Genomic DNA, 280,281 nt, shown 5'->3' with positions numbered 1-280,281 from the left:
GCAAGGGCCCATTTGGTTCTAAGGCACAGAAACTCACTCAAAGAAGCTCAAGTAAAAAGGCAATATTAATAGGAAAATATAATGGAAACAAATTGTAGGGTATCTAACTGGGTCTCATGAACCAAAAAATCATTAGTCAGCTAATTTCTCTCTCTCTCTCTATTTCATTTTGCCTCTCTTTGGAAGGCTAGGGGCCTCTATTCTCTGCAAACCAGCTTCCTCTTTTGCTTATCCACTATGCATGGCTCCATTCTGGCCATTCCAAATGGTGGCCTCTGCACCTGAACTTACACAACCTTTTAACTCATCTCCTCACAGCCGGCTGACCAGGTCTGCGTGGTCCAAACCTGGATTCCTCAGAGAGATAATCTGCCTGGTCCAGGCTGGGTCAGTCATTGACCCTTCCTAGTAAATGGTGGTAGAGGGAGTAAAGAAGATTTGTGTGGTATTGAGACGGCTCATTGCAGGCACTTAGATGGGGCAGACAAATTGTCTCAGATTATTGCAAATGTTGTACCGCAAGTCACAGACCTGAAGGATGCGGAATCAAAGCAAGGTGTCTTTGTGAAGGGTTCCGAGGCCCTGCTGCTGCAGCACTGACAGCTCCTGCTTCTCCTGATGCCCTGGCAGTGCAGGGCAGTGGGAAGCATCCAGAACTCAAGGGCAAAAGTCACAATCTGCCATCCTGGTTTACCACCAACAATTTGTATGAAAATGGCAGTTAGGAAAACTAACTTTTGAGATTCTTAAGCCTCAGTTTTGGTGTAAAATGGGGATAATAGTATGGGAGGGGAATAAATTCTCCTCTACTCTCTTAGGGTCTCTGGCTGGGCCTAAGAATTAAACTGATGTAAGACAGACCAACAGGAGAAAAGAATGTAAATTTTATTAATTTTTTTACACATACAAGAGAGCCTTCACAACAGAATGAAGACTCAAAGATGTGACCAGAGCAGGAAGCTTTTATACCTTTTTGACAAAGAAACAATAAATTTGTGAAGAATTGACAAGACAAAGGGGTTTGGACTAGGGACAGGAAAGGATGAAGAAGTAACTGAGATGATAAGGGTTGGTTTAACAAGGTTTGTTTGTACAGACTTCTCAACCCCAAATTCCCCGTCTGTGGTGATAAGAATGTTTTCCTTCATCCTGGTACAGGGAGGGTACCTTTTAGATGGGAGATTTATCTCCTGTTTTCAGGAAGAAAAAGGAGGGTCAGAGTGTCCTTTTTGTACCTACTGTTTCTTACGTGTCTTTAATTAAATATAATCAATATGCCAAAGTGACATATTTTGGGGTGACATACTTTGGTTTCCTTCAATAGTATTTGTTCTGTTCAATGTTCCCTGTTCAAGGTATTGAGAAATTTAAACCATAGCTTTGCTTACATTAAATCCTTACCTTGGGAAATGTACTCTATTCCCACTCATGAGTCAATTAATCAGGGAACTTAAAAATAGTGGTTATGTTGGGCCAGCCCCGGTGGCCTAGTGGTTAAGTTTGGTGTGCTCTGCTTTGGCGGCCTGGGTTCAGTTCCTAGGCACAGACCTACACCACTCTGTTAGCAGCCATGCTGTGCTGGTGGCCTACACTCTAAAAAGTAGAGGAAGATTGGCACAGATGTTGGCTCAGGGTGAATCTTCCTCAAGAAAGAAAAAAAATGGTGTTTATATAGATTATATATGGCCTTGATACTGCAGTACCCCTTGCCTCCTCACCTCATCATTAATTTTTTCCTACCCTTTCAGAAGCCACCAGGATTTATATTCAGGATCAGGTTTCACTATGGATAGTGAATCTGCTCCCTCATAATGGCCCTCTGCCCACTCTTACATGAATGTTTGCTATGATTATGAGTGTTTGAATATACATATATACGTGTATATATGAAGATGTAGTTCCAAAAACAGCAGCCTCTGGAAGTTTTTCTGGAAAGACAAGCTTTTTTTCTTTTTTTTTGGGGGGGGGGGGTAACATATCCTCTATGAAAACAAACTCTTTAATTATATAAAACAAAGACAAGATTTTTCAATCAGATCCTGGACAGTTTAAACAAAAATTTAAATCTGTGGTTTATTTCATAATCCCAAACTGAATTTTTCCTTTTTCTTTATAAACAGGCCACTATGGAATTTTTCTCAGAAGCCATTAACCCCAAACCCCCAAATCCTTTCTCTAGCAGTTGCTGCTAAAAATCTGGAACTTGATAGCCCATGTCCAAGAAAGATGTATAAATGTGCTTCTTGCTTCATCCTTATTATCTGGAGTCCCTGGAAGTCTTATTTTCCTTTTTGGTGTGGATTCAGAAACAATTCAATATATCTACAGGGAACATGAGACCAATCTTTGAGCATAGCGGCAACAACATGCTCATGGGTATTGAAGTGCACATAAGCTTTTCCAGTGGCCTTCCCACTGGAACTGTGTTACATGGTGATTCTAACAGGCTTCAGTGGAGAAAAAACGTTTATAATGTCCTGGGCATTGGCATTGACATGGAAAGGCAATCCTCTCACGTGGACAAAATGTGGTGAAAACATAATTCCAAAATCAACAGCCTCTGGAAGGAACAAAGAGCAAGAAGGAAAGAGGGAGAGAGGAAGAAAGGAGGAAGAGAAGGGAGAGTTAAAGGGAGGGAAAGAAAGAGAAAGAACAAGCAAAGAAAGCATGCCATTCTCATAGAACCTGGTAGCTGCTCTTCACACGTGGTTGGCTGATAAAGCATTTGATTCATTATCTCCGAACATGACCTCACAGGAAAATAGTTCTGCAATACTTAGTGCATAAAAGATCAAGGTAGTAAGGCACTCTTCCCCAAAATACCATGCTCTAGACTCCAGAGGCTGCTAGATCAACTCTGTTGCTAGAACACACTATACAAACCCAAAATATAAATATTGCTTAAACTTTCTAGATAAAAGATTCCACATATTGACATATCAGTTTCCAGCAATATGCCTGCTAGCTCTCAAGACATACCCTCTTCCTGAAAACCACTAAAAATGCTGATATATAAACATAGATATGTCATATTTTATATATAGCAATAGAGATGTTTAACAGAATATTAGACATAATTGAAGAGAGAACTTGTAAATTAAAAGATAGGCTAAAAGAAATTACCCAAAATGTAGCAGAGAGAGAAGGAGAAATGGAAAATATGGAAAATTTAAGAGACACAGAGTATGGAGTGAAAAGGTCAAACATATGTCAAATCAGAGTTCCTGTTGGAGAGAAGAGGTAGAATGGATCAGAGTAATATATAAAGAGATTCCAGTACTCATGAAAGGTACTGTATCAGTCAGAGTCTAGTCAAGAGACAGAATCCAAACCAGTAATTTGAACTGGAAAAATGGAATATAAAATTTAATATAAAGAATTATTAAGTAAGTAAAAAAATAGTTAACTACTGAGAGAGTTAAAAAGAACTCTAAGGTGTAACAGAGGTGGCTAATGTGGAAAGTTGCTTGGGCTGACGGTACAAGGGAAACAGAGAAAAACTTAGAAACTTAGAGTACAGAGCCATAGAACTGAGAGTCACAGGCCTGATGAGAACACACTGCTGTTGCAGGAATTCTGGCCACCTCAGGAACCCAGGAAATGCCACTGCAGGAACTAGCCATGCACTGAGCCACTAGCTCAGTGAAGACTGTCATTGCTAGAGGCTTCTCTCAGGATCACAAGCCCACAACCAGACCTCAGGGGAAAAAAACTCAGGAAGTAGCAAGTCTCTTTCTCCTCCTCAAGTCCTGCGTGTCCCTCCAGCAGACCCCAGTGGCAGAACCTAACATAGAGACAGCTGGCAAAGGAGAATTGTGTTTGCAGAACCCAGCTTTCACATCATAAAATACAGAAGGGCAATTGGAGCTGCAAAGTAACGAATTGATAACTGGCACAGATATCAATACACAGGATCAATAATAGGTAATATTTATTGAGCACTTATTCTGTGCAGGTACTGTTCTATGTGTTTTGTAAACATTAACTCATTTAATCCGTACAACAATTCTATGAGGGACTACACTTAGAAGAACAGTGACTCCCAAGTGAGACAGATAAAAAGCAATCCACTCCTAGACATTTTATTGATAAAACTGCAGAACAACAAATACTATGAGAAGATGTTGCAAACATCCACAGAAAAACACAGGTTACCTTCAAAGAGTGAAAGTTACACTGACAGCTGACTTTGCAGGGAGACTAAGGAAGCCAGAAGACAGAACAATATTGTCAATGGGCTAAAACAAAGTACCTGACAATTTCGAATCCTATAACCAGAAAAAGTCTTTCTTTTGCCATTAATAGGTCTTCTCTAATGGAAATCCTAAATGACATATTTCAGACAGAAGGAATGTGAACTCAGATGGACGGTCTGAGATACAAGAAAGAATGAAGAACAAGTAAGGAGGCTAATTTGTGAGTAATTCTAAGGACATATAAAAAATAATCCAGATGGAATTACATACAAAATAACAATAACCTATAAATTTCAGGGGAAGGTGAATACATGGAGTTGAAGTGGCCTAGATCATTGTGTTGTCCAAGAAGGGTAAAAGTATTGATTATCTTTAGACTTTGATAAGTTAACGATGCAAATTGTAGTTCTAAGCAGATGATGGTGCCCTGCCCATATTCCCTTGGCGCTTACCAAGTCTGAAGAGGTCAACATCTTTCCACTGTAAGCACCTGAGACTCTGCCTGAGGGTTTTCTCTGGTCACAGGAGCATGTTCAGCCTCCACATAGAATATGCCGGAAAAGCCAGGGAGTTAATGCAGCGGTCCTCAGGCCCTCACCCAATGACAGCGCAAAGTTGCTTAATGAGTACACCAGCTTCCTTGCTCCTGGGATAGGAATGCTGAAACGTGTTCTATTTACTCTCCCAGAGGTCCCCAGCAGGACTGAGCTCCAGCTGCCCACAGCAGTAACTGGCTCATTAATGCAGCCTTCCTTTCTTTCTCTGTCTCACTTTCCTATTCCCTCATTGGTGCTTCATGGAATCCAAAGTAAAATGCCTACATTCCAATTTTAGATTCCACAAAGATAATGTAATCAAACTGCATCGACTTCCAAATTAGTAGAGGAGGGGAAATGGAATGACCAAAAAAAATCAATTCAGAAGAAGCCAAGGAATGAGAGAAAAAGAAACATAGACCTGTTTAGCCAAATACAAAGTATAAAATAAGGTCACTTACAGAGAGTTAAAAACAAACAAAAAAACATAATAATACATAATACTTGAACAGCAGGATTAATCAACTTGATTAATGGACACATATAAAATATTGCATCCAACACCTACACATTCATTTCAAGAATACAGAGGCTGTTAAAAATTACCATGCACTAGCTCATAAAGCAGGCCTCAACATATTTCAAAGGACTGAAATGATATGGAGTATGTTCTTTGACCAATGCATTTAAGTCAAAAGTCAAAAATAAAAAGATAGCTAGAACACCCTAATTTGTTTACAAATTAAGAAACCAAGAAGTAACCCATAAATAACCCATGGGTCAAAGAAAAAATCACAATGGAAATTATAAAATCTTTTAAACTGAGTAATATTAAAAATAGTACATATCAAAATTTGTGGATTGAAGCTAACGCAGTATTTAAAGCGAACTGTATTCCTTAAATGTGTATTCTAGAAAAGAAGAAAAACTGAAAATTAACGAGCTTATGAAGTTAGGAAAAGAGCAGCAAAGTAGACATAAGTAGAAAGAAAAAAAATAACACAGAGTAGAAACTAATGAATTTAAAAGTTAAGTTACAATAAGGAAGATTAGCAAGGCCCAGAAGTTGGCTGTCTGCAAAGACTAATACAATTAATAAATTTCTGATTAGAATGATCAAAGAAAAAAGAGACAAGGCACATATATATAGCCAATGTCAAGAACAGAAAAGGGCGTCTCATGGCAGATGCTGCAGACATTCAAAAAGATATTATGAAGGTATTATGAATAACTTTATACCAATATATTTAAAATTTAGATTTAGAAGTTCTTACGTCAATATACAACACATACAAAACCAAAATAGACATATAACCATCAAAGAATTTAAATTGAAAATTGTTCCCACACAAAACCTTCAAGGAAGATGGCCTCACAGGTGAGTTCTAGCATATACGCCAGGAATCAATAATTCTGCTCTTACACAAACTCCTGCCAAGAACAGAAAAAAGGAAAATCTCTCTCCACTAATTTTATGTCTAGTAAAACAATAATACCAAGGTTATTTGTAAGAAAGAAAAATCACAAGCTAAAATCACTCACAAACACAAGTACAAAAACCCTAAACTAATTATTGTTTAGTCGATAAGATAGCAAACATTTGTACGGTTCTTTGTTCCAGGCACTGGTTTAAACATTTTGGACATATTACTAAACCTTCCAATAGTTCCGTGTTAGGTACTATTATCTCCATTTCAGCATATGAGGAGACTGAGGCAAGAGAGTTTAAGTAACTTGCCCAGGTCAAACTGCCAGATAGTGGTATAGCCAGGTTTCAGACCTAAGCAGTTTAACTCAAGAGCCTATTTTTTTAGTGGTCACACGATGACCCCTGACCCCAGTGGGTTCATACCAGGAATACAAGGCAACTTGACATTCAAAAATCAATTAATGTAGATCATCATATTTATATATTAAAGGGGAAATGCCTTTTGATTGTTCAACACATTTAGAGAGAAAAAAATCTCAAATTCAACATCTATTCACAATAAAAACACCTCTTGGCAAACTGAGAAAAGAGTGGAGCTTCCTTAATGCGATAAAGATTATCTATGAAAGCTCCAACTAACATCATACTTAATGATGACACATTTAAAAGCTTTCTCTTCCACTTGAGGACAGAGACAAGAATGCTAACGATTACCAATTTTATTCAATGTTCTGCCAGGGGTCTTAGACAGTATAGTAGGTAAGAAAAATAAATGAAAGCTTTAAGGATTGGAAAGGAAAAAGATATAACTATTAGACTAAGCAGTTAATATAATGATGATATAGATAGAAACTGAAAAATAATCCACAAATAAACTACTGGAATTAGCAAAGTTTCTGGATACAAAATCAATATAAAAAACTAAATTCATTTTGTAGAGGTGGAAAAATTTTTCCTTCTTCCCTTCTAGGTTCTTTGGGTGTTCTATTAACTAAATTGACATAAGACAGATTAACAGGAGAAAAACATTTAATTACATACGTCCGGGAGCCCCACAAAGACAGGAGACTCAAAGGTAGTTGGACAAGTGAGGTTGATACCATCATGAGTTAAGGAGGAGTAGCGGTCTGGAGCTTCAAAGGGAGGAAGACAATTCACGGGAAGATGAGAAGAGCAAATGTTTGGTAAACAAATGTTTGCCACACCGTGAAGATGCATCTTTCTGATATAAAAGGTTATCTCTGGTATTAGCTCTTCTCCTGGTACAGGCTCCCTATGTAAATTCTTTCAGTCAGTTAAGGGAGACGTAAAAGCATTTCCTGGGGCTGCTGAGTCTTAATTGCCTTCAGCTCCAAACAATCCACATGCCAAAGTGGCACATTTTGGGATGGCGCATTCTGCTTCCTCTCAATTTCTAAACAGCAACAGTTATAAAATGAAATTTAAAACAGACTTCATTCACAATGGCCTTAAAAGATGTGAAGTACCTAGGAATAAATCCAACAAAATATGTATAAGACATTAATGGAGAAAATTATAAAATTTTATTGAAAGACATTAGAGAAGACCTAAATAAATGCAGAAATATACTACTTCATGGATTGGAGGACTCAACGTTGTAAAGATGTCATTTCCTTCCAAATTGATTTATAGACTCAGTAAAATCCCAATTAAAATCTCAATAGGTTTTTGTTGGAACTTGACAAGCCAGCTCTAAAATTTATTTGACAGTGCCAAGGGCCAAGAGTAGCTACTCTTGAAGAAGAAAAATAAGGTACGAGGACTTGCTCTACACATATAATACTTATTATAGAGCTATAGTAATTAAGACTGTGTGCTGTTGGTACAAGGGTGGACAAATAGACCAATGGAACAGAGCAGAGAGCCTGTAAATTGACCCACACCTTTATGAACATTTGATATATGACAGAGGTGATACCCCGATCAGTGGGGAAAAAGATGGACTTGTCAACAAATAGTGCTGGGATAATTGAGTATCCATAGGGGAGAAACTGGATTAGAATCTCTCTTCATACTATACACAAAAGTCGATTCAGATGGATTTAAAAACTATGTATGAAGGGCAAAACTCTAAAGATTTAGAAGGTAATATAGAAGAATATCTTCATGACATTGGGGGTAGAGAAGGATTTCCTAAGCCAGATACAAAAACTATTCATTGTAAATTTGAGTATATTGCAATTAAGAATGTCTTTTCAACCAAAGACGTACTAAGAGAGTGAAAGACAAGCCAAGATACTACAACACATAAAACTGACAAAGGACAAGGATCCAGAATTTAGAAAGAACTTCTGTGAATCAAAATGAAGATAAAGAACAACACAGAAGACTTGAACAGACCCTTTATAAGAAAGAAATCCAAATGGCCAATAAACCTATGAAAAGAGCCTGAATCTCATCAATGAAACGCAAATTAAACCGCAGTGAGATACAATTCCACGGCCGGCAAATTGGCAAAAATAACATCTGACCAGCACCAGGGACCTTGATCACAGATATTCTCATGTATTTCTAGTGCGCACATAGATGGGTTCACCATTCTGGAAAACAGGCTGCATTCACTGGTAGAGTTGAGTTTGTGCATATCCTATGCCCAGCAATTGCACTCCAAGTGTTACACCTAGAGAAAATCTGGCACACAAACATGAATGTTCTTAGTAGCATTGTTTGAAATAGCCCCCAACTAGCGACAACCTAAATGTCCAGCAACAGTAGAATAAATGAATAAATTGGAGTCACAACAACAAAAATGGACCCTTTACAGCTATAGGCATCAACATGGATGATTCTCCAAATGACATAGAATGAAGGAAACAAGGTATAAGGAAGACTTACATTTTAATTCCGTTTATATAAAGTTCAAAACCATCAAAAGTAAACAACATTATTTAGTGATGCATAAATGAATGGTACACTGTAAAGAAAAGCAATGAAATGGTTTCTGTAGACGGCAGGATGGAGTTGCCTCTGGAGGGAAAGAAGGGGGTTGTGCTCAAGCGAGAGAAGGGGTGCTTCTAAGATCCTGCAGAGTTCTATTTCCCAACTGGGGGTGGTTACCTGGTGTTCCTTTTCTATTAATCTTTATACTATATGTAAATGTTTTGTGAATGTTTCTATATGTATGATATATCTCATGACTTAAAAAAACATCCTGCTGTCTAGACACAGAGTCACTTTTGAAACAAGCGCAGATTTTGAGATCAAGGGCACTTGATCATATAGGTTTTCCCATTTCCTCTGTGAGTTAGACCCCAGCATGTCTCTTTTTTACTCAGTTTTATCCAATGGGGTTAAATCACTCAAGGGCATTAAAGGATAAATGACTATCTCAACAAAAATGGGTCAAGGATGGCAGGGAGCATGACAGAAACAGCCGCTCAAGTTTTCCTTCCAAGTTTCTCTTTCCAATCCTGGAAGAAGTCCTTCTGTGCTTCAGACATCAAGGGCTGCTTTAGATCAGAGGCGCGGAATGCTCCAGAGATGATCCAGGCTCCAGGAGGCAGGGATCTCTCCTTTTACATCCATGGCTCCTGCTTATCTTCAAGAAAGAAATGTGGGCCCAGGTACACCACAACCATCAGGAGGCTGCCCCCATCACCTCTTCCCGCTGCACAGGGGCCAGGGTGGGGGGTGGAGGGGTTGGCTTGTGCTACAGAGAAGCACGCCTCCTGAGCCTCCTTCTGGTTCTTCGCTCAAACCAGACCCGAGGCCGGGTGTGAGGCCCCAGGTCAGAATCCAAGGCAGGGCCAAATTAAGCAGCTCCTGGAGTCAGAGGAACCAGCAATTTGGGAGCCTTTCATGCCCTTGGTAATTAATAATAAACAAAATTACAAGCAAAATGATAACTCATCAAATTTGATGTGGTCTCATAGGGCCTGCTTTAGATTCTAATGAACACGTATGCTGAGTCCAGGGATGATTAATCTGAGATTTGATGGCAGGGAGTGGGGAGCCCTTCCTCAGAGTCCACAGTCTTCCAGCTTCTCTGTTTTGTTAAGAGTCCTGGCTACCTGTGAGGAAGAAAGCAGGCTGCTCCATCAGATCGGGAGAGGGGCCCTGTGTGTGCACAAGGAGCCGTGCTTGCTATGGTTCTAACAGTGCAGACTCTCACAGAGTTTTGGGTTGAAAACCCCCTGCCACACAGATACTGATTCAGGTGGGAACTAGTTATCTGGCTATCAATACTCACAAGTCGCCACATTTTAAACTGGCCACCGAATCTGTTGCCCAGGTTGCAGAAAGCTTTGGGAAAGATGCCAATGGGGTAGGGGTGGGGGGGAGTGTGATGTGATCTGCATGGCTAAAGGAAGAAGAGTGATGGGAGAAAAGCGTTCTTGGGAGTGGGGGCAGTTGAGGGCTACTTGGAAAACAAAGAGTTTCCTGAACCTCAGCCTGGGACAATTCCAGGATGCAGCCAAGAGACGTCCAGCCCCATCCGCCCCCATTGAATGGTTTGTGGACTGCCGGGAGAGAGCATTCGGGGCCTTTGGCAGAGCCAGGACCAGTGGCTTTGCTGCAGTAGGTGGCCAGCTTGCTGGAGATCAGCATGTACCCAGAAGATGTAATGCCAAAGCTCAGTGAGGCCAAAAATCAGGCAGGAGCTTCCTCAACACCCACCTGGTAAAAGCTGAGAACTTGAGTGGCTTCTGTGCCATCTGGATTGTTTTGTTTTGTTTCCTTTCCTCCTTGGGGTGACGTCCCTTAGTGATATGCTTACTTACAAAGCTTACTAAGATCTGATTTAGGGCTAGCTTCCCTGTTCCAATGGTTTTTGTTTCTTGTTCCATACTAATTACTGTAATGGTATAATATACGTTTAGGACACCCATTCTATCACTAATAATGCTATGCAGATATGAGCATAAAGTATTTCACTCTTTTCTCCCTCTGTTTATTACACAAGTAAAATCAAACAGTTTTATGTTCTGAGTAAAAGCTGTTTGGACTAAGATTGGATCTTGTGATTCTGTTCCCCTTTTATTGTTTTGTTTAGTTTTTGAAAAAACATGAGGTCAGGCGATTAAAAGAGAATGTTTATGAAACTGGAAAAAAGCAGTGAAGGCTGAACATAGACTTTTAAAAAATTGAGGATGGATGTAATAACCTCCTGGAAATCAGATTCTATCATGCAAAAGTAAAAAGCTGTGATTGTCAGTCTTCAATCTCTTGTCAGAAGCTTTTGAAATGAACTAAAAATCTGTATAGTGGAAGTGAGTTCATCCATTCAATTCTGTTTTCTTTTTCCCCTCCCACTTTTCTCTTTCATTCCCTCCATAGGCAACCATTCTTTGGTGTTTGATGTATATTTTCTTTATGTGTATTTTTGTAAAATATGTATTATTGTTTAGTATGCACATACCTTCATTTACATCCTTTTCACTCTGCTTTTAAGGCCCATTCACATTGCCATGTGTACGCGTGGTCCATTACTTTTTGCCACTGCATAGTTCTCCATGACTCGAATCCCCTCATTTACTTATCTGCTCCCCCAGTGATGGACACCCAGATTACCTCTAACTCCCCAATACAATGTTTCTGTAAATATCCATGTCTCCTCTGTGTCGACTGGTGTGAGGATTTCCACGGGGTATAGGCCCAAGAGTAGAATTGCTGAGTCATAAGATATCCACGTGTTTAATTTTAGTGAGAACCACCAGATTGCCCCAGCAAGGCTACACCAGCCTACATCCCTACCAGCAGGGCATGGGAATTCCTATATCACCATACACACACACTCCTCCAACCTCTACCACACACACTCATACACACACACTCCTCCAACCTCTACCACAATTCTTGGAATGATCTATTTTACCAATTTTTGCCAGTCTAATGAGAATAAGTGAAGTGGTACACTTTTTTATTTTGTCTTTCTTTCATGGATTTGAGCACATCTAAACACGCATATCAGTGAGGTAGGTGAAATGATGTAACAAACCCCAAATCTCAGTGGCTCAACAAATAAAGACTTATTTTTTGTTCACATCACAGTCCAGGGTGGTGGAAGGCAGGGCCAGGCTACTGTTTCAGGTGGTCACACTTCTATGTACGTGTAGCCCTGTCTTCTTCTAGAGCCTAGAGTCTTCCACTGGATTCTCTGCATCCAACAGCAGGGGAGGGAAGACAGTGGCCCAGGAGAATGGCACAGGAGGTTGGAGGGCCCTGTCTAAGCTGTGCCACACATTGATCCATTCATTCCTTGGGTGGAACTCAGTCACATGGCCTGAAGCAAGGGGGCTCAGAAATGTTGTCTAGCTCTGTGCCAAAGAAGAGAAGACGTGTAAATTGGTGAAGAGTTAGACAATCTCTGCCACAAAATGTTTGTAACTTTGGGGGTTTCCTCTTCTATAAATTTCCCAATCATATCCTTGCTCCTTTTTCTCTTTGGACTTCTTCCTATTGTTGTTGACTTGTATATTCTTTGTATAGTCTAGGAAGTATTGATTCCCTGTTGGTTTTATCCATTGCAAATATTTCTTCCAATAGGTCTGCCTGATCACTTCGGCTATGAGGTCTTTCATCAATCAGGAATTGAATTTTTACGTAACCTAGTTAATCAACATTTAGCCTTATGGTTTTTGTTTTTGAAATTGTGTTTGCTGTTTGCTTACAATCTCAACCTCTGGATTTCTCTTGAATGTACTCTGTCACTACTTCCTTTGTCAATTTCCCCATCAGTCCCCAGTTTTCAGGGGAGTCACTCATTAAGCCACAGGGAAGTAGAAGGTCCCATAGAAAAGGCCCACCCAGAAACTAATTTCCCAGCCTCCAAGTCTCCCTTCCAGCATCCAATTTCCCCTAATCCTGTAGGCCCCAGCCTGGAAAAACTCAGGTCTCCAAAGCTCTTATAGAAATGTACAAAACTGCTCAGGAATCCTTTCAACTGGCTGGAGAGGTAGGCAAGAGCCAGATCACAGAACGTGTACCCATTAAGATGGTTGCAACATTAAAGGCTGTTGAGTTGGAACTTTCTCAGACACACTGCAACTTCTTTTAACCTCCCTCTACCTAGTTTTTTGACTTTGATCTTTTGCTCACATTGTCCCTTTGCCTGAAAAGCCCTCTCTACCTTTGCATGGCAAAACCTTCTTATTCTTAAGACTCAACTTGGGAATTACTTCCAGGAAGCTGTCTCTGACCTCCCTCCACCCCACCCCCAAGTCTAGATTAATGCATCTCTTCTGTATTCCCCAATGCCCTGCACATCTCTCTCTCACTGAACTTAGCACATTATATCACAAGGGCTATTTGTCTACCTGATTGTGAACTTCTGGGAAGAGCCTGAGTCTGATTCACCTTTGTCCTCTTAGCACTAGCATGGGACCTAACACATGCAGTGGACTTAATAGCTGTCGAATGGATCTGACTGGCGTACTATGCCCCATGCCCTGCACTTGGTCCCTCCGCCCCAGTTTCACAGGCTTTGGGGACGTTTTCACTATAGCAGAGAGGGCCCAGAAGAATTCCTCTCCAAAGGCCAGCTGGGGTGCCTCTCCCTTGGTCTGTCGTCCAGGCTACTTATGGGCCAGTCTCTAGTGGGGCCCTGGAGCAGGCAGACTGAGGTTAGGTTTCTGGAGCCTTAGCTTCCATCGTGGAGAGGGCAGTGCATATTACACATGGCTGAGTGAAGGTTGGTGAAAACCAGGGTGCTCTGTGCTGGCAGAGGCCCTCCTCCTCCTGGTTCCCCCATTCAGAGGTCAGGTTGAACAGGGAGACAGGCCTCAGGCAAATGAGCATGCCGTGGACAAGCAATGTTGAGGGAAGAGTCCTCCCGCCCCATTGGCCCTGCAGCCTGTCAAGCTCAAGGCTCGGCTGCCACCTTGTGTCCAGAGAGTGAAGGACAAGGGAAACAATTAAAACAGAGCTAAGACTGGTCCCCAGAGAGCCACTGGCTGTCCTTGAGCCTTCTTCTCCCGAAGGGCACACCCCCTCACAGAGACTCGCATTCAGCAGCACGACTTGCCTTGTCCTCCAGGAGTGGGCCACCCACCCCACTCACTGCCTGTCACTTCCCCCGGAGGTCTGAGCATCTGGGATCCTCCTCTGGAAGGCAAAAGGGAAGGGCTTGAAATTTTTAAACGGGGCTTCTTTGTGGGAGGCCTGCAGGATGCAGAACAGGCAGGAGAGCAGCTCCTGTTGGCCTGTCGATTCTGCCTCCAGAGGCATTCTCGCTCCAATTTTGGAGAGCTCTGTTATAAAGAGAGGGAGACGGTTGGGCTTGGCACCCCTCCCCCAGGTGCCCCTGCTCTCACACCACTGGCTGTGCGAAGTCCCATCTAGGTCTGTCCATCCCATGCACCTGTATGGATCCCCCCTCCCACCCACTCTGACCCCATTCCTCTCCACAGTATGACCTTGTTTGTATCCTTCTTAGGGCTTCTCACACTCTCTTTTCATCTACTCTTTTATTGTCTGCCTTCCCTTCCCCTCCCAAGTAGAAGGAGGGCAGGGCCTTGTTGGACTTGTTCCCTGTATCCCCAGAGTACAGAACAGGGCCTAGCACACAGCATCCACTCAGTGTACCCTTCCTGATCCAGGGTCCCGAACATGCCAGTGTCCACCCATGGCTCCCACCTTGGCCACGCTGCTTCTTCAACCTGAAATGCCTTTAACGCTCCAGCCCACCCCACCTCCACCTCACTGTCTGCCTGGCAACCTGGGACTTACCGTTAGTTCAAGGCTCACTTTAAACACGACCTCTTTGGAACGCCTCCCTTATCTCCTCCAAATTAGGCAATTCCTTCTGTGTGACCTCACCTCCCGTAACACTGCTGTCATGACTGTCTGTGAGCTCAGTGAGGTCAAGAATGATGTCGTATGTATTCTCGCATTCTCAGTGCCTGGCAGATGGCAGATGCTAAATAAATATTGACGACATCTGATAAGCCCTGGAGAGGCTCACAGAGCCCAATGCCCCAAGTTCCGTCCCGAGGTCTCATAGGGAGACCATACTCTAGGCAAAAGAAACATCATATCATTGCCCAGTATCTTCCTAAGGCCATGTATCGTTTCCTCCAGCAGGAATGCCTTTCCAACCATCCTCCTCCTTTATAACTCATCTTGCCTGCCACTTCCTCCATGAAACTTTCCTTGAACTAATCCCTCCATCTTCGGTGCTTCCCATCACCATCCCTCTCCCAAGCAAATTCTGCCTTGTAGTAGAGTCCCATGCCTACTCAAGGGGTGCTTAATAAAAGTGTGTTGTTCGTTAATTCAATGAATGTAAACCCTTTCCGGTCCCTTGCTACACCTTGCACATATTGGTATTTCTTTATCTCCCATGAAGCCAAACATGATTCTGACTCATATTCGGCCCGCAAAGTGTATGCAGTAACTTGAATGTCGTATAAAGGAGCCAATAGCTCCTTGATGTGAATGCCGGTGTAACTAACGCCAGGACCCCAGAGGAACCTACTCGAGGGTGCACACCCACACTTCATGCAGTGAGGTAGTGCATTGGGCAACTCGGTCCTGCCAGAGCACCTGCCCTGGACACCCTCCCCATACGCCAGCCCACCTTACTCTTCACCTTCTGCTTTCCGGCCCAGCCCAGCTTTATGGCCACATACTTCAGTGTACATTTGGAGCTCTCCTTGGAAGGAGTGTTAACACTCAGCCTCTGGGCCCGTCTACTGTAATCTTCTCCTGGCAGCTAACTCCTGAACTGAACTCAGCCTTCGGGAGTCAGCCTCACCTATGACTCATGTGGTGGCACCACAGATAGATCTGACCCACCCTCTACTACCATCGTCAGTGTGCACACACACACACACACGCACCTATTCACATACACACATGGGAATATACAGAGATGCACACACATTGGGTAGAATATAATCAAGGCCTTAGATGTTGCAACCATGTTTAGTGTGAGGCCCAGACCTGGGCAAAGGTTCTGACATGTAGCACAGTGCCTAGCTTTACGTAGGCACTCGACAAATATTTGTTGAATGAGTAAATTCCCTGTTTGCCCACCTCCCGCCCCCTACCAACTGTCACAGCTTTGGCATTTCTCTGCCCCCTTGAAGGGCTGGCCTATCCTACCATGCCAGGTGCCCAGTGTGTTAACAGTGCCCTAGAGGGACAGGGCCCTAACCTTTGTACCCAAGTGTCTTCAGTTTTTCTTGAAGTTCACCAAACACAGTATGTTAACTCCCTCGGGGTCTCGGCACATGCTCCTGGGAGTTCCTGCTCTTCATTCCCCTTCCTTCACCTGGCTGACTCGTGGCCACCCTTTAGATCTCTCTGATCTGCTGCTGATTTCTTGAAAAAGTCTTTCCCAAGTGCCCCATCCCTGTCCCAAACTGGGTTAGGTGGGTTCCAGTGGACAAAGAGGGAAAACAACTTCTCAAGCTCTCTTCAGAACTGCTTATTACACGCATATATAGGGTCAGCCAAAACCTGTACACACACAGTGTTCAGGTAGTTCTCTACCAAGTGTATTCATGTTATATTTTTCGGGTCTCATAATAACCCTGGGGAGGGATGTTATTATCTCCATTTCAGAGATGGGGAAACTGAGGCTCTGAGATATTGACAATCCAGCTATAGTCACAAGAACAAGTTAGCCAGAGAGCCAAGTATCAAATCCGTGTCTCCTGACACGGGGCCTGTGTTCTTTTCCTCTCCTGGGGCGGGGCTGCAGCATTAGCGGGGTGAGGATACAGCGGGTGGATGAGCTCAGAAGCTGTGCAGTCCCGAATTATCTAAAATAGGAGATCGTGGGGGACTCCACCCTCTTCACTCCACACAACCCTGAGGAGCCCTCAAAACCAGAGGAGGCACAGCTTTATTTCTCTGGTCCAATTCTTTCCCCAACCCTCGGCTATTAGTGGAGTATATCATAAACCTCTCTGTTTGAGCTAAACATCCCTGTTTACCTGGCAATCATGTACAATAAGACTCTAAAAGCATTTGCTGGTAAGAGCTCTAAATGAAACTGGCTAAATGAAGAGGCAAGCAAATGAGGTGGCAGAATGACAGGTGGCAGTCTGCCCCTGCTCGCTCCTGGCTCCTTCCAGGTCTGCTGCATCAGTCCCTTCTCCGGGCCACAAGGAAGAACATGCCCGTGTAGTCTGAGCGGTCGTCTGAGCCCTCAGCAGGCTGCTGAGCCTTCTCCAGCTTCTCAATGGTGAAGCCCGTCTCCTGCAGGGCCTCCAGCAGGAATTTCTCCTCCAGGGGCAGTGCGGAGAACCTCTTGTCACCCACCATGTAAAAGGTGGTCTCAAAGCCCCCGCTCAGCACCAGATGGCCCCTGGGCTGGAGCAGGGTCCTGAGGTGGCGCAGGGCTGCCCGGCAGGCCCCCAGGGTGGGGCAGGCAGCCTCGAGGCACAGCAAGGAAATGAGGCAGTCGGCGGGAGGCAGGACTGCGGGTTCCAGGGGCCGTTCTTTCAGAATGTCACACTTGAGCACCTGGCGGACAGTTCTCCTTAGCCGCTCCTCCTTCTCAGCCCACTTGTCTCTGGAGTGAAGAGGAAAGAGTGGCCAGCTGGGTCATGCTCATCGTGTGAGATGCAGACAGCACCCCTAGTCATTCCCTGCCTTTTTCACACAGACTCCCAGAATATGAGGTTGCCAGTTTTACAGATGAAGAAACTGAGTCCCAGAGAGAGAGGGGGTCATGAAGCCAGCTGTTGACAAGGTCAAGCCTGGGACCTGCTGACCCTGTGGTCAGTGCTCCTTCCACCTGCAGGCCCTCTCCTGCTTGTACTCCCGGCAGTTAGCCCATTCTCGTTCAGCTAGGTCCGCGCTTAACACGACTCAGGCAAGGGCAACAAGAAAGGGCAAGTCTGCCTGGGGTCAGCTGAGGAGAACTACAAAGCGAGCTTGGTAGACTTGGTTGGGGACCCCCAGTCTCTCCAATACCTTTCCCTCCCGTGTCCCCCGGCCACTCCACTCAACCTCCTCATCACCACACTCGTTTTCTTCTCCCCTGTACCTGTTCTCAGGATGTGGGGTTCACTCATATTGAGGTGTGAATAAGGACTAGTAATTAAAAGGTTTACTCTTTCCAGTTCTGCATTTTAAAAAAGTCCTAGTCTTAAGTAAAAGGAATAAGAATTCACTGTACAACTTCAATCACGTTACCTAACTAGGGAGAGTCATATTTTGGGAGTGGAGGTGTTATGGTCGACCTTCCTGGTGCCCTGAGATTACACAAGGTAAGTAAATTCTGTTCCACCTGCATGCGAGATTGGTCTTAACTCTGTCCCCCACCTCATGTGGTCCACAGAAAAATTACACAAGCTTGGAGCCACCTGGAGGTTGGAATTGGAACAACAGGTGTCCCAGCCAATCAGAATGGGTGCCCGCCATAAACAACCAGCGGGCAGCTGCCCTGCCATTCCATAGCTGCTTGGGCTCATACCTTGGCATTCTGGGTAGGCTTTCGTGACAGTTTCTTTCTGGCTCCGTGTCTGTCTCTACTCATCTATTTCTGTTCCCTCTTTTGGTCTTTATAGGACTCATATCTCACTCTTCCTCCTTTCTTCTTCTTAGGGCCCCACTGACTTCCTTACTTCTTAGTTTCCATCTGCCTTGCCATTTCTACGTGAGTCCTCTGGAAAATTCTTGATTCAGAGAGCTAAGTGAAGCTCCTGGTATCATGAAGTTCCCAAAAGAAACAACAAACCCCTTACCTGCTCCCCTCAAGCTGACATACGTATTTCACCACTGGAGACCAGTCAAATGCCCCTGGCATCTTTTTTAGCCACTTTTCCAGCTCCAGGCGGTTCTTGTCTGTGTAGTCGGTGGCGATGATCTCCTGGAAAGACTCGCAGGCGGAGAGAAGCTGATAAATGGTGGGCCCAGAGCCAATGTCAATCAGGAGTTTGCCTTTCAGTCCACCTGCTTTAGAACAGGAACATTCTAGATTATCTGTACCAAAGCATGGCTCTGAGGTCCACACTTGCCAAAAGGCTGCACTCTCTCTATCCCATTTGGAGAGGCTGTAGCGAGTTGGCCATCTGGGAATGTAAACTCCAGGAATCTTGCCTGCACTGACAGCCTCGGGCACCACGTAGCACAGTCCTGGGCACTGAGTACGGATAGTTTGGGGAGGAGGGGAGAGTTTGGAACAGAAGAGTTTGTTTGGGTGGCGGGCAACTAGTAGAGAACCGACTTTGCCATTTCAACTGCCAATTCACCCTCTCAATAAGTGTTCACAGAAGAAATCTGGTCACATTCCTGAGGACCCTGGCTTCCCTATTCCAAGCACTTTTTGCTGAAGGGCCCTGTGGCCCCACTGAGATCATCTATAACATTCCGAGAACAATCAGCAAACATTTATGGAGCACCAACTGTATTCCCACAAACTTGCCTGGCAGTGTGTGGACTAAAGGAGAATATAGGGCCTGTTCACAGAGCCCTTGGTCTCCCCTCTGTATCCTGCCTTCTCTCCAGCCAGGGAGAGACTGGGTTAACACAAAATATGCCCACCTGGCCAAGGGCTTCCGAGGTAAACCTCATGGCAACAAGGAGAGGAAACTAGCTGGACCCAAGGGTTCCAACTACCTGCTGAACTTCACCTGCTCATTTGCTCCTGGATGCTCTTGTTACCTTTTGTTTGTTCCCCGTTCATGTGTTTTATCCATAGGGAATGGTGGCAGATAAATTCAGGCAGCCACCAAAGGTTTAAGAAAATTTTACGGCAGAAAATTTTTAATTGGGAAAACTCTAGCTATGGAGTTAGATGTTCTTCTCATGTGAATCATGAAAAGATACCTATTATTTGATTTAATGGTCCAGCCTGCCTAGCACCATTCTTCCCCTAGGGGCAAATCTGAGAGCCACTCGCCCAGGATGTTTTTGTTGTCCTCAGTGGTAATCAGGCAGAAGAGCGAACTTTGGGACTTTGGAGCAAGGCTTCCCACACTTCATGATGCGCATGTAGCTTCTTTTGTCAGGGAGACGGAGAAGGCAGGCCCGCTCAGGACCATCAAAGACCACAGTTCTTAGATTTCATGGGAGGAGAAAATCTTGACCTCAGAGACCGCAGAAACTGAGGGCATCTCACCATGTACCATACATTAAGTATATATAAAATCTTCCTGTAGGGCAGTTTCACACTCTCTGAAGGTCCAAAGTTCCTGTCAATCGTCTGACCGCCCTGCTCCACCCCCACCCCAAACCTGCCCTACAGTTGAAAAACACCAGCATCTGATTTAAGATTCGCATGGCCACCCAACCTCCCCCAGGGTTGAAGGAGCCCAGCACCTGATTTAAAAGTGGCATTGTAGTGTTTTAGCAGAAAATGGAGGAATTCATCACTCAAAGGATTCTGGCCCAACTTGAAGTAGTCCAGGTAGGCTGTGGGTTCAAAATTCGCCTGATAGACATCAGGCACCGTGGATTCCTGAAAAGCCATGGGGAGCAGTGAGGAAGGAAGGAACCCTGGGTTTGTCTGGGAAGGAACCCTGGACACTGGCCCTTCTTGATAAAGCTTAGGCTTAGTCACTCCCCCTGGCCCTCAAACGCTTAGATGACCAGACAGCCAATGAAGGACGTTTCCTAAACCCTCCGCCCTTCGGCCATTCACCTTTGTCACACTCGCCTCCTCTTCTCCGCCTCTCCAGGTCCCTCCTCTAGCGACACCACCCTCCACTCCTACGCTGGCCCCCGGGCTTTTCAGTAGCTTTGGCTTGTATGGAAGGGTTTCTAGTCCCTTTTGCTCCACTGTATTGTACCCTTTCCTACAGTGGTTTTTCAAACTATTTAAAAAGCATTCCTAATTTTTTTTTGTTACCTTTTATTAAGATTATGATAGTTTACAACCTTGTGAAATTTCAGTTGTACATTATTGTGTCAGTCATATTGTGGGTGCACCACTTCACCCTTTGTGCCCATCCCCACCCCCCCACCCTTTCCCCTGGTAACCACTAATCTGTTCTCTTTGTCCATGTGTTTAACTTCCACATATGAGTGGAATCATACAGAGATAGTCTTTCTCTATCTGGCTTATTTCACTCAACATAATACCCTCAAGGTCCATCCATGTTGTTGTGAATGGGATGGTTTTATCCTTTTTTATGGCTGAGTAGTATTCCATTGTATATGTATATACCATATCTTCTTTATCCCAGTCATCAGTTGATGGGCACTTAGGTTGCTTCCATGTCTTGGCTATTGTAAATAATGCTGCAATGAACATAGGGGTGCATGGGTCTCTTGGAATTGCTGATTTCAAGTTCTTTGGATAGATACCCAGTAGTGGGATGGCTGGGTCATATGGTATTTCTATTTTTAATTTTTTGAGAAATCTCCATAATGTTTTCCATAGTGGCTGCACCAGTTTGCATTCTCACCAGCAGTGTAGGAGGGTTCCCTTTTCTCCACATCCTCTCCAACATTTGTCACTTTTTGTTTTGGTTATTTTTGCCATTCTAACGGGTGTAAGGTGATATCTTAATATAGTTTTGATTTGCATTTGCCTGATGATCAGTGATGATGAGCATCTTTTCAAGTGCCTATTGCCCATCCGTATATCTTCTTTGGAGAAATGTCTGTTCATGTCCCCTGCCCATTTTTTGATCAGGTTGTTTGATTTTTTGTTGTTGAGTTGTGTGTGTTCTTTATATAGTATGGAGATTAACCCTTTGCCGGATATACGACTTGCAAATATTTTTTCCCAATTGGTGGGTTGTTTTTTGTTTCAATCCTGTTTTCTCTTGCCTTGAAGAAGCTCTTTAGTCTGACGAAGTTCCATTTGTTTTTTCTTTCTATTGTTTCCCTTGTCTGAGAAGACATGGTGTCCTATGATCCTTTTAATACAGATGCCAAAGAGTGTACTGCCTATATTTTCTTCTAGAAGGCTTATAGTTTCAGGTCTTATCCTTAGGTTTTTGATCCATTCTGAGTTTATTTTTGTGAATGGTGAAAAAGAATGGTCAATTTTCATTCTTTTACATGTGGCTGTCCAGTTTTCCCAGCACCATTTGTTGAAGAGACTTTCTTTTCTCCATCGTATGCCCTCAGCTCCTTTGTTGAAGATTAGCTGTCCATAGATGTGTGGTTTTATTTCTGGGCTTTAAATTCTGTTCCAGTCATCTGTGCAGCTGTTTTTGTACCAGTACCATGCTGTTTTGATTACTGTAGCTTTGTAGTATGTTTTGAAGTCAGGGATTGTGATGCCTCCAGCTTTGTTCTTTTTCCTCAGGATTGCTTTAGCAATTCGGGGTCTTTTGTTGCCCCATATGAATTTTAGGATTCTTTGTTCTATTTCTGTAAATAATGTCATTGGGATTCTGATTGGGATAGCATTGAATCTGTAGATTGCTTTAGGTAGTATGGACATTTTAACTATGTTTATTCTTCCAATCCATGTGCATGGAATGTCTTTCCATCTCTTTATGTCATCATCAGTTTCTTTCAGGAAAATCTTGTAGTTTTCATTGTATAGGTCTTTCACTTCCTTGGTTAAATTTACCCCAAAGTATTTTATTCTTTTTGTTGCGACTGTGAATGGGATTGTGTTCTTGAGTTCTTTTTCTGTTAGTTCGTTGTTAGAGTATAGAAATGCTACTGATTTAAAACATGCCTAATTTTTAAACTAAATTCCCTATGAGCCCCAGTACATATGAGCAATAATAGGATGGAGATGCCTTAGTTGGTTTTTAATCTTTAGTGTTCTCTGAACTACACTCTCCATCACAATGCTCTGGTTTCTGTCCTAGACTACTGAATGGATGTTGATAATATTTAGTAAAATATGGAAGACAAGAACAGGTTTTAGTTGAGGAGTGAGGAGGATGAGAAGATGAGAAGAGATGGGTTTAGTTTGGAGCACACTCAATTTGAGGCTGAAAAGTCTAATCTAACCCAGATGCAAGTCTAGAACTCTCAGAGAGATCTGAGCTGGAGCTACAGATGTTGTGGGCTGAGTGTGCAAAACATACTTGTTCCATAACTGAACTGAATTTCTTCTTCGAGTCTCATTCAAATGGGTGGTAGACATTAAATCTCAGTCACTTAGAGTCTTCCTTCACCAGGGGTGGGGTGGGGAACTTACCTGGTGCCAGGCAAGGGGGCTGGCATTTGTCTGTGCTGCTGGCACCTCCTGAGATGACACTGCATGATCTGGTCCCAGATCACTGATTAACACGGGTTTCAACATCCCGTTTACCCAACCTCTGTGCCTGTAACTCTTTCTCTCTGCCTTATTTCCATTCCCCACTCAAGAGCAATGGAAATCACTCTCCCCCTCCTCACAATGCTTTGGGCTGCAAAACCACCACAGTAACATTTCTTCTGCTCTGGCACCAGGTTGAGAGTAGGGACAAGTCTGGGGTCTTGACAATTCCTAGCCCATATTCAAGGAAAGGACACATTTCCTATGTACGTGGTTTCCTAAGTAAATAATGATAGAGAAGAAATAAACGTGTAATCAATAATACAAATTTGAACTCTGTATATTGAACTCTGTAATCTGAAAACAGAGGTATACTTTTTTAAAAGCTATCCATGGAATATTAAAAAATAGACTGAATATAAAACCACAGAGAAATTATAAAACTTCCCCAAAGTAGAAATAATATAAAATAACATACAGTGATCAAAATACAATAAACTAGATTTAATTACAAAACCAGAAAACAAGAGACCCTACCACACAGAAATTTTTAAATTTTTCTCTTAAACACTTTTTGATCAAGGAGGAAACAAAAACAAAAATCAAAAATACATAGGGAAAAAATCCTACAACTAGACAAAAATAAAGCAGGGGAAGATTCATGATCTTAAATACTTATATTAATAAACAGAAAAAATAAAGAATTAAGCATCCAAAATCAAGAAGTCAAAAAAGAATAACATACATTTAAAGAAAGCCTAAGGATGAAATTAATAAAAATAAAATCATGTCATCTGCAAAGAGTGACAATTTCACTTCTTCTTTTCCAATGTGGATCCCTTTTATTTCTTTTTCTTGCCTGATTGCTCTGGCTAGGACTTCCAATCCTACGGAGATGAGCAAGTGCAGATGGAGAATGTGACTGACACTTCCACAAACTTGGCTGTGAAAGAGAGGAAAGACATCAGGTGGCAGCTAAAAGTGGATGATCCTTAGATAGAAAGAGAAAAACACTAAATATTTTGACAGTAGAGGAAAAGGCAAGGGTGGGTGCCAATACAAGTCAAATTTATAGGAATGAGAAGGAAACTGAGAGTTCACAGCTGGAAATTGTGTTTTTCCTGAAAATAACAAGAAGGAAGGTACAAGTGTTTGAGATTAGAGGAGAAAACCAACAGCAAATGGAAGGCAAACACTAGGGAAATACAGGATTATTAGGTATTGTCAAAGGTCCACATAACTTGGTAGGAGTTCAGTCTGCCCAGAAGTGTGATTTTCTCCATCATGCTAAAAATCTGGGTGCAGGAGAGTGAAGATACTGGATTGGTGTAATGTTGGGGTTTTCCTGGGCAGGTGGAACAGAAGGAAATGGCAATAAAGGTAGAAGAGACCACCGTCTCTTCATCTATTCAAAATGCATTCATTGAGCACCTATTATGTAAGATAACAGGTTAATGTTTAAGAACATAGGCTCTGCAGCTAACCTGCCTAGATTCAAAATCTAGCTCCTCTGTTCAGAACATATGTCCTTGGACAAGTTATTTAATCTTTTTTTGCCTCAGTTTTTTTCTGGAACTCATGAGGATAATAACCTACCTCAGGGAGCTGTTGAGAGGATTAAATGAGTTAATTCAAATAAAGAATTTAGAACAGAAACTTCACTTCTGGCCATGATGGAGTAACAAATATTGGAATTACTTTTCACCATAAACAACTACGAAACTGGACAAGATGCATGACACAACTGTTTGCAGGCGTTGGACAACAGGCAGTGCACAGCTGCAATTCCTGAGAGAAGGAAAACCCATAAAGGGAGCCCAGCATGAACCAGCTGTCTGCCTGGGGACAACTTCCTGACTACAGCACAGCAAGGTGGAACCCAAGAAGAGTCTAGCGTCATGCTGAGCTCAGAAGCAAAGATCAGAGTTTGGAGCTGCTAAAGCGAATGGAACTCTTGGGGTTGGCTGCCAGGAAGGAGGGAGTCATGTAGAGGGGCCACCAAAAGTCTTTGTGGGCATGTATGCATTTGCTGGAGCTGCCACAGCAAAGTACCACAAACTGGGGGCTTAAACAACAGGAATTTATTCTCTCACAATTGTGGAGGCCAGGAGTCTGAAATCAAGGTGTCAGCAGGATTGGTTTCTTCTGAGAGCTGTGAGGGAGAATCTGTTCCATGCCTCTTCCCTGGCATCTGGTGATTTGCTGTCAATCTTTGATATTCCTTGGCTTGTAGATGCAATACCTTGGTCTCTCCCTTTTCTTCACACGGCTTTCTCTCTGCGTATATGTCTCTGTGTGCAATTTCAACTTTTTATAAGCACACCCGTTATTCTGGATTAGGACCCACCCTAATGATCTCATTTTAACTTAATTTTCTCTATAAGGACCCTTTTTCCAAATGAAGGTCACATTCTGAAGTATTGGGGGTTAGGACTTCAATGTATCTTTTTGGGGGAACACAATTTAACCCATAACAAGTTCTCTGTTGGGTTTTGGTCAAGAACTGGGCTGCACATGCACATGTTGAGACTTTGCAAGAGACTGCCTGCTATGGAGTTGAGAGAAGAATGGAAATACCAGAGGTCACATGGTGCTGGGAGTCATCATTCCAGCCCGAGTGGAAAGATCTTGTTGCAGCACGTATTATCTCAGCATTCAGCTGAGACACCAGAAAAGTCATGCTTTGGGAAGAAGGACCATGCCCTAGAATAAAGGCTACTTTAAAGTCACCCTAACACAGTCTAAAACCAAGCCTTGATAGGGGCAAGGAAAGCTTTTGATAAATTAATTCCCTGTCGCAACAAAACACAACACTCTTTAAAGGAAAACACCATAATCCAGACTCCTTCTGACAGATCACTCACAATATAGCCTACAATAAAAAAATTACTAGATACACCAAGAAGCAGAAAAGTGTTACCCACGAAAATAAAAGGTATCAATGGAAACAGGCCCTGAGATGATCTAGATGTTTAAATAACTTTAAAACAGTTATAATAAACGTGTTCAAGGAATTAAAGAAAAATATAGTCTTAAGAAGGAAACAGGGAATCTCAACAGAGAAGTGGAAACTTCTTTTTAAGGAAATTCTAGACTGAAAATACAATGTCTGAAATGAAGAATTCACTGGGTGGTTTTAACAGCAGATTGGAGATGGCAGAAGTAAGAGTCCAAGAACTTGAAGACAGAGCCGTAAAAATTACTCAGTCTGAAGAAGAGAGAGAAAAAAAGATTGAGACAAAATGAACAGAGCCTCAGTAACCTGTGGAAAAAAATAAAGCTGTTGAACATATATGTAATTAGAATCCTTGAAGGAAAGGAAGGAGAGAATGGGGTAGAAACATATATATGAAGAAAAAAGGTCAAAACTTTCCCAAATGTGGTGAAACACATCAACTTACAGCTTCAAGAAACTCAGCAAACCCCCAAGCAAAGAAAGTCACACCTAGGCACACCATAGTTAAACTTCTGAAAATCGTGCAATCATCCAGAGAAAAATGACATATTACATACAGGAGAACAATGATGTAACTCATGGCTGAGTTCTCATCAGAAATAGTGGAAACCAGGAGATAAAGGACAACATCCTTAAAGCTCTAAACAAACAAAATAGCCGTCAACCCAGAATTCCATATCCAGCAAAAACAGTCTGCAAAAATGAGGATGAAATAAAGACATGTTCAGATAAGTGAAAACTGAGAGAATTTGTTACCAATAACCCTGCAGTGCAAGAAATACTTCCTTTGAAGCTGTTCAGGCTAAAGGAAAATGATACCTGGTGGCAACTCAGATCTACAGGAAGGAATCAAGAAGCCTAGAAATGGTGAGTTCTAGGTTTCCCTACCTCAATTTGCCTCCGGCTTCCTCCAGGCCTTCAATCACCTTTTCTCCCCCTGCAGCCTTAAATACATCTGTTAGGAAATTTTCTTTTCCTGAGCCCCCAGGGATCCAAGAGGACCACAGGAAGAATGGAAGACTTGACTGCTGACATAACTTGTTTGCTTGCTCCACAACTAATTTGGGAGGGTTCCACTGGTCACATTGTAGAGAAAAAAAATTAGCCCAGGTGAACCAGGCAAACCTCTCTCCAAGAAGGCTTTGGGGTCATGACAAAGAATGCTATAGAAGAAGGGAGCTTTTCACGATATCTGGAAGGTCTGCACAGGGAACTCCTTGGGAAGCCTTGGGCAAAGGACGGGCTGAACAGACCCCAGAGCAGGAACCCACAGATGGGAGTCCAAGAAAAACCACGGGGCTGCAAGAAGCAAATAGTAGAACTTCTATTTTTATTTACTTGTTAAATTTTTAAAAAAATTTATTTTAGTGTATTTTATACTTAATATGGTAGTACAGTGGTACATGTATATAATGCATAAATAAACACACAAATATTGGGATGCATATTCAAAACTTTAATGAAAATTGTGCAAAAGCTATAAAGGTGGAATATGACTGACCCCAAAGGAATTGTAATCTGCGGGCAGAAATTGCTTTACAAATTTTATCTCAGGACTGACTCCATTGGTGTATTCTACAAGGTTTCTGATGAGGATCTGTGAATTGGCTACATCATCTGTATTTAAAATACAGACTCCCACGTACCATGCCCACAGGTTCTGATTCAGAAGGTCTGGATAGGGAACCAGATATTTGAGTGTATGTTCAAGGAGCAGAACAAAACTCCATGGGTTTGGTGCACAGCTGGTCTGGGAACCGTGGTAAGTATGGCGTATGGGGATTGACCCTCTCTCAACAGCCTCAGAGGAAGCAAGATAGAGAGGGAATTTTGTGAAGTGGGAGGATTGTACAGATGTTCTGCCCAGCTGGAGGAGGCTGGGCAAGGGACTAAAACAAGAGCTATAATTAGCTGATCTGAGGGTTCCTTTCAGCTGTCACACCAGAGATCCTGTAAGAGGGAGAAAGGCCACTGCTGCTCTCCTACATAGCTCCTGATGCCTCAGAGAGGCCAGTGATGTCACCACTCTACTGAGCCAAAGCAGGGTCGACCAGATGACTCTACTCCACAAGTTCTTTTCAGACCATTTCCTCCTTTTTGCCCCCTGTACCCAGTCCCATTTGGGCCCTCATCATTTCCAACTGGATAGTTAATAATAACCACTTGTTTCTTTCACAAGTCAACAGCATGGGAGGAAGGAGATATTTAATAGAAATTACAAACCCAGGCAGTGAGTGGACCTAGTTTGGCTCCTAATTCAAACAGACCAACTTTAGAAAGTTATCTTTGAGGTAATCAGGAAAATCTGAATAAGGACTGAGGGACGATACTAAGAAATCACTGCTAATTTTCGAAAGTGTATGAATGCTATTGAAGTTATATAAGAAAAATTCATTTTAAAAAATGCATACATTGAAGTATGTGGGGGGGAAGTGACATGATACCTGGGATTTTCTTTAAAATACTTCAACAGAAACAAAGGAAAGAAAAATGAAAGAAAAAGAAGGAAGGAAAGAAAGGATAGAGGAAGCAAGCATGGCAAAATCTTGATAATGTTGAATCTGAGGGATGGGTTTTGTAAGGGATTCATCATATTATTCTACTTTTGTGTATATTTGAAATTTTTCACTAAAAAAAGTGTTCAACAAAGAACTACAACTGTGTCTGGCACACGGTATTGTATGAGCATTGGCATTTGTTGTCATACCAACAGTGGGGCAAGTACCACTCTAAGCACCAAGGATACAGTGGCAAATGAGGCCAACTGGATCCTGGTTCTTGCAAAGGCTACAGGCAAGGGGGATGGGACATGGACCATGACAAGAAAACAAATAAAGAAAATATCAGATGGCGGTAAATGCTATGGGGGAAAAAAACTTGAGATGGGATGGTCGGGCAAGACCCCACCAAGGGGCAATATTTGAGCTGAGACCTGAATTATGTGTGAAAGAGGCAGCCAGGCAAAGATTTAGGGGGCAGAGGCTCTTGGCAGAGGGAACAGCACATGCAAAGACCTGTCCTCTCTGGGGGCAGATGGAAGGCAGTGAGGCTGAGAACAGTGGCAGGAGGAAAGTGGAAGGAGGTGGGTCAGAGAAGCAGACAGTGGCCAGATGATTTCACTGGCAGCAAGGAGAGCTTGGCTAGGAAAATGGAGCCCCATGATAGGCAGGAACTACACATTTAGGAAAAGTCTTGGCTGCAACAACTTGAAAGGCAGATCAAGTATATACTAAGCCTATAGCTCAAAGAGAAACTGTGGGGAAAGAACCAGAATGTTAGTGTGTGTTGGTTGTTCTCCAGTGTTTGTAGCAAGATATAATTATCAAGAGATGAATTCAGGAAAAAAAAAGACAAATTTCCAAGAAGAAATGAAAGAAAATTGGAGGAATCCAGTAATTTGTATTTTCTTGGATATAGGTAAGCTGACTTCTTCTATGCCCTAAATTATAGGAAATAAGACTGGAAAAGGCTTCCAGCAATAAAGGCTCATTATTCAAAATTCTCTTACAAAGGGATTCAGTCCTGTGGCACACATCAGATTAAGAGTGTTACCTTTCCCATCCACGCTGACTCTTTCAGATGGCCCCAAGATAGCCAACATGAAGTTGACAAGGAGGCTTGGATTTGAGGAAGAAAAAGGTTAATAATCCTGCACCCAGTGGAAGAGACAGGCACAGAGATGTGTGGACAAGGCTTCTGGTAAGAGCATGTTAAGTGTGAGATGCCTATTAGGTATTCAAATGTATGTGTCAGTTAAGCATCTGAGTCTGGAACTCAGTGGAAAACTCTAGACTCCCAAACTAAAATTTGAGGTCATGAGCACATACTAAAAGCCACAGAAGTGGATGAGACACCAGTGAGGGGAGGAGATAGACAAGGTAAGAGGGTCAAGGAAGCATTCAGAGCTGGTCTAATATAATATGCAAATTCCAGCAGAGCAAGAGGAAGCGGCCAAGGAGCCTGAGAGGCAGCAGCATGTGGGGGAGGGAAAAACCAGGAAAGCGTTTCTGGAAGGAGCCAGTTACGTCTAAAGCTGCTGAAAGATAAGTAAGATGAAGACAGCAAAGTAGCCATGTGTTTTGGAAAATAGAGCCCCTGATGAGCTTGGCGAGACCGTTTCAAGGAAGTGAAAGAGATAAAACTCAGATGAGAAGCTTTACCAAAAATGAAGACGACAGTGTCTATACACAACTATCTCGAGAATTTTGCTGTTCAGAGGAAGAGGATTTGGATGGTAACCGAAGGGGGCTGTGGGGTTAGGGAAAAGTTTATTCGAATGGGAGCCGTTGGCATGCCGATGGGAATAATCTGGTTGGGAGGGAGAAGTGAATGCAGCAGAGAGAAGAGAAAAGTGCACAGCAAAGAACTTGGAAAGACAGAGGATGAGACCCGGAGGGCAAGAAAGGGAGTGACCTTTGATACGAGGACAGCACGTGATCCCTTAGATACGTTACTAGGGACCCACTTTATGGGACTTCTGGGTGGTAGGGATTAAAGATGGCCCCTCTCTCCTGAGAGCAGGCAGGCAGAGAGCTGGGCTAATGTAAGGTCGTTCTTGGTGCTTATTTTCTTTTGTTTTGTCCTTGAGACTTCAGAGAATCTAATTTAAATATTGCAGCCCGGTCTCAGCTGTGCTCTGGGAACTGAGGGAAAGGTCAAGGTCCTGTGCCTGGGATAGGGCGTTAAGGAGGAATGCTAATTGCCAAGAGATTTCTGAGAATAAGGTGAAAATCAGTCAAGTCAAACTTGTCCAGCCCCCACCCCCTTACTCCTGCCATTTTGTGACTCCCTCCCTTCCCAAATGGGGACTTCTTAGGGAAAGCCTTTCCTTCCTCTGCCCATCAAAACCCACCCTCATGCATGCGCTTTTGCCTTCTCCCCACCTGGTGTCACTAGAAGCTCACTCTAAGCTGAAGACACCGCTGATCTAGGGGAGGGAGAAAAAGTGAAATGCTGCTTTTTAAACAAGTGCTAACAGATGATACAGAGGGGGAGGTAGCCTTTGCTCTGAGGATCTTTACAGTTGGCAAGAGTCGTAGAATCTTAGAAGTTTAGTGTTGGGAGAGGTCTTCTAAACCCTTTAGTTGCATTCATTTGAGATGGCTGGAGGGGCCAAGAGGCAAGGAGAGACAAGATGATCCAGCCTAAGATCACTTCCAATCAAATTATCTGTAGACCCAAATGTCCGAGGGAATCGGATTGTACACTGTCTCCCAGGGGGCACAGGTGTGAACTTGAGAATTCAGATGCTAACCAGCTGGAGCGGGGCTGTGGCAGGTTGTGGGGACGGCACAGGCTTGCTCGCTGTATTAGAAGGACAGTTCTCTTTCGAGGCAGGAGCTGACTTCAGCGGCTTTCCGCGATGGCTTTTTTAGGCTCTCTGAAGGTTCTCAGGAAGTGAGTTTGTCCCACTGTCCCCAGCCTTCTGCTGTCACCTCTCAGGCCCTCAGTGAGCCAGGCCTGGGGCACTCTGAGCTCCTTGTGCAACCCTTGCTGGGCCTGCCTGCGTCTCTCCCAGCAACAAAGCTTGTGGGGAGCTGGATTGTGATGTGTGCGTGATCCTCCCTCAGTGTAAGACGAGGCCCCGTGGATCCCTGGGGTTTGGCTGGCTGGCAGCAGCTGCCACACCAGCCTTTGGGGCATGTGAGGAGTTGGATTTGACATGGCCAGTTGGTCAGTGGGGGAAAAGGTGGGAGAAAAAGGGTCAGGATAGAAATAGTGGCTCAGAAGAACTTCTGGAAGGCCAACCGAACTGTCTCCCAAGTAGTTTCAGGTGTTTCTTCTCTGGATTAAATCTGGACCACATTCTCTCCTTAAGCAGCCCGACCTGGTACAGCAGGCGACCCAAGGGATCCAAAGCCACTTACAAGGAAACAGGCCTTCCCAGTCATTTTCCAGACCCACATGAGCAGCAGAAGCACCTGCAGCCAGTGCCCTCTAGGTGGCAACAGAGTCCCGGTGATGCCAGCAGAGGACCGGTCCGCTCTAGACCCCAGGCTCCGGGGTCCTGGCTATGAGGGCTTCTACCCTGGAAATTACTGTCTAGGCCATCAGGTCCCCTCCCAGGCCAGCCCTGAGCCCGCTAATCATTTATAATTTTCATTTTTATGGCACTGTGGTGTTTAGAAGGCTGATTCACCTGCCTTGCTCGAGTTGACGATTGTCCTGAGGGTAGAAGGGGCAGGCATTACTGTACCTCCTTTTACAGTTGAGGAAATGGAACCTCAGAGTGGTTCTGAGTTGCAGTCAAGGTCAACCAGTAAATGGCAGAGCTGGCCTCAGACCCAGGTCCTCGACTCTGAACCCCAGGTTTTTTCTGCCAGATCCCAGCTGCCCCTCTTCCTTGGGTGGCACAGCAGCCACCATGCCATTTCTAATCAGAGCAGAGCCTGGGTTGCTGGATCACATGGGTCCGTATGCTGCCCCTGATGGTGCCCACCTGGTCTTCAGAAGGCTGCCATGCCCTACGGCCATGGCCCAGCTCAGCCTCATGGGACGTGAGGGCACTCACAGAAGCAGGCAGAGCCAGCCAGCATGGTTACGGGCACTCCTGTGCCAAGGAACGGGACAACAGGCAGGCAACCATCCCACGGAAGCCCGCAGCTGGCCTCCTCACCCCAGACTCCCCCAGGTGTGCGTGGGGGAGGGAGGTGGGGCTGCAGCTAAGGTTTGACTTAGTTTGCCCTGGGAGAAGCTTCTGAGAATGAAGGAAAGGCTTTGGTACCACGGGTTTCCAGCAAATTCTGGGCAAGCATGTGAAGGAGGCAGAAAAAGCTGGGAGCTAGAGGTTTTGATTCCACGCAGGACTTCCTTCCTCATGGCAAAGAGTGGGAACTGTGAGAACATACAACTAAAAGGAAATTGTCAGACCTGGGTGGGCAGGCGCCAGGAGCGGGGAGGAATCTCCTTGACAGGCAGCATGGCGGAGAGGAAAGAAAGCTGTTGGAATGAGAAGGCTTGGCTTCAAGTCCCACTTCCACCATCCACAGCTGTAGGGTCACAGACTCAGTTTACCTGTCTGTAAAATGCGGCCAGTGCTCTGCACCTGACAGGAGTTGTGAAAGCCAAAGGGAAGTTTCCCAGTGTCCTGAAATAGAATATCCCTTTTGGGGGGTGAGCTGGGGTGTCTAGCATGCTCCCCGCTCTGTGGAAGAGTCCGAACCAGAGAAGGACCCCTCCCTTGGGTCTGGGAGTATGTATGGAAGAAGGCAATGATTTTCTCATTGTTGTCTGGCCCCGGTGACTCTGGGGGGGTATCAGACTTGGGGGCTCTGTGCCAGGTTGCTCCCTGCACCCCGCATTCCTGGGGAGATGCAGAGGAACCGGGTGCAGCCAGCCGGCGTACAGTCAGGAGCTTTGCTATTAATGTAGTCAGTAAATAAATAAAGGAGGGCTTAAGCTTAGTGTACAGCAATCAGCTTAGAACTACAGCGTAATTAGCGCTGCAGGGGGCGCAGGGCTGTGGAGTCAGGTTTAAATGACTGAGTTCACTTTCACCGACGCACCCCCCAGAGAGCAGCAGACACAGCCCAGAGAGGAGCCTGCTCTCCTGCCAGCCCACTAGGGGCTGGGGCCGGGAGTGGGCCCAGAACCACGGAGAGAGCTGGGGTGGCCCCCCATCTTGGCCCGGGACCAGATGTCTTCATGCACATGCACACATGCGCACGCACACACACACACATACACCCAGTGATGCCCAAGCAGTTCCCTGCCTGTGATGTGCCACTGTCCTGTGCTGGCTGCTCCTCCCTTTGCACATGGCACACACAGTGCAGGTGTCTCTATGAGCCAATATGGGCACATGTGACAGGGAGCAGGAGCGCCGCTGCTGGGGTCTCGATGCAGCCTGTGACATGCATGCACGCAGAGGCACCTGGGCTGGCATGTGATGGGCACCTACTTATCCAGTCTCACCTGTCCCTGGCCACTGCAACCTCAGCCCCAGATGCTAACTGCCTCTCTCCTTCCCTCCTTCTCCCTCTCTTTTGTTCATCTGTTTATTCAACAAAGATTGATTGGATAGCTACCGCAGGCCAGACAGCATTAGGCTCTGGGAATATGAAGATACGCAACACACAATTCCCGCCCTCAAGGAGCTCGCAGTTGGACGAATGGGGACAGTTAAGAAAGTGGTGGTTGTGGTGCACTGCAGCAGGTGGAACCCTGGAGGCTCTGTGTAGGAGGGCACTGAAGCCAGCCTCGGTGGCCAGGGAAGCTTTCCTGAGAGAGCTAAGGTTTGAGCTGAGACCTGAGTAACGAGACATCGAGATAGCCACACAGAAGGGAGGTCAGGACGTCTGTGGGTGCAGTTCCCACCTGCAAAGGCCCACAGGGGATGGAGCTCGGTGTCTTCCAGAAGCCATCTCTGGTCCAGTTGTCTGGACCATAGAGTAGGGGGTGGCCAAGTGACGTGGAGTGATCCCGAGACGAGGCTGGTGGGGTGGGCACAGGGGCTCTATCACTGAGGGTCTTGTAAGCCTTGTTAAGGAGTCTGAATTTCATCCTAAGAGTAATGAGGATCCACCGGGGACTTTAATCAGAGGAGTGACATGGCGTTATTTGCATTTTTGGAAAATCCCTCTGGCCGCCACAAAGCAGAGGATGAAACAGAGGGAGGCAGAGCACCTGGGGTCTGTACCCCCAACCCTCTCCCCTTCCTAGCGGGGGGGGGGGGGGGTGCGAGGGGCTCCGCAGGCAGCCGGGTGGGGGCGCTGGGCAATGTTGAGCTAGATGGAGAAGGCCATGGCCTTGGACAAAGCTCGCCATCTCTCTCATCTCACCTGCCACAACTTGCTTGACTCTTTGGCAAGCCTGCTGGCTGGGGCCTCGGCTCTCTCACCTGTGGCAGGAGGGGAACCCCACAGAGAGGCTGGAAGGAGAGCTGTTATGGTTGATAGGATGTGATCCAAGTACCACCTGAACTCGAGCTGAGCAGCCTGGGACAGGAAGGGACTTTGTGGGCATGGGGGGAGGGGGTGACTCCCGCCTAATGTCCTTGGAGACACATTCAGGAGGAATATAGCCCCTCCCTCGGCTGCCTGGCCCCTCTTCTGACCCCAGCAGAGCACCCTCGTGGCCAGTCCCGTCCTGGAGGAGGTTGCCCGCTGCTGCAGGGCTGGGGCAGAGGGCAGCTGCGGCCGGGGCGGGCAGGGGGGCGGGCAGGAGGCGGCGCCGGCCGCCTGCCCCAGGGAGGGAGGGAGGGCGATGGAGTCAGGCCACGGAGCGTTCTCAGGCTGGCCCGGCCAGGGCCCCTTTCTCTCCATGAGATCATATCTGGGTCAAAGAGCATGTAAAGCAGGCAGACCCCAGCGGCCACACAAAGCCCATTCAGCCCAGCCCCTATTCACTCACCTCCTCTCCCCCAGAGCCCGCGCCACTGCGCGACCCCAGCGCAGCGCCTAAGCCCCAGCTTTGATGTCCAAGAACAGAAAACGGCGATTAAATGTTGTTTTAAAGAGGGAGTGCTCACTGCCCTCCCATCTGTCAAGAGAAAGCTGAGGCCCAAGGAGGAGGGAGCGTTGGGGAGGGGAGGGAGGCCGGTGGGGGGAAGGAGGGGGAGGGAAGGGGAGGCCTGGGGAATGAGTGGGACCCAGAGAAGAAAGGGAGGGACGGATGGCTTGGGGGAATGGGGGCAGAGGCTCAAAATCAAACCACGTATGTCTTTGGCAAAGGATTGTTTTCCAAGATGAGAAACATGGGAGAGGAAAAAAAATGTGGGACAGAGACATGAAGGCTAAAAGAAACCCCAAGAGAAATAATGAGAGACAGAGAGGAGGAGAGAGGAATGGGGAGAGAGGAGGATTGGGTGAGAGGAAAAATGAGAGATGAGGGGAAGGAAAAATGAAAGGAAAAGAGCAGAGCAGAGAGCAAAGCAGCAGAGCAGAAACTGAAGGCAGAGCAGCCAGCTCGTGCAGAGACTGAGAGACCGCCCTCTGTCCCTTCCTCTTCCTGGGAAGGTCATCCAGGGAAGTGAGCAGAGCTCCAGGTGGTTCTCAGCCCCACAACCCCGGGGCCATGCAGACCCCAGGCCTGCCTCAGGAGCACAGGGGCTGGAAGGCCGCTCTTCTGATCCACGTCCAGAGCAGGCTGGTGAGGCAAAGCATCAGGCCTTCCACTCAAGCTGCCTGCCGAGAGGGTATTACGCAGAGCAAGGCTCCCAGAACCTCCCAACAATGCTGGGGGTCAGGCGGCCCCTGAGGCTTGGCATTGGTGTCACACCTTGGAGGGACCACTGTAGCAATCACTGTTGTGTCCCTAGGTCTTGGTGAGGAGACGGGTTATTTTGGTTGGAGTTGCATGGGTAAGATGGCCTGGGGAAGAGGTGCTGAACCAGAGCGTCTAGGATTGGCTGGAACTGGTGTTACAGCGACAGAGGACCAGGGCTATGCTCCTGCCCCCAGTAAGAGGAAAGAAGAAAGGCCTAGATAAGAAGTGTTGGCCCAGAGACAGGGAAAGGAGGCGGGAGGGAGTGGTGCCCCTCGAGTTTTCTGGAAATGCTTTATTCTGCTAGTGGTGACGCTGTGTTTGCACCCCACCTCCCGCCAGTTCCCTCCCTGCACAGGGCCACCTGCTCCAATCTCCCTTCTCCACGGGGCGTGGCTGCCACAGACCCAGGGAGCTTTAATTGGGTGGCAGCTTCTTGTTGAGAAATTTCTGAAGCTTGCTTAGCTGCTAGGAAAAGTTGAAAAGGTCTCTATGATCAAGACCAGACAGGAGACCCCCTGCCTGTGGAGCCCTGGGAAAAACAAACCTGATTTGGTATCAGGAGATCTGGACGCCAATTCTGACTCTGCCACTCACCAGCTGTGTGTCCCGAGCAAGTTAAAACATAAGGAAATGGATTGCAACTCAGCGGCTCCCTACAAGGTCCGCTCCCTGCGGGCAGGGGTCTGTCTGTTCTGCTGCCTCCGTTCCCAAGGCCCTCAGCAGCAGCTGGTCCATGTGACTGGATGGACTGCCCACGCTGAAGGAGTAAACGAACGAGCATCTACTTCGTACACTGTACCAAGGATCAAACGACAGCACTGTATTTAGTGCTATTTTTGAAGCTGAAAAGTATGTTATGGACTGGGTATGTGCCTTGTAAATATGGCATAAAAGTGCCACATAAATAAGGCTGAATGTGTGTAATGCAGAGCTTTCTCTTCTCCTATCCCCAGACAGAAATCTCAGTTCCTCTACGGTGTTCCCCACCCAAGAGGCAGAAAGACAAGGCACTTTAAAAAAGAAAAGGGGGACACGTCAAGCCAGAGACAACTGAATTGACTTTATTCTCTTCTAACTGCAGATTCAAGGTATACAACTGAACATTGCTATTTTTCTTATGAGACTTATAAATAAAAATACAAAAAATGTTCACTACAAAAAAATCTACTGTTAGTAGGATGTAAAAAATATTCTCTTTGCTATAGAAGGCACAAACTTCACTTAGTGACACATGGAGAGAGAAAAAAAACCTGCAGCAGTAAATTCATTTTTTCTTTTTTTTTTTCTTTTTAAATCTTGTCAGAAACACTGAAATTACAAAGAAACGCATCAATCTACACGAAACAGAGGCCGATGCGGGAAGCTGCAATCAGGACGCACAACCTCGAGTGAACTGCTTGGGGCCTAGAACACACAGGACCAGAGAGCACAGCGTGGGGTGGGGGGGTCAGGGAGGGAGCGGGGGAGGGAGGGAGAGAGAGAGTGAGAGAATGGGACAACCAGAAAGGAGAGGGAGGGCAGGGAAGAGAGACGGAGGGTGGGAGGGAGAAGGAAAGAGAGATTGATTTGTACAAAAAAGTAACCGGTAAAATTGAAGAAACAAAATCGGGCAACCTCCTTAAAATTAGGCTAAGAGGAGGTGCTGAGGTAGACATGAACTAGAACATCAATTAATTAAAAACACCATTCTGTAATACAGAACAATCGGACTGGCACTTGTGCTGTCACGACAGAAGACAAGCCACAAAAACAAACAAATAACAAAACAAAACATAATACCCAAACCAAAAGGCTTAGTTTTGCTTGGTCCAGCAGGGCGCCACAGCCCTCAGTGCTATAATTTACATACATATATATATATATTTATCTTTATATATATGGGTCGGATGTCATGGTGCACCACCACGGCTTCTTAACCTTACAAAGATCATGCATAACACTATGTGAACAAATTCTATGACACAGCAGGAGGCTGGTACCCTGTCTGCGAAGCGGGACGCCAAGGACTCAGGGAGGCAGGGCTGCTGGCTAACAGGCCTGCGGGCCAGCACCCTTCTCCCCTGACCCAACTTCCCTGGGCTGTCTTGCACCCCTATCCTGGTCAGCTCTGCCTTTTTCCTCCAGCCATCAGTCCCACCGTGTTGGGTTAGTCTGGCTTTTTTCCTCCAACTGAAATATCCAGGTAAGTGCCACCATGAAGCTCCAGGAAGGAGGAGACAAGATGGGAGGGGGAAAAAAAAGATATAACAGAGGCCTAGGAAAAATGAACAAACAGAGTTTGATCTTTTTCTCCTTTTCTATCTTATGTCCAGTACCCCCAGCTTTCACTCTTGTTGGGCTTGCAAGGAACTGGCCACAAATCTCCCCACCCCCCACTCCCCCTCATGGACCGAGTCCAAAGGCTGCCCCCACTGCTGTAAGCCAATGGCCCTCTCCCTCTGGGGCCTTGATGCCCCTGCAGCCGGTTGTACCAACAGCATCCAGAAGGGTACCATACACTTGTGAAAAATTGCAGCAGTTTTTTTTTCTTTTTTTCTAAACATGGAAAAACTGTTCAGGCACAAAGATTAAACAAGCCCGCGTTGCATCCCTGGATTGTACTGAATCACTGGGTCCCCCAGCCTCCCTACCCACCCCTGCCCCCCAGATCTACCTTCCCCGTATCCATGGCCTCCTCCAAAGCAGCCCAAAGCAGCAATGATATTTACTATTTTATATCTCTCTCTTGCTATATATATCTCTCTCTATATATATTTGTCTATCCTATATACACATAGGATTTTAATGCTTTGAATGAGTGAAGGAGTGAACAGGGAAAGAGCACATGAGTGAGGGGGGAAATGTCACCAAAAGCATAAGGGACACACCTGTAGGAGGGGAACACAGGAAAGGACTATTAACCAACTTGGACGTTCCAGGCTGGAGAAGTTCCACTCTGCTGGATAAGGCAGTAGCAAGTAAGCTTGTCAGCAGTACCACAGCTAAAGGCAGCGGGCTGGCCAAGGGGCCAGATGGCAGAAAGAAGAGGCAAGTGAAAACATTCAGATCTCACCTGGGGAGACAGAAACCTCCCCCCGCCTAGTCTCCCCAGCCCCCTTTATCCAGACACATCTAAAAGCCTCTAGATAACTTCTGACCGTCACCTTGGCCGTTAGGCTGTGGCAAGGTCAGAATTTTTTTGTCTTTGTGAGTCGGAAGCTGGGAAAGAGGCATGTTGGACTCTGTTGAGGGTGTCTGGGGCTTCCTGGGGGAGCAGGGGAGAGCAAAGAGTACAGACGTCTCCCCATCAGTATCCTTCAGAGCGCGCGCCCTGACCCGCTCTCCCTGCCTCCGTGGGAGCACCCCTCCCTCCTAGGGATGGTGGGGGCGGGCAGGTGCTGATTGAGTACCATCCAGTGCTGCAACACCAGATCACAACAATACTGCATGATTTAACACACAACCACACACGAAAAGCACACGCGCGCACGCACACACATAGTACAAAGGGATAGTTTCTTGTTGTCGGTGTTGGTGGGTTGTTTTTTTTTTGTCTTTTTTTTTTTTTTTTCCTATTCACATTACAAAAGGAAAGGGCAAGTTTCTGCAGAACTGACGAAGGAACTAACAAACATTACAAAAATATTACAATTTGTAAATATTAGCTCAACCCTCTCAGCTTGGATGACTAGGGGAGGAGACCCAGGCTGCGTGGGGAGGGTGGGGGAGAGCAAGAGGTGGTTAGCTAGGCCTATGGGATAGCTGGATTCTTCTTTTCCTTCCCACCAAAGTTGAATGACATCTCACTGTTACAATACTGTTTTCTGGGATTTACAGATCCCCTGAGGGCCAGCCAGTCTCCCCTTCTTCCCAGACCGGGGGAAGAAGGAACAGTGCAGAATGATTTCTTACAGACCGCTCCTCCCCCAATGACTTCACTCTTTTCACATTATAAACACGACAACTGCTCTAGTCACATATTCAAGTTTAACATTTTTTTTTTTCCTTTCCAAAGCACTAAGTCATTATTACAGTTGCAAAATAGCATCCTGCCTACTTTATATCCCCCATCAACACTCTAGTGACACAGTTCCCCCAGCTCATATTCCCGCAACACACAATTTTTAAGGCCTTCAGATTTGGTGGGCGAGATGGCAGGGCCGGAGGGATGGGGCCGAGGGACAGGGGGGTGGTCACAGCAGCACCCATCCCTCTGACTTCCCTATATTCCTCCCAACCCTTCTCCCCAAAACCGCTTCCCTAAACCACTTTTTAAAACCTAAGATACAAACGCAGCCGCAACTTTCTCAGAGAGAGAGAAAGGAAAGAGGAAAAAAACACAACTCTTAACAAATAAAGCACGAGATGAAACAGGAGGGCCCATCCCAAAGTGAACACAAATATTGCAAATGTGCTTTCCAAAATCCAGGGCGGGGCGGCTGGGGAGGACGGGGGAGCAGCGCGGCAGAACGGGAGGCGCGAAGGGAACAGAAGAACGACTGGACGAACATAAGAGGTAGCTTTCGGAAAAACAACACCCCACCCCAACGCAACACAACAAAGGCTGGCTCATCCCCACACCAGCCCTGAAAACAGACCAATTTTGGCAATGATGATGCACACGGAGGTGGGACCACACAGTTGCAAGGATCTGAATGATACAGGCCCCCAGACCCGAACGACCCAGCAAATGGGAAGAAAGGTGGGATCTTCTCCAGAGCGTTTTAGGCTGCACCGACGCTGGGCGAGGATGATTCACACCCAGGGCAGAGCCGACAGTGACCCCAGAGCGCCCCCCAATACACCACCCCTCCGCCCCCCTTCTGCTGACCCCCTGCTCTCAAGTTCAGATCCTTCTGGACAGCTCCTTCCAGCTGGAAGGCTGTGAGAGGGGATGGGAGGGCCTCGGCCAGCTGAAGTCTATTAAACCGACTATTAATTTACACAAGAAACAGAAAAGAACACCCTCCCCAATCCTCCAACCCCCAACCAAAAAAGAGATACAGGGGTTAAAAAAGCTCATGAGGTCACAAAAAACTGAGGTAATTCAAGTACAATGTGCTAACAGGGGAACAGGGGGCACAGAAAAGAAGCAAAACATAACACAAGGCCAATCGCTTTCAACTCCTCCTCCTCTTCCCTGTGGACTGGGGCCCTGCAAGCCAGCAATTCTGTCCCGCTCCGCACCTGGCTTTTCCCGCTGAGCTCACCAGGTCTGGGGTCCCCCGGGCCCCTATGTTCAAAGGGTCCCCAGGACGACTCCACAATTCCCTCCTCTGGCAGCTACCCCGACCCCGGGGCAGGGTGTCGCCTCGTCCAGGTGTCAGACACATCTGGAGAAGGACATCCACATGCTTCCCTTGGACAATGAGCCCTTTCATGGATCCCTGCTCCCAGGGGCTGCAACAGGGGGTGCCAGGGGCTGTGTGTGTTTGTTTGGTGGGATTGTGTGTATTTAGTTGTTATGTTTTTCCATTCGGAAGCAAAAGCAGCCCAGCAGGGTCTTGCTCATGACAGGGCTTGACCAGGGTGGGGTACTCCGTATTTATTTTGTTTCGGGTTCTCAGCAAGCTAAGGATGGGAGTGGGGGCTCTGGAGTCAGCTTCCCCACTAGGGAGCTGGAGGAGGCAGGAGAGGCCACCCATCCACAAGGGGCTGGGCCTTCCCTGGACTTGGAGGGCAGGAGTCAAGAGGAGGCAGGGGGCAAGGGGGTGGGGGAGGGGGTGAGAGCCACGAGGCTCCTGAAGACCATGAGGGGCCATCCAGATGTGGCAGAGCGGAGGAAAGCAACAGAACTGAGCGATAGAAGGGAAGGAGGGCCCCTCCCCACTCCACTCTGCCCCCAGCAAACTAGAGCTGCCATTTTGAGCGTCAACCAGTGACCCAGCCCAGCCACACCATCCGTGGGCCCTCTTTTCCCTCCCCGCCCAGCCCCCATCTTGCGAGGAGTCAGTGAGAGGACAGCAGGCAGAGATGGTTTGGCTCTGACCAGAGGACCCCTCATCCCCTCTCTTGCCTCCATTTCTGGACACAAAATGAGGGTCTGGGTAGAGGGAAGAGAAAAATATGCCAAGATCTGAGCTGAACAAAACCACCTCCAGCCGCACCCAAGAAAACCAGGCCAACCTCCAGGCAGGAGAGGAGGGATGGAGGCCCCCGGGGAAGGGGCAGTGGTCAGGCAGCCAGGTCACCTGGAGCCCCAGAGAGAATCCAAGGCCAGACAGCTATCAGGTTTCCTTTTTCTCCTCTTTTTTTTCTTTCTTTTTTCCTTTTTTTTTTCCTTGCACAGTCCTTCCTTGACTTCACCCTCCCTAACTCTTCTTTCCTTGCTCCCCGCTCCTCCGCCACTGCCGTGGGCCTCGCCTCACACGTAGCACAGGTACAGGTAAGTCTTCTCTATCCTCCAGTCGGGCGGGATCTCCTCGGGCTTGTGGCTCTTCATGTGCTTCTGCATGGAGGACAGGCTGGGGCAGTACTCCGTGCAGATGGTGCACTGGTAGGGCGAGGCGCCGTTGTGCGTCCTCAGGTGCTTGATCATGGCCGAGTAGTCCCGGGAGCGCTGGTGGCAGAGCTTACACTCAAAGGGCTTCTCACCTGTGGAGGGAGGGCAGGAGAAAGCCAGGACAGAGGGAGGGGCCGTGAGGGCCTCCACAGGGATGCTCTGGGCCCTCCTTCCACCCTCGGGCTTGTTGAAGAGTTTAGCACTTCCCGCTGGAACTTTCCATGGTGATGGATACACCATCCAATATGGTAGCCGCTAGTCACACATGGCTACTGAGTGCCTGAAATGTAGCTAGTGTGACGGGGCACTAAATTTTCAGTCTTATTTCACTAACTTAACTTTAGTTTTTTTTAACATAACTAACTTTAGTCTTATTTAACTAACTTAAATAGCCACATGTAGCTCGTGGCGGCACTATCGTCCAGCACAGCTCTGGCCCCTTGCCTTCCTCTTCTTAACTCTCCCAGACACAGACTCTTCCCTTCCTTAAGAAAAGAAATGGAGGTCTAGTAAAGGGGCAGTGAGAGCCCTAAAGGCCCACAGCTCCTTCCAGGGGAGAGAGGGCACGTGGCTACGGATGGTAGGAGGTAGGGGTGAGGTGAAATTGAGGGAACCTGTCCTTCAAACATGCTGCATCTGGGCGTGTCTAGTCCTCTAAGGCTCTAACAACCTCCATGGACCCTGTCTTCCCCTTTGGGGCTAGAATGAGGGAGGGTCAGAGAACCTGGGAGGGCGTGGCCACACCCTTGCTGCTAGCCGACCTCCCCTCTCTTACAGTCCCCTGGAGCTGAGCAGAGGATGTAAGGGAACCTTGTTTCAATACAGTAATTAACTGGCCAGCCATCTCACTATCGATACTCCTTCGTGCAGAGGCCCCAGCAAATAATGAAGTAATGAACAGCCAAAGTGATCTAACTATCGACCGGCTATTTACAATAGTCACTGCCAAATGCATTTAATGATCCACCTGCCAGGTCACATCCCCGACAAGGGGCTAAGGAAGCCCCAGGGCTCTGGGGAATCCTCTGGGCTTCTCTGGTTGTCAGCAACGAGCACCCCATCCTCTGTTTGTGGGCCATGCTGGAGGCAAGAGAGCAGAGCTATGACAACACGTACCCTCTGCTTACTGCTCCCTGGGCCCTCCCCAACCCTCCCACAGGAGCAGGCTCTCCCCAGGCTGGCAGGACCTGCCTGAGGTCACCTCTCCCTTCCTCTGCACAGGACAGCTGTCTCCCCTGATGAGAGGAGGCTTCCTACTTTGCCAGATTCCACTACCTTCTACTACCTCTCATCCTTGGGGGAAGTCCTTCTGAATGTCTACCTTCTCCCCAACCCGCAGTGCCCTGGTGGTAAATATGTAACAACTGGCTCTCTAAAAAGACCTAATTTGTAGCATTTGCTCATGGCTATGTTGTCAATACTCCCACCATGGACGATTTTAAGCAACCAAGGTGATGTCACTGAACTTGGGAAGAGATGTACAAAATTGGCTTTCATAAGCAGGTGAAGCTCCAGCATTCCACTGCCCCAACTCTGGCAATTCTGAACATCGGGACCACTTCCACTTGTTCTGTCCTCAGACCTTGGGGAAAACAGTAGCTCACATTTCTTTTACGTAAAAAGGAATGCGAAGGCCGTGTGAAATGGTAAAACATTATACACGTAGAGGGGTTATTAAATCCATCTGCTCCTCTATCTGAAAACCGAACTCTAACTTACACTTTCCCAACCTTCACCATAACCTAACTCAGTGCCCCTAATTCTTACTGTAACCCTCAAGTAACATAAAGCCATCCTAACATTCACTTTCAGTTAACTGGGTCAACCTAAACCTAATTCGGGATTCACGAACAGGCATCACCTTGCACATCATCTGTGAATTATTGGTATGGCAGCCTGGAGTGCTAGTCTGGGCCCATGGGAAGTGTGCTGTGATCGATGAGCAATGTCTGCTTCAGTGTGGGGAAGAGGCGGTGGCCCTCAGACCACCATACTAACCCTAAGCAGAATCGCTTCTACTCTGCGGTGCAGCCTTGGACTATCGTCACCTGGGCCTCTCCGGGGAACCATCTGCCCTGCCCCCCCCCCCCTCCCACCCAGGGCTCAGAGCCAGCCCAGGCACCCGCCCTGGCCCTCAGTACCTGTGTGCACCCTATAGTGCGTCTCCAGCTGGTGCTTGAGGCTGAACTTCTTGCCACAGCCATTGCACTCGTAGGGTTTCTCGCCCGTGTGGATACGTTTGTGGCTCTTGAGTGTGCTCTCATCCCGGAAGCAGCTGCCACAGAACTCACACTCGTACGGGTGGTCGCCTGTGGGGACAAGAGGCTGGATCAGGCCCTTGTATCCCCCTGCCCCGTCTTTAGGGGACAGGAGGGTATGTTCAGCGCACCAGGAAGAAAAGACTGCCACATTCAACATCCTGAAGGCGACTTAAGGACCCCCAGACTCTGCTAGCCCCAGAGCACAAACAGGGAGCACATGTGCGCCCACACGTCCATACTTTACTGTGGCTCAGTGGTCATCCATGGATCAAGGGCCAGTCTATGGAAGAGAGAGCCCATTTGGTTCAGGGACGAACAGCAGTCCCCAGAAAGCAGGCGCCCACAAGGGTAGAGCAGACCTGGGGACTTTGAGACCTTGCCCCCCAGCTTCTCGGGCTATCTTCTCTTCCTTTCCTCCAGGTCAGGGGCAAAAGCCACTCCCGCCTGACTCCCCTACCCTCAAAAGAATCCCTCTACACGTATCCCCATGTTCACTGCAGCATTATTTACAATAGCCAAGACACAGAAACAACCTAAGCGTCTATTGACGGATGAATGGATAAAGAAAATGTGGTATACACATACACAATGGAATGTTATTCAGCCATGAAAAGAAGGAAATCTCGCCATTTGCAAAAACATGGATGGACCTTGACAGAATATGCTAAGTGAAGTAAGTCAGACAGAGAAAGACAAACACCATATGATCTCACTTATATGTGGAATCTAAAAAAAAAAAAAGCAAGTTCATAGATATAGAGGTGACTAGTTAACAATACTGTATTATATACTTGAAAGCTGCTGAGAGATTAGATCTTAAAAGTTCTCATCACAAGAAAAAAGAAATTTGTAACTGTAAGGTGATGGATATTTAACTTATTGTGGCAATCATTTTGCAATATATACACATATCAAATCATTATTGTACACCTAAAACTAATGCAATGTCATATGTCAATTAAAAAAAATCCCTCCAATTTGGGGAACTTCTCATTGTTACCCAAATACCTCCTGCTCTTTCCCTCCTCCCCAGTTTTATGTAGCTGTTCTCTCTGCTCGATCCTCTCTCTCCCTTCTTCTCTCTCTGGCAAACTCCTAGTCATCCTTCAAAGCCCAGCACACATGTCACCCCTGTTTGGAAGCTTCCCTTTAGTCTCCCAGGCAAAATGAGTCACACTTTCTTCTCTGTCCCCAAAGAGAAGAAAAATCCAGCATTTCGTTTTTTTAGTAGTAGTAGCAGAATTTTTATGGGACTTTCTCATTTAAATGGGCCACATTTGTTGCATGCTCACTCCTGTGCAAAGAAATTCGCAAGGACCACATCATGTAATCCTTGCAATCACCTTATAAGAAAAATATTCTCATTCTCATTCTACAGATGAGAAAAATGAGATGCTTAAGCATGGTCCCCAAGGTCAGAGAGCTAGTAGGTAGCTGAGTCAGGATTCAGATTCTGGTTGGGTTCCAGAGTCTGGACACTGAAGACTTATCAGATTGCTAACTGACATGCATACTCTATCTCCTGTCATGCCCACGGTGCTTCTAGAATGGAAGTACCTCCAGGGTAAGAAGGGAGCCTTGTTCATGCTTGTAGCCTCAGTATGTAGCACAGGGACAACCCAGAGCAGACCCTGGGGAAATGTTGAGTATATGAAACCGGGGAAGAACAGCCTTTCCTTGGCTTGGAGTCTATGCCCATCAGCCTCCTTTCTGTGCATTCCACTCCTACGTCCCCTGGAGGGTGAGAGGTTGGGGCATGGGGATTAACCATCTTTCGCTTTGTGCCCAAAGTGGGGGCTTTGGGGGATGACAGGTGAGAACTTCAGCTACTTATTTATTACAGGAGTGAAGGCACAGACAATAAAGATAGATTGATCACCCCAGACTTTGTTCATGAATATTTAAATATCGCTGATTCGTCTTGTCACTGTAATTACAATTTCTCTGGGCTGCATCTCCAACAACCACAGTTTATGGTAAAGAATGGCCCACTGTATTTCACTTGTCCCTCTGCAGATGTGCGGGGCTGCCAACCGTGTAATGTCCTCTGCATTTCATACATTTTCTTCAGCTGAAGAAGGTTTCAGTCATCCACAATGACCTACGTTTTTTCATTATCCCCATGTCAAACTGCGCTCGTGCCTGGGCATAAATTGTCCTTCTCGTTATAGACTCGCATGCCTGTGCCTTCACTTCCTCTTTAAAATGATATTTTACTCTCTGCTCTCCCTCCCCTCCGCAGGCCGCTAACCAAACCTCCCCCCTCTCCAATGCCGGCCCCTGTACCCACATAAATTCTCATCTCTGCTGATGGCTCTGAAGGGTTTTTAAGGCTCTGTGGGGAGTGGATGCTGGGGTCTGCTCACTGGCGGGCTCTCTCATGGGGAGAAGATTTGCAAGAAGCTCTGAGGGTGTAGAGGGGTGGGTGGGAGCACTTCCATCAAAGAGTCAGACAGGAGAAGCTCAAAGAGCAGAGCCATCCCATGACGTTGGGTTCTCCCTAATCTATGGGCCATTGCTCCGGCTCAGAGGCATAGCCAGAGCGTCCCTCCCATGCAAATCTGGGGATGACCTGAGTCCTGGGGTTCTTGGCACCTGTCCATCCTCTCACTGCCAGGGCGGGTCCCCAGCCTCCAGCCCCACTCAGCCCAAGGGAGTAGAGGCCCATGCAGACCCTGGTCCTAATTAGTTGTGTATCTAACAGAGAGAGGGGTCAGTCTGTGCGCGCCTGGGCCCGCATGCCACTCTCTCTGCGTAGACGTCTACACACAGCCCCGTCTGACATCCAACTCCCCCTCCTTACCGAATCTGCAATGATTACGACTTTAATCAAGGATTCAGTATCCTCATTAAGACATAAATAAATAAATAAAGCAAGGGCCACGTGAGACTTCAGCCAGAGCCGGTAATTAAAACGTACATCGGCAGCCACCCGGCCGGCGGGGAACCGCTGTCTGTGCCTTTCCCCTCCAGACGGGGGCCCTGAGAGTCCAAAAAAACAAAGGGTTAAGGCAGAGAGGTTTGTCTGACCAGATTTTTATGAATTTAATTATGAAGTGGATCACATGTTAAATGAGTTTAAATAGGAAATCTCCAGAGTCAGCCAAGGGAAGGGAAGAAAAAGAACTTAGAAGAAAAAAAGAAAGACAAGCCATTCACACTCACACTCACACTCACACACACACACACACACACACAATCTGAAGCACGGTGAGCACCTGGCCTAAAATCGTCACCCTGAGTTAATCGTGTCCGTGTCGCCATAATGTACACAAAACTGGCGGCAGAACTCAAAATCCAATTTGTGGTATGTTGATTAACTCTGTAGCCTCTTTAATGAGCTTGACATTAAGTGCAGGACAAACGAGACTAATTAGAGCCCCCTCCGGCCTACCCAGTGCACCTGTGACCCCAGCAGTCTGTCCTTACCTGGTGGCTTCCTTGGCACTGGCCAGGCCCAGTGTCGCCCTCCCCACCCCAGCCCCATCCCGTTAGCTCCTCAGACCCCTCCCTTCAGCACAGCTGAGAGTTTATTATATGATGGGCCATGTGAATCAGGGATCCATCAATGCCAAGAGCGCGGCTGGACTAACCTACCAAACACAGCTGCCGATGCTAAACACCCAGCCTCAGCAGCAAATGGGCCAAGGAGAACGGAATATTAATGAGGCATTGTGTGAGGGGTGTGCTCGGCCTGGATATGGCTGGTGTGCACAGGGCCTCTCTGGTGTGAAAATCAATGAGTGTATGTGGGGGGGGGGGTGTGCGTGTGTGTGTGCATGGGCAGCATACATGCTCCATGTTTCCTAGATTAAGCAAGTACTTAATCTAGTACTTAATCTCCCAAACTATGTCTGCAAATAGCCCCTCCCCATGAATCTGAGCCATGATTGGCACAGGGGCAGGTGACATTTTGATATCTGAGCTCTTAGAAGGTGGCATGGACAAAGCAGGGCATATCCTGGGTGGACTTAGCAGGACTGGGATCACTTGAGTCACATGAAGCTGACTGATTTGACCCAGCAGCATGCTCAGAAGTGGCTGAAAGGTAATTGGCCATCTTTGATAAGGCTGAACTTGGGCACCCAGTGGGGAGGTGCTGACAGGATGGTACACATACCTGCAGGGATGTGTCTGCAGTCACTATAGACAAAGTCCTTGTCAGCATCCCTTCCTCCTTAGCCTTTCTTGTCAGCCCTACCCTCTGGGACCTCCCCTTGTCCTATGCCAGCAAAACTAAATAGTTGTCAGCAAATGTGGTGGTGCTAAGGCAGTATGGTCCCCTGAATAGAATGGCATCCAGAAGTGAGAGCCCTGGCGGCTCCTTGGCGAGGATGCCAACTGCTGGCAGGACAGGCCCGCTCAATCTGGGATAAATAAAGCCCCCTCCCTTAGCCAGCAGAGTCTGCTGTTTGTGAAAGGCCTGGCCTGTGGACTTAATTCCAGAGCTGTGACAAGACTCAAGAATGAAGACGGAAAGGGTCCTGCCATCCGTGTCTTGAGGCACACCGAGTTTTTTATACCCTCTCCAACAGACATGAGCACACACCCTGTTCCAAACTCAGATGCAGAGTCAGCCTGTCTGTCTCCCGGGCCCCGCCCTGTCGCTCACTCTCACCCCAAACCCAGGACAGAACACACACAGGCAGAGACACATGTAGACTCAGACAGGGGCATTCCTTTGTCCATGGACAGTTAGTGAAGACCCAGTTCTGCCTTAGAGAGAAGAAAGAATTTCAGTCATCTGTTCCCTCGCTGGTGGATCAGGGGCTGCTGCAAGGAAGCAAATGTCTCTTGGACCTCAGGGACCAGGCGTCCCACCCCCAAACCCAGAAGATGGTGGCAGGGACTGCCAGTTCCTAAGCACCTGGCTCAGCCCCCTTGACTCACAACCCCCCTCCTCCTCCATTATCTAGAACTGGCCAAGCAGGGCTACTCATGACTCAGTGTTTAAAGACCCTCATTGCCTCCCCTTAGCAAGGTTGAGGCCCAAGTATAGAAAATTTGCTTTTGTTATTGTGGAGCAAGTAGGACCACTTCTGCAATATTCCCTTAAGAGCCGAAGCTGACTTCAGGAGTATGTGTACATGGGTAGGGAGCAGTGAGAGGGGTGGGGGGTACAGAAGAGAGAGTCAGAGACCATGTAGGTCAGTGTTTTTCAAAATGCATTTTGGGTCCACCCGCATCAGAATCCCTGGGAAATATTTATTAATAGTGTTGGGTCTTGGATCCCATCTCAAACTCACTGAGCCAAAGTTTCTGAGGGTGGGACCCGAGAGTCTGAATTTTTAATGAGCACCCTCTCTGTCAATCACAGAGAGATAACCAACGGTCCACAAAATGGAGAAGCACGGTCAACATTTACCTGTGCTATGGAAGCCCCTTCATGCTCAACCCTTGAGTAAAGGAGGGCTGAGGGCCAATCCTCCAGGCACCTCCGCTTTCTGTTTCGGGAGGTAAATCCAGACACTGGTTCCCAAGACCTCAATGCGCGTACCTGTGTGTGAGCGCAGGTGGCGTTTGAGGGCGGTGTGGCTGGGGAAGGTGCGGTTGCACTCGCTGCAGATGTAGCTGCGCACGCCTGCGTGGACCTCCATGTGCTGCTGGAGCGCGCTCTGTGCCTGGAACCGCTTCCCGCACAGCAGACAGAAGACCGCCATGTCTGTGCCTGCGGGAGATAGGAGTGGGAGAACCTCAGGGGAGCGGAACTGAGGGCCATTTTTACCCAGCTAGGCCAGAGGGAGAGCCAGTGTCAAGACTAGCGCCCCCAAGCCTCCATGCTCAGGAGCAAACGCAAGGGCGGCCCGGGCCATACAATATTGATGGAGCACCAAGTATATGGCTCCACAGTGGACAAAATCAACTTACCTCCTGCCCTTATGGAACCTAAAGTCTAGTGGGAGAAAGAGAAACGTTAATCAGATACATCGCAGCAGCAAATCTGAGTCTGCAATGGTGTGGAGTGCTACGCTGAAGGCAGGGTACCCAGACGGTATATATCAGAGGGACTTTTCGGAGTCTGGGACAGAAGACGGGGAGGCAGGGTGGCCTCTGTGAGGAGTCAAAATAAGGAGGAGAACATGGGTCGGCCAATGTGTGAATGCAACTAATTTAAAATCACATCTCAGAATGGTAGCTCTACATCCTGAGCCTTCAGACAAGGCAAATGAGGCACAGACGGACTGAGTAATTTGTCTAAAGTTCCACAGAGTTCAGAAGCAGCAGAGCTGGGATTCAACAAGCAGCCTAGGTTTGAATCCTCTCCTCATGCCAGCTACAAACCTTATTCTTTTAACCACTTCTCCATTCATTAAAGTACACAGCTTAACGGTCCATTCATTCAACAAATGTTATTTTAGCATCTTCTACAAGTAGGACTCTCTTTTTGGCACTGGGGATGTAACCATGGAAAACTATACAAAGTCCCTCCTCTCATCATAGACGTTACCCAGCACACCAGGCCAGTGGGGGAAGACGGAACAGCATCTAGAAACACTCTGGGCTGGAAAGAAGTGCGCTGAGTCGGAGGATCAGAAAGAAGAACAGCACAGTTAGGGAGGCAGGGAGGAGTGGAAAGAATAGCCAAAGAGGCAGAAGCCAGGTTGTGCGGGGTCTTGGAAACCATGTTAAGAGCTTTAGGCTTTATCCCAAGACCAATGGGCAATTGTCAAGGACTTTGAGATTTCCATTTAATTCTGTCCAGTTGTTCCCTGCACTGATCAGAAGCGCAGGCAGGTACCCAATGGTACTCTACAAAGACAGGCTACCATTTTCTGTTTGTTATCAACCCCCTTCCTGATGTTGCTCTGGAGCCACGGCCTTCCTGGGTAGAGCCCCGCGTGAGGAAGTGTCTAAACTGCCCATCAGAGTCCTAACTGATTGCTCAGTGCCCACCATTTTCGATTCCATTTCTCTAAGTACATCAGCTTCTCCGGGAAGCCCATCGGCTCGCCTCTCTCTGCTGGCATCTGGGCGACATAACCTGTGCTTAGCCCCACACTGCCTTCCCCTGTGTGAGGGACACAAGCAGGAAAGGTAGGGAGACCCAGCATCTGTCCAGCCTCCCCAGAGTGGAGGGAGGGGCAGAGCTTTGGCTGCTGGGAGTCGTGGGCTGCTCAAGGTGGAATGAGGGGGCTCCTGGTGGAAAGTGGGGTGAACAGAAGGACAGCATGAAGAGCTTTGCTGCTTCTCTGGTCCATGGATGCAGATGGCAACTGGGAGGTCTGTTCTCAGCGCTTCAGTCCCATTCATGGCAGGCTGGGGATGGACTAGCAAGAACGCAAGACCTCTCTTTGTCCCCTGCTCCTCCACCCTTCACAGCCATCAGTGTAGACACCCTGGAGTCTAGGCCCCTGCAGCCAGGTTCCATGCAACCAGCAGTCGCTGCTGCATCCAGGTCCAGGGCAGGCTGAGCAGGGGAGACTGGAAACAAGCTAGGGCAGGAGTTTGCTCCTGGCCCCACACTGCAGAAGGGCAGGGAACTAACACAGGCCTTGCACTAGGTGCTTTATCTGTTTTTGCCATCTCACTTGAAACTGGCGATCCTGCCAGGCAGCCATTCTCATCCTCGTTTTTACAAACGGGAAATCCTAGCGATAAACTACCTGGCCTAAGGTCGCACAATGAGAAAGCAGCAGAGTTGGGATTTGAGAAAGCCTAGGTCTGTTTGATTTCAGAAACCACAGGGCTGGGCCCATGTCTAGCTCTGGGTCTGCCACCTGTCTGTCTGGGCTTCTCCCAGAAGAGGCAAAGTAACAACACCAGCAAGCCAGCTCCAACATGGCTTGTTCAGGAGCCCTGGTGCATCGTGGGCCTGCCCCAGCAAGGCTAGAGAACCCAGGGCAGGAGGAGTGCACTGGAAGCAGAGTCACAGGGATAGTTCTGTGAAGCCTTCCAACCCACTAGGGGCCAACAGGATCTCTGGGAGGGAGTGGGGTGCTTGGCTCCACTTGACTGAAGGGCACTGGGGGGAGTGGTCTGCCCGGGCAGAAGCAGACCAAGGGCTGACAGTGAATCCTCAACATCCAGCCCAGCCGGGTCAACATGCCTGGGAGTGGAGTCCGTCTGCAACATGTTCTGTGACACGGCTGCCCTGGTTGCTTCACCCCGAGGGCCCCCAGCACCAGCCCCCTTTCTGTCCCTAAAAGCCCCATGTCAAACAGCTGCCTTAAATCGGTAAGATGGAGCAGGCTTTCTGGATGAGCCATGCCCTTGAAGAGCCCAGGTTTCTCCTTATGCTTCCCCTGAAATCCTCAGCGTGGAACGAGCCTGAGTCCGAGGGAACACAAACAACATTCCCAGTAGGACACCTGAGCCCAGAGGAGCTCTGAGGGCGACAGCACCTGGCAGGGCCGCCTGGGAATCCTGCCGTGCTCTGACCACATGGTCTTGCCAAGGCCCTCAACACTGCCACACTGCGCTGTCCCCACTTCATCCGGATGGCCCGAACCCACTTCGTGTCCACTCAGCCGACCCAGTGAACATTACCCAGTGGAGGCACTGTGCTAGGTGACAATGGGGATGATGAAATCAACCAGAGAAACAGGGTCCCAGACTAGCTGGGGACTCAGACAAGTCAATGATCAGCCAGGGTGACTCCAAGAGGGCTTTGGAGAAGATTCTGAGTCAGGTTTTGAGAAATGAAGAGTATTGAGAAGCCGAGGGTCAGGAGGCATTGCACAGGAGCCAGGCTAAGGAAACACCGTCAGCTGATGTCAGAGCAGGCGAGGCTGGAGGACAGGCCCTGAGGGCAGAGACGAGCAGGGAAAGTTCCTGGGGATCAGATCACAGGGAGCCCTATCGTGGGCAGGACAGATGAGACTTCATTCTACAGGCAATGCAGAGCCATGAAAGGACTGGGTGATGCTAGCATGATGCCAGCTATATGTGAGGGCAATGCCCCCAGGGGCAGCATGGGGACCAAGAGCAGTGGCAAGCGGCTGGAAGCAGGGAGAGAGCCGATAGCTTTTGTGCTACCACTGGAGGAGGATGGGGACGCACTAGGGTAGGAGCTGTGAGGACAGGAGAAGGAGTGGAGAAATGAAATCCAGGAAGGTGGCATGCCAGGACCCGAGGCCTGGGCTCGAGTCAGGAAGCGTGGTGCACCTGAAGTCCCGGACAGCCAGCTCTGCACCTTGGTGATAGGTTTAAAGTTATATGGTCACCACCTAGAAAGAAAATGCTACAATGTCCCTACAATGGCCTTTCTCCCCTTCCTGGGACAGATATCTCACAAGGTGCAGGGGCTCTCCCTGGCCCCCAATACACTGACCAAGGCTCAGAGGAGAAGCAAAGGGGACTCTGAAGCCCTGCACCCCATCTCCCCGTTCTTCTGTTTGGAGACCAACAGCTGGGAGGATGGAAAAATACTTAAAAAGAAAAAAGGAACGGTTAGGGGGCAGAAGAAGATGAGACACAAGAAAAGCTATTGGTGCATGCAAGTTAAAAATCTAGAGACTAGATGTGAGTTATTAAACAATTTGCTGTAGTTTCTGCCTAGCTGATTGTTCGCATGTATGAAGAGTCAGGGCAGATTCTATTACACTGGGAGATTAAGCAAATAAATGCTAGCTTTTGGAAACACATTAAAATGTGGGACTATGGAAATAAAATTATCTATAAAATTGTATTAGCAATTCATTAGCTGCAGTGAGCTGTGCGGTGGGGCAAGGGGGCCCGGCAGCTAGAACACTCTGCTCCCTTCTGCGCCTGAGCTCCTGAGTTACCTGCTGCTCCCTCCTCTGCTGCAGAGAGATCTCATGCCTGACACCACTGGGGAGAGGGGAGGAGCCTCCGCTGCTTGTAAAAGACCTTCAGAAATCACATGCAGCACGACACAAGGGAGAGAAAAGAAGACAGGGGTCCTGGCTCTGCCACTTCCTTGCCTGGTGACCCCGAGCAAGTCACTGAACTTCTCTGGATCAGAGTTTGCTCATCCTTTGCCTTCTTCTTTGCAGTTGTTGAGAGGATCAAATGAGATACCCATGTGAAAAAGCTTTATAACTACAAAGATGTGGCAGAGCCAATGCCAGCCCAGATGACGCCTTTGTCTGAATTAGAAAATGATGCCTTCTCCTCTGCGCAAACACAGATCCTCGCCTGGGCGCACAGCTCTGGCATGCACGGAGGGCTGGATCCAGCCTCCGTTTGCCCCCTCAGCTGGGCATCCTCCTGCAGTGGACAGCCTGGATGAGGATCATGGCAGTCCTACACAATACACAAGCCTGAGTTGTTTCATCGACTCTGAGCTGCTTCTTCTAGGAAGCTGACCCTAGCGAAGGCATCTTGGATGAGTTACACCATTTAGGACTCAGCGCCAAGAACACCTTCTTTCTCCGAGCCCTCACAATTATAGCACATAAAACCCTTTGCTGCCTTACTTTTGTCATTCAGCCCTGCCTATGCCTACTAGATTGTAAGCCCTGCAAAGCAGGAACTATTCTCTTCATCTTTACATCCCCCAACACGGAGCACAGGGCCCTGCATAGAGCGGGCACTCAATAGCTGCACAGTGCATTAAAGAATAAATAAGGAGCTGTGGGATAATCACCAAGAGCATGGGGTGGGAGAGTGGACATAGGGCAGGGAGAGTCATGGTACAGACAGACGGGCAGAGCTGGTGAATGCTCAGACCAAATGAAGCCATTACTGAGAGCTTCCATCAAGGCTCTCCTTGGAAATCAACAATTCCAAGTGACTCACACACAGCTGAGCTCTTTGGGGCCTCTCACGTCTATCTAATGGGCTGGAGAGGGCCCCCAGTTCTTGCTCCACGTCTGAGCTCTCTTGTTTAGGAGCAAAGACTCAGACCACAGGAGGGCCAGTTTTACCACGTCATGGAGTGAAACAGTCAGAAGACCCCAGTTCAGGCCCAGAAGTGCAGCCCTTCCCGGCTGTGTGACCCTGGGCCAAGTAGCTGCTGCCCTTGGCCTCATTTCTTTATCTAGAAACGGCATTCATAACTAACCTGCCTTTTCCAATACTGACTTCACAGTGCTGTTATGAGGCAACTGACAAAGGTTTTTGAGTATGTAAATTCTACAAATCTATCATGTTCCATCAATCTGTAAATTTCAATGTAAATCAGATACATAAATGAACCTTGACCCAAAGAAATAATTTATCGGGTTAAAAAGTCAGCACCTCCTCTGCTCTCCTGAAGAATGAATGGGGCTCAGTCTTAGGCTGGATGCCAAAGGTGTCTGCCTGAAGGAAATCTGAACTAGGAAGAGGGAATGAGTGTGGCAAGGTTGAATGGAAAGCCTGGTTCTGGGTAACATGGGCAGGGTCCATGCAAATATTTGGGTCCCCATTTACATCTATTCTATCTCTGGAAATGGTGACCCACCCCACCCCCACCCCCACCGCCAAGGGCAGCACTGCCAGTTCTGGCTTCAGGGCATGGCGTGTACGACTCACAGACTCCAAATTTAAAACAAGTTTAATTTTAGCCAAAAAATGGGAGAAAGCCAAGGCCAGGGTGGAACAGGAGACAGGAGGGGTGACACAGATCCCGGGTATTTATTTCACCCAGGTGATGACTAGGTCTGAAATTACGAGACACAAAAACCCTCATGTTTACACCTGTGCCATTTCCATACCAATTAGCTCTTTAATAGAAAGGAAGGAACAGGATCAGAGGAGTGCACAGCTGGAGAAGATTTTCAGGTGCTACACCTTCTTGGAGCAAGGCTCTTATTATCACCAGCTATAAGCAGTTTCTTAATCAGAAGAGCAGAGGGGTCTAAATATACTCCGGCTGTTTTTGGTAAGCTGGCCGTGACTACTACATGTGCATGAGCCAGGGTATGTGCATGCCTTTGTGTGTGTGTGTGTGTGCATGAACATGGACCACGGATGGGCCTCTTGTGTCCAACCCCACTCGACCTCACCCAGCAAAGGAAGAGGTGCTTCCCCTGCATGCCCAGCAGCTTCTCCCCACAAGAAGAAAATATCAAATTTACAGGAGTGTGAAAACTTTCATTTAAACTGGAACCAACTCCCCACCCCCACCCCCAAATCCTTCAGACATGTCATTCTCCTTCCTCTGACCCCCAGGATTACTCTTTTCCCAGATGCCATGGGCAGCCCTGTCACCACACACCAAAACCATCACTGAAACTGCCACCTTTCCTCCTTCCCGATCTTTCTCTCCCCCTGCCCCCAGGTTATTGTTAGAGAACATGGTAGAGCTGCATCATCCACCGTCAAGAGAGAAAGACAGACAGAGACCAGCAGTCCAGGGCTGACTCATGCCAAAGGCAAGAAGACTCCGTGTGCATCTCAAAGGATAGAGATGCTACAGGTGTGTGGGGGAGGGCCAGGGGGCAGACAGAAAGGAAATCAACACTCAGCCCATGACATCGGCATGGGTGCCTCCCTTCTGACTCCCCTGTGCCATCATTTAAGGCTTGGCTCCTTCTTAAGGGATCCACTGGAAAAAGGGTCAGGAGCTCCCTCTCGAGTTCTCCTGTTGGGCATAAGTTGCAGGATCATCTGGGAGGAGCTCCTGAACTCCCAGCCTTCCTCAGAAGGCTAGCTATGTGTGCAGTGAGGGCCCAGTCTGCCTAGCCCAAGAAAGTGTCAGCCCACTGACCCCTGGGAATGACAGCTGCCACTGAGTGGGAGGTAAGTCCCAGCGTTTCCTTTACTGCCTACGGCCTCTCTCTCAAGAGAAGTAGAGAAGCTGAGAAAACATCTTGGAAGGCTTGTCTCAAACCAAATTAGCTGCAAGCCTGTGCATGGGTGCTGGTCTCCTGAATCTAGTGTCACCTACTGCTGGGCACCTTTAATCATCTGCCCAGTTACATCTTCCTGAACCAAGCTAGGAGCTAAAAACCTTAGCACCTAGCCTTCTTGTCAATGCAGCCTTGTCAAGTCCAGTCTCCTTATCCAGCCCTCCCTATTTCTTTCTCCTTTCTTTCTTATCTGCTTAGAATCTTGGAAGACACCTATACATCTGTATAAGCTTCCTTTTCCACAAGGGAAAGGAGGAATGTTATGGTTTCATATCCTTAGTCCAGGGAGCAGAGAGTTCTCAATGAATAACCAAAATGGAGAGGAGCTGGAGCAGCTGATTCAGATTTGTTTTAAAATGAAGCCAAGGATGGGTGAGTGATTACATGTCTCAAAGCACACACATGTGTGTGCACATATACACACACACACCCCTCTCTCAGTCTCTTGGGGAATGTGGCCGCATCCTCAGGCGGCAGCAGCTAGCAATGCTGGCTCCCAGAAAACCATGTATTTGTTTAGCAGTGAGCTGCAGACACAAGTGCATTTCATTACTCGGCACCTTCAGCTACAGTAAACAAATTTGTCAGCTCACTAGCTCATTAAGGTGCACCCTGGACACAGGGGATTTATTGAGACCTGCACAATAAAAGTAACATGAATGGATTTACTAATTTTGTCAATCACTCCAACAAACGAGCCGAAGACGGGGAGAACCTGGGGTAGAGGGACAAGAAAAGGGGTGGAAAAGAAAGTAAAGGAGGTAACAAGGAGGAGGAACATTGAGTTTGGTTTGCAAGAGACAGTCAATGGGTTAAAATGGGGCCAGATCTGCGCTCTGCTGCCTGGTTACATGACAGCCTCCCCGTTCGCTCTACCTCATGCTGGGCCACCCTTTCTAGGGTGAAAAGCTGTCAAGGGCAAAATAGGTGCCAAGGGCAAACTCAATTCCAAGATGCCAATGCGGTCCTGGACCCCTAGCAGTGCCACACTGATAGGGACACACCCCTCCAGCCCCTGGATCGGATGCGGAACTTAGGAATCTAAGGATTAAAAGCCACACGAGGGGAAGCAGCAGCCTCCTCCACATGAGAACAGACCAGTTACCTCTCCTGGTACCTCCCACCCGCAGTCCCTTCACAGTCCAGTTCCTGGACCCTTTCAGACATTCCAGAGTGAATCCAAACTTCCACAGCAAGAGCAAGGGGAGGAAGACGGCAAGGCAGTCCAGTGTGTATGTGTGTAGTGGTGGTGGTGGCAGGGGTGGAGTGGGGTGGTGGTGTTGGGGTGGGAAGTAAATCCGGAGAGGTATGCAGCCCTCTGGTCTGTAACTTTCAAAATGACAGCAGGACTGGGGCAAAGGTCATGGGGTCCGAGGCCTTAAGCACCTCCGCCAGCTGTGGCGGTGCAGCCTGGAGCCCGCAGGACGCCTGCCCGTATAAATCAGCCATAAGCAGCACCCGCTGGGGGTGAGGACAATGGGCCCACACGGGGGTGAGAGACAGGACAATGAGGCTCGGCCAGTGCGCAGGCCCGGAACAAATGTGCCCTGGCACCACAGGGGCCCCCATTTGTGAAACTAATTGGCCCACGATTGAAAAATTGGACCCACTTCAACAGTCGTGAGAGGAGAGGGGCGGCCCAGAGTCCCGTCACCTAGCCCGGCCCTGCACAGCCTGAGGGCCTGGCCCTGGGGACGGGAAGCTTCTCTCGGGTACCCATTTTGGCCTTTGAGATGGCACCAGTCTGGGGGAAGGTGGGCTAGGGGATGGGGCAGGTGGGCACCGTACTGCCTTGAAGGACCCCTGTGCCCAGCGTCTCCTCCCAAGATGCAGAGACAGACTGCCTTCCTCAGTTTCTCTACGCTGCTTATTCTGTAGGAATAAAGCTCACAGAAGAGAGACAAGAGCTTGTCCATCCTCTGGGATCCCAAAGCCAAAGGGCTCCCTGCTTCCCTCATTTGGGGGTAGGTGGGTAGTGAATAAACACATAGCTACAATAAGTTCCTTCCTCAGTACATCCTCACTGGCACGTGCTCAGCTCTCCGCCCTCTGTCCGTGGCCACGTCTGAGGCCTGCAGCTCTCTGCAAGGCTGCATGGGAGCCAGACTGTAAGCAGCTAAGGGCCCTCAGTCTCTAACTCATCTGGTCCTGGAAGCTTCTGGAAAGAGAACTCCTGAAGTGTGTGGTGGGAAGTCAGGATGGTGTGGGAAAGGACAGGCCAGGGTAATCATCCCACCTTTGTCCTCTTGCCCTACCCTTTCCTGTGACTTTTCACTGTAGACTCCCAAATGAAGAGAGGTGGAAGCATGGGAAGCACTGGAATCTTCAGCTGGGAGGCCTGTCCTCAAGTCCTGGTTCAGAGACCAACTCGATTTGCACTCTTGGGTAGGTTCCTAGACCTCTCTGGGCCTCAGTTTCCTTATCAGAAAAATGAAGGTGGAAGTAAATGATCCTTAAAGGGTTTTCCCCCTACTCTAACAGCCAATGATCTCAGGCCTACTGAAGACGGTGTTGGATGACCGAAAAGGGCTTTCTCCCATCAAGATGTATTTCACTATTTCCAAAGTCAGCCTCGACAGCCTTCTTTTAGTTAAAAAGAATCTCGAGGCTTCACTGGGAACCACAGAGGGACAATCACAGGCAAGGCAAAGGAAAGACCTGAGCTTGACTGAGCATCTGCTAGGGGCCCGTCCAGGTCTGTCACTTTGAACCGTCTCAAGCAGCCCTGTGGGATGGGGATTTTCAGGAAGATGGGAGAAAAAGACTTGAGAGAACCTGCTATGTTCTTTCTCTCAAGGGGCCACCTGCTAGCTCCTCCCAGAACTAGCCATACACCCACAAGGGCAGTTCTAAAAGAATCGCTGTCTAAGGGTCCATGCATCTCCCTCTGTGCTGGGTGAGGGCCTGGCTGATGGGGTGGGAGAGGGGCTTTCTCTCCCATGCCCCCAGTGCCGGGGTGACAGAAAGACAATTGAGAGACCCTGCACAGAGGCTGTCAGAGAACCAGACCCTCTGAATCCAGTGGTCTTATTTCCTTAGCACAGTGCCAACGCATGGTAGGCACTTAAATTCTGAGCAGTGTGTCTAGAGCTTCCTGGGGGGGGCCTGGAGGGTCCCCTGAAGATGAGACCCCATTTCTTTATTTGGACAAAGTTATTGCCAGTCTCTTTCATCCCTTGTATTCCTCAAGCGCACAAGACATTTTCTATAGAGGTCACTCTCCAGTTCCAGGCATCTCCAAAGTCATCCTGAGGCCCCTGGGGAGGAACCAGGGCCCAGAAGAGGCATCTTTGGGGGAAAAAAACCAACTCAGCTAGAGTCTTATTTAAAATGTCCTGTGAACCCCAATGTATTCCAGAGACAGTGAGGTGGAGACAGGAGGAGGTCCAGATAGAAGAGAAGGGACAGACAGGGAGAAACAGACAGACAGAGGCAAGACAAAGACCCAGAGAGACAGAATGGGGTTGGGAGGGGAGCTGGGCTGGGGGAGCCAGAAATTCAAAATAAAATGAAATACTGATTGTTTCAGAGCCATTTAAATACCTGACAGACATCGGGCAACGAAAAGAAAAACTACCCCATATAAATAAACAAAACCAAACCAAAAAAAAGAGAGGACGTATTCATTTTACTGACATTTTAATGGGTCCTCTCCTTTCCCCCCCAGAAGATGATTACAAATTAAGCAGCATTTAAATGCTTTTTACTGTCAACAATTAAAAGCAGGGCTGTGAGTCTGAGAGTGCCGTGGCCATTCATTCCCACGGTAACCAGGCTATCAGAGGCACTGCCAGCCTTCCCGTACTGTACCGCACACAATGGCCAAAAAGGGAAACATGTGCACACCGTTAATTTTGCAGGACACTCAGAAACAAATTAAAATATAAAAAGCTCCCGGCACAAAGATAGATACCAAGAGTGAGGGCAGGGCAGGTCAAGCTCATGGAGTTAAAGTCTCAGCAACGGCAGAGTTTAAGCACAGCCTGATTATACCTTATTGAAGGTTGCCTGGGGTTTGTTTCATGTAGTGTGTGTGCGTGTGTGCGTGCGTATGTGTGGTGCAGGAAGGATGAAGGGTGGAGGTGGCTTTCCTAGGGACCGAGGAATAAACAATTAAGAGAGTCCAGCACCTCTACGCCAGACCTCAGACCCCAGGGAGTCAGGGGTGGACACACCAGTGGCCCCAACCTGAGCTTCAACTGTGGGCACCAGTCCACCAACATCCACCCCTCCAGCACCTGCACCATTGCCTTTTTTCTGCTGGACCACAGGTAGGAACCAGGTGATCTTAATTTCACTCAGGCCAGAGGAAAGGATTTCATTCCAGGGAGCACCAAAAGAACAAATCTAATTTTTCAGAAATGGACTCTCTTTCTTCACTGTTGACACTGTCGCTACCAATTCATGTGCAACCCCTGCCGGCCCAGCCCGATACCACCAAGACTCACGTCTTTCTGAAAGGTTGAAATGCAGTCTGTGTTGTGTCTCAGTAAATTTTATTGCTAGAACTCTCTTTGAGCCAACTCAAAATGGATTCTAAGAACTCACATGGTCTCAGGTACCTTTTAGAATAATGGAATAATGAAAACTCAACCCCAGGATGAAGGGGAGAAAAGAAAAGCTTACAAAGGAAAAGGAGTGGAAAGTGGGGGGGTTTGGGACGTGGGATGTAGCTACCAATTCCCTTTCCAGTTTGGAGACCAAGATGGAAAAGCAACAGAAGTGAGCCGGCTACCAGGTGGAGGGCGAGAGGCTGGGTTTAGAAGCAGCCGGGTACACTTGTGTGCCGTAAAGTTTAATATGCAGGAGGGATGACACAGAAATAAAAGAGACACGTCCCCTTTAAAAGGAAATATAATTTACAGTGTGCAGCCAGGCGGCCCATAGTTTCAATCTCGTTTACTATAGAGAAAACTCTGCTAGCTGTTCTCTATCCCACAAATCCGATTTAATCAGACAAGCCAGCCAGCGTGGCTTGGAGTAAAAACGGATAATTAGTAAACAGAGAGCTACTCCAGTGGTTCATTGGCATTCGAGTTGGGCTACTGTGTCGCATTTAAAATGCAGTCTGATGAAGTTTACAAAATCAAACCATTTGTTACTCCTATTGAAGAGGCTTCAGGCCACTTGCAATTAAATTGGAATTAGTGCTCAGAATGAGACACAGCAAATTCATACTAAAAAGGGATCTGACTTTGAGACATTTGACTTCACTTCAACAGTTTTCTGTGTGAGTGTGTGGGTGGGTGTTACTAAAAGACTCCTCGATCACCCCGACTCTGCAGGGCTCCCGACTCAGGGAGCCTGCCCCCCACAACCTGCTACTCTCTGGGCTGGCTGTGGGGGATGGGGCACGGGGGAGGGGAGGGACAGCTGACACTGGGGAGCCAGGCCCTGCATTCACACCAGGAAGATACTGTACGAGGGAAAATGTGTCCACAAAGGACCATATGGCTCCCTTCTGCATTGAGCCTTTGGACAAGGGGGTGGAAGGGGGGCGGGGAAGCTGCCAGAAGGCACACTTCCAGGGGGCACTGGCCCCGCCCACCTCAGACAGCAGGCTGGCGGCTTGGGGAGAATGGGGGCACCTTCCCCCTGTTGGCTGGGTTCCTGTGATGCTCCTGCCTTCTCTCCTTCAATGGCCCAGGCACAGGCAGGGTTTCTGTCACCATGTCCTACTCATCAGCACACGCCTGGTCCCCAGCACTACCATTCCAGAAGGGCAGAAAAGGTGGGGCTGACTCTGTCTTGGCAGGGCTTCTCAACCTAAAGTCCATGATGCCCCCAGCAGTCCAGGGATTGAACTCAGGAGGCTGGTGAACATGGAGGGGAAAAAAGTGACGTCTTTATTGTCACCAACCTCTAACTGAAATTTAGCAGTTCCTTCACTGGGGAATGAAAGCAACAAACCCGTCGTATTCGCTGTACTTGTGACTTGGTCATCGACAGCGCAGATATTTTCATACCATGGTACCAGTGTGGCAGTTATCTGCAAATATTTATGCAAACCACTCCTGCAAAAATACAATAGATATGTGACCACGGCTTGAGCTTAACAACAAAGGATCACACATATACTCTACTACAAATAGCTTTTTAAAAAATATTTTGATACCTGTATTTAATGCCACTGAACTGTATATTAAAAATGCTTAAAATGGTAAATTCTATGTTATGCATATTTTACCAAAATAATACAAAAAAGAATCCTTAGTCTGGACTGGTCAAAAGTTACTTGTTCCTCTACAAGCCCTCTGCTGCCCAGAATCTAGACTAAAATCCAATTTTATTCCTTCTAAACTTCTTCAACTGCAGTGAATGACAGAAAGGAACGCTCAGGCTCCCAGGAAGCAGGGAGCTGTCACTGATGGGTCCTGGAAAGGATACTGCAGGAGGTCCAGGCTCCCTTCTCATCTCTGACACCAACTAGCCTTGGGGGAGTCGCTTCAAGTTCAAGGTTTACTGTCTCCCTCTCCCCATCAGAATGAAAGCCGCCTGAGAACAGGCACCCGATTTCTCTCATACAGGGCTGTGTCTCTTGGACCCGCCAGGTTTAGGCAGGTGATGGCTATTTACTGGATGGAGGCAAGGAGGAATGGGCAGGTGAAAGATTAAACAGATGAATTTTCTCTCTGTACCCCAGTCTCATCTGTGATTTAAAGAGGATAGGCTCTGTGATCCTTGAAGGCTCCTCCAGTCCCAAAGGGCTCCATCTGCTTACCTGCTCCTCTGTCTCCTGCCCACACCTTTGCCCCCCAGTGAGCAGCCGGGAAGCAGACAGTGGGTGGTGCGCGTGCATGGGTGGGGGACGACGGGCTATGATAGGAATGTGTCTGATGTGGAATACTGAGGGTGACGGCACTGCCCTTGGGTCCCAGGACTTTCCCGTGGACCTCAGAGATGGCCCTGCCCTGGCTCACTAGGCCTCATGCCCTGCCACCCAGAGGGGAAATGGTGACGATGGTGGTGAGAAGGAGGACAGTGAATTTGTAGGTTAGCTGAACACACAAGCGATGAGACGGAGCCACGAAGGACTGAGGAAGGGGCTTTTCTCTAGTGTCAGGCGGCATGTGCGCCTTTGAAAGCCTGGAAAGAGGAGGAGATCAAACTTTTTGTTGTTCAGGGAGGGTGGGAGAGGAATTTGATGATGGTCAAGAAAATCCACCAGCCTTTCCCACTTCCCCCAAATCTGGAACGACCCTCCTTCCAAGGAGGCTGTGTGGCTGACTCACTGAATCTATCCCAGGGAAAGGAGACAGAGCATCCGGCAGACACACGCCTGGGCCTCAAGGCCGAGTTAGGTGGTGTGCGTGCTCCTCAGACAAGTGATGGGCAATCCGGTCCTGCCCTCCCACACACTCACGCACTCATGCACGTGCATGAACACACACACTGCTTGACATTCTGAAGGAAGGTCTGTAGAGAAACCCCAGCCTCAGATTCTAAAAAGGAAATGCAAAGTTAAATGTCACTCGGTGGTTTGGGGTTCTTGTTTCCTCCCTTGTGGGTTTTGTTCCCTAGGTACCTCCCCTTTCGGTTCCTCCTCCGGAGTTTCTGGGCCACTCCCTGACAGGACTGGAGGTTGGCCCCGGAGCAGACGGGAAACCTTGTGGTATCTGTTCTGTTCTGTTCTATCCATCCAACACTAGTGTCGCTCGGCTGCCACCTCTTCCTACCCTGTTCTTCCCCTTCCCCTTCCAATCGCCTCCATTCCTCTCTTCGAGGAGTAGTACTTTGATTTCCCCGGGAGACAAGATGGGAGAGTCGCTTTTAGCATCACTCACTCCTTCACTCACTCACTCCTGCACCTGCATTTCTCAAATTTTAATTCTGCGTAGGCATCAAATACCAAGGCTCATTGCTAAGATGCTTCTTGCCCCCAAGAAACTTACCGTCTAAAAGTGTAGAGCAAAAAGCCTGGACTTTGAAGTTGGATGAAACTTAGGTTCAAATCCTGGCTCTGCCATTGACGTATCAGCTATAGAATCATATGCGAATTTCCTAATATCTCTGGGTCTTGGTTTCGTCATCTGTATTAGAGTCGCAATACCCACCATGCAAGGTTGCTGGGAGGATTAGAGAAAATATGTGAGAAGTGTCTACCTCAGTGCCGGTTGGTAGGGAATCGAGAAATGGAATTTAGAACAGTGATCCAGTGGACTGAGTGAGGGCCGTGGGGAGACAGGGAGGTAAATAAGTGGACTTGGTGTTTTAACTTAGGTCCATGAGCCGAACAGGCCCCCTCCAGGAGGTGCTTGTAGAGAACACTCTGGAGCTTCCATCCCCAATAAGAGCTATTCCTTTGAAGTGTTAAATTTAAACCTCCTTCCCTTCAAGTTCTCCCATCCAATTACTCTCACCAGAACCTCTCTTTGATTTCCAAATCTCTCCCGAGCACGCCCTTCCTTCCTTCTCTCTCCATTCAGTCCACACTTCAAGGCCGATGGCTCTACTACCAGCTGCCTCCTTGCCAATTCCTGAACTCTCTTGCTCATTATCCTTCCATGGCACCCACAGTGCCAAACCCTAACCCTGGATCAGTCTAACTCATGCCCCTTCTCCACTCCTAGAGCTGCCTAGACACCCCACCTCTACTTCCCAAGCACGCACTTAACTCCTCAACCCACCATGATCGCATTCCTGCTCCCATTGTTCCACTAAGACCACAACTGTTTGCCTCTGATAACCAGGAATCCCCCATACGTCACTAAATCCAACAGACATTTTTCAGTCTTCCTCTCAGGAGACTTCTGAGCAGCATTAAGACTGATAACTACTTTTTCCTCTTTGAAACCTTTTTAGCTTCCATGACACCACACTCTCCCGGTCTCCCTCCTATTTCTTCCAGCGACTCCTTTTCAATCTCCCTCGTGGGTGTGATTGTCCTGGAGGGGCATTACATAATATGTTGGGCTTCCTCTGGATCCTGTTCTAAGCTCTCTTCTCTTTCTGTACCGTCTTGTTTTGTAAGCTCACCCACTTCCAGGGCTTAAGGATTATTCATATGCTGACGACTCCAAAAGTCCAGGGAGTCTCTCTTCTGACTTCCAGACATACCTGTATATCCAAATGCCTCTTGGATATTTCCCCATTATGGACGTCACACATGCCTCCCAATTGCAATATCAAAACATTATCTTAACAACAGCAACAACAAAGTTCTGCTTCTCCTCTTGTGTTCTCCATTTCAGTAAAGAGTGCCACTGTCACCCAATTGCCCAAGCAAGAAACTCCTTGCTTCCTTTCTTGATTCCTTCCTTCCATCCTTGATTCCTTTCTCTCTCACCTCTCACAACAAACCAATTCCCAACTTTCTTCAGCCTCCTAAATATCTTGATTGTTTCCACTTCTTATCCATCCCCACTGCAACCACACTGGCTCAAGATACCATAATTTCTTGCCTAGATTATGGCAACATTGTCCTAACTAATCTCCCTGACCTCAGTTTAAACCCCTCCAATCTATTCACAACCATGTAGTCAAAGTCATTTTTCTAAAACATAATCTGATGCCACTCCCCTGACTAAGACCTTTTAATGGCTCCCTATTGACCTCAGGGAAAAGGCAGAACTACCTAACGTGGCTTTCAGGGGCCTTTCACATTGAATGCCCATTTATCTCTCAAACCTTAGGTCTTGGCCCTCTTCCCCACTCCCATTGTCAGTTCCATGAACTTGTCTTATTCTCTCCTAACTGTGGACATTTACCCATGTTGACCTCAGCCTGGTCTTCTTCCCTTTCTCCCCTAGGACCCCCATCTTCTGCACTTAATAACTTCTTCTCATCCTTTAGATGACAACTTAGAGGACACCACCTCCGGGAGGCCCCCCCCACCCCGCAATTTCCCATCCAAGTTGGAGGCCTTCATGTGTGCTCTTATAACATCTTATGTCTCCAATATAACAATATGTCTCCTCTATATGATTTGCTTACTTACTTATCTGTCTCCTTATAAGGCATGAGCCCCCTGAGGATATGGATTTCATTTTGCTTACTAGTATGTTCCCAGAGCTTAATATACTAGTAGGTACATAATGGGTATTCAATAAATATTTACTGAATGGATAAATAAACAAACGGCTACGTAAAAGTTTAACCTCCTAATACCTCTGTGGGCTTGGGCCACAGTCCTTGGCAAGTTATGATTTCTAGAGCCCAAGCCATTCATATCTGACTTACCAACTTCAAGGAAACATGTCTCCTAACCCTCTGCAGCCACCCCACCACCAGCCTAGATTCCCTGTGAGTCCAACGCTTCTAGACCGGGGTGTTCTATATCTTTAACGTGTATGACTGTTAGGTGTACACTCGTATCCATATGCTTTAGAACCAGGACATGGGCTCTTCTGGGCTTGGTTTCTCCTCCCAACCTGGAAGTACTCATTCATATATTCATTCACGTACACTCATTCAAGTGCTACCCAGTGCAGAACTATCCGGACATCTCTTCAAGAGAGAGTGTCATTCACATCAATGGAGGATCCAGGTCTTTGAATGGGAGGGCTGTAGAATGGAGTTACAGATATTCCATGGCCAAAGCTGTGAGCTGGCAGCCAACAAGGACTCAGATGGGACCTAATGTCAAACCTGGCACCTCCTCTTGGTCACTGGCAGAACATGGACCCAGTACTGCAGATGCCCCTGGTACACACTTTTTACCTTTCTCCTCTAAGACCATAGCAGGCACTCAGCTCTCGGCAGGGCCTGCTTTTAGCTGCACACAGGTCAGCCCCCGCGTAGAGCCCTCTGCACCCGGCACTGGGTTCCTCAAAAATCACACTCTTGGTGGGTTTCATCCCTTTTCAGATGGTGATTATGTGTAATATACTATTCTGAGATTCGATTTCTACAGCAGATGGAAAACCCCTAAAACAGGGCTGCTAATGGAAATGTCAAAAGCCATGTCACTAACATGCACATAAATTGTGACCTCCAATAGCATCCAGCTAGGAAAATAAAGATTGATTTTTCTTAAAGAGTTGAACAGGCTTTTGTCAGATTTCGGTCCAGCGTTGCTCTCAGCACTGGCCAAAGACCCCAGTTTTTGTTGCTCTAGGGATGACCAGTCAGCAATGAACGCAGTGCCAGGCGTCCTTGTGAGCAAATGTGACAATACAGGTAGCCCCAGGATTACCAGTTCCCAGGCAAAGGTGCCCTGGCTCTGCCTGTATCCATTCAGGTCCTCCCTTTGTCCAGACACCATGCTCACTCCTATTTCCTGATTCCCCACCTGTCAAGCTCTAAGAACCCTTAAAAATGAGAGAGAGAAGCAACGTTTACTCAATCATCTTCATGCTTCTTTCCTAACTTTTTTGGGGGCGTGGGGGCTGGTGATTTTTTAGCCTAGTACAAGGGGCCATTGAGAATCAGAAAACACTGATGACACTTTCTGTTCATTCAGGTTAGAGTAACTGTAGGTTTGGAGGATTCTGGCAAAGGTCATTGAAAGGAGTGAGGAATCTTCGAAACGTTTCCATGTAAGCCCAGATGGAAGCACTGTGGAGTTTTGGAAGCTTTCAGGACTGGTGGAAAGGCAAGAAAGAAAGACCCTGTCCTTCCAAAGATGTCTACATCAAGGCTGGTTCCCCACTACCCTCACCCAGGACTGTCTTGTTTCACGAGTGTTTTCCACGCAGGAAACATGAGAGACAGCTCTGGATGGACGTCTTGTGGTCAGGGCCACTTTTCATGACATGAGTCTCCCCTTGCACTTACAAATTCCTTATTCTCCGTGGCGCCTTTATTTTCCAAACACTTCCCTCTTCTTCCCCTTTCCTTCTTCCTCCTGCGTCACCCAGTTGTAGTTGTTTTTCTGGAACAACGGCCCATTGAGAGCAGACTGTCATTTCCTAGTAATACCAGCACAGAGAATGCTAGAAGCCACCTCTTCATCCGAGGGGCCTGGAGAATAAAGCACCCAGAAAATGGCCATGAGGACAATCCAGGCCTCAGATATGGATGGGAGAGAAACAACCGCCAATCTCCCAACTACGACACCTCAGCAGCTTGTGAGCTGTGGGTCTACTGACATGCAGTGAGGGTGGTGGAAAATCAGGATGGCCTGAGACGGGGGTGATGTGGTGAAAGGGGACACATGTGGAGTCCCTGCTTCATTTCCTGACTCAGCTGCATCTAGGCCTAAGGTGTCTTTTCCTACCTCCACTGTCATTGGTTTAATACACACTTAATTTTAAAGACTTATTTTTTTAAAGATTGGCACCTGAGCTAACAACTGTTGCCAATCTCCTTTTTTCTTCTCCTCCTCCTCCCCAAACCCCCCCAGTACATAGTTGTATATTCTAGTTGTGAGTGCCTCTGGTTGTGCTACGTGGGATGCCACTTCATCATGGCCTGATGAACGGTGCCATGTCCACACCCAGGACCCAAATGAGCGACATCCTGGGCTGCCGAAGCGGAGAGCACAAACTTAACCACTCGGGCCACAGGGCTGACCCCAATATGCACTTAATTTTAGACAAAGCAACTTCTCTAAGCTCTGAACAGGCAGGATTTGGCTTGATTCCCCCAAAGAAGCTCATTCTGCAAAGGCTGAAGACCCCAAGGATAAAGTTTACTGCAGGCTGGATGGGCAGTCGTGTACAGTCAGCACAGGAAGGCTGCCTCTGAAAGCGAAGACAGAGCGTTCATATTAATTAACATCTTCACAGAAAGAAGACTCTCCAGGGAGTATCTGTTTGATTATTCTTATTTACTCAGTGATTTTGCTACTTGGTTATTCCCTCCCCTCACTCCTAAGGAGTCTAAATGGATTCTGTGAAGGAAGAGGAAACGGTGAAGCCTTTGGATGGAGACTATAGGAAAAGAAAGGGGAGAGGGTTCATTCTTCTGTTGTGTGTAGACAAGCTGCCACAGAGCGCTGTGACGCTCACAGATATTCTATGTCCTTTGTATGCCTGCAAATCTTCAACCCGGGACACTGGGCAAGACGTTCACCTGGAAAAGGTTTATGACAGAAGTCCGGCACCACTCAAAACTTTCTAAGTGACTGCTCTGGTGAGTGTCCCCACCCCATCTTATTCAGTCCTCATAACTGTCCCCAGATGGGAACCATGTGAGGAATAGCTGGATTATTGATTGACTGATTTACTTATGTACTAATTATTAGTTTAATTAGTTAATGAGTGGCTACCATAAGGCAATAGAGAGAAATAAGAATGCTATTAGAGCTTCCATCCCATTTATATTAGGCACCTTGTATGAACCCATCGCTGTGCTATACGGGCCTGGGGACACACTGAATCAGACAGAGGCCCTGCCCTGGCAGAGCTTCTTGTCCACCAAAGGACTACTTATAAAACTCTCAAGGTTGGAATTTGCAAGTCGAGAAGGGGTCAGGCCCCAAGTGAAAAGTGTCCCTATGCCTATCCCTCACAACATAAAGTCATACACTCTTCTTTAAGAGGCTATAAAGTGACACATTTACACACACACACACGCATGTGCACTCACACACATGCCTCCATTCCAACACCCACAGTGGAGACATGAATGGCTGCTATTCAGGGCTGGGGCCTGGGTTATGTCATTATACAAGAGCGGGCAAGCAGTTGCTCAAACTTTCTTGTACTGGAAGTCTGCTTCTGCCTGAGCTGATTTATTCCAAGGACCATCTGGGCGCAGAGAACAATGTGCTCTCCTATCTGAATGACCGGCTGTATTAGTCATACCCTCTTAGCTCGACCCCTCCATCCCCTAATCTTCACACTTTCCTTCATTCCCTTTGACGGAGGCCAAGGACTGGCTCTCTTTTCTCACCTCTTCCTGGGCTGGAGAAGTTCGTCAGGGACAAAGAGCTTTGCCCTCATGCCTGTGGGTCCCACAGTCAAACTGGGACAGGCTGCATGAAAAGGGACCTACAGTCCCCTCTCTCCTGGCCCCCACTGCCCTGTTTGGACATGAGGATAAACAGCCCCCAACAATGCCTACCCCAGGCTTCCCAGTACTTCCAGGCCCCAAGCCAGAGGGACTCAAGAATTAGCTCAAGGCAACTCATGTCCTAAAAGCTCCCCTTGAACTGGTCTTACTCCACTCTGACCCTACACACTCCCCAGTACTTCTGTGTATGGCTTGTACACCACCATCGCATCCTTTTTCACACCCGCCTTAAAGTGTCTAGCTGTTTAACGTAGGGAGCATCATATCTACTTTTTCTTTAAGCTACAGTTCCTCTAGAGCAGGGAAGAAAAACGATCTTTCATTTTTATCTCCCTCACAGCCTAGGACATAGCTAGACCCAGCGTCACAACTCGATTTTGCAGTAAGCGTGAGTGGATCCCAACACAGAAACTCTGAACCTTCTGCCTGCAGTAAAGAGTTCGAAGGGCTGCTTCATCCCACCCCCCAGCACTCTACCCAAAGGCCTGGGTTCCTCTGGGATGGGAAGGAGCCAGGCCTGCTCAGACTCCTAATCCAGCATCATACACTTGCTCAGAAAATTCCTTTTTAGGATTTCACCTGGATGCTACAAGTTGCTGTTTATCTTTGTGACCTGCAGGTTTTGTTGCTGGGGATGTGTTGATCTTCAACCCTCCCTTCCCCACTCTGGCTCCCACCAGACGCACCCCATCATTGTCTGCTCCATTCAAATGAGGTGGGTCTCAGCGCATCTGCCACTTGGTCCCAACCCCACTACACACACACACACACACGGCTTTTACTTTATGTCTCGCCTGGTGCCAGGACAGAATTGATGGTGATGAGCGAAGGACACAGGAAAAAACTCAAGCGGACGATTAGCTGGGTTAGGTTTATGGCAACAGGCAGCAAACTCATTCATTTCATGTTTTGCAGAATATAAAAGCACTGAAACATTTTAATTTTAAATTCTTATCATTGAATTTACTGCTTTTCTCTCGCAATGATTTGTGTGGCTTTTTAATTTTTACAGTCTCTACAGAAGCCAGATGCTACTGCCTAAGGACAAAATAATAAAACCCTACTGCAGTCATGAGTTACAGAACAAAAAAGAAACAAGCAGTTGACAGAAGTTAATATCTCAATTTAACAGTGCTGCTTTGCTAATGATCCTTTGATATGTGTTTATTTAGAAAGGTCTGATCTTGACCTTGAAGGCAAACTCAACCACAAAGTCTTTATGAGAAAAGAAAAAGACTTTATTTATAGATTGGCTTTATGTCAATCATTCTGGCAGCTGGTCCCAGAATGCCAAGCCGCTGGAGGAGGGCGTAGAGGGAGAGTGGGACACACGTCCCAAATGAAGTGTTCACTTAGGGATCAGTGCGGGAGAGGGAAAGTGGAAGAAGGGCTGTGAGGGTAAGTAAAACCCAAATGGGGCAGGGCCCAGAAGCCCTGTTCTCTGCTTCCTTTGAAGGAATCAGGGTGGGGTGCTTATATTCCATCCAGACAGTGACACAGAACCAAGCATAACAAACCTCAGAAAAGAGACACACACACAAAAGGATGGTGCACAGGGCAATGGAACCAGCATGAAGGGTTCACCTGGGCGAGACTTCCAGGAAGGTCTGTGCAGAGCGGCAGGGCCTTCTGTAAGAACTCTCCCAGAACCGCGTGGAGGACTGACCTTCCACTCCCGGGAAGCAGGAGCGTAGACCTGTAAGCCCTTAGGGGCCCCGTAGTTCTGAGATTATTCCTCTAGCCTGTCAGCCTCTTTTCTCCCACCTCAGGCCAGGCCACTGGTCAAAGGAGATCCCTGGGGCTCGAGAACGTCAGGAGCTGGGCTGGTAGAGCGCCTCCTCACCCTGCAGAGCCCCCATTTGTCTGTGGGAATCCCGCCCCAGGCCACGCCTTGAGGTTCCTCCAAGGAGAAGCCCTGTGCATGCAAGGCCCTGTGCTGGTTTCTGTGAGACCTGAGGAGCTGCCTGGGGCTGAAGCCCTTCTCTGCTGAACAGGGCCTTTTGCTCCCACGGTATTCTACCCACTATGCTCCCCACTCCCACTATCTGTCCCAGGAAAACGCTACTTTCATGGTGTCAGTGACCACTATAAGGCTCAGAATCCCACCTCCAGCCTGGATGTCTCTTCTGAGCAGAAAATCCATAAATCCAAGAGGCCCCTGGATGTTCCACAGGCACCAAATACTCAACGTGGCCAAACCTGAAACCCACATCTTCTGCTCCCAAATCCACTCCTCTTCTGTCTCAGTCGTTAGCACTAACATCCGCTCTGTACTCAGGCTAGATGCCTGGGTGTCATCCCGGAGGTCTGTTGTTCTCCATCCCCACACATCCCAATCCGCCTAATTTTTTGTTACCTAAGAACTTCCCATACATGTCCTTCTCATTCCAAGAAGAAACTGCCTGGTCCAAGCCACTAGCATCTCTCACCAGGATTCCTGCGAGAGGCTCCTCAACACGGCTCGTGTTCCTCAGCTCTGACCCGCATACCACCACCCAAGTGGCCTATGGGAAATTGATGTGATCTCGCCACTTCCTTTTAAAGGCTTCCCAGGACTCCTCATCACCTCTGGATACAATCAAGGCTCCTTACACAGCCTAACAAGACCTCTGTGGTCTGGGCCTGCCCATCCCTCCAACCTCATCTGCCACATCTGTCTCTGACATGATACTTAAGCTACACCACCGCCATTTCCAAACACACAGGTCTGTTTCATCTGCCTAGCTCTCCCTTTATCTTGGCTAATTTCTACTTCTTCTTTACATAGGTAAATCCTGGTGTGCCTTCTTCTTCAGAAAGCCTTATCTGTCCCCTGGGTATCCACTGTGTACCCTTCCTCTGGGCTCCCACAGTGCATCTCCATCCCAGCACACAGCACGGGACACTATATCACCTGCTTACATGTCTGTCTTCCCAACCCCAGGTCCCTGAATCAAGACACCAGGATTTACCCATGTTTGCATTCCCAGCGTTTAAGCACATAGGAGGCCTGCAATGAATGTGGGATGAATGATGGCCAGTTGTTTTGGTTTTCCGAAAACAGCAGGCATGGGGGTCATTTAGTGACATGCCAGCTCAGTGAGAATCCGGATTTGGTGTGGGGGAGAGAGATGCTTCATACTTCCCTCCATCTCAGCCCTTCATAAGCCGAGGGAACATGCGCATGCGCTACAGGCTGCCTTCAGGGTAGATGTTTTTAGGCTGATAGCATCAAGTTTTGTCAGGTTTCTCTGGGGCCCAAGCAGGTTTTTCCAGACCAGCTGGGTGGGCATTCCCCTGCAGAAGTTCATCAGTCTCAAATGCTGGAGGCTGGAGCAGTAGTCTTTCTCTCTGTCCTTGTCACCCAGCCTCCTTCGGACCAAAGATAACAGCCAAGTCAGAGCCCTTATGGACTCAAACAGCAATTCATCTCCCTACTGAGGGTGGAACAAGGGAGAGGAAGGCCCACCGGTCAGTCCAGGCACAAGGCCGGCTGAAGCAAGACTCAAATCGTGGACAAGAAACGTCTCAGCCCACCCCCAGCTCTGCTAGGAAGTAATCAGCACCCAGATCGCGGACATTTTTGCATTTGTCCCCACCCACCCAATATGCCAAAGCGGCAGCCTTTACAGGTGCAGTGTGTACGAGGGAGAGGGGGCCCCTGGGGAGAGAGGGCGGGGAGAGAACAGTCCATAACTGTTCTCTTCACAGCTCGGCAGCCCCATGGAGAGGTTCGCTCAGGGCTGCAGGGCCTGTTCTTACCTGAGATAAAGCAGGAAAGGAGATAACAAATGGAAGCCACAGCCTTATCTTGGCCTTCCTTCATCTAAGCTCCCACGTCCCCACCTGCTGCTCTGTTAAACCCTTCTCTCTGCCAACAGCCCTTCCATTTCTGGGTTGGCACCATGGACAGAGTCCTGGCCATTGAGGCCAGCCCCCAACCTCTGACTTTCCAGGTGGGAGCAGCCAACCTTTCTTATATCGTATCCATGGACGATGCTTGAATTTTACGGTCAACATCTATTATTTTTAAGATTTGTAACCACAAGATCATTCAAATTCAACTTTTACAAAATGAAAAACGATGAAAAGCTGTAAAAAGCTAAGGGCACATGCATGTGCACACACTCAGTAGAGGCAGTTCTAGAGATGAAGATTCCTCAGTCTCTCTCAGGAACATCTTGTCAACTCAGGAAGTTCTTACCAGCGTCTAACCTAAGCTTCTCTTTTATTTATTTATTTTTTTAAGGTCATTGCTTCTTGTCATAGGGTAAAGAAAAAGGGAATTCTTTCTTACATCCCTTGTACATGTTTCTCTGGGTTTCTATTCTCTTCCCTGGCACAGCTCACAACATCTAGGTGGAATCAATATATTCCACCAGAGAGAGACTGGAATGAGCCACCCTGTTTTTGCCTTCCCCTTCTTGGTAAGAGCCCATTCTGAGAGGCGAGTTCTTGGTCATCCTGGGCTGGCAGGCCAGGTGACCCTTCTCCACAATCCCCCAGAATGAGGAGCCTGAGCCTCCTTCTCTAGCAGAGGTGATGGAAGAGAATGGAACAAGTGAATCCCGGGGCCACTCAAGAAGAGCAAGAGGGCCACTTTAAAACAAGTTCTTTTACTGCAGGCAGCCAGCGACGGTCCAGACTGAGTTATGAGTCCTTTGTGTTGAACAACTACTAGTTATCAGGTAAGTCATAAAGGATCATTCATAAAATTAGATTCACCACTCGTTTTTATAGCACTCATTAAAGGACATAAAAGACAATTCTTTTCAGCATTTTGGTGCTGAATTATAAATTCAATTAACTGGACACAGTTAACTTCATAGATCCAGAAATCCTTATATCAAAGAGGCAACTCCCAACCAAGAGGAGAAAAAAGAAGACATGCATTCCAGCTCTCTCTGCAGGCCTCGCTTGCTTCTGCTTTTCCCTGTACTCATGCCTTGTCCTCTGCTTTGGGAAAGGAAATGGATTTTGAGGTCGGGGGGGAAAAAAGGTTTTGAAAACTTGGGCCAGATACAGAACCTCTGTTCAGCCCCAGTTTACTCTGGGGATAAGAATAGCCATAGGTCAGTAATAAGGGTTCAGTACAGCATAATTAATATACTTGGCTGAGTACCTGGCACCTGGTCAGCATGCAATATACGGGAGATGGTTATCAACATCATTTTCTTAAAACTTAAATTCATTTCAACCCCACCTACCCCACTCAATCTTTCCTCGTAATTTAACCCGCATTCATGGACCATTTCACGTGTACCAGGCCCTGCGTTAGGTCCTGGGGATGGAGGGATGAGTAAGGCCCTTGCTATGGGAGTCCAGCAATGAGACTCAGTACTGTCCTTGTTAACATATTCCTCCTCTAAATTCCTCTCCATGCACCACCCAGGCTGGCATCTGATTACACAGTGACCTTTTGCTGGTCTCTGGTTGATTTATATATGTCTATATATAGCGTCTCCCAGCAAATTTATGTTAGGATAGTGGGAAAAGACAACATGAGCACCAGCATGAGGAAGCGGGTAGATTCCAGCCCAGCGCTGAAATCTAAAGAGTCAGAGTGGTAACGGGGTTGAAGTGTGAACTCTGCAGTCATTCGCTGTAACTAAAATCCAGGCTGGCCACTTACCACTGCTGTGTGACCTCAGGCAAGTTACCTTACTCCTCTGTGCCTATGTCATCCTCTGTAAAACCAGGATAACAACAATACCTGCCTTACAGGGATTTTATGTGGATTTAAGGAGGTCATGCATTTAAAATGTTTAGTACTACCTAGCAAAAAAGAAATGTTAATAAATATTAGCTATAATGGTTATCAGATATATATACCCCAGGGAAAGACGTTCATGGCTCCCTCATCTGGAAACAAGAATGTTCACCTTGAAAAGCTGATATAAGGACTAAGTAAAATGATCCAAATAAACCACTAGCACAGGGCATGGCACCCAGTAAATTCTGTAAGAATTCAGCAAATGCTGGTTTCTCTTCCCATGAGCAAGAACCAGATCCCACACGGCTTTAGGATCTTGCTCACCGCGGTACCCCATCAGTCCAAGTCAGCATTCACTAATTTAACTGGAATGGGGATGGAGGGAATAGAAAGGATTAGGATTTCTAAAGCTACTCTTTAGAAGACAATTCTTTGTATTGCGTTTTTTAAAAGGGGCAGGGGGACAAAATCAGGAATATGGGGGACAGGAGTTTCACGTGACTCCTACAGATAACTAACTCTAGGCAAATAAGTCCTCTGCCTGGGTTTCCAGTGTTGTTTGCTGAGCTGAGCGCCACGGGCAGAGGGTCCCATCAAGGTCCCGCTTCACTATCCTGGGGTATCACCAGGCAAGGAGCCTGGGTGGGATTTTAGAGCGTAAACGCCTCCCTGTAGCAGCGAGGCCACAGGGGAGCAGCACGTAGAATGAGGTGTCCTGGCCGTCCCAGGTCCGGGAGGTCCCCTGTCAGCACACAGGTGGACAGAGGCAGCTTCCACTGTGGCCACTGCTGAGATTCAGCAGGAGGAAACTGAGTCAACCGTTCAGAAGGACATCCAGGCTGTCGGGGGAGGGGTGCTGGTCTTTAAAACCAAGCCGAGGACTTGGAGCCTCTCTCTCCGCAGATTTTGAGGAACAGGGCACAGAACAATTCCTCCGGGCCGTGCGAGTACAGCCTGTGTGCTCCGAGGCAGGGGGAATGAGCTGGGTGGTCCCTCAGGAGTGGTTCTCAAGTCTCGAATATCCAGGATTTAAAAACAACAACAGGAACATCACGTTTATCTTCCCTTAGCATCTGAAACTTCAGGAAACAATTCGGTGTGCTAAAATGAGCACGAGAAGGAGGGTCGGGAGAGCAGATTCCAGTGCCTGACTCTGTAACCCGCTAGCCATGGGACCCTGGGTAAGTGTGCTCGCCTGCCGCAGAGCTGTTTCCTCATCTATAACAAGAGAAAGTTGGACCAGAAGGACCGAAGTCCCTTTCTCAATGTTTACGGCTGTGCTACAGTCGAAGGATGAACTCCTTCCTTCCCACTGTCCCAAGCAGGGTCCACACTAGGCAGTGAGCGGGGGTGGGGGAGGGAACGCTGGGGAACCTGGAGGACATCTGGGGAGGGGAAGAGACATGACAAAGACCCTTACTTATTTTCTTTTTCTGAAAGTCACTCCCAGCTTCTTGGGACACAAAAGTATCTGTTAAGGTAAGTTAAACCTTCTCGAGATGAATTTTCCTGCTACTTTTAATTAAAAGTTCTTTACAATTAAAAGGACACTATTCAGAAAAGGTTGAGAAAAAAAATTTCATTGACACTCCCCCTACCCCCTCCCCCTTTTCCCAAGGAAAAGAAAAAGCTGTTTTGTGCACAGCTCACCCGGTCCACACTGTACAAAAGGAGGTGGACTGGCGGCAAGACACATGAGATGACCCTTTGACCCCGAACCGCTGACAAGTCCTCAATGGCATAAATACCAGATAATCAATCACATGCCAGGAGGGCGAGTCCCCCTGCCCTCGCCCCAGCGTCGGGGTTTATGAGAGATACACTGTAAATAGACACTGCCTTCTTAAAAGAGGCCCCCTCGGCATTCCAGGGGCCGGCCATAATCCTGAACCAGGCCTGGCCAGATCCTTGACCATCTCGTTTTACAGCTTTCATCGCGAGCTTATAAAGCGCTTTTCCCTCCCAGGCCACCACTGCAAGTCGGACTTCTGGTATGAAATGAAGCCAATCCTCGCCCCCTACCCATATACCCCAATCCAAGAGGGAACTCTGAAAATGACAGCAAAGAAAGCTAGAAAACAGAAGGAGCAGGGAATGGAGGAGGTCACCAATAAAACCCCTGTCGGGGTGACTGGTAGGGATGGGTGTGTGGGGCAGGAGCCAGACCTGGGGAGGTGATGAAGAACCAGTAATAATGACATTGATGACAATGACAACAATAGTGATAACGGTAGCTAATGGCTGTGAAACACTTAGTAAGTGCATCACACCAGTCTTAGCACTTCACGAGTATCCTGTTATCTATCCTCAAAAATAATGCTCAGAGGCAGGCACTGTTATTGCCATGCCCATTTTACAGATGAGGAAGCTGGGGCTCAGAGTTCAAATAACATGCCCAAGGCCACAATGACTCAGCAACAGGGAGGATGGGATAGAAACCCAGACAAATGACTCAGGTCCACAAACAGCCCCACTCCGTCCCCCCAAGTCTGTGGATTCCTGCCTGGAAGGAGAAGATGCTGGAAATCAATCCTTCGGATCAACCAGTACTTTTAGGTCATACAGCAGCCGGGTGGAAGGAGACATTAAAGAAAGTTCTGATGAATGTGGGTCTAAAAATCAATATACCATCTGGATAGAGTCAAATTTCCAAGATAACCAAGAAGCAGGCTGGTGTCAAGGAGAAAGAATTTTAAAACCAGCCCACAAGTTCTGTCATGCAAGATTCTCATCTCTGCCCATTCACCTTAGACCCCCAAGAGCTCTGGCAGCAAGTGCCAGGTCTGATGTGTCCTAAGGCAACAGTAGTCTTCTGTACCTTTCCTCTTGCTCCGAAGAAGTTTACCAAGATCCTAAACCCGCCCCTGCAAACAGGGAGGTGGGGGTGGGGAGAGGAAGACAGAGCCTCTTGGTAACTAATTTTGATAACGCTTTTGTGTCAGGGTCAAAGGTTAAATATGGCCACACTAATCCGCTTCTTCCAGAATTCAAGCACAAGGGAGATTGTTCTGTAGCTTAGCAAGAGGGCCTTTCTCATTGCTGGAGAAATGGTACTAACCAAGCCCACTGAATGGGGACGCCTGGTTGTTGGAGATAGATTCTTGGGTTCATTTGGACAGAACATCCCAGCTCCTGGCTGTGCAGTTAGGGTTATTTATTATTAAGACGGAGGTGAAAGGAATGCAAAGTGGCACTTAAAAAATTTGAGTCCCTCGGTCCTGCCCCACCCCCTCCTGAATAAGGCTTCCTGCAACACCCTAGAAAGAAGGGAGGTGAAAATGCTTGGGGGGTTTTCATTTGAGCTTCAGAGCAGGCCTATTAGGTAAGCGGGGTTTTCTGACCCCATTGTACCAATGAGGAAACTGAACTTCTAAAAGGGCAAGTGACTTGCCCAAATAAGTAGCAGCGCCACGACCAGAAATATTCTCTGTTCCTGTGCCTGCAGGAGATGTACACACAGGCATCCTTCAGGACGACATATGGGGCTCCTCAACAAACGTGAGACCCATGACGAGAAGGCCAGAGGAATTCCAGGCCAGAAACATGTCTCCTGAAGTCCTTTTCCCGAAGCTTACCCCCGGGAAGAGGGTGCTTCTGAACTGGCAGGTGAGACAGGAGTGAGTCGTGGAGACCGCTGGAAAGCTACCTGGGGGGCCTGAGATTGAGCAGCCCCCTCCTTTCCTCCCACTCTGACTGAGAGCTCATTTCGCTCCTCCTCTGCCCCCCCACCCCGTTGGGGGAACAGTCACCCCCCCCAAGGCAGAGAGGGGAGCTCCCGAGGGAGGCAGTCGCCTTGCAAGAAATGATTGTCCAAGTGTCAACAACCTGCTGCTTCCCAGAGCCTCGGGGTCAGAGGCCAGGACGGAGCACAATGGCTTTCTCGAGCTGAAGGGTCCAGGCAGAGGGGCCTCTGGGGGGTCTCCGGAATGCGGAGGCTCTGAATCCAGGCACCGGGGTCTCCTGTCTTGCCCTTTTATATCCTTCCTCCCTCTGAAAATCCCAGACACCACCAGCCTCAGAAACAGGAGAGCAAGAAAGGAAGGGGATTAGTAACAGCCTCCATACACATGCAGACACACAAAGGTTTACTCTACGAGACAGGGCGGGCAAATCATGCGCCCTCCTCACAAAGTAAGTTTGCCCTAAAGCAGGAGAGACGAGGGTGAGAAGAAAATTCAGTTGCAGCACCTCCTCCTGCCTCCAAGCCTTCCCTGCCCATGGCCCTCATCAGGGCGGGCACCTGCCCTCCTTGCATGCACGCCTCTGTCACAGCCCTCTTCCTGTCCGTGAGCTCCTGGAGGGCAGGCGAGGCAGGCTGTCCCTGGATGCTGGTATGTATGCCCGTGGTTGGTGCTCAAATCACGGCTGATGAATGAGGAAGGAATGACAGAGTCTGGGGAATCTCTTCCTTCTGAAACTTTCTCCACACTGGATGTTACAGGTCTGGAAGGGTGAGCATGTAGGATCTGTCTTACTGACCCACAGAGGTCACAGTCAGTTATAAATCCTAGGATACCTCTCCCCCTAATTTCTGCCCACCATGTGACATTGCATACTTGATTACTGAATGGACCAGCTTGCTTGCTTCATCATTTTCTCTACAAATTAAGATAAATTAAAAAGCAGTTGGGGCCAGCCCCAATGGCCTAGTGGTTAAAGTCCAGCACGCTCCACTTTGGCAGCCTGGGTTCAGTTCCTAGGCACAGCACCACACCACTCATCTGTCAGTGGCCATGTTGTGGTAGTGGCTCATGGGAAAAAAAAAAAAAAAAAAGGAGGACGACTGGCAACAGATGTAGGCTCAGGGTGAATCTTCCTCAGCAAAAAAAAAAAAAGTAGTTGGCTTGCTTTCATACAGCACTCATTGTATGTGTAGGGCAGAGCACAGCAGGTGCAAAAGAGGAAGCCAAAGCCCCTGAGGGTATCAAGAGATGTCACAATTATAACAATACCTTAAATTTGATTGTGCTCGAGACCTTACAAAGACATAGTTCCTTCTAAGATCATTCTGGACCTCACATCCGTCTTTGAGGTATATGGCAATAACGGTGTTTTAATTTTTCATATAAGGAATCTGAGACTTGCAAAGGTTGAGTGACTCGTCCAAGGCCATACCGCTGGCAGGTGTAGAGCAAAAATCTGAATTTGGACAAGAACAGATTCCCCTTTCCCACTTCTAACCAGGAAGCTCCCTTCACTACTTTTCGTTAACCACGCAACAAGTATTTATTGAGTGACTACTTGTCCTAACACAGTAAAAGGGCCCAGGGACCCAAAGACGGTTCAGACAACACCTCTCACTCACAGAGAAGCAAGATGGCCAAATGCTGCAAGTGGGGTCGGTCCATGGTAGAGAAGACCAAGAGGAGGAAGTGCTTCCCACTGCTTATTTGGGGAAGGGTGTGGCAGACAAGGATACTGTCTTAGTCTGCACAGGCTGCTGTGACAAAATAGCACAACTGGGCGGCTTAAATAACAGATATTTACTTCTGCCAGTTCTGGAGGCTGGAAGTCTGAGACAGGGTGCCAGCATGGCTGGGTTCTTGGTGAGGGCCCTCTTCCTTGCTTATAGATGGCCGCCTCTCACTGCGCGTTCACATGGTAGAAAAGAGAGAGAACTCTACCCTCCTCCTCCTCTTAGAAGGACACTAATCCCATCAAGAGGGCGCCACCCTCATGACCTCACCTAAACCCGCCCAAAGGCCTTGCCTCCAACTACCATCACATTGGAAGTCAGGGCTCAATATATGAATTGGCAGGGGTTGGGGGGCAGAGGAGACACAAACATTGAGCACGTAACAGGTACACAACTGAGCTGAGAAGAAATATGCCAGGCAGATGAGACACACGAGAGCGTGGGAGTTAGGGGAAGATACAGCTATGGGTCGTAATGACGTTTCGGTCAATGACAGACTGCACATGCAACGGTCTGCATACACGATGGGGGTCCCACGAGATTGGTACCATGTAGCCTAGCTGTGTATAGGCTATACCATCCTGGTTTGTGAAAGTACTCTAGGGGAGGAAGAAATTTTCCTCCACCCTTATAGGTTCTTCTGGCTGGTCTAGGAATTAAATTGACATGAGACCGATTAACAGGAAAAAAACAAACAAAAGTTTAATAACACGGGAGAAACCCAGGATAACCAAGTAACTCAGCAAGTGGCCGAAACCCTCACCTTGAATACCATCCTCAGCTAAAGATGAAAGAAGATGTTGGCAGTGGGAAGAGCCAGGGACTTCAAAGGGAAGGAAAGCAATTCACAGGGGGTGACAAAGAGCAAAAGTCTGGAAAGCAAGTGGTTTTTTGGCTGCACAGAAACAGAAGAACACAGAGGAGAGCCCAACAACAGGTTTTCTAGATTTCTGCCCGTCTACCACCCAGTTCATGCTATGAAAGGTGACCGCTCACTTCCCAACTCAGCTTTTTTCATCTGAATTCTTTTAGGCAGTTAAGGGGGAGTTAACAGGAAAAACTTTCTGAGTCTTTCGTTCCTTAAAAATAATCAGCCTAAAATAATCCTCATGGTAAAGAGACACGTTTTGGGGTGGCAAATTTTGTCCCCCTTCACTATACTCTAAGATGTTCGCACAACAACAAAATCGCCTAGTGACACGTTTCTCAGGATGTATCCTCGTTGATAAGCGACACATGACTGTACATGGAGGAGAAAAACAGCAGGGAGAGGACGGGAGATTGCACGTGGCTCAGTACAAGAACGCTGTAGGGGATGGCCAAAGATGAGGCCCGAGACTCTGACTGTGACGTGCTTTCCGGGCCGTGTACTGGCGTCAGATCTGATAGCATCCAGAAGTTCTCAACTCTGGCTATACATCTGAATCTCTCGGGGAGCTGTAAAAAAATCTACATCTGGGGGGCCAGCGTGGTGGCATGGCAGTTAAGTTTGCATGTTCCACTTTGGTGGCCTGGGGTTCGCCGGTTTGGATCCCCGGTGCAGACCTATGCATGGCTTGTTGAGCCATGCTGCGGCAGGCATCCCACATATAAAGTAGAGGAAGATGGGCACGGATGTTAGCTCAGGGCCAGTCTTCCTCAGCAAAAAGAGGAGGATTGGCGGCAGATGTTAGGTCAGGGCTAATCGTCCTCAAAAAAAAAAAAAGAAAAATCCATATCTGGGCTGCATGCTGGAGATTCCGATTCAGCTGATTTGGGGTGGAAGCCCTTGCTTGGTATTTCTTTTCAAAGCTCCCCCAAGTGATTTTAATGTGTAGCAGGGGTAAGACCATGAGAATCCTTTGAAGGATCAGCACGGGAGAGGCAACGCTGGGTGAGCATTTCAGATGCCAGAGCCATCCTTGCCTGGGATGTAGTGCACGGGACCAGGCACTAAACCCAGGCTGGATCCACCCACTTGGCGTCGACCCCTCCCCTGCCACCTTGGATCATGCCACCATCCTGGGGTCTTAAATGATACACCCGTCTCCTCGGGTCTTTTCCCAGAGTCAGCTGCTTTCAAACCAACAAGCTGTAGCCCATCTAATCGAGTGCTCCCTGGTGATCAGGTGGAGATACAACGTGGGGAAACACCGTGTGCAGGATCTATGGGTTTCTGGCCGCAGCAGAAAGGATTTCAGGCAGACAGGGATGCGGGACAGTACAAACAGCACCCTAGACCCTCATAGCACTTAGTATATTGAATTGCCTAGTATCATTAATTATCTTTTCAGACACATCTGTATTTTTTCCTTCCTAGCAATGGTTAGCTTTCTGAAGGCAGGATTTGGGTCTGATTTTTCTATTTGGCAAATATTCAGAGAGTACTTAGAACAGCACAATGGGTAGGCAAACGAGGTCTGAGGACTCCAGAGCACCAGCACTGTGCCTGCTCTGGGCGCCCCTGGCCCGCGTGGGGCCCAAAAGCTCTCAGTGCAGACCCTGACCAACGGATTGACAAAGAGGGCCACATGGGACAGAATCTCCCACTCTGGAGATCTCCTGGGAAAGGGGAAGACGATTATTTTCTGGAGACGGCACAGAGTTGTGGGTATCTTGGGGGACAGCAGGAGTGGTCCAAGACCAGGACTCTTGGGTTCTAGCCCACAGTTCGCCCCTCTAACTTGCTGTGTGATCCTGGGCAAATCACTGAACTTCTCTGAGCCTCAGGATCACCCTCCCTAATGCCCCTTGCTCCAGTTCAGAAGTCTAGGAGTCTACAATGTTAGAATTCTAGACCTTGAATTAACCTCTTCCAATGCGAATACATCCCAACACCGGGCCTAGCATATGTAAATAGTAGCTCCAGGCTCTGCTTCTAGAAGGTGGGGGATGTGGCACTATGACTCACTGTTGGGTCAGGCAAGTCCTCCTTCTGAGTAGCAGCCAGGCCCCCTCCTGGCATCCAGGAGCAGAAGATGGGGAGCCCAGAAGCATGCCACACCAGGGAATCCCAGCTGGGAGCCTGACAAGGTCAGCGGCCAAGACCTCGCCTTCTGGACCACCTCTCTGGAGACAGGGATCCCAAGTCATTTCAAAACAGAAAAACACTTGCTGCTCATTCATTTGTCAAAAACCTCAAGTGTGTTTCCCAGAGGAGAGAAGTCAGAGCCACTCCAGGGCCCCCCGGGGCAGCTTTCCGAGGCAAGGTCTCCCCCTTTTCAATTCCTGTAACTAAAATGAATATGGAAAAGATAATTACCTTTAAAACATACTTAATACTTGAACACATTATCTCTACCTGCAGAAAAAGAATGTTATCTGATGGGATCTTCCCCATAAGCTTAATCAAATTGCTATCTTAAAACTCTCTGGAGTCCTGTGAAACAGTAATAGAAAATCCAAGGCAGAGGCTGCAAGCATTTTATATTTGTTTGGTTGAGGGGAACGGGCATCCCGTCTGACAATGGGCACTTAGAGACAAAGTCATTTCCAATCTGTAATGGATCTTCTCCGAGGGGCGGCAGGGAACATCTCATCCGACCTAAACCTGCAGTCCCTCCCTTAGGTAACTTTCCCTAATGTTCGGAGAAGGAGATTCCCAAAGAAAAGGCTTTTTCCTAACACCTGTTTGGGGCTCTTTTTAAGGAAGTCTTCCCTAGTTGGGCCTAAGATACTTAACATGCGGAGATGCTTAACTTGCTACTTAACTCCGGGTTTTAACTTGGCAAATAAATCGATGTCTATATTTCCCTTGGTCTGCCCAGCCCCCAGGCAGTGCCATTCGTTAAGTTAGTAGAGGAGGTAAATTACCTGCCCAGATCCTGCCCAGGGCGAGTGGCCATTTGCAAGGCTGGAGAAAACCAAAGGCAAACAGCTTCTAAGAAGATCGAATGTGAGGACTGGATATGTTCCCAGCATCTCAAGCTTGCCTGGAATGGCCAAGTAAACAGCTGCTGCAAAAGCGCCTGGCCGGTCCAGTTTATCTTGTTGACAGAAGCAGCAATAGGTAAGAGGTGATAACGTGCGGCATCTCTGTTAGTCCCTTCTTCTGTCTGCAGTTCCCACAAGGTCCTTGGGATATGGGGCCTGGTCCCCCGACCAAAGCATGGAGGGCAAGGGAGTGTCCCAGCGCACAAGTAAGGCACATCAGGGCTTGCCAAAAAAAATGAATGGGCTTAAAACAGAATACTAGGAAACCAGAAAATGATCAAGATACAGGTTTGTTGGCATGCAAGTAACAGATTACAAAGCAGCATGCATTGCGTATTACCACCCCATTTTCGTTTAAAAGAAAACAGAAAAAGATGGTGGGACTACAGGAAACATATTTCTCTTGTTTGCATGTATTTCTCATTTCCCCACACTGAGCACATATTAGTCATGTGATTCTTTTCTTAAAATGGGTTGCCTGGGTCCGTACTGCCCATCCTGCCTTTGGCAAGAGTGATGCCACCCGGGCAAGATAAGGGCTGGTTTCTCTTCTTGAGATCCACACCCCAAGGCGACTCCCCAGTCTCCTCCTGACGTTGCAGACGTCAGACTCGCATTCTTCTCCTGTTGAAGGGTCCGGACCTGATTCATTCTTTCTTCCCTCCCAGCTCTGAAAACAGTAGGAGGAGGAAGAAAGGAAGGAGGCACCTCTGAGCCGTCCTACTCGTTGCTGCCTTCTGTGAATAGAGTGATTCCAAACAGAGGACAGTCTCCGGCATCGTCTAAATGGCCACCATTATACAAACTGCTACCTGTCCAGAAAGTCCTCCGAGGCAGCAGGTAGAACGGATGGGGCCGAGTCTGTAAAAACCAACCACGTACCTGGAAGCTGCTTTTTATTTTAGTTGGGATATAATTCATAAACCATACAATACACCCTTTTAAAGTATACAATTCAATGGTTTTGAATGTACTCACAAAACTGTACAACCACCACCAACACTCTCTGAATCCAGAACACTTTCATCACCCCAAAAAGAAACTCCACACCCATTAGTTGTCACTCCCCATCCTCCCCTCCCCTCCCCTCCCCTCAGCCCCTGGCAACTACTAATCTGCTCTGTTTCTATAGCTTTGCCTATTCTGAACATTTCATACATTACGTAGCTTTCCGTGCCTGGCTTCTTCCACTTCGGTGTCAACAGTCACCCACGTTGGAGCACGTATCAGTACTTCCTTCCTTTTTATGGCTATACAATATTCCGTTGTGGGGACATACCACATTCTGTTTATCCATTTATCAGTTGATGGACATTTGGGTAGTTTCTATTTTTTGGCTATTGTGAATCATGCTGCTATGAATACTCATGTACAAGTTTTTGTGTATATGTATGTTTTCAATTCTTTCGGGTTAGAAGTTGCTTTTTCAAAATAAATTCTTGGGGCTGGCCTGGTGGCACAGCAGTTAAGCTTGAGTGCCCCGCTTCGGTGGCCCGGGTTTCGCTGGTTTGGATCCCAGGCACAGACCTACAAACAGCTCCTCAAGCCATGCTGTGGCAGATGTCCCACGTATAAAGTAGAGGAAGATGGGCACGGATGTTAACTCAGGGCCACTCTTCCTCAGCAAAAAGAGGAGGATTGGCAGCGAATGTTAGCTCAGGGCTAAAATCTTCCTCAAAAAAATAAAATAAATAAATTCTTGTTATTAGGTTGTTATTTGTCTCTCTCCCACATTAAAAAAGAAAGAAAGAAAGAGTACAGGATATTTAAAGGATGTTTTAAAAAAATCTGAGATTTCCAACTACTTGGGTTCCAAGGAAGTGACAGCGGCTTGTCCTTGCTGCACCCCAACCTCACACACATCCTGTCACCGCAGCTCCTCTGCCGCTCCCCTGGCATCACAGTACTGCCACCCTTACCCCTCAGGCCTTACCAGCCCTGTTCATCCACTAAGCAGGAATCTGTATTGCAGCATATGAAATATTTAAGCTGCTTTCTAAATATATACATTATTTAGCCTACAGTCTATAAAATATTTACATTGTTTGTCCCTCCCACCCCCAAATATCTGCATTATTTACAGTACAATCAGGGAAACATTAAACCTTGTTTTTTGACTTGCGCATCTCTTCCCTATGCCCTGTGTCACTGGGCGTGCACAAGCCGTGAGAGGCAATGGTGAGTTCTCTTGCCCAAGTCACAGAGCAGGCCCTGGGGATGCAGGAGATAACACAATGTCCACACCTGGACGGACACAATCGCAGTCACACCTGTCACCCCCACGGGACCAGGGGGCATACACCGCAGAATTTATGGGGGGCAATTTTGGATGCCAAGCTCAATGCCCCACTATTGCTGACATTTAGCTGCCGCCAGAATCTCCCATTCTGCAGAATGGGGGCTCATTCTGATTTATCCCTGGCCTCCAGCACTCCTCCAGGTGTGACCTCCGTCCTCACTTAGGTGGAATGAGAGTCTCTCTTGCTACCCACTTCCTCCGTCAGGCCCTTGGTGAACAGGGATGGCAGCTGTGACCTGGGATCACTGGCACGGGCCCATTCTTCCCAGGTACTGAGTTCTCCATCTGGACTCTGTCTTCACTGATGTGTCCCAATGGTGGGAAACGGAGGCAGCTGCCAGTGTAGCTGAGACATTAATGTCCTGAACCTCTCTCAAAATCCATTTCCCGACACTTGTTGCCTTTTAAGAAGACCTCCTTCATGGAAAGAATGAGACTCAAAGGCGATATTTTTCTTGTTTATAATGTGACCCTAATTTTTTAAATTACACAAACGGTACATGCCTGTAAATAGGAATAATTATTATATAATCATAAATAAAAATATATAATAATTATTATTATTCAGAAATAGATAAAGCAGGAAGTAAAATCTTCTTTGCCCTGTAATCCTGCTCTCTAAAGATAATCACCGTTAACATGTACAGAGCCTTATAGAATCTCACGGGATGACCTCTGTACGTTATATTAAATGGGATCACACTACACAACCTGTTTTCTCCAACCAGTTTTTATCGTGGACGTCTTTCCATCTCAGGTACCATAAGTAACAGATTCCTTACCTTTGGACATTTAGGTTGTTCTCAATGCCCTGTAACTACATATAATGTTGCAATCAGCATCCCTAAGGGAAGCTAAAAAATTGATCTTTGGTACATGAAGGCCAAAGCTGGGGAGGAAACAAATATGGAGGGTTGCTGAGCATCAGCCGCACTGTCCCCAGGGTTGGCACAGCTCTGCAGCACACACCTCCCCAACTCAGACACCTCCGAGGAAAGGTCAAGAGTGTGAAATCAACTCTCATCTCCTGGGTGTTGAACTGAGGAGAGGTTTTCTCTTCTTCCTCCCCACCCCCCACCTCCCTTCGGTACCTCTACTTACCCTGTTCTGTTTTGAATCTCTAAAATAATGTGACAAGTTAATGATGGTACAATTATCTAAATGTTTAACAGACATGTTATCTAAGTGAGTCGGATTGAGATTCCATCCCGCTGACAATAAACATCAATGGTGGAGCAGAAAGCGATAGGCAAATTATAGCAAACCCTGCAATTTCAATGCTATTAAATTTGGAGGAATAACAGCCTTGAGGCCTGTAAACTCTGAATAAAATAGGCCCTTGTGTTTGTCCAACTATTAAATCAAAATGCTACCAACATCCTAGAAAAAACAAGGCGATTTATAGCTTTTCAAGTTTCAGTTACACATTGGTTTTTATTAACTCCTTTCTGTCATCGGCAGCAGTGGTGTCACGAGGGAGCAGGGAGAGCAGACAGAGAAGCAAAGGGTAGGAGCTGGAGAGTGGCGTGGAAGGAGAAAGGAGAAACATGGCAGAATAAGGAATGGGAGCGAGGAGAAGCGAGCGGGAACCAGAGTCGGGGGCTGAGGGGGGTCATCAAGACTCTGCTGGAAGGAGGATGCTGAAAGGGAGAGAGCCACCCTGAACCACAGGAAGACGGGTACCCAAAAGTCCCATCAGACTCACCGCCGGGGCCCCTAAAGTTGAATCCCAGTCCTTCCGCTGAACGAGGCATATTATTTAGGCCTCTCAGCCTGCAGCTCCTCCTCAGCGATAGAGGCAGTGAGCCGGCCTCTCGGCAGTGTTATGACGGCTATATTAGACAACACATAAAAGGCCGCAGCGCCAGGCCCAGGCCAAGCTCTGAACAATAGTCCTCAAAGATCAAATTCCATCATTCCCCTCGAATTCCAGAACAGTTTCTAAAAGGCAAGAGATCTTTACCTTTAATCCCTTCTTCAGACACAGTATGCACTTATATTTTTATTGACTAAGCTTCTAAATGAAGTAAAAGAAACACTTGTCCACTGCTGAGGGACAGAAACCGTGGACATCTAAAAATAATCATCGAGAGCAGCCGCCACGTCAGGCGAGTCCTACATCCCAGTCACTCGGCTGAGCACTTCACACGCATTATTTTATTCAGTCCTTAGAATAGCCATATATTATGAATCAGAGTTTACATATGTGAAAACTAAGATGGAGAAAAATGTAGACCATCATTGCAAGATCAGAATCTCAGGCTGTGCTGGGAACCACAGAACCCCCAAAGCAGCCATTTTTCTTGCCCAATTCCCACACCCAACATTTGAGACAGGCAGAGAAACAAAGCAATTTGTCCCATGTCATAAAGCAAGCTTGTGACAGAGCCAGGATAAGAACTCAGTTTTCCTTTCTCCTAATTCATTATTGCTTCCAAATACCAGGCTGCCCCCCCGACCCCCCAACGACAACAATGCTCACCATCATTTCTGAATGATGGGAGACTGGAGAAGGCAGGGACCACAGGAGTCCTCCTCACTGCTGCATCCCTATCCCAGGGCCCAGCACAAATGTCTGGCACAAAGCAGATGCTCAAGATGTCTATTGAGCGAATGATCTTCAACCTTTTCTAACCCAAATCTGCATTGTGTCAGTTTTCCTCCTGTAATCCCACGGCAGCCAAACACCACCAATTCCCTCCAAGCGTGGCCCAAAGCCGCAATGCTTCAGATAGAAACTACTGGGGAGACGGATGGGCAGAGCATAGAGGATTTTTACGGCAGTGAAATTATTCTGTAGGATGCAACAACCATGGATACATGTCATTATACATTTGTCCAAACCCACAGAACGTACAACACCTAGAGTGAATCCTAATGGAAACTACAGACTTTGGGTGATCATGGTGTGTCAATGTAGGTTTATCGATTGTAACAACGTACCATTCTGGAGGGGGATGTGGAGAGTGGGGGAGGCCATGCACGTGTGGGGATCTGGGGTATCTGATCACCTCTGTACCTTCCATTCCATGTTGCTGTAAACCTAAAATTGCTCTAAAAAATAAAGTTAATAATTTTGAAAAAGCATTAGAGGCCCCTCCAGAAGGTAGCCATAGGGGCCCAGGAGCCACCAGGGTGAACAACGGAGAAAGACGGCTTGTCTGGGCCAGCAGGTGTCAGCTAGGTTGTCCTTCCCCACTCCACAGCTCCGGCGGAGCCGAGAGCCCTGTGCCTGGAAAATAAAACTCTATATTAGGCATCAAACATGCCTTTATAGTAACAGCATGAAACGAGGTCGAGAGTAAGTCTATGCGGGTGCACTGACTGTACGGACAGCAGCACATGACTCTCCCTCCCCAAGTGCCTATGACGTTCCACAGCCGTCTCGAGCTGGAGCTCTCTCATGCTCAGCTCCTTGGCATGCCATGTGAAACGCTATACAAATCACCCCTGATATTTATAAAAGTCAAATGCTATTATGTTTTCAATGGGGAGGTCACACCAAACTGCATGGAGTCCGCGTGTCCACCCAAGGACCCCCTCCTATCCCACCCTGTGCCCTCCAGCTTGGGAAGGGGTTTGAGGCTCACTCTGCCTTTTTCCCCATGTAACATTTTAGGCAGATTAAGTTATTTCTCCCCATCTGGCCCTTCTCCCTTGCCCCCTCCTCTGGGGCTGGGACCTGGAAGCTGCCCTTGGGAAGAGGAGCCAGCACAGTTGCTGGTTTTCCTACTGCTGTAGGACAGGGGCCAGCCACCCTGACGCGGCTCCTCAGTGCCCAGCACCGCGCCTTGTGCCAGGCCCAGGGCAGGAGAGGGGCAAAGCTGGCAGCCACCCTGGGGGAAGGAATGTTGCTGCTCACCCTTTAACTCCTCTGTCCCGCCCGCGACTCCTGCCGCCCCTCCCATGCTCACCGCCACAGAAAGGCCTCCAAACAAGGATTTCATTTTCTACTCTGAAGTTCAGAGCCAGAGACTGTCCCTGAAGCTTTTTCCAAGCATCATTAATATATCAGGAGTGAGAGCAGGGCCAGTGTAAGGAGACAACCAACAACACCAAGCTGGGGATACAGCTCTGCACCTTCAAAGGAGGTGGTCACACAGCTGCAGAATGTGTGCATGTGTGTGTGTGCACGTGTCCTCGCTGCTTCCTCCTTCCAAAGCTACAGCAAGGTGCCTCCTAGCCTCCTTCACACTGAAAAGGAGAGGACAGTGGGCAGGGCTCCCTCCAGCGCCTGCTCCCTGCTACCAGAGGAGAGCAGATCCCACAGCGTGGCTGCCCTTGGCCGCAAGGTGTGTTAGCTGTTTCTGGACCACAGGACCCTCCTGCAGCCGACATGGAAAAGAGGAGACCCAGCATCTCAACATTTGCAGCTGCTTGAGTGGCTTCGTGTGTAGCACAGGAATGTGGAAACTAGCAACTTTTTCTAGGCCAGTAAAAGAAAGTCCTTATTTTGTAGTCAGAGTGGAGAGAACCTTGGACTGGAAGTAAGACCTCATGGGTCCTAACTCTAGTTTGGTTTGTTTGTTCTTAACTGACCCCCTTTTTCAGATATGGGCTTCTGAGCCCTGGTTTCTAGGCTGTTAAACAGGCAGAGTTGACTCCCTCATCTGCATATGAGGTTTGAGGCCAGGCCCCCATGGGGAGGGGAGACAGTGTTCAAACATGGGCTCTGGGTGCAGGAGCCCGAGGCACATGTTCTAGGTCCACCCAGGACTGGTCTTCCTTAACCTTTCCAGGGCTCAGTTTTCGCCAGCAAAGAATACGGAGGAAAAATGTCTATGTTTTAGGACTGTAGTGAGCGCTTAATAAAATTATAACTCCAAAGTATCCAATAGAATACAGCTACTGGATATATAATATCCACTAAACATAATATTATACTATCTGTACCCAAGGCAAGTTCACCCAACTTGTTCATTTCCTTCGCAACATTGTAACCTTCAGGAAGACAGGGACCAAGTTCTGTTCACATTTGTTCCTTTGTGGTACTGGGTCCACAAAGCCCCTTGCACATAGTAGGTACTTTAAAACTCAGGGAATACGTGAATGAAGGAATGATGGGATGAACCAGTTGCACAGGCCACTCTGATCTGCAGCAAACCCAAGTCGCTAACCTGGTGGACCTGGTGGGGCAGGTTGGGGGCCAGAGGAGAGAGCTGAATTGCTTTGAGGCAAGTCTAGAGATCTAGTTCAACCTATTGTCCTGGCCCCAGAATTCCTAAACCTAGCAATAACTTCAGCCATCTTGAGTCTGCGTGTTTTCCTCTTTTCCTTACCAGGGCACTAGGCAGGCATAAGGTGGGATGACACAGAAGGTCTTACTTGAAGAAGGCAGGAGATGCAGAACACCCATGTTCTTGATGGCAAAGACACGGGCCAGGACACTAGCAGGAGACTCAAGATTCTGAGCCTTCAAGGGCACTAACCAATAGGGCCCCCTCTAAGATGTGGCAGGACATGTTCCTGGTGCTCCTAGAGGTTGGAGCACCTGCTCAGTGCCTATCCTAGCTCTGCAGCTTGTCTGGCCTAGGTTTATACATCATCTGTTTGGATACTAGCAGGGGGTGGTCCCCCTGGGCAACCTTGGGCATTCCAGGCAACAGGGCCTTAAATAAGATCCACCAAATCTGCTCTGTGGGATTGTTCAACATGTGGAATTCATTCTGCCCTCACCTCTCCCAACTGTACTCAGAGGGCTCCAGTCATTGTTAGCTCAGTGGGCACAATGGAAACAGCCTCTTGGTCAGAGGACGAGTGAGGGATCCTGGAAGATCCCACCTCCACCTTAGCAAAGCAGCTGCATGCCATTCCTATTCCTCCACCACCATTACCCATCAACCCGGCCCTTCCCCTCTCACCTCCCAGTGGGGGAATGGGTGCCCTCTGGGGCGTCTGATGAAGCTCGCGATGATGCAATGATAGTAACCACCACCACCACTTACTGAGAGTTGACTCTGTGCAAGGCCTATGCTGAGTGCTTTACGTGGACTATCCTATTAAATCCTCACAATACTCCTTATATAATAGATGCCATCATTGTCCCTATGTTACCAAGGAGGAAACCAAGGCTTAGAGAAGTTAAGCAACCTGCCTGAAGTGATGGGGCTGGAATTTGAATCTAGACAGTCTGACACCAGATCCCAAGTTCTGAGGGTCACTATGCACTGAATACCCTGAACTTCACATTCTGACTTCAGGCTCCATGGGTCCCCCTCTTCCCTGAAGCCTGCAAGACAAACCTGAGCCACCCCATCAGGGCCCAAATTTGCCCAGTGAGTAGAGCCCTCTGGAGATCATGCGATCCATGCGCCTGCCTTCGGGCAGGTCCATCCTTCACAAGTAGCCATGTGCACACCTGCCTGCCCTGTCCCTTGGGCTCTCACAGTCTCTCTGGCCTGGCCCACAAACACCAGCACTGGCTCCATCTCCCCCATGCTCAGACCACAGGTGGGCGGCTGCTGTGACATCCCCCCATATGGATTAAAAGAGTTGGTTTCTACAGCTCACGCCGAAGGCCTCCTCACTGAGACCTCCTCCTTCTCCGACATGGTATGCTGAAGACTGTCCCAACCCCCTCGCCTTCCACTCAGCAGCCAAGGTATCTCCCCTGCCCTCTAATTAATGCCACCCGATCTGTCTGTTGCCCCCAGGCCTGTTCAAGTCCAAAATGGGGATGTACAGTGGCTTGAACAACATTATGATTTGTAAAACCCACTCCTAATTAGTTTGACTTTGAATAAAGAGGGTAATTATTTTTAAATTTATTAACTGCTGCCTGGCCGGAGAAGTTTCCAGATCAAATGACATGGAGAAGCTATTTCTGTTCAGTGATGCAGCAATTTATATTACTGATCGGTCATTAAAACCTCTGGCACAAAACCACTTGTGTTTCCTGAGCCAAGATAGTGTCCATGTGTCAAATTTCAAACCCAGAGTATAAATTAAGCCATTAAAGGTATTTATCAGTTTATCTGGACTTAAAGAACTACTTACTAATTTAAGACCTTCCCAATATAGAACCCAAGTGGTGCGCTGGGCGTGCATGTGTGTGCGTGCGTGTGTGTGTTCTCACTTTTTATTTTACTGAACGGTGTAAAAAAACTTCTGATGTGTAAATGAAGCACACGCAGCGCAGGGAGCTGCATAGCTGTTAATTCCTCCCCGCTCTGCAACCCAAACATTTTGGAAGCAGCAGTGTTTTGCAATATGTATTTGTCATAATATAAAAGGTGTAAAGTGCTCTCTGTTTATCTCCTCAAAGTCTTCATGGTGCCAAAACAGAAAACTGAAGTGTGACAACAAAGCCTGAGCCCAGCCCAACCATCATGTGGCCTCCCAGAACACCAGCTTGAGCCCACCAAGATCTCGAAGGGAGGGGACGAGGAGGGGTCACACATACCAGGATAAAAATCCAGGTTAACTAGGGTCAAACGGGTGAGACGTGAAGATGACATTCATTGGGCTAAAATGGAATTGGGAAACACTTTCTACTAAACTCATTCTTCAGCGTCAAGAATAGCTGTAAAACACCATCACCACCCATTTGAGGCAGTGCCACAGGCTAGCGCTGTTAACTCCCCACATGGCAGCCTTGGGCACGGAATGCCCCAACCCAATCTGTTTCAGGGAATTTGCATCCTACCTCAGGAGGGGGACATGGGCATTGAGAATTTTTAGGGAAATGGGTCGCAGGGATCCAAAAGGCCCCTGCCCAGGACAGGAACATGAGCTAAATGATCTCTGAGAGGCTCTCCCTAAACCGTTCAGCCATATACCCATGGACAGCAGTAAGTCAGTGTGCAGGCAGCTGGGGAGTAACAGAAAGAGCATTGAAAGTGAAGGTGGGTCAAGTTCCAGCTCTCCACTTCCTAGTGGGTGACTTCGAGGCCTCCACTTTCTCATCTGTTAAAAGTGTTTTATAAACTAAGGAATGAGAAATACAAGATGGCATTACCATTATTCTACTCTCCCAGGGTCTCCATTCCTTTTCCTTTCCAGAGCTCTGGCTCCCTGCTCTCCTGTTCACTCTCCTATGAAACCTGCTGCCCCACTGGCTTTTCCCAGGCCCATAACTTGACCACTACTTTCAGCATTCCTTATCATTAGGCCTCTCCCTTCCTCATGGGTCCCCTTTCTTAGAACAGAGATGCCACCTAGATTTCAAGTTGTGTTCCTTCATTGATTAGTAGAGGAGGCTGAGGATCCATCTGGTTCTACAGGAAACAGCACAATAAGTGATAGATGAGCTCTGCCCTGTGTCAGGAAGAGCCATCCCGTTGCCAAGCCTACGCTGAGGATCAGGCACTGTCACATCTATCCTCCCTGAGCCCAGCCTGCCCCACACTAGGGAGAGTCTGCACGCTCCTCAACGCGGAGGGAGCTGACCCGGAGCTCACACCCACGTGGCGAGAGAGCCAATCTCAAAGTAGACATCTGGTCTCATCTCTGATTTGGATTCATTTTCTACATTCCTCTCCCCTTTCAAGAGCTCCATTTACTCAACCTGGAGATAACGCAAAAGCAAGGCTGAATGGCTGGGCCCCAGCACTGCTGAAGGAAGGACGGGACCTTATTCCTTTTGTAGGTGAGGAGACTTGAAGGGCAGAAACGACAAGTAACAAGTCAAGCCCATTCACGTCCTAGGCAGTGGAGCTGGAACCCCATCCTGGGCTTCTGACTCAAAACTCCAGGTTCTTTCTAATTATATTTGAGACAAATATCCTTTTCTGGAAAGTGTTGATCACTTTCGAGTTCTCACTGAGTTAAATCCTTGAAAGGCACTGGTCCTAAGATGCTTCTTGACTTTCAAAGCTGAATCAGGACCCAGACTCTAGAAACAGGTTGGAATGTCATTAATACCACTGAACTGTACACTTAAAAATGGCTAAAATGGCAAATTTTATGTTATATATATTTTACCACAATTTTAAAAATTAACAGTGTAATATACCAAAACCCATTGAATTGTATACTTTGAACACATGAATTGTATGGTATACCAATTATATTTCAATAAAGCTATTTAAAAAAAAAAGCGGACAGGGACCATGTCCGTGTTGATCACTACTGTATTCCCAGTGGGTGCCAGGCACACAGAAGGCACTTAATAAGTGTGTGGGGTGTGCCCGTGAACAACCTCCCTGTCTGCTCACCCCGCGGGGACTCAGCCTCTCTACTGGTCCCAGCGGAGAGGGTAGCTTGTTCCCTGCGCTGCATACTTAATCCGGACCGACAGATTTAAGCTGCTCGGCGAAGCTGGCTCACAGCTCAGTCTCCTCAGCCCCCAGCTGGAATCCTCAGAGTGGGATTCTCGGTTACATGTCCTACTATTGTAGAAAGTGGCTGGGACCCTGGGAGACCTGGGTCCTCCCCTGGCTTTCAAGATAACCAGCACTGGAACCCTGAGCAAAAACTCATCTAGCCAAGTCATCCTCTCTATAACTGAGCAAAGGAGATGCTGACTGGAATGACAGCTCACCTAGAAAGCTCTCCTCCCACTGCCACAGGCCGCGGCAGCACCAGTCCAGAGCCCACAACCCCAGCGCTACGAGGTATGCTCTCCACTCAGGAGAAGCAGGCTTTGTGAGCCGGAAGGACAAGGAATTACTGATGACAATCACCCTAACAGCAGCAGCTCACTGGTCTTCCTTCTTCCTCTCTAGGCCCCGGTGGTAGCTTGGTAGCCGGTCTCCAAAGATGGCTGCCATCCATTCCTCTGTCCCTATATGTGCTTGTCACTCCCCCTTGAGAAGGAGAGTCTAGTCTTCCACCCCTTAAATCTGGGGCTACCCTGGGATGGCTCTGACCAATAAAATACGGTGGAAGTGATGGTGTATGTTTCCAGCCTAGCTTTTAAGAGGGCTGCAGCATCTGCTTCTGGACTCTGGGAACCCTGAGCTGTCATGTAGGAAGTCCAGCTACTCCACTGTATAGAGAGGCCACGGGAGGAGCACAGGGAGTCAGATGTGTGACCGTGGAAGCCATCTTGGACAGCCCAGTCGAGTCTGCAGCCAACTCCAGCCCTAGACACTATCTGATTGCAAACACAGGACAGGCCCCAAGTGCAAACCACCCCGCTGAGCCCTGTCACCCCACAGAACTGTCAGAGACACTAACGCTTTGTTGCTTTCATCTACTGCTGGAGCGGTTCATTACACAGCACTTACAACTGAAATGCTCCCTGTGGTCAATTTTCAACACAGGAGCCAGAATAATATTCTAAAAACACAAACCAAGTTGTGTCATTCTCCCATTCAAAACCCTCCAATGGGTTATTTTTTTCCCCTTCTCTATAAATGTTTGCACACAAGGACATGGTGTGATGAGGGGGTAGGTGTGGGGTGTGCGTATGCGTGTATATGCAGCTTTACTGAGATATAATTCATATACCACGTAACACACAATTCATGCATTTAATCTATACAGTTTAATAGTTTTTAATTTATCCAGAGTTGTGTAACCATCACAACAATCAATTTTAGAATATTTTCGTCACCCCAAAAAGAAACTCCGTACCCATTAGCAGTCACTCTCCATTTTCCCCTAACTCACTCACCTGTGGTACCTACTCATTTACTTTCTGTCTCTATAGATTTGCCTATTCTGGATGTTTCATATAAATGGAATCACACAACACGAGGCCTTTTGTGGCTGGCTTCTTTCAGTAAGCATGTTTTAATGTTTTTAAGGTTCATCCACGTTGTAGAATGTATTAGTACTTCTTTCCTTTTTACAGCCAAATAATATTCCATTGTATGCATATACTCCATTTTGTTTATCCATTGATCAGTGGGGGCGGGGGGGGCATTAGGCTATCTCTGCTTTTTGGCTATTATGAATAATTCTGCTATGAACATTCATGGGCAATTTTTTGTGTAGACGTATGTTTTCATTGCTCTTGGTAGATACCCAGGAGTGGAACTGCTGTGCCATATGGTAACTCTATGTTTAACCTTTTGAGGAACTTCCAGACTGTTTTCCCAAGTGGCTGCACCATTGTACATTCCCACCAGCAGTGTATGAGGGTTCCGATTTCTCCACTCCTCAACAACACTTCTTACCATCTGTATTTATTATCACAGCCACATCCTAATAGGTGTGAAGGACTGTCTCATTGTGATTTTGATTTGTATTTCTCTGATGGCTAATGTGCTCATTGACTGCGGATATTTGGAGAAGTGTCTATTCAGATCCTGTGCCCTTTTTAAATTTTGGCTATCTGTATTTTCATTATTGAGTCATAAGAGTCCTTTCTATTTTCGAAGTCCTTTACAAGATGCATGATTTGCAAATATTTTATCCCCCTCCAGTGGACCCCTAGCACATGCAGAATGAAACCTAAATTCCTCACTAGGGGTGAGAGACCCACCTGATGTCCGACCTCCTCTCACTCTCCGCACCTCGCTCCCTGCCCCCGGCCCACTGCTCTTCAGGCTGTTCCCTGAACTTGTCAAGTTCAACGCAGCCTCAGGGCTTCTGTAAGGGCCTGCTCCCTCTGCCGAGACATTCTTCCCTGAAATCTTTGAGTGGCTCACTCCCTCACTTTAGGACTCTTCTCAGATGTCACCTCAGCAAGGCCTTCCCTGGCCGTTTTTTATCTAAAATACCAGGTTCTCCCTATCACTCTCTACTCCTTATCATGCTTTATTTTTTCTTATTAGCATTTATTATAACCTGACATTATATTATACATACCTTACATATATCACACATGCATACACATTATATATATTTGCCTATACTGTCTCCCTATGAGAATCTCAGTTCCACGATGGGCAGGGATGCTGTCTGTCTCCATGTCACTGTATCTTACATGCCCCAACAGTGCCGAGCACATTGTGGGAAATCAATAAATATTTATTAAATTTTAAATACATCTACCACCACATACTGAACGCTTACGATGAGCCAAACGCTCCACAAAGCACTTCAAATAAAATATCTTCTTCAATCCTCACAGCAACCCCAGGCTATGAGGTAGGCACTATTATTACTCCACTTTTCTAACAGACGAGGAAACCCAAATTAAGAAAGTTTAAGCGACTTATCCCTGGTCTCACAAAGAGTAAGTGGCGGAGCCAATATGACAGCCGGACAGTCTAAGCAGTGTCACCCTTGTCCTCCCGGTTCACTTCAGCAAGTCACCTTCCTTCCTTTGAGCCTCAGTTTCCTTACCTATGTCATGGGCCTAGCCTGCTACCTTTCAGTTACTGAAAGATTGGCTAGGTGAGATCAGGTAAGGCCCTGAGAACAGAGCCTGGCACACTGTAAGCATCTCATAAGTGTGGGCTACGCCGGTGATGACGACGCTGCTGCCGATTACAATGAGGAGACGATGCTGATGCTGTGAGATAATGCTTTGAAATAAAATAAAGCCATATTGATGTCAGTTAATATTGTTCAAATGCATCCTTGGGTACACATTGCTTTCTTTTAGACAAGGATTGGACTCTCTCAGAGCGGGGACCAGACAACTGTGGCCACATGAGGGTTTCAGAGTTAGTCAGATGGGGTGCGAGAGTTTCCTGAATGTTCGTTCACCAAAGAAAGGGCGTGCTTAGATAACATCACCGACTTTCTAAGGCCTTGACAAGAGCATTTGAGAGGATGTCAGTGTCCCATTAGAGATCTTGGTCTAAGCCAGGGCAGCTGTTCTCATGGGGCAAAGTCACCCTTGTAAATTCCTGCCCAGCCAGCCCCCAAGCAAGAGTAGCTGAACACAGCAGAACACATCCCCGCTCACAGCTGTGGATGTCACGTTTGCTAAAAGAGAGTGCTGCTAAGATACTTCATCCCCATACACTGTCACACCATGGAGGACCCGGAGCATGGGAATCAAACTCAACTCACCGGTATGGGTCTGCCTGTGTGTCTCCAGGGCGTCCTCCTTCGAAAACTGGGCACCGCACTGATCACAGACAAAGGCTTTGGCACCGGCTGAAAGAAAGGGGAGGCAGTTACCACCAATGCGAAATGCCATTAGGAGGGGGTTCTGGGCCAAAATCCTGCAGGTGGATAGTGAGGGAGGCATCAGATACCTGTGAAGACCCCAAGGCGGGAATAATCCACAGTCTCAGCAGCCAGCCCAGCCCCTCCTCCAAGTGTGACCACCCACCTACCTGAGCTCCAAATAGCCCATCTAGGGCTCCCCCAGAGAGAAGAGGGAACAAAACCAGAATAACCAAGACAAACAGAGACGGGGTCCAGGTGAGATGTCCCAAGCAGAAGGGGACTCTGGAGGGCTGGCTCCAGGCAAGGGTTGGAAAGGAGTAAATGAGACGATGAAGAGAAATGTGCCCTGTCGCCTAGATTATACTTTACGGAAAGTGGGAATGGTTGACATACTTCTACTCAGATAAACCCCTAACTCAGTGTGTGCAAAACCAAACTCGCTGTCTGCCCTAGCCACTGCCTGCATCTGGCCATTTAAAATCCCTGGGGGCCCCCACTGTGTCTTCAGGATAAAGTCCAAGCTCCTCACCATGATTCCCAAAACCCTTCTAGACATGCTTATCTTCCCTGCTTCATCTCTCCAAATCCTTGCTCCCTAGTCTCCAGCCCAACGCAGATGCTCTGGTTCCCTGGAGGAGCCAGGCTCTTCCCCATCTCCAGGTCTCTGTGTATCCTTTTGTACCTCCTCTGTCTTTGACATGCTTGCCCCTCTTCCCAGCCTCACAGTATAGCAGGCCCTATTCATCATGCATGCATCAGCCTCAATACCCCAGCCCCCGTGTCTGGGTGAGGTACCCCTTCTTTATGCTCCCATAGCACCCTGTATGTTCCAGGTCATACCTCTCCATGCTCTCTTCTAAACGCCGGTGGACCTGGCTCTACCTCCTGCCACACTATAAGTTCCCCAAGGGAGGGAGCATGTCATCTCATGCACAGCTGCATCTGCCTGACATCCGGTGGGATCCCATTACTCTACACATTTGTGGAATAAACAAAATCAGTTCAGTGCAATTCAATTTGATAAACTTTTTTAGAACCATTACTTACAAGGCTCAGCGCCAATGTCAAGATAAACAGGACTTTTGCCCATTTGCTAACAGTCTTCAAGGCTCTAAAATGTCATCTCATCCAGGGGCACCTGTTGCAAGCCTTGGTGATTTTCCTTCAAAATGTCTTCTAGATGCATCTCTTCCATTATATGTGGATCATCACGGCCCCATCCAGGCCCTTGTTGGGTCATGCCCAGAACACTGGAAGGCTCAAGGACAGCTGCCACATCACCAGCCACCCTCTCTGATCCACCCAGCAGACGCAGGGTCCTTGAAAGCCACTTGATTCCTCATTTCTTTGCTCACGAAAGTGAAATGGCTCACAATTTGCACTGATGCTAAATTCCTCTACTTGGCTTCAAGGTCTTCCACACCCTGACCCAGTCAGTTGTCTGTCTTCACCAGTCCTCACTGGGCACCACTCGATCCTTCCCGAGTCTCTGTGCCTGAGCAATGCCGGGTCCCATTCCTCTATTTTCAAGACTGGAGTGTGCCTGTACCAAGCACCCTGGCCCCTCACCGCTCTACCTTTCCAACCTGCCACGGCACTTGGTTCCTTTCCACCCACCTTAGCACTTCTTGACCTGAGCCTGTGTTTTAGTCTTGTATTAGTTTCCTAAGAAGCAGAACTAAATATCCCAGTGCCATTTTCAAACCATCTCAGACTTCCTGAGGCTTTACCATATACCAGGCGTGATGCTAAGTGTTCGAGATATATCATTTCATTTGATCCTAACAACAACTTTTAAAAGTACACACTATTATTACTTCCATTTAGCAGATGAGAAAACTCGAGCTCAGAGAGGTGAAGTGTCTTGCCCAATGTCACACAGTAGGTAACAGGACAGGTGGATTCAAACCCAGGCAGCTTGACTTCAGAGCCTTTGCTCTTAATTCCTATACCCTTCAGCCTCCCTAGGGTTCCATCTGCAAAGACGCTTCATGGATAAAAAGGTGGGATCTAGGCTTCCTTCCCCCAAATCAAAAAAAAAAAAAAAAAAAGAAAATCCAATATACTGCTTTTATAATCAAAGTTTTGATTATATCAAAGTTTTGAAAATCCAAAATTCTATTTGGAAAAATGGTTCCACTACTTTTTTAAAAGTTTTAAAATCTTTGCCTTGGAGTATTAGCACATACTTAAGGAACAGAACTAGAATACAAGTTGTGCCAGTATAGACTTAAACATGGATAAACCGTTCTTGACAGTGAAGGGTATCACGATCCTAGAGTCAGGTCCTATGAGGGCACTGACCTGGTCTGGATTCCTAACGCCCAGCAGGATATACCTTCTGCTAGGGGCTCAGTAAATGTTAGTTGACTGAAGAAATGAGTAATAAAGTGTCCCAGGAGAGATATGAAGTCACTTTTCCTTAAGAGCCTTAAAAGTAAATATCATCATTTGTCTTAGGCAGCTGGAGCTGAATTCGCCTGGAGGCAGGGGGAATACCATGATCATCTCCAGGTGTCCCTACAAGCTACAGGGCGTCCTCGGGCCAAGGACATGTACGGGGCTTACAGAGCTCTGAAGAAAGAGCCCAGAAACATCATGGAAGGTGGTCACTGTGTGTTCCCACAGGTGGCAGCCAGGACCACTTTCCCTCTGTTTATACTGGAGACACAGCTGGTGCCTCAAAGAGGAGAGAAAGGAGGCTGGGAAGGCCAGGGTGGATGCAGCCACAGCCCCTCACGATGAGAAACTGCCCCCAGTCCCAAACATTCACCAGCAATGATTTTCTGCGCATCCGTAAGGGATCTGATTTTAATTACATTTCTTTGGTTCTGTCAGTTCTCACGGCTCCAGAAAGAAGAAAGGGGAAGGGGAGGCCCAGGAGGGGAGCAGGGACTGGAAAGCAGAGGGTGCCCTGTGGGCTGGCGGTCGCCATTGTGCTGGAGCTACCGGTGAGGAACCCGCTGGTGCTGCAGCTTCAAAGGGATGTGGTATGGAGAGTTCTTAGAAAACAGCCGTCGGTGCGGCTATAATAGCGTCTGCTTTAATGGCTGAGAAGCAGAGAGAAAGGAAGGAGGGCAGGGAGGAAACGCAGGCCGGATGTGTGCCATCAGATGAGTTCAGAGGAAGATAAAAACAGATTAGCACACACCATCTAGTCGAGGCTGCTGGCTGTCCCAAGCCTGACCGCCTCTGGGTGCCCTTCAAGTCCTCCGCTCTGCACCCATGCCCTCCCAAAGTCATGAAACTGAGCCGAGTGTGTGAAAGCCCCCCGTCCTCAGTGACTCTGGGTGAGAACCCTCATCACACACAGATACCACAAATGTTGGCTCCCACTGCCGGTCCCCATTCATGAAGCCCCAGGACTGCTCCACCCCCCACATCCCCAGGCAAGATTCCCCCCAACTCCCCAGGGTGAGCCCAACAACAAAGACAGGCAGTTCTAGGACACAGGAGCAGAGCGGAGAGAGGCAGAAACCCCCTCTCCCGAGGAGGCGTGTGCCTTTAAATTGTCTCCGTAATGGCTGGCTCAGAGGCAGAAATATTTGGCAGCCCTGAAATTAAAAGTGATAAATTTCCTCGCCAAGCTTTGATCGATAATAGAGGCCTCATCTGTTAATCAATAAGATAGTCTCTGCCTGTTTACCGTGCATATGCTGTTCGCCGCTGCCTTCAGTATGATGTCAGGTTTGCATTCAAAGCAATTCAAGTGTGTACAAACCACATGGCTATTCTCAAAATGCATTATGGTGACATCATTCAGCCGCTAATACATTTATAAAGCATCAGTGCAAGGGAGTGATGGGGAAGGAGGAAGGTCATGCCAGCTGAACACAATGGGTGCATATGGACATATCGGCATCATTTACCCCCTGAAAAATTTCCTGGGGCTCATCTTGAAGAGGGGAGAATGCCAGGGCACAGCTCAGGGATGGCCACGCCTCCTTAGAGCCTTCCTGCACACAGGGCATGTTTTTGGATGTCCATTAAGTATATGCCAAGAGGTAGATTACAGCAAATGAACAAAAGAGACAGAAAAAAAAAAAAATCACTGCCCTCAGGGAGCTTCCATTCTAGAGAAGAAGGCACATCTTTAAAAATCAAGTACAGCCACATGTCGCTTAACAATGGGGATACATTCCGAGAAATGCATCATTAGGCAATTTCCTCGTGGTGTGAACACCATGGAGTGCACTTACACAAACCTAGATGGTACAGCCTACTACATACCTAGGGTATACGGTACTGGTGTTATGGGACCATGGCTATATATGTGGTCCATCGCTGATAGAAATGTCATTACATGGTGCATAACTCTGAAAATAAAACAGGTGGTGGCAATTGATAAAAAGAAATAAATTAAGTGAAGAGGGATAGAGAGTGCTGGTGCTGCTATTTTATATGGGGTGGTCAGGGAAGACCCCCCTGACGAGCTGACATCAGAGGGGAGAATGGAAGAGGTGAAGGAGAGGAAGCCACACCACTGTCTGGGGACACCTGGTCCAGGCAAAGGAAGAGTGGGGAGGCCACCTGGTTGGAATGGAGTCAGTGAGGGGAGAGGGAGAGATGGGGTCAAGTAAGGGGACAGACCACAGGGAGAGAAATTAAATAGCCAAGAGGGAGAAGAGCCAGAAGAAAAAGTAGGCTAGACCCCCCTCTCTCCTCTCTAGCAATTATAGATCGAGTGGACCAAGGGACAGAACAGTGGGATCAGTGAGTGCAGGCCACTCACTGCTGTGGACATCACACCTCAATAAACCTGACTCCCAGTCTGTAAAATGGGGAGACCACGTCTGTCTGCCTCACTTGAGGCTGCTGTGAGGCTCCGAGGAGACCATGGATCTTAAAGAACACAAAACTCCGTTAATCATCAAGAGCTCTGTGGCTAGAGGAGCTCACTGAGGATGTTTCTACCTCGGGAGGCAGGCGAGATTCAGGTCAGACAGATCAGAGCTCAAATCCCAGCCAAGCTAGTCACAAGTTATGACCGTCAGCAAGTTCCTAATCTCATGAGTCAGTTGCCTCATCTGCGAAATGGGAAGGAGAGTAAGTCCCTCAGAGGGCTGTGACAAGGTGGGGAAAGTGCTCGACCCTCTATCTGGGGGGCAGATGCACAGACCCAGTGAGTAGTACCCATCAGCATGCCCAGTCAGGCTCGGGGTCATGATCCCTTTAAAAAACTCCTTTGTGTAAAGTATGATTGATGTTACTGAAAAGAAAGTACAGTTATTTGGGGGCCATTTATCTCGTGTAAAGTGAGCTTACATTTGTAAAGACATATTTCATTACAAGCACGCACACCCCCACCTCTTGTCCCTCGAATTTAAAGGTGAGTGATGGTCTCGTTGGGGGAGCAGGATCATCTGTCATAGGACCAACATGTCAGTATCGGCAGCTATTCACACCCGGCTCTTAAATCCTCCTGGATGAGCCCCAGGAGCCCCGTTCACGTGTCCTGTGTTGCCGGGTTCTTTTTGGTCTTCCCCAGCTGACTGTAAGCTCCGTGTGAGCAGGGCTGGCGTCTGTCTGTCTTGTCCCCTGCTCCCTCCTCCACGCCCTACTCCAAGCCTGACGTGCAGTTTGTGCTCACTAAACACGTGATAAACAAAGAAACCCTCAGGCAGGTTCCTGGGCGCAGAACCGGCCTGGGAAGTGGGCAGTGGCCATTCTGAGCACTGCCAGGCTGTCCCCTAGGGGGTGGCAGAGTCTTTATTCCACCCAGTCTGGGTTCTCTACTGTTCCTTTTTCAAAACTCAAGGACATGTTCTCTGGCTGGAACTTAGGCAGTTCGTGGGAGAAGAAAGGAAAGGTTAGAAAGTGGGGCTGTCTGCTTCCTCATCTCCCTTTTATCAGCCCTCTGGCTCCCAACCCAGCTGCCCAGGACTCACACACCCGCAGCAAAGAAGCAGCCCCTCCCTCTAGCACGCTCAGGAGCCTCCAGTCCTAGGAGGCCTCCGATGGCCAGGGTAGACCCTCCACTGGCTAGCAGAGATCTGCTGAGTGACCCCCACTCCCAGCCCAGGAACTGAGTATATCTGAGTCGAGGTTAAAGAGACAGACAGACAGACATCCCTCTCCTGCCAGTCTCCCAGGGATCCTGCAGATGAGGGCTTAAGGATGCCGTAAGTGCTACACTCGGGGAACAGGAGCTGCCTGACCATTCAGAATTTTCCAGACCCCTACTTCTCCCCTTTCCCCTGACTTCCAGACACCTCCAGAAGGTTAGACAGGGGCTGGAGGAAGGAGGAGGGTTGAAAGCAGGTTGAGGTTGGGTGGAAAGAAGGGAGGCAGTGGCCACAGCCTGCATGGAGGCTGGAGCTGGTCTAAGGACTCCTTGCGTGGGAGCTGCCTTCACTCTCTGTTGAGAATCACCCCGACTTGCAGGAAGGAAAGGAGGGACATCCCAGGAAAGCATTTTCAAAACCAGAAAGCTTTCTATAAACGCTCAGCATTCCAACAACAACAGAGCTGAAAAGCACATCAGGCTCCCGCAGCTGCCCTCCCTCACCACCGCCGGCCTCTCCCCTTGGCCTCTCCCTACAGGCCTTCCCGACCAGAAATGGGGCTGGGCGTCCCAAGCATCCAAGAAGGGGAATAGAAGATGCTGGACGCGACCAGCTGGGAGCTCGTGTCTCTCTGAAGTAAATAAGGCAGAAGCCAATGAGAGAAGAAAAAAAAATGCAAAATCCCTCCCTCTCCCACCCCCACGCTAATAAAGGAGAAAAAAAAAAGGAACCACTGAAAAAACACATAACGTTTGCCAGCATCTAATGTTGAGCAGTGTCCTTTTTCTTTTAATTCCTTGAGATTTTAAAATAAACATCTTGAATGTTCTGATGAGATACGCATGCCTGCTTACATAAGGAAGTACAGAGTGTACCAAAACAGCAGACCCAAAAAAAGCTTAAGCTGTCAGAACAATGAGTACAGACGCGGGGCATTTTACAACGGGCCAGGGTGTACAGTTTTATTTACAGTACCTCTTATCAGACAGAGAACAGTACACTGGCTGCCAATTCCAAAGGCCAGCACTGCGTGTTCTCTCGCTCAAGGAGATGTGCACTCCCCAAGAGGAGCTGGAAGGCGTGCTCTCTCTCCAGCTCTCTCTTGCTCTTTCTCCTTTATCAACAAAACAAAAAGTGATACAGAACCAGCATCTCTGTAAGGTACACAGAGCCATGGGAGAGGGAAAAGGCAACGCAGGTGGGCAGATGTGGGCAGAATGGAAAACCACCAGCGCTATCGATTGGCTCAGGATATGGTTCAAGGGTAGCTCTACCTGACAACGAAGTGGGAGAAAGGTCCTCGGGACCTGGCGTCACTACAGGACGGAAAGGTGAATGAACTAATGATGCAGGGCCCCAAGCAAAGGTAGGATTGAGAAAGCCACCAGGAAAATGTTCCAAGCTGGGCACTAGAGATAGGGGAATGACGGGATTGCAGGCGGCAGGGTTTCAGATCTCTGGAAGTTAATTTCCGATCAATGACTCGGTAGGCGGCTGGGCACCTCACATGTGGATAAATGTCCACTCTGTAGAAGATGAGACCTTGGAACGGGTCAAAGGAAATGCTGAAGCATCCCTGGTCTGAGAGAACATTTCCTAATGAACCTAATGAATAGCATACTACCAGGAGGTTCTGTGGTGTCCTGGTGCCCTCAGCCTTCACAGGGATTCCGTGGTCCTGCTCTCGTGTCCCACAGAGAAAACTGAGTTCCACCTGGCCCCTTATCCATACAACTCAATTCTCAGCCCAGAGAGGCTTGGAAAGCTCCTTTGCTACCACTTTTAGGACCAGAAGGTAACCCAATAGGCTTAGAAACACAGCCTACTGCCGGTACAAACAGATCTACTCGACACAGCTGCACAGCAGAGAAATGAAGAACCCTTACTCTGGAATCAAACAAACCCAGGTTCAAGTCCTGGGTCCCACCATTTCTAGCTACCACCTGGGCAAGCGAATTATCTTCTCTGGGCCTGTTTCTTCACCTGTAAAATTAGGCACAGAGTATCTACTTCACAGGGCTGAGTGATGACTAATTTAAATGGCTACGTAAAGTCTTTAATACCATGCATGGCATGCAGTAACTGCTCAAGAAATGTTAGCTGTCGTTAACAACATCATCATCATTATTACTGTTACTTTCTCCCCTAGTGTCAATGTCTGGACCCCACACAGACATCAAATGCATGCAATCAACATCATAACATTTAAAATACTCTTACCACCCTCCCCCACCCCCAGCCAAAACACAGAGAGAAAAGAAGGGAGGAAAGATGTCCACTCTGGACAAGTCATCAGCAGAGTGGGAAGGGAGTGAAAGATAAAGGAAAGGCAGATGACACCAGCAAATGTGCACCCCAAGAAACCCCTATACAAACCAACAATGTATAGTCAAGAGAGGGTCGGTCACCTTTCCCTGGGAGAAGATCAAAGACATGCCCCCTCTCTGGTCAGCTCCCAACACTCATGGCCAAGTTTTGACGGCAGTATCATCCTCCTGCTGAGATGAGTGCGAACCTAGTTAAGGTGAGTTATTTTAAATAAAATGCAAGTTGGATGGTAAATTTGTTGAAGTGAAAACAACAACAACATACAAATCTTCCTGAAGTCTAAGAGTACTGATTTGGGGGTTTGCCTTACCCCTGCCTTTAATCCACTTCTTTCCCCAACAACTTTCATGACTAGCTAATCAAGGTATGGTGATTGATACAATGGCACAAAACCCTCTCTTACTATGGGAATGTCAACCCCTGATATGATGGACTAGACTTCCTTTCAGAAACACCGTGCCAACTTGGAGATGTCCCTGAGGTGGAGTCCTACAGTGCTAGTTGACAGACGTGGCTTTGGGTTTCTTCCCCTCATTGGCGGTATGGTCCTGGCATCAACTTTGTAGCCTTGCTTTCCTCCTTAAAATGGGGTTATTAATCCTTATAGGATAGTTTGAACAAGAACCTATATGAAGTACCTGGCACACAGTAGATGCCCAAATAATTATTAGGAGTACAGAATAATTTCACTTCATCAAGTTGATGAGCTCCAGGAGGCCGGCCTCTGGCCTGAGCCTTCAGGAACTCTAGCCCCTAACATTCCAGACCCACAGTTCCTTGGGGAAGTGCCCAATGAGTAAGTGGCCTAGAAGGGTGAGACGGCATTCTCTGGGGCTCTTGTATGCATGGTAACCAACTGTTTGTGATGAGAGAAGGGGCCACCATCAGATGAGGCAGGTGGATAAGGGGCTCAAGGAGGGTTCTGCTGGCCAGGAGCACCACAAAGAGAAATGGATGCAGAGTCCTGACTGTCCCTGCCCGAGCTGTGTCGCCTTGGGTGGGTCTCTTCATCTCTCCATCTATAAATGACAAGTTTTAAATTGGGACATCCCTAGTTTTCTTCTCCCCTAGGAGAAGAAAAGATGAATGGGTGTTATGCAAGAAGCTGGAAGCACACGGCAAAGAAAGCTAAACGTGGCTGTATAAGGGAGCTCAAATGCTTACACCCCTTGGTGATGGGAAGGTGGTGGCTCGACCAAGCTGGGGCTGTGTTCCCCGGTTCAGCCAGGGGACTCCTTCTTAGGAGGAATACCTTGCTCTATCAGGTGGGCAAAGCAGAACAGAGAGTCCAGACGCTGGGAAAATCATTAGCCAGACAGAGTCGGGCTAAGCCAATGAGGCCAAGGCGGAGGCTGCCCCCTGAGTTCCAGGGAACACTGAAGCCTTCAGGTGTTCACAGCTTTGTTTTGTTTAAAGGAAGTAGTCCTGCAGTCTTGGCATTTTTAAGAGACTAGGTAAAAAGGCCAGAAAAACCCCAGTGGGGATTTCCGTCATGATTTTGTGGGATATCCCCTCAACCCTTGGACACCAACAATCATCTTCCTCCCTGGTCCCTGCTTGAGGATTCTCAGGCGGAGGGGCTTCTGCTGCATCGAGCAGCCACAGAGCTCTGTTGGTACCTGAGCCTTTGGCCTTCTCCTCTCAACCTCGATTACCCTGCTCCTTTCTATTGAAGCACACAGGCCTTCACCCAAAATCTGATATGGGGGATCCCTCACCTTCCCGAGGGTAAGACTCATGAGTACTGCCTGGACAATGGGGAAAAGCACACCCAGGCCGCTCTAGGGGTGATGGCCAGAATCTAAACCCTGCCTACCCACAAAATCTCAAGCAATACCTGCCACCACCCCACGTCCCGACACTCCCTCCAATTAAATTTTCACTTGAGGTATTTTCAGAGGGAAGAGAGAGCAGCACTCCTCAGCCCTAATTGCATTCTGGTCCTCCCTCCCTTTCTTCTAGCAAGAACCTCCCTCCCTCATTTCCCGCTGACTGCAAAGCAGGCCAAGCCCTCTCACAGCACTGGGATCTCTTTGGGATCCTACAGTCATAATTCCCACATCTCCTCTTCCCAGAATCCCCTCTCCCTACTCCTAGCATCTCTCCCCAATTCCATTTGCAACTCCGTGTGTGCGTGTGCGCACGCGCGTGTGTGTATTCGTATGTGTGTACGTTAAGTTAAAATACCCTTAGGTCATCACATTTCAGTAAGTGACGAGAAACGAAGCATTTCAGAGGGCTCAAATGCTGTCACAAGTGTGATAACCATTGCACAAACCAGTGGGCGGGGCTCTGCACACAAGTGTCTGTGGACTCTTCCCTCGGCTCCCTTGAGATGGGAGCCCCTCTTCTTCTGGGAGCCCCACGAGGAAGCCCTGCCACAGCCCTCGCAGACATCCAGGCCAGACTGCCGGGAAGAGGCAGGATTCAGTCAGCAGAGGAGCCCCTTTGTCCAAGGCGACCCTGGCTTTGACATCGACAGATGCGAGCTTTCAGGTCAGGTACCCCCCAGCTACATCAAGAGCACTAGCCGTCTAACCTCTCTGAGCCTCAATTTCCTCACCTGCTCAACAGGTGATAACATCCCTCCTCTCCCCCCAGTGAGACTTTGTAGTTGCGCCACTCCAGGGAGCATCACTCACCCAGAAATGAGCCACAAGGTTGTTAGGAGGTTTAAATGAGCTAATGCACGGTGCCTAGCAACGGTAATTGGTGCTTGGCAACTGCACTCTAACTCTTCCCTTCCCAGGATCCTAGGGGTCCTGCCAGGGTTGCCCTGCAATGGGGGGCAATAAGGCTGCTGCTGGTGCAGCATCGACGGTAATAATGAGACTATTAACAACTAACATCTATCGAACATTTACTATGAAATAAGTACTATACTGTTTTAAACGCCACATATCATTTAATTCTCCCACCAATTCTAAGATTATCCCCATTTTATAGATGCGAAAGCTGAGCTTTTAACAGCTTAGTTCACGTGTTCAAAGTCTCCTAGCTAATAAGTGTCAAAGAAAAAGTAACTCAATCAGGGTGGCAGCAAGGGTAAGCCCACCTAACTAGGAGGGCCTTGGATTACATAAAAGGTTCAAGAGCAAGAAGTTCATAGGAAGGGGAGCAGAAAAAGGTCCCAAAGACAGTGTGCTCGAGTCCTCTGTTCTTCTCCACACTCTGGCTCACTCCTTGGACTTAGGGGATTTTCCCACAAGCTCCGAGGCCACCCTCCTCAGTTCATATCCTCTTCTCTGAGCATTTTCCCTGTTAAGAACAACCCTCACCTCTTGGTCTAGGAATGTAACACCACTGTCCATCAAAGAGAGTCTGGACTGAGAGCCAGCAGCACCAGGGTCTAGATCAGGCGCTGCTGTGGACTTGGCTGTATTCTAGAATCCTGATTTACCTGGCCTCAGTTTCTCCATCTGTAAAATGGACATCATGCTCCTAGCTCCTCCCTCCACCTAAGCTGGTATGGAGAGGAATGAGTTCAAGGACAGGACAATGTATAGAGCTTTACAAGGAAAGGTGCAACCAATCTTCAAGACTGACCTACAATAAAACCCCAATTAGGAACATCCCTCCACGACGGACACTCTTCCTGAGCATTTTCCTTTTGCCTTCTAAGAAGATAAGATATTCTACATCAAAAAAACAATCAATTGTAGCACTTAAGGTAGAAAAAGGCCTCTTACATTGATGAATGACAGCCAACTACAAAGACGGAAATAGACAAGGGTTTTTGGTTGATGTTCAGTTAACGAAAAGTCCCTTTATTCCACCCTCCCTGAGCATCCTAGCATCAAGGCTTTACGGAGCAGATGTTCACTCTTGGCTCTGAGGGTCTCTTCCCTTCCCTACTTCTCTCTGCATGTGTCCCTTATCACTTGCCCTTTACTCACTGCCCAAATTGGACCCCTTCTTCTTCCCAAGAACAGCAGGTATAGCCAATTAGTTTGGGGCTGAATACACAAATTTCAGGCCAAGGTGTCCATCCTAGACTGCAGTGTTGTCAGTGAACATTAGTTCATTAATACACACACACACACAAACACAAGCATACGGGTGCACATGCACACACACACCCTGGAGATTTCTCTCCACAAAGGCAGAAGCAACCAATCCACAGCGTCTACTGTTCCTCTGTTCTTGATGACAGCTGAGAAAGAGCCCCTTCACCTCACTCGCCCGTCACAACACCCACGACCTCATCTCAGACCAGGGCTCAGTGACTGCCATCCTCCCAACCCCTTCCTCAGGCCCCTCAGTGGCACCTCGAGGCTGCCAGTCTCTCCAGGCCTGCTGTGGCTTTCAGAAAACAGAGCGTTGCTATTTTTAGCCCTTCTCAGCCTAATAATACTCCCCAACACCCATTCAGCTTAATCACTTTATTGAGGACAAGACGCAGGCACTCCAGCCCGGGTGCTTCTGATGTTAGGAAGTAGTAAAATGTTCAAACTGGTTAAAAATGACACTCATTGGCTTGCCTTTGGTGTTTCTGAAACCTTAATTGTGGCTCAGGCTGTGGATCTAAAAGAACCTTGCAGGTTTCAGAGTCTGTCTTTCTTACCCCCTGCACCATAATTGAAGTGTTACATTACAACTACAGCACCGACATTTTCAGGCTCGAAATTCAGAAGGCTTAAGACTCCACACTTTTCAAAACAGAAACACTGCCCATCACACTTAATGCCCATTCTTAACATGAACTATCCCACCCCTCCCCCCCACCACCAAAAATAACAACTCGCCTTTTCTGGCTGACATGGTGGGCCAGCTATTTTCCATGTTAAGCCTGTAGCATTATCAAAGTGCATGTGAGACTAAAATGACATCAGATTGCTGCTTGAAAACAGGAAGGTTTGTTTGGTGTTATCAGAGGACCTGAGAATTTGGTGTGTGCAGAAAATTGACTGTTGGTAGCTCTTCTGCATGCCCTTTTGAGTCCATGACTTCCAAAGCTTTAGGGTGAGCATCTGTAAGGCATGCAACCAGTGCCCTGTGAACTCTGGGCTGGGGTAAATGGGCAGCCAGGAAAAGGAGTGGAAACAACGTTGCCTCAGAGGTTAAGACCAGTGGCTTCTGAGCCAGGCAGATCTGGGTTTACAGTCCAACCCTTTCTCTTACTCACTGGGTGAGCTTAGGCAAGGAAATTCAGCTTCCTCATCTGTAAAATGGACATCATAACAGTACCAATCTCATAGGGGTCTTGTGGGGATTAAATGAGATCAGGGAGGCGAGGGTCTGGTGCAGTACCTGGCACTTCGACCCTCAGTAAATGTTAGCTACCATTACTGTTGTCTCTGGTCTTCTTTCTGCTGTGGGCGCGTCCTAAGAAAGAGCATTTGGGCTTTTGACTCTTCAGCCTTGCGCAAGACAAAAAGGGAATCTGGCACCAGAATGGCTAACCATAGCCAGTTGTGTGCAGTTTCGGGATGTCCTTGGACACAGGGGAGGGAGGTCCTATGGACTCAAAGTGGTTGATGGAGCCCGTCCCAAAGCAGAAGCTCTCAGGGGGTGACTCCCCGGGTCCCTTCCAGCTTAGCAGGCCACAGCGGGGCCCCAGGTCTACAAAGAGCTAAATGACGCTCTGCCACATTCCTGGCCTTTCTCCCCTCCTTTCCTTCTTGGGCAAGGTATTCGAAGCACCTTCATAAACTTCCTGCTCTTCGGAAGGCGGAGGCGAGATGCCTCATTAACTTGCTTAGCTAATTTTACAATTTAACCAAACACCACATTCCTGCCTCCACGCAGCCAGCCTGACTGTGACAAACTTTTATAACTGAGATGGAGGAAGAAGACGGTCCAGGCCAGAGACTGAAGGCATCATCCTGAAAACTAAAGTGGGAAATAGAGAATAGAAAAAATCAAAGGGTCACTTTTTTTTTTTTTTAAACAGCTCTAAGTACGCTGCAGAGCAGAATTCTAGGCTGCGTGGGGCTGAGAAGTGAGGGAAGAAAACCACGCGGGGCATGTGGTGTCAGAAAGATGGAGTGCTCCGGTGACAATGATTCTTCCTGTCCCCCCCACCCCAGGGGGCTGGGGACTATATCTGGAAGCATAGTGACATGCTGTCCTCTGAGGGGCATGATTCAATGCTGATGGGCGGCAGGCCAGAGGCTGGGCAGGGCCACCCAGAGGACATGTTCAGCTTGGCAAGGCCCCAGGGCCCCTGCCAAAAGGCACTGAGAGACGCCTGCCCAGCCCACCTCGCCCCAGGGCCTGTGGACAGCGTCAGGCTCCTACCTCCTGATTATGAGTCTGGCTGTGGGTGGGGTGGGGGAAGGCAGTATGTCTAAGAAAGTTTCACTATAAAGAATCCTCTTGCGTAGAAAAGACCCCCAGGAGTTGCCATATTGGTCCCATTTATGCAGGCCCACACGTCGCCCACCCAGGAGAGACAGACCCCAGGAGTGACAGCTGGTATGACATAGGCCTTCTTACCTGTGGTCAGGCCTTTCTCTCAGTGCACAGGTCAGTAATGAAGATGCTGCCTGTGAGTCTCCTTGCTCCCTGGTCAGCTGTCCCCAGGCCTCCAAAGCCTGTACCTGTCCTCCTTCATCCTAAACTCCAGAGCATCTGACTCTGGACCCCAAATCTCCATCCATGCAGAACTGGCCCAGCAGGGCTCTCCCAGATGTGCCAAGTTGTTCCCATCAGGCCCCAACAAAGGGACCACGAGATCTGGGCCATTCGGGCTGAAAGCCCTGATGGATAGCAGCCTCCTGAAAGATCTGGTCTCTGGGCCTCTGTCTGTCCTGGGCTCATGTCGAGGAAGGAATAAAATGAGGAAGACTCCGGCAAATCAAAAGTTTCAGCGAGTTCTCTCCTTACCTGGAGTTACCTTGTTACTGAAAACGACTACAGCCTTGCATAATTACGCCACCAAAATGCTCACTGCCGCTGCCAAGGAGCTCCCAGAGCTCAATTAGCTAGTAATCGCCAGCGAGAGAGCTGCCGAGACTTAATCCAACTACCCCAGAAGACTTCTCATCCCGACTACCTAATGAAAAGTTTAGAACTTGCTTTGATTTTTTTCTTTTTCCTGGCAAGTGAAAGAATTCCAATCAAAACGGGATGGTTGGGGGAACGAGGAGGGAGCGTGTTAACTAATATGGAAAAGTCTGGAAGAGACGTCTCTGTCAGGTCGAATCCTGGAGAAGGTCCAACTAAGGGAATGCCTCCCTACAGAAGCACCAACCCTCTCCCAGTGGCTTCCCACCTATGGGCAGAGCTGCCGCCACCTTCACAAAAGGCACACACGGGGCTTCAGCTGCGTGGTCTGAGAAGGTGGGCTGCAGCCCTGGGTGCCTCAGCCTAAGACAGACCCCCACCTCCACTCTGTTCCTCCATTTCCCTCCAGGATGACAAAGTCTCTGTCCTCAGCCTCACCAAGGCACAGCCCTCTAAGCTACGTGTGCTCAACCCGGGCTTCGTGGAACCCTGGACACTCACAGCATATTTTGCAGTTCATTAAGTCTCGTATGAGAAGTACAATACTCCGATCTGCATTTAATTTTAAACCGCACTTTCACATTTGCATTTGTTTCTGTGGCTACCTCAAATTGGAGGGACCCCCTGCAGGGTCAGCTTTTAATTTTTAACGCAGCGTTTCTCAACCTGCAAGCCAAGGAGGGTCATAACATCCTTAGAAGTCTGAGGATTCTTGAGGAGGAGAACCTGGGCCCTAGGCCCCTTCAAGATTGCTGTGGGCGGAGGAGGAGGAAGAGGGAAGGGAAACCTGTCTAGCTGGTTCCAGCTTACAGAGGTTCTTGCTTCCTCTTGACCGGAAAAGCAAGTCTCTTTCCCACCATGAAGCTCCATCTGGACATACTGGCAGGAAAGAGCCATCACTGAAGCCGTTCCTCATCACCCTGGTCCTTGGGAGATTCACTCTCCTGTCAACTTTGCAACACTCACCCTTTCCCCCTTGTAGGGACAGTGAGCACACTCAGCCCTGCATGCAACGTTCCCTTTCTGGGGCTCACGTCATCTTCTCAGCCAGAACGACACCCCCCCTGCAGGTAAGGACCCTGGCTGCAGCCCCTCTGGCCATCCTGCTCGGCTTTGCATGCCACTGGCCCTCAGCTCGTAACTGCTAACTGATGAATTCATTCATGAATGATTTCTCCTCAAAAGAGGCCACATGTAGTGACCCAGAATAGTCATCAACGCTTCTCTGCTGCCCAACCTTCACCATCTGGTTCCCATTTGGTTGATGTTTCAGTCCCCAGAGAAGGCTTCCAGTATCCCCAGCGCGTGCCTGGGGAAGATGAGGTGGTTGGAGAACAGGCGTAACCAGCCTCATGCCAAGTGGCCCAGCCTCACTGGACAGACTCTGAAAGGTCAGGGAGGCGGCAATCTTCCTGATGTGTTACACTCCAAGTCACTGGAAGTCTAAGGAGCTAGTGACAACCCAAGCAGCCACAGCTCCCATGGTTCTGGGATGCAGTATTGGTCAGCTGCCCCTTTCACTCCTGACTCACCATCACAGAGGGCCTCCCCGCAGGAGCACAGCACCCAGCTGGGTCACCATGCAGGAGGGACCCCAGGCAGCATTCTAGTCCTAACCCTCCTCTCTGCATGGGGTGTGGTGGGGACTAGGGGGAATGATACAACCAAGCTCTCGTCTGGCTGCGAGAGCCACATACTCATCCACAGACCCTCCAGCAATGCTCCAGAACCACTCTACCCCCAGCCCTACAAGGTGATGAGGAGAAGTAATGGCCACAAGGGCAGCCACATGTGGCACCAGCAGAGCAAGAAGAAGCCAGTAAGTGACACATCTGTTCTTGGTGGCCTAGGTGCAAAACCCTGAACAGTAGACAATTACTGGGTCACCCACCCCACCCCCAGGACCCCTGGGGACAGGGCCTGCCCTGCTCTCCTTGTCTCAGCTCCCAAGTCTCTGAGACGTTGGGTATCTCTACACACAGAGAAGCAAGCATTTGGGCCAGGTGCAGCAGAAAAGCAGCCGTGTGGGGCCAGAGAGCCCTGGCCACAAATCCAGCTTTGCCATGTCCTGGCTGTCTGACCTGACACGAGTTATTTCACCTCTTCAAGCCTTAGTGGCCTCACCTGCAAAATGGAATCAGCATACCTACCTTCCAAGGTCAATGTAAGACTGAGTTCAGACAGGCAGAGCGCCAAGCACCATGCCTGGAACACAGCAGGCATCCAACAAACGTACGTGCCTTTCTCTCCTTCCCTTCTCCCTACCGTCCATCCTGAGCCATTCATTTATTCAACAGATATTTATTGAGAGCCTGCTGTGTGTTAGGCTGTGAGGATGCAACGGAGCACGCTACCAATAAGGTCCTGCCTCCGTTCCTCGTCTTCTCCTCCAGACTGCTGACCCCAGGGCTGGAAGGAAGCAGGGGAGTGTTTTGGCACTAGTCCCTACCAGGCGCCTAGCCACACACTCACCTACTCACCCATTAGTTTATTCAAAAAACCACTGAGTTATAACCACCACGCAGGTTATTCTGCTAGGTGGTATGGGGGATGCGGAAATAAATCACATGTTCTGAAGAAGCTTAGAGTCTAGTAGGCGAAAAAGGACAAGCAAATAAATAGCTATGACACAACGAAGGTGACAGGTGCCATAAGAGGGGGTAGATAAATGGCTAGGCGCAATCAGATCGGGGGGCAGCCTCTTGTCCTGCCCAGACAGACGCATCCTATGGCTGAGCCGGCTGACTTTAAAAAGAGAAGAAAAAAAGGAACACTGGCCAGGCTGGCACCGTTCCTAGCACGGGAAACAGGCAGGATCTATTTAAAACGACTAAGGCAGGTTAGAGCCTTTTCTGGCAATTCCCAAAACTCATGCTTCCTTGAGCTGACTGGGTAGCTGGACAGAAGCAATCCTGTCAAAATCCTGCAGATCTTTTAAAAAATCATTTAGCTGTGGCGGGGGTGATAATAGAACCTTGCCATTCAAAGGGAGGGTCCACACTGGGTGGAGGGGGGCGCTGGTGGAGGAGAGGAGGAGGGGATTGGGAGTAAAGGGGAACGCCCCCCAAATATGGATCAGGGCAACTGGCAAAGGAAATTTACGCATTGTAGTTGCTTTACTACCTAATTAATTCAGTAATTTCAAAAACAATTTTATTTATGTTCCATTTACCACATCAAAAGTAAAAAAAAAAATCCTACTGATGCTAAAATAATACCTCAAGGCATCTATTTTTAATCAGTTAAAAAAGGGGTGGGGGGAGGGAAAAAAAAAAAGCAGCCCCGGTTTCTATACAATCTCTCCCGGGCAGACCACCAACCCTCAGAGAGAGAGAGAGAGAGAACACAGCCAAACCCTCTCTGAGAGCCTTCCTGGCTGCTGAAAACCGAGCTTGTCAAAAAAAACAAATCCATAATGGCCTGAGGCTCCTCTCCAATCTATTTTCTGCTCAGCTGGTTTTAAATGAAGTTATTATGAGTCATTAAAACACCCGCAAGCCAGTGGAAGTCAGCCAATTACAATTTTAAATTTAGCCTGTTCTCTGCCCCAATCTCTTGTTTTCTTCCTTTGCCCACAGAACGCTCGCTGCTGCTGTTATTTCTTCCCTCCCTTCCTTTCCCCAAAGTGGAAGAGACAGTTATGAAAATGCAGAGTATTGCACGGCACGCAGAATCATTCATAGGAAACTCAAATTCTTAAATTACAAACTGCAAATCTTCAGCCCCCTCCAAAGTCAACCCACATCCCACCTCGGCCCAATGGATTCCTCGGAAACTCCAGACTGGGTCCTACAGGTCAGGGGGCTATTTTTAAACCGAAAAGGTTCATCAGTGGGGTCCTGTTGAGAAACATTCCCATCCATCACACAAAATCAACGTGTTCGAGGTTGAATGCAAGGGGGGTGGCACAGCACCAACGTCTGAGAATTAATAACAATGAAGCTGAAATTCAGAGGTAAGGCAGGCTTTGCAATCAAGCACGAATGTCGGTGGAAGTCACTAGATATGATGAGCTCATTTAGTTTTTAAATCTGCAAGGTAATGGTCTGTGAGGGGCCATTACAGCAATGGAACAATTTTGAGTATTTCATGTAAACGCTTCTCCTCGATCTTTTTTCTCACACGTGCACACGCAAACACATACACGCACAGACACAGCCGCCCCTCATTTCTGGGGACATAACCACAGCTTTTCCACACCTTCCAAGGAGTACAGTAGCATCTTTCCCAAAGAATTGTCCAATCCTACCTCCTCCATTGACCCTAATTACTGAGGAGTCTGGAAGCGCTGCAGAACAGACCCTAAGACATTTACATACACTTCTCATCACCTCCAGGACCCCTCACTCTCATGGTTCCTCTCTGAGACACACACACACACAATCCCCATGAGAGGACCAAGGTTCTGCCCAGGAAGAGGAGAACCAAAGCCAGATGGAGCACCCAGGAAAGGGGTGGATATCATGGTGTTTCACTGAGTCACTGACAGTCAGTGTGGAGACTAGGATGCTACCATGTTTTTCGATCCACTTGGTGGCTCTGGGTGAGGTGGGACTTAGGGTCTCTCCTTACCAACTAGCCTTGTTGAGAAGAGAGTATGAAATAAAAAGAGGACTCCAGGTCCATTGTGACCAGTGGCAGCTTACCAAAAGTAGATGATCTGTTCCAACCCTTATAGAATGCAGATCCAAGGCCTGTGGACATGGCTGCCCCATGTTCTGAGGGTCCCCAGAGCTGAGCAGATGTTGCCATCCTATCCTTATTCTTGAATCTCCCCACTCAGTTGCTCCAACTGTGGGGCCCTCAACCGGCAGCTCCTCACGGTGGTTCACGGGGGCCTGTCCTCCCTAAAGCTAATCAAGCTGAAGCTTTGGGCGCCCTCCCTTGCACTGGCCCATTCCCTGGGAGGGGCTCCAACACTGGATATTCATAATCTTTTCCAAGAGAAGACACCCAAAATTGTGAAACAACATGACATCCACCCCGCTCTGGGTGCTCCATCTGCCTAGGCCTGTGGCTCTGGTTCTCCTCTTCCTAGGGCAGAGCAGTGGTCCTCTCATGGAGTCCTCTCAAGTCTCAAGTGCCACCAAGCCCAGATCTGCCCCAGAAATACAAACACTTTAGTAACAGGGTATTATTCACTTATTCAACAAAAACTTATCAAAAAGCCTTCTATGTTCTAGGCACTCTGCCAGGCCACGGGTATGTGAGGAAGCACAAACTACAAGGTGCCAGGCGGGCTCTGCACTGAGTTCCGTGGTACAGACCTGTGCAGGCACAGTGTCGGCAAGGTGTGCTTTTTAGTAGCAAAGTCCAGGAAGACCTTGAAAATCTTAACCCTGCTCTTCCACTTGCCCATGCTCAGCTCAACTTAAGAAAACATCCAGGGACCCAGGAAAAGCAGAAGCCAAGCAAGAGAACCCCACTCTGGTCCTCAAGTGGCCAGGGACAGGACCACACAAGGTTCCAGGTGCTGGGAGTACTCTCGGAGCACTTGCTCAGAGTCCTCCCCAGGCCTTACGGCCAACACGGCATTTTGTTCCCCATCCCAACCACCACCCAACTTCTAAGCTAAGAAACTTTGATGGGTGGGTGAGAGAGAGAAGACCAACCAAGACAGATGGAGACAAAGAGAGATGAAGACCAAAGAAGGAAGACAGAAAACACACAGGAGCATCAAGAAAAGGCTGAGGCCAACACAGACATAAGGACAGGGACAAAGAGATGAAGGGAGACAAAAGGAGACTGGGAAAAAATAGAAGGAGAGGAGAAAAGCAAAGCTGGAAATCAACACCCGCCAGCACAGCAAGCTCAGTAGAGAGCGCCGAGAAGGACAGCTTGAAGAGTATGGCACGTGGGTGTAGTGGAATCTGGTCCCTTGGGCACAGCCTTGGATCCTGGGACCCAGGCACAGCCTGGTTAGAGGGCTAGGGCATGAGGACTAAGGAGGAAAGGAAGCAATGGAGAACCACATAAATAGAGGACCACCTAAAAATCCTGGTGGGGTGCATGTGTGGGGAGCAAAAGGGAGGTGAAAAGGCCCTGGAAATAAGAAAATTGCCTTTGGGTGGATCCCACACACATCCTACCTTATAGCCCCATTATCCATTCATCCTCAGACAAAAACAAGGGCCAGCAAAGCAGCCCAGAACTTAGGAAGGATGGAAGGAGCAAAGCAGAGGAAGGGAGAGAAGGAGAATAAACAGCAGACAGACAGGATGTCCCAGCATCCATCTCTCTAGGGCCATTCGTTTCCTGATAGGAACGTCATCATCTAGCTCGACAAAATCATATGGTGGTAGGAAAGGGGGCGTGTGGAGGAGAAAGCATCCTATTTTGGGAGAGAAAAATCAGACAGAGACAGAGAGAGAGAGAGACAGACAGAGAGAGAGACAGACAGAGAGAGTGAGAAGGTTATTACATAATTTCCACTTTCTTCCCTCCACCCTTAAAGTAATGTTCTATCTGACAGGCTCCTCTCTGAGGGGGGAAAAATGACAAATCCAATCCCAAATTCAACAGCCTGTGTTCTGTTCGGAGAGCACACAGTGTACTGTACAGCCCATAAAACTCCAAACAGCCTCCAGACACTGCCGCAATCGTCCTCCATCAAAACACTTTGTCTTGCATACAAAAATAAGATACAGCGCTGCATGGAATACACAATCAGCCCATTACAGTACAGGGAGACTGCTACTTAGCAACCAGGGGGCTCTGAAGCCTCGATGCTCTACAGGAAGCAAAATCTGTCGAGCCTGTTGGGCAAATGATAAACATTAGCAGTATTAAAAAACACAAAAGCCATGTAAATGGATAGACATAATGCGGAAACGAATTTATAGAATAAATTGGGATGGGGGACTGGAGTGCAGGGGGGAGGCTGGGATCCAGAGGGATAGATGAGACGAACTTTCCAAACCCCTGCTAAGGCACCATATGGAGGTAGAGACGTGTGTATTTGGGGGGAGGGATATGCGAACCCCCTCTTCACACGGGGCTGGAGGTGAAGGGGCGGGAGAGAAGTGAAGAAAACACTGTTTAATACAATGACCTGCCGTGAACTTTCCGAACTTCGTCTGTTCAGCTGGCTGACGTGAAGCCTTCGGGGCCGGGGAGACCCAGGCACGCACATCCAGCAGCACTGAGGGGCACAGATGTGGGGTTCTATCTGCCCTGGGGCCAGCATGGCACACAGCGCCATCCCAGGACCTGTCACTGACTGTCAACAAAATCCCTAGCCAAAAAAGAAAGTTAAAATAAAAACAAAAACAAAACAAAACCCAGACAACAAAACCCAAAACACCCCATCTGGGCTGGAAAAATCAGTATATTTCATCAGGTAAAGGGGAAAAATACTCTGGCTGTGAATCAGCAGCAGGGTTTCGGATCCCAGCCAAAACAGGAGCTAAAAAGCAAAACCATATTCTTCTGGTCTCAGTTTAGGCTCCGGAGGCAGAAAACGAGAAGGGGTGGGGGTGGGGGGGGCCGCGAGGAAAGGGGGAGGAGAGGGGAAGAAATGTATTTTTCATCAGCCAGTGTATAATTTATAAACAGCATTAAACAGTTTTTGTTTTCTTTTTCCTCTCTCCCGTGTATGGGCTTGGACAGCAGTCAAGCCTGCATTAATTTCTGCTTTGGGTACAGTGTGTTCTTGGAGGCACATCTGCGAGCGATCATAAACTCTCTGGAATGCTGGCAGAACATCCAGACCTGCCGCAGGCCAGTGACGACACCACTCTGGGAAAAAGTTCGGGAAGCAGGCCAAATTCAGGGTAGGGAGGGAGAGAGAGAGAAGCATGTTCAAGAGAGAGCCGGGCAAAGTGGCTTCTCTTGGTTCCTTCCTCTTTCCGCACCCCCCTCGCCCACAAGGACCAAAGGGAAGGCAGCGGGGCTCCAAGCCATGCTCATCGGATCTTCTCTGTGCTGTGCTATTAACCCAAACCCTCCACCGTGCCCACCTCTGAAGGCATGCTGAGAGAGTTAAAGGGCTCAGGCAGTTTCTTCTTGGTCCTCTCCTGGTTTCGCCCTGATGGCAGAAAGCTAACCATAAGAAGGGAGCACTGACGTTCATTGGGGGGCGGGCAGGGAGAGAATGAACTGACCACGGGTTCAGACCTGCCCGGATAACTCCCAGTCTCCTGCTTTCAGCAGACACCTAATCTGGGAAGAGACGAGGGAGACGGAGGCTGCAAGGTCAGGAGAAGCTGCAGGTCCTGGAAGCTGTCTTTCAATCAGAAGAGGCCTCTCCCATCATCGGCGTGGGGACCAGCTCAGATCCTTGCCTTGCAGTCACGGGGAATTTTCCAGCTACCTTGCTGCCCCCACCTTCTCTATCTTTGGGAAGAAGAACCCTGAATCCCAAAGCCAAGTGTTTCAAAAAGAAAAAAAAAGCAACAAGTACAATCCACAGATCTTCGACCTCTCATAATTTTTTTTCTTCCATCTCATCAGAACAGGGGAAAGCATGAGAGAAGCAATCTGGTTTCTGGCCCCAACCTCTCCAGCCCTTTTCCCTGCCAGACAGAGGACCCAAGCAGGCCCCGAACAATATGCCCCAGCCACCCCATGCTGTGGCTGGAATCGGAAAATCTATCAGCCATACACCATCTTCTGTCCTGGTGGCTCTAACTCTAGGGTGGAGTCCGGTGTCAGCAGAGGTTTCTCAACAGCCATGGCTCCCAGTGCTCAGAGAAGGGCAAGGGAGAGTGAGTGCAGGGGACTGGCCCCCTAGCAGGACCTGACTCGCAAAGAAAGGCTGAGTGCCCCTCACAAGGGCAAGAGGCACAGGCCTCTCTACACTCCAGCCACACCCCAAGATCGTCACTCAGGCTATTTCTCCATGGGTCTTATAAATCCTATATTCCAACCTCATGTACATCAAAAAACCCAACAGGCCTTTCTATTCCAGAGAAAAAAAGTGTCACTCCCTTATTCAATCCTTCAGTGGCTTTTCAGTGCTGTAGGTAAAATGCAGATCATTTTGCTACTGAAGGCCCTCCACAGTCCTGCCCCATCCCTCCCTTCTAAACTCTGCCCTCCCCAACCCGCCCCCCCCACGCAGCCCCCACACCCTGGTTACACTGCACATCACCATAGGTGTCTTGGGCTTCCTCCTCACCAGTTCCTAGCAAAATTCATTCTCACCCTCCATGTAAGTTCTACCATCCTCTAGAAGGAACACCCTCCTCCTGAATTCCTACTAGACTCTTTCTTGGCACTTTGCACACAGTGCTTTCTTTTATCATTGCTTCACAGTCAAACGTCTCTCCTGCTAGACTAGAGCTCCTTGAGGACAGGAATGCTGTGCATTCTGCAGTTTTCAGCGCACGGAGCCTGCCACAGAATTAGTGCTTAGGAAATGTCTGCTGGCTTCAAAAATGAATGACACTCCCAGAATAGGAGCAGGCCACCGAAACAGGCAAACCACTGAATAGTACGCAGCCAAGTCAAAAATAGGGGCAAGCAGTTCTGGGTGTGCTCACTTCTAATCCACCAGTATGTGAAGCCAAGCTGCGGGAAACACTACCTAATGGGAAACCTTACACGAGCAAATCACAGAACCAACTGAGTCACCGCCCGAGGCTACGGTCTCTGCATGGACATCCCAGAGCTAGGGATCACCTCTTAAGGGAGAACAAGGAGCAGCAAACAGCACAGCACAGAGGTCTGGTCTGTAGATGCTTCAGGGCCCCATCACCACACGGGATGGGGCAGCAAAGGATGGAGAGGGAGACTGCCGCGTGATCCCGGGCTGCAGAGGGGCTGGGATTCCTCCCTTGCTCACTGCCACCATCTTCCACCCAAGGTCCACGCTCCAGAAGGAAGAGCTCTGCAAAGCATCCAAGGGGTCACTCTTTCACCCCAAGCCTCTTTCCCCATACTCAAACCCACCTGCTCCCCAAAACCACCTCCGAGAATGCAGGGCCTGGCCAGATCAATGTCATTAGTTAATGAGTTAGGCTATTGTTTGTTAATTTAAATGTATTCTTATCATCAGGTATATCTCATAAACACTTGATTAGTTAATACATTCAAACTGAAATAAAAACTTCAATTAAACGGAACATTCACTACTACCCTTTAGAGTCTTAAAAAGGAAAAAAAGAGAGAAAGAGAAAGAGAAAGAAATAACTGTCTTTAAGAAGGGCCTCCTACAGGGCAAACTTCTAATTAAACAAATTGTCAATTTCAACACAATGAAAACTGATTTAGGAGCGTAAATTTAGTATTCTAGTCACTGAAAATAAGACCTCATATTGTCGATCTCCTACAGGCTGATTTCCTCGGATAGGGACATGCAGAGGAGAGAGGAAGACAACGAGAAAGGAGGAAAAAGAAAGAGAGAGGGAGAGAAGGAAAAACAAGAGACAGAGTGTTTCACCCTTTCATCAATAATGTCTCCGCAGAATTCCATGTGGCCTGTTTTCAAGCATCAGAGAAACTCTTCCCTCGCCTGCTCCTTCACCCCACCCCTACCAGATTAGAAAAAAAAATTAATCGTGTATGATGACAAACTTGGCTCAGCACTCACTGTACACACTGTACCCACAAGGCTGGCTCCCAGCCAGGCCTGGCCCAGCGCCAGAACTACAATAACAAACACAGGCCATGCTCGCCAAGAGGGGGTGGGGGCCGCTAGCACGCAGAGGGAGCGAGCAAGGAACTGAGCGCCTGAGCACCGTTCAGCTCCGCTGAGCAGGAGAAAACAGCAGGAATGTGCCTGTGCAAGGGCAGCAACAAATTCAGGGGAAGCCAGGAGCACCGTGACCCTGACCCAGATCCCAGACTCTCTTCTCCATGGCCTGCTCCGGTTTAACAAATGGTCCCCAGGGTTCTGGAGCAACTATTGTTCTCCTAGGCTCTGCACTGCTGCTCCAACCACTGGTGATGTTCTGTAAAGTGGGTCTGCACTACAGACACTGAGAGGCCATTCTTGCTGTCGGCTTCCTGCACGGAGCTTTCAGAACAGGGCAGCAAGGAAAGCTCCTGCTATCTAATTAAAGGCCTCTTCTAAAACATCACACAGTTCTGTTCTCAGGCAACTTGGGGAGCAGTCAGAAGGTGTACAACCCGACTTCTGTGACTGGAATCTGAGAGAAGACCCGGCACCACCAGTCCAGCCCTCCAACCCCAACTCCCTGACAAGGCCAGGGCCCTTCAGAGGCCCCGGAGCCTTCACTGTGTAACAGGTGCAGGGGCAAACAATCTAGGAAGTGGTCTGGCCTCCCTAAGCTCTTGCTGTCATTTTAATTTCAAGACCTCCCAGCATAGGGGTGAGAGATATGCAGGACAATAGAAAGAAAAAACAAAGACTAGAAATGTCAGAGTGGAAACAACCTGTGAGCTATCTGCAAGGGTGAATTAAAGCATGATTAGGGCCCATCATAGGTCCCCCATCACCAAATCCTCCTTCACAAGGGCTTTGGCAAGTGAATTTCAGAGGGACAGATCATTTGCAAAATCAGGCTTGAGGCACAGAGAAGAAAACCCAGGAAAACAGGACTCAGCTCCCAAAGCTGCTGGGGCATCCCTATGAGACTATGGGACTTTGAAGGGGTATCTCAGTGAGGACAGGCATGCGCGTCCCCAGGGAACTGCTGGCTCCTCAGGGGTGAGGCAGAGTCACTCATGGTATCTGGAGTGCGGGCTCCAGGCCCACCTGAAAGGGTGTAAGCAGCTTCTCCCCTTTCTGTCTCTCCCACCGGCCCCACCAACACTGCTGAAGTGTGTTTCACAGCAGAACCAGCAGCTAATTCAGACTTGGACAATACGGGCCAGAGGGCTCCTGGCTGCCCCCACCCCCTACCCGCCCCGCCGCCGTACACCCCTGGGACACAGTCTAAACAGTTCCCAGTGCAGGAGAGAGTGGTGGGAGACTGGACATTCCCTGAGCTGCCCATGGGCCTCCCAGGCTGCACTCATTCATTCAACCACTATCTATAGGCTCCAACGTGCTGGGCATAATGGGGACAGGCCCTGTCCCCAAGTAGCTTCCAGTCCATTAGAGGAACAGAGGGAAAGGAAGATTACACCCCCCGAGAGCCTATCACAGGTCAGGCATGGCGCTAAGTGTCAGGTGTGAGCCTCTCAACTGCTCTGAGGCAGGGTGAAGTACTCCCATCTCACAGCTGAGGATCCGGAGGCCCAGAGGGTTCCCATTTCTTGCCCAAGGTCACACGGTCAGGAGATAGGTGCCCAAATTCCTAACCCTGGCTCCCAAGTAGGGGTCATCAGGCAAATCTATGAACAACCATAACAAAAGAAGAACGACTGTGCCCAAGAATACTTCAGATAAAGAAATATGGCCACCCAGAAGGAGGCCTGATTGCTTCCGGCTAGAGGTGGGGAAAGCTGAGGATGGCACTGCAGAAGGGACCTTGAAGATCTGGGAAGACTGGGAAGGGTTATTTCAAGCAGAGGGAATGGGTAAAGGAAACCCCAGAGCTCGGAAAGCACAGAGAGCAAACCAACAAGTAGACGAGTCCACTGGACTCAAGGAAAAAGTATGGAGAAGGGACGCTCACTGGGCTGAGCGACAGAGGGGGCGAGGAAGCTTTAACCACAGGCTGAGAAGTGTATTACCCACAGAGAAGTGTCCAACTCCACATAGATGGAGACCACACAGGGGCCTGGAGCAGGGAGCAAATGAGACGGAAGAGCCACACTCTGCTCTTGGGAGGGGTGGCCACCTGGTTGGCAGACGGCTCATGAAACCCCACACTGTACCCTAAACAGCATTTAAAGCTAAAGGGAAGCAAGGAGATACAAGGGGCAAGTTACAAAAATAGAACAAATAGAGACATGAGTACCAAGCAGAGGCTGAAGGCAGGAACGCCTGGACTCAGGACTCCAGGCCAAGGTGGGACAAGTGGGTGGGACGAGAACGGTTCAGCGGAGCCAGGTGTGGGGTGGGGAAGGCCCACTCGAAGAAGGAATGGAACACACAGAGTGGACACGCCAACATAGACTGCCACGTGGTCTGGCCCAATCCCTGGATCTGGAAGAGGGAAGAAAGAGAGGCAAGGAGCTAGGGTACCTCAGGAAGGGCCATAAAGGCCAGGGAGAGACAACATCCAAGGCATGGTTGAGCCGCACAGGCTCTGCAGCAAGGCTGTGGCGAGCTGAAGCATAAAAAGCTACCAAATAGCATTTACACAACTGTGCAGGTGATGCAAGAAGCAGGGAGAGACTGCAAACAGCCAGCCAGACGGAAAGCTCTGGAGTACGGTGATGGGAGCACACCACAGGGTGACAGCTTCAGGACTAGGGAAAAGAGAGGAACGGGCAAGCAGAAACAATCAACATTTATTAAATATCAACTGTATGCCAGAGAATGGACTACAGATGCCTTTAACATGTATTGTGTAACCTAACACTAAAGAAAAAAAAAAACTGATACGAGCTAGCAACACCTACACTTTACAGATGCAGAAACTCGGGTTCAGAACACAAATCTGCCCAGGGTCACACAGTTAGCACCTATCACAGACAAGATCTGAACCTTCATCTGCCAGCCCCAAAGCCCATGCTCATTTCACAAATGCCAAACTGCCCAGAAGGCCAGATGCGGGAGGCAACAGGGGGAAGGAACCAGCAGGCGCTGACAGCTGACGATATGAGGGGAGAGCAATACCGAATAAGAGGACAGCCCTCCCCTCTCCCTAAAACGTGACTCCAAGGGTGAAAGGCAAGGGAATTAGAGGGAATACAGCACTGGCCCTGGCAGGGAAGTGTGGAGGCCGCCACAACTAAAGCCAGGGGAGCCCTTGGCTTCAAAGCAGCAACATCAGACCTGCTGTATCCTTCCCTCCACCAAGGACACGAAGCACGCTGGGTGCCAGTGCTTCTTCCCTTTCCACGCCTCATGGGGCAGAGCAGCTTTGCCCAAACATGAGCTGCACAGTCGACCCCACTAGAATTGGATAAAATTAACTTGCAAAAGACAGCACGCTGTAACTAGCTTTGTGTTCCAACCTTTCTATACCTATTTAATTAAAGGCTCCTGTATAATGTGAACCCGATAGTCAGATTCATTAGACAGTGAGAACCTAATTCCACAACTGTTTTGCTAATGAAACCACAGTCTACTTCGAAAGGTAGAGCACATGGGGCAGTGGGTGCTAACACCACCCTGGGAAACCCAGGTGAGAAAGAGGATGGGTTCGTCCAGATGGTCAGATCATCACGATGGACTTTCTGCTCCATGAACCTGGAGGGAACATCCATGGGACAAGGTGGACCAAGGCCCCAGCCAGCAGTGGGGACACTGTGCTCTGGGTGGAGGTGAAGGTGGGCAGGAGGTGGCTGCCTGTGCTCCAAGGGGCCAGTCAGGGCATCCTTGCCTACCTGAATGAGCCAGTAAGTGCATTCTCAGACGCAAACTATCCAGGAACCGCTTTCCGCAGAGCTCACACCCGTACGTCTTCATCCCACTGTGCAGCTTCCTGTAGGGGAAAGGAAAAGACAGGTTGCTGCTGCTCTCGCTGGACAGAAGGCAGGCCCACCCCCATGCGGGGGCTTTGCAGTCATCCCTCTGGCAGGTGAACAAGAGGAAGGGAGATAGAGGGCACGGGAGCTAGGGATGGGCACTGCTGGAGCCATATCCCTGGATCCTCAGACAGCCTAAAGTGCCCCCTTTTCTCATGGCCTGCTGCCAAGGAAGCATCCATTCCTGGTCTTGTCCAAGTGCTAGAAGAACAGGGCACTTCCTATTGCTTTACTCACTGGCACATGGACCAAGAAAAAAAAATCAGATCCAATTTCAGAGGGAGGAAGGAAGAAGCACTAGGAGAGTCAGACAAATGCTCGTGGTCAAAGTAGCACAGACCACACATGGAGGCCACGAGGCCTCTGCTTACCTGGGTCACAGCACCGCCCTTGCTGCGCTGCGACTGTGCAGGTGCCTGGCTCCCCTGCGAGACCCTTAGACGGAGGAGACCTGCACCTGTACCTTTTCTCTCTCGTATCCCCACTCCCACTGCAGTGCCGGGCACAGAGTAGGCTCTGAAGAAACTTATTAATGAATTGATGCTTTTATGGAGACAAGATGCTCCTGTCGGGGCATCCAGAGGTTCTTAGAACTACAGTCACTTCCCAACATGGAGAACCGGCCCCTAAGGCCCATCTTTTGAAACGTCTTCCTCTATTTCTTGCCAGAGGTTGAGCCCTGACAGAAAGAAAGCTTGCAAGAAACCAGATAACTTCATTCTAGAAATGCAAGGTGATAGTCATCATTTTGGCTTTCCAAACTGCTTTCATGCACGTTATCTCGTTTTACCATCACTGCAGTTCTGTGAGGTGGGCTTGGCACATATGATCACCCCAAGAAGACAGAGGTCCCAGTAACAACTGGCTCTGATCCCAACCCCCACCAGGGGCCTTTCCCGCCTGACCTCACTGCTCAGTCAGGAGCCAGCAAATGGAGCTGGATAGATATAGGGAAGCAGGCCGGCTAGTGGGGAGCTGAGCACTGGGAAGAGGGTCTGTGCAAGGCATGGCCGAAGCTCTGAGCTGTTGACTGGCGTGCGGGCCATCTGGCCTGGAACACTGACTTTCCTCCCACCCACACTCCTGTTCTCAGGCCCTGTTCCCAGGATCCACCTCCACGCCCATCTCTGCGCCTTGCCTGCCACCTCCCCAGGGGCCTGGGCCCTGAGGTGTAACAGGGCAGGCAATGGCAGCCAGAGGTAGGAGCTGAGAGCGGTGGGACAGGCAGGAGAGCATTCAAGGCCCCCTTAGAGCCAAGAACTTATTGCAATCAGAATGTGATGTGTTTAGACGACAGTCAAAGGCTGGAGAGCTGCTGATACCGATACTGACAAAACTGCGGGTGGGAAGTGGGGGTATTACAGACTCGAGCCAGCAGGACCTGGAGCTGGGCCTCACTGCCCCCAGATCATGACAACTAAGCCAAGCCACCCACTGCCACCACCTTCGAATCCCGTAATGAGAACACAACAGTGTGTCAAAAACATGCGGGTTCCCAGGTGAGCCTCCTGAGAGTCACAGTCCACGGGCCACAGGGTCCTGAAGACAGCATACAGTGCCCAGTGCGTGCGGCCTCTGATGGCGATCACACCCAGTCCTCTTCATAGAACTCTTTCTCAATCACAGTTTTGTTTGCTCGCCCTCCCTCTAACCCCTTGCCAAAGACAACAAATGATTTCCCAATCACAAACACACACACACACACCCTCATCCATGACACTGTAGTGTGCCCCACCCCCATGTAATCTTACTCCTGGCCATGGCTGATCCATCCCAATTGAGAAATAGTAACAGTACAGAACATTTTAACTGAACATTCTTAACTCTAAATATATTTCACAATGCTGGGCACTAGGACATGTCCTAACAGCATTCTGGGCAAAGCAGGTTTTTAAATATGTACCCAGGCATATGAGTATGTTTGCGCACACGCGCGCACACACACACACACACACAGGATAACTGAGTATTCCTACCACTTCCCCGGGTGTGATAGATGTTTGCTTTTCTAAGAGATGGTCCATGGAGTGGCAAAAGCTCTATTCACAAGTGGTTCAGCAAGTGAACCTCTTGCACACATTCATGGTCAGGTCTGGTGCATGGCAGCACATGGGATTTTGGTCTTATTTATTTTCATCCTTTTCTTTACTGGTGATGTCTTAGCTTCCAGAGGTGCCCACCTCTCAGGAGGCAGCTGTCAGGAGGAAAAGGAGGACAAACACCCATTCTGACTTGTTCTCCAAAAGGACTCTGGAATGACCAGTTTTCAGGTTTCAGCAGCCACTGCCAGGATAAGCATCCCCAACTCTGCCCTTGGACTCCCATCTCTTCTCCCTGTAGGTTCCAGAGCAAGTCTCTCCTCACCCTGATGAACAGCTTCTGGGAAGCTCACTGCCTTTTTTCTAGATGCCAGTGGATGTGCCTGGCAATTGGTGGAAGTGGCTTTCTTGGCCAAATATACTGGCGTGGCATGAAAGTGGACGTACCCTTGGCCCTTTATTACAGAGGTAGCAGGGTGCAGGGAAGAATGCCACGCGAGCAGCCAGAAGACCTGGATCCTCATCCTGACTCGCCCATTAACTTGTTCTATGATCTCAGACAAATCCTGCTCTCACAGTCTCTCTGCATTTTTTCATCTGTAAAGTGAGGTGGGTGATATCTCAGGTTTTGGTCCCATATGGAGCCAAAGTTTTATTATTCAAAAGTCAGACCCATATCCTTTTACCTAGCCTCCAAGGAACTCCTCTAAGGGGCACTATTATCCTCTCTGAGCCACGTTCCTGTTGTGTGATGTCCCATGACACTTAGGCAGTCAACCTAGGATAACCCAAGCAAAAATCAACCACCCAATCCCAGAAATTTATTCATTTTAAAACCTTTTAATCCAGATGACTTGAGTTTCCTCCTTTATTCACTTGCGGTCTATCTTTCAGTAAAAGAAACTTCTGGAACTCATCACCAGCCTGTCTTTGGAACCATTTGGCTGCCATGCATTTCCTAGCCTGCAGAGACACAGGTGTCCTGTCCTGCCCAATCCTTGGGGTAAGGACACTGCCCTGTACCTGACCCACTAACTCAAGTTATCAGAGGCAGCATGGCGTCCAGGTAACCCTACATGCAGTACAAGGACAAGGTCCTGCCCCACTGGCAGAGACCTGGGCAAAGCACACCAAGTTCAGAAGAGGAAAAGGGGAACATCTCACAGACCTGGTGTTCAAGGGAGCCCAGCACTGGTTTGCTCATAGCATTAAATATTGTTCAGATGCCAAGGTGAAAAGGTGGAAGCTTCTCCTAATTCAAAGGAAAAGGAAATGGCAGAGAAAAAAATTGAGGGCACTCAAGGGACTTGGCTACCAGTAGCCTCTCCGTGGCACAGTGTGCAGAATGGCCAATGGGGAAATAGAATTCCAACTGGTTTCTGGAGCAAAAGTGCAAATTTGTATGAACTCATGTTCTATCACTCTTTAGACCACAACCTCCCCTCCCCCCACCGCCATGATGCAACTGCAAAACATTTTGATTAAAATGGAAATTCTGTCCACCTCCTTCTTTACCACACACGCTCATATTTCCCCAGTCTGGTCCTCTCTTTTCACAAGGTCTAACTGCTCACAGCCATTTGAGGTCATCATCCTCCACTGCAACACAGGGAAGGAGGACAGCTGGGGACGTTTTTGTACCTTTCTGCATTCCGCCTTGGTTTTTACACTCTAATTCTCTGAGAAGAAGCGACATTGCTGAACAACATTTTGAAAGTAACCCAGTTCTAGCACGGTCTACGCATCTCCAATCTATATTCGGTGGAGGATCCATCTCCCCCATATGCTTCAGGTCCCCATCACCCACTCTTGGGAGAGAGCTCAAATTCTCCTCCACCCCCAGTGCTGCCCCACCTCAGACCACATCTGGCCTGTTGGATAAACTCACCTTAAATGTGACAGATTATCACTTAAGTCCAATAAAACAAAGAAAAAATTAACCTCTAACAGGTTTCTAGCTATTTTCTCAAGAGAACTCAATCATTAAGAGAAATTAGAGCTAAGCGAATCTAAACCTTTTAACAAGTAACGGGAGAGAAAGACTCATTCCTTCTCACTGATTCTCAACCACACAACTTTCACCAGTAAAACCCAGTTAACAAGATACATGCTCATCCAAACCATTTTTGTGCTACTGCTAAGTCTGAAAATTCATAAAGATTCTGTCTGCTTTAGACTGTAAACTATATAATGGCAGAAGCCATGTCTATTTTCCCTTTTCTTCATAGGGCCTAGTTAAGAAGTGATTGCTGAATGCTGCTGAAGAAATTCCTCTATCTAAGGGGTTGGGGGGGGGGTGCAGAGCGGGTCTAGGCATCCCTCGTTTCGTCCTAACAATAATCCAAGTACAAGAGCTTCATGGGCAGCCTCCAACCCAATGCTGGACTCTGTCCTGTGGCTCCTGAAGTCCACACGAGGAAGGCCAATGGCTATTTCATAGCCACACAAAGCCTGCCCTTCAGACCAACCTCTCATCCTCAGGATAAGCCTTCATCTCCCCCAGCCCAGCTAGAACACAACAGCAAAAGAAGTGGAAGCAAGGAGAGACCCATGCCAAACTCCATCCTCCCCATGCTCAGCTGCCACGGACAGCTGACCACACCAGCTGCTCCCTAAGGGGTGCCCTCTATATCTACTCTTTGCAGGAGAAGCTCGGCCCACCTCCAACCCACCCAGGACTAAGGACCAAGGGAGAACACGAGGAGAAGGGCTGGCAGCACTGCCTGACTGAGAGAGAGGGGTTCAAGGCTCAACACTGCCAATGGTCCATTTCTTCCCAAGTTCCTCTGCCCAGAGACAACCAGCAGTGAGAGCAGACCAACAGGCAGGGAAGGTTTAGAGAGGGAATTCTGATCCGATACTCAAGGCTGCTCTCCTTCACTCTCCTACTCGGGAGCTGACCTGTGAGTTTTGCTGGGCAGATCAGCACTGAAAACTAAGATCTGTCACTGGGGAAAGTTAATGGGAGGGAACTCTGTAGCTGGACTACCCACCTTTGAACGAGGAAAAGTAAAGTGGGGAATCCAACGTATAAGGGCTTTTATAAGGTAATATTTTCCTTGTTCTCAGCCTAACTGACTCCAGTCCCTGAACCAGCACTCGGCTCTGGCCAGTGAGGTCCTGAAGACCTTTCCAACTCACCCTCTCCTTGGTCTGAGTTGCTCCACGTGCAGAAGTTAACCCGACGCTTGGAGCTCTTGCTTTCTGATCCCGTGACCATCAACGTGACCTACTCAGTGCTTCTAGAGGTGCTCATAAGAGACAAGGACGAGACAGGAGATTCTGTGAGTCAAACCCAAACCAAAGTCTAAAATGATCCTCTTCTCTCCAAGGCCTGCTGCCCACATGGCAACCAATACTCTCTCCAAGATCCTCTACTCACCATGGGAAGCCAGCCACCAAGCAAACTTCTGCTCCTCTCTTGAGGAGCAGCTGGCCAACTGGTGCTGACTTGCTGCCATGTCTCCCAAGTGGGCACAGTGAGGCAGGTCCCTTCATGGGGCTCTGCCAATGTTCTCAGTCTCAAAAGCAACAAATGATTCCTAAACCCAGTGGTAAGAGAACCTCACCCTGGCCTCACTCACCTCTCCAAGCAGAAACAGAGCTGAGAGAGAGAAGACCCTACGTACGTAAGCAATGCCTTTACTCTTTTCCCCCAGATTCTTAAGTTCAAAAGGTACCTTCAATTTACCTCCATTTACCTTTAATTCAAGTGACAAGAGGAAGGCCAAACAGTCAGAGGAAGGAATGAACCAAAAGTTATTAAGCTATGAGGGATTTACTCCCAAAGCCAACTTCCAGGGAGATCACGGGTGTTTCCACATGCGGTCCAATCTCCTATACTTTCTCCAAATGCTTTTTTGCCGGGAAGGAATCCTCTGCACAGAGCCTGTTGTACTGGAGGCCTCCACCCTAAGCCAGAGCCGGCCATTCACAGGACATCTGGGATACTCAGGGAATCTAAGGGTGACATTATATCTTCCCAAAGAATGTCTCTTAACGCTACCAGTAGAGACATATTCCAGTCTAGGTGGGTCATTAGTCACACCTGTGTCCTTTTCCTTACGTTCTTTCTTGGTATATCAAGTCCACAATTCAGCACTAAGCCATTTATAAGTTCTTCAAAACCCCCTGGAGGACAGGAACCAGGTCTCTATTTCTGCCTCCAAGGCCCTCAGCACAGACGCAGGCAGCCAGAGCAGACACACAAGAAGCTAACTTCTAGTGAAGCGGTCGCCAACCACCCTAAGACAAAGGGACACCTGATCACTAAAACCCAGTCCTGGGGTTGTGTGGAACCAGAGAGGAAGCCTGGTACCCCCAGGGAGAAAAGGAAGGGAGAGCACTAATCTTGGCTAGGGAAGGGGTCACTTTCATTTCCTCAAGGCATAAGGGAAATTATCCTTTTACCCACATTTTTTTAATGTTGAGATTAGACAGTCATTTGACAAGCTGTGAACGCTTAGCTGGTATTACCACAAATTATCCTTCTAGCAATAGAGTTCGTTGCTCCCTGACTAGTCAATATTAATAAACATTACCGAATGCTTTTACAACACAATTTATTTTTTAATACGGCTCTTTATGTATGCCATAAAGTAAATATACCAATAAAAGGCAAAGATTTCAAACAACAGATTAAAAAAAGCAACCAAGAACAGAGTGCTAGTTAACACCTTCTGTGCTGCAGGATTGGGGTGGAGGAGTGGCGGGGCATACAGCCAGCGCCTCTCTGCTGGGAATCCAGACCAGTGGCACTATGGAAGATGGTGGCCATTGGGTTGTGTCAGAGTCTTTTAAAGGGAGGAGGAGAGAATGCCAAAGAAGGCACATTTTCTTAAGAATCTGGATTAGAAGTGTGGTATATTGACTGAAACACTGGATTAGGAGCAGAAGATCTGGTGCTTACTCCAGCTCTGCCAGGAATTATCAAATGACCTTGGTCAACCCCACTTACCCTCTTCTTGATTTCACTTCACACCTTTGCAACATGCAAGGGTTGAGTTAGATGATTTCCTAGGTCCTTTCCAATCAGGTTTACAACACTGAAAGGCTGTGGGGGCTGACAGGGTCCTGTGCCAGTCAGACTATAACCCCCTTCATGAAGGATCCATACCAGATTCATCCCCTCAACCTCTGTCACCAAGCCCAGAACATAGAGGGGACTCAGTGCATTTTTGTTGAATGAATGAACAAACATGAAAGGGATTTGAAGAGAAAAACATAGAGGTAAAAAAATCCGCCCCCTCTACACACACACATACACATACACATACACATACACACACACACAAACACAAATCAAGAACAAGAACAGTTGTCTCTATTGTCCAAAAGAGAAGGCCTCCATGGGGTTCTCAGAAAGAAAGCCATGCATCCTGCCTTGGCCTGGGATCAAGGCCAACCTGAAGCTGACTGAAGAGTGGAAGGAGCTGTCCTGAGCCTTGAAAATATGAGGCAGGACAATGGCATTCCCCGCAGCCATAACCACACCAAGTACAGTGCTTTCAGATAAGGCTGCTGTGGGTGTTAAAATACGATGTCAGAAATGACAAAGGGGCATGCTAATCTCCCTGCAGCAACTGCTCAAAGAAGGATCTTCATGGCTGCTGAGCACCAGGAGGCCTGGGCCCTCTGGCTGTTACATAACCGGCCCTTTGTTTTAAAATACTGAGTTCTCCTAAGTCATTTATTTGAAATATCTCTATCAACAAATTTCACCAAGAACAAAAGTTTTCCATTTGTGCGCCTGGGCTATAGGATGATCTTATCACACACAATCTCATACAGTCCCTTTCAACAAGGTCTTAGCGTGCTTATCTGCGAAGTTCCTGGTAGCCAAATATGATTGAAATGTTCTATTTATGCTCACTGGATTAAGGAGATGTTGCAAAACGGCACAAAAACCTGGCAGATGTAAGCAAGGTATTACAGCCTGGGCGGTTAAGATCTGAGGGAAGGGGATCAATACACACTTTTGTAGTTTTCTTTTTTTTTTCTTTCTTTCTATTTTGTGTTCTTTTTCTTTTTTTTTTCTTTAAAGGAAACCAGAAAAGTTGTGCTTTTAGAAAAGGGAAGAGGAAAAAATAGTAAAATGCCTTAAGATTTACAGCTTCTTACAGTTCCTTCCAAATCCAAAACAGGGCACCATGATGCATGCTTGATGATGTCAGCCCAAGGGAAACAAAAATAAATCCCAAATATTCTCTCTAGATCCTAAAAGGCCCTATAAGGGAATTGAACTATGGTTATGGATGAGCAGCACCTTGCTTTTTCTCTCTCACTCCCATATGAGGCTTTCAACCAGCACTAATAGCCAATTTCTGGGAAAATCGTTTTCGAAAAGCTACAGATTCCTCCTTTACCTTGCTGTTTTGCCTGGGTATGTGGGGGAAACACTGTCTCCTGGTTATCAAGGCTCATTTTTACATGTTCTCGCTTTAGCCAGGAAGCCGAAATGCTACCTTGAAATCCCACAGATCAGCCCTGGATCCTCAGAGACTGGTGAAAATCGCTGAGGTTTATTAAGGGCCTACAAAAAAAGTTCCCCTGGAATTAAACGCATCTGAAAATCTTCTTAATGTATATTGCCTCATTCTTTCTGCTTTAGTACACCGAAAATTAAATTACTTTTCTATGAGGATTCTGAGCTTTAGAGCCATCATGTTAAACATCAGTTATGAACACAAGATAAGAGATGGGGCACATGAAACTGTATGGACACCGGATCACCTTGTGAAAGTTACTGTCACGTTAGTGAAAGAAAAAGGCAAAAACCAAACACATATATCCACTTCGTTGCTGGCTCTTTTTTTCCTTCCTCTGGAAAAATGCAAAAAAACCAAAATGTAGTCAACTGAGGTTTTATAATAATAATGCCAATGCATGTATATACCACATCTGACTTTGAAAGAGCTTGCTAAGGATCATCTCAACTACCCTGTGCTTGGGGACGAGAGTGCTGTCCCCATTTTGTGGATGCAGAAACTGAGGCTAAATGACTTACTTTCCCACATAAGTAAGGGGGAAGTCTCCAGACTTCCCAGCTTAGAATCCACATTCACATTTTCCCACCTGAGGAGAGACCATCCACGACCCATAATGTCCTCCCACAGCCTCCCCCTACAGGACAACCACCAGCAAGACAGAAGACACGGAGAGCACGCCCAGAATTCACGGGGCTCTAATTAGAGAGAGGCGAGAAGAGAGGAGCCACTAACACAACAGGTAAGCCAAATGATGGCACCCGCAGTCCATGGACAGGCTGGGTCTCGGGGACGTTATAGCTTCCGACAGGAAGGAGCTCAGGGAAGGCACACCGCCTCCCCGCCTACTGCTAATGACTGTATCTGTCAATCACCTACCCTGTGCCAGGCTCTGGGAAAGTAAGGCTGCACTTGAACCGCAGTCCATCTAGTTAAGTTCCCCATCAACACTATTCTCCACTACTGCACTTTGTTGATTTCCTTTATGGAAATTAATGCAATCTACAGGTGTATACTGGGTTTTTACGGTGTTCTTTCTCTCTCCCAGACCGTAACCTACACGAAGGCAGAAACCCTCTGCTGTATCCTCAAGAGTCTGGCACAGAGTCCGGTACACAGCAGGCATTCAATACAGTTTTTTAAGTAACAGCTTTATTGAGATATTATCCACATACCATAAAATTCACCCTTTTAAGGTGTACCATTTGGCGGTCTTCAGCATATTCACAGAGCTGTGCAACCATCACCACTATCCAAGCCAGAACATTTTCATCACCCCAAAAAGAAACCCCATGCCTATCAGCAGTCAGTCCCCTTTCCTCTCGGCCCCCAGTCTCTGGCAACCACTAATCTATCTGCCTCCATGGATCCGCCTATTCTGAACACTTCATAGAAATGCGGTCACACACTATGTGGCATTTTGTGACTGGCTTCTTTCACTTAGCATATATGTTTCCAAGGTTCATCCATGTTGTAGCATGCAACAGGACTTCATTCCTTTTTATTATGGAATGGCAGAATAATATTCCATTGTGTAGACATATCACATTTAATTTATCCATGAATCAGTCCATGGACATGTGGCGGTTTCCCCTTTTTGGCTACTATGAATAATGCCGCTATGAACATTGGTGTACAAGTTTTATCTGTGAACAAATGCTTTCACTTCTCCTGCATATAAGCCTAGGAGTGGAATTGCTGGGTCAATGGCAACTCTACGCTTAACCTTTTGAGGAACTGCCACGCCGTTTCCAAGGCAGCTGCCCCACTGTACATTCCCATCAGCAAAGTAGGAGGTTTCTGATTTCTCAGTACAGTTTTGGACTAAATGAATAAAGGAATGAAGACTCCTCCTGCTGTAAAAAACCCGCAGAGAGGGGGAGAAATTTCCGAGGCTCCTCTGGTCGGCCAGCATCTTCATCTGTAGACATGAAATGCACACTCGTGTTGAACAGAGCCCCAAAGAAGGCTATGTATATTTAGTTCATTCTAGAGAGAGAATCGAATGAAAACAAAGACAAGGAAAGTAAAACCCAAGACAGCTCAAAGTGGGTCCTACCTCTGCGTGTGATTTCAACCTCCACCCTCCACCTCCACCTCCACGTCCAGACTCAATAATTTAATAACCCACACTCCTTAAACAGATTTAGTTGAAAAAAAATATGAGCAGGATCCCAGCTCAACTGCAGCTGACTCTGATTTGGTCAGCAATGAGCGGAGCTTTATTTGACAGCCCTGCTGTCTATGACGGGAAGTTTGAAAATATACTTAATAATATTTAAAACCAAAACACACACACAAACAAAAATCTCCCAGGCAAAATCTAGGCGAGGGACCCAGGGAGCTGGAACCTGCTGAGAACATGGGTGAGCCAGGGGCAAGGGCTGCTTCTCTTCCTGGGCTTGCTGGAGGGGCAGTGAGTCTGGAGCAGGCTATGGGGAGAAGCTCTGGGAAGGGTTCCCCAAACTTCGTTTTTCCCCCCTTTTCTTTCTCTGTAAAAGAAGGCAGCTGTATTCCTTTCTGCACAGACTCCTTGCAAAGAACAAACAAACAAAGGCTGGGATCGAGCAAGGCCCCTTGCAAGCTGCAGGTAATTAAAACGGCCTGTAAATGCCCCAGCAGAAAGCACTTCAAAGAGACAGTAATTCCAGCAATGGCCAGTCAAGACTGTGTGGTGTAAAAATTATGAGTTTTCCCAACGGGGAGCTTTGTGTGAAAAGGACAGGGGTTGGTGGCAAAGGGAGGGTGAGCCACACAGAGGAGGCTGACAATTGGTGTCCACACCCAGTGTGCACAGGACTGAGTGTGTGTGTGTGTGCGGCATGCACATGGGCAAGAGAAAGGGGGATAGTGTGAGTGTGTGTGTGCGCGCGCACATTTATCAACACCAAGACGCTCCACGCATGTGGGCATGGAGATAAAAGGAAAAATAAAATAAAAGCAACAAACACGCATCCTCTTCCCCTGCTGGGCCTCGTTTCCAGGGGGAGAAGTACCCGGCGGCTCACGTGCTCCTCCAGCTCCTAACTTGTGAGCCTGCCGAGCTGAGCCTGGCGTGTAGGAAATGCATAATGCTGATGACTCTGGGCCCAGCGACAGCCAAGGTGCAGCCGGCTCCCTGGATATGCATGTAGTACCTTCCATCTCACAGAGACACATACTTAGCGACTACATACCGCAAGCTATGTTATCTTAAAACAGAGGATGGAGAAAAGGCAGAGATCCTTCACCTTGACTGACGGCATTCGCCAAATCCTCGTGCTACCTACCTGGTGCCCCTGCACTCCAGGGGATGCGAAGACCAGTCCATAGCGTGGAGCTGATGCTCATGAGAATGGAGGGGGCACAGGGACCCTGGCCTTGCTCTTTTAATACACAACACAGAAAACTCTAACTGACACACACGTCACTGATCACCTGACCACAACACGGTACATCTCAAAAAACAAAAAAGCCTATCACTAGTGTATTTTTTTCTGTATTCTCTCTGCAGAGACCTAATACCCACAAAGGGCCACTGCACCAGGCAGGAGAGATAATATCATCCCGAGAGGGCCTCCCCGGTCCCTCGACTCCCAGAGCGGGTCCTCCATTTTACCCCATCTTCTGTGCGCGTGTCTATTGTTGCACTGATGACACTGGGGTGGCATCTGCTTGCTTGTCTGTCTCTCCAACTAGATGGAAAACTACCTGAAGACACCGCTTGACCTCATTTCTCTGTATTCTCAAGCCAAACAGAAGGCATGGCATCAGTGGGTGCTGAAGACGTGTTCTGGGTGAGTGAGGGGGTGGTGCGTCTTGGCCACACTGTGGGTACCAAATAAGTCAGGACCTGGATGGGGGACATACAGCATATTGCGTAGAGCCTAGAACCCAACTGTTCCTCACCCTCATCAGGCAGTTGAGAGTTCATGAGGCCCACAGGAGCCCTGGAGCCTGCAGAAGGTTGGTGGAAGGAAGCCCAAGCTTGTCGCTGCGGCAAAGAAAGCGATGCTGGCCGGTGGCTTTATTCCCCCATAAACAAAATCCTGCTCTGCCTCCTTCACAGCCCCACTCACTAACTCCTCCCTGACATTGCTGGCTTTAAGCCCACACATAAAAATGTCCTTTACTATTTTTATTTAATGAGCTTTCATTTGCCTCCCCTTCTTTGTAAATGAGAAAGAAAGCTCACCTCCTAATGGGGATGGGGAGAGGAAGCAAAGTGGAATCTTTTTAAAATGGGCCATAACTTCATGAAAAGCTTTCTCCTCGACAACACCCCCAACCCATCCCCACTCCTCCACAAGTCCTCAGGTCTCTCCATTCCCCCTGCATCCTCCCTTCTCACCATTCAAAACAAGATGCATGGATTTTGGACATTTGATTACTTTTAAGTATATATTTTCCCCTCAAATAGACTGAATACAATGGTTAGGAAATGTGACAGAAAACTATTCTGAGCCATTTATTGCCTTAATACCCACCTTTGTCCAACAGGCAGTTTTGACAACAGCGATAAATTCCAAATTTATGTCAACAGAGCATATGTTGAACACCTCATTTCTGAGCTAAAGCGGCATGCTGCCCTATAAATCACCGTTCTGTTTGAAATGAAAGTAGATTACAGGCCTGTGTTATTGAGCAGTTAGAGCTATAGTCATATAAATCAGAACTTTTAACTCTAGGCAATCCGTTGTGCAATTAACTAAAGGGTACTTTGTCATTTCAAGGCTTGTGCACAGACTTGGCAGGGCTCAGAGCTACCGGGGAAAGGGGTGGGAAGAAAAAAAGTTTTTAGGCTACAGAAAGGTTTTCGACTACAGCAACCATCACACCCTACAATGCCTTACCCCCCAACCACCACCGCAAGAACCTGCCAAGACTGTATACTGGCAAAGACAACCTCATAATCAGCATCTGCCACAAAGACAACATCATACTGAGTATTTGTCACCAAGTCACCTCTGGAATCCCTAGTGACTTCTCGTTCATTAATTAAGCATTTTCTAAGCACGAGCCATGTGCATAACATTGTCTTAGGTGCTAAGATGATGCCAGAGACGTGAGAGGTGATAATAGTAATGTAAACAACAATATTAAGACGATGTTGATAATGAAGAAGAAGTAGAAGAATAAATGTATATGAGACATATCTGAGCATTTACTATGTGCCAGGCACTATTCTGTGCATTTTCACCCATTATCTCATCCAACCATCAGAACAACCCTACGAGGCAGGGATTATTTTTATTTCTGTTTTGCTGAGGAGGAAACAGAGCACAAGGAAGTAAACAATTTGCCTGAGGTCATAAAGCTGGTAGGTGGCAGAGCCTGATACAAACTGAGTTACTAGAGGAAAAAGTTTAAAAACTCAGACTTGACACTAGCCCTGACTGCAAATTCCAGGTCTAAAACCTACTCACTTTAAGACATTGGGGTTTTCTAAACCTCGGTTTTCTGATCTGTCAAGTGGGATAATAATATTGTTACCCCAGTAGATAGAAAAAATGAGACTGAGCATGTAAGAAGATTTAGCACAGTGTTGAGAACATAATATGCTAAATAAACATTAGCTAGCATGGGGCTGAAGGAGAAGAAAGAAAGACCCTTGTCCCCTGGCCAGTTCATAACCTAGCTGGTGAGAAAGAGACAGAAAGAATCCTGAAAGGAGATCTGCTGGTGGGGTACCAAAATATCAACAAATAACCAATGCATGGGTGCGCAGAAGAGGAGCACATAAACAACGGGAGGTATGGCTAGAGATGACTTGAGGACATGGTGAGACTGAGCTGGTCCTTTCTGGGGCTTTGTAAACTCTGAAGGGCTATATCTACCTATGTTAGGAAACATTAAGAATGCAAAGGCCTCGGACAAGGGAGAGAACTCCATGTCATGGAGGCATCGTATGAGCCAAGACTTGCCATTAAGAATGAGCAAGCCATGCTAGACAAACCTTTGGGAGGTCAGCCTAGCTCATCTAGATGGGTGGGGGGAGAAGTGGGTGGGGATAACCTTGCAGAGGTCTAGAGGGAGCTGGATTACGCGGGAGTCCTAAAACAGAGGTTGACTTTGATCTCAGCTCTACAATCACTGAGCAGCCACCAAAAGCCTCCTTAGAACAATGGAGCTGGCTGGGAGTAGAAGGCTCAGGGTGGGCAGGGATCATGGAAGGAGCAGGACAGAGAGGAGTGCCCAATTCTGTATTGAGAATGAGGACATTTCGAAAGACGGTAGTGAAGTCAGCCTTCCAGAACAAAATGCCAACGCAATATCCCTGCCACGCATCTGTAAGATGCTTCAGCTCCCCAAGAGGGTACAAGAAGAGAGAGTTTGGAGCAAACCATCTATCTCTATCTATTGCCTAGCACAGGCACCTGGCTCTGTGGAGTACAAGTTACCATGGCAGGGAACTCAGAAGACCTGCTGCTTCTGTTTGCTACCTGGCAGCAACGTCCCTCCAATTAAACAGGCCATCATCAACTGATCAGAATGCAGATGGCAAGAAGAACGTGAGCGGAGGAGACAGGCTACGTTACCTCTTCCCCCTAGTCATCTGGAGCTGTTACCAACTCAATATGGTTGGTGGAACAGGAATATCCAGGTCCCCTTTCTCTCTCAGGAGCCTAGACAGGCTGCAAAACAACTAGTTAGTTACTCGGCATAGTGAAAGATACAAGAAAAGTATAGGACAACGACCTGTCCCCCTAATGCTTACCATCTAATTGAAGAGAGAAGACAATACACAAAAGAACATAAACCAGTTCTTAGTCGTGCTCAGTCAGGTCCTGACTGCAGTCGCCACACCCAGAATCAGCAGGAATCAAAAACTCAGAGGCCTCCAGAGGAGGTGGCCTAGAGGCTGGGCTCAGAAGACACTAAGGATGTAGCAGGCAGAGAAGAGGAGAAGGTATTTCAGATGACAGAGGCACTAGGACGGCATCATTCCAGAGCAAGGGGCGGCCAACCGAGAGACAGGGGAGCTGGGGCTGAGGTGAGCATTGTGGAGTCGTGCAAAATGAATGGAGACCAGAACGCTAATGGGGGAGAAGGTGGGGTTGAAAAGCAGGCACAGAGGGAGCTATGGCAGGTCCCTAACAGAGGAGGGAGGGAGACATGAGGATTATGGTGGTTCAGAAGCAGAAGTCTGACATGCTCTAGAAGCCCTCAATGCCTACCCATCCTCTCATGACATATGGCACTAAAGACCATCTGGCCTTGGAGACTGGCCAGATATTTGCTCTCCGACCTCCTCCACAGCCTCCCATTCACAGACAAGTGGATTCCTTGCAGGAATATAGGGTGACGGGGCTTTCCTGCCGCCCACTCTGTGTTCGGTCACTTGCCAGGGTGCTCTGTCTTGCTCCACAGCTGGATGCCAACAAGGCAAGGAAATATTAGACAGAAACAGGCACCCTCCCTAAGAATCCCCTACTACACGCACGTGGACAAGCAGGCACGTACCCACCACACACCCCATCTCTCACCATCTGGCTGAGCAAACTTCTGGTCTCAGAAAAAAAAGAAAAAAAAAACCCGGAAACCTCTTAGAGATACTTGTTTAATATCTGAAAAGTGGGGGAGCAGATGAAGTACGCGAGTTTCATTTAGAAAATCATTAGGAACTATTATAGTAAAACGAGGCTTCCAGTTTCCAAATAAAGCTGAAACAATCACACTGAACAAACTGGCAGAGCTGGCGAATGAAGGAGCCACGGAGAGGAGCAGGAAGGAAGGAAGTCTGATAAAAATAATAACTGGAGGCAAATAGGAAGTTGTGACACGCCACGCCAGGGAATTACAGTCAGCCCCCCTTGCCCCTTCAGGCCAGAGGATCAGCTTGACCAATGAGCAATGGGAAATCCACCAATCAAGGTGACAGCCTGGAGAAGGCTCTCGTTCAATCTTCAGGAGTGTGGTCTCCACATTCCAGGGACCCTCTGTTCCTACACATCCATTTGCAGCCCATGATTTCCATCTTATAAATCCTCACAAAATCACCTCTGGAAGAGGAAGGGGCTGGCGTCAGCCTCTTTTTGAGATATAAAACTGGACTGGGGGCCAGGTGAGGAATGAGACAAGGGGATATGAATGAGTAGCTCCCCTCCGAGCAAGGGAAGAGGGAGAGGCAATTCCATTCACTCAAACTCAACAGATATTTACTGCCTACTAAATGCAAGGCATGGTGTGAGCCAGTGTGGAAAGGTTCAAAAGAATGCAATGCACAGGCTGTACCCTCAAAGACATTAAAGCTTAGAGGCGGAACACGAGACATGCATGTAAAAGATAAAGAACCAGTGCAAGCTAACAACGCATGACAAGAACAGGGCAGATGCAAGGCTAAATGCTAGATGAAGAGGGCTAAGAGTTTTGAATATAGGCACCAAGCATGAAAGCAGAAAATAGCCCCTTCTCCGTCTAAGGTTTACCGTCATCTGGGAACACCACACCCATCTCCAAACCCCCATGCATCCCTCCTCCGGCTCGTACATCCTCTCCTGGCTCCACTGCAAAATTCTACATCTCTATCAAGCTGGAAATACTCATCCTATCCACTCTTCAGTCACATGGCCTGTTTTTCTCTAAAATGGCAGCCCCCAGGGTTAAACCTCTTAAACTCCATACGGCCCCAAGAGTCACCTCCTGCCGTCCCATGCCACCTGCTTTTCTTTCCTGCTTGGGAATGGAGGACGGATAGGTGGGCCTGTCAAGAGCTCCCAGGCACCCTTCACCTTGTTCCCTGACAGGCTCCTCCCCAAGGGCCCCACAGGCCACTCCTCGCTTGCTGCTTTCTTTATAAGCCAGCCAGGAGAGCAATGCTCCGATGAGCGGTCCCCTCACCACCTCTCACCAACGCAGAGCTTGGGGCTTGCCATGTTTGTCACCAGAATAGGGTGATGAGCTCAGAGCAGCCAGGCAGGCCCTTCCTCCAATTCTGCACCATTCATGGGAGGAGGAAGGAGACTCCCTCAGGGTCTCAGAAAGCCCTCTACCTCCAACGGAGCAGTTCTCCATTGCCTCTGCTACATTGCTTGCTCCTTGGAATCCATCCTTATCCTCTCTGCCCAAAGAGAAGGGCATGGTCAACCTTAATAAAATAAACTGTTAATAGAGTGGGCAAGGGACTTCATCTCCCTTCCAGAAGACACAATCTAATTCACACATTAATTATCTTGCTAGAAGCCTCTAGGCCTCTCTCTACAAGCGAATTGGAAGGATTTGGAAGTGTCATGCCCTGGAAATCCTCGGATCTAGTCATATAAATACTTAATTGCCATCTGAACATCCACATCACATCACTTCAGTATACCCAACAAGTGTGTGGCCAAGTTCCTTCTCCAGTGAGGCTGAGAGATGGAGAGTACCACAGGCAGCCTTTTCATCTTTCTCCTTTACTCTCTACTCCTTTTCTTTCCCAAGACACTTGCATCTTGGAGACCATAGGAGAGCCGGGGGGGTGGGGGGGAGGAGGGGGCACGCCGGGGGGGCAGGGGGGCAGTGCTCCCTTTTAGCAGTAAGCAATGGCTCTTTAACTGGCTGTTGGCTGTGACCTTAATCATGACAATGAGGTTTAGTTTCTCTTTTGGTAGAGAGATGAGAGCAGCAGACTTCAAATGGTAGATAATGGTTGGTCTCCTGAACAATGTACCCCAAAGGTCACTCCTGCATGCAAGAAATAAGAGAAGACACAGATGCAGTGTCTGTTTCCATAACAGCTTAACCTTCTAAGAATCAGAGGGCTTCAAGAGCCTGGGAGGTCCTTGGGCCTTCTACGTATCCAGGAATAAATGTACTCAAGCATTACAGACAGATCACCTAGAATATTTTTAGACTTCCAGATAAGAAATGCCACATAGAACATGGAGCAATTGTGGAGATGTCGGGGTAGGAGAATCGGACAGTAATAGAGAGTACAGGGCATGCCACCCAGCAGAAAGAGCTAAGTCATAAATCCCCGAGACAGCGTGACATGACCTTCAAGGGGGCTGACGCCCTTCAGTTAAGTCTATACTTGAATCTTAAAAATAAAACTGAAACACCCAAGACAAAGTCATCCTCAGTAGACATTATTTTCAGGTTCCATGATGGGGAGTAACATCCCCCAAAACAAACTTTTAGCAGGCAACTTTCTGCCTGATGATTAGTTTCATTCATGTCTTGTGGGAAACGCTGGAAAGCTGATCTCTGTAACCACCACCACAATGCTCCCAAAGCTCCCAGACTGACAATACTAGGAGGCAAGAACCTTAGAACATTCCAAAGCCTGTAGGGGACAAGCTCTCAGATGGTCACAAAGTTGCAAGATCATCCACAGAGCACATGAGCTCTCTAGGCCTCAGTTTCCCCATCTGTAAAATGAGGATGTTCCTTCTGACTCTGACAGTCTATAGACAGATCTGTGATCTATGAGCTTATAAGCCCCTCCCCTTATGGGGCCAAGACCCCATTTCCACAGGTGCTCCGAGGTGGCCCAGCACAGAGCACCCTTACGCTCCAAATGGTGGTAAATATCCTTCACAAATGCTAAGACAGTATTTGAAGGCTAATGCTACTTTTAGCCCTTCCTGGAAAAAATCTACTTATTTTAAAACTTCACCTGGGTTGTTCACACAAGGAAGACAAATTAAAAGGGAACCTGAACATGAGAAGGTAGCGAATGACATCGGAACCCCAGACTTCACTCTAGCCAGGGTCTAAGCCTACCCTGTCCTTCCAGGCAGAAGGATTTCAAGTGAATTCCATGGGACCCTCTTCCCTTTTTTAGCCAGAGCCCCACCATGAGATGGCGCACCCACAAAGGGAGTCCAGAGCACTGCAGAGGAGAGAGGAGCCACCCCACAAGAAGGAAGTGAGGTACAGGGAGAGCAGAGTTGCTTTCCTTTGAGCTGCACAAGATGCTGGGTGGGATAAAGGTCAGTCCTGCTTGGCTTCCTAGGTGCTGGGAGGGTAGGCCAAGGGGAGAGTGGTAACAAAAAGGTCACTTCCTGTTGCAGGAGCTCCCAAGAACAGTAAAAAGAAGACCAGTGGCTCCCATTTCCCCTGAGGACCAGCCATTCATTTCTTCCGCCTCACTGTATTAGTTTCCTTTTGCTGCTGTAACAAATTACCACAAATTCAGCAGCTGAAAACAACACAAATGTATTATCTCACAGTTCTGAGGGCAAGAGGTTCAAAATGGGTCTCACTAAGCTAAAACCAAGGTGTTGGGAGGCCTGTGTTCCTTCTGGAGGGTCTAGAGCAGAATCTGTTCCCTTACCTTTCCAGCTTCCAGAGGCTGCTTGCATTGCCCCTTCCTCCATCTTCAAAGCCAGCAACATCGGGCTGAGTTCCTCCCAGGCTGCCATCTCTCTGGTTCTCTGCTTCCGTCCTCACATCTTCTCTGACTCTGACACCCACCCTCCCGCCTCCCTCTTCCACATTTAAAGACCTTTGTGATTACAATGATCACATTGGACCCACCTGGATAATCCGGGATACTCTCTCCATTTTAAAGTCAGCTGACTAGCAATCTTAATTCCCCTTTGCCATTTAACCTAATAGTCACAGGTTCCAGGGATCAGGACATGGACATCTTTGGAGAGTACTATTCTGCCTACCATACTCACTAACCGTGCATCTTTAGGAGCAGGTTTTTCTGTCCTAACCTTCTGCCTGATGCCCTGAGGCTGCCTACACTATCCATCATGGCAGCCCATAAGCCTTTGCTAAGAGGTAAAGTATCTCATGTCACCTTCCTCATACCCCAAGTCACATGGCCCTGTGAGTTTCAGGAGCACTTGAATGTATACCTCACACTGGCGTAATCCACTTGCTATACCTACCTGTGGGTGCATATGCATGTGCGTACATGCACATGTGTATACAGTGTGTGGTTTCAACCCTTGAGAGAAGGAATTATGGTGTATACATCCTTGAATCTTCCATAGGATCTGGCACAACTCTAGACACCAAATGAGACACTCAATACTGGTGGCTTATCTGATTCTAGGACCAATAATCTCATCTATGGATTATCCAGGTTCCAAAACACGGCAATTGCTAAATTTTAGCTTTGGAATTAACCTGAAAGGAACTTGTTGAAAAGCACATGGCAGTGCCTTTCATACAACAGGTACTCAATAAAATTGTCCCTCTTTCTTCTCTCTCTGATTCCATTTCTTTTATCCATTCTCATTGCTCACTTCACTGATGGGGAGGGCTAGTTAAAATATGAGTAAGAACCAATAATGAAGCTTTCAGAACATTTGAGGATTTTCAATTCTTTGAGCCTTACTGTCACCCACCCATCAACCTGGTGGTCACAGGAATGCTAAATGTCAACTGTGTTAAATTCCCTGTGTAGTCCATCCCAGGTGTAAAATGCTGTGTTCAATTTCTCCAGCGAGCCATCAGCTGATCCCATTCCCACTTACAAAAAATAATAAATAACCCTTTCCTCACCTTCAGACGAAAGAGATGACTGAGCCTGTAAACCTACAAGACCAAAGCCCTCTACCCGGGCCCTGCCTCGTGCTCCCAGTGAGTCTGAAGACCAAAAAGGAGGAAAGGAGGAGGGGAAAAAGGGCAGAGCAAGACTCAGTACAAAGCTGCAGTGAGGAAACACGGCTCTATTTGGCGGTAACGCAACCAGAGTTGGGAGATCAAACCAAAGCCGTCAGAGGCTTGCAAATGACTTTTTCCCTGTACCTACTTTGGCGCCAAGACAAACACCAGGGGCAGAGAAGAAGGCGAATACGGTGAAACTCGGGCTCCTGAGTTTAGCTCCCACTAAATGAAGTGTGGAACCCATATTGAGATTACATTAGGCATTTTTCACAGACCCACCCTTGCTAAGAAAAGACCGTCCTGAGCCGGTGCTGGGGCACAGCCAGCTCTGCTCCTGGGTGTCTCAGAAGCCATACTTCACACGCAGCAGCCTCTCCACGTTGGGGCTCTCTGGGCACTAGTAAAAAGACCCAGGTCGCTTAGCCCACATCCACAGGAGACCTAAGTATTTTGCCAGCCTGTGGGGGCCTCTGAGGAGAGCCATGTGGGATGGTTACCAGAGGTAGGGTGTTCTTTGACGCCGCAATCTGGCCGTAAACCTGCTCTATAGTACTGCTGTAGTCCTAACAGGTTTCTGAGGACCACCAGGCCAATCCAGCTGAACACCTGTGCCAGGACGGCTTCACACTGCCAGGGGAGCAATTTCCACGGATGCTCACCTGCCAGGAGACCCACTGCTTCTACTTAAAGTCCTGGACCTAGCAAGCCAGGGCCAAGACCGCTGAAGCCCCACTTTCCTGCCTTACATGTGGGGTCAGTGAACCTGGGAAGGAAATCATATCAACCCTGACGGTGCTCTGGGTAAGATCTGCAGCCCAAAGCTCAGGTCTTAAAAGGGAAAAGCCCCCTTTGGGCTCTGCTGGACCTCAGACTCACCTATTGCTTTTTTAATTCCAAGACCAGAGTAGACTTTGGAGAGATTGGGCCACGTTTTCCAGTGGCTACCAGGCTCTCAGCAAAGAAGCATGGCAGAAAATGTAGACAGAGACCTTCAAGTGGAGAACCCAAGGGCATTCTGCCAGCATGCCTCTCCTCGGGCTGACCGGCCCCACAAGGTGCCAGAAGGGGTGGGGTGGAGCTAGTAAGCAGCCAACTCCTCTGGTTTAGGGCATTAATTAGGACTGGAAACTGCACCCCACATATTTTGCAAATGGATTCATTCACCACAAGAGCGTGGACACCTCAGCAAGGCAGGACACCAATGGATTTTGTGAAGAAAGGAGCAGAGAGATGGACAGGCAATGATTTTGATTTTGGAGAGATCTGGAAGGTTACCAGCCCTGTGAGTAGCTGCACTATAAAAAGAGTCAGACACGAAGTATTTCCTTTCCCATAAAATATTCATTGCCGCATGGAAGAGCCAAGAAGCCGAAACCTCAAGCATTTCTAACTTTGTACTGCAGTAATAACAGAGTTTTATAGGAACCTTCTGATTGTATTTATACCAGGCTATAAATACACTTCCATCTAAGAGAAAGGAGGGGAGACACATCTAGCTCCCCTCAGAACCTGGACTGTGAGGAGAAAGACTCCAGGTACGCTCACAGCTCCATTTAGCATTTCAGCTAGAAAACAGCAGATGGAGTGACCTACGATCAGTAGTTACAGGCGTACACACAGAGACACGACGCTCCGCTCCACACCTCTCACAAACAACGCTTGGGACGCCTTCAAAACCCATTTATAAATGGTACTGCTCTTGCTTAACAATGGAACAACATCCGTAGTGCGTGATATTTACTCAGGTCTGCAACGGACAGAGCGCTTTCCCATCCCTCGATCCTGAAAGCAAGCCTGCACTGGGGGCCCTACGAAGGAGGTTATGCAACTCGTCCAAGGTGACACAGCTAGAAGGCAGCAGAACCAGGCCAAGAACCTAGGCCATCTGACTCCACCTCCAGGTTCCTTCTCTGAAGCTGCCTCTACTAATAGACACTGTAAGGCAAAACTCTGAAATACAACTTGAGAGATGAACCATGCTTTGGCGGCATGACTCTACCCTCTGTGACTGACTGATGTGGAAAATCGGTCAATCTTGCAGGGGCAGTGTTTTCCTTTTCGTTTATATGAAATAACGAACCCCTGCCAGAGGTTACCATGGTTGGTGATTTGCACATTAAACCAAGCGTCGAACGCTCTCTAACTACTCACATGCATTCACCAGACACACAGATGCACAGACTTCATTTAACTAGACTCTTTTACTGCGTTCTCGACAGAAAGGGTGTAGGTTAATAAAATGATGCGTAATAGTTGCAGAACATTTGGCACTGAAGTTTCAGTTGAGATTAAGTTCACAGTAAAAGCTTTTCCTTTACTTTCAGAAAAGGTGGCCTGCCCTTTCTTCAGTCTTACTAACTGCCCCAAACCCAGTTGGATTCTGCTTAAAAGACTTTTTTAGTATGTAAATTCGTTGACGTCCAACGATGTCTTCAAAGAAAGACAGTCAAAGATGCAGAGTAGGCAAAACCTCCCCACTTGCCCTTGGGTACACTCACACCAAAACCAGATGGACTCTGCCAAAGGCTCACTTAGGGCCATTCAAAACCAATGAACATGTCTACATATTCTGGAAGCACTTTTAAGTGTGTCGATGCCAGACTGTCTCTGACCTGCAGTAAGTAGAATAAACCTTGTATCATCAGAAAGTTCTGCTGGATGTCTCCGAGAATTTAGTTTGTGTTACAAAGACAGAGAGAAGAGAGTCAACTCTGGCCCCCTCTGGGATAATTTATTCTGCTTCCTTCAATTTAAAGTTAGTGTGGCCCTAATGGTTTTTAATGGTTCTAAATGATTCAATGAATCTGGGCATTCACTGGAGGGCCATCTGGGGACAGGCCTGCCTCTCTGCAAACTGGCAGGCTTCCCTATTTGTTCTGTAGAACAATAAATGTCAATGAATTAAAAGCTTCAATTATTCAGAACATTTCCAACACCTGACTCTTATGAAAAACCAGATCAGTGAAAACAAAATATTTTGTATGCAACCATTTAGTGAAAATGTTTAAAGACACATCCTAGTTCAGGATTTCTCAATCTCAGCACTAATGACATTTTAGACCAAATAATTATTTGTCTAAATGGGGGCGAGGAGGGGGACTGCCCTGTTCATGGTAGAGAGCTTAGAAGCATCCATGGCTTCTATCCACTACATACCAGTAACAACCTCCCTCAATTGCGACAACCAAAAATGTCTCCAGACATTGCAAATGTGCCCTGGGGGACAAAACTGGCCCCGGGTGAGAACTACCTTCTTAGGGTAAACACTAATTCAAGCCAATGCTACACCTTTCACGTGGCACGTGCAATCAGACAGGTTAGCCAGAGCACTAGCCCTCATGTGCTGCAAGATCATGAAATGTCAAAGGATTCAATTACTTCGCTACTCAGTGCTTACAAAAACAGGAAAATATATTATTCTGTTTTGCAAAGCGTTTCAGCAGAGCTTATAACCAAAAGGATTTTCTAGTTAAACCTCAGTTAGCCAGAAAATGTAATGAATTGCCATAGCTTCATCCCCTAATATCCCAGTTAACTGTGCTTTATTACACAAGCGTACACACGTACACAGGACCACCTTGAGCTACACTTATTTAGCCTCATAAAAAGATGCTACTATCAGCTCACTTCTGGGATCGAAAAGAGGGCTGAAAGCCTCTATTTTATTTAGGAGGAGTTGGGAGAGGGAATTGGGAAAGCAATTGCAAAGGAGAGAAAATGAAGTTTTGATCACCTCACTGGATACTGTCCTTTCGGGTGTCCAGAGCTCACTAATAAAAGCCACTGCAAGCCCAGAGACTGCCATCTACCTGCATTCAGACTAACCCACGCACAAGCTCCTACAGATCTTTATATGCATGTCCTTGCAAGCACACATACCGACACCCGCCCATCCACTGATGGGGACACATATGAGTCACACCTGGTCAAGCACAGCCCCATGGCTCCCTGAAGCCACAGCATCAGTCCTGGATTCACAAGTGCCACATCTCAACTAACCTGACAAATGAAAGTGGAAAGTGGCCAGGGGGAAGCTATGAAAATCACACGCAAATACATCTCCCCATCCAAGCCCCTCCACACTGCTGGGTGCACACGGCCTCCAAGAGGGCTTGAGAGTTTTTCCACTCTCTCCAATGACAAAGTAGCCAGGGACATCCAGATGCATGCTCTCCTCAAAGACCCAGGCAGTCCCCGGGATGGCACACCCTCTCTGGGGTCAGGCCAGGCCCTTGTGACATTTGCTCTTTCCTCCCACAAAGAGGGTGAGCTGACAAAGCAAAGAGGCCTCTCTCCCAGGCTAACAAGCAGAAACTTTCCTCCGTAAAAGAAAAAGCCTGCTCTTCCCTGGGCAGCCCACCTCTCTCTAGGACCATCATTAAGAGACACTTGATTTCCACACACACCTTGCTCGTCCAAGGAAATCAATATGAAAATCAATTCATCCACTGATATATTTTATCAAGATACACGTGGCCATGCCACATTTCATTTACAGTGCAGCACTCGGGGAAGCCAAGGTCACGGATAGAAGGCAGACTGCAGGAGGCAGGAGGGGGAGAAGCCCGTATTCTGCACTGGCTGCAAATAGAAAAGTGAATGAAATAGGAACAGAGATAGAGAGGGGAGCCTGGGGATGCGACAATGACTGTATGTAGGAGGCGCAGCGTCGGTCCAGCTTGCCAGCTTGTTTAAATGTGAAATAGTTGGTAGATTTAGAATTCTAAGTATTTTTCTTCTGACCGCGGCAAACGAGAAATGGTTTCACTAGCGCGCTGGTCAGTAGAATACAAAATATTTTTGAGCAGAAAATGAAGAGGGAGGGAGAAAAACGGGGTTGGGTGGGGCGGAGGGTAAGAGAGACCAGACAGAATCTGGCCAAGACACGACCAAGACAAAGAATGAAAGGGATAGGCGGGAGGGCCAAGGGACATGTGCTGGGAGCGAGCGTATGGCAGGAAGCAATGGGAATTTCAACAAGCCTCAGGGAGAAAAATTATGATATCTGCATGGCTGCAAAGGGGCATATTTTTAGTAAATTTGAAAGTGATTTGCCACACACGGCACCATCCCACTCGGAGGCTCTCCGCCGGCTCCAGTAGCTGCGCCATGGATCAAATGTACTCAGTAATTGCAGAGTCACTGCTACCCTCTTACCTCGAAACAGAGCAGATTAAAATAGCATGAACAGCTATAATAACAGGTTTGGGATTCAGCTTTTTACAGCCAGAAAAATGCTTATGGAAATAAGGATTTTGCTGACTCTTTTCAAAGTGAAGAAAAGGAGAGAGAAGTAGCTCGCAGAGCTGAAGAGTGAACTGTATGTACCTGGTCCAGAAGGCCCTGGGCTGCGGCGCGCCACCTCCCACCCAGACCCAGGGCTAAAAATAAAGGCTGCTGCTCAGATTCTTGGCGCCTGGATGCACCCTGGGACCGGGCCCTCTCCTCCTCGTCCATCCTGCCTCCACACTGGGGCTGGTGCTACGTCCATTCCCTCCGTCCCTTCTGGCCCCAGGGAAGAGGGTGCCTGCAGACTCTATTTACCCCTGCCATGTGGAGTGTCAGCCTCCCCTTGGCTACTCCAGTGCCAATGAAGGGAGGTTGAGTAGGACAAACGGAACATCACGGGGCAGATGACAGGAGCACGCCCACTTCTGGAGAAGGCAGACTGGCTGCACTAACGTAGACCCCTTCTAAACCAGCCCAGGGTTCCATGGGCCAGAACCCCAAACCAGATGCTGCTTGTCTTTTAGGGCCGAGCTTCACTTGACAAGATCACCAGTATCTTCAGAACACGCCCAGGACCACAACTGCTGCAAATGCTCGTGTGCTGACCGCGGGCCAGGTGCTAATAAGGGCTCTATTGGCTTCCCCTCACTGAATCCTGACACCTCCCCCCACCAGGATCTAAGTGGAATCAGACAGTACTGAGTTTGAATCACGACCAACACTCTCTAGCTGGAGAGTCTTGGGCATGTTAAATTACTTAAACATCTGACACTTAGTTTTCTCACCTGCAAAACGGGGGATAAAACCAAGTGGATGGTATCCCCACTTCTCCACAACTGGGGCTCAGGCACCTTCCACGTGGCCCCTGCAGAAGTGGCTTGGGGTCTGCCCGGCAGGCATCTGGGCTGCCCACTGATAAAGCAAGAGCAGGCTAAGGTGCTGACTGCCCTGCCTCGGCCTGGGAAGATTCCCCCAAAGAGATGCTCCCGGGTGTTCATGCTGGCACAGGGCAGGTATGCCGGTGAGTTGATGCCGCGTCACTCAAGGGCATCACCCCTCCTAGTCACCAACACCTCGGGATCCCCCCAGGCCTTCCTAAGGAAGCCGTACAGCTAGTGATTTCTCACTCCTTGCTGTAGCCATGAACACTGCACTGAAGCCAGAGGCCGGATGGGATGGGAACAAGGGGAGGGGAGACTGAGCTCCCAGAGAGGGAAAGAAATGCTCCAAAGTCCTATCAAAACTAAGCAAGAAAAGCTTAGATCTGGGCAGGCCCAGCTCCCAGCCTTAGGCGGCCCACTGGGTCTTTACTAACTCGCCTCACATCACCAGGTGACGCAGCCCGGAGGCTGGGCAGGGAGAGAAGACATCTCTCCTCTCAGCGCCCAGTCTCCAGCCTTTCGAGGAGACAGCACCAAGGTTCTGCAACTCCATCCTAAGACACGTGCTGAGCTGCATTGTCTAGGGCACCAGATTAATCACATAACCCCTCCCAAAGCCCTGCTCGGGACTGCCAAGGGGCACATGTGACATCTGATAAGAGGCAGAGATCTGCATGGCCACGTGGGTGGCAGCTTCGGGCTTTGCCAGCAATGGAGCAGGCCCCTCCCTAAGCCCTTCTGACTCCCCAGCAGGCCCACAAGGACTCCAGTCAGGATCCCCCTTCCGATGCTTCCCTCCTCTAACCTCTGACACAAGTCCTAGTCGAGTCCATCCGACTCCACACTCAGGCACTGCCTCCCACCCGCCCACCGACACCTGGAAGGTAGAGCATTCTCAGCAGCATAAGCAGCCATCTAACCGTGTGTGTGTGTGTGTGTGTGTGTGTGTGTGTGTGTGTGTGTGTGTGTGTGTGTGTGTGTGTGTGTGTTGACAGGAGTAGGGGAGTGGGGGGCTTCAGACCATTACAGTGGCTCCCTAACTTCAGAGCCCATTAGAATGATCCCAGGAGCCTGCAGTATATAATACGCCTTTCTGCTCCCACTCCAGGGATTCTGATTCCAGCCCATCCCTGTGAGACGAGTGATTTTAACACGCATCCCGTGGGATGCGAATGCAGGTGGGTCAGCAGGTCACTCTGGGAACCCTTTGATCTACGGGCTGCAGTGGAAGAGAAGAACCATCTAGGGTCAGGATTCTCATGACAAGAGATGCACCAGGAGGGCATATCACATGTGAATGGCTTTTAAAATATGACACATGACACACACATCCCCGCCTCCATTCTGAGATAGGACCCAACCCTGGGGAGACACTGCTGTTACCAGGCTGTGTGACCCAAGGGAGCGGGCTAAATTCTTTGGGGGTAGGGGGGGTCTAGGGAGGGGAGCAGGTAGAAAATGTGGTGCAACCCTGATTCAGGAACCAGGGGGCGCTAACCAGGGTCCGAGGCGGGGTCGAGGAGCCAGTATTCCCTACTTCTGCTCAACCGGAAAAAGAAAAGACAGGTCCTGGCCTTCAGGATGCTTATAGTTGCTGGGAGAGATGAGGCTATTAAACCAGGAACAACCAGGGAACACCAGAGCTGCTCTCAAAATAAGTGTAATTCTGTGCAGCAGAGACGCTGCTGTGGATGGGGGGGTGGAGAGATCGGGGTGTCCCCTCACAGGTACGGGAGCTCACTGCGTCCTCAGGCCAGGAGTGGCCCTCCTACCAAGGTCATATGACCAGGGCCTCTGGGCTTAGCCACGAACACACAGGGCCTCACTCCAGTTTGTGAAAGTCTCCAGGAAATAAGTTTTCAGAACCTCCCTCAAGAGGCAGTCAGTCTGACCACTGCCCCAGGTCCTACTGCTGTCACTGCAGCCCAGGTCGCCAATCCCGCCCTTGAGGAAGACAAGGCCACAGCCACTCTCAACAATACTCAGCTCCCTCAAATTAGATATGGGGGTCTCACCACCTTCTCTGTCGTAAACCACACTGGCTCAGCCCCTTCATGGTCAGATTTCCTGGGACCACCCCACAGCACCTAGTTAGATAGGCTGTCCCAGACCTTTGTTACACCCAGGGCCAGTACCACCCAAATAGTCTGACATGTCCCCAGAGGGAGGAACGAGGACAAAGGGCACCGCTGCCAGGAAAACTCTGCATGGATAAGGAAACAGGGAGAAGGAGATGATGAGGCTCCTATTTAGTGGCTCCCTTCTAGATATTTCAATACAGAGCAGCAGATCGCCTCATTTTAAGACCAGCTAGGGCAGAGCTGGCATTAGATAAAAGCATTATCCATGCCTGGGCAAAAGGGATGGATTCCAATGAGAGATCACAGAGGCAAAAGGGTCAGAGCCAGAAAGATCCTTAAAGCGGCAGAAGCTTTGGGCGCGGCTGGTTCCAACCTTTCGATCCAGGAGTACACACTGAGCAGGGGTGGGAGTCTGCGGGTATAACTGAGGACTCCACACCAACACACTCAGTCCTCTCCTTCAGCGAAGCAGGACTTGTCAGTCCCAAGGGTTTGAGGACGCAAACCCAGATCCGGCCAAAAGGCAGTGGTCGTTTCGTCTCTCTGTGAGAAGGGCCACTTTGCTCTTCCTGTTCTCTCTGTCGCCTCTTGATGGAAAAACAGACGCATCTGTGGAGTGAATTTCCTTCATGGGGGTTGGGTGTGACTCTAAAAGATCACATCTAGCTGTCCAAAGCAAAAAGGGTCTGAAGCAAGATGCCACTCCTGTGACAAGCGGCACCCCCGGACCCTTGCCCCAAGCCTGCCTGCCCCCCAGGGAAAACCAAAATGGGGAGGACGAGGTCACTGGTCAGGAGAGGTCAGTGGGAGGAGCACTTTCAGCTTCTACTTTCCTGTCACCATTGCCTCCTTGTGAAGGAAATGGATGAGTCTTCTTCAATCTTTGTTTTCTTTCAATTCACCAATATTTATTAAGTATCAATTATGTATTCATAGTATCCTAGTATTCCAAAGACCCCAATATCCAACTATGCAGGTGGCTTAGTTCTTCTTTTTTTCTTTGCTCTTTTATTTTTTCAGCTTTACTGAGGTATAATTGACCAATAAAATTGTAAGCTATTTAAAGTGTACATCGTGATGATTTGATACACATTGTGAAATGACTCCTCCCGTCTAGTTAACACATCCATCACCTCACATATTTATTTTTTTGTGTGTGAGAACATTTAAGTTCTACTCTTAGCAAATTTCAATGATACAACACAGTGCTTATCAACTACGTCCCCACGTTTTACATTGGAGCCTAGACCTCAATCATCTGATAGCTAGAAGTCTGCACCCTTTGACCCCCTCTCCCAATTTCCCCCACCCCCCAGTCCCTGACAACCACTTTTCTCCTCTCTGTCTCTGTGAGTTCTACCAGAAGTCCTAGGAGGAAAGACAAAAATCAAAACACAAGTGACATCACGGGGCAGTCGTGTGGGAACCCTGGCCGTGCCATTTGATAGTTATGCGACCTTGGGTGCATTGCTCAACGACTCTGGGCCATCGCTTCCTCACGGCTAAAGTGGAAAAAAACCATACCCCCACCTCCTACTGCAAAGGCCGCTCTCTGGCTACAGGAGGTCAGGAGAGAAATCCAGGGGGCAAAATGTTAAGAACTGGCAAACCCCTAATCGGTAAAGGGGATATGGGAGTTCTCTGTATTATTCTTGAAACTTCTCTGTAAGGTGGAAATTATTTCATAAAAAGAAAACACATAGTGGTTCCCTTAGAGGAGGGTTGAAATGTAGAGGACAGTAGAGATATTAACTCTCCATGTATCTTTGTATTGCTTCATTTCTTAAAATGAGTGCGTGTGTCACTGCTGTCTTTTTTTTTAAGTCTGAAAGTTTAAAGGAAAACAGGTAGAAGGGGGAAGGCAGAGGGTCTGGGATCTGAGCCAGGCACAGGGAAAAGAGTCAGTAATGGTCACTGAGCTCCTGCCCCCTCCCCTCGGCCTGTGCCCTTAGCGCTGGGTGAACATGTAGATGGACAGGCCCCCCAGCCACAGCGCAAGCTCCCTGAGGACAGGAGACTGCCTCTCTCCTGCTTATGACCCCGCCCCTTCCCCAACCCCCTCCAGCCACACTCTGCACAGGTCATTCAATACCTGTGTCCACTGACAATGAGCACGAGTGAGAGGCTGGAACAGGTGCGCCCGGCAGAGTCATTAAGGACAGAGAGATTTTCATCAGCCTGGCTTGGCTTAACTGTCTCCTTCTGGTGCGTGAAGCTCAGGTTCCAGGGATGTGGCCAAGAGACGCTGATTTGCCAGTGGCCTAAATGGTGAGGCCTCTCAGGGTTATGGGTCCAAGGGGTTAATGTTTGGGTATTTTTTCCTCTCCCACCGTCCCCCTTCCAAATGACCGGCCCTAATCCCAGAGCTTAGCAAGGGTGGAATTCCAGAACACCTCAGTTCCGGACCTTGTTTGGTAGGCAGTCGGGGAAAGAGATGAAGGGAGAGATGCTGAGAAAGAGGAGAGGGTGGGAGAAGCATTTGGGGTAAACCTGAGAACTCTCTTGCAGGCTGCTGCCTTTTCAGTCATCACAGCCATGGACACGACTACCCAGAGCCCATCTTCTCACAACCTTTGCTGTAAGCACTGGTGACACTGATGTATTAAAAAATAAAGCAGGCTCTTTGCTTCCATGAGTTACCCTGACCCTGCGGCAATGCGCCTCGCATGACACTTACGGTGACTGGTAAATTGAGCAAACACGACATGGATGTCCTAAGAGTCAGAGAGAATCAAGCTGGACTTTACTCCCCATCACGCACGACCATCTCCCCAAAGAAAAGTGACCTTAAAAGCAGAACACATCTGCTGAAATCCTGCTGAGATTATTCATATGTTTTGATTCCTACTTCAGAAATAATAAGTGGTTCATGGGTTCCAAGTTTAAAAATACATTCATGATTTGGCCTCTGTAGCAGCCTCTATCCCTCTGGCTCAGGAGTATTTGCCACAAAAGGCTCCCTGCACCATCCTGGTGCCCATATATTCGTTTAGCCACAGGTGACAGGGGCGCATGGCCCCATATCATCTCTTTTTATTTTATTAAAAACTCTATTTTAAGGACATTGTCAATAAGAAAGGCTTAATTCCTCGGGAACGTAGAGCTAAGAGACTGGCAAACTGTAAATCCAGCTCTTTCTTGACAGTTCCTCAGAAGGACAGAGAATCCATGAGCATGAGAAATGGAAATTTATATTTAATTTCAACACCATGTGAAACCAAAATGGAGAGCAGCTCATTACAGGGTGTTAACAGCCAACAGGAACCCAAGGCCATCCTCGAACACTCTTCCATTCCTTCTCCAGCAAGTCCTCTCAGGTTTTACATATATATATGTATTTGCATATACATATACACACGCATGCATATATACACACAGCAGAGCCCTTCACCTCAAATGCAGTGCATTGACAATCAGGTTCAGATTCTAATCTAGCATGCAGTGTTGTCTTGACATTGTATTCAGCCTTCCTATCTATACTGTTCTCCTTCTGGGGGGCCTGATAAGCCCCCTTCCAATCCACAGGGCTCAAAGATGGATCCCGGCAGCCATGTTACACTATACAACCGCTATGGACTGAATTGTGTCCTTCCACCCCGCCCCCGGAATTCATATGTTGAAGCCTTAAACCCAATTTGACTGTATTTAGAGACAGTACCTATAAGAAGGTAATTAAGGTTAAATTAGGTCATAAAGATGGGGCCCTGATCAAATAGGAAGAGACACCAGAGAGCACTCACTGGCTTGCCCGCTCCAGTATGCATGCTCTCTCGCTCTCTCTCCTTCTCTGCCACATGAAGACACAGTGAGAAGGTGTGGCCGTCTGCAAGCCAGGAAAAGAACTGGCTTGGGTTCACCTGAACCCAACCATGCTGGACCTTGATCTTGGACTTTCTAGGCTGCAGAACTGTGAGAAAATAAGTTCTGCTGTTGCAGCCACCCACTCCTTGGTATTTTGCTATGGCAGCTCAAACAGACTAAGACAAGGACCCTCACCACAAAGCCTCCGGTGAGTAAGTGGCCAAGGGCAGACACCTACACAAGCTACAGTGGACAGATTCTCTCTCTAGAATTTGGGATATAGACATGGAAAGTTCAATCAGATCTTGTCATATGCAAACCTGGGCGTCCTAGGGTCGTCATTTTTAGACTCACTTCTGTCCACTGAGGGATGACAATGAAACTAGATGCACGGATAGAGGCTAGGATAAGAAAGAGAAAGAGAATTGCCTGAGTTTCTGACAGCTGATTCTTAGTTTTGCTCACTTGGCCTTTCAAAGGTGGGGCTGTATCCCTGGCTCTTGGGCTCCATGAAACACTCCCGTGTTAGGACAACAAATCCTCTTGATTAGCTTAAGCTGGCACAAATTGGATTTTTTACCTATAAGCAAAAGAGCCCTAATTAGCATACACCAACACAGACTTTGAGATCTTTAAGAGCCAATGCAGCGTCTTCTCCATGTTTATATAACCACCCTACCCTCATGGTAAACGTCCCATTCCACAGAAATCAAAGTGATAAATGTCTACTGAATTGAAACCAACAGGTACATCTGCCAAAAAAATACTCCTTAAAGAACCAGAAACCAAATACAGCCCAACTCAAGCTCCAGACAAAAATCAGTCTTCAACAACAATTATCTCTTTGCTGGGCCACGGATCTTGTACAGATTCGAAGGATCCCATGTTTTCCCCCTTATGTGCTTCACATACAGGGTGTGCATTCAGCAAGGGGAGAATAAAAGGCTGTTTCCATTTCTGATCCCACCCTCTGCCAACCATACCAGGCACACATCTGCTAGAATAAATGGTTGCTATAGAAATCACCATTTTTGGAACAGGCAAACCCAGTGTCTATGAAGAACGCAGCCATCTCAGTCCTCAGTGAAATTTGTGGGCTTGGGGCTCAGGAAGTGTCTTAGAGAACAGCCTGTACCTTGCAACCAAACTGACCGAAGATGGGGTCATGACACCACACGTCTCAAAGAATCTAACTTGACAGTCAAAACTGAAGAGCTGCCAGCAGGAGCTAAGGTTGTGCTGGAGGACCCTCCCTTGGGAGTAGAGTCAAAAATTGAAGATGTCCGTGAAATGCTATAAAACTGTCAATATAATACAGTGGCTGAGGTTTGGAATCTGGAATCAGTCAGTCCCGGGTTCACATTCTAGCTCTACCACTTGGAAGCTATGTAACCCTGAACAAGTTACTTACCCACTCTGTGACTCAGTTTCCTCATCTGTAAAATGAAGATGATAACAATCCATATTTCATGGGATTATTGTAATGATTAAATGAGATAATGTACATAAGTATTCAACTAATGACAGCAACGTACACTATTTTTACTAAATATCCGTGGTGCTAGCCAGAATCAAGAACCAGACATGGGAACAGCAAAGACCAAGAACAGAGTCATGGACTCTGTGTTTTGATTTGGTGAGGAAATAACCTCCCCATCTCACTGGCGGCCCAACCAAGGATGAGACTTCCATTCTGAAGCCTGAGGACGGTTATTTCAATGCTTGCATTCAGATGCTGTGGTGTTCCAGAGCCAGCTTGCACTGCTGCTCACATCTCTTCCCAACTCTGTCTTCAGTGACTTCACATTGGCAGCTTGAAATCAGCCACAGTGGGAGTATTTACATCATGGAAATCAGCAAACACTACAAATCAGGTAGTTTTTCATTCTAGAGAACTAGTTGTTAAACATTTCCTAGCATATCAACAGAAGAGCTTCTATACCAGGAAAGTGGGATGTGAGAAACATTTAGTACCTAAGATTCTGTATAATCTCAAGGTTTCTCTGAACATGGGTCAGGCAGGATTTCACAGGACACAGGAACTGCAAATGGGCATTCCTGATCGTCCCTCCGTGTTTTTTTCCCAATCTTAAACTATGGAGATTGGCTGCCTGGCAAGGCCCTGTCAAAGGAGGTGCCATCTTGAAGAGGCTAAGGTTACATGGGTTCCCAGGAGAGGGAAAGGAGAGTCCTGAAGGATGAGCAGAAGATCTAGAAATGAAGGCTGGCGAGGAGGCAGGGCCCCTGGGGTCGATGCTAGCCATTCCCTTTTCCATCTTTCTCGTTCAACTCCCAGCAATTTATCCCAACTCCAGACCAGCCACCATCATCATCATCTACAGACCCTGACAAAGGCCCTCAGGTCCCAAGGAAGCTCCTGACTTGGTTCCTAACATGGCACTGCCACCCTTTAGAGCTTGGGATGGAGCTGAATAAAGAAAGCATCCAAAGAAGTGCAGAGAAAGAATGTGGAGGAACCCAAACTCAGCGCTTTCCAGGGGTGAATATGGAGTGGGCACCAAGAGTTGACGAAAATGGGACAAATTAGAAGAGAGAATTTCTTCCATTTCAGAGGACAGCAACTTATAGATACAACGAGAATTCAGGGTTAAAGGAGGAGATGCAGAATAGACTGAAGAAAAGGAGATGGTATGAATCAGCAGAGGAGGAGCTGGGGGATGAATGAGCTGGAGGGAGCTGAAATGAACTCTGGTGGAAGGGGAGCGCCTCTTCCCCACCTGCTCCCAGCCTGCTGCCCTTGCACCTTGTCCCTGTTCATTGTAAGTGCTGGCTCTGCCCCCGAAGTCCTGAGAGAACCTGGGGAACAGAGGCCTGAGGGGTCTGGAGGTGGCTCCAACTGCCTCTCTGCTCCCTGGGAAAATAGAGAAAGACTCTTGCTGGCCTCAGGCGAATCACCTCCAAGTGATTGTACATAATGCCCCACCTCTCCTTACAGACTTCCCTCCTGGAAAGGTCCCAAGAGGCTGCCTTGCTCATTCCTCTCCAGACAAGACCCTCTAACTGTGCCCACAGGACTCTGCCCTTCTTTAATTGTTAGAGAAGACTGTGCAATCTTTCTTGCAAGAAATCCCTCCTCTGAAGAGAGGGGCTTCTCACTGGGGAGTGAACAACCCCTGGTGACAAGAGCTTTCCTCACTAGTAGCCTGCCATGGCAGTGGGGGAAGCTGGTGTGTCAGAGTCAAGACCCCAGCTCCACCCCTTCCTAGCTGTGTGATGCTGCACAAGGCATTTAACCACTCTGAGCTTCAATTTATCCTCTGAATGCTGATTTAATGATACTTACCTCAAAGCTGTTGAGAGGATTAAAGAAAATCTGGCTTCAAAAGCACCTAACATAAGGACTGACATCACAGAGGTGCTCACCAGAGGAGAGCTGCTGCTCTGGTGGTTGTTAGAACCCACACCCCCAGCCCTGCAGAGACCCACACAGAAGTTTTCTACCTGTCCAGGTAAGACCAGACGGAAGTCCTCCACCATGCTGTCCAACTCTAAACTTCTGTGGCCTGACACCCTCACCTCAACACAGCCCCTGTCAAAGTTCCCTCTTTCTGCTTCATGGGGAGAGGGACTCGTAGGTCACTCAGAACAGCAGTGGATGCTGAATTAGCAGTTCCGCGCAGGAATCCTCCTAGGATATCCCGCAGGCAAGTCCAGGGTTACCAAAGGGGAAGGCAGTGGTGGAGAGTGAACCTGTACACAGATACACGCACACACTCCCTCACATACACACCCACATTTACACACTGACACACACACGCTCACTCACTCACATACACACCCCCTGAATTCTTCATCACAAAGGTCAACCTGAAACGTCAGCCGAACTCCAAGTCACTGTCTGAGCGATGCGTGCGTCCCCTATTCTTTGCTACTCCGATCCTGAGTTCGTCACTTTGAGATAAGCAAAACCACGCAAGCTGGAACTCTGTCTCATCAGAGACACATGCCCCATCCTCCTTTCATTAGTGACATTATTCTCTTCCTAACCCCTCCCTCGAGCTGAGGCTCTCTACCTATTCACCTAGGGGTGAGAGAGAAGAAATGGAGGACAAAGCAGGAGGCCAAGGTTCCAGCCACTTCAACTCACAGGGCCTTAGTTTCCTCATGTAAGACACTGTGTGCTCCCTAATCTAAGATGCCATGACATTTGAAAATCTGAAAATCAGTCAAAACTACCAAAAAAAAAAATTGTCCTCAACACTGTAGCCCATTTTCTCTAGATCTTGTGGATTTTTATAAAGTAATCAAATATGCAACAGATTCAACACACTAATTTCAGACACACACCTGGGGTCCTGTGATAAAGTCAGTAGTGTCTAAACAGCCAAGGATTAAAATTTCAGAGAGTCATGATTTCATCAGTCACTAACTACAAAGGATTAATTTGGAGCGAGAGAAGAGCTCATGATTCGGGAATCCAGACCTAAGGAAAATATCTATCTCAGCTTTCCAGATGTCAGCACACACACCAATAAACGTCTTTGATGAAAACACTTCTCGTTATTCAGGGGCCTCCAAAAATACTGTTTTCTGCCATGAAATGAAGATACTTCTGATCCTTATACACTCTAAAATATCATCAAAAGTCAACGAACACAACTGAATTAGTATACAGACAACTTCTAGTCAAAATCTGTTTCCTTCAAGACCCATCGCAAATACACAGACCACTTCTACATAGTTTTCCCAAGATCTTCTCAAACATCATGTCCAAAACATGAATTTAATTATTTTTCCACCCAGAACTTCTTTAATATTCCCACCATCCACCAGTTATCCAAGCCATCACTCAGGAGTCTCTCTCAATTCCCTCCTCATAATCCTCCTGCCCAAACAGCAAGGCCTATCCATTTTACCCCTGCAATCTACCCTTCCCTCTCCGCCTCCTTTGCGGCTGCCATCACTCAGCCTGCATTCTCTCTCACCCACATCACTCAACAGGCTCCTAAGTGGTACCCCAACTCCAAGTTAACTCTCATATATCCATCCTCAATGTCAGACTGGGAGTGTACTTGCTAAAATATATTTCCTATTATTTCACTCCTCTGATTAAAATCTTTCAACACCTTGCCCCAAATTTACAGAATAAAGTTTAGGTCCCTTTGTTGAGCTAGCAAGACTTTCATAATGGACTCCACGTTGCCCCTGACCACCGCCTCTTCCTACCTCTTCATGCATCTCAAGTTCCAGTGAAACCAAATGCCCTACAGTCCTCTACTCTTTCCTCCCCTGGGCCTTTGCACATGCTGTTTCTTCTACTTAGAATGCATTTCTGTCTTGTCTAACCAGGGATCTTCCTCTTTCAAAACTCTGCTCAGATGTCACCTTCTCAGCAGTCTTATCTGCAGCCCCTCCCAAAGCACAGCCAATCACTGCTTCACCTCTGTTCCCTTTATCCGTTGTTCTTCACTGTAATACCACTTTACTATACTATACTGTATTGTTGTGCTTATGCATTTGCCTCCTCCTACTAGCTTATAAGATTCTTGGGGACAAGGACCATGTCTTTGGATTTCTGTGTCCCACTGTCTGGTATACAGTAGGACTCAATAAATACTGGATGAATGAATAACTCAGATGCAATCACGTCCCTCTTGGAGCTTCCAATGCATTTTCTGATTGTCTGAGAGAACATGTTTTATTCTGTCTTTGCTTACAGCCATTTGCGTACTAGTTCTAACCCCAAATTAAGAGCTAGGAAAAGGATTCCGTCTCACCATCACTTCTCCAACAGAGCCAAACGCATCTAGTAGGTATTCAGTAAATATTTCATGAATTGAATAAAGTGAGTTCAAAGCTACCTCCCAGTGGAGACGTAGCTTTAAAACACACACACACACACACACACACAACACATACACACACACTTACACACACACACTGCTCAATCACCTACTTAGGAGGCCCTGAGAGGTTTCCAAATGCCCCAAAATCCATCTTCTGAGCTGCAGGTTACAGAAGGTCAGATTCCAACCTGAGAATGAGGAGAAGTTGAGCAAAGCTGAAAAAGAAGACTACTCTTTCAGGTCAGTGGCTCCCAGGGATTAATGTCCCCATCACCCTTCACTTCACCTAGAATGTCCATTAAACACATGTATCCATATTCTTATTTCTCTCTTCCAGCACTTTCTGCCCCCAATTTCAGCAAATCTTGGGGCTAGCATTTGGAAGTAAAATTTTCTTGGCAAATAAAAAAAGAAGACCATGGAAACACATCTCCAGTGTCTACTTCCTGGAGTTGTGATTTTCTGCTGAGCGTGGTGGGGAACGCAAGCAGCCTGCAGCCCACCGCTCTCAAGAGAAATGTGCAAGTGAACACATGGACACTCATATGGATGCTAGGAGCCGGTGGGGCAATCCCTTCTGCAGAGCAGGCGGACACCCGCCTGCCTCTCTGTCCTTCTCCCCTCCCTTCCTCCAGGAAAGATAAATTAGCGGGCTGTCAGCAGAGGACAGCCAAAGCAGTTGTGTTTCTGTAAAGGGGCAGTGGAAGTGTCTTTGATTAATGAAACCTTAATACGCGGCTGTTAGACAACCTCTCCTCAGCCACTCTGAAGGAAGACAGATCCCTTCTGACGGGCTTTAACAAGAAGGGGAGAAAGTCCTGCAGCACGCCCACCACCCCATCGGGAGAGGGCCAGGCTGGCAGAGTCCGCATGAGGTCTCCTGCTCCACTCGAAGGAGCACAGCCTGGGGCGCTCCAGGGAGAGAGCATGTGTGGGACCCACTCCTCACCCTAGAAGAATGTGGGACTCTCGCCTGCTCACTAAAACCAACACCTGCCGATGTGCTAAGAGTCCTCTTGAAGTCCCAACAATAGACATCAAAGCTGATGTTTGGAAGTTGAGATAACAAGGAAAGGGAGTTAAAAAAAAAAAAAAAAAAGAGGGGGGAGGAAAACAACACCAACAAAAAGCAAAAAGTCTGTCTCACCTTTGACCTCTGGAGAGGTGACAGACCCCAAACACTTTAAACTGTGCTGGAGGACACACACTCTTCCCACTCGGGTCACATCCACAAATAAAAGCTATGGCTCCTTTCTCTAGGAGATCTTTTCCAGAGACAGTCAGACAAAGCTTCAGCTCCTCAGGTGAGGTAGAGAATCTAAAGATGTCAGCCCATCTTCCACAACCCTCTCCTACCTCTCTCTTAACAAAAGAAGGAAGGAGGGAGGAAGAGATGGCAGGAGGGAGGGAGGGAGAGAGGAAGGAAGGAACCTGTGCTCCTGAGGTCTTTACTTCTGTGCCCCTGCAGCCCATCAGCCTGAAATGATCTGTAGGACTTTCTATGAAAATAAGCTCAGGATTGGAACATTCCAGTGAACACCTTAACGTCCACCTTGACTTCCGTCCCACACGTGGAAAAGTAATGTATAGCCTATTCCTAGAAAGAACACTGATAAGAATTGAAGCAAACATTTTTTTTTTTTTTACACCAACACTACAGCTTAAAAATGTTCCCTCTATAGCACCCAGGCTGAACTTAGTAGCAAAAACACAGATCAATGAGGTGAGAGAATAGTAAGAAATTTTTCAAATAGTTTAGACATTCAAAAGGTCGAAAGAATGATATAACAAACCAACCACATATACTGAAGTCCCCAGTGTGTCCCTCCCAGTCAGACTTCCCTCTTGTCCCTCTCATCCCAAAGTAACTTCTCATCAATTTCCTACCTTGACTCTTCATCTATTATTCCGTCTTTCAACAAACATTTATTGGTCCCCTACTTCATGACAGACATTGTGTCAAATATCAGGGATATATTCTCCAATTAGAATATCCGGTTATTCTAGACCTTTAAGAAAAGACTCCAGTATTTCTACTTATTTCCTGAAAATACATCATAGAGACAGAGATAGTTCTACTGAATCACCTGGAGGTTATAAGACAGCCCGTCGGAAGAGTATTTTGGTAACAATTTTATCCCTACCATCCATTACTTTCACAAATAAATCAGCTTTTTATTAGAAAAAGAGTGGGAACTTAGTCTCCTCATGTACTTAAAACTTGACTAATCTAGCTAATATTGATTAAACAACTTTTTGTTGAGTGACTAACTGAATGAATAAATGAATACACAAATAAAAGAATGAATTGCCAGGTTTCAGTTGAAGACTAATAGGATGACTAGAGAGCTAACTAATGGCTGCCCCAATAACCTCAATAGAGTTGGTTTTGAAGAAGAAAGCCCCAACCAGCTTCATTTAGGAAGACAAAATGAGAGGATGAGCAATCAAAATAGAATGAGGAATAACATGGAAGGGGTATTGACAGGACATCTGCATTTTTTAACCCCTTTTCCCTAACAAATTCCAAACTATGGAATACTTCACAAGTACAAAGATGATGACTTATTTCTATTTGTCCTACATCATCTCACTCAAAGCCAAACATTTGTCAGGTACTCAAAAATATCTGTTGACTAAGCTGCCATGAACTCACCTCTGGGAAAAGGTCACGAGGAGACAGGTTTTAGATTGGGAATATCCTGAGAGCAATGCTAGCCACTCTGGAATTCCCCTTTCCCAAAACTCCAACCAGCTTCCAAGGCAACACTTCAACCTTATTTATGCAAAATCCATGCAACGTTGGACTTCAAGGCCCCAAACACCTCTTTTAAAGAATGGATCAGTCTAAGAAGAGCATATAGGAAAGAGTATGAGACTTGATCCGTTTGGTAAATTACTTATTCATAAATCATTATTGTACATTGATGCTAAAGATGCACAGAATTCAAAGATGAGTTTTGCTTTGCTCTCAAGCTAAACTCTAAGAAGGAAGGTTGGATACGCAGAAATGTTTCTGCCATAAGCCAGAAAACAGTAGGTACTCTGAGAGGTAAAAATGAAGTGATGGAAATAGAGATGGCTTTTATGGAGTTTTCATTTCAACTAGGTCTTAAAGACTGGGGAGGACTAAGAGAAAGGACACAGCGAGGCTGCCTCCTGTGGATAGACCACCTTTAGGATGAGTCTTTTCAGAATAGGGAAATCTTTGTGCTGCAAGGACACACTAAAAGCACAGGACTATATTCTCCTTAGAGAGAAGGAGTCCTCAGGAGACAGTGGACTTCTTTACAGGAAAAAAACTTTTTAACATCATTCTCTCTTCTCTTTCTCCCTCCTTCCTCTGTCTCTCTCTCTCTCAATATCTGAATACTCTTCCCAAACTCAAATTCTAAAACACAGCCATTAAAGGCTTTATCTATCCATTCTGCAGACATCATTATGACATTTTAAAATTAAATACATTATAAAAATATTATATGATAAAAGGAACCATAATCAGCATTGTAGGAGAAACGATAGACTAGGAAAAACATCTATCATGCATTCGATAGGTAAAGGATAAATGGTACTGATTTATACAGAAAGAGAACCAACAAATGTGTAAGGAAAAGACAAAAACCCAATAGAAAAGAAGAACAACCCAATGCAAAATGTTTTCCATTTTTGATGTAGTCAAGTTTATCCATCTTTTCCTCTATGTACTTTGGGTTTTGTATATGACCTTTTAAAAATATATTTTATATTATTTGAAATATATATTTCCCACCCCACCCCCAAGAAAACACATCTGACAAGTGCTCACAAGAAGAGAAATTCTGTTTTTATTGACGTGGGTCTGGAAGCCTCAAAAAAGAACAGAAAGAGTAACAAGGGGAGAGGGAAAATGTGTCTCAACAGTAGCCAATAAAAACACCAGAGATAAATAAATTCAGCATTCTGGCATCTGTGGACCCTGAAAAACTAGACTACGGATTAAATTAATTAGGAAAACCACCCACAATAAACCAATAGCACCGGGAGAGGGAGAGGGAAGGAGAAAGAAAGCTTGAAGGGCCGTCAAAACAGAGGCGTCAGAAGAGCTTGTGTAAAATAACTCCCGAAGGAATTTCCAGCCCATCATAGGACACAGTGGTCTCTGCATCTCATTCGGAATGTTTGCCTTGGCTGAGGTTCGAAACCACAAAAACATCTGTCCAGAAGGAAGCAACTGATTTCATTGAAATCATTCTGGAAACTTTTCACATATTGAGAGTAATTTCATGAAAGGACAATGCAGTTAATGTTACGCACTGGAAGAACAGTCTTGTGGTTAGCACCACTGGCTAGTTTCTTTCTCTCCCTGTTGGTGTGGAAGTGAAAGAGAGGGAGAGAAAGAGGGGGGGTGTTCAGAGGGGAAGAGAGAAACAATTTAAGGAGCACAGCCAATTATATAGGCTGGTTTTAATTTTGAAACTAGTGCTTAAATACCAATGGTATTGCCTTCAGCTCTCTGGAAACTACAGTGTAATTAGGTTCATTCAACTTAGCTTAAAACATGTCCAGTCATTAAAATTTTTCTGGATCCAGCCAAGTTATTACACACACACACAAACCCAGATCTCGAAGCCAAAAGTACATCAAGTCCCCAAGAAACAGCAAAAATGTGTCACTGCTTTTCAGAAACCATGCTTGTGCTTCGTGACCTTCCTTAAAGATAATGTTCTCACGATTAATTAATTTATGAATAGTTTCCCCCCCAAACATGCACAACAGGTTCCATGCAAATTCTTGAGCTTTTAAATTATACTGTTAATGAAAGCAAATAAAGGCAGTTAAAAGGCAATTTGCTCAATTGGTGTTAATATTTAAGCACAGCATGTGTAAAAACAAGATCACAGAATTCAGTTTTTACCGGGAAAACTTTAACCCAACTTCATTTCCAAAAGACCAGACGTGTTACCGAGAACCTTTTCTTCCCCTACCCTTCAGCATCAGGTAATGAGGCTTTTTATTAAGTAAATATTTCACATTAACCTCATCAGTTTCTATCACTTAGAAATTCTAATCTATAAAATCAAATCAGCTTAATCATGTTTAGATTAGATCCTGCATCCTGAAGGCAAACTAAATTGTTTACGTCTTCCCTCTCCTTGGCACACTCAGGCACCAAGTTTCCAAGTCCGCGTGCCTCCCTGGTCCTGTGGCTTCTCCTGATGGCTGACCCTTATTCCTAGATTCTGCACCAGTGAAACCAACACACCAGTCTTGGCATCTCAGCCAATTCTTTTAAACCAGCCTCCCACAAAAGCCGTAAAAGTTTACTAGCCGGCGAGAGTGGTTGCTGTGGCTTTGCCTGGAGTGCACCTAGACAGCCTTACAATAGGAGAGACCTATCCAGGTAAGATCAGTAACAGGTAACCTTCCTTGGGGACCCCAGGTTACTGCTTTGTGGGGTCTGTGCACAGGCTGCTGCAGAAGACCGTCTTATGCCCAATCTTCCCCCTTAGGGTCTGGGTGAAGTACCCAGAATCTCCCAGAAAGCCTGAGCCCCTCAAAGGGACAGGAAAAGGGGAGGAGGTCACAGTGAGGAGGGTCAGCCTCTCTGTGTCAATGAGGGTCCCCACCAAGAGCCTAAGGACATACACACACACACATAATTCGCCCCATTCTTCATACCCCTTCTCTGGGAGTCTAGTGCCCTCAAAACATAGCGTTTCAAAGTAGTATGATTTTGAATATGATGCTGAAGCTCTTTAAAATACCCGCTTTAGTAGACTCCCTCCAGAAGTCCTCTCGTGGCCCCCGTTCACTCCTTCCACCAGTCCTGGCTCTTCTAGCACACCTCAGTTTCCCCCACTGCTCTGCCCAGCCGTTCAATGGAAGCACGATTTCTAGGCTTTCCCTCAACACAACACACTGCCTAAGAGAACCAGCTGGGTCTGCCGTACACCAGCTCCAGAAGCCAGTTCCTGCTCTGCCTGGGAACCCACCGGGAGAACAGCCCCAGGACAACCTTGTCTCTGAATTCAATCGCTAAATCTCCCCGCAGCTTCCTAACCTTTTCTCCCTTCCCCCACCTCCAAGCCTGCTTATCCCCAAACCATTTCTATTCGATTAGGGGACTGGCCGCAGCAAGGATGTTTACATTAGGCTCACTTCCAGGCCATAACCCATCCTGAGGGAACACATTCCTGATCAGGGCAATGGAAAAAACTATGCGAAACATCTGGGCCTCTGTGCTCCCAACTCTGGCCTTGGGGAACTCCATCCACCTCCAGACTCTCCAAGAGTGAGTGGCATCAGGGCAGAGGACAGGGCCTGGCTTCAAAGGTCTGGGATGCCAGGGAAAGCTGCAGACATTTTTAGTCTAACCAAAGATGTCACTCCTCAAGGCACAAAGAACCAATCTCACTCACCACATTATTTCTGGGGAACCAGCACTTTCCAGAAGGCCAGTCTGTCCGCACTGAGACAAAGTTCCTTAAACAAGCCACATTCAAATGGAGAGCTACTGAAAGGCCAAAGGGAGCTCCACTAGAAAAAGAAACAGACATCTCAGTGATGGGGACATGTCTCGTACTCTTCCCTTCCTCCGTCTCTCTCCTCGCAAGGCCTCCTCGAGTACAGTGTCAGGTCCCAGCGCAATTAAGCCTGTCAGAGGTCAGGACAACACATGTGCCCTAGTCCCAAAACAGGACAGATCCACTGAAGAAGCAAACACAGGAGGTAGGCATAACCGTAGTCTGGTGAAGCCAGTTCTGGCTGGGTGCCCTTGTCTAACCATCAACACTGAAGCCAGCCTATCCCAATATCCACAGAGAAAATCTAAAAAGGCATGAAGAGCACAGGCTAAGAAATGAGACAGACCTGCATCTGATTTTCACTTACCCAACTTAAAAGCATGGGCTAAATATCTAACCTCTTTTGACTTCTTATGTGTACAAATGAGGTTTCTCATCTGTAATGCCAGGATGCCAAAGGCCACTTGTAGGGATTGAATGAGGTAACATGTACCAACGTTGAGCTCAGAGCCTGCCACACCATAGGTGGTCAACCCACAGGAGCCACCTCCCCCACGCCTAAGGAAGAAATCAGCTACCACCACCATCTCCCCTCATCAACCTCTACTGGCAAATTCCTAACAGCTTAGGTGTCTTTTAGAGAGTTGAGTGGGGAAGGGGGGGGTGAGAGAGAAGGAAGGAGGCAGATGAGGTCAAAGTTTCACCATGATGTTAAAGACAACTCTTTCCAAAACAAGTAGGCAGACAGTTATGAGTGACAGAGCACATGGACATCAATTCCACTCTAAACGGTAGTGTGGGGGCCGGCCCCATAGCCGAGTGGTTAAGTTCATGCACTCTGCTTCAGTGGCCCAGGGTTTTGCCGGTTCAGATCCTGGGCGCGGACCTAGCACCGCTCATCAAGCCATGCTGAGGCGGTGTCCCACATGCCACAACTAGAAGGACACACAACTAAAATATACAGCTATGTACTTGGGGGCTTTGGGGAAAAGAAGGAAAACTAAAATCTTTAAAAAAAAAAAATCAGATCCTGTGACTGCTTCTGCAAGAATAGAAACTGGCTCACTGATTCACACTGGGCTTTTTTCAAGAAAAAAGATTCCTAAGACGCTAGAGAAGATAGGTCTTCCAGCTCCTGAGCCACAAGACTCAGTCGCTGCTTACTAATGGCTACAAATATTTTGTACACTCAGCTGCTGTCTGTGTCCTCTTTTGTCGGGCCTGGGGTCTCAGAGCTAAAGCTGGCACCAAAAGACCATCTGGGGCTGTTGTCTTACACACAGAAGTTTAAATAGCTCAATGAATGAACCCAGGAATTAATGAATGATACAGCCGTATGGTCCCCGTCAGCCTCTCCTCGCACAAGCAGCGCTCAAACCCTCCCAGCTTCGTCTTCTACAATGAACACTTCCTAAGTACAAACCAATAAAAATAATAATAATAATAAAGGTGGGCGGTGGAAAGGGGATCCCACTACCAAGAAGGCAGACTTAAAAAAATCTAGTCCCAAATCTCCCAGTCTTCTCTGTTCATTCCAGGTTAATTTGAAAATCTCTCTCCCCAGATAAGACAGAAAACAAAAAAAGTGCCGTGCTGCACGCCGTCTGCAAGCTCCAGGCCTCTCCGTCTAGCTCTGTTCCTCTCTGAAAACCATCTATCTCCAAGGTCATTTTTACCCACATACTACAGAATGAAGAGCACACATTCTCCCAAGATGTGTATGTATGTATCTGCATCATGCAGTTGAGGAAAAAGTCAGTGTTACACACGCAACCGCAGGGAAAGAAACCATCCTTTAGTCTCTTCTAATAAACATACATTGTTGTTCCAGAGTGGAAATTTTCAGTACTGCAATCACTTTGACAGTCTCAAAAATAGCGTTCTTTGGAGAAGAGACACCACAGGAGAGAGGGTCCCTTTGAAAACTGACCTGTACCTCTTCACAGACAAACTCCTGGCAGAGTCGCTGGATTTGTTCACTAAACAACCAAGCGTTTCATCGCCAGGGAGGCCAGAGCACGAGAAAACAGGGCTGATCTGAGAGAGTTAAATTAGATCTAAACGCAGTATTTTACGGTGCACATTACAAGGTCTATAAACTCTTCTCTGGACATCATCAGAACCAAAATATGAGGGACACACAAGCAGGCGTCAAGGCAGGTGAGTGAGCCTCACGATTCCCGAGGTCCCTTCCAGGACCTGGATCAGAATCCAACAGAGAGAATCTAAGAAGGCATTAAGAGCACAGGCAAGAGGATCTCATTCAGGCTACGACCCTCGCTGGCAGCAAGCCTGTGGGCAAGTCACTGACCCTACTCGGGCTCCATTCCCTTATCTCATATGCAAAATCAAAGTGATGGCTAGGACCCCTTCCACCTCGTGGCTGGGATGTCTGTACCGGGCAACAGGTTGTCTTGCTCAGGGGCGTATGGACGGGTACTCCTGCCCCTCTGCAAGCCCAACCAGCAAGGATCAAACTTGGCAAAATGACTGTGCTTTCAAAAACCCATCTAGTGGGAACTGGGCTATGAGGGCTGGTGTGAAGGGGAAAATTCTGGGATCTGAGGAAACCTCCAGCAGAAAAGCAGACAGACCAAAAACACGGGTAATTCACAGCATTGTTGGTAGTGGGAAGGGAATAAGAAGGAATGAGAATGAGCTAGACCTCTTTTCAGTCAGAAAAGAAAAGATGGTGAAATCATCACCCTTGAGCCAATTTATACTTCTTCTAAGGAAAGGTCCAAAGGAAACCAAAGTTAAGTATTATTTTTTCATTTTCCTATATAATCAATCTATCATAATTTTTTTAAGGCAATAACAGGAGGAGGGCCCCATGAACCCCAAAGAGGATAAATACAGCCATGAATCGGGCCAAGGCTGAATGGATCAGCTGCCCTCACTTCACAGAAGCGACAGAACACTTCAGACGGCAGCGGCCGCCGTCCTGCTGTAGAGAGTGCTGCTCAGTGGAAAGTGGAGGCAGACGCGCCATCAAGACCAGGATTTTCCTCCTAACAACCTCTGCTGTTAAAGGTTAATACAGACTGGAGGGGTGGTGGGAGGAGGAGGGGAAGAGTGAGGGGATAGGAAAACATTACGCAATATTAGAATGCTACTTTTATTTTAAAAGCCATCATGTGTAAAGCATTAGTGTTTTTGAAATTGCATTCTTGAGTTAATTAAATGGACAATCTTTTATACATAAAAGTGAAAGAAAGCAATTAAAAGCTAAATGAAGAAAAACTGCCCTCCCCTGGTGATCTGGGCTACCCCAATCCCTTTGTATTAACGTGGAGCAAAGACAAGGATCTCCCAGCACCACTGTCCAAATGTCTCTTTTACAGCACCCTCGGTGACAGTTTGAGAAGTATTTGTCTTCCTTCTAAGTTTACCTATGAGACTGTTAGGATAAGAGAAGGAGAGAAACGGAGAGAGGAGGAAAAAACCTCATTTAAGCAGTTTATAAACAAACAAGGAAACCCAGCAAGGCCAGATCTCTGCCTCAAATGAAACCTAAATAGATCCCCCCCCTCTTTTTTGTCACCTCCAGTGGAAAAACAGCCACACCCAGCGTTTCACCCAAGAGAATTAATTCAGAGTTTTGGGCTGTCCAACCAGCCTCAGCTCACCGGCTTGGTTGCAAGAATCACAGCAATAGGAGGAACGTGGTCAGAAGGTACAAACTTCCAGTTATAAGATAAATAAGTACCAACGATGAAACATACAACATGACGTTACATGTACAACATACAGTGAACACTGCTGTCTGATAGACAGGAAAGTTGTTAAGAGAGTTAATCCTACGAGTTCTCATCACAAGGAGAAAAGTTTTTTCCTTTTTCTTTGTTTTCTTTTCATCATATCTACATGAGAAGATGGACGTTAGCTGAACCCATTGCGGGTAATCATTTCACAGTCTATGTAAATCAAAACATCATGCTGTGCCCCTTAAGCTTATACAGTGATGTATGTCAATTATTTCTCCGTCAAACTTGAAAAGAAGAATCAAGGAAGTATATTTAGATTACGACAAGAGAAACGAAGACTAGTCATAATGAGGAACTTCCTAAATGTACTGCTACGTCCACCTAGCAGGTGCCGAAACACCAACTGGTCTAATTTTTTACAGATGTGTCTTCCCCAGGCGGGTGGATGGCTATGGGTAAAGTTGCCGACTCACCTGACAAAACAGGTCAGGAAAAGGCAAATATGGTGGCCAGTGTGATAATCAACCCTGATCTCAGGGGAAACAGTAATGACAAACTCCCCTTCTGATGCCCCAACAGACTTAATCCTGTTACTCAAAGTGGTTGAGATTACTCTGGTGCCCCTACAAGAATGTCCTAATGATAAGAGGCATGACCTTTCTCTTTGGTGTCAGTAAGAAGAAAAGCATGCATTAGTCAATGTCCATTCAACAGAAATGGTTTTCCAGTGGAATCATGATGCAGAAGCTAGAATGATGTTCTCTGTTCTGGAAGCTGGGTGGGCTGAATCCCACCCCATGGTGAGTGGCTCCCAGGGTGCAGGCCTCCTGATTCCCAGGCCACAAGATCTCCTACCTCTTGGCTTCTGGGAGGTCCATCCCTTCAATGAATCTGACAGTCATGCCCGTAGGTTTCGAAGAATGCACGCAACCCATAACAAAATGGCACCAATCCACTCTCCAGTCCCTCCACCTCGATAATAGAGTCTTCTGGGGACAGTGCTGACTGCCAGCTGTTCCAAGGTACCTTCCTTTCCCTTCCTGCTAAGGAAAAAGGGGGAGGTGGGAAGAAAAGGCAAAGTAGAGATGGCCAGGCCCAGAAAGAGTAAGAAATGCTTAACTCTTGGGTGCCGGAAGTGAGGCCGATGTCTTTCACCAGTTGTGTCGGTCCCCAGCTAGCAGGCCACGTCTACAGGCTAGCACAAGCTTGCTGTTCCCTTACAAAGCCATGTAAAATCTCTCCCTGTTCTGCTTCCATCCTTTCTGCCTTCAAAGTAGGGACTCTCGTGGGGCTGGAGGGTAGAACCTGGTTAGCTCCCAGTTTTCTAGGCATGTCCAACCCGAGATAAAACAACAGATCTAAACCTCTCCATAATCCAAATGCATGAGTGTAGGAAAGAGCTCACAGGGCCGAGGAGGTGCCCGATTGGGATTCCACTCCCTTCCATACTCACCCTCAGCAAGGGATCTCAAACCGGCACACTGAGCAAGATTCTGGTCTGAGAGAAAGGAAGGAGGATGAGAAAAGAGAAAAAACTGGTGTGGATTACCCACAAATTCAATTATTCAGCCCACATACAAGAAAGAGTCGTTTGTTAAATTTCTCTTTGATTCCTCGGGCTCCAAACCCACCCACTGGTGTCAGGGAGGGGTGTTAAATAAGCCATCGAAAAGGAGCTCCTTTGTGCCCCCCACCACAGGCGCCCACACCTCCCTTTGAGATGGAGAGCCCAGCATCATTTGCTCCGGCCAAACCCTCCCTCTGTTCTGAGGCTGAGTTCGTCTTGGGCCCCAACTCATGAAAGGAATTCAGGATGGGTTAAACGTTACCTCTATCTCCACCCCACATCTCCTACGCCATCTGATAAGCGCTGGAGAAAACATCCTGTGTACAGAGGTTTAGATGCTGACCCAGGGTGGGGGAGCACCAACGATGCAGGGGCCACAAGGAGTTAATCCCCCGAGAGATAGGGGCCCACTCTTTGGAAAGTTCAGAGAAAGCAGAGAGAAGAAAGATTCCACCGGCTGTTACATGTGGTTACCAAAACACAAACACAACTAGAGAGTTCTATGTCCCAAAGTTAAAAAAAACAACAAGCAAAACCTCTATAGTCCCAGCAGACGGTGCACACTAAAAAAGAAATGAAAAAAAAGTGTGTTTAAGCAGAATGCTCAGCCAACCTGCAGTGCTGGTGCAGTCTCTGCCCTCTGTGCCCATCACCGGGTTAAACTGTGCTGTGGTCTCAGGCTGGGGGGTGAGGGGGTCTACATCCAGAATTCCAGTCGTTATTGAATTTTCCTCCATGCACAGTCCACTCCTCTTCCTCCTTCCTTCAACACAGGGCCTGGCCTGAAGGCAGGAGAATGCTTTGGATGGCCTCAAGGCTCTCTCAGCCCCTCCATTTTAACCTCAATAATCATAGTGTTATGGCTCAAAGCAGGAATAATTATCAAGGCAACGAAGTGCCACTCTACAGACCTCCAGTTTCAGCATCATTGACACAGTAATGTTTGCCTTCAAATAAGATCTTTTAATGTTCCTAGCAGCTGAGAGGAACAAGGCATAATGGTTTGGAAGGGCACCCACGTCTGACTGGATCAGTTAACATGAGCGCATGCAAAGAAAGAGCTTCAGCTGACTCTATTGTCCCTACCTGACACTTGGTTGGCACTGGGGGCTATGATAAGCATTGGGGAGCATCAGAGGCTTCAAGCCCAAGAAGAGAGCTGCATGAAAAGCTCCACGATTGGCCTTCTTTTGTGGAACTGCCCTAGGCTCTCCTGCCTATAAAATTCTCCAGGCACCCAATAAATAATTAAATGACTGTTCACCTCTTGCTAAACCACACCTCAGGGACACAGGACCAATCCCAGGGCCATCAGCAAAAAGCACCCCTCTTCCTATACATGCCAAGATCATCCCAGAAACACCAGCCCAAGCATTTCCCAATTGGTTTACTTCCAGAAAGACAGGGGGAAAAGACTTACCTGGAAGAAAGAAAAATGTGAACAACTGATTCCACCTTTTCCCTCTAACCACTCTTACTCCAACTGTGATGGATGAGGAGCGTGATGACAAATGACAAACCTTTCTCCTGAAAACCCCAGAGTGAAAAATTCACCAAGGATCCCGAAGACGGTCCATGCATAAAAAGCAAGAGAATGTTAGGAATTGCAGTTGAACAGCCTCAAACCCCAGGGAGATTCAAACCCAAACTTGGCTGCGAACGACGCACCAGCGCCTTCAGCCACAATAAGAAAGCCTCCCCAAAGCATTTTTTAAAGAATTTTTTTTTCCTGGAAAGAGAAATTGCAACTGAGAGCAGACCTGCAGGGCGAATCAGCTGAGGCCCCTGTCTCAGAAGGCCATGAAGGAGGACATTCCAGGCATCACTGACGTGTTCAGTGCCAACCCCAACATGCCAGACAAGACCCACCACAAGCTGAACACAGACCACCAAACCAAAGGAAAGAGGACCGTGATGCGGAAGCCAAAGGCAATGGAAAACAGGACTGTCCCAGGGACTTCTATTCCCTGGAGCAGCCCCCAATTTCATAAGGAAGAGAAATTAAAAGCCACTGACAAAACCTCGCCTGCCCCCTCTCCATTTGGGGTGCCACTAGTTCCTTCATCCCACCGTGATATATACAAAAATGAGACAAGGATATATGAATGCATCTCCATTGCGTGCAGTAACACGAAAAGTACAAAGAAATAAAAGCAGAGCCTCTGCTCTCAAGAAGAGGAGGAGGAGAAGGGAAATCACCCTTATTGGGCACTACAATAACAGTTAGGAGATCTGGTTTTTTTTTTTTCACTTGATGTTCACAATAACCTTACAAGTTAAGTGACATCCCCATTTTACAAGAGCCTCAGAATGTATACGTGATGTGTCTAAGGACATACAACTTAAAAAGTGGCCAAGGTCTCTGTGGCCGGCCCTGTGGCGCAATGGTTAAGTTCCCATGTTCTGCTTCAGTGACCTGGGGTTCACCAGTTCGGATCCCAGGTGCAGACCTACGCACTGCTTGTCAAGCCATGCTGTGGTAGGCGTCCCACATATAAAGTAGAGGAAGATGGGCATGGATGTTAGCTCAGGGCCAGTCTTCCTCAGCAAAAAGAGCAGGATTGGCAGTAGTTAGCTCAGGGCTAATCTTCCTCAAAAAAAAAGAAAAAAAGCCACCCTAGGGTCACTCACCATCCCAGGGGTCTTTCTGGATTCCCAAGCCAGCATTAAGTTTTGTGAAAGCAGTAAATACCCGATCTTTCAAAAGGAGGAATCCGACAGCCACTGTCTGGCCTCACTCTAGTTTATAATTATCTCAGTCTTATGAAAGGTTAATAATTTCATAAAGCTGGATGTGCCGTATCTCGCAAAAGTCTGTCAGAAAGGTCAGAGTCACTCCAGTTCTCAGTATTGCCTGATGATTAAAAATCTCCTGGAAAACTAAAATAACAAGAAGTCTCCTCGTCTAGTTTCATCTTTTTCCATCTGTGGCTGAGTAAACTCAAGAGGCAAGGGATCAGCCTGCCAACACCCCCAAATTTACACACTGCTCTATGACCAGACTCCCCTGACAAGCAGGATGAAATACTTGCTTGAATTAGTCTTGGTTTAAACACTTTTATCATCCAGCCAGGCCAGGACTGTAAAAATTAAATAAGTATCCAATATGTACTAGCCTCCTCAAAATAAGTCAACCGTCATGGGGAATAAGAGAGCAGGGGTGCGGGGAACCAATTTTTTTACTTGAATCCCTGGATCACTAGCCTTTCTATCAACTGCACAGACACAGCCTCAGTTTAGACTGGCATAGCTAAACTCACAACGTCCTCCTACAGGCCACCTCTGTCCAATTTGAAGTGTCACCTTGGGCTGAACACGAGCAGAGAGAAATGACTGGGTAAACCACTTACCATCACATGGAAAATCGAAAGGAAAGTAACATTTTGCCACTATTGATTAAGGAGAACCTGACAATCTGGGTTAAAAAACACACAAATAAAAATCAGGTCCCAGAATATATTAGTGTCATTAAGAGATCATCTGCCCCCGTCCGCGGGAATCCCAGGGCAGGGCAGCAGCTCAGCTGCGGCTGCCTCTGGGGTGCTCAGTAAGAGAGCTCATGTTTCTTTTTAAACCTTTAACTCACTTTTTGGCAAAACAAACCAGAACTGACTGTTTACGCGTAAGTCCATTTGAAGTTACGGAACACCAACTGGGGTGGAGACAGCTGAACACTTTGAAAGGTGCAGGAACACTAGGAGGGTGTGTGCCAACAGCACCCCCAAGTTCACAACACATGACATGTTTTACACCCTGACATCCAAACTTTTCTGAAAATTTTATCCTACTGAATCCCCAAGGAAAGGCAAGAAGCTGTATCATGGCTGTTTTTTCCAAAACAGAAGGCCAAGCGAAGGGGATCCAGGCTGCCTTCCCACTCTCTCCAAAGCTGCCTACCTCATACCCCTCACTCTCCAACACACACTTACACACACACACACGCACACACACAGACTCTTTGCTCACTTGAGTTGACATCGCACAGCTCTAAGAACCACTGACTCACCAGCAGGCTGGGTCACAAGACAATAGTATTATCCATTAGTTAAAATAAAGCCCCACTGGAGACTTAGGTTAAAATGTTTATTTACCAGCAGCTAGAGCTGTGTTTCTGGTTGCTTTTTGTTGTTGTTGCTGGAGAAGCATCTATCAGGGAGGGTCAAGAGTTTGAAGAGAACGGAACGGGTGTGAGCCAGGTACCCGGAGAAGAGAGAAATTTAAACAACACCTACACTTCCTTACTATAAGCTGCACCCTTAAGTGACCACATCATAAACATTATAAAATAGATATGATATATATGTTCAGAGTATTAGAGTCTGTACCTCTCCTCCTCAAGGGGAAAAAAAAAACAGAGGTCATGAGACCACCGTTTAGATGTGCGATTCCATACTTAGAAAAACTAAAATCAATACCTGTTGTAGCACCTCTCTCTCCCCCAGTAAGAGCACGGTTGTTTTAGGAGGATACAAGCTTCTGAAATGCAGCCTTAACAAACAGAACATTGCTCAACTGTTCCAGAGGCAGGTGTCATAAACAAGCAGCCACATGGCAAACATATTGATTTCCCAGCCCTTATCTCACAGCAACCGGTGCTCAGTTACCAGGCTGCTTTAATATGTAATTTACTGCAGGGAAAGAAGAGCAGGGCCTAGGATGTCTGAAATATTTACTGGAGAAGTCGGCAGTGGTATGGAGGTCCCCCACGAGGAGTGGCAACGTGCAAGCAAATAGGAAGAATTCTGGGTTGGAAGCCACAAATGATCATTAGCATTTCCAAACGGTTGAAGGGAGAGGCCAGACCCCACCCCTCTGGCCCTAGCCAAGAACCCATTACCCTGGCACTATTGATCTTCATCAACTATGTTTACGCTATGAAAATCCAGCTCACCACCGCCATTATTTCCATACGGATGCTTGATTTCTGCCAAAACAGTACAAGGAAATTACCTCCATCTATTACGTGCGTTAAATTGGACTCTTCAACTTGCTTCTCAGCCCACCTGACTCAAGATAAAAATAAAGAGGAAAGGGAGGTTAGGATTTCAAAAGCTCCTGGGCTGGTTTCTGCAGGACCTGGGAGAATGTTGAGAGTTTGATTTTTTTTTTTTCTTAATTTAAGTCAGACTTTTTATATACGCCAAGCTGCAAAACACCAAAAAAGATCCAACACTAATTAAAAGCAATCAATGTATGGTTACATTAAGTGGGAAAGAGGCTCTGTGTCTGGCGTTAAAGGTTGTACGTTTAAAATAAACCAAGAAATGCCAAAGTTAAGCTTTTTCAGATCCGTGCCAAGGCACCCACACGCCTGGTACTATATATATGGCGAGCCCGTACCTTCAGATGCTGGCCATTAAACCCTCAGAAGCACAGAGCGAGGCTGCTGGCTGCGAAGCCACCCCTGAGCAGAGGAAACTTCCATTTCCAGATTGCATATTTTCATCCTGAGATGCTAACTTATCTGGGCATAGATTTGCACTTTGAATTTCCTCAGGAGTTTTTAACTTTTCATTTAAATAAAAACCAAATGAAGAGGACGGGAAGGAAGAGCTGAAGAAGTTTTTGTTCAGAGGCTCACAAAATCTCTAGCCACATCTACACCCAGTCGCGGGGGACAAGGCACGCCACACATGGCCTCTAGAAACCTGACCACATAGGTACCAAGTCTAAAAACACAAACACCTCTTCCATAATTTTCAGAAATTCTGCAAACCTAGAATGAATTTCCTTCCTCAGGGAAACCTCCCTGTTCTGTAAAGCCACAGATTTTTTTTTTAACTATTTAAGGACGAAAAAAAATCAGAGTGGAAGATTTTCCTTCACTTCCCTCTGGGAAGAGGTCAACTAGAGAAAGTCTCAAAACCAAAAAAGGGGAGACTTTTCTAGAATCATAGGAGTCATAAAAACCCAGGGCCTCGAAAACTAATCGTGCCACCTGAGAGGCAGCATCTAATAAAAATAACTTTACCTAGTTAACAATAATAATGATGGTTAGAGGGCAAGGCTAGGTTGATGACTGATACTCAAGACCAAATATGGGTAATTGTTTTTCAAAACTTTAGCAAAGGGTTTTTATCAGTATGATGTTCTAAGTATTTTCCAAGAAGTTTTGTCTCAAATGCCAGGTGTTGCAATTAACATAAAGTACTTTTTTTTATTGTGATAAAATAGACATAACATAAAATATACTATTTTAACCATTTTTAAGTGAATGGTTCAGTGGTATAAGCGCATTCACACTTTTGTGCAACCATCACCACCATCCATCCACAGAACTTTTCCATCACTCCAAATTGAAACTCTATACCCATCAAACAGTAACTCCCTATTCCCCCTCCCTCCCCAGCCCCAAGTAACGTCTATTCTACTTTCTGTCTCTAAGAATCTCTTTCACATAAGCATAGGTAGGTACTTCATGTAAATGGAACCCTACACTACTATCCTTTTATGTCTGGCCTATTTCACTTAGCATAATGTCTTCGAGGTTCATCCATGCTGTAGCATGTGGCTGTGTCAGAAGTTCTTGCCTTTTTAAGGCTTAATAATATTCCACTGTATGAATATACCACATTCTTATCTATCCATTCATCTGTGATGGACACTTGGGCTGTCTTCACCTTTTTGTTCCCGTGAACAATGCTGCTATGAACACGGGTGTGCCAGTTATCTGTTTAAATCCTTGCTTTCAATTCTCTTGGGTACATACCCAGAAGTGGAATTGCTCACAAATACACTTTCGTTCCTTTAAAAGGAATCCATCGTTTGTGCTTTGGCATCCAACACCTTCATCAGAACCAAAAATGAAAAAAAGACAGAATTAGCTTGAAAAACTGAAGTCAACAATGTTGCTGAGGCAGAAAGCCACGCAGAGAGTGCGTACACGGTCACAAAAAGTGCCTATGAAGTGGAGCCCCTGCCGTGCACCGGGGGCTGCAGCTGAGACCCCACCCTTCCTCACTGGATGGGGGTGCGAGTTTTGAGTTCAACACCAGAAGTGTGCCTTCCAAAGGAAGGATTTGTCAGGTACAGAGAATGTGGCTAAACGGCTTCATGAACTAGCTGAATGTGCCATGACTGCCTGGACCTTGATGAGGCAACAGTGTTAAAAACACAGGCACATTTTTTGACCCGACCTGATTTAGACCTGCTAGGCACTTACTGTCCTAGGCAGCACGACAAAACCAGCATGCTGACATTTTAGGACGTGCAAATGTGCACAGACCACAGAAATCTGCCTTCCCAACTCCCAACAGCTTAATAACCTAAAACACCAAGATAAAAATCGTGTGTATAGCTTTATGATAGGCATAGTTAGAGGTTTATATCTTACCACAAATCAGAAATATAGATAATCCAAACCCTCCAAATTTTCATGAAAACCGAGACCACATCAGCTCTCCCCCATCCCAGGCCTGGCAAAGTATTTCAGAAGCTCAACTGGAGATAAAAACTCAGGCAAAAGAAAAGGCAATTTTAACTTCCTCTAAGGCAAGTCTGCAGCTTTAATATTAAAATGTCCCTGGGAGGCTCAGACCGTGAGGAATTTACTTTTTCATGGAACAAACTTTTCTTTTAAACTCCCTTTTTTTTTTTAATACAGTGTCTTAAGTAGATCTTTTGGAATTTACAAGATAAATACTGGTAATTTGATTCTTATCTTCTCTAAATCCAATTCTAAGCCAATTTTGTGTAAAGGACACTAATTATAGCCTACAGGGAGAGAAAAGGTAACCTATCAGAGAGGATACAGTGGAAACATTTAAAAGGCTATGGGACCCTGAAAAGTTAAATAGATTTCAAATCTATTGGAGTAAGAATAATAATTAGTTAAATGGAAATTATTCTCAGGCCCTGGTCTACTTACCGTGGGCGCTTCAGTCTTGTCAACACAGCACCCAAGTGTGTCAGGCTAAAGGGACCTGGAGCTTCTCTCTCTCCAGAGGCCTAGGCCTGGCAGTGGCTTTAAGAAGACCCAGCCACGGTGAGGAAACTATGAGACAAGGGGTGGGAGAATGGGATCCTCTTGCAAAGGGCTGACTTCTGCCTTGTGAACAGGTCTCGTTCTCCCTGCTCCATATCAATGTAGAAGAAATTGTTTGTGTAAGATGCTGTGCTTTTCTAAGCTTCACTCTCAAGACACAGTGACAGCGACTGCGGAGTGCGTGCGGATACGTCATCCTTCTTCGTCGCTCTTCCCCCTTCGTGTTGTTTTTCTTGGCCTTGCACAAGAGACAGTCATGCTAAAAGGATGCCATAAACCCCATCTGATGTTTCTGGCAGCTTTACGGATGCCGGGATGTGCAGAAAGGGCCCCCTGCTTCTGTGGAGTTGAGCTGGGGGGTCTGCAGCCCGCTGCGGGGGGGGGTATGGTGTCCTGGCTGGCTTGGGGCTCACGGAGCACACAGGCTGGCTGAGGATCAGTGGAATAGATCCCCGGAGGCCTTGGCCTCTGGAAACTCTTGCTTCCACCCACAGACACTCCATGAGCTGATGACTCAAAACATCTCACCAGAACAGCCTTCATTCCAGGACCACTCCAACCACTGAAGCCCCATTGGGTCAGGGACCTTGTGTACCTGATTGAGAGGCAAGCAGGTTTAAATTGAGCCCTGCTCATGGAGCTGGCAGGAGCCACATCCTCCCACAGGAAGAGGCGCCTTTTCTAATTCACACGAAAGCACCGTATGGACTACCAGCAGCCATGCTTGAGCCCACACAGAAACTTCCTGAGCAGCAATGCCTCTCTCTGGAGGCGATCACCTCCTTCCCACTGTCTGCATGCCCAAGTTTCCCACTGACCCCCAGAAGCTAGGTGCCCAAACACCACAGCATTGCAATCCACGGTGTGGCCCATGCCCTCACCAACGAGGAGAATAAACTTTTCCAGGTGGCTTGTTCCTATATCCCAATGTGTGAATGAACCAACACCTCAGACTATCAGTGAACTAATCTGGTTTTGTTTTACTGAAGAGCCCAAAGAAAATATTTTTAAGGGCCTGTATTGAAGAGTTTAACCAGAGAAGGACTTAAAAGTCTGAACCAATGACATCACTATTCCAAACACACTAGCACAGAAAGAAAAAGTGGCTCTTGATAATGCAAGAACCATCCAGAACCAATCCTTGTGTATGATGTATTGTCCCAAAGAGCTAGTGTGATGTCTTTTCTGTAAACCCTCTAGAAAATGACATGGGTTAAGCAGTAGAAATAAGGCTCCCCATTTTTCTTACAGACTAGTTCTTCAGAGAAACCAGACGGCAGAGAAATCTGTACTGTGTAAAGGGAAAACTTCCTTCACTGTGTCTTTCCAATCTTTTTATGGGCTCTGGCTGCTTCCAGCTGCTGGAACAGGACACAGAAATGGCCTGAGGGATGAGTACAAGGTAAAGACATTTTCTGAGGCTCTTTCTAATTCTACATTTCAAGCCAATGCTCCACCATTATCAGGCCTTTCACTCATCTCCTTCCAGGTGTCCTTTTTCTTCTACTTGTCCCGCTGTTTACTATCTGCCTCTCTGGAAGATGGGCAAGGACAAGAGAGGGGGCTGCCCCGTTGGAAGGAGCAGTGGTGGTAAGTATAGGGGAGGAAGAAAGGGGGGCCAAAGAACAAAAGGCTGAAAGGAAGACCGGCCCCTCTGTAGCTGGGGGACAGTAACTCCCACCCATGAGCTGTTCACTTCCCCACAGCACGGACCACCCAGCACTTCCAAATGGCCCAACGCTCTCCAGCATAGGCTTGAATTTAACCAGCCTGTGCCACGGTTACTCTTATGGCCCTGATTTTTGGTCTTGAAAATATGGTCTCAAAGATATAATGAAAGGGCAAAGGCAGAAACACTTGAGGCTTCAACGTCCATCTGGACTTAGCTACTGGAAGTCAGAGCAGGTCGATCGGTGAAGAATGCACCATCGGGCCTGTCAGAATTCACCCATGTAGGTGAATGGTCTTTTATCTTCTTTTAAAGGGCAGTTTTGGGGTGTGGTATGGTATATGTGTGTTTTCATAATCCTACAGCCTCAAACTTTAATCCTTTGAATGTTCTTCTGGAAACCTTCTCTTCCCTTTAACACATAATGCAGACCAGAGGGTGACCAGTATGAAGAACCCCAAGATCCAGGGATGGGTAGAAGGAAGACTGGGGGCACTACAAAATGGGGTCCTCAATTTGGCTCCTCAGGCTCATAAAGAGACTGTGGCCTGGTCAGCGTGAAAGGAATGAACACTGTGCAAGCCAACCCCACGTGTCATCTGACCTCATCCTACAACGATCCCATACATTAGGTACGTGCCACTGCTCTGACCATTTTAGAGATGGGCAAACTAAGGCTCAAGGAGATATCATGGCGAGAGGAGGAATCAGGGAATGGCAGCTCCAAGGATCAAAGAACGCACAGAAGTTGATCACTGTCCATGAATCTGCTCTTTGGAGAGAGGAGAGTGAGGGGAGGAGAGTGGGGTCCCCTCTCCTCTTTACCCCCCACCATAGTTCCTGTGAGGACGACAGGGCCATCAGGAGAAACACTAGTGAGAAAGGAATCATTTGTTCCAACAGAATAAGAGGATCAAGACAGCATGCCTCCCCCAGGCCCAGATCACAAAATTAGTTTCAAGGAGCAGCTCAGAGCTCTCTCAACACACACATGCCCACAATGCCAGAGCAGCCCTGCCCTCTCGCCCTCTCTCCCACCCCAAGCCAAACTGCCAGTGACAAAAAGCCCCTTCAGTGCTCCGGGTGCCCCCACCTTTTGTAGCAAGTCCTGGAAGGCCTGAATGCACAAACACAGTACCCTTTCACTGAGCCTCTCGGGGCTCCTGTTTCACTGGGGCCGTGAAAGAGAGTACTGTAAATAAAAGAGGCCTGGCTGACCTGCCCCTCCAGCCTCGGACCTCCTTCTCCTCTACTGTAACGGAGCTCCTGGTCCACACGGCTTCGGACACTCTGCTCAGCCCCACCGCACTGCGCCCACGGGGCATCACAGGGCAGGAAGACAAAAGGATGAGGTCCGGGCTGGTTTAGGGGTGTCCATGAGGAAGGTCTGGTCAGCTTCGGGACTTGTAAGCATTTAAGCACATGTTTAAACGGCTGCAGGAAAACCATCTCAGAACACCATGGCTGGACTGGGTTAGGAGAGGGGGAGGGGCGGCCACTTGGTTTTGTTCTCTTTGTCCAGCCAACTGGACAAAGACAAGGAGAAGGAGAGTGGGCTGAGAGACTGGAGTCACCCTTGATCACGGCCACAGGACACTGTCCCAGCAGGCTGGAGAAGCAGATAGGGACAAAATCACACTAGGGGTAGTCACACACTTTACAAAAAAAGGAAGGAAAGATGGGATGGAGGGAAAGAAGAAAGGCACAAAGTGGTGCAAAAGTAGCAACTACACTCACATATGTAGAGAAAACACAGGCCAAACCCCCCGGGGCCACTCAGCCACCCACCATAACCACTTAGCCCTGGCATTTATAGCTGTTTGCACACAGGGCTGGGGGTTGAGAGTCCATGTGCATCAGCTCTTCAGTTGGACTTAGGGGTGGCAGGGAAAGACATGAGAATATGGTGAAAGGGTCTTTATGAAATGTCCATTGTCTGTCCTCTCCACAGGCAGGGAGGAGGACGGATGGCCCTGTGATCCCCCACTACACTGTGACTTTCACTAACACCACCTTAGGGCAGGGCACGGGTCGGGGCAGGACGAAATGGGAAACTTGGATGAGAAAACAAATAAGCAGAAACAACAACGCCATAGACATTTTTCTTAAATTTCCCACAAACATATAATGCTACAGAGACAATGCGCAGAAACAGTCTGAGAGGTTGGGTGGGATATTAGTATCTTGGGAAAAGGGCACGGCAGCCACAGGGCACACACCGTATCCTGGCCGGGAAAGCCGAAGGGGTCTGGACCTCTCTCAAGGACAGCCCAGGGCCAGCCCACATCGCATCGAAGAGAATGAAGTCCTTTTTTTTAAGTTTTAAAATGAGTTTCCCAGGATTGAGGGACAAGAAGGCTGGGTCTCTAAGTCACAGATTGGGAAGTTCTTACACAGACCTCAGACGAGCCCCAGACGAGGCCTCAGCTGCACAGGCCCTCCTAAACTATCTTCTCACCACCAGGAAGTCCAGGTGTTTCTGTGATGTGGGGCTGGTGGAGGGGAGCCCAGGAACTCTCCGGCTAGGCCAGGCATCCCTACTTTGCTTCCCAAGCCACTAACAGCTTCCCACGGCCAGCCAGGCAAGCCTTCAACACAGAGAAACCCAAAGGCTCAAGAAACCACCCCATCTTCATGCCACCCTCCCTGCATTAGGCCCCTAGCAAAAAAGCAAGAATGTTCTTCCTGACCCTCTCAGGCCTCAGATACCTGAGGGACAAGAAGAGCACAGGGAGCATTTGATGACTTGGAGGCAGCACCCTGTCACTCTGGGCCTCGGTTACTTGCCCATGAAATGGGCACGAGAAGAATAGTGCCACTTTTCTTGCTTGAAAGCTGTGAGCTGAACTAGATAACCTCCTAATGTCCCTTCCAGACCTAAGATCTTGATTATAGGAACAATCTCAGCAGCAAACAAGAGCAGCCAAGTGACCCAGAATTAGCCACTTCCTGCCCTGAGCCTGGCTGGCCGCCCCAGGGAGGCCCCAAGAGGAGTTACAGACCCGCACCTGCCATCTGGATGTCTATAAAACCCCTGAACCTTTATACTGCAAACACCTTGGGATTTACCTGCAAAGTCGAAAGGAGAGAAAGGGGGAGGAGCAGCCCAGCCTCCCTACCCCTCTCATCTCCAGATCCAGCACATACCTGTACCAGATTCACGCACCCTGCGGAGAACACACAGTACTTTGGCGAGCATGGATGCAAAAGGATGGGTCCCCAGTGGGTCCTTTAGGACTGTAGTCAAATCATCATCCCCTCTGCCTCCCCACCAGCTAACTCTGGTTAGAGCTCTGTCTGCTCCCATCCAAGCCCCAAGTTGATGGTGGAAGATGTCTGGGAGCCTAGAGAGAGCAGATCCTCTCTCTGGGTCTTGGGGATCAGAGGCACCATCTACAATTCAACCCATGGAGCACATCATGGTTCATCACCCTGTGTTACCTGCCAGGTTGGGCACTGGGATAAAGGAAAGAAAAAGCCACAGTCCCTGCCCGCAAAGGGCTCTCAATTATCCTGAAGAGATGGCATGGAAATAAATACAGTGGTGTAGTAACCGCACTAACCAAGCGAGTAGGTGCAAATGAGACATCCTTGCCCTCGGGAGCCGCTCCTCGTAGGTTCCCTTAATCCACAGGAAAACCCTGACTGTGGAACCAGAGAACGCTTACCCTTTGAGCCCTGCCCTTCCCAGCAAAGCTCTCCCTGGTGGCTTCTCCTCAAGGACTGTATCTCAGCGGGATGTGGCCCAGTCAGGTGGGGGTGCTGGGTGGGGGTGCTGGAGAGCAAGGAAAGGGGAAGGAAAATCCAGTTGCTGGGCTCGTGGTCCTTGGCCTTGGGTAGCCTGCTCGTTGTCACCTGGCGGGTAAACACAGGCTGTAGAACATTAATACCTGTGCCTGCACAATACCGCATTGTGTGTGCAGGCCCCTGGCCACCTCCCTTCACACAGCATTCATACACCCCCGCCCTTCACTCCTGCCTGGCTTATTCCTGCCATAAGAAAGATGCCAATTAAGACAAATTTTCCACTGATCAAAAAAAAAAAAACAGAAAAAGAAAAAGCTCCAAAGCGAAGATGGTTCTGCTTTGACAATACCCGAGCCTGGGTCTGCTTTCTGGGCCCCCTTACTACCAGCTGTGCCCTGGGGGTTACCCCATGAGTACCACATGGCAGGTTTTCAGAAAGCTCAGCCCACCCCTGCTTCACAGGAACACCGCCATCCATCAGACAACCTCCAATTCATTAAGCCAACAATTTAGAGCACACCTGTGATGTCCAGGGTACCTCGCTGGACTCTGCAGAGGAAGCAGTGGAGAAGGGATGGCTATGTAACTAAATAGGACGCAGATCCTACCCCAAAAACTTAAGGTTTCTTGGGAATAAATGAACAGAAGTAGCGATTATAAAAGATCAAGCTTTACCTATACCTCTTTGGGCATGGGAGTTCCAAGGAGGGCCATGTTACTTCTGATTGGAAGCAAAGGGGAGGAATGCTTCAAGAAAGGCCCTGAGAAGGAGAGAGCATTTCTGCATGAGCTTGAAAGCCCTGGCCCTGTGTTGATGAGCAGAGATGGAGATGGAGACGGCAAGTGAAGGAAAGAATGGGAGTTCGATTCAACAGCAACACATACTGAGCTGTCATATGCCGGATGACGGACTAAAAGGTTGTAACACAGACACGAAAAAGATGGTCCCTGCCCTTGAGCGGTGTACAGCTCATGGCCTATGCTGAGAAAGGAAGAAAGAGCAGAAACGTGCCTAGAATCTAGTATCCTCAATGGTTTGGAACACCAAGCTAAGAATTTTCTAGTTGAGCCTCTAGAATAGGTAATAGAGAGCCAGTGCGGGCTTCAGAGCAGGGAGGCAATGTGGAGCTCTGCTTCAGGAGGATGTGGTGATAAGCCACTGTCGGGGCCACGGCAGGAAGGCTGGGGAGGAGACCAGGATAACCATCACCGGGTTAAGTGAGAGTGGGGAGATAGGGCTGGAGAGGCAAATGACAGACAGGGAAGGCAAAGGAAAGGCAGGGGCCGCAGACGACACCAAGGTAGGAGAAGAAGGCAGAGCCTCTGGCAGAACGTGAGGACACAGAAGGGGAAGATTCTAGAGGAACTGTGTTGACCTCAGCTCAATGCACACCAAGTTCTAGTTTCTGGCAGAACTGTTGTGCCCAGCAGCCAGCTGGAAAGGAATGTGTGCAACACAAGAAAGACCAAAAAACCCTCGAGATAGAGATGCGGAAGTCATCCACAAAGCAGTGATCACGGAAACCATGAGACTGCTGAGAAAGACACTGGAGAGAAAGAGGAGAAATGGCAAGGACATCTTCTTAAAAAACACCTACATTTATGGGGTGAGTGGGTCACATTCAGCATCAACTGACACATTGACAAGCCACCACCGTCCCTGTGAAGACCAGCATTTTGCAGATGAAGAAACAGACTATGGGGGCCAAAGTGTTGCACACTCAGAAAGAGGCAATGGGATTCAAACACAGATCCCACAGTGCTCCGTGTACAGTCCACACAGCCTCTAGGGAGGGAGTTTTAGGAACTACCGGGGAAGGGGGGCAAGGGAGCAATGCTAGAGTCCAGGAGGGCAGACTGCTTTTGAGAATTAGGAGGTCACAAGCAACCTTTGAAAGAACTGCGTCAACATAGTTACCTTGATGAAAGCAGATGGCAACGGACTGCAGAACTCCTTGGGGCAAATGGGACTAAAATCCAAAGTTGGGGAGAATAAATCTGTAAGCACCCAAGGATTTCTCGAAATAGTACCCACCTCATGGGTGGTTGTGAGGATGAAATGCGTTAACACAAGTGAAGTGCTTAGCGCCCAGTGAATGCTCAATTAGCTATGACTTACCAGGGACTTACGACGTGTGCAGCATGGTGGCAGGCAGTGTAGGGAGAGCGAACGGATGGATAAACCACGATGGCTATCCTCAGAGAACCCACGTTGTAGGTGGGGCGACCAGAGGCTCAAGCAGTTTAATACTAAGGCAGCAGAGCTCATAATCAAATGGTGGGCACTAGAAATGCTGCCGCAGACAAATGAGGAGGAAGCCAGAGGGCCGGGACAGGGAGACGACGCTTGCCAAAGAGGCCCCATGTGAGTAGGGCTTGAAGGCTGGATGGGACAGGAGACCAGGAGAAGGACCTATTCCCTTATTATTCCTAAGGGAAGGACCATCCAGGGGGGCGGGGGTGTCAAGCGGGGGGAGTAGTGAATGCCAAAAACAAAAGCACTTTCATTCCAAATCTGCTCTCCTGTAAGTGCCCTGACTTCTTGGAGGCCCAGGCTGAGTTTGCACTGCTGTGTGATGTTTGCAAAGGAGAGAGCGGGAATGTGAAAAAGGACAGGTGTGCACCAAGTCTAATGTGTCCGCATTCCATGTCGCTGGCCACGGGGCTCCACAAGGTGGTTCTCTCCCCCAAAGTGGGGTGTGGACTGGGAGCAGGAGTTAGGATGGGAAGGAACTTCAGAAAAAGAGCAAGCACCCAACCCAGGCTGCCTGCAAAGCTCAGACACCATCCCCACCCCCAGCCCCACACACTCAGAGATGGCTGGATGACAACAGAGGGGTCTGGCATGGCCTCACCTCCTCCAGGTTTGTCTTCTACTAAATCTCAGTTATGCAACCTCCAACCAACTCAGCCTTGCAGATGCCCAGAACTGCTCTAGCATTCAAAGTGTTCCATGACCTGGCCCCAATCCACTTTTCCTGCTTGCTCTCCCCCCATCCCATCCCACGCCCATCCTCCAACTCCAACACCTGTGTAAGGGCCCCCCGCCCCCACTCATACATTGCCACACATTTGCTCAACTCCTAGCTAGAAATGACGGCTCCTATCTCCATTTGTCCAAAGCCTAGCCATCCTCCAAGGACTAGCTAAATGCCACTTCCTCCAGGAAGTCTACCTGAAGCTTCACTAAGAATCGTTCAGCTCCTCTCCTCTGCTCACCTAGTACCTCACTTATGTAATAACTGAGCACACAGTCTGACACACAGACATACACAGTCATATACATATATGGCTATCATTTCTGTTCACTGTGTGCTCTTAAGGGAATTTATTAATATCTCAGCACTACCCCATAGCACTTTGCAAGCAGCTAGTACACAGCAGGTGCTCAATACATATTTTTTTAATTGAATACTGATAGCTAAGTCCTCACTGTATTGAGATGTTCTTCAAACTACAGGTGGTAAATCCATTAGAGGGTCCTGATTAACATTTTTAAATGGAATAGGAGAGAGAGAACAGAAGAGAAAATATCAGAGTCCACAGCATATAGTAAAGATAAAGAGAGTTTCGCTGACCCTTTGGTTTGAGGTATGTTTGTGTATGCCCTGGGTTGGGATGAAAAATGCACTGTTCACTGTGGACCACAGCCTCCATTCTAGAATAAACCAGCAAATAAAAAAGCCTGTAATCAGAGGTTTCATCCAAAACATAACTTCTGAAGAATTCCGGGGCGGGGGCGGGGGGCAGTGTCACTACTACACACTCTGTTCATCTGCCGACACCTCCACAGCTTCAGCGCAGAGATCTTCATGGAAGGGTTTTGGAATTCGGACAATAGTTCTCACTCACGGATCATTCCGGTAGGTCATCTAGACTCCACTTACCGAGGCAGGAAGGCACATGGCTCCATGGTAGGCAGATCTGTAACTGGCTTTATGACTAAAGGGGATGTAGGACTTAACCCTTGGTTAACCAGACCCGATGTCTGAGCAGCTGTTAATCTAAACATTGTATTTTAAACCCAGAAAGCAACATTCCCGGAAGATCCAGGGTGAGGAAGTCTGCTCCCAGGCTTGCTCACTTGGGGCCCCCCTTGGAGAAAGGCAGTGGATCCGGGCTTGGCTGCACAGGGCTCTGTGGGACGCTCCCCTGCCTCACCTTCCTGACCCTGGCATCACTCCTTTCCACCACTCACCTCTCATCAAGCCCCCGCCACCACCTGCTACCTGGGACTCACGCAGTCTGGCCACAGATCTCTAGACGAGTTCAAAAGCCTCCCTCCTAAGGAGCTCTTATCCTTCTAAATAATGAATCTCCCAGCCCTAATTAATGCAAAGAAAGGGGTAATATACATTTTTCTGTTGCTTTAAGTTACAGCTAGTTAGACACTTTGAAGGAAGAGCAGCCTCAAGCTAAAGGGTCAGATAAGCTAAAATCAATATAAGCCACCGCCTCCGAATCTTTTAACTCACCACCTTCCCACCCCTGACCATCCCTGAGCCAGGCCCCCGCAGCAGGCAGGGAGCAACCTCCAAGCCTGCAAATGACCATCCATTCAAGCTAATATCCAAAGAAGGACCATCTGCCACCCAACTCCTGCTTCTTGTCACCCTCCACTTCCCTCCTCCCCCCCAAAATCACTACAATCTCTGGGAACAATCAGACAGCCAAGAACAAGGGAAATAACCTCAGAGCACGCAACGAAAACAATAGAAGGGAGACATTCAGAAGACATATTAACAGAAATATAACATCTTAAACAGTAGAGGTGAGAGTCTGGTTCTTCTCCAGATTGGTCAAACCCACGTGGTTATGTCACCGCATATAATCACCCTGATGTGATCAGATCAAACAGTGATATAAAATTTACAAATCTGGGGCCAGTCCGGTGGCGCAGCAGTTAAGTTCGCACGTTCCACTTCTTGGCGGCCCAGGGTTCACCGGTTCAGATCTCAGGTGCGGACATGGCACTGCTTGGCAAGCCATGCTGTGGTAGGCGTCCCACATATAAAGTAGAGGAAGACGGGCATGGATGTTAGCTCAGGGCCAGTCTTCCTCAGCAAAAAGAGGAGGATTGGCAGCAGTTAGCTCAGGGCTAATCTTCTTCATAAAAAAAAAAAATTTACAAATCTGGAAGTATCTAAAGGAGGACTATTGGAACGGCAAGAGGGACTGAAATCATGGTGTAGGGGAAACCACTGCCTAAATAGGTAAGAATATCTCAAAGCCTAGGGCCCAGTGTCTCTGGGATTCTAGAGAGCAGAATTAGTGGGGGACATTAAGAACTTTCTAGAAATGGAATTAGCTGCTCAGTGAACAGTAACATCCCTCTCCTGGTCCAAGGAGAGGCTAGGAGGCACGGAGCACATGCGAGCCTCAGAACAGGATCTGGCCACGAAAGTCCTTTCCAGCCCATGGCCCGTCACAAGAGGGCAACAGCAGAAGCCAGGGTACTGTGGCCCCTAAAAGGGCAGGGGGCCCAGCACTGGGACTCACCTCTTCATCCTGAAAGGTAGTGAGCATCGGGGGAAGATGGAAGGAAGAAGGTAAACCAAGTCCTGTCTATCAACTGCCTCTGCTCCCTGAACCCAGCCGCTGGGACATCAGGGAAAGCTAGCATGGTCCTGAGGTTCCAGGACAGGAGTCTCTACTCAGGACCCAGAGTCCCCAAAAGCAATTTCTTAAAGCTGGCCTCTGGGTCCCAGTGAGTGTCAGGCAGGGAAGGGGGTGGTCTCTACCACCTGTCAACTTTACCTTAGCTGAGGAACTGTTTACCTTGTTTTGGGTTATGGGTGGTAGGTGCCAAGGAAGACTGTCCCCCTTTCAGCTTCTCTTTTTTTAAGACAGACAAAGAAAAGAGAAAAACAAAACAACCTAACAGCCACAGCCCAAGCCCAGGTCTGTGCTGTGGGCGGCCTACATGAGCTTCCTTTATCCAACCACAGAAAGGCATCAGTGGAACCAGCGAGGGGCCCCAGAACGGCCTTTCCAAGCACGGGCCCGCGGCTCCGTTGAGGTTAGCAGTTAACCAGGGGCCAGGAGCCACCCGGGCAAACAGACCATGCCCCTCGTTACACAACGCCGCCTTATCTCCCCGTGCCACTGTCGGTTTGCAGACATTGCGTAGTGCTACAACCACAGCCGAGACTGGCCTGGGCCAGATAGCCGCCTATCCGCCTGCTATCAGGCGAGCAAGGGGGTACGGGACGGTTAGCCTGAATTCAGACGCTCGGGTTTCTATTAAAAGAGAGGCAGAGAGACGGGTAACAGTCCGGCTGGCCAGCTTCATAGCGTCACTTCCTTTGATCCTGACAGCTGAAGCCCCCGTCCCCAGTCCACCTCCCTCTCCAAGACCCTCCAGCCAACGAGCAGAGGTGGCAAGGGTCCATTTCGTGTCACTTCCTCAAATCTTGGTGGAGCGCCAGGTACAAGACACAGGAAGAGGGGCTGACGGTCACTCTCGAGACTCCTTCTCACACTGACTCTGGACGGTAGAGGAGGAGCTGGGGGCAGCGGGATATGGTTAGTGGACCATATCAATGTGGAGAGCTCTGATCATGTCACCGTCCTTCTCAAACACCTTCCAAGGCTCCCAAATGCCCCAGAATAAAGTCCAAAGATGAACGGCTGTTACGTTTATTGAGCAACTACCTTGTTACAGGCACAGCACAGGATGTGTTAGATGCATTATCTGAAATCCTCAGGCTATCCCACACGATATCCCACACAATAACCCCACTTTAGGGATGAGGAAAGCACGGTCCACAGTGCCTCAGGCGTGTGGCCAAGATCATCCAGTTCGCAAGGGGCAGCAGGAGAGTCAGCACTCAGGTCCGGACGAGTTCTCGCCACTCCTCCAAGCTGCCTCCTCTCCTCCCTGGCCAGGCATGTACGGCACCTCCATCTGACCCCAACCCACCATTCCATATGAATCACTCCAGCCAAAGGAAGTTACTTCCTCCGGGATCCTAGCACTTGTCAGAATCGCACTTTCACCGTTTTTCATAGGCTTGCTAGCCAACTCTCTCTCCCCCATCAGGAAAGCCCAGATGCGCAGAGGCTCTGTCGTCTCACCCACCACTGAATTCCCAGGCCCTCCCCGTGTCCAGCACACAGTGAGTGTTCACCAATTTTTTTAACTAAAAAGGAATCCTCCAGGTAGAAGGCACTTCGTCTCTGAATTTCCTTGTGCTTTTCTGTCTACCATCATCTTTCCATTTTCTACTTTCTATCATAGTTATCAACATACACATTTTAAGTATTTTAACTCCTCTGCTCAAATTATAAGCTCTTCAAGAGCCAGTCCCATGTCTTACTAATCTTTGTATCTTAAAACCCTGAACACAGTACATCACCTGTAAATCTAAAGGACTCAGCGTACATTAGTCTAATCAGGCTCAGCAGCAGAGAGGTTAATGAGTACCCCAAGAAGCAAGTCACCATGCCAAAAATCCAGCCAGCACCCCTCATAGCCAAAGATTAGAAACTGCTCTCAAGTCAGATTCCATTCTTACCTCCCCCTGGGTGGAAGAGAGGAGCAGACCTGGGTAGTCACACGCAAGTTTGTGAAGGAGGAATTAAAGTAGGCAGCAAACGAGAGACATGGGTTCTAGTCCTGATTTTTGCCACCAGCTTGCTGTGTGACCTTGGGAAAATCACAGAGCCTCTCTGGACCTCCACTTGTTCTGCCCTAAATGAGTACGCTGAAATAAATGATTTTAAGGACGCTTCCACCCTGAGAACCCACACCTGCAAAGCGGGTGGAGAGCATGAATGCCTTCCTCAACAGGTGGCCAGAAGAAGGATGAGGACAAGGGCACTGAGATTCCCTCTTTGCACTAGTCCTCAACCCTCCAAAAAGAAATAAACAAACCTGAGCTGGTGAATCAGCCAGTCAGTCCCCCTCGTGAGGAAGGATGACAACCATGATTTGAATATGGATCCAAAGTAAACAAAAGAGAGAAAGGAGATACTGAAATGGATTTTCAATAAATCACTTCTCTCCAGTTAAACCTGAATTTTTTCCCACATGTGTGTACTTTCACAGATCCAGTTTGGGAGCATTCAAATTAGCACAACCTGGCCTTAAATACTGTGCAAAACACAGAGTAAGCATTTTGCTTTTATTTATGTCATCAATGGTTTCAATGGAGTGACTCATCCTTCCTCTTTAACACTCTGTTCTAATATGGCTTACTATAAATAATGCAGAAAGAGACGGAGCGACTGAGCCCTGGGCCTCTGCACAGCCAGGTCACAAAAGATCCAGGTCTGACGGACAATCCCAAGGTGAATCTGAGCTCGACGGATGCCCGGTGGTGGTTCCCATGGCGAAGAAGGCAAACATTCATTCCTTCTCTTTCCAGGTGTTCCGGACAAGTAAGGTCGTTAGAAAAGGGGACCAATATACACTGAGGAGTGCCAGGTGCCCAGCTAGGGTTTTTTTTTTTTTTGGAGGAAGATTAGCCCTGAGCTAACTACTGCCAATCCTCCTCTTTTTGCTGAGGAAGACTGGCCCTGAGCTAACATCCATGCCCATCTTCCTCTACTTTATATGTGGGACGCCTACCACAGCATGGCTTTTGGTAAGCGGTGCCATGTCCACACCCGGGATCTGAACCAGTGAACCCCCAGCCGCCGAGAAGCGGAACATGCGAACATAACTGCTGTGCCACCGGACCGGCCCCCAGGCTAGGATTTTAACACACAAGCTCCTTGAACCTTCTACAGCCTTCCCAAGAGACAGAGGCAGGATTCAAACTCAGGCCTCCATGCCTACTCCCTTAAGAGTCTGTATGTCAGAACTCAATCCATTCCTTCTGACCCCAAACTACATCTACTGTGGTGGTCTACATTTCTTAATGATAGAAGTGCCTCTCAGGACCCCAAATTCCCAGGAGGCTAAACCACAAATGCAAAAACATTGCAGCAATAAGAGGAGTCTGCCCCAGGCCCAGGCAATCAGTGTCAGCAACTCCTTCCAGCCCCAGCGGCTGGAAATCACCAGCCCCTGGGCCTGGTCCACCTCCCACCTAAGAATCGAGGCCAACATTCACCCCGGGGCTGAGCTGACAAGCCCTCCCTACACATTCTTTCCAGAAGCCACCTTCAGAGTCACACAGTCACCCAATGTCATCACTCACTATATTCACCAGATGGGTCACGGAATTATTCTGACCATCTCCAAAAGTCAAATCTACCCTCCCAAAGGACGAAGCAAAAGAATGTGGCACAGACTTCGGAAAGGATTCCGAAAGGTTTCCGAAATGTGTGGGGCCGTGGCCACATCGCAGGATTAAGTGATCACTTATTAGCTATGCAGGCGTCTTTAGAACAGCAGTAGCACTTCACAAATGGACACCTTTATATGCACAGGGTACTTACATTATTCACCTATTATTTCATCTGCCGGCTGCTAGCACAGGGTTAGTACTGTCATCAATTTCACAGTGCCCAAAAGAGTTCACTGGTTCCTTCCACACTCTCTCCTCTGGGCCAAAACAGCAGGCTCCTAAGCGCCTAGTTCTATAGCTTAATAGTGCCTGTTTACAAAGTACCTTTGCTGTCCTATGCACTTCACACATATTTTATCCACACAGGCACATAATTTCTTACAGAGCAAGGAAACAGCGGCTCAGAAAGGCTAAGTAAGTTGTCCAAGGCACACAACAAATTCTGGAACCTCAGTTTTCACTCAGGATGCCTCCCTCTAAAGCTGGTGTTCTTCTCAGCACTCTACAGCCCCAGAAAACAGGCCCCCCCCCCACCACCTCCCAGAAAGCCTCTTCCTTGAGGAACCGTCCCCCACCCCCCAATTCCTGGGCCACCTTTCCTATCTTCAGCATCTCACGGACTTTGTGCTGGCTGCTCCAACTTCCCAGCAAGCCTGTCCCAGGAGATACCCCCTGCTCTAAATAGCACCCTCCATGATCTGCAAACATTACAAGGACATCAAAACAAAGCTATCAGTTGGGTTCCTCGCTTTAGCAGCCAGTCCAAACTCTTTTTGTTTGATTCTCAGACAGCTTATTGACTAGGTGATGGGGTCAGAAGTTTTCACCCAGCCTCTTCCAGAATGGGGCACTCTGCTTGAAAAAGCAAATTCACGGCAGGTGGTGAGGTCCACCCATTTAGGATTTCAGATTTACACATTTTTAGCGAGCACAAATTACTTACCAGCCAAAAAGTTGTGGGAGTGAGAGAGGGTTGAGGGAGGAAAAGATAGGAACTAAAGAAGCAGAGATTACCCACACACTTTCCCACTCAACACAATGTTCCCAGAGACTCGGCACGTCCACGTGAAGGAGGAGAAAAGTAGGTGAGCGCAGAAGCTGATAAACTGCGTGACAAATGCAGCTGCTGTGTTTTACAAGCTACCTGTTTTCTGCCATCAGGTGCTTCCAGACATCTCCACCCCGATCTGAAAGAGGGTCCTCCTGCCTCCCCAACCTGGTCCCTCCCTCCTAACACACTACCCCTCACCCTGACCCCAACAGTTTATCTTTGCATATTGGAAAAACTGGCATTTATCAAGTAATCTACTCCTCATAGATTGTTAAACAGACCACAGGGGTTATCAGTGGAGTTGATACAGGAAGATAAACAGCAACCTCTTATGCAAATAGCACTAAGAATGTGGGACTGGCCACAGGACAAAATCGGAATTTAGGAGAACATCAATCTTAACCGTTTTCCTTAGTTCCAACCCTGCAAACCCGCAGCAACTTGGAGAAGATTCTCCGGGTGATTTTTCCTCTCTCTTTCTTGCACGGAGGGGCACGTGTGTGTGTCGGTCTAACCCACTTTGCAAAGAAGAGCGGTGGCTTCGTGTCTGACTAATATAACTCCTTTCCGTGACCACAAGCTTCTCCTCCTCGCAACAGCCATTTCGTTTTTCTGGGATTTCAGACCAACTAGCGTGTACTTTGTTCAGAAAGACAGAAAAAGGTATTTTCCAAGGTGGGAGTCGGGGTCAGAGGGCGGGAGGGAAAAAATCCACAGAGAACCAGGAGTTCTGGGCTCCGAGACACAATCCACGTGACCGGGCGATGATACCTGCTCCTGGGCTCTGCCGATCTGCCTTTGCGTGGAGACAAACAGGTCCAGGTGGCATGTCTTCAAACTCTTCTCAGTATTTTAAGGGCAAACTCACATCAAGAGGTGAGCAGCTCCAAGTGACAAAAGAATTACCCTTGGAAGGACAGAGCAAGCTGCTTCTCACACCAGGCTGCAGGCTGGGGAGGGGGGAAAAACGGGAGAATGACAGAATCCAGGGCTGGCCAGAATGAAAGACTGAATGGAATAGGCTAATTTACACAGGAAGTAAGCACTTACCAGACCCTTCATCTCAACACACAAAACCCTCGGCCATATCTGGAAGCAATTACATCCAGTTAACATGATCTGCTTGCCACTAAAATTAACTGCAAACAGAAATATTTTTCACTTTTGCAGCAGGGGATGCCAAGGTTTGGCCTATTCCCTCCGCCCCCCCACCCCCACCCCCACCCCACTGAATTGGCTGCTGGGGAATATTTAGCAGCTACTCGGCTCAAAAAACAAAAACCCCTCTTGTAGCTGTCAGGACACAAAAAGTAAAATAGTGGATAATTATGAAGGGGGGAAGGAGGGGGAGAGGTAGCAATGAAAACCATTGTGCTAGAAATGGAGGAAAGGGGCCAGGCACACGGGCCCTAAATGGGGCTGCGACACTCACGAGTCCGGCCCTGGTTTTCCACACTCAACTTCAAGGAAAGAAAAATGTTTTTAGAGTCACTCGATTTAGCAGCCGCTTCACATTGTTTTTAGGTACCATCCTTAGCCCTTCTGCCGAGGGGACGGGGGTGGGGGTATGCAGAGGGGGAGACTCACAAATGTCAGCGGAGCCTTAATTTAGCAGAGCATCCAGGGGACAAGTGTCACGATTCAGCTTTCGCATTGAGCACTTCCCATCCCTACTCTACGAACGCCTTCGAAGCAGCTTTCATCGGCTCCAACAGGAGCAAGAGCTGCTATTTATTTGAGACAGGCGCAGCTTTTCATGTAGAGGGAAAAGAGGGCTGAATGGAGGTGAGAACTTGCCTCCCCCAAGTGTGTGCACCCAGCAAGGGACCAGTGTCCCATTCTCCAAAACTCCAGGTCCAGCAGCTCGACTCGCTGACCACTCCTGTCCTTTCTCTTTGCACCCAACTCCGCAATCAGATAAGAACTTCTTTTTATTTCTCCTTGAACTACTGTCAACGATGCCATAAATGCTAGAGACAAATGGACAGATTTGTTTTAAAGTTCCGGAAGGAAGCATCATCTCCGACCGACCCCTGCCTGCCCCCAGGCCCATCTTTTGGGGCAAGACTCCGTGTGCTTCGCCCGAAAGTGCAGTTCACTCCTCTGTCACCAGGGGCCTTTAAAACGGCGGCAGCTGCAACAGCAGCAAAAGTAAGGCATCCATTTGCCAGACAAGTCACAAACATCTCAAAGAGTCAGGTGAAAGTTTCCCTCAAGAATGAGGTCAAACACTACTTACTGTTCTCTGCAAAAAATCACATTTAGAAACATTACTCCCAGGCCCAGAAAAAAAAAAAAGAAGAGGAAGAAGAAGAAGTAGCTTCTCTTTAATGATTCTAAGGCTATGATGAGGAAAAAATGGCCTCAATAGAAATGGGAAAAAAAGACTATGCCGTTGTTTTCAATTTTTTAAAACAAGTTTACAATGAGAAACAAAGAAACATGCACCTCCCTTCAAACATTATAAGCTGAGACCATAGCACGTGCCTGACCCTGGACTGGGCCCTATACTCTGTATGCACCATCCTATGAACAATATCATGGCAACACTGTGAAGTTGATGTTACTAACTTCCTCTCTCAGAAGAGGAAGCGGGTGGATCGGTATCTTGCCAGAGCCACAGAGCTTCTAGGAGGCAGAGGATGAATTCAAACCCAGGTTCAACCAGTTTCCCACCATGCCACAGCCAGCAACCACTCCAGAAAATTCTGACACTGCGGGGATGCAAAAGCAAGCAGACAACCATCCCCTGAAATCGCACGTCCCAGAGACAACCCCTGTGCGCGTGTGGGGGTCTCTCCTCCACCCCCCAGACCCCAGGCACACATCTAGGCACACACACTCAGCTCCGTCACCACACAGCCATCCAGGCATGGAAACGGTTAAGTTGCCCTCACTGAATAAATCAAAAGTTCAAGGCTGCAACATACCACAGTGATTCCCTCTTTACATATGACAAGAACCAGAGAGGGGCTGAAATCCCAAGCATCCTGAGCGGGGTCTCCCCGGCCCGCACAGGTTATGCCGCCAGGGTCAGGGCTGCGGACCTTTAGCGGCAACATTCATTTCCTGAACAGGACAAGTTCTCCTGACCATAAAGCTAATAGGAACTTCCTCGCACGGCAAGCTCCGGCTGACAAGGCTACTTGTCACTGGCCACGCAGGAGGAGAGCGCTGGTTCCCATTAGTGGGTTATGATGCCAGGTGCTACTAATAAGGTACATCGGCAAGAAACAAGAGCCCTGCTAAGTTGTCTCTCCAACTCTGGAAGTAATCAGGCCCGGGCTTCGGGGGTGGGGAGGGGCCTTACTTAAAGAGAGGGGTGGGGAGTGGGGGGTTTGGCCACAGTAGACCCCAGTAGCATCTAACCTGCTGAATGGCTTAAATAAATACATTTCCAACAATCCCTCCCCATTTCCCCCAGCTACCATAAAAGACTCCCCCAAATTAACACTCGTAATGTTTCCCCCAGCACTCCAGGCCTGATGGATCACCGAGGGCCATTATGGCCGGCCACATCTGCTTCTCACTATGGCAAGGAGAGTTGTGCCAACAGGCCTAATGGCATTAAGATCACAACGCTCAGCTAATCCACTTAGAGACCAATGCCGGGCGAGGGTGGCAGGGGGCTCAGCGAGCGAGCGGCTCCCTTGTCAGCCTGAGGCCACGAGAGAAGCGGGAAGCAGGGAGGTGACCTCACATGCGAGGCCCCGCTGTGTGCTTTACGTTACATGGTACCTCATTTAATATGTTGAAAACCCCATTGAGAGGTATGGGGCTAACCTCACTTCACAGGAGAGGACACTGATGCTTCCGACAGGGGAAGTCATTTGCCCAAACTCACTGTGAAGCACTGGCATTCAAACCCAGGGCCATCTAACGACAGTCTTTGCGCCCAGGCACTACGCACCTTGCCCCCCACAAAGACAATGGTCTGGTGGGGTGTCTGCTTGTTCTTGCTATGCCTAGTGCTGGTGGTTTGTTTGCATGTATATGTCCTCCTTTTATTTGTGGGGGATCTAAATGGCCCTGAAGACGAAAGAACTCCAAAAACTACTTCCAACTGGTCCACAATTTCTCCTCGTCATCCAAATTTCCATGACCAAGTCTTCTAATAACTCTACCAATAACGTCCCCCTGTTCCGGGAAGTTCCTTCTCTTCTCGAACTTGAGTTCTTCCGAATGCAAAGCTGAACGCAATCTGTTCCTGCTAAAGAAAATCAGGTCTCGAGGACAGAGTTGAAAGTGAGCTAGGAACGGAGAATTAAGCAGATTTTTGCGAGTTTTTAGCCAAAGTTTCCGTGCTGACGATAAAGTACCGGATCCCCTCCTTGCAGCTGCAGAGATAAGCGTCACGTAGGCAAAACCCAACCAGTTTTTCCAGACTGAGCCAGCATAATAAGGACACCGGGGCTTTTCAGGGGAAATAGAAAGGGGAATTTCTGATTATGCTGGCATGAAATTAACAGCATGGGATTTTTATTTTTGTAAGTGGATTTCTTTTTCGCTCCATTTTTCTGCTTTTTTAAGTTAGCATAAAAGGCCTCTATTGCTAGAAGCCGGCCCCTCTGCGTTGGTAACAGATGATGGAGTACAACGTAGTGCTCTGTGTGGAGCCTGTGTGGTCCCGATACCCCCAAAGACCTGAACCCTTTGCAGTAACAGCTCCTCCCTCTTTTCCGCCTCTCGAGGCACCAGAAGAAGCTAGGAGCCCAGAGCTGGCCAAGTGATGAGCCTCCTGGTCACCGGCTTCAGGGCACACGGAGCTGGTCCTTCCTGTATTCTCCCATATTCTCCCTTCCCTCCTGACTCCATCAGGAGCTGAAAGTCCAAGCAGGACATTACGGAAACAACGGTGAACATGGAGCCAGAAGACTGGGGCACAAACCCTGGTGCCACCCATTACTGTCTTACCGCGGACAAGTCCATTAACCTCTGCCCACCAGGAAATGCAAATACAGCATCCACCTTATAGGGCAGCTGGAGGGTTTGAGGAGATTCTGACGACGAACGCACTTAGCACAGAACCTGACGTGGATCAAGCACTCAAAACCACATTGGCCGAATGCACTCTGGGAAGCATCCTGCACTGGGGGCAGGAAAGGGAAGGAGCTGTGGCACATCCAGCATCCAGAAGCCCAGACTTCCCTCAGTAAGGGGGCGTCCGTGCTCATCTCTGCCTCGACCACAGGGAAATCAGCTCTCCCGGCTGGCCACGTGCACAGGTAATAGGACACCGCCTGGTAAGCCGCCTCTGGAACCGCTGATGATGGAGCACTGCCCAGCTAAATTTAAATGAGAACTGGAATGACTCATCAGGCCTCAGGTCATTGGGACAAAGAGTACCCTGGCCACCACAGTACAAGAGATCAGCTTCTGGGGGAAAATGCATGTGCTCACTGTGTATCGGCCCCAAACATGCAGCACCGAGGCAGCAGGTTTCATGGTGCTGGATGAACCACCGCCTGTGGAGAACGCAGGACCTGGACCAATACAAACACATTTTTTACCCTGCACTGCCAGGGTGACCCACTTCACAACAACAATGGCAATAAAAATACAATAGCAGACACAGAACACTTATTTTGTGCCACCACTCCTTGCGCTTGACAACCATTTACTGATTAATCCTTGTACCAACCCAGTGAGTAGGTACTGTTATTATTCCTATTTTACAAACGAGCAAACAGGCACAGAGAGGTTAAGTAACGTAACCACAGTCAGACAGCTGGTCAGTGGTGAAATGGGGATTCTGACCCAGATGGTCTATTTACTTAAAATGCACATTTTCTATGTGTAAAACACAGGGTTGGAGGTGGGGCAGTGGGGATGCCACACAAATTTTTCTTTCTACCAAAATAACGGCCACTGAGTCAGGACTTTCACCTAACAGCACCGAAACAGAACTTGACTAAGAAAACCTTTAGTCACCGAGGAAAATTCAGGAACCCTGTGATGGACAAACTGAGGCACACCTGTATTCACTTAGCAAGACTCTCAAGTCTCACACTGGGGCTCTCAGTTAGACTCGTTTTAAAGTCATTAATTAGAAAAAGTTAAAGTGAATGGGAATGTTTTTCTCCCGAATTAGCAAGAAATCAAAGAGTTGTGAATGGAGTTTGATTTTAACAGTTTAGGATAATCACTATTTTAAAGATTCATAAATAGTTTTCCTAGAACAAGCAGGAGGAAAAAGTGTTGCCGATCTACAGCTTTCCCCCCTCCCTCCAGCAATCAGCAGCTCCATCCGACAGGGACAGCGAATTACAATAGGACTCCTCACTGAGACGAAAGAACTCAGGCAACTTTCCTCCACTGGAAATAAAATAAATCATCTAAAATTTCCAAGAGTTCAGTCGAGATCCCAGATGACTGGAGATGACAGTCTGGATCCCAGAGGAACCCTAAGCAGGTTAAAGTATTTTAAAACGGAGCCAGAGGAGACAGAGGGGAATCTTACTGACCCCCTATTTTAGCTGGCTGACTGCCAATCCAGATTCTAAAACAGAGCAAAATTCAACTAACCAAAAGGACTTCATGAAGACAGAAGTGCGTGTGTAAGGGGTGAAAGAATAACTTTTTATTTTTTTATTTTATTTATTTTTTTTTGAGGAAGATTAGCCCTGAGCTAACTACTGCCAGTCCTCCTCTTTTTTGCTCAGGAAGCCCGGCCCTGAGCTAACATCCATGCCCATCTTCCGCTACTTTATATGTGGGATGCCTACCACAGCATGGCTTTTGCGAAGTGGTGCCAAGTCCACACCCGGGATCCGAACCAGCGAACCCCGGGCCGCTGAGAAGCGGAGCGTGCGCGCTTAACTGCGTGTGCACTGAACTGCTGCGCCACCGGGCTGGCCCCAGAAGAACTTTTTAAAGAGCTCAACAATCCAGAAACAGCTCATCCAAGTGCCCAGTTTTACAAATGAAGAAATTAAAGCTCAGGGTGAAAAAGAGACCAACATGGTGACAGCGCTAAGAAAAACCGCAGAGCTGAGTCTAGAGGCCCGCCCTGGGAAACAGCCGGATGCAACTCAACCAAGCCTTCTGCCATCTTCCTATCTTCACAACCAACGAGCTCGACAAAAGACTAGATTTCCAGGAGCCCAGGAGGTTATAAACTTAAGTCATTCATCACCCCCAAAAGGATACTTCCTGGAAACAGAAATCGTTTCGGAAAGGATTTGAGCAAATCTGTGAATGACAGAGTTGCCGTAAATAGCTACGAAGAGAAGCTGGGCTCCACCTGACCTTTAGGATTGACGTCAAGGAAGATAGCTGTAGCCTCCAATGGTGGTATCTGAAGGATGGTGTTGGCACCCAAAGACTAGGTCAGATGGATCCGACCCAGAACGGCAATGCCCATGTTCTTATATGGCCTGGCGCAGAGCACCCAGCACTGTGAATCAGAAGGTGAGCTGAGCTCCTGGCTCTGACCATTTATAGCTACCTGACCTTGGGCGTGTCACTTACTCCCTCCTAAGCTCCTTTTCCTCATTTCAAGTTGGGGCTGATAATGGTCCACAATCCCTTATCCAAAACCACTGGACGCTTCTGAAATCCTAATTGTTCAGATTTTAGAAAGGTACTATGGGGCCTAGAGTGTTTGCCAGTCCCAGAGGAGTCTAGGGAAGCACTCTGTAATCAAACACATTAATATTTTTGCAGCAAAACATATGAATATTCAAAACAAGTGGGATAAATATAGTCTCACATCAGTTCAGATCAGGATTTGCCACTAAATGAGTTTGCTACAAACTTACATAAAACCTTCCAGCTTTCAGACTTTCTAATCACAGATATGGGATGATGGACCTGTACCCCCTTAGGGGAGCCTGTGTGGTTAAGAGAGCTAAAGTCACTAAAGGGACTGTGCAAAGAAAAAAGTGGTATAACTAATAAAAGGCAGTATTAATATTATTGCCGATGTGATCATTATTCCACAGCATGCTCTCTTCCAAAGAGAACTTGGTTTGACCTCAAGGATGTCTAAAGCTGGCAGAATAATGAAAGAGGACCAAGAGTCATGGGCGACTTCTACCTGCCTCAAGGTGGCCTAAATCAAGGTCAATGGCTATTGGCCCTCTACATGGTCAACCACTGAAAACAGAGCTGCTGGCCACCTGGAGGGACGAAGGCAAAGGGCCAGGCAGAACTCTGACATCTCAGCTATGTGGCTCACGCACCTAGAGCCGGCCCCAAGAAGCCACCAAGAAGGGTGCACACGTGAGTCCAGCTGGCTGAGGCCATTCCTTGTGGTTCCTGAGCACCCCTTCAAGAACCAGGCAAGAGTTCCTACTGTGTGTGTGCAGGATCCACACTGTGGCTGGTCTAAGGGCTTATTTGCAGAAGATCCAGAGGCTCCTGGGAAACCAGACCGCACTCTGATTCTGCAGCACTAAATTCAGAAACGTATTAGGAGCAGGCTGTACGAGCCTAGGGAGACTGAAGGCTATAAATGAGGACTGTGTTCACACTCAAGTCAGCCATACTGTTCCCTGTAACCTTATCACATACACATAACCCCGAGAATGAGAAGCTGCACTGGGCCCAGTTGAGCCTGTCCCTAGATCAGATCCAGACAAGGCTACACGCAGAACAGCTCCAGCCTTTCAGAGAGAGAACGAGAAAGAAGAGAGACTGAGCCTAGAGAAGGAGAGTCCAGTCTTCCAGAATCCCTTTGTGACCCACCCTCCCTCCCTCAGACATTGTCCTCTATAATGTGGGCCCATAGGGAAGGTTTTGGGGTCCAGAGCTTGCTCCTGTGTCTGCCTGGAGAATGGTGCTGATCCATCGAATCTTCTGACTGTCCTGACTTCCTTCTGCATCCTTTAGGTAAGGAAACACCATTTAATTTACCCAAGTAGCATCACTGTGTGGTCTCTCCATCAACCCATGACTACATATGACATCGCTTTGACATCTCCCCGTGCACCGCAGGGACCACAACTTCACTAAGTTTCGTTCTGTCTGTCGTGCCTATAGGCTCCCCTCTCACCAGCTTGGGACCAAGTCATGAGGAAACCAACTGATGGGATTCCTTAACCACCTCTCCCTCCTGCATCACTTCCCGGCCCTCTCCCCTTCCTTCCTCTCCATGCCCTTCTGTCCCCCACAAAGAAAAGCAACAGTAACTGCTGGGAACTTAACCTTTACCAACACTCTCGCCTACTGGCTTAAAAATCAAATCAAATCAAATCTGTAGCCTGTTACTTCACCATGTTCGTCCCTGTTACATTTACAGCCAATTCCACAGCTTCCGGACCTCCCACTCTGATTGTTTTGTCTTGTCTTTTTGTTTGTACTGATAGTTGTGATGTCGGGGGAGGAACAGAGAACAGTAGGGAACCAGGAAGTAGCACCTTAATCCTGGAGCTTTGAGGGAGAGAGAAAGAGGAAAAAGTGCATCTGAGCAGAAGCCAAGTGGCTGCCAGTCAGAGCAAGGGCCAAGCAGGTGCAGGAACACATTCTCCCCTCCTCCGTTTCTTTAGACCCCTCCAGCTTTCCACGCAAGGCACTGCCCCAGGCTCTAGTTTCTTGGGCTGCAGCAGCTCACTTTCTATCCTCAGTCAAAAGCACATTCTCCATGTCAGCAGCCCATAGCGTGACGCCAAGGATTCCAGGACCAGCGCCTCCCCATCACAAGCTCACAAGGACAGGCACATTCTCTGCACCACCTCACAGCCAACACAAGCCCGGTAGAAGGCAGAGCCGTTGATACGACCCACAACTCAGAGCCAGTGGGGGCGATGCAGAGACAAGACCTAAACAAGATGGGGGATCGAAGGGCCACTGCTCCATCTTCACAGTTACTGTGCACCAGGCACAGCTCTAGGGATTTCTTACTTCGTTAATTCAGCACCACACCCTGCTGACCATCTCCATCTAAATAGAGTAAAACAAGGCTCAGAATGGTCACATGACTTTCCCAAGCACTCATGGCCAGATATGGCTAGTTCCACCACCCACGCTCTATGGGGTACAACGCAGCCAGCCCTCCACCTCCCCCCAGAGAAGCGAGGGTCCCACAGAATGGGAACTTGGGACTCCTGGGAGAGTGATATCTTTTGTAGCTCTCTTAGGTAGAGAGAAGCAAAAATGACGCAACAGGAGTCAGAAAAATACTTTACTTTCCAGGGGGTGGGGGGTGGGCAACACGGGTGAAGCGGGTCAAAAGATTAAATTTCCACGTATAAAATAAATAAGTCCTTGGGATGTAATGTACAGCATGGTGACTATAATTAATAATACTATACTGTATATTTGAAAGTTGCTAAGAGTAGATCTTAAAAGTTCTTATCATAAGGAAAAGAAAGATCTATAACTATGTATGGTGACTAGACTTATTGTGGTGACTGTTTCGCAATATATACAAATATTGAATCATTATGTTGTACACCTGAAACTAATATAATGTTATGCATCAATTACACCTCAATAAAAAAATTACTTTCCACCGTACCCCATTTCTCATAGCACGTAACTGAAATAATTCACATCCGGAGACGGCAAATTGATCTGGTCAAGTTTGAGGACCGGGTTTCCTCTTTAGGAAAGTTTGAGCAAAAACAAATACAACCCTGGGTCTATGTCTGAGCGGTACAAGCTTCAAGACGACACACCTCAGTGGCAGTTATTTTTCGCACCCACCGGAAGAAAAAATCGGTTATGTTGAGCTCAGCGGCACGTTCCGAAAGGTAAGGCTCAGAGCCACCAAGTCACCAGTTAAGCAGCGTTGGAGCAGGTTCCAGCTCAGCGTCGGGTAATCAGATCGACCTCCAGATGCCTCCCCTACCCGCCCCCCACCGCCCCTCTCTCACACCTCCTCCTCTACCTGAATGAGCAACACAGGAATAGGGTGGAGGGAGAGGGGTGCAAAAGGGAAAAAGCCACCCAAGATCAGCCAAACAGCAGGCCAGAGGGCATGCAGAGAACTGTGACCATGAATGACAACAGAAACCGGATTTCTTGACACCCAGAGACCACAGGGTGAAATGATAGGCATATTGTTATGACAGATGCAGGCCAACACCATACCCACTACTGATTCCCTCCGTCTTTACTCCACTGCTGAGGAGCAGTTTTCAAAACCCTCTGTTCTGTAGACACGACCCTCTTCAGGACTGAACGGCTCCAAGAGGCAGCAGTGTGCAAGGGAGTTAAGACCTGAATTTGAATCCATAGCTGTGCCTCTTACTATCTATGTGACCCTGGGAAAACATCATAGTTTCTTCCTGTGTGAAATAAGAACGTCGCCTACCTCAGAGGGCTGTGGTTACAAAAATGTGACTCCATGTAAAGCACTTAGCATTGAACTAGGCACATCCTCCACGTCATAAGAACTCAGTGAATGGTTATTTCACGAAGGAAACAGAAGCCAGAGGGAAGCCAATGCCAGCCCGAAGTGGCATTTAATTCAATGCGAGTAGAGATGGGATAAGAATAAGGCTCTGCAGGCTGTAAAACGAAGACTCTCATACCCATCCTTCCCCCTTGAATTTAAATCAACTCCCTCCACGTGTCTGCAGAGACAGAGAATGAGAAGGGAGAGCAAGCAACGTTCCTGGCAATGGAAGTTCACCAGGAATGACGTTCAGAACCTGCAGCCGCTCTTGTGGCCTGAGCAGCATCCAGCCCCTCCCACCCTCCAGAGCTGCAGACCAGCCTACCTTGGCAGAAACCGCCACACGGGAACCTGGGTACCTGCAACCTGGCAACACGGCCAGATCCAGGCTGTGGGAGACCTTCCTGCTCAACCCCACTCCCTCTTCTCCCTCCCTCCACTTTATCAGTCACTCCAGGCAAGGGAGAATAGACCCAACGGCAAAGAAAGCCAACGGGAGCCCAAAGGCAAAAAGAGAGGAAAGAGCCTAGAAAGGAGCTGGGCCCATGAGTTCTCCCATGCTTGGAAAGACCCTCAGCCCCTCACCACACTTGAATAGTGGCTCTCTGGGACTTTGAAAGAAGTGGGTTTTTACCAATAGTAGGGAGGACAGGGGAGCCAGGCCCCAGGACTGGGGAGAAGCTGGGAATGAAGGCAGGGTGTCGGGGTGTTGGGGTGTCGGGTGTGGGACTGAAGGGGGGCCTACCTGTGCTGCTCCACAGCCTCGTTGTCAGGCAGCTCCACCCCACACACACTGCACTGCTCCCCGATGGTCCGGCTCTCTGACTTCATGCCCACAGCCAGCTCACCCAGCTTGTTGAACAGCTCCCTCTGGATGAAACCCTGGGGCAGCAGACCCCCATAGGTGCTGAAGTCCATGGAGACGGCCAGGGCAGGCTGCACGTGGAGGCCAGAGGTCACTGAAGACGGCATGCTCAACACGGCGTCAGCCTTGTGGTTGGGCAACACAGAGTAGACACCCAGATGTTTCTCAGCTGAGGGCGCGGGGTGCTCTGGTCGGCCCGGGGGACCTTGGCCAGCCTCTGCTGGAGGTGGCAGCTGCTCAGCGCTCTCCTCACGCCCATAGTGCAGCTCCCTAGCACTGGTGATGACGCTGCTGCGAGTCGGGGTCCCGGGCCCCTCTTTGCCCCTTTCCTCCATCTTGTCCCCCATCCCACCTGAGATAGTGGACTCGGCTGCCCCAGGGCTATCCTGGCCAGGTACCTCATCCACCTGCATCATCTCTGTCTTCACCTCAGCCACCCCAGGGTGCCTCCCACCCCCAGCCAGTGTTGGCTCCTCAGGCCCTGCAGGTGGCTGAAGAGTTCCCTGCAGGAGAGACTGTCCTATGGTCATCAAGCTGTCCACTGCAGCCTTGGTAGGACTCATGGCTGAAAGACCAAATGAAGTGGAGACTGAAGGGCTCTGGTCCACCATGGGCCCAGGGAGGCTCTGTGCAGCCACACTGGCATACCCACTCTCCTCGCTGGAATGCTTCGAGATGAAGATGTTCTTAAGGTACCGAGCCTTGCGGTCCTCTTCCTCCTCGGCCCCGCCGTCCGCCATGGTGGCCTCCGTGTCATTGTCATCTGAGGCCTGGATGGTCTCCAGGATCTTCAGGCACTGCTCCTCCAGGTACTCGATCTCCAAGATCTCGGCTGCATATAGCAGGTCATCCAGGTCCTCTGCCTTGGCTTGCAGCGTGGCCGTGTACGCATACTCCAAAATCTGCTGGAAGGTCTTTGGCGACAGGAAGTCCAGAGTATAGTGCTGGCTGTTGCGGTGGAAGAGGATTTCAAACATCTTGCTGGTGCAGGCCAGTACAGTCCGGTGGGCGTGGAACTCCTGGCTGTCCACCATGATGACCACATCACACAGGGTCCCGGCCAGCCGCATCTGGTTGGCCTTGCACAGGAGCCCCGTGGGGTGGCTGGGGTTCTGCAGCTGGATCATGCCCATCTTCGTCAGATCCATGGTGCTCCCCGCGGCTTAGGCATGAGGCTCTCTTTCCTTGCTGGCTCTGCGTGGTGGGGCAGGGTGAGTTTCCTGGGCCAACAGAGAGGTCTACACAGGAGAGGGCGGGAAGAGGCAAAAGAGATGAGAGAACAAAAGGCAGATTAGTGAATATCCCTAAAAGTAAGAATTCAAACAATACAACACAGTCCACCCCCCCTCCCCCCCTCCCCCGCCCCCTGGCCCATTTCCCAGCAAGACTCTTGGAGACTTTAATGGAGGAGAGGGGAGCTTCCTAGAAATCTACATGTCTACCTTTACAAGTCCAGAGATGATGAGAGTAAAGAGAAGGCTCTGCCACAGCACATGCCTAATGCACTGCTCTATGACGTCTGTTCTATGAAGTGAAATGAAAATTACAGTGGAGCCTTGTGAGTCCTGGGCTGTCTTTAAGTCTGAGAGTGGGAAGCTCCTATGCAAGGCTAACATTCATTATGAGGAGGTGCCCGGCAGCTACCTGAAAAGAATAAGAGTTTAACCCCTTCCTTTGGTCAATTTAAGCACTCAATTTCACTCTCAACCCCCTGTGCAGCAAATCTCATCTTAAAAACAAAGTTTCCCTAAATCCTGCCATACAGTGGTAGCCACAAGAGCAAAGCCAAGCCTAGCTGGGGCTAGCAGCCTACAGGCCTAGGAAAAATCCATGGTCCAATCCTGGGCCTCTGTCCTTCTGTTCTTCTCAGGGTTGCAAAAGACTGACAGACCCAGGCCAGCGCCCCTCCTTAGGTACTAAGAGAAACACACACATGTAACCCACACACTGGCTTGGCTCACTTCTACCCACAGGCACCTCAAGTTATTGTTCTATCTGTAATCCAAAATCTGGACTGGGCGTGTACATGAGGGTGTGTGCAACACACTAACCAGAGAGGGAGCAAGAGTTAACATGTGTGCACGCTTATATAAGATGCCACACTTACCCTTGCCCACAAGTGCCCAGTAGACATGAGAATCTATAAAAGTAGCAGGATAGATCATGAAAGAGCCCCAGGAGAGAAATCAGAGGAAACATGCACCCCTACATCCAGGAGGGCACACGCTGGGCATATGAATTCCAAGTGTGTCCCACAGGCTCCCAGGAATGGGCAAGTCCTGTGACCAGGAGCAGCAACTGATGCTGGACATGGCTTGGAGGCACTGGAAGCGATATTGGCACCAGCATCTCAGTGTGAGTTACAACCAGTATGAAGGGAGGACAGCGCTGGGAGACAAAGGCCTCTCCCCAAAGCACTGTTCCAGATCAATAACAGGGCTCTGGGAGGCCCAAACCCGGTTTAAAGAGTGTTAGGGAGACCTCCAGGCCCAAGTCACTCCCAGCCTCTGCCTTGCTGTAGCCAATACCGCAGTGAAAGGAACTGGGAGCAAAACAGAGCAAGGGCTCCCTCACTCTTGGAACACTGCTTGCCTCCGCCCCAAAAGGAGCCCTATTGGCTCCAGAGCCACAAATCTCACGCAGAAAGGGTTAACAGGAAGGCTAATCAAGATACTTTTGCTGCCCACCCTGGGGTGGGGACTGAGGCCGTCAAGGGTGGGATGGCCATTCATCCGCTCCTCGCCACCGTGCGCCTTCCTGAAGACTTCAGGGTTTCTGAGAACTAGGAGGGAGCAATCGAAAGAATGGAAACTGGGCTACGCAATTCCTTCCCCAAAGCAAGCTTCTCAGGTCCTGAAAGAAATCAGGGTGCCCTCGGCCAGCCATCTCCCCGACTCGCGGCTCGGCGCCCACGATCGGGTCGGTGTTGGCTGCGGTGCCCAGCCCGGCGGCTCGGGGGAAAGCCGGCGCTAACCTGCTCGAGCTCCGGGAATGGATCGCTTTCTCACACCCCCCAGTTCTCAGCCACCCCCACGGAGACTTGGAGACGACTTCAGCAAACTTGGAGAAGCAACTTTTCCCGGGAAGCCAAACGACAGAAAGAAAGGGAACCGGGCTAGGGAAGAGGGAAAGCGAAAGAGACCAGAACGAAGGGCGAAAGTCCGAGCGGGCTGGATGCCTGGGCGAGAGCGGCGAGGAGGTGGACCTGCCCCGCAGCGAAGGGGAAGCACAAAAGCCCGACAGAGAGTTGTGAGAGGAAAAGCGAGAAGAGATCTGCGGGCCCTCGCTCTCCGACCCAGAGCCGTGACCCCCGGGAGCGACCGGCAGGGTCCCCGGCCTCTGGCGCCAGCAGCCGGCATGCCCGGCCCAGGCACACTGCGAGCGTCCCAGGGAGCGGGCGAGTGAGTCCGTACAGAGCGCGTCTGTGCGTTCCAGTGGGTCCGCGGGCCGGCGAGATTGTGCGCATTTTGAGCGCGTGCAGGAGTGTTTGAGGGGCTGTGCGAGCGAGCTGCCGGCGCGCCAGGATGGGAAAGGCGTCCCGAACGCATCAGGTGCAGAGCGGGGTCACCCACCAAGCGCGGCCGGGAGCGCACAGCGAGCTCCGGCGCCACGGCCGGTCCCGCCGAGAGCCGAGGAGGGCCCGGAGCCCTGGAGACCTTCCGGAGCTCGGCCACGGCCGCCCCTCCCCCCAAAACGGAGGGATCAAGTCCAATCAAGAAAAAAAGAGCCCACCACGTTTCCCAAAGAGAAACAAAACCCAAAGTGAGTCCCACTCCTGCTCCTCTTCGCCCCCAGATCCACTCCTCGAATCCTCCGACTCTAGCTTCCCAGACGGCCGGCGAATAAACACACAAATAAACCACAACCTTATCTCGCGCCCGCGCACCGGTCCGCATACATACGAGCGAGCACCCACCGGCTCCCAGCTCCTCCGCCTGCCCCTGGAGGTACAAAGCCTCCGTATCCCCAACCTTCCGCTCGCGCCCTCAGCCCCTGTAGACTGCTCTGCCCCCTACCTCTCACCCTGACCGTGCCCTGGAGCGGAAGGGTTGGGGAGGCAGCTGCGCCTAAGCTGACAGCCGGGGCTCCCCCTTCCAGCCGACCCCCAACCGGCGGTGGCGACGGCTGCAGCAGCAGGAAGGGAATAAGCCGAATAAAATAAGGCACAAGCCCAGCGGCCGAATGGCCGAAGCGAGCGCGCCCCCCAAGACCTCTCCAACCCCGGGGCGCCCTGGCACGCGGCTATCGCTAAACAGTGCGCCCCTCCCCGGCCCCCTACTCACCGCTGCCGAGCCGGGCGCTGTGGGGTGGGTGTGCGTGCCTCTTGAGGGGTGTGTGCCTGCGTCGGGGAGGGGTGTTGCTGGGGAACTGTTGCTCTCGGTATCAAGGCGGCAGCGGCGGCATCGCCCGGCAGTTCGCAGTACCCGCTCTCATCGCCCTCAACTCTTCTCTGCTGCGAGGTTAGCAAATCACCACCGGCTGCGGCGCCTCCGCCGCGTCCCACGTCAACGCCAAGCCCCCTCCCCTGCGAGGCCCCGGCGCCTCTCCATCTTTAGTGCTGGCGGCCGAGCCCGGCTCCCTGCCCACAGCTGCCCCCCTCCCTCCCCCCTCCCGCGCCGTCCCTGGGCTCAGCCCGCCCACCCCCCCACACTGGCCAAGCCCGCGCACGCTCCCCGCCCCATTGCTCCCTCCTCTCCCCTCCCCTCCCTTCCCCGCGCGCCGCGCTCCGGGCTTTGCCTGACATCTAGCTGCTGCTGGGGCGCTGGCGGCCGCCTCTTACCGGCCAAGCGGAGAGGAAGGAAGGAGCTCGTGGAGAGGAGTGCCAGGGACTTGGAACCCTTAGTGGGGGTAATGGAGGTGAGGGGCGAGGCGCAGCCCCCGCCTTCAACCCCTTGGTTTTTAACTTCCACTGGACACGGGTTTTCTTTTCTCCTGCTGCTCCAGGCTCGGAGTTTGGTCCCCGGCTTCAATATTTGCCTCGATTCAGTGCGTGTCATCTCGCCTTTCACTTTTTCTCCGGGCTCGGGGCTACATCCCCTGAACCCCGACATCGGTTTTAGAAGGTCACTTTCCCCGCCCAAAGGCAGGCCTTCTGTGCCTCTGAGCATCCAGATTGCGAGAAGTCTCCAGGCGCAGAGTTCGCGGGCCCTGGTGAGCCAGGTGCCAGAGGGTCAGCGGGGATCTCTCGTCGAGGGGAGACGCCCCATTTTAGCTCTCGCGATCCCTGGAGACCGATGTCGAGGCCTGAGAGAAACTTTTCTCCCTCCCAGTGTTGAGCATCTCCTCGGCTTTGACCCCCAGGGACCCTGGCTGGAAACAGTTCCTGAGAACTGCGCCCTGCTCAGCGCAAAGTCTTCAGGGGGCGAGTGAAAGCCTGAAGAAGCTCCAGGCCCCCCAAAAGTGCTTCCTCCTCTCCGCTGGCCGCTCCACTTTAGAGGGTGGAGTTGAGATCACTAACCCGGGGGCAGAGCAACCAGAAGAAATCTGCCTTTCCTCGGGTGGTGGAGAGTCCCTTTCTCCCCCCTTTCCCTGGAGCTTGGCGAAGGTAGGGGACAAGAGGTGGGAGGGAAGCGCTCTTCTGGGCGCAGGCCGTCGCGGCCGACTAAGGTCCAGGACCGCTGGGGTGAGGGTGGTGGTGGAGAGCGCCCTCCCTGGGTCTCCGGACAAGTCAGCCCTGGAGGTCATAGAATCTTAGCAACGCGAGGCTTCAATCCCACAGTCCTGAGTCCCCACATAAGACGCGAGTGGGTCAAAGGTTTCCCGCCGGACTCACCTACAATCACATTCCGATGCGCGCCTCTGGCACTGCCCCAGACCGAGAGTCAGGCCCCGAGAACTGAAGGGTCATGGAAGGTGGCAGAAGCCAACTGGAGGCAAAATCCGCTTCCGGTTGTGGAAAGCCAGACAGTGGAGTTTACGTATCAGAACTGATCCGGGTTCAGGAGAGCTGCTAATGGGGTAGTCCCAAGGACAAGCAATTCCATCCCAGCAAGCGTCGCTCCTGTCTCCTGCTGGCAGGGAAAGTGCTCAGACCTCCAGGAGTAAGGGGAAAGAAGAAGGCGGGCAGGGAAGGGAAGGAAGGGAGCCGGTTACCCTCTGATAGCAGTGAAAACAGCAACAGCTAACCGATGCTAGAAAAGCCCAGGCCCTGAGTATTCATTTTGAGTAACAATAAAGAGCAATCCCTATTATAGACTATTTTCCTAGCTAAGGTCTATGCAATCTGTAAGAGGAAAGGAATGTAAAGAAAGTTAAGAATAACTGGTCTGCAAGGAGAGCAAGACGGGAGGGATGTAAGAAGAGGAGAAAGACCCTCCTTCTGCCTCCCCGGGGAAACAGAACAAAGAGTCAGTAAACTTGTTGAGCTTCTGCCTGATGGTGCCTGCTGAAGGTTGTTGTCTTGCAGTCTACATGTACCTTCTAGTGCTCCTGCAGTTAACCCTTGATCCTAATCTCCTATTAATCCTCAAATCAGTGAAAGAGAGACTCTGGAAACAATAGGAAAGAACGGTCCCTCCGTGGCCCTGGACTCGCCCACCCCATGCCATATTCGCTCTATGTGAAAATCTCCCTTGCTTCATAAACTCTGCCCATTAAAAAGCCCAGCTCTCGTTAGTAAGTGTTAAAGAGAGATTAATGCCTGAATTTAAGAGGTGGAGAAGGTAACAAAAAGGAGGAAGGCAGGCGAGGCTGTGGGCTGAGTGCCAGCGTTGGGCTCCCAGCATTTCCACTTAGCGCTAAAGGCTGGCCGCACAGCAGTTTGATAAGGTTTATTGGGCCCAGATAAAGCCGCAGCAGCTGCCCCCCACACACACACAACTGGCACCCTTTATAGCCAGAGCTATGTCCTTGGGTCCCCAGAAGGCTGATGAGAATCCCCAGTTCAGAGATTTCATATGGTGGCACCTAAAAACAAGCAGGATGGAAAATTACAATAGAAATCTCTCTCTCTGTTCATGTATTTGTAGTGATTTTTTTTTTCTTTTTTACTTTTTTTCTTGAAGGGTGTGGTAAGGGAAGCTGGAACATCAGTTTTGATAGGTCCTAAAAATAGAAGAGACCTCAGTCGTGCTGGGATGTCATGCTGGCGACAGGGGAATAGATGAGTTGACCTTTGGATGGAATTCCATCCTTAAATCTTCTTATTCCCCCATTTCCTTCTTTACTAACATACCTCCCACTGGTAGCAGCCTTTCAGAGCTCAGTTCGTAGGAGAGTATATCAGGTCTGAGGGATCTCACAGGAAGGAGACAGTGGGAATAATAACTCATTCTGAGCACTGTCTATGGATCTTCACACATTACCTACATTGTTTTATTTAATCCTCATAACAACCCTATTAATGCAGGTACTATTATTCTCTCCGTTTCTGCAGATGAGAAACCTGAGGCTCAGAGAGGTTAAGTGCCTAACTCAAGACCATAGAGTTCTTAAATATCAGAGCTGAGACTTTAAATCAGACCATTCTGACTGCAAAGCTCATGATCTTAACTTATAGATCATACAGCATCTAGCGAGATGGAAGAGGGAAACGGGGCTTTTAACTTTTCTTCTCCTCTTCCTCCACTGAGGCCAAGGTCTATGCAGCATCCAGCCAAGCTGAGGACCAAGCAGTTCTCTGGTGAATCAGGCCACCAGGTAAACAGACTCAGATCACTACCATCTCGGCACTTCTCCTCCCCCAACATCTCAGGCCAAAGTTGAGAAGGGAGTTTTGAATTACAATAAAACTTCAACCAAGCAGACGCCCAGGAAGAAGGCGATAGTGGTGTTTTGAGTATTCCCATTGTTAATGGAATGTCGAAACTCATTCTGTTCCAACTCCTTAGTTGGAAAATAGTTTTAAAATTTAAAAGTACATTTTCCTTTTCTTGATAAATAAATCAAGGACTTCTACCTTTGGGGGAGAAGAAGCTACTTTGCATTTCTCCAAAACTTGGTGATGAGTGGGGAATGAAGCATTTTCAGGGAGAGATGCAGGCAGCCAAGCCCCCCAGTGGAAAAAGTAGTCTCTTCCGCAGTTGAGGACTCCAGGTTGCCACTGGAGGATGCACCAGGCTGTCACAGGTACTCCTCGGGGAAAGACACAGCAAGCCTTGGGGTCCTTTTCTGGAGGCAAAGACTCTTACAATGTGTCAAGGTCATCACTGTAGATATTTACTAGATAGATGCAGATGCATCTACTATTATTTACAGTATGTAAAAATTAAGCAGAGTAGAATTTGCTCTCAATGCATATGTTGATAGTTATTTTTGATTTGTCTTTTTTTTTTAATTCTTTCATCTCACTTCCTTAGCTGTCCCTTCCAAAAAGCAGAGGGGGAAATAATCAGGTGACCTGTGGGCTCTAATTAGCTGAAGGTCAGAAAACCAAATAAGAAGATGGCTTCTTGACTAGTAATTGCCATCCTTTTTCCCTGTGGAGATCTGGTTAGTGGTGTTTACAAACTTGGGCTTCTCTTCCAGGTACTAAGTATGCCCTTCCTCTCATCTGTAAGGCAGAGAGTGAGTTTTCAAATGAAGAAGAAGAGGGGTTATTTCCTTCAGCCCCTGAGGCCTTGGGTCACTGTGATCCCAAGATCTTTGTGATTGAGGAAGAGAAAGCTTTTTCTTCTCTCTCTCTCCCCAGCATATTGCAAATGGTGTTGGGACCTAATGTTGTCAACTCAAAGAGCAAATCTGAGTTGTTATTAGTGCAAAGATGCCCTGAGGGGTAGACAGTGTGGGTGAAATCTGCAGTGGATGTTATGGGGAAGTGTGTTTATAATTATAATGGGATTTAATGTACACTGGGACCAGATGATGGCAGCCATTTAAAAAGAGATGCTTAGTAAGAGTGGTCCCTTAATGACAGGCAGCAGGGCTCAGGTTATTATGGAAGGAGCACAGTGTTTCAGTGGATGTCACAAACCATGTGCCAGGTTTTATGGGGATCTGAACAAAGCTTTGGGGTGAGACATAGCAACTATTGCTGTCAGCTCTTGGGCATAATGTGTTCATGTTGTTGTCTTTGAAAGGGGCATCTGTACTTAAGAGAAAGCCATTTTGTCTCTTTTAAATATACATCAGCAGCACAAACACACAGGCTCCCGGCCACATTGAGTAGTTTTTGGTATTTCTGGGAATCTGCTTTGTGCTGAGAAAGATGGCCTCAATTTCAAAACTAAAATTTTGTAGCGGTCGAGGGGTGCAGATTCCATATAGTGTACATGAAATGAAGCAGCATGGCCCATTACAAGTAATGGGAGTCCCACAGCTAAATCCCCAGGCACCATCCTGAAAATTAACCCCTAAGTCCTCATCAGAAACAGGGGCTTTTTTACACTTTGGTGTTTTATTGTTGGGAAGCCAGGAAGAGGGGAAATATGTAACTTTTTTTTTTTTTTGAGGAAGATCAGCCCTGAGCTAACTACTGCCAATCCTCCTCTTTTTTTTGCTGAGGAAGACTGGCCCTGAGCTAACATCCATGCCCATCTTCCTCTACTTTTATATGTGGGACGCCTACCACAGCATGGCTTTTGCCAAGCAGTGCCATGTCCACACCCGGGATCTGAACTGGCGAACCACGGGCCACCGAGAAGCAGAATGTGCGAACTTAACTGCTGCGCCACCAGGCCAGCCCTGTAACATTTTTTTATGCTGTTTAAATAGCCAGCTGTTTAACTTAGGGGATGTTTAAGGTTATAGACTTCAATCTACTATTCTACAGCAGGAACACTATAGTTGTGTACCAAACCTGGAAAGGTGTGCAAGGGGAGGGGCACGCTCCTTGAAGGTACCACCAGAAGCCCCATGGTCCAGAAATACAACCCATATTCAAGTTGCATTACTCTATATTTTTCTTCCCTGATATGAGAGAAGTATATGAAAACTACTCTGTTCATTTAATATAGCTTCATCTATGGCGGTTGTGTTGTCTGTTCACAAAGCTTATGACTGGTCTCAGAGTCCTTAGAACAGAATATTTCATTTATCCTGACAAGGGATACAGTGAGACTGGACTTCCATTCATAGACTCTCAGAAGCTGAATTTCTGGAGAAGGTACTTTTCAAATAGAAGTGGTATGTCAGGGGCACACAAGCCACAGATGAGATGATTTTACTCAATAACGGGTAATTTGAGCCAATTATATTAAAATTATTTTAGCAAAAAAAACATTGATATCCTGTGGAGTGGAATTCAAAATCTGTACGAATTTTTAAGATAAAATGAGAGACTCCCTTGGAGTTCTCCCTTGAGAAAAGCTCACTGCCTTTTCCCCATTAGGACTGAGTGGGTGGGAGGCAGGGGGATGCCCCATGGGCAAGGCTGTTGTGGGCTCTGAGCCAGACTCAGCCTCCCTTGCCAGGGCAAGTTCATTTGTCTCTTTGGGAAGTCATTGTTGGATCTTTCAAGTAATCTTCTCCACCTCGCCCTCCAGCCAGAATTAATTTCTCCCTCCTCCATAAGTCCCTTAGCACTGTTTGAACATTTATCATAGTATTTACCACTATCTGCCTTGTATCTGACTGAGTTATGTGCATTCTGACCACCCCCTCCATTGTGATGTTCTGGAAGGCGAGGTCTCAGTCCTGTTCAACTCAGTATTCCCATTCCCAACCTTCAGAGCCTAGCACACTGTCAAGCCGAGTAGATCTCAGAAATGTTAGTGAATTAACTACTTAAATGAATGCGTACATGCGTGAACGAATGAATGAATGAGCAAATGGACATAGACACCCAGTGTTTTAGGAATTCAGGAGAGGAGGAACCATTCTGTATCCCAATATTTAGGGCAGAATTCTTTGTAGCTATGCCATTTTTACTAACCCTTGAAAAATCAGTGGAATATAGATAAGGGTTGAGGATAGCTGTTGAGTTTAATTGTATACAGCTCCTTGAGGGTATAAGTGGGTTCTATTTCAGTTTATGTCTCCATCAGGGGCCTAGAACCAAGCTTTTCTCAATATCCTAGGAGCATTAATAAATAGTTATTAAATCGCATTGAAGTGAAATGAATTGACTTAAATCACACTATTCATTATTCCTACAATGGCCTCGTACTCCCAATCCCAAATAGCTGTTAGTTAACCAGGCCAGGGCTGAGAGCAGAGCATCTGATCTCCTGCTAGGGACACCAGTGGGTGCACAACAGCTGACTGAATCCAGAACTAGCATATGAGACATGCATTAGCCACGAGTGCTGACAGATGAGCTCTGCTATCACCAGGTGTGGCAGAGACTGGCTTGCTGTTCTCCAAATGGCTTCATGAGCACACGCTGGATTACATTTTTCAGCGTATCTTGCTGTTAGGTACAGGCCATGTGATTGAGCTCTGGCCAACAAACAGATGAGCAGTGAGCAGGACAGAATGAACAGTGAGCAGAAGTCCATTGTGCCACTACCAGGACTGGCCCATAAGAACTCCCGCATGGAATCCTCCATGCCTTTTCCCTTTCCGTGACTTGACTCCATGAGCATGTAGATACCTTGGAAGCTGAGTGATGAGGATGGCAAGCCAGGATGGAAGGAGCCTGGATCCCTGAATCACAGCTTGGACGGGAGCTGTCTGCCCACTAAGACCACCCATTGTGGACTTTATAGAAACAAGAAATAAGCCTTCAATGTTTTGAGCAGGGTTGCCAAATACAGTGCAAGACACCCAGTTAAATTTGAAGATCAGATAAATCACTTCAGATAAATAATGAATAAGTTTTCAGTATAAGTATATCCTGTAGTTATACTAAAAAAATTAGCTGAAATTCAAATTTAAATTGGTGTCTTTTTTTTTTTTTTTTTTTTTTTTGCTAAATCTGGCAACCCTAGTCTTTAGCTATTATATATTTTGGAATTTGTTTTTTATATTAGCTAGGAATACCTTAATTAACACATCTTATTTCGTTTGTCAGAAGCAGCAGGGCCCCAGAGCTGAGATTCTGGCCTGAGACAAAGGGCTGCCCCCAGGTCCTCTTGACAATTAGCTTATGCATAGGGCAGGTCCATCGGGAGAATGGAGTATCCTGGATGGACAGAGCCAAGGGGAATACTAGGAAAGATCTTGACAGTTTGTAGTTCACCCTCTTTCCTATTAGCCTATTTTTCTTCAGCTGCCTCTTCCACTACGCTGTGAGTTCTATGGGGACAAGGGTGATTGTGGGTCTTACCTCTGTATCTGCAGTACTTGACACATGGTGAAAGTTGAGTTCTTGTTTGTGGCGGAAAAGCAGCATGATTGCTGGGGAAGGGCAGATAGGAAGGCATCATAATGTGGTCCCATCCAAGACCTTAGGGAGTAAAACCAGGACTATTGAGAACACCATCAAGCCAATGATCCCATCCCCCACTTTCTCCTGTACCCTGTAAATACTCATTGTAGCAAAAAGGCTGAGAGCTTGGACTCAGATTTACTCACATGGGTCTATGTTCAAATACCGTCTCCTACCTCCAAGGTCCTGGGTGATCTTGGGTCAATTTCTTAAACTCTCTGAGTTGCACTGTCCTCCCCTATAAATTGGGGGCAATAATGGTATCCACCTCACACCTAGAGTTGCTAAGAAGATGCCCAAGGAGTGCTTGACCCACAAAAAAAAAGATCTGAAAGGTGCTGACCTGGTGGCGCAGTGGTTAAGTGCGCCCATTCCGCTTCTCGGCGCCCCGGGGTTCGCAGGTTCAGATCCCAGGTGTGGACATGGCACTGCTTGGCAAAAGCTGTGCTGTGGTAGGTGTCCCACATATAAAGTAGAGGAAGATGGGCATGTATATTAGCTCAGGGCCAGTCTTCCTCAGCAAAAAGAGCAGGATTGGCAGTAGTTAGCTCAGGGCTACTCTTCCTCAAAAAAAATAAAAGATCTGAAAATGTTAGCTATTATTAGCGATGATATCAGGTACTCTTTCTTTCCACCTTCTTTCTACAAAATGACTTATTATAAATATTTGGGGTAAGGTCTTATAATAAATAAATTTTAAATCTCTTTAAGAGAGTGAAGGGTGACCTGGGATTATTGACATCATTGTAGCTGTGAGCATCTGTTTGAGGCCCTATCCTCCCAGTCTTGTCCCATTCATTTGGGTAGGATGAGGCAAGCAGGCAATAGAGGAGCGAGGCAGGGAATGCAAGGGGTGGTGTTAATTTTCACCTCGTAGCATGACGTGTTTATTAGTGTGCACATACGTTAAGCGCGGCAGCCTGGTTTCCTTGAGTTAAATAGCAGTCATGCCCAACTGGCTCTCCATGTACCATTACTCCAAGTGATTGAGCCAATTTCTCCCTCTGCCATGAGTTTAAGTTGTAAACCTCTCAGCCAGACCGGGAGGCAATGATGGGCTGCCTGTTGTGATTATTCTTAACCTTTAGGATTAGGCTCACAAGACCGGGGGTTTGCGGAGAAGTCCTGGGTGAGGCAAGTGCAACTACAGACTCCCACTCCCCTCCTCCCATCCCGCCCCCAGTCTGCATGTGTGTTTGCTTTGGCCTTGCAAAGAGGCCCAGTCCACCAGCTTGGGGGGAGTGATCTCTTGTGCTAGGGGAATGGTGACATGTTGGAGTCCTCGGTTCCATTTGTCTGGAGATAGCAAGAGGAGTTGTGGGAAAGCTGGAAAAGGATTGTTCCAGGGGTGCCTCAATATTCAGAAGTCATTACCAGCCATAATTGTTTCTCTTTGCCATGTATTTATTAGCTAGACACTCAGAGATCCAGCTGCATCTTTCAGGGACAGCTGCTATCTATATGATATAAATATACATATTCATATAATAAATATAATTATTTAGCATAATTACACTGAGACCCAGAGTCACAGAGGGCTGCAGGGCTGGGAGAAAGGGGGTTAAGCTAGTTCTCTAGCCCAGATCCGCATTTTCTCTCTTGTTTTCTCTCTTCCGGTCCCTATTTCTTTTCTTTTCCTTAAAGGAATCTTCGTCCTTGTTGATTAATCCTGAACTGGCAGGGATGGCAGATCCCTGAATGTGGGCAGCTTGTTTTGCTTTTCTGAACAGTTTGGTCTCTGCAAAATCCCTAAGAAGAAAGGAGGCTTTCGGGTGTTTGCACTGCTTCTTTGCTAAGAATCCAAGTGTACCTATGGTCCCATCCTCGGTGAAAGATGCAGTCAAAAAAAAAAAAAAATGATGCTGTCCTCAGGAAGTTACAGTCTAATAGGCAAGGCTGGAATGAGCAAGGACAAGTGGTAGGGGCATTTGTATTATCACTTTTTCGTTTTCCAAAATAAAAGTGGATGGGGGAGGAAGAAGGTGTTTGGGTGGACAAGCACTTCACAGAACTTGCTTGTGATCAAAGATAACAGAGTAACCAAAAAAAGCCCAAATCTGACGTCTGTTTCCTATGAGCTTGTTAAACTCCCTCCCATAGTTTCTTGGAGAGGGTCTGCCAACAGGATGATAAACTCTGTAGTTTATGTAGAATGAATATTGATTTGATAGGCTTAAACAAATCCAAGTCATGCCTTCAATTCATTTCTGCCACGACATGTGCTGAATACTGCTTATGAGGTAATAACCATGGCTAACCCATATTGAGGACTTCCTCAAGGGCGTTGGCTCTTGACATGAGTCATCTCCTTTACGCCTCCAGATAACTCCATGAGTTGGGTCCTATTGTTATTCCCATTTTACGGCTGAGGAAACTAAGACAGAGAGAGGAGGCAACCTTCCTTTGGCCATACAGCTAACAAGAGGGAGAAGCCAGCTCCCAGCCTCCAGAGGCCATGCTTGAAACCACAACCATGCATTCCTGCTCTTTGGATTAATTTCCATTCCTGGTAGCAGAGTCATTTGGTCCTTCATCAACAGAAGAGAAGGAGGCAGACTGAAGCAGATTTGTAAACCACTGAGCTTTTCAAATCTAATCACCAGGTCATTAGAAGGAGTGGGGTAGCGGGGCTGTTTCTCCAGGATTGAACACCGGGACCTCCACCAACGTGCTGGGGAGAAGAGTGCAGGTCTGTAACAGGCTTTCCCTGTGGTCTGAGTTTCTTCACAATTCCCTACAAATGATGAGGAAAAAATAATTTTCTAGCCTAACCCATTGGGGAAGCAGTGGAGGAAAAGTTGAGGAGGCACATCCTCTATAGAGACAGAATTTAGGGAAGGATATTCACAGCATTAGTGTAACATTGCAGGAATCAAAAGAAAAGAGCCCAGGTCCTGGAAGGAAGTCGTTAAAGGTCCCTGAACATGTTGGTTGTAAGGCGATGGTACATTCCCATCTTTTTCTTTCCACCCTGTGTCTTCTAGGTTGAAGGCAAGAAAATGGGGCAGTGGGCTAATAGGAAAAATGGGTAGGCTGGTAAGGCTGTTACATTTATTTCCAAACAAGGACCTGCCAGCACTTGTGCCCACGCATCAACATACAGAAGGCAAGGGAGTTAATTTTTTGATAAGCATACTTAAGCTTAGACGACCAAGTAACGCTTGTCCTCTTCAAGATGCCTGATAGACTCAAAACCAAAAGGGACTTAAAACCCTGTCGAGCGCTGTCTCCGCATTTTAGAGACAGGAAGCAGAACAGAGAGGTGGTACAGTGTTCCCAAAGCCGTACAGCCAGTTAGAGGCGCAACTTGGAGCCCTTTTGAAAGGGGGCCATCATGAGGATGTCATGGAAGTCATTCAATCATTCTTGGAAATCTTGTGAAATTTCCTTCAAAGTACATAGCATTAATCTTTTGAAAGTCTTCAGTCATGGCATATCTAGCCATAGAGGGAAGATCTGATTTTCAAAACAAGCTCAAGAGGGTGATGAAGCTGGATAATAAAATCTGAGGTCAAAACTAGTAGGATTGGAGAGCAGTGAGGCCGAGATTCTCCTGTGGCCCATAACCCAGCAATAATAGCAATATAGCTTTAAGAAGTCTATCCTCTTTCCCAATGTGACCAGTTAGAAGCATGTAATATACATTGGAGATATATCATCTATTTATCTACATGTATTTATATGTATGAGTGTGTATACATACATAGACACATACACACACACACACACATATATGGGTGTATCCACTCTGATGGATTAGTTTAAAATTGATCCTGTTACTTGATAGTCATGATTCCTTTATGCACAACCCATGAACGTCTTCCTTTAGAGGGTAGTAATGGTGGCGATTCTCTGGAGAAGCAATGTGCCATGCTGTCTGGGCTTTGGAATCAGACTAATGTTGGTCTCAAACCCAGATCTGTCATTTAAAAGCAGTGTAAAATGAGACAGATTTCTTAACTTAAGCCTTGGTTTCCTTATCTATATAATGAGGACACTAAATTCTCTGTAACCTCAAAAAAGTTAAGGAACTTGGCCATGATCCCACAGTTCGTACCAGACAGAGCTGGGACATAAACCCAGGTCTTTTGGATTCCCCAAACCGCCTCTTTCCTGGAACACATGCTTAGGGAAGCAGAGGGCAATTGCCTATGAGGAAGGTGGCCATTAGGATTAGAGAAGAGGTTCCTATCCTGCCCAAGCTTTTCTTTCTAAAGCCATCTCTTATTCTCTGCGTGAAAGACACAAATAGGTAAGATCACATATGATTCTCATGATATATATGTTATATTCAGTGAAAAAAAGTCCTCTCCTACTTCCTCACTCATGTCTAAAATTAAAATGACAAAAATATTACCAGGAAGAGAAATTTGGTGGAAAGCAGGAAAGATTATAAATTGTCTGCAGAGTCTACTGCAAGACATGGACCTCTCTGGTTATGAAAGCCCCATTCTGTGGGAGCTCCCAGTCATCGGAGGGGATCTTCTTTCAAGGGATAGCACTCAAATAAACCCCACCAATACTCCACTCTGTGGAAGCTTTTTCAAAGACTTAATATCCTATCTTTCCAGAAAGAGAATTTTCCTTCTATGGAGTTTATTGCCTATTGAGTGCCTTCAGTAACAAGGAAAAAAAAGGTAATCATGAAGGATGTTAATTTTTGTCTCTTCCAACATCTCTTTGGAATGTTTATTGATTTTCTGTTAGGCAGATTGGAGACAGCATGGTGAAATTATAAGAACACTAGATTTCCAGTCAGAAGACCTGGATTCAAGGCTAGCTCTGCCAAACATTTCCTGTGCAACCCTGGGCAAGTTGCTTAACCTCTCTGTGCTTCAATGCTCTCCGCTGTAAACATGGAGATATTATATGGAAAATGTCTCTGATCATTTTAAAGCGCTTGCCCAGTTCTTTGAGAAGAGCCCTAAGACCTGTCCCTAATTTACTGTCTGACCTTGAGCAAGTTACTTCCCCTCTTTGGGGCCTCAGGTTCCTTGTGGATAAATGAAAATATTGGACTAGTTTTATCACCATGCCAGCCTAGCTATGCAATTCTATAATACTCTGTGGGCTCAGGTGCCAGCACCTTCTGGCTGAGACGAGGTATGATGTGGCTGAGTTTAAAGGAAGAGGTCTCTTTATTATAGCTTTGATGCCCCTCCTGAGGAAAGCCAGGTGTTAGGGGGCCTTCTACCTCCACACAAGAGCAGGCAAAATGGACACGGCAAGCTGGGCTTCAGCTTGGGCAGGAAATGGTAAGGTGCATCTGTCAGTGATGGTTCTTTGTGGTTCTAAAAAGGAAAGGAAATATCAGTGGTGAAGCCATGGCCAGGTCATAGAGGAAGGAGTGGGGGATGGGGGCAGGGTGGAGTAGTTAGGGGAGTGTTTAGCTGTGACCCAAATAAAGTGTCCTTGGTACAGAGAGGGGGATGGAGAATTAAAGATACAGGTATAGATATGGTCCTTTGAATCAGGTCGAGAAACACATTTGTTCCTCTCTTTTTCAGAAATCGTGCCCAACGCTGTACACTTGACTCAAAGCAGATACCGTAACTAAAGGTTGCTAGTTCCCACCTCAGGGCCTTTGCACTTGATGTACCCCCCGCCTCCCCCCATGCCAATCTCCCCTTCCATTACACAATACACTTGTTTCCCTGTTAAGATCTCAGCTCAAATGGCACATCCCTGGAGAAATCCTCCCTACAACTGACTGCCCCAGGAGCTGCCCTCTGTCCCCCAGCCCCCCTGCCCTGCTCTATTGTTTTCACAGCACTTGTTACTACTGGAAATTGTTTCCTTTGTTTATAAGGCTGCTTGTTTGTTTCCTGGCTCCTCTCCCCAGAGCCACGTTCCAGCCCCCGTCTAGTGAATGTAAGCTCCCTGAGGGCCCAGGGCTGGACTCATCACTCAGGTTGTGGCATCCAGAGCCCCAGGACAATGCTTGCATAGAGTAAGGCCAAATAAATATCTCTTCAAAGAGTGAAAGAACAAAACAAGAAATGTGCTGCTTTTTTTTTTTTCTCTCTCTCTCTCTCTCCAGGAAGACTTTTTAAACAAACAAGCAACATGTTCTTGAGAACCAGGGATTCAGGCTCAAATAAGTAACAGCCAGGGAAGAAAAAGCCGTCCTTCTGCAGGCTCTGAGGTAGCCATGCCGATGGCGCTAAAGTTATTTTTACGGATGCTGCTTCCAAAAGAAGCATCCTCGTGTATCATGATATGCCCGCTCTCTAGAAGGGGGTGCCAGCCAAGGAGAAGGCAGGAGGAGTGACAGTGCCTGGAATCTGTACAGCACGGTACCCAGCACTTTCACATCATTTTACTATTTCATAAATGAGGACACCAGGCTCACAAGGCGCAACAACTTGACTGAGATCATCCAGGATAGAGTTAGGACTTGGATCCAGGTCCACCGGCTGCTGGTGCCCTTATCTTTGCATTTAAACGTCCTACAAATGAACACAGGGCTGCTGGCTCCCCATGCCTGCCCCCATGGAGAGATCACAGGAGGACCGCCTCCAGATGGGGCTGGTAATGACAGACTCCTGAGCAGGGCCAGGACGAGAGGATGGCAGGTGAGCCAGCCAGGGTACAAAGTTTAAGGAGGCATCACTCTCGGGGCATCTTCAGGATTCTGAGAATGATGCCTCGTTAGATATTGCATCCTAGACACCACACTTGCCTCCCCTAGTCCTGGCCCTCCTCATTAGAGCTTTCTCCGAGTTTTCTCTCCTTTTCTATCATGTCATATGATCCTTCTTTGTCTAGAAAGATCATCAAAATAACGAAAGGGTAGAATGACCTTGGGGGAGGACTGGCTCACTTTGCCAACTTGCTTCTAACCACCTCTTGGCAACCTCCTCTCCAAATGGCCACTGAAATTATTTTCCTAAAGGACAGATATGTCACTCCCTACTGAAAATCCTTCAATGGCTCTTCTCATGGCCTACATTTTATTTAAAAAAGGCCTAAACCACTTGGATGGCCTTTAAGACCTTTACAAATTGGCACCATCCTGCCTCCTCAACACCGTCATGTGTTCAATGGACCATGTTGGCTTTGGACGGGCTGTGTCCTCTGCCCGAGGTACCCTTCCCTGTCTGTCTGGGCAAGAGTCGTTTACCCTTCAAAGTCTAACTCCAAGGTCACCCATGCTCAAGATGGCTTAAGAATTGGAGCAAAACTGATGTGGACCCAGCTCATCACTGGTGGCCAGAGGGATAGCCTGATCTAGGAGGTTAGTGCTGGGCAGAGGACTGGGACCTCACAAGCCAGCTAGCCCAGCCTCCCAGGGCTCTTCCCCACTGTCACCACACTGAGGGGTGTGTGTGCAGAGGGTTACCTTCAGTCCTCTGCCTGGGCCGTGTAACTTTATAGCCGGCCTAAGTGTGACTCCAGCCTTTGAACTAACTTCTTTATATTTTCCTGTGAAGTTGTTGGTAATCAAGTGAAACTAGGTTCCCAAGTAACCTGGCACCTCCCCGGCTGCCCAGGGCCTATTTTTAGACTTTGCCCTTTGGCATCAGGCTTCCCCAAGCTGCCAGGGTCAGAGGTGTGTAACTGATTTGTAGCTTTAGTACCTGCACTCTACGAACCCAGCTTTCTGCCTGGCTCTCCTCCTCCCCCCCTTTTTGTCTAAGCTCCCATCTCTTTGTTTTCCTTCCTCCTCTGTGTCTAACTTTTCTGTCTTCTTTGCATGATCTTGAGAATCAAGCAAAAGTCAGGCTGACATTTTGGCCAGGTGTCCCCAAGGAGCTCCGATTGAGATCTTTATTCCTGAAAAGAAAGTGCATGTATGTGTTGGTTTGGGAGATGCTTAGCGAAGGAAGACTATGCATGTATGCTGGATAATAATAGCTCTAGTAATAATACACAACAATGACACCTACATTTGCTGAGCATTAACTATATAGTAACTCTGCTGAGTGATTTTTCATGCTTTTTCTTATTTAACCTCACAGCAATCCTAAAAGATAGGTATGACTGCTATATGCCATTTTAAAGATTATTCTTCCTATACGCATTTCCAAATGAGAAAGTTTAGGCTCAGAGAATTACATAAGTAGCCTAAGGTCACACAGCTAGTAAGAAGGGCTGGTGCCGGATCAGTCTTACAGGCTTCAGCTCTTCCTATTTGGGAGATCCTCAAGTCACTTCACGTCTCTGTGCCTCAGTCATATTGTTTCTGTGACAGAAATAAGGAGAGAGGGTCCTACTTGCTTTACACCATAGTTAGGATGGCTGTGTGGGATAAGGAATGTGAGGTGCTATGTAAGTGTTAGTAATTATCCTTACGAAATCTGAAACCTTGTGAGATCTGGGACAGGAGAGAGTAACATAAGGCACTGGGAATGTTTTTCACATATGAAAATTATGTATATGTTTCCTTGTTTTATTTGAGCCTGTATTTTCCATCTTGAGAGATTATCATCCTTTAGAATCAGGCTCTTTGGTTAGACTATAGGACTTGATGCTCTTCAAAAAATGGTTTTATTTGTGCCTCGTGACTAGGTAGGACAATTATTATCTCCATTCTGCAGGCAGGAAAACTGAAATAAGAAGTGGCTGTCAGGATCCTGTACTCTTGTCCTCTTTGCACTCCTTCATGTTTCTGTGGTGGGAAGCTGGGCAGGTGACAATGTTGATAGAGCCGTAGGGCCAGGTGGGGTGGGCGTGGTGGTGACAGATCCTAGATCCTGCTTCTTTAGGAGCCACTCCTAGATTATCAGAACATGGAACATGCATATGCCCCTCACTAAACATCATCTGTATAAAACTGTCTAAGAGGTGAGCTGTGATTAACTACTTGTCATAATGTTGTTTTGTTGTCCTTTAAATAAGGGTTTTTTAACATTTTTGTCATTTTCTCTTTGTATTTGGAATCAGTGGTTTTTCATGTGTCAAACAGTTTCAGAGACCTCTCTGGCCCTAGGCTCTTTCCCTAGAGAGTGCCTACACAAAACAGCCCTGGGCAGAGCAGTAAGAGGTGTTACCTTCTCTTCAGTAAAGGCTGAGTTTTGGAGCTTGGGCTGGACAGATCTGAGCTCAAAGCCCATCTCTTCCACTCACTAGCTATGCGTCCTGGGCAAACTGCTGAAACTCTCTGTCTCACCTGAGAAACGGAGAGAATAACATGTGTGGCTACTTTTCAACACTGGTATGAGTTTTAATGGGATGTATATCAAGGAGCCTAGTCCAATGTCTGCAATGTAGTGTGCTCAATAATGGTAGCTGTTTTTATTGAAGTTTTTCTTTTTCCTGATCTGGTTGGACTTACAGAGATTGCTCCCTGAGGGGTGGCCTTTTTGACAGCGTCTTTGTGAGAAGGGAGAATGGGCTGTAGAATTCATCATGACCATGTCTCTTGAGTGGTTATGAAGAGGGTTTTGATGGAGGTCGGGGCAGTGGCCAGGTGGGGCCCAGGCTGCTGGGGAAACTCTAGGTCCTCAGACCCCTCTCTCCTCTGGCTGCCCTATATCCCTTCATTCCAATGAGGGCCAGGCTAAGACCCAGAACCACATCCACAAGGGCCCCAAGTTCAGCCCCAAGTGTAGTTCTAGGACCCCCCCACAATTGTCCCATCCTGGGATGGAGGCCTGGCATGTTGGTCCTGCCCACTCCTGGGATGGGTAAGGGAAACCAAGGAAAAGAGTGGCATGAAATAGGAGGAGAAAAGAAAGCAGCTGCGCTGTTGAGAGTGTCCCAGACCAGGTGGGGCAGAGGAGAACCCTGACCTCGCTCTGCTGGAGGCCATGAGAGAACTCAGCACTCCCTGCTGGAAGGACAGAAGGACCCAAGTCCCTGTGGGAGCAGCAAAAACCATCCCGGCCTCCCCCTGAAGGGACCAGGGCTGTAGTCAAGGCCCGGTATAAAGAGCCCAGCCAGGAGCTGGGGAGGTCGGGGGGCAGGGAGGACTCATCCCCCTAATAATTCACAACCACTTAGGCATTTGTCAAAAACGCAGGTTCCTGAACGCCACTCTAAAACCTACCCAGTCACTGTCTCTAGGGGCCTGAAGTTCAAGAATCTGCATTTTAAACAAATTTCCCCCAAACGTTTGAGAGTTAAGAAGGAGGGGGTCTTTGGAACTGAATAGAGAAGGGTCTAGAAAAATTTCTCTGTGAGTCGATTTTAAATACTGTGCAAGTTAGATTCAAGACAAGATTGGCAACAAACATTTTGGTTTCACAGATATTTATCGCACACCTGCCATGTGCCAGGAACTTCGCCATCAAGCAGACTCGCAGCTCGGAGGGCGAGGTGGACATTGTAAAGAGCGATCAAGACTGTGTTGTGGGCAGCGCGGGAGCACGCATGTGCAATGTGCCCGGGAGGCGTCCAGGAGCTGGAACTGGAAGGAGGAGCCGGGAGTGGAGCAGGGAGGCCTCCCCGTTTTTTATTTTTGAGGTCGGGTGTTATCAGGGGCAGGTAGATTAGCCTTGCTTTTATTCTATTAAGCTGAAGTGAAGGGAAGCCTCCTTTCTCTCCATCCTTGACAGTATTCTCTTTGAAGATGATAAAAGAAGATTGAACCACTGGTTCACTTGTTTGCTCGTCTGAAATTCGGCCTCAGTGCGGTTATGCGTGCCCCATCTCAGCCAAAGTAAAGGAACTTTCTGCTTTACTCTTCTCCAGCAAAAACAGCAGTCAGTCAAAATAAACAACCGTTGGAATCCAAACGCTGGCTCCTCCTACGGAAAACGCAAAATATTTTCCTTTTATATTGATAGAGGTCCCCGGGGTGCCTGGCACGGCTGTGCGCGCATCTTCAGCGCGCGCCCACCTGCGCGCAGAGCCGAGCAGTGATCAGGTGAGAAAATCATGATGCAGAGAGGCGCTCGGTGCGGGAGGCCTGGGTTGTGAGGTTTTAATGGGGGATACTTTGAAAAAGATCTTGTAAGTGAAGTTGACTTTCTGTGGCTCACAGGCCTTGATCCTGCCAGCAGGCCGCCTCCGCCCCCTCGCGGTGTCCGCTGTCAGCCCAGGGCCGAGTCAGCGCCTGCCCTCCATCCGCTCGAGGCCACAGCGGCGAGAAGGCTGGACCGCCGCGCGCCGGGAGCCGGGCAGGGTCGGCCGGACCCCCGCTGCCGCTTCCTCCAAGCCCTGCTGACCTCTAGTGGTCACAAGGTAGAACTGAACAGGACGCTGGGCCAGAGGGGGAAGCAGGCAGGGTTTGTCTCAACCCTCCGCGGGTCTCACCCCAGGTTTGCGCCTTAGAATCACCTGGGAGCTTTGAAAATACCCCGTGTCTAGGCCCCACCGCAAACCAGTCTCCGACGGTGGGACCTCGCGTCGGTTTTTTTTAAGGTCCGCAGGTCATTTTAATGTGCAGCCGGGATTAAGAGCCGTTGGTCAAAATCGGGCATTCGTTGCCCTCTAATGTGCGTGTGCCAGAGCAGGTGGCTTTGATGCCAGCGTCTGAATATGGCCGAGTATGTCTGCTCTCAAGTGTGCCCCTGAGTAGAGTGTCTGAGCACCCGTATGGGCTTTTGTGCCTCCCTGACGGCGTGTCTCTGATGCTGGTGTCTGACGACCGTGGGGGTCCTGTGCCTGAGTGAGTGGCTGCATAGGGTGAGTGAGCTGGGGTGGAACTCGTAACCTGGGCACAGTCTCAAGAAGCAAAGGGTCCTGGGGCTGGCCCCGTGGCCGAGTGGTTAAGTTCGCGCGCTCCGCTGCAGGCGGCCCAGTGTTTCGTTGGTTCGAATCCTGGGCGCGGACATGGCACGGCTCATCAAACCACGCTGAGGCAGCGTCCCACATGCCACAACTAGAAGGACCCACAACGAAGAATATACAACTATGTACTGGGGGGCTTTGGGGAGAAAAAGGAAAAATAAAACCTTAAAAAAGAAAAAAAAAAAAAAGAAGCAAAGGGTCCTGTCAATCTCTCTCTTGTCCTTAGGAGTCAGAGAGGATGTTTTAAAGTCTGTTTTCCCCATTAGCATAGTTCATACTCTTTGCTCCTGGAAAGTTCTTCCTGTTGTCTTACGTCAGTCCCCTCTCAAGAAGAGAAGAGTCTAGATTGAAAAAAATGCCAGCTTACCCATCAGCTCTGGTAGCAGCCCTAGGATTCTGGGGCTGCAGTACCCAAGGCTGCCTGGAGGGGCTGGCCGTTTTCTTCAGGCTTGGCCCTCCATCAGGCCCTTGATGAAATGAGTTGGAAGGGAGAAGAGCCAGCGCCAGCACAATTAAATTAATTTCCAGCAGCTGCATGGATTAAAATTACCCACTTCTCTCCGGTCTCTGTCTAATGTTCCTGAAAACAATCTCTTGGTCCTCTCCTCCTCTTTCCTCTTCCTCATAGTCACAGCTCTCGGTAGATTTACTCCTGATGGCTCTGGCCTTCCTCCCCCTAGGCTTGGCTGGAGGGCACAGTCCTGGTATAGATGGCAGGTCTGACCGCCTAACCCTCCCCTTCCCACCTGCCGAGGGAGGGAGCTGGGCAGGGGCAACATCAGGGGGCGGCGTGACCCTCAGAAGTGGAACAGGCTGTCGTGGTGCCTCAGCCCTCACAGAGTTCCTGGGGCCTATGCACTCCCCGTGCCTGCCCTTTCTGGGAGCAGAGAAAAGCCATCCCTATGTCCGAACATGCGCTGGACTTCGTCAAGGATGTGGACTCCAATGCCTGTGTTTCCATTAGCTAGCTCCTCTCCTTTCTGAGCCTTAGTCTTGTCTTCTGTAAAATGGAGAAGAGAATATCTACCTTCAGGTGGTCGTTGAAGACTGAGATAAAACGTAGAAAAATATATATATATATAACATATAGATAATAGAGCCTGAGCCATGGTGGATGCTCATACATCATATTAACGACTATAGTAATAGCAGTTATTGAGTGCATGTTACAGGGCGATGTTTTAAGCTTTTCACATGTACTATTTGATCATCACAGCAATGCCCTGAGGTGAATCCTTGTCCCCATTTACAGATGCGGAAGATGAAGTAGAGAGGTACTGGCAAACGGGCCCAAAGACAGCCAGTTAATAAGTGGGGGCCTGGAAAGTGAAAGGGGAGCTCTGGGAGTCTGATGACGTGTCCTGAAAGAAGCTGTCACCGGGCTGTGCACATCTTAGCCATGGTGTCTGCTTGTGTCTGTGCATGTGGGAACACATACACGCACGTGCGTCTTTGCTCCTGTACCCTTCCTCCTAGAAGAGTTTCCCCAAGAGGAATGCCTCTTGGAGAAGCAAAGGGGAAACAGACTAGTCACTGCGACCAGTAAGAAAAAACCAGCAGGAAGGGAAGCCCAGTGCCGTTGGACAGAGGGAGTGATTCCCGAGGAGCCAGCAGGGCTGACGCGATGGGGCCGTCAGCCACCCTCACCTCGAATTCCGAAGCAGGCTCGTGGGAATGGGAACAGGCTTCCTTTGACACGGTCCTCTCCGGGATCAGCCTGTGTCTGTCCAGGGACCCTGGGGCCCAGCAGATTGAGCATGAGAGACAGCTCTCCTGGGGCTGTCAGGCCACAGTCGGCTCATCCCAGAGTCTCATCTGCTGATGTCAACAGTGGGCCTCATGCTTTCTGTGCTTTGCATGTAATTGACAATGGAATTTGTTAGTGGAATTTGGAGTTCTCCTCTGCCACACTGTTCCCTTCCTCACTGATCTGCTGAGTGGAGCTGGGGGCCTTAGCCTGGGGACTTGCTTCTGCCCTTTCCTGGCTGTATGACTGTGGCCATGTCACCACCTTCTCTGGTCAGCTCTGAGGTCTCATCTGGCCTAACATTCTCAGCCTGTGATGCCAAGCAGGTCTCCATTAGCTGCAGCCCACCAGGTTTGCTGGTTGGTGGAGGGGGGCGTGTGTGCAGAGGGGTCATAGCATTTGTGAGCACCAGATGACAACGTGTCATCATAGCAGAGGAAACGGTGTGTGAAAGGGGACGATATCATCCTGGCGCTGTCCCTGCCCACATGGCTCCATCGCAGAGTCAGGATCAGGATTTGGGGGTGACGCAGTTATTGGGAGGGAGCTGTCTTCCCTCCCAAATGCTTCAAAGGGATAAAAGGAAATATCAGAGCAAAGAAAAGGGACAGTCCAGGAGAACTGTTCCCAATTGTAGCTGTCCTGTGCATCGCACCTGCTGTCCTAGGCCCCTCGAGAGACCAATTCATTTAGTCCTTGGAACAACCCTGTGGGGGTGGGTATTAGTATGATCCCCATTTTACAGATGAAGACACTGAGCCATGAAAAGCTTACACAGCTAGTAGATGGCAACACTAGGATTCAAAACTAGGAAGTCCAGGTCCAGTGTATATGATTTTAACCATTACATTATATTGCTTCCCAAGGAGCGTCCCCAGGGACTCTAAGGAGTCATTTGGGAGAAGGTAAGTCACAAAGTTCTCTCTGGAACTGGCACTGGAATACTGCCCATGAAGACCCTCCATTTCAGAGGAAAGCCATGGCCGGGGAATAGGGGAGCCCCTCACAGCTGGGGGACCTGCTTATTGCACACTGAAGAACTGGCAGAGAGTTCTTCCTCTCTTTAATTTTTGCTTATAGCCCCCAGGCATAGGCCTCGTACTTCCACGTCCAGGGGATAAGGAACAACGAGATGCTTTGCCCTCTCGGGTTGGTTTTCTCAGACTGGCCCTTTGCACTGCACCTCTCCCATCCTCCTGAGGTTTTCACTTCCAGCTTCAGCCACCCGGATGCCCACCCTCCACAGTGGGAGGACTGGCAAGGCCTGGGCAGCAGACCGTCTGCTCATCACAGGGCGACATTGGCACGTGCGTCGCTTCCCAATTTCTGCTGAAAACACTGGCTGAAGATAGAACTGGGAGAAGAAGCCTTGAGGCAGGATTTGGGCAGAGAAGGCAGCCGCACCCATGTGGCTGAGCTGCAATAGACCCTGAGATGGGTGAATTGTGGGAGAATCCCAGTGCAGCCCTCACCCCACCAGCAGTTCACCCCCACGCCTTGGGGTGGTGCCGGCTGTAGTTGGCCTCCTGCCTTGGAAGTCGAGCAGTACAAGGGGGAAGCTGAAAGTGAAAACAACCCCAAAAGAGAGCAGAGAAGAAGATGAGTGAAAGTCCTGGCTGATGCAAATATTGACATAACCATTACGAGAGTAAATAAAACTCCCATTTATGTTATGCAAGTGCTATATTCTTTGAATACTTCTGTCTTGAGAAATTTTTTATTTCACCATAGAAGAAAAATGTTTTCATATTCTCTCCCGCCGCTCAGACCCAGAACCCAGCAAGGCCTTGTGCCCCCGAGAGCCATAATATTATTTGTTAACATTTTTATGATGCCAAATGGTCTGTAGGAGAACGGGCGCCATTCTTTAGCTGGGAAACCATATGGCACGACGAGTAATAAATAAGGTATTGTGATAGTTAATGAACCTAATTGCCAGCAAAGGCTTTAATACGGAGACTGTGCTGCTGAGAATTTAGCACCACATTAGGGATGCTGCGGAGCTCCCCCTGACTTCTGAGGCTTAATTTAAGTTCTATATTGCAAACTCCAGAAAATAATTCCAAACCCTCCTGCTGGAAAAGCAACCTGCTGGTAGGCTGTGATTATACCGAATTACTAAAATCGCAATCAATTTTATACACACAGTTAACCCTTGCCAGGAAGGACTCCCGGAGAGGAGAGGGATCAAGATCGCAGCCCATTCTACCTGTGGCTCTGGACTGAGGAGGACAGCAAGAGGCAGGAGAGGGTGGTACCCAAAGAAAGGGGCCAGAGCCAGGGGTCCTGTTCCGTAAAGAGAGGAAGTGGAGGAGATGCTGCTAGCAGACCTGACCGTCGGCATAGCCTGTTGGATTTCTCTAGTCCTGCGGGGTCCCCTTCCCTGTGGGACAAGAAGACAGAGGGTCTCGGAGAGAGGGGTCTCTGCCCACCCACCACTCCCAGCAGCAGGAATCCCTGGCGGGAGAAGGAACTGAGCCATTGCTGCTATTATTCCATAAGTCAAGGTTATTAACTAGAGAAGATCAAATCGTGGCAGTCAAATAACCTTGCACTGTGTAAAATGTAAATGCCGAACAGCTGCCGCTGAACTTTCACTGGTGTCTGGAACGTTCCCTGGGTGAGAGAAGCACACCGCAACGACGAGGAGAGGAGCCGGGGTAGAGGCGTTTCTTCTCTTTGGGAGATTACATCAAGCCTCCCTCACCCCCCAGCCCTGGCCGGGACGGAGGAGAATGGTCAGCTGTAGAAAGAGAGTCTCCTGGAGCGGGTCAGGCCAGGCATAGGAGGAGAGAACACTTCGAGGCTGTGGCCCTGCCCAGGAGGTGCAGATCCCACCTCTCATCTACCAGCCCATGTCCCACAGCGATGCCCAGGCTGTGGTTTGGAGAGCTGAGGAATATCCTTGGCAGAAGGGCACTCTGAAGGCGATGGGAAAGCTCATTAGGTGCTCCCTGGGATAAGCCCTCCTGTAGTTAGAGAGGGCGGGCGGGGCAGGTTGAGAGGTGGGAGTGGGTATGAGAAATAAGGAATCTTCCCGTAACTCAGGAAGACAATGGGAGAAGCCTAGGTCGGAGAAGCCAGCAAAGCCAAAAACATACTGAAGAGTCTGGAGAGTCATTGAGACCAGGTAGGAGGCAAAAACAGGTCTGGCCCGAGATGTAAGACCCTGCAAGGGGTGACCATGTATGGCCATATGGCTCCTCCCAAAGAGCAGGACAAAGCCCCTTTCCTGCTGTGGGCTAGGGTTGCTTCAGCCTCCTCTGGGATCTTGGGTAGACTCTGGAGTCCCAGCAGTAGGGTTTATAGGAGAGAGGCTTCAGGAGCCCTGGCATCAGGAAGTTCTGTGCACACAGCAGAGTCTGAGGCTTGGGGGTGGGATGGAGGATGAGGCATTGCTGTAGGTGTTAAGCTTCTTGAAGGCAGGAAACCTGTCTGAGCTTAGCAGTCAGCCTGTACACACCCAGGAGCCTGAATGCGATGGATATCAGAGGCATAAACTCCACAGGTGACTAGGAGAGGAAGCCCATCAGTCCCTGTGTCAATCCAACCTGCAAGGCAGACAATGTGGGTGACAGTTCCTCTAGGCAGCGCTGGCAGGGTATGAGATCACCATGGTCTGCTAGCGAGGGAAGGGGCCAGCCTCGTGTCAGCCCTGCTCTTGGTGCAGGCCCATTCCTGTGGCCCTGGGCTTGCCTCATGGTGCTCAGCCATGGCTCTGGTCCTGAAGTGGATGCTGTCAGCTGCCTTGTCTGTAAGTCGTGTTTCCAGAATTCAGGAATAGGAGACACTGAGACACCAAAGGTTTTCCCAGCCCCTGCCTATGGGGGTGGGGGGGAGGGGGAAGGAGTACAGGACCTGCGCAGACTCTAACTGTGATGGAGCTTTGGAAAACCACAGATGCAGGGACCCATCCCAGAGAGTCTGATCTTGGTCTGATCAGGGCAGAGAGCCTGGCCCGAGTAGATGTTTAAAGTTGCACAGGTGATCCTGAAGCAGAAGTGGATGGAGACCTAGTTCCCTGGAAACTTCCACCACCTTGCCCTCGCCTCGTTCCAGCCTTCTCCTCATCTCCAGACTGTGGAAAGAAAAATGCCTACATTCTTCTATGTAAGCAACTGAGAGAATACAGAGATTCTGCTTAAACAGCAAGCAAGCTGTAGAGGCAAAAGGAAGGCATTCTGAACTCAGGGAGGTTACCCCCCGGGTCAAGGGCACAGATGAAGTGGTTGAATTTTCACCTTTCAAGATTAGATAGATACACATCTGGAGGCAGAGGGATGAACTAAATGGCCTTTAGATCTTTGGCTTTTGTAACCTCATAAGTATTTCCATATTTACCGATGAGGAAAATGAAGGCTCTGTGTTCTGTTCTGTGACTGTTACTCAGGAAGGCACTGTTGGAACTGACAAGAACCCAGGTGTCTTGACTCTAAGTATGTACTCTTTCCACAATAGTTTGCTGCTTCTTCCTTCAGGTTGTGTTATCTGGGCACCGGGAAGATAAAACAAGAGCAAAAGAAAACTCAGGGTTCATGTTCATACATTGGATATGAGGGGGACTGAGGGACCCCTGAGGAGGTGTCCATTTCTGAGAGTGTAAGATGCTGCAGAAGCTTGTCATCTAGTTGGAGAGATTCTTACAAAATTGTAAAGCCATTTATTAAGTATGCAAGTTAATATGAGTGTAGGGGTGATGGAGAGAAGGACCTTATCAGAAAATGCTTCCTAGAAAGGGACTCAAAGCAATAAGTACTTACTATTAATTATGAATTGAACGCCCCGCTCTGTGCTAAAAGCTTTGAGAAAATCAAGGAAGGTGAATGTTACTGTGCCTGCCCACCGGGAGCTTTCTGTCTCATTAGAGAAGCAATATGCACATGAAGGCCTGGAGAATACCAAAGGAAGCAGGCCTCTGAGTCCTGGCTGTGGTACCCAGACACTCCAGTGCTGTGGTCTCCTAGTGAGACCTCGCCTTCTCTAGATTCTGAGAGGCAGGGAAAGTTTGAGCAAGTTGGACCAAGACTCCTTGTGACAATGGGGGTTCACTGGGGATCCTGGGCAAAGAGGTCAAGGTCAGGGGGTGTGGAGGTGCAGCTGGACACAGGCTCCTGAGCTGACTTTGCCATGCCATGGAGGCCTATGGGCTGAGCCAATGGCCTCAATGACCCCAGCTGCCCCTCTCCCAACAGAAGATGGTGGGAACCCACTGTGGCTCAGAGCCCTGTGAGATCCAGCAAGCGCCGAGATGAAGAGCTGCTGGGTGTGGATTTAGTCCTGTACATAAATACACTTTACAATCACAGAGAAGGCTTTCTACTCTGAGGAGACCATCGAATATTTTATAGTTATGCAGATCAAGTGAAAAGAAGGAGAATAAAGAAAAGGGAAGATAATTATTTGATGGAGTTCTCTTAGGATACGCCACAGCAGGGAATACTTACAAAGAATACATATTACTAGAGACACACTGCTATTCAGGCATCAAACTAACCTATAAATTGTCAGAAGCGAGAAAGGGAGGAAAAGAATGGGAGAGATTCGGGTGCCCATCACGCCATTAGCTCTGGGTTCCACACTCCACCTCGCTCGCAGCGGCTCTGTGCGCCAGCCACAGCAGAGTCCCGCAGAAGGGAGACGCCACCTAATAAATGTCTCTGGAAAATTACGACTGTACTGCTACAGTAAAAAGATGGTGCCGTTTATCTCAGCGCCATCTGCACAGACTCATTTGTTGCTCCCAAGGCAGCCCACACGCACCCAGCAAGTTTGCAACTCTCCAATGGTTGGAGTGTTTTCTTCACGAGGATGCTGCGGGACTTGGGGTGCTAATTCCTCTTGTGGCTCTGGGCGGTCAGCATGAGAGAAGCTGGAAGACGCCTACAACTGGCCCTCCTGGTTGCATGAGCCACCCACTACAACATCAGATCTGGACCTCAGGGTAGGGACCAGGAGCCTGGCATCCTTCCCATGCAGGTGAAAAGGCACACAGGGCATCAGTCATTGTTTATCCATTCATTCATCTATTCAACAGACAATACTGAGCATCTTCTGTCTGCCAGGCGCTGTGATGGACATTAGGGATACCTGCACAGCTTGCTTGCAATTTAATTCAATTGCCATCTTCTCAACGAGGGCTTCTCTGGGCCCCCCATCTAAAATTGCAGCCACCCCCTTTTTGTAGCAGATGCTGTACCACTCTGCCAGTATCCTCTCAGATCCCTTTGCCATTTCTGTGTGCACCAACTTGGGGTGCGTGTTCACTTCCAACAGCCAGCACCTGTGTCTCTTTTTAGGAGGACTGCCTTCAGGCTGCTGGAACCTGCTTTGCTGGAGGTGCCTGGGACCATACAACCTGACTCCCACCCCAACTAGGGGTAGCCCTTAACCAATGATTGGTAGATAAAAACCTATAGACACACCAGCTCCCTTGCCCCTAAGGGCTACAACATTGTGATGTGTTCAGTATTGTTGAAACATAAAATATTGATGGGTAGGTCGTTATAAAACTAGGAACATGCTACTGCTGCATTGCACAGGGTCTGTGGGCTTTTAAACGTCTGCACTGAGCTCATTTCAATGACAGGCAAGAGGTGGCATTGCTGAAAGCTGGCAGCTGAAAGGGACAAAGTGTGGGTTTGGCAGGATGGGACCACAGTCTCTGCTTGGACCCCTGTCCATTTTCCCATCTACCTGGAAGACACAGGCAGCTCGGCACAGCAGCAACCAAGGCCATAAAGACCACATTACTAAGAAGGCTTGAGACTCCTCCCTTCTCTTCTTCCATAGGCTCCTCTGCTGACACTGAATGTAAACCTCTCTTCTGCCTCTGCCCTTCCCTCCTCTCTCTTCCATACTCAGCCCAAGAACCTCAACTTCACATATAAAAACCACCTTCACTGCCTCCAGGAGAAAGCAGCACTGTTCCTTCCGTTATGTGCAGAAGCCCCTCTTAGACGTTGCTTTGGGACTCAGTTAAACTAGTTATGCCACTGATGGGGCGTTGAAGCTGGGAAATAGGAACCAGAGTATGATGACGCCTGGTTGGGCTTTTTTCAGTGGGTGATGCAGATACGGTGATGGTGTTAATGGGGGGATAGGCCTGATCGGAGCTGCAGCAGTGTGCAGAATGAACTAGCTGGAGCCCACAGCAGACGGGGTAAGTCCAGCCAGCAGGCCCTTGGAGTAATCTGGGTGATTGTGTGCTGTGAGTGATGATGGTAGGACCCAGGAGCCTTGGAAGTAGCACAGGAGAGGAGGGAAGAGCTGACGGTTATTCAGGAAGTTTAATAAACAGAATTTGGTGACTGATTGTGTGTTTCCATATGGGGAGGAGAAATCTGGGGGGAGAGCAGGTTTTTGTGGGAAGGAGAAATGGAGGACAGAGGCGGAGACTGAGAAAGAGAAGTGTACAGAAAGAAGGGGCAAGGAGATAGTAAAAGGATTATAGAAAGACAGACAGAATGACAGAGACCAAATGATGGAGAAGCAGCAGTCAGAAAGAGTCAATGAAACTCCTAATGAGACTTCCTTTTTTTTTTTTTACTTCTTATTTTGAACTAATTTTAGACTTACAGAAAATTTGAAAAAATTGTACAGAGAATTCCTACATACCACTTGCTCAGCTTCCCCTCATGTTAACATTTCACATAACCACAGCACAGTTGTCAAAACCAAAACATCAACACTGGGACAATACTGTTAACTACACTGCGGATTGTATTCGAATCTCACCAGTTTCATAGTGAGATCTGGAGAGAGAGAAGCATACATAGAGAAAACCAGAGAGGGAGAATGAGGTTAGACACAAGTACCCAAGTCCCTCTTCCTGGAGAACGTTTAGAGAGTTCTCCATCAGAGCCTGAGGGTCTGGACTATCTTAGGGACATATATGAGGTGCTCTATAGTACGTGCCTCCTAAGTGGCTATTTAATAAATGAATGAATTCAAGCGCTCCAGGCATTGAACCAAAGTCATTACAGACAATCAGGCACAGTCCTTGGTCTTTTCTCTGCTTCCACAGTGTCCAGGATCTGTGGCCTACACCAACAGACATTTTCAGGAGGGCTCATGCCAAGGACTTCTTTTAATGTCAGGTTCTCAGCTTTGTCCTCCAGACAGAGGTCCCTCTAAAAATGCACTTTGCTGAGCCTTTCTCCTTAAATGCCTCCCTTGGAGGCACAGTCACGGCAGCCAGGATCTCAATCCGGCTCCCTTTGAGTTATGATTTAGGGGCTTAGGAGAAGTTTATTTCTGTCATGCAGGAAGGAAAGGAGGCATTTTACCCATCACTGGGGTTCTGAGCAAACTCATCCCCTTAATTTGGGAGCCAGGCAGTCTAGGGATGGGTGGACTGTCCATCACCCGAAGGTTCATTAGCTTTTGCCCCCTGGGCTCATCAAGCATGGTGGAAAGCCGACACCAGCAGAGAGCAGGTGCGTGAAACAGCAACCCACTGGGGTTCACAATGCCCCCTTCTCAGGCCAACTCCAAAAACCTATAAAACAGTCCCATGGCCAAGCCATCCTGCTTCCATAACAGTGACACATTCCAAGTCTTCTTTAACAAGGCCTATTTCTGTAGTTCTGTGCTGCATGAAGGGGGACAACTCTGCCATTTTGTCTCCTCTTGACTTCCGTATTTTCACCGTTAGTGACTGAGAGGACCTTAGAGTCTGTTGGAGGCCAATGACAGTCCTTAGCGGGTAGTGCCAGAGGAAAAGAAATGTAAAAATTGAACTAGCAACAGAGAGAAGGGCAAAGCTGTCACATGTCCCCAGCACCAAAGGACCAATGATTCCAGGCCAATATACATAACCGTTGTTGGAACTCCTAGTCCATCTCAGAATAGACATTCTTCCTTCCCTTCTTTTTCTTTTCTCTTTTTTTCTTTTTGGTTCAATGTGGGGGAAGAGACTGGAAACATCCATTAGCTGAGGAATATTTAGATAAACTCAGATACAATTACATCTCACACACCTCCAGACACTAGGAGGGTGCCCTGTACGATACTCTCTGGTCCTAGCCCTTGAAGACCTTGCCATGGTTCCCTGAAAGATAGATAACTCTGATGTTTCTCCCAACCTGGTGGGGAGATGCACGGGAATAACAAACAAGAGAGAATTAACGACCTGAAACAAGGTTTTTTCAGATTTTTCAAGTTCCCATATTTGACTCAACCCCCAAAATAATCACACATTGATCACCTTGCCTCTTTTTCCCTAATAACAAGGATAAGAAAGAGCTGGCTTATATAGAAACAGAAGGAATTCAGGTTGGCTCTAGTGCCCGATACAGTGCTTGGCACATAGTAGGTGCTCAAAAATATATATTCACTGAATGAATGAATGAGTGGTAGATACAGGGAAACTTTAATGGCTGGGTGATTGTGGAAAGAGCGTTGGAATTAGAGAGAACTGGGCTCAGCCTCTGGACCTCCTCCTTCCCATGTGCCCTTGGGCAAGTTATGCGACCTGTGTCAGCTTCAGTTTTCCTCACTAATAAAAACAAAGATGAATAGCTCCATTCTTCAATGCTATGGTGAAAAATAAGTAGAGAATGTGTGTGCTGGACAGTGCACAGCCCAGTGCCTGGCAAGAGGTGGATAATAAATGGCAGCTACTTTTGTGATTGTTTTTGGTAGTTGGGACCACTCAAACTCAGAAGGTTGTGGAGAACGTTGACAAAGAGGATGGAGGTTCTCTCTTAGGATTGTTGGAGGACATTCCTGCCCAGAGGCAGGAGGATAGATAGGTGAAGGCTTAAGGCGCAAGCTTGCCTTGCGATGCTAGGATTCTGGATGCCCATTGTGTGTGGGATGTGGTTGTTTCCTAATGCCTGAGAGAGCCAGGTGCTGAAGCAGAAAATAAGCAGACGTGCCACGCCGTCTTCCAGGAGATGTGGGGTCTGCAGCCCAGCAGTGCACACCTGCTTCTCTCTTCCTTGCTCTCATTTTCTCTCTTTCTCACAAACATATGGCGATTCCCCAGGACCACGCCCAGACCCACGGTCATCAGCAGCCAGTGCAGCTTCTGGTAAGAGACATGGGTTGTCTTAGGTTCCAGAACACACTTTTCTACCCAAGTTACCAGACAGTAAACCTTAGAGGACAGAGAATGTGTCCCCTTGCTTTTAAAAAATACTGCTGGCACCCTGCACATAATAGGTGCCTAATGAACCCTTCTTTTTATTTTATTTATTTATTTTTTGAGGAAGATTAGCCCTGAGCTAACATCTGCTGCCAATCCTCCTCTTTTTGCTGAGGAAGACTGGCCCTGAGCTAACATCCATGCCCATCTTCCTCTACTTTATATGTGGGATACCTACCACAGCATGGCTTACCAAGCGGTGCCATGTCCACACCCGGGGTCTGAACCGGCGAACCCTGGGCCGCAGAAGCAGAATGTGCGCACTTAACCACTGCACCAGGGGGCCGGCCCCTAATGAACCCTTCTTGACGATGGTGAAGATGAGGAACAAGGATGTTTCAGCCCAAGGGCAGGTGAGATAGGAGGCTGCAGCAGGACGGGTTAGATACTGTGCTTTTTGGAAGCAGCGACACGGACAAAAGACCTTTCTCCCTTGTTACAACTCTGAGACCACAAGCATTTTCACAAGTGGGTGACCGCTGGCACCAAAGCCAACCAAATGATTGTTTGTGGAATCTAACACTCACCACCCAGCTTCTCTTTTTCACTCTCACCTTCTCTGTCTTCCTTTGATCTCCCGCTCCTTGTGTTTCCTCTTCTGCCTTCTTTTCCTCTCCAGTCTGTAGCTTTTGGTACCTGCTTGCTCAGTCTCTCAGATGTTGGTGAGGTGAGGTCTGGCTTTAGAATCGCTCAAGGCCAGACCTGAATGAGAGACAGCTCTTCTCCACAGAGCACGAGCAAGGGCTCCAGCGCCAGGCCCGCCCTGCTCCCTCAGCCCAGCAGTGCAGCAACTCTGTGGGACAGCTTCTGTGTGACGAGTGTGGGGCCAGGCCCCTTCACACACTGTAATCTCATTTAATACAACAAACCTGCAAAACAGATGTTTTCTCCCCATTTTCCAGATGAGGAAAGCGAGTCTCAGACAAGGAGAATGACTTAAGGCGGTGGTTTGGAGCTTCAGCGTGTGCCAGAATTACCTGGAGGGCTTCTTAAAACGTAGATTGCTGGGCTCTGCTTGAGTTTCTGAATCAATAGGCTGGGGATGGGGCCTGAGAAGTGGCATTTCAACAAGTTCCTAAGTGACATGGATGCTGCTGCTCAAGGACTAGACTTTGAGGGCCACTGAGTTCCAGGGTGATGGCTAGGAAGTGGCAGGCCAGGGATTCAAAACCAAGCCTTCTGATCCCAAATCTAGTGACCTTTCTGGTCCCCCTCAGCTGGCTTCCCTCAGCAGAGGGCCTGGGTAGGATCTCTGTCAGCGCCCTGAAGTCTCTCCACCTGGAAATCGTGTAGACAGCTGCGGTCACCTGAAATCTCCAAACATCTGGAAAGTGGGGTGAAGCCAAAGGAAGTGCCGTGGGCTCTGGGCTTCAGCGCAAAGGGAGAAGGTCCAGAGATGGAGGCCCCTGTCACAAACCTGGCTCACTGGCCCCTAGAGCTTCTTTTACAGGGTGTTTTATGGGCGAGTTTTCAGTGCCAGCATCCGGGCCGGTGAGGAGCTCAGCCCTGCCAGAGTCAACAGCCACTTGAGCAGGTGGGGAGAAGTTCCCACAGCGGGGCAGTGTTAAATGGCTACTGCATTTAATTGTTAACTGAGCTCCTTCATTGGTTGAGGGAATGAGAGAAGGTGGAGGCAGGCAAGCTCCAGAATGAGCTGCAAGAAGTTGTATTTCTCTCCACTTTGGGCTCATCGGGGATTCTGTACAGAGCAGCCCCTTGGGGCTCAGCGCCAGAGTTTATGTCAACCTCTATGCTTGATGGGCTCGAGGTTCGCGCCTCCAGGTTAGTGGGACCCAGGAGGCTGGGGAACCCAGCTGCTCCTGGCATGCGTCTCACCATTCTTGCAGTCAGGGACTGACTTTGACCTTTGTGGGTCCCGAAATAGAAGTCAGAGCTAGTATGAAGCACCATAAAGCTTCTTGGCAGCCACACGCTGTCACTCGGCTCTTCAGGGCCTCATACTAGCAGAGAATATACAAAAGGGCTGCCTGGAGGCAGAGGGATGGCCACAGAGATCTCTCCAGGGCCCTGCCTACCTGAGATCCCAAGGATCTTGCATCTCCTGGAACTTCATAGTGCAAAGGTGAAGGCAGACATCATTGCCCTTGAGATCGGGGCATATTCCAGACACCTAGCCTTCTTTGCTTGTTATTTCCTTCCTATGAGCCCCCAACAGAAATCCAGGACTACTCCTGCCTCAGAGCAATTTAACCCAACTGGGCAGTGACAACATGGGACTGAGGAAGCCCCACCCCTAGAAAATGATAGTAATAATAATGATTGCTATCCCTCATTTGGGGCATGCTAAGCACTGGCCTCTGTTCACATATTGATTCATTTAGTCATCTCAACAAATAATGACTTAGGTACTGTTATTATCACCATTTTACAGGTGGGAAAACCAAGACACCGAGTCATTGGGTAACTTGGCCAAGACCACACAGCTAGAGAATGAGTGAGCCTGGATTTGAACCTGGGTAGTTTGGCTCCAAAGACTGTACCCTTGACCTCACCTTTATACTGCAGCCCACGTCCTGCACCCCCACCCCCTACCCCCTCCGCCCATCTGCCACTGCAGCTGCCTAGGATAGCTTAGGCGCTCCCAATTCCATACCCTCCAGTTATGTGGTCCTGATCGCCAGTGTTCACATGGCATGTAGAGATATGTCACTTTACAGGAAATGAAATGGCAGGAAGATGACAGTGGGGACAGAGAGCTCTTAGAGAGGACCAGGGGATAGGGGCTGTGACCCCAGAGACTGTGGGATATAGCAGAAAGCACCAAGACTTGGAGTCAGAAGACCCAGCTCCTCAACTTGCTGCCTGAGTGACCATGGGCCGGTGCTATAGACTGAATGTGTACCCCCAAATTCACATGTTGAAGCCGAATTCCTAATGTGATGGTATGTGGAAGTGGGGCCTTTGGGAGGTGACTTGGTCATGAGGGTGAAGCTCTCATACATGAGGTGAGTAACCATATACGAAGAGACCCCAGTGACACGATCCCTTTCTTGGCCATGTGAGGACAGTGAGAGGGAGCTGTCTACACGCCAGAAAGTGGGCCCTCACCAGGCACTGGATCTGCTGGCGCCTTGATCTTGGACTTCCCAGCCTCCAGAATGGTGAGAAATAAGTGTTTGTTGTTTAAGCTACCCAGTCTATGGTAGTTTTGTTATAGCAGCCCCAGCCGACTAAGACAGCAAGTTACTTAACCCCTTTGGGTATCAGTTTCCTTATATATAAAATGAGGATAACTGTTATAGGCTGAATTGTGTCCCCCCAAATTCATATGTTAAAGTGCTAAACCCTCTACCTGAGAACATGACTATATCTGGAGACAGGGCCTTCAAAGAGGTAATTACTGTAAGTGAGGTCATATGGGTGGGACCTAATCCCGCATGTCTGGGGTCCCTGTAAGAAGAGGCGATTAGGATATGGACATGCACAGAGGGAAGAGCATGTGAAAGCACAGGCAGGAGAAGACTTGTCTGCAAGCCAAGGGAGAGGCCTCAGAAGAAGCCAACCCTGCTGACATCTGGATCTTGAACTTCCAGCCTCCAGAAGTGTGAGAGAATAAATTTGTGTCATTTAGGCCACCCAGGCACTTCATTATGGCAGCCCTAGAAGACTAATCCAGCCCACCTTTTGGAGATGTGGTGAGAACTACCTGAGAGACAGTAAGTGAAGGCTCTGACCGCAGAGGGTGGTGCAGAAAGGTCAGGAATTGGAAGGAAAAAGGAATCGCCTTTGTCTGAAGGCATCAGGAGTGGGTGATGTGGGATCCTGTGAGGGGAACAACCCAGGAACTCGAGCAGTAAGGGCTTGTTTCAGATGGAACTCAGGATTCCACTGGAACCAACCAATAGGACGTATTCTACTAGGAGAGCAGAGGGGACTAATTTGATAGCTCAGCTTCATTCATTCATTCATCTATTCAACCAACAGTTACTGAGGGTCTGCTATGTGTGGGCCCCCAGCCTGGGCTGAGAGCACGAGGGAAGGCTTCTAGAAGACAGCTGCTCCTGAGCTGAGTCCTAAAGGATGAGCAGGAGTAAGGCAGATGAAAGAAACAGATGACAACTGTATGTCCACATTAGGTTTGGACTGAAAGACCAGGTGCAGACCCCACTTGGGTAAATCAAACAGGGTTTCCTTATTTACAGACTAGGAAGAAGCCAGGACATATGACAGAGACGCCAACAAAAGGCCAGGACAGTGGCCCAAAGTTGCAGGTGAGGACTTCTGAGTAAATGAGGGTCACATTAGATTTTCTGGAAGCCTGTCTCCTTCCAGGCAAGGACATATCTCTTGGTTTTGTGGCATGAAGCTTATACAGTTTGCAAGGGCCCTCTTTAAGAAAAATAATAAAGTTATGAATACACAATTAGGTACAGAGTGAATGTTTATTTAGAATGAAAAAATCAGAGCAAATTAGAAATTTTAAAAAGCTAATAAATATAGCAAACATTCCTCTTTCTTGGACCTTGTGCAAATGAGGGTCTTGAAGTTTAGCTTCTAGTAAATCTTCCATTTGTACACATAAACACATACCCACATCTAGACATGAGGCTGAAACATCCAGCACGTAACCTACACAGCATTCTTACCAGAGACCAGCCCGTCACCTGGGCCAAGTGTGTGGCCATCCCAGGGTACGCTGGCTACAAAGTGTACACGGTCCATTAAGGAAGAATCAGACTCTCCAGCACAGCCTGGTGGGGTACGTTGCTGAACTCTGTGCCTGAAACTGGAACGAGGGTTAGCTCCCCAGCAGGCTGAGTCAGGCTGTAAGGCCCTCAGACCAGCTGTGGCACCCATCCTGCACGGGCATTCCAGGCTGGAGGGAGAGCTTGTGAAAGACAGAGGGAAGAGGTGGCGAGGCCCTTTTGGAGGCCTGCCGGTAGTTCCGTGAGGCTGGAGTTTGTGCACGCGGGCACAGAGGAAAGAGGAGGGTGCGGAGAAGTGGGAAGGGCTCAGTCATGAAGGGTTTAGTATAGATGCTAACGAGTTTTAATTTTATCCTGAAGGCAATGGGAAGTCATTGAAGGAAGCTAAACGTGTAAGAGGCACACTCAGATTCTCGCCTGGGGAGAGCCCTCTGCAAGCAGCGTGCAAGGTCCAGGTGGCCTAGCAAGGCAGGCAGACCCCTCAGGAGGCTGCTGCTGTAATCCAGGTGTATTATGAGGGTTCTCTAGAGAACCCTCTATATAAATAAACTCTCTGTCTACAAAGAGACTTATTATAAGAAATTGGCTCATGGGATTATGGAGGCTGAGAATTCCCCAGATCTGCAGTTGTCAAGCTGGAGACCCAGGAGAGCCGATCTGTAGTTCTAGTTGGAAAACCAGCAGGCTCCAGACCCAGGAAGAGCTGATGTTTCAGTTTGAATCTGCTGGCCAGAAAAAAACCGATGCCCCAGCTCAAGCAGTCAGGCAGGAGGAGTTCTTCCTTGCAGAAAAGTCAGCCTTTTGTTCTATTCAGCCTTCAACTGATTGGATGAGGCCCACCCACATAGGGAGGGCAATCTGCTTTATTCAGTCTGCACATTCAAATGTTAATCTCATCCAGAACACCCTCACAGACACACCCAGAAGAATGTTTGACCAAAGGTCTGGGCGCCCTGTCAAGTTGACACATAAAATTAACCATCACACAAGGGAGAAATGATAATGGTTGAACAAAAACAGTGGCCACAGCAATACAGAGGAAGTGTTTAGATTAGAAAACCGTTAAAAAGTTCAGCAGGATTTGGTGACCAATTAGTTTTGAAAGATAAGGGAGAGAGAGAGTCTATGATAACACCTGGGTTTTGGTTTAGGGAAGAGTAAGTGAAAGATGGTTCTTTTTACTGTGATGGTGTCATCTGGCTGTCCCTTAGCTTCACCAGTTCACAGGGACAAATGCTGTCACATTACAGTTAAATATCGATTTTACCAGCTCAAAGCCCCGCCTGCAGATCCTTGCAAAGTTTTCCCAAAGAACTCCTGGCATCTTAAAAAGTCTTAGCCCACATTCAGGAATCAATCATCATTCACGGCTGCAGAACTGAGATTCTGCAGAGCCAGAGATGCACTGTGTCTGCCCTCTCCTTGGCATCAGCGGCCAAGCAGAGCTCTGCTCAGGCGCAGAAGCGGCAGGCAGTGCAGTGCATGCGGCCGCCTGCTGGGAGGTCAGAAGGGGAGCACTCTCTCCCTCCCTCTGGCTCTGAGGCTGCCGTTGACCTTGCTGCTGTTTACAGCGAGAGCCTTAGCTCTGCCCTCAGAGCCCTTGTTCCCAAGGTGCATCCCTGACCTCCGCTAGGTTCTGAGGGTCCCTCAGAAGGGGAGCACTCCCTCCCTCCCTCTGGCTCTGAGGCTGCCGTTGACCTTGCTGCTGTTTACAGCGAGAGCCTTAGCTCTGCCCTCAGAGCCCTTGTTCCCAAGGTGCATCCCTGCCCTCCGCTAGGTTCTGAGGGTCCCTCCACACCGGCTGCCCTGCGGTACCCAGGTCCGCACCTGCATCACTGCCCTCCTTCCGCCGCCGGCACTTTTGGCGGATGTACTCGTCCTACCGGATGTCTCCCTTTGTGGTGAATTCTCCCCCGGAGGCCTGGAAGTTCTTCTTGTAATTTGGCCTTTCCCACCCACCCCCAGTCCCCCAGTGTGCCTGACGTGCCTTTATGTGCCTGGAATCCAAACGTAGATACTCCAGAGTCCCTGTCCCCACACGCAAATGATCCTCTGCCCAAGCGTGTCAGTACATGTGAATAGATATTTAAAGATGTATTGTTCCAATCTTAGGGTGTTTATTTTGTGTTTAGAGTTTTTGTGTGTGTACTAACTCTTATTGTGGTTGTTTACTCGGTTTTCGTTTGTTTTGGATCTCCAGTGCGGAGAGCTGTTAACCGTAGTCCTCATTTCGTGTTACTTCCTCAAGATCCGTGCAAGGTCTCCTCTTTATTTATTTATTCTTCTTATTTCTATACCTAGAGTGACCATATATTTATTAGACAAACAAGAGCGCTTCTGAGAATAAAAAGAGGCACTTTAATAATTATTATGCTGGGACCACAGTTGTAAACCAGAACATATGGTCACCCTGCCTCTACTTTATGTCCGTTCCTGTGTCCCTCTAAGCAACCATTCCATTTTGTTTCATTTATGTGTTTTTGCTTTTACATATTCTTATAAAATGTGTACTTTTGTTTTATGTGCAAGCATCTTCAGTTTATATGGATAATATTTTGCTATAGCTCCACTTCTGTTTCTTACCTTTTTTCTCTGAGCACCGTTCCTGTTCACATCGAGTCTGTTGCTAACAGATGCCTAATGCTCTGTCATTTGTGACCAGTGCATGTATAGATGCATTTACGTGGTGACGGATGCCCAGGTCGCCCAGCCCCACCCCGTCAGGAGGAACACCACAGAGATTCTCCTTGTTCAGGGAGCCTCAAGAGCTGCTGTAAGAATTGCTTTGAGATCTCAGGACCAGAATTGGCAGGTTGTTATTTAAGTAAGTGGTGCCAGATTGCTCCCTAAAATTTGCCTAACTCTTTGTGAGTAATGTGTAAATTTCAGCTCCGGCCCAGCTGGGACACTTGGGGAAGGGAAGGCAGAGAACGGAGACGAGGCACAGGAATTTAGAGAGGGCACCAAGGGACTGGATGTGATGGTGGAAACTGCGAACAACGGTCAGAAAGGCCGGAGGGAAACCAAGAAAGGCCATAGAAAGAGGAGATGGGTTGCCCAGGCTGCAGAACTCTGCCTCTGAAGTCACACACTCCCCAGTGAACCTCGGCTCAGCCAGCAGCTACTTATGTGGCTGAGTTCCTTATTTGTGCTCAGGCTCAGGGTCCTCACAAGTAAACCGGGTATAGTAAGTCCCTGCCTGGACAGGTTGTAGCTTAGTTCTGTATCTGGAAGATGATAAGCATCCAGGAAATGCAAGGTATTTTATTCTCTAACAGCTTCCTCCAAGCACTTATCAGAGTTTGTGGTTGCGTGGTTATTTGTATGATTATTTGATGCATATCTGTGTCTTCCACTAAACTGTATGCTACCACAGGACAGGGACCTTGTCTATTTGATTACGATTCTATCCCTAGCACTGAACACACTCCCTGGCACAGAGGAGACAGAGTAAATATTTACTGAATTAATTAACCAGTGAAAATAAAATACAGAGGATAATTACGGATTGTGGTAAGTGCAACTGCAACGAAGGAAAAGACAGCATAATGTGTTAGAGAATAACTGAGATGAAGGCAGAACGTACGCAGGTCTGCAGGGAAGGCTTCTCTGAGGAGGTCACAGGAGCTGAGAGAGAAAGGTAGAGAATGAACCATCCTTACAGACAGAGAGTTGAGGGAAGAGCCTTCCAGGCACAAAGACAGCATGTTCAAAGGCCCTGAGGCAGGTAAGGGCTTGGAACATCATGGGAAGTCAATGAGGGATCTTAATTAGGAAAGTAATGTAATAAGTGGAAACAAAGAGAACAGTTAGGAGGCTATTGCAGATGATGGTGGCTTGTACTTAGTGGTGAAAAGATGAAAAAGAGTGGGTGGTTTGGGATCATTTGGGAAGTGGAAGATGGGACAAGTTGAATGATCAGGTGTGGGACAGAGGGAAAATACATGTCAGGGTTGACTTAGGCAGTTCTACGAGTGGTAGTGGCATTTGCTGGGACAGAAAAACTAGGGAAGAAATAGAATTGGTGGTGGGGTGGGGAGATTGAGAACAGAAAGCTCAGATTTCAGCATAATAAGTTTGAGATAACTTTGAGATCATTAAAGGGAGATATTGAATAAGCAGATAGATAAATCTGAGACTAAGGGGGAGGGGTCCTGATTTATTTAGAGTCATCAGCATATGAGGTGGTACTTAAAGTCACGGGTTGGATTGGATAAGCTCGCAGAGTAACAAAGTATCATTAAAGATGATAAGAAGGGCCTCCACAGAGCCTTGGGTCTCCAGCATTTGGAGGCTGGGTGGAAGGGGAGGAGCGAGCAAGGGAGACTGAGGAGGTGTGGCTGGTGAGGTGGGAGGACCTGGAGGGTGTGATGTCAAGGAAGGCAAGAGAGAGAAGGAGGAAGTGGTAAACTGTCAACTGCAGCTGAGAAGTCAAGGGAGAGTGGAGTAGGGAAAAGATGCCCCTGGAATAGGCAGTGTGAAGGCTGCTGATGAGTTTTTTTAATTATTATTTTTTATTTTTTTTAAAGATTGGCACCTGAGCTAACAACTGTTGCCAATCTTCTCCCCGCCCCCTGCTTTTTCTCCCCCAACCCCCCCAGTACATAGTTGTATGTTTTTAGTTGTGGGTCCTTCCAGTTGTGGCATGTGGGATGCTGCCTCAACGTGGCCTGACGAGCAGTGTCGTGTCCATGCCCAGGATCGGAACCGGTGAAACCCTGGGCCGCCGAAGGTGGAACGCTCGAACTTAACCACTTGGCCATGGGGCCGGCCCCTGCTGATAAGTTTTTTTAAAGACTTTTTAAAAAAACAGGTTTATTGAGATACATTTTACATGCCACAATTTGCTCATTTAAGTATACATTTCAGTGGTTTTTAGTATGTTCACAGAATTGGGCAACCATCACCACTATCTAATTTTAGAACATTTTCATCACCCTAAAAAGAAACTTCATGCGTATTAGCAGTCACGCTCCTTCCCCCCAACTCTGCCCCAATCCCAGCTCCAGGCAGCCACTAATCTACTTTCGGTCTCTATGGACTTGCCCATTCTAGACATTTCATGTAAATGGAATCATACTTGGGGCCGGCACAGTGGCCAAGTGGTTAAGTTCACGTGCTCCGCTGTGGCAGCCCAGGGTTTCGCCGGTTTGAATCCTGGGTTCGGACATGGCCCTGCTCATCAGGCCATGCTGAGGTGGCGTCCCACATGCCACAACTGGAAGGACCCACAGCTAGAATATACAACTATGTACCCAGGGGGGCTTTGGGAGAAAAAGGAAAAAAATAAAATCTTTAAAAAAGAAATGGAATCATACAATATATAGCCTTTGTGTCTGGCTCCTGTCACCAAATATAGTGTCTTCAAGTTTCATCCATGTTGCAGCATGTATCACTATTTGATTCCTTTTTATGACTGAACAGTATTCCATTGTATGGATATGCCACCTTTCATTTATCGTGCATTAATTAGTTAATGGAAATTTTGGTTGTTTCCACTGTTTAGCTATTATGAGTATTGCTACTGTCAACATTTGTGAACAAGTTTTTCTAAGGATATATGTTTTCATTTCTCTTGGGTATAATCCTAAAGTGGAATTGCTAGGTCATATAGTAATTCTATGTTTAACGTTTTGAGAAACTGACAAACTGTTTCCCAAAGTGGCTGCACCATTTTGTATTCTCACCAGCAATGTATGAAGGTCCCAATTCTGCCACATCCTGTCACTTGACATTGTCTGCCTTTTTTATTTTAGCCATCCTAGTGGGTGTGAAGTTACGATATCTCGCTGTGGTTTTGATTTGCATTTCCCTAATGACTATTTCATATGCTTATTGGCCATTTGTATATGGCTATTGGTACATATGATGAGGACAGATTCATGGAAATGATGGTTGTTGAAGTCAGACTGAGTTAAAGAAAGAATTGAAGGTGAGGAAGTGGGAAAAACTAATATAAAACTATTTTGAGGAGTTTCCCTTTGGGACAGTTTCAAGTGAAGTTTCTTTGTTTTTGTGTTTTCTTAATAATAGGAGACATTAGAATATGTTTGTTCATGAGAATGGTCCAATAGACATGGCTGCTTGATGATGCAGAGGAAAGAGGACATAACTTCAGAGTAAAGCCCTTGAGAAGGTGATAAGGGCAGGACTTAGAGCATAAGAGATGGGGTTGCCTTGAAAGGATCCCCCTTCCTCCATTTCACCTGTGAGAACTTGCGAATAGGCGTGGTCCATTGTGGAGCTGGTGGTCGGAAGTTGAAGGGGTTCCTTTCCGATGGCTCCTGTTTTCTCAATGAATTAAAGAATGAGATCATCAACAAGAAGCAGAGTGCAACAGGTGTGGGAGGTTGGAAAAAAGAGAGGAAATAATAAACTAATGATTTGGAGTGTAAGAAATCAAACTTAAAAGAGGAATGTGGGTTTACTAGGGGGGCATTGAGTGCCCATTGTAATTGAAGCCATGAATTTATAGTAAATCCTGTCAGCTCAGTTTGATTTTCTCCAAGAATATTCTCTGCTCAGATGTGGGATCAGAGAATGTGGCTAGCTGGACTCAGCCGGAGTTGTGGCCTTGCCAGGTGAGTATAACAGAAGGAACTGAGCATAGAGTTGAGGATGTGTGTAAAGTCGTCATTATAATAAGGACTGTGGCAGTGGTTCTCAGCGTGTGATTCCCAGACCAGCAGCATCAACGTCACCCAGGAACTTGTTAGATGTGTAATTTGGGGCCCCACCCCAGACCTATGTGAGAGGACTATAGGGGAGGCTGTGTCCTCAGAGGACAGAAGTGAAGATATAGGGAAATTACTTGGTTATGGTTGGGAAGCTCCAGAGGAGAGAAGAAAGGATTTGGGGGCTCTGGGAAATGGATCCGTTTAGGAGCTATTGATGGGGGCTCGGTGAGTCGAGGAGTTGAAAGAAAGATTTCTTGGACTCTCAAGGTCTGGCTGTAGTGCTCTTTTATTCAGAGAATAGTATGGAATAGCATGGGGACAGGACCCATGGGCAGTAAAGAGCTGCTGGCATGGGGACAGGATCCATGGGCAGTAAGAGCTGCAGGCACGGGTTGAGGGTAGGGCTAAATTTAAGGTATAGGTATGTGAGTTATCTCTTTACAAGACAAAGGAAAGAATATGTAAAAAAAAGTCGTTAAAATGGTATCAGTGCAGGTGGGGTCTGGTTATTGGGTGGTCCTATAACTTTAGATAAGAATCAGATCGGATTAAGTCAGGATGTCCTATGCTTCCCCATTAAGAGTTTCTAGAGATAAGGTCATCCCCTCTTCTTCCTGGTGCAGAGAGGGAGACACCTTTACACATGGAGATTTCCTTTACAAATGTAAATGTCTCTTTAACAAAGGGTAAGTAAATTCTACTTTTCAGAGTTTCTTTCCGGTCTGCAGTTTTTAAAAGTAACCAGCCCAAAATAATCCTCATCAATATGACCAGTAGTTTGGGGACCAGTGATCCACTGATCATGGATGACCCAGGAAGCCTTGACTTTGGAGGTTCCTAAAGTAAGCAGGGATGTGACTTATGATGGGATTTACTCTGCAGAGCCCTAGAGGAAAGTAGATATAGTTCCCTCCAGGGTCGTGAATCCTTAGCTGAGTTCTGGGTGACAGCTCCTCCTGTAGCTGGGAACTGGCATCACATCACTTCTGCCACATTCTATTGATTAAGTCAAGTCACAAACTCAGCCCACATTCAAGGGGAAGGGACTACACAAAGGTGTGAATACAGTCAGGTGTGGTTCACTGAGGGCCACCAACAAAACAAACTACCACAATAGTTAATGCTTTTTGTATACAGCTTAAAAAATCATTGACTACTACAAGATCATGAAGATATTCTGTTTTATTATTTTTTTTTTTGAGGAAGATTAGCCCTGAGCTAACTACTGCAAATCCTCCTCTTTTTGCTGAGGAAGGCTGGCCCTGAGCTAACATCCATTTCCATCTTCCTCTACTTTATACGTGGGACGCCTACCACAGCATGGCGTGCCATGTGGTGCCATGTCCGCACCCGGGATCCGAACTGGTGAACCCCGGGCCGCCAAGAAGCAGAACATACGAACTTAACCGCTGCACCACTGGCCAGCCCCTCTGTTTTATTTTAAAAGTTTTATTGTCTTACCTTTCACATCTAGATCTACCCATCCATCCAGAATGGATATTTGTGACCAATATGAAGTAGGACTCAAGATTCATTTTTTCCCCATGTGGAAGCCCAATGTATTAAAAAAGACCAACCTTTTACTACTGCTATGAAGTGCCATCTTCATCATAAACCAAGTATCCATATATCTTTGAGTTTATTTCTGGACTTTCTCTTTTGTTTCTTTAGTATATTTATCTATGTTTGCCCCTACTTCAGTCTGTCTTGATTATTGTAATTATGTAAAAAGTCTTGATAACCAGTCGTATTGATCTTCTAATTTTGTTATTCTCTTTACAAGATGCATTCAAATATAATAAGATGATAATAAGATTGCTATGAATTGAATTGTGCCCCCCAAAAGATATATGGAAATCTTAACTCCTGGTGCCTCAGAATGTGATCTTATTCAGAAATAGGGTCTTTGCAGATGTAATCAAGTTAAGATAAGGTCATATTGGAGTAGGGTTGGCCCTACTCCAGCATGAGTGGTGTCCTTTAAGAAGAAGAGAAGACAGAGATGCAGAGAGAGAACGCTGTGTGACGACAGAGGCAGAGACAGGAAGGATGCAGCTGCTAGCCAGGGAGGACCAAAGACTGATGACCACCACCAGGTGGGAGCTAGGAAGGGGCAAGAAAGGATTCCTTCCTACAGGTTCCAGAGGGTGCATGGCCCTGTTGACGCCTTGATTTCTGAGTTCTAGCCTCCAGACTATGAGACCATAAATTCCTGTTGTTTGAAGCCAGCCAGTTTGTGTATTTTGTTACAGTAGCCCTAGGAAGCTAATAAAAAAATGTTATAACAAACAACTGTACTCTAAAAAACTTGAAAATTTAAATGAAAGAGGCGAATTCCTAGGATAACACAACTTACAAAACTGACACAAAAAGAAATGTAAAAATTTGAAATTCCGTATCTATGAAAGAAATTGAATCTGTAATTTAAAAAGAAATTTCTTCACAAAGAAAACTGTAGACCCAGATGACTTCACCAGTGAATTTTACTAAACTTGAAGAGATGTATCTTAAATCCTCAGTAATAGGGAGCATTGTTCAGGGTTAGAGTTAGGCCTTACAATATCCCAGGCAAAAATGTTGGAGACTTCCATTCTTTCAACAAAAATGGAGAAGGTAAAGAGAGGATGGATGCAAGGGATATTAGGGAGAAAAGGTAGAATCAAATGAACTTGTGGATGTTCTAGACATGAGAACAAGATGGTGGAATGACAGCCGTGTCCAGGATGCCTTACTTGAACACTTGAGTCAATAGTTACGTCATTCATTGAAACAGAGAACATGGAAAGTCAGCTTGAAAGGCGGGGTTGACAGGGAATTGAAATTTGACATGTGGTGTTTGAGGGGAATCTCCAAGTAGGGAGGTGAGACAAATACTGGATACGTAATTCAGGAGTGCAATGTGGGTTGGGGATACAGATCTAAGAGTTAGGAGCCCACTGAGTGGTATTTGAAGTTATGAGAATGGATGAGATCTCCCCAGGAAGGAGTGTAGTCAGAAGAGAAAAGGGCTCAGGACAGAACCCTGAAGAACAGAAAGACCAAATGGTCAGCAGTCAGGAAGCTATTGCAACTAAAAGACAAAAAAACAAAGCAAAAAACCCTATCCATCTAAATTAAATGATAAGGAAAAATTGTCCTTAGACGTTAACAAGCGGACTCAAGCTCAGGCAGCGGTGGAGTTGGCGGATGGGTCAGAAGGATCCTGTATTCGTTTCCTAGGGCTGCCATAACAAAGTTGCACACACTGGATGCCTTCAAACAATAGACATTGATTGTTTTACAGTTCTGGAGGCTAGAGTCCAAAATCAAGTTGTCAGCAAGGCCATGCTCCCTCTGAAACCTGTAGGAGAGGCTCCAATCTCGGCCTCTGTCATCACATAGTCACCTTCTTTCTGTGTGTCTTCACTTCTTATAAGGACACCGGTCATTGGATTTAGGGCCTATCCTACTCCAGTATGACCTTATCTTAATTATATATGCTATGACTTTATTTCCAAGTAAGGTCACATTGTGAGGCACTGAGGGTGAGGACTTCGGCATATCTTTTTAAGGGACACAATTCCACCCATAACAGACCCATTCCATCTTTCTGTTCTGCCATTCTCAACCTGTTGGCTTTGCCTCATGGTCAAACCTGGCTACCGCAGTCCTGGGCATCACATCCAGCACAATAGTGTCCATCAAATGAAGAGGGATCATCTCTTCCCTCTATCTCTTTTAGAAGCAAAGAGACCTTTCCAAGACCTCCTCCTTCAGCAGACTTCTTCTCGTTTCTCATTAGAAAAATTTCATCACGTATGCATCTCTAGTCCCGTTACTGGGAGGGGAACAAGACCGCTCATCATGATTGGCTTGGACCAGTGGTTCTCAAATTTGAACATGCATCAGGATCACCTGGGGGGGCTTGTTAAAAAACAGATTTCTGGGCTCCACCCCCAGCACTTTGGGTTCGGTAGGTAGGAGTGAGGTCTGAGAATTTGAATTTTAACAAGTGTCCAGGGGAGGCTGATGCTCCTGGTCCTGGGGCCAGGCTTTGAAAACTGCTGGTTTAGACTATTCAGATTCATCTCAGAGAACTGGGCTCAACGAGTGGGAAATGCATTGCCTCTCAGAGGAGGGGGATATCTGGACAAAATCAGGACTCCATCAGAAAGGAGTGAGGGGAGAAAACTGGGTAGGTGATCAATAGTGTGTGCTACAGAGTGGCCAAAGAAGAGCCTGGAAGAGACTGAGAAGGAGTGTGTCCAGACGAGTGAGAAGAAAGTCAGAATGCAGTGACGTCAACGGAGCCATAGAGAAGAGATTCAGAGAGAGAGTGGTCAACACTGTTAATGTCTCTAAGAGGGCCAGAAAGGTGAGCACTGAAAGGTGACCATTGGATTGAACAACTAGGAGGTCTTTATTGATCTCAGCAAGAGCAGATTTATTTTGAAAACAGGACATGGGAACAGTAATACAAAATACAAAGTTGTATACACATCATCTGCTACTGATACCAAGTGCTAGACCTAATTCCTAGAGTTGGGACTGGCTTTCCTGGAATCCAGGCAACTAGTGAGTGATAAGAGGAGGCAACAGGGTTTGATTTACTGCTGAGCAGTGAAATAAGTTTACTGAGACAGAGCTCAGTGTTCTGGGCTCAAGTTCAAACACAGCCACATCCTGAGTCCTGAGTTAGAGATAAGAGGTCGTGATTGTGGGGGAAAGATTTGTACATCCTCATCTCTTTGTCGGTTCACACATCTGTCTCCACATATGTGGGACTTACCCATCAGTTCCCACCCACTCCTCTCTGTTATGTGTATTTGTTGTCTAGCTTCACATATATACTTAGTTATCTACAGACAAGTCCAGATTCTGCCACTTGCTACTGGAATACCTCTCTGGGCCTCCATTTTCACATCTGTGAAATAGAGACGATAATTGCACCTCTCATAGAAGTGCTATGAGAATTAAATGAGATCATGTGTCTAACTAAAAATGTGTATATATGTAAGATAATTATTAGGGCTACACATCCATTACTTTCTGTACATATAACATCATCGGCTAACTACCAATTGATTCCCAAGTGTTGGATGAGTACAATTTAAAAAGGATATTTATACTGTATGTTTCTAACTATATGTCATTCTGAAAAAGGCAAAACTATGGAGACAATAAAAAGATCAGTGGTTGCTATGAGTTGGGGACAGGGGAGGGATAAATAAGTGAGGCACAGAGGATTTTTAGGGCAGTGAAACTACTCCATAGAATGCTATAATGGTGGATACAAGTCATTATACATTGTCCAAACCCACAGAATGAATACCAGCCACAGTGAACTCTAACACAGACTGTGGACTCTGGGTGATTATGATGCATCGGTGTAGGCTCATTGATGGTAACAAACGTACCACTCTGATAGAGGATGTCTATAATGGGAGAGACTATGCGTGTGTTGGGGCAGGGGGTCTATGGGAAATCTCTGTACCTTCTTCCTAATTTTGCTGTGAATCTAAAACTACTCTAAAATAATAAAGTCTTCTAAAAAAGTATATTGATAGTTATCGACTTATACCCACCTACTCAGGTCTATACCTAGAGGTACGTATACATTTGCTTCTGGCATTGCATGTAAACATTTACACATCTGTTCTACCTTTCTACATGTCTTTATAGCAGTTGTTTACATAAACAACATGTAGGCACAGAATCTCCATCAGCCACACCAATGTACACAACTCTCTCTCCTTATGTGAATGAGTGGTGTGCTCTTCCAGGTCCTCTGAGAATCAGACACCAATATGGGATTAAATGTGCAAAGATTTTATTAGGGGAAATGCCTGTGAGGGAAAATGGGGAGGGAGCCAGGGCAGGCTGGGAGAGCTGTCAAACTGCTCTGCAAGTCTGATCCTGGTGAGGGAGAGAGGGCCGGAAGGTTGAGTGGAATCTTCCTAGACAGCCAAGCAGCATAAGAAAGATTTGGCAAGGCCATTGGGGAGTCCTCCAGCCAGTCGACCATTAAGAGGAGACCCCTATCTCTCAGGAATGGGCCTCTCTGAGCATCCCTGCCACACGCAGTCAGTCGTTGGTCAGGAACAGCCCATGGGAGGCGTGGGCTTGGCACAAATGATGCCGTGGATTTTAGTGCAGCAGCTGCAGCCCTTGATCAATTTCCCTCACGGTAGCTGCAGATTCAGGGGTGGTGCATTCTCTTGGCCACCATATGAGGGACCATCCATTTTTGTATTTGATCCAAACACTCCAGGTCAAAAAACAGCAAATCAGTTCAAACTTGATGTCTCAGGGGCCCAAACCTCAAATCAGGCACAGAATGAGTGGGGAGCCCCCTCCAGGATTCCCATCATGCCTTCCTCTCCCTGGGGTCCATGACCTCCTTCATGGCAGGGCTGTCAGTCTAGCCCTGATCAGAGGACAAGTGACCAAGGGCAGCCAATCAGGCCAGGGGCTCCGTGTGAATCACCTTGTGTCCGAGGCTGAGTTCCACTGATGAAATCGTGGCAAGCCACCATGGCTCAGGCCAGTACTGTACAGATGAAAGTCTTATTTACGTGGAAGATATATCTGCAGAGGGAGCAATAAACTGCAAAGCAAAGTGTGAAGGTTTGCAGCAAACGCTGTAAAGTTTTATATTCCTGAAAACTAGGGATGAACGATATAACCATTTAAAGCAAAGTGGATAAAAGGGGCTTCCACACAATTGTAAAATAGCCTTATAATAGTTAATTGCTAGTTTCTTATTACAGCAGAGAGAGCCAAAATAGCCTTTAAAATACCTATGGTTGGAAAGTGAGAGGAGGAAGGAAAGAAGAGGACTGGAGGGAGTGACCAGAAAGAGAGTTCGGGCCCCAGTTCCCAAGTAGGCTCAGAATAGGGACCACTGTCCTTCCTTGAAGCCTGACCTGTCCCCAATCCTGAGGGGCTGGTTGCTGCTCAAGCCTGTCCATCGCGTTCCTGCTGACTGCCACAAAGACCTTGGGTGACTGTGGACAAATCATTTCACCTCCCTGGGCCACAGCATCTTCTTCTTTACAATGAAGGAGAACACCATGCTCTCCCAGGTCCTTCCCACTCCAATACTCAGTCTACGTCATTCACTCAGTGCCTTGATATTCCAGGCACAGTGAGAGGAAGGTGGCAGGGAGAAGGATTAGGATTCTGAGAAGAGAGGAGAAGACAGACACTTAGATCATTGCAATTCCATGTAGTGAACTGCTTAACAGAGGTATGGGTGGGTGTGATGGATACCAAGAGGAGGCATTAAGAACTCTAAGCGGAGATGAAACCTAAGCTGGATCTTGTAGGTTGAGCAGGAATTTGCCAGAATGACATTCTAGGTAGAGGGACTTTCATGTGTAAAGGCTCAAGACCAGAGCTGTGGGGTCCATGTAAATGGTGCCCCTGGGGTTGCATAGTGCACAACCTGAGCAGCCTGACACAGCAGCCCTGTAAAGCCAGGGCCCAGATGCATAGGAGGAATGGTGAGGCTGATGGTGAATGCCAGCACACACCACAGTAGACCTCCAGGGTTAGACCTCTCACCCCAACCCCACTTCCCACCACATTCCTGATATCAGACCACTTAGTGGGGCTACTGCTTAGATATGGCCTGGCCCCAGGGGGATTTCTGTTCTACTCCCAAACTCTGGAGAGCCCTCCGGGAGCTGTCAGGAAGCTAGGGAGAGGCCCAAATCCATTTCCCCTTTTAGCAACACAATTGCACTTTCTCTCTCCTCTGCAGGGGGCATATGGGTTTCCTCCTCCACAAAAGGGATTACTAATGAAAAGTAGACTTTTAAGGGAATGGTTTATCGGAGGATTCCTTGCAAATCCAGCTCCACTCACCAAATTTTCAACCCTATGTGCCAGCTGCACCCCTCCACGCTGCACCCCGCCCCACCCAACATACAAGTGCAAGGCAGCATTCCTGGCTTGGGGGTGAAGGGAGTCGTCAAAACCACGCCCTTCGGATGGTGGGGGTGGGGCGTCCTGAGCCCCTCTGTCCCTTTTCCTGCCCAGTGCTGCTTCCTGCTCCAGAATCAGCCCATCCTTCTTCCTGGGGGCAGGAGGGCAGAGGCCGAGCTAGGACTCCATGTAGCTCTGCTGAAGACATGCGGTGTTTGACCTGTGACCCCACAGGAAATCCTTCCGACCTCTAAGGTGAACCTCAGGAGGAAAACCATGACCCCACAGTGGACAAAGGGCAGCGCTGAGGCCTTTCCTCCCCTCCCCCAGCCCAAGATCTCTTGACTCTGGAATCTTAGGGAGCAGAAGGCCTCCTGGCCTACCAGCTGGGGTAGGGTCTCAGCTATGGAAGGGGGCAGGGAACACCCTAAAGAGGAAGGGAGGCCATACATCCTGTTTGCCCCACTTTACAGTAGGTTGTCCCTATGCAATTATTAATAGTACCTCATTTCCAGGACAGGCATGCTGTGGTCTGGATGATAAATTATACGATCGTTCTGGCAGAAAGGGGCTCATGTAGAATCCACATTACCTACCACCCCTCTTCATTCATTCAGCAAATATTGAGCCTCTGCCCTATGCCAGGCCTGCATCTGGCCCTGGAGGTGCAGAGCTGAGTGAGAAGCAGTCAGTCCCTGCTGTGGGAGCTCACGATGTGCAGAATCAGTCCCAAACCAGCTATGGCTCAGTGTGGACGTTCTGGGGGAAAGTGATCTATTCTCTTAAAGCGGCTCAGAGAAGGTTCACTGAGGAAGTGACATCAGGGGCTTCCATGGCCATCAGCCTCCTCAAAGCCACCCCTACATTCCCCCTCCAGCCCCCTCAAGGTCACCCCCCACATTCCACACCCAGCCCCCTCAAGGCCACCCCCACATTCCCCACCCAGCCCCCTCAAGGCCACCCCCACATTCCCCACCCAGCCTCCTCAAGGCCACCCGTCCTCCTTTAGATTGCCCATGCTCTTTCAGCTGCCTCAGTCTCTCTCTTTTATACTCTACCCTCTGCTTCCCACCCAAAATGGCAGTGACAGTGTGCACCAAAGGGTAGATTAGAGAAGGAGTTTCAGTTAAGATCTTCCCTCGCGTGTCTTTCTCACATGTAGATGTCTCTCTCCCCAGTTACAGTTCATTCATTGATTCGTTTACTAAATGCCAAGCGTGGACTACAGTCTGGCCCCTGGGAGTGGTGAATACCTGCCTTTGGGAACTTACAGGCTGGGAGCCAGGATAGATGCTAAACAAATCACCGCACTATAAATACATGACTTCCAATTATTGCGAGAGTAGAGAAATGGGGAGGGTGCAGAAAGAGCACATCGCGAGTGAGGCTTAAAGTGGTGGGAGAAACCCTGGACTCACGTTCCCAAGACTTTGAGTGAACCCTTAGTGGGATCCCGAAGCCCAGTGATAAACTCACATGGCAGATGGATTTGAGTTTCGTTAGTGAGATCCAGAAAAATGTGCCCTTAAGTGAAAAGGGCAGTTGAGGCTGGGGGGGGCGGTCGATATGTCAGCAAAGAGAAAAGGACAAAGTGCAGAGCGGGAGCCTGTGCCATGATTAAGTGTCACCTAGATGGGAAGGCAGGATTTCCTGGATGTTAGGCTGGGAAGGTCCTCTAGAGGTTATCCTGTCCACCCCTGCCTGTGCTACTTTCTCAGACAAAGAAGGAGACCAGGAGAAGGGAGCGGCGTCCCTGTTAAAGGCTTTGGAGGGAAGTGATTGGCACCCCCTTCTGCATCTAACATCTCTTGCATCAAGAAGCCCCTACCACTGTCAAGCACCTCTCCACCCTAGGAAGACCAGCAGACCCTGGGAGAGGGGTGGGGAGGGGAATGAGAAAGGCTGCCACACCCTGATCCCGTATCTCTCTGGCTAGAGTCCTGGGCTCATTGCTGTAGGTTCTGCTTTCATAGCCCCTTCTCCTAAGTTATAAAGTAGCTCAGTATTCATCACCATCAAGCTATTGCACAAATGAACGTGGCCTAATAGTAGTATATTTCTTATATAGTATTAATTAAATGGGGCAGAGATGGACCACTCCTCAATTTTGCTGTGCAGGGGCCTGGGCAAGAAGCTTCTAGATTTATGCGTAAGAGCAATAACAAAACCGTAGTTAAAATTTATCAAGCATTTACTTTGTGCTAGACCCTTAACTGGCCTTGGCTCTTCGGATCCTCACAACAATCCTGTAAGGCAGGATTGTGTAGATTTCACAGATGAGGAAACTGAGGCAGAGAGAAGTTAATTAAGCACCTTGCCCAAGATCTCAGAGTGGTGGAGAGTGATGCCCCCCTCAAAGACACCCACTTTCTAATGCCTGGAACCTGTGCTTATGTTGTGTTACAAGGTAAAAGGGACTTTGCAGGTGTGATTAATTTAAGGATCTTGAGATGGGGACATTATTCTGGATCATCCGGGTGGGCCCATTGTAATCGCAAAGGTCTTTATAAGGGAAAGAGGGAGGCAGAATAGTCAGAGAAGGAGATGTGACAAAGCAGGGAGGTTTGAAGGTATTACACTCCCGGCTTTGAAGATGGGGGAAGGGGCCATGAGCCAGGGAATGCAGGCGGCCTCTAGACTCTGGAAAAGGAAAGGAAACAGATTCTCCCCTGGAGCTTCCAGAAGGAACACAGCCCTGCCAGTCCATTTGGGACTTGCAGAACTGTAAGATAGTAAATTTGCCCTTTTAAATTGGTGACCTGTTACAGCAGCAGCAGGAAACTATTATGTATAGCTAAGGTGGCAACGGCCAAGTTAATGGGCGTTGCCCTGGGACGAGAAAAGAAATCATATCATTAACCCTATTTGGACCAATGTAGTCTCTTCAGTCCTTACCCTGGAGCCATTGGATGAGCTCTCTCAGGGTCCCACCCTCCCTATCTAGTTACTGACCCTACCCCTCCCCTCTCCTGCTCTGGGCAGCACCTTACTCTCATCCTTCTCTTCCTGAGACCACTGAGGACCATCTCAGAGCTGGTGTGGGGTGCGTTGGAGTTGAGGCCCCAGAGACATGGGCAGAAGAGAAAAGCAGAGTCCTCTGTGGACCTGTATATGTCTGGGTTTTGAGTGAAACAGCTTTTTTACCATCAGGCATCAATATCTTCATCATCTAAGCAGAAAGGGGAAAAGCAGCTAAGTGTGTGACTTAGTGTGGGGTCCAGGCCTGAGCACAGAAGCAAGAGGGGCAGTTTCTCAGGGATCAGTGTGGGCACAATTGTGTGATGGCACGGGGCGGTGGGCTAGCCTCTCCCCAGAGCATCCGAACAGGGCTCCAAGCTCTCTGGAACAGGATCCTCAGTGCTTGCCAAAAGGGAAGAGCTGGCTTTGAAAGAAGGGGGCTTCAGAGGCCTCTAGAAAGGGATGCAGACATTTTTGGGAGGAGGGGAGAGAGAAGGGGGCAAATAATGTTTCATGAAGGCCTCTCCATAGAATTTCTGGACTTTGCTGCCACCTTGTGGAAAGAATTTAGAAGGATAGGGTTGTGGCTGCCCTTGGCCAAAGATCGGCACCTCATTCTGGGCCTTAGGAGAGTACTTTTTTCTGAGTCTTGAGAGTGGGGTTCTCCCAGGGACATAGAAGTGAATTCTTAGGCTCCCGTAGTCCTTGCTGTCATACTCATGATGTGTCCCTCTGCTGAGAGGTTAGTTCTCTTTGCAGACAGGGACAGAGGAGGGGGAATTGAATAGGAGAGACCCAGCCAGGCATCAGGAGAGTCCACCCAAGTTGTGCTTACGATTCATACGCTTTCCCAAGGGAGGAGCTCAAAGCTGTGGTTTTAGTCAGGAGCTCTGTGCAAAGGAGCTCGGGAATGTGCAGGGGCGAGGTAGAGGGAGTAGCAAGGGGAGAAAAAAGGACACAGAGGTATAGGATGTAGACCCATTCAGAACGTAATGTGAGCAGACCGAGGGGGCACTGATATGCCACTAGACATCTCTCTACTCCAGCCTTCTGACTTCCCTGGGCTTTTGCCCCATGTTGAGAGCATGGTGCCCCACAACATCTATGAGACGGGTATGAATATGATCCCCATTTTCCAGATGAGAAGATTGAGGCACAGAGGAGTTAAGTACTTGTCCAAGGTTTCACAGCTAGCAGGTGATAGGGACAAAATTCGAATCTGGGGCAGCCCACTCTGTGTGGCACTCGTATTGTCCCTGGTAAATGGGTTGCAAAAAGGAATGGGAGTGGCCGAGCTTCAGGAGTCCCAGCTCTGGGCTCCCTCCCGACTCAAGTTCTGATAGTGGAGATTGAGGCAGACTCTCCTCCCAGGTCTGCCCCTTCCAGCCTGGATGAAGGTCTCTCTTTAAAGCCTTCTAGGCAATGAGATTCCATTCCTTCCCTTTCAGACTCCCCATCTAATTCATGTCAGGAATATGACTGTCAGGAAGTTCTTCCCGCAGTCTAACGTCTATACCTCTTCCTGCAGGTCAAGCCCGTTTATAAGGTCTCAGATAGAAGAGAGAGAGGATGTGGAGCATGCTTCTCGTCTCTAAAACCAGGGTTTAATTCTCTAACCATGACAGTCAGGGCTGGCCAATCACAGGCCTTAATGGAAGAGCTTAAATTATAGAGGACCAAGTTAGAGAAAAGACGAGAAAAAACCCCAACAAAACCCACCCAACTCCCAGCCACTGGTACTGCAGCTGATGGTTAATTATCTGCTGTTGGTGTGCGCTGTTAGGGCTCCTGAGCCTGATGGTCAGGGCAGACAGTGTGGGCCGGGGGAGAAGGCCAGCGAATTGGTGTCAGGTCAAGACAATTGTGTGGGGCCCGTCCAGACCCTTCTTGACATCTTCCCGCCTCTTCCATCCATCCACTCCCCTCCAATCATGGGAGGAGCTGCCCTCTCTTGCCACCACCCCTCCCCAAACACTCGGAGGAGAGAGGGAGTGATTAGCATGGGGCATTGTCCCTGATAATGGGCCCCAGCTGCCGCCTGAAAGGAGAGACAAAGCGCTGGCCGCTCCACAGGCATTATCGCCTCGTTAAATCTCTGTTATTAGATTAGATTCAAAACGTATTGATTCAGAGGCTGGAGGGAGATGGGGGAGGGAGGGGATCTGGCTCCGGAACGCTGAACCACACCTCCCCCACCTTCACCCCACAGGCAACTTTTCCTCCCTCCTGGTCTCTCAGGGAAATCTCCCCTAAGCCGGTATCCTGACTCTGAGCTCAATTACTCTCCCTGGAGCATTCCGAAAGCAGTGGAGTGTCTACTCCTGCGAGGGGCCCTGAGGTCGCTATGTGCAGGCTGGCATCTCCCAGGATGGTGGCCACGGGCTCCACAGCTTGGAGCACTGCAGAGGGCTGTGGGGCTTCAGCCTGGCACTTTCAAGACCTTTAATGGAATCTTTTGAGTAGAAATGACAGGTTTGGAAAGCAGGGTGGATGGGAAAAGGAGGTGAAGACTGGGAGTAATCGTGGGTGACCAGAGAAGGCTGAGGGAGAGGAGTGGAGATGAGCGGAGAGCCGGCAAGCTTCTCGGAAGCTCAGATGAAGACATGGGTGGTTTCTGGTTCTCTCTCTGCTTGGGACAGAGGGGAGGGGATGAACTGAAGCAGTGGGAGGAGAGAAGGATATAACAGCAGGGAGAGAGATTCTGGGTGTTCTCACATCCTAGACAGGGTAAAGGTCTCCTTGGGAGAAGACCAAGACCAATATTGACGGATGAGAGTTAGTCCACTGGGGGATTCTCCGGCCCTGGGCCTCAGTTTCCCACCCCTGGGCAGCACAGCCTGGATGCTGGATCGATGAGCTGATTGGCTGTGGCTGTTGGACCAGAAGATGTTACACGTGGCGGCTAATTCCTGAGGTAGTTAATTGGCTGCCTCACTTCTGGGCTCTGTTGCCGCATTGATTGTCGGCGGAGGGTGGGGAGGGGAGATGGGGAATCAATAGGTTGATTAGTGTCTTACTAGCTCTCTAGTTGGATGCTTTGTCAATAGCCACCCACTTACTCACTAGTGGTGCGTCAGCAGTGCCACACTGTCCACCTTTCTCTCTCTCTGGCCTGAGACATGAGAATCTTCTAGTAGTATGAGTGGCCCCAGTAAATCCGAGTGGAGTGGGGTAGCTTTTGGACCTAAGACCAGGCTCCAAAGTATGGGCTGTTGGGACCATCCTGAGAGAGTAGAGATAAACAGTCTCCATCTTTAGCCCAATCTCTGCTCACCAGGAGGCTACAGCTGTGAATGGGACCAGTCTCCAGCCCCACAATCTCCTGCTTTTTGCTGGGAGACCCTAATACCTACCCATCAACAAAACAAGATAAATATAGAATCCCTAACCAATAGCAAAAGCACATATGTCTGGGGTGGAGGCAACAGATGAAACCTCACTCCTAGTTCATCTTAGGAACCAGCAGCCAGTTAGACAATATTTACTGAGTTCTTGCTGCGTGCTAGGGAAGTTGGGGTGAGGAGAAGCTGATAGAAGCTACACCAGACAAGTACCCTTCCTCAGCCTCTAGGCTCTTTCAGACATGAAGCTCCCAAGGGCCCAAGGTCTACCCTCCACTCAGCCTCCTGGGACAGTCTGTGAACTAGAACTCCAGAGTTTGGGGTCAAGGGAAGGTACAGTGTCAGGTGTTCTATGCTGAACGCTTTATAATTGGCAAGCCTGGAGCAACTTGTCCCAGATACTCCTTTTGCGTCCTTTCCCTTTAGCCTGGCAATGTTCAGTCTCTGTCCACTGTGGCTTCCTCTGAGTGACAGGCAGCCCATGACAGGGAGAGGGATAAGGCTGGAATGAGAAAGGGAGGACCAAAGCCCCAGGCAAATGTAGCAGACACTAACACAGGTTACTCTTGG

The 280,281-nt window shown here is 48.1% G+C and overlaps 2 protein-coding genes and 2 long non-coding RNA genes across 10 annotated transcripts; 2 read left to right on the top strand and 2 right to left on the bottom strand.

Moving 5' to 3' along the window:
• Positions 1-16,030: 16,030 nt before the first annotated feature.
• LOC103558245 (nicotinamide N-methyltransferase-like) lies at positions 16,031-20,630 on the bottom strand. Of its 3 annotated transcripts, none has more exons than XM_008531133.2 (3): positions 20,397-20,630; positions 18,821-19,031; positions 16,031-17,643 (listed from the first exon to the last, which is right to left on the bottom strand). In XM_008531133.2, the coding sequence occupies exons 1-3, from the start codon at positions 20,545-20,547 to the stop codon at positions 17,214-17,216; spliced, it is 792 nt and encodes a 263-aa protein (XP_008529355.2). In that variant the 5' UTR covers positions 20,548-20,630; the 3' UTR covers positions 16,031-17,213. The 3 variants fall into 3 exon arrangements, with proteins under 3 accessions (XP_008529355.2, XP_008529356.2, XP_008529357.2); XM_008531134.2 differs by having other exon boundaries at positions 18,821-19,028; XM_008531135.2 differs by having other exon boundaries at positions 18,821-18,945; positions 20,397-20,605.
• Positions 20,631-39,927: 19,297 nt separating this feature from the next.
• Positions 39,928-224,450, bottom strand: ZBTB16 (zinc finger and BTB domain containing 16). Of its 4 annotated transcripts, none has more exons than XM_070623163.1 (8): positions 224,117-224,450; positions 222,627-222,796; positions 218,224-219,581; positions 131,685-131,782; positions 101,956-102,042; positions 50,649-50,819; positions 45,032-45,199; positions 39,928-42,982 (listed from the first exon to the last, which is right to left on the bottom strand). In XM_070623163.1, exons 3-8 carry the CDS (start codon positions 219,489-219,491, stop codon positions 42,753-42,755), a joined length of 2,022 nt encoding a protein of 673 aa, XP_070479264.1. In that variant the 5' UTR covers positions 219,492-219,581; positions 222,627-222,796; positions 224,117-224,450; the 3' UTR covers positions 39,928-42,752. The 4 variants fall into 4 exon arrangements, with proteins under 4 accessions (XP_070479264.1, XP_070479263.1, XP_070479265.1 ...); XM_070623162.1 differs by having other exon boundaries at positions 223,124-224,372; XM_070623164.1 differs by lacking the exons at positions 222,627-222,796; positions 224,117-224,450 and adding an exon at positions 222,260-222,624.
• On the top strand, positions 56,700-58,552 carry LOC139083854 (uncharacterized). Its single transcript, XR_011540867.1, has 3 exons — positions 56,700-56,918; positions 57,318-57,455; positions 58,087-58,552. It is a non-coding gene; the product is annotated as an uncharacterized lncRNA (long non-coding RNA).
• Positions 223,753-242,454, top strand: LOC139083853 (uncharacterized). Of its 2 annotated transcripts, XR_011540866.1 has the most exons (5): positions 223,753-223,888; positions 225,915-225,981; positions 240,782-241,400; positions 241,518-241,717; positions 242,269-242,454. It is a non-coding gene; the product is annotated as an uncharacterized lncRNA (long non-coding RNA). The 2 variants fall into 2 exon arrangements; XR_011540865.1 differs by lacking the exon at positions 225,915-225,981 and having other exon boundaries at positions 223,754-223,888.
• Positions 242,455-280,281: the final 37,827 nt, after the last annotated feature.

This window comes from Equus przewalskii, chromosome 6, assembly GCF_037783145.1.
Source record: "Equus przewalskii isolate Varuska chromosome 6, EquPr2, whole genome shotgun sequence".
Classification (NCBI taxonomy): Eukaryota; Metazoa; Chordata; class Mammalia; order Perissodactyla; family Equidae; genus Equus; species Equus przewalskii.
The sequence above is the reverse complement of the archived record's forward strand: the minus strand, read 5'-3'. Positions and strand labels throughout refer to the sequence as shown.

Bases quoted from the DNA above. Each gene is read 5' to 3' on its own strand.
- LOC103558245 (XM_008531133.2), bottom strand. From the start codon at position 20,547: ATGGCTTTTCAGGAATCCACGGTGCCTGATGTCTATCAGGCGAATTTT. The intron at 19,032-20,396 runs GTGCTGGGCTCC...CCTGTTCTAAAG, and splicing joins CAATGCCACTTTTAAATCAG to CAGGTGGACTGAAAGGCAAA. The intron at 17,644-18,820 runs GTAAGGGGTTTG...TCTTCACTCCAG, and splicing joins TGTCAGCTTGAGGGGAGCAG to AGACAAGTGGGCTGAGAAGG.
- ZBTB16 (XM_070623163.1), bottom strand. From the start codon at position 219,491: ATGGATCTGACGAAGATGGGCATGATCCAGCTGCAGAACCCCAGCCAC. The intron at 50,820-101,955 runs GTGAGTTGAGTT...TATCTCCCGCAG, and splicing joins ACACAGGCAGACCCATACCG to GCACAGACATGGCGGTCTTC. The intron at 45,200-50,648 runs GTACGCGCATTG...TTGTCCCCACAG, and splicing joins CCACCTGCGCTCACACACAG to GCGACCACCCGTACGAGTGT.